Below are 243,793 nucleotides of genomic sequence, written 5' to 3'. Positions count from 1 at the left end.
TGAAGGGAGCAGGAGCAGGTTGATATGGAGGGGCAGTGATGGTGAAGGAGACAGTGTGTAGAGGTTGTTGTAGTTGTAGTAGTGGTGGTGGTGGTGGTGGAGGAGGAGGAGGGTGGTGGGGGGAGGTGAACAGGCTGGCTGGGGGATGGGGTTAGGGATTCTGGACAGGCTGGGATAGTGGTTGTGAAGGAGAGAGGTTGGGTTGAGAGGAAGGAGTGGGTGTGTGAGGAGGATGGAGGGGAAGTGATGTGGGTTGATGGGTGAGAACTAAAGTTCACCACACGCGCAGTTTCCCTGTCATGAGAGAGGAGGTTGCATACGTCACTGCCGGTCACGTGCTGTCCGCCGGCTTCCTCCACTCGGAACCTTTGTCGGCGGGCCTCTTTGTGCGGGCACAGAGTTCCGGGGGGTCGGGAGAGGCCGAGGGTGCTATTGACGGGAGATGTCAAAGAAGTTGGAGACGAGTTAGGAGCTGGGGCTTGAATCTGGTAGAAGCAAGAGTTAGGACGTGTTAGGAACGGGACAAGGACAGGTATGGCAAGAATAAATCACATGTAAGGAGCATGTTCAACAGTGCACCCGGAATAGTGTATGCATGTATGTTACATAAACCGTGCCTCTATATCCGCAATAGGTTATAGACCTACTAATGTGTCTGGGTTAGCGAGCTTGATTGACACTGTCCTCAGATCCTGTGTTGCATATTGTGTGCCTTTTACCTGGAGTACATTTAACAACATGCTCGTTTGGAATATACACCTGAGATTATTCTAGTGTATACTTAATGTTCTATTGCGTGTTCTTTCTTCATGATACATGTGTGAATGCCTCAATTCCCTCGGGGTACAGCATGCATGTAGGAATGTGCCAGCATATCCTGAGCAAAGTTTGCACCCAGCAGTGTGCCAATTTAAACTCTGGAATTTAGAAGGCAGAGTGGGCATCTCATTTAAACTTACAGAATACTGAGAGGCTTGGATAAAGGGGACATGGGGAAGATGTTTCTGCTAGTAGGAGAAACTAGGACTCAAGGGCACAGCCTCAGAGTGAAGGGCGAGCTGTTAGAACTGTGTCGAGAAGGATTTTTTTCCGCCAGTGGGTGATGAATCTATGGACTGCATTGCTACAGAAGGCTGTGGGCCAACTCATTGGGTGTCTTTAAGACAGATAAATGTTCTTGATTAGTTGGGGGAATCAAAGGTTATGGGGAGAAGTCAGGAGAATAGTGTTGATAAACATAACTGCCATGATTGAATGCTGTAGCAGATCAGATGGAAAAAATGACCTAATTCTGCTCCTATATTTTATGTTCTACATTGGGAGTAGAGTTTGCATCCAGTATTTGCAAACACATCTGACGTCATGTACATCTAATTGAAACACAAAATTCATTATGATCATAGATGATCATCCTGCTCAATAGCCTGTTCCTGCTTTTCCCCCATATTCATTGATCCCACTAGCCCCAAGTGCTGTATGTGATTTTTTTTTTCTTGAAATCATATTGTGTTCAATGTACTGCCACTTCAACATGCCACTGTCTTGCCTGTCGTCTTTCCTTGTCATCATCTCTGACTCAGGTTGGCTGCAATGCTCCAGCAAAGCTCAGTGCAAGCTGAAAGAACAGCACCTCATATTCTGCTTGGGAACCCCACAACCTTATGCACTTAATATTAAGTTCAACAATTTTAGAGCTTGAGAACCTTTCCCCATGCTTTTCCAGCACACACAAGATTATATGGGCTGTTACCACACTGCCTATTGTCAGCAACTAATAGTCCCCATTCCACAGCTATTCAATTCCCCAGACTGATCTTTAACCACTCTTGTCTGTCCAACTATCTTTCTCTGTCTTCGGGCTCTATCTTTACCTGTTGTTTACTCTCCTCCTCCTTCCACTCCATCTTCTGTATATAAAAAAAACCTTTTCCTACCTGCCATCAGTTTTGTAGAAAGGTCACTGGACCCGAAAAGTTAACCTTGATTTCACTGAACAGATGCTGCCAGACCCCTGAGATTTTCTAGCATCTTCTGTTCTTTTTTCTTGGTATTTGCTGTTCTTTAGGTTTTTTAATCTAATGTTTTAGCCTTGACTGCTTTATGCTGTAGTGAATTTCACAGGCTCACCACTCTGAATGAAGAAATTTCTCATCTTAGTCCTAAATGGTTTACCCTGCATCCTTAAACTTAGATTCCCAGTTCTGGACTTCCCCACTATTAGGAACATTTTTCCTTAACCTACCCTGTCTAGTCCTATTAAAATTTTATAGGTTTCTATGAGATTACACCTCATTCTCTTAGTCAATTCAACTCCTCCTGCTATCCCAAGAGTCTGTCTGGTGTAGCACCATATTCTGGACAGAACGTACAACGTGTGAGTATGCTGATAAACCTCAGATGAGTGTCATGTAATAGACATATCTAGTGTATAACATTTGTATACATAACATTTCATTTTATAATGGGAAAGAATTTAAAATTAATTGCGTGCACCACAATAGTGTATAGTTCATGTTCTGCTGATATATCTTCAATAGAGTATACATCTAATATATAATACAAGAAGATTACAGTGTCCATATGTGACAGTGTAATGCAATAAGCAACAAAAGGAGAAAGAAAATATATAAGCTGACAGATCTAGATTCCATCATTTGATCCTATATTCTCAGGATGCATTTTGTGGAATTATAAAAGTTTAAGTATGATCTGTACTTTGACTATATCTACCTTTTGTCAGCACTATGATTTGGATACACCCCATAGTAATAGACTAGATGGCTTTGCGGTCTCGGGCCTTGTAGTGAATGTTGAGACTTCACAGTTAAGTGAGTTTATGTGAAACTGATCATTGCTGGCTGATCTTTCAGCCTTGAATCTGGACTCAAATCCAGTCCAGAATTATGAGATTAAAGTATATTCTTTCTGCTGATCATTAGGGTTCTGTGTGAAATTAACTTGGATCACTTCAGTTGAGTTCCCAGCAAGTGTAAATCTACAGTGCAGAACATATGCTAATTGATAATCTCATACATTGAGGCCACAAGATGGTTGGTATTGACAGTAATAGGAGGAATGTCACAATGCTGCAGTACCGGGTACTCTTGAGATTTGAAAAGAGGTATGTATTGATAGTAGGCCAGAGCTAACTTTATGTATCTGATTGTGCATCTTTGATACAATCACTGTAAAGAATGAGATCAGTTTTCCAGCATCAGCATCTCTCATGTTTAATGTAAAAGGAAATTGAAAATTAAGGCAAGTGCCTAAAGTAGAAAAGCAGTAGCTATTACAGATTTTTGTAACTTTACTGCAGTACATGACTGAATATAATAGGATTCAAGCAGTGACATTGCCATTAATAACAGCTTACTTTTGTGTAATGTCCCACATTTAATAAAAATGTAATAATGATAAAGTGTAAAGAAGGAAGAGAAAATGCACACTGAGCCAGGAGGAAGGTTTATGCAGCTGGTTAGGGGATTAGACCAAACAAAATGAGAGACACTTTTTGAAAGGAGACTTTTTAAAGCAGATAGGGAAATGGTAAGGGAGAAGATTTATATAGAATATTAGAGAGCAATGATGAAAGGAGCATTTGGTAGTAAGAAGGAAGGAAAAGATTAGTATCGGAGAATTGAAAACATACAAGTATAGGATTCTGTAGACATGAGTATGGAACTAAACAATTCAACTTTACCAGTAGTCAAACAACTGCTGAAGTCTCTGCTACCAGAACCACCCACCTTAACAGTTGCAACATTTCACAAGTCTATTTGTAATGGATAAGTCAAAGGCTGTATGAAATATTTTTCAGCATTTATTTTTTGGATTCACCCCTCAGAAATTTCTTCACACAAAGCACTATAAACTCCCAGAGATCAATGGATGCAAAGCCATAGAGTACTTTCAAGGCATTGATTGATAGACAGATAATGTGGATAGGTGAGGTTAGAGTAAAACGTTTGTCCTAATTCTCTTGAAAGGGAGAACAGGAATCAAGGGGCCAAATGGCTTACTTCTACTTCTTGTATTCTATCTTCAGGAAGAGAATCAGTTGGGGACTGTAAAATAAAAATAACTCTGAGGATTGGTTTGGAGATTATCACAAGTATTTCAAAGTTTAGAAAGATATTAAATAGATCCAGAAATATAAGCTAGAATGGCTGGCAAGGTAATCTAGACTGACCCGTAAGGAGTGGCCTCGTCAGTTTTTAGTGTCTGGACATTTAGATTGATTGATAGCTGATTGGTGAGAAGTTGGGACTGCCTGATGTGAGGGCAAGGGGTGGGTTTATATTTTATAAGAACATCACTGATTTTCAAGCAATTCTGGCACAACTGTTGTTATATTCACTGAATTTGCTTCTGTTACCCTTTCTCTTTAACAAGGCTTCAATTTTTCATCTTTGTTCTTTTTCTATCCTTTCACTACTGGTTTAGAATCAATTTTCTGTCTTTCGTTTTTATTTTAGATGTGACAGTTCTTTTTACTTAGCACCTCGGTTCTTGTGCTGCCTTGCTTTGCTGTAGAATTTTCCTTTGGCAATATTTTTTGTATCTTTTTCATCACAGCTCTTTCTTGGTGTCCTCTGCCAAATAATATTGGGCACCAGCTTTCGTGAATAGATGATGGCAGTCAAACTCTTAATTGTTAAAGCACCATAAAGGAACCAGACATGCACAATCTGTAACCTTTTCATAAAATTGAATGTTTCAACTTTGCAATATTTGCAACCCACAAAGGACTTTTCACCTTGGCTTCTTATCTGGAATCATCCCTTGATTATCTTGACAGACAAGTGCAAATACAACTGTGCCTTTTTTTTACCTATATTCTCCCTCGTTCTCTTTGGGTAAGGGTTCCCTGGTATGTCCTACTATTCTTCAGTATCTCACCCAGATGATCAGTCTTCACACATTAACCTGGACAATGAGCATGTAAAATCATAGCAGGCATCACATCCTATCCTATTTCAGATATCACTTTCAATTATATTGGCAGCTAAGTATATGTTGTTGTGTGCAATCTTTGAGCATCTGCTGCTGAAGGTCTCTTGTGAGGGAATTTATTGCTCCATGTATCAGATAAATCTGGGTTACTAGCCTGATAAATTTGAAATGCTTTAGAATGTTTTATTTCTGTTCCGTTGTTACGATTGTCTATCATTCCCTAGATGATGGATAGTGAAGGAACGGTGTGCAGGGGTAAATATTCTAGATGTCCTACTTTTGATGCTGACATTTGAGAACAGAATCTGACTGGACTGAGTCATACATCATGCATGAATTTGCTCATGACACTTACTGTGACTCAAGTTTGATGCCCATGAACTGTGGAAAGTCCTCTTTCCTTATTCTCTTGTGTCAGCTGTAAATTGACTCAATCTTGTAGAGGACTACCGATGAACAAAGTAGCCTTTCCTCATTCATTCTATCAGAGCTTTTCATAATTTTAGAAGTTACTTTTAAAGAGAAGACAAATTCTGACAAGAGATGGATGCAGCAATCATCTGACTTAATAGCTCTTTTAAGTGATTTAACTTCAAAGTTTGTTTGATAACATGCCTATGAAACATTTCGGTATGTTCTGCTATGGAGTGGCACAAATAAAGTGCAAGTTGTCCTTCTATAGCTCCCTGTTTATAAGTGATATTCCAAAAATATCACAGATATCAGGGTTGAGATCTGGGACCAAGAGGGATGGAGGCTAAGAGTCTCTGGTTCCCTGTGCCAGAGTGGGGTGGAAATTTGCACTCTGATTGAAAATACCAAATTTATGAGTTAAACTAAAGCTGAAAGATTCGCCTAACATTTGCTAAAGATCTCTAGTAGGACACTCAATGTGAAGGACAGTTCTGGGGTTAGAGGTTAACCAGGTTGAAAAAGGAAAAGTGCAGAAGTAAATCCTGAGGAGCTAAGAACTTTTTCTGATTCTGGTAGAATTGAGTGTCTACTTAAAGAACATAGAACATAGAACATAGAACAATACAGCACAGAACAGGCCCTTCGGCCCACGATGTTGTGCCGAACTTCTATCCTAGATTAAGCACCCATCCATGTACCTATCCAAATGCTGCTTAAAGGTCGCCAATGAATCTGACTCTACCACTCCCACGGGCAGGGCATTCCATGCCCCCACCACTCTCTGGGTAAAGAACCCACCCCTGACATCTCCCCTATACCTTCCACCCTTCACCTTAAATTTATGTCCCCTTGTAACACTCTGTTGTACCCGGGGAAAAAGTTTCTGACTGTCTACTCTATCTATTCCTCTGATCATCTTATAAACCTCTATCAAGTCACCCCTCATCCTTCGCCGTTCCAATGAGAAAAGGCCGAGAACTCTCAACCTATCCTCGTACGACCTATTGTCCATTCCAGGCAACATCCTGGTAAATCTTCTCTGCACCCTCTCCAAAGCTTCCACATCTTTCCTAAAAAGAATAGTGTGACATATACCTAGTGAAGTGAGAGTTTTCAATTGTGCTAAAAATAAAAAGGGGGCTTGTCTATTCTGTGGTTTAAAGTATAAATTACGTATAAAGGTAGCAGGAAAAAAAAATTGGGGATGAACAAGAGGTCCGAATGAGAGGAGCAAATCAATCCATGAGCAATGAAGGCTGGAAGAGTGTACAGAAGTAGGGAATGGATCATTAAGGACCTGAAATTAAAATTGAGAATTTAAAAATTAAAGTATTTCTGGGCCAGTGCAGTACATAAGAACTATATCATGTGCTTTAAAGTGTGTTTTCTTTGTATAATTTGTATAATATTACCATTATATTAGACTACCTGGATTCCTGATGAAGAGCGTACACTCAACATCGATGCTCTTGCTGCTCAGCTGTGCTTTTCCAGCACCCTATGTTTACACTCTGATTTTGAGCATCTGCAGTCCTCATTTTCTCCTTGGTCAAAAATTAGCTTGCTAGTTTAAGATCATTGCCTGAAATTATTCCTTGGTTCAGAGGAGACTCCTGAGCACTTGAAGATGTATTGAGTTCTAAATATAGAACGGTAATATTCATTATCTGGACTACTCTTGTCATTTGCTCAAACCACTCAACATGTTCTATATCCATTCCCCACTATCTGTTACGAGATTGTCCTGTATTTATCTTGCCTTATTTTTACCTCACAGATACTGTCCAATAACCATCACTGTTATATTTGTAGGAATACAGCATAGAAACAAGCCTTTGGGCCTCCCATGTCTATGCTGACCAACAAATATAAACTGCACTCATCCTATTTACCTGTACTTGGTCTATTGTGCCCTAGAATTTTAAGTACTTTTCCAGAAGCTTCTTAAATATTGTGGCAGTACTGCCTCCACTGCCCTCTTAGACAGCGCTTTCCATTTTTCTATTACCCTCTTGGTGGATAAAAAAAGATTCCTCAGATTTCCTCTAAACTACTTACACCTCACCTTAAACTGTGCCCTCTGGTCTTAGTCAGATTTGCCATGGAGAAAGGATGCTCACAATCTACTCTGTCTCTGTTACTCATAATTTTGTGTACTTCAATCACTTCCTCATATCTCCCACTCTTGCTCCTCCTCCCCCCCCCCCCCCCCCCCCCCCCCCCCCCACTCCACCCTTAGCCTTCTCTGTTCCAAGAAAAACAAGCCTAGCCTATCCAGTCTTTCCTTGTAACTGAGACTTTTCATCCCAGGCAACATCCTGTTGAATTTCCTCTGCACCTTCCCAGTGCAATCGCATCCTGCCAACAATGTGGTGACCACAACAGCAGACACAATCACCTATGGCTTAACCAGTGCTCTGTAAAGTTGCAACAAAACTTCCTTGCTCCTATGTTCTGTGTAACAGCTAATGAAGTTTTTTTTTCCTAATTGTCAATGTCTTGTAAGACATGATTGGTCTTTCTACTGGTTCAGAGTTTAGAACCTTAGCAGATTTAGCGAAAAGCATTGTATACAAGTGACATTGTCTCATTTGGGTTTTCTTGTGGAAGTACTTAAAATCTTTTCCTCATGGAACAATTTTTTTTTCTTTCCAGTTCCCTTCATCGCTGCTGAAGATATTGCTCATGCTGAAGGTCAATGTTTGTCTGCCCTTTGGAATCTCACTTCTGGTAAATGTCCGTCATTTACATTATTTAGGCAGTTAGCTCAGCTAAGCCTGTAGTGTACACATTTATTTTCAAGCAAAAGTACATGAATAGCAATCTCTTCCATCCTTGCTCTCCATAAGTATTCTTTTTGTCTCTAGTTTGAAGTTATGCTGAGACCAATTGGACTTAATTGTATTTACTTGATTGAACTTCATCCAGTTCAGGGAGCATCAGAGACTCCCTTTATTGGGAGATGGTATTTGCAGGGATTGCTGCATGTTGGTGCTCAATGTGTACATGACAAAGTAGAGGACACCACCAAAATTAGAAAGGGAGAAAAAAAAAACTTTGAACATTAAGTAGTATTTGGGTAATTTTAAAGCTTTTGATTCATAAGCTTGAAAATTGTAGGAGGGAGGAAAGGAAGATTGGAAGCTTAACAATTCAAAACAGTAGAATTACTAAGAAAAGTGAGTTACTGTAGGAAACAATGTTACATATTCTGGTTTCTATGCAGGCATGTGGAAGAGGGCATGTACAAATTATGATGGAAATAGAAAAAGGGTCAGACAAGCAATGATCTGAGAAGTAAATTACAGGATCACAATTGTTACAGCACAGAGGATGGCCATGTTGCCATTGTGTCTGCACTAGTTCCATTACCTAGTGCCAATCTCCTGCCTTTTCCCCATATCCCTGCGAAATATTTATATTCAAATTCTCATCCAGCGTCATCTTGAATGCCTCAACTGAACCTGGCTCCTCCACATTTCCAGTCTGTGCATTCATTCCTCTGACTACTTGCTGAGTGAAAAAGATTTTTCTCACATTATCTATTTGCATGTGAAGCAAGGATAAAATGTGTTTGGAAGTTGGTATGAGCAGGATCACTGATTTCAGGGTAAACCTTTTACTGGTGGTCATAAACGCAGTTCATGAACAGCGTTTATGCCATTTCATTTGTGTCTTTTTTAAAACAAATTCAGGCCTTTGCTCAATTAAACCAAAATGGACCTTTTATATTGTCAAAATTTACTGAAAAATATAATTTGTTTTAAGAAAGGACAATATCAGAAAAATGAAAGTGCAGTGATGTTAATAGTTATTTGCTGTATTTTAAAAGAACTGCTTCAGGCACAACTAGATTTCATTCTCAGGGTGGCATGGTGGCTCAGTGGCTGACACTGCTGCCTCACACCACCACGGGTTCAATTCCAGCCTCAGGCAACTGTCTGTGTGGAGTATGCACCTTCTCTCAGTGTCTGCGTGGGTTTCCTCTGGGTGCTCCAGTCTCCTCCCGCAGTCCAAAGATGTGCATGTTAGGTGAATTGCCCATGCTAAATTGCCCGTAGTGTTCAGGGATGTGTAGGTTAGGTGCATTAGTCAGGGGCAATGTAAACTAATAAAGTAGGGGAATGGGTCTGGGTGGGATACTCTTCAAATGGTCGGTGTGGACTTATTGGGCCAAATGGCTGTTTCCAGCCTGTAGGGATTCTAAAACTTTATGGATTCTAGATACAATTTTGGATGAGGAAGCTCTTTGGCCGATTTAATGATATTCTTTCAAATTACAAAGCCTGCTAACCTTCCGTTGTCATATCTAGCTGTTTCTTAAATAGACCTGGTAATCTAGCATTAACCAGTTTTCCTGGCAGAATTCTCATTATAACTGGCTATTCTGGAGTAAATACTTGTTTTTCCTTGTAATATTCTTTCTTAGAAAAGTTAGAAAAAGTGTTTGTCATGAGCTTAGGACAGGTTAAATAATTCAGTGGCAATTGGTATCCTGAATTGGACCCTTCTTACATTAGGTACATAAAGCACTGGAGTGAATTGAAGTCTGGACTTTGTCGTCTTGTAGACTTGAATGAACCATATAAACTGAATGCAATTATTTTGCATACTCTCCAGAATCTGCTCACAAGTTGTTCATCATGGCCACTTCATCAGAGGAGGTTCTGCTCATTGTGAAGAAAGTACGGCATAAAAAACAGGATGGGGCGTTATATCTGATGGCAGAGCGTGTAGCATGGACACCGGAGGGAAAGGATCGTTTTGTCATTAGTCACATGTATGCAGATATCCGCTGTAAGTATTTTGATCAGGGGAAGAATCTAGCCAGTGCAGTCATATTGTGATTGTGATTTGATTGTAAATTTTTAAAAATATTTTTTCATTGAGTATGGGACACTGGCAAAACTAGCATTTGTTTCCCAACCCTAAATACCCTGGTGAGTTGCCTTCTTGAAGCACTATGGCCTTTGGGATATAGGTGCTGAATAGCGTTATTAGGCAGGAAGTTCCAAGATTTTGACTGGGTAGTATTGGAGGAATGGAATGATAATGTAACATTTAGCTTGGAAAGGAAATTATGCATGTCTGCTGTTCTTGTCCTTCTAAGTGTTAGACAGTGTGGTTTTGGAAGGTGCTGTTGAAACAACTTTGGTGAGCTGTTACATTATGTCTTATGGATGGTACAGCACTGTTGCCTGTGCATTGGTGATGAAAAGAATGGACGATGACGTTGGTGGATGGTATGCCAGTCATACAGGCTACTTTTTTTTGATGGATGGTATCAAGCTTGTGATGGTGTTAGAGTCAGCCAGGCAGTTGGAGATTATTCCATCATACCCCTGATTTGTCCATTGTAGGAAGTGGGAGATCAGTTACTCATTGCAGAATTTGTGGCCCAGTTCAGTTTCTGGTCAATGATAATTCTCAGCATGTTGATGTTTTAAGATTCTTGCAGCCATTTCAAAGGACATTTAAGAGTTGACCACATTACTTTAAGTTTGGAGTCACATAGAGGGATGGCAGACTTCTTAAGGAACATTGCTGTGTGACATTCCTGAACTAGATTGGATTTCACAACAATCCAAAGTGGTCTCAGGGTTACTATTGTATTAACTTTTAACTAAATTCAACTTAATAACTAAATTCAAGCTTCAACATGTACTATGGTGAGATTCAAACCCTGATTCCAAAACATTAGATTAAAACTCCAGTGATATTATTACTATGCCACTAACTTTCATAAATCCAGTCAAAGCAGATAATATATAACAAACTTCTTTTGCCCAAGATCCTTTCAGCAAAAGTAACATTAATATTGTATGATGAGTCTAGTTCCTAACAGTACTGGTGCGTGTACTGATCTGCCCTGAACGTGTAGCAATTGCTAAACTGACAATCTCTCTTGGAGAAACTATAGCATGGAGAAGTATGGAATCAAGCATGTCACATTGGACCTGATTGATAGAAACAATGACAAAGGGGCTTTGCAAGGGACAACATTCTTAAGGAACATTGTTGTGTGATGATGACAATATTGCATTTTTATTGAACAATGAGGTAGGCAAATGATTTTTGCATCCCTTTGTACAAACGTACAAAATAGGACCAGGTATAGGCCATTCGGGACCTGGACTCTGCTCTGCCATTCATTAAGGTAGTGACTGAAGTATTTATAACCTCAAAGGCATATTCCTATCTACTCTTTGACCCCTTTGCGTAATAAGAATCTGTCTACTGCTACCTTAAAAATATTCAAACCCTCTGCTTCCACCTGTTCAGGAAGAAAGTTGCAAAGACATTATTTTTTGCCTCATCTCTGCTTAATGATGAACTCTTGATTTTAAGTCGTGATCCTTGTTCTAGATTCTCCCTTAAGCGGAAACATCATTACCACGCCTACCCAATCAAGTCTCCTCAGTATCTTCTATGTTTCAATTAAGTCACCTCTTCCACTTATAAATTCAATGTATTTTAATTTCACTTTATTTATATTATAAATCTCTATCCAGAATGACTTGGTTTTCATATGAGCCTAAAAGAAATTGGCTCAATTTTCCTTAGTAGCAATACTATCCTGTCTCCTCAGTTTATTTTTCTGATCCAGCTTATAGTATTGATGTAGCTTTCACTTGTTGCCTACGTTTCTGTATTTAAAAAGAGCTTCAGTATCTGTAGTATAATATTGCAAATAATTTGTCCATTATGTCATGAGGGTCCAAGATAAGTGTTGAAGTTCCAGGAATTATCTGGTAAGTTTCCAGGTGGGTCTGGGAGAGGACAGAGCGCTAGAAGATCAGTAGTATGCAAATAGGGTGGGGATGGCAGTGCCCTTGGGAATAGAGACTCAAATTAAGTATTGAAGAATATATTACATTGATTCAATGAGATGTTTTTCAAAAGTTCTGTCTGCCATTAGATGAAGTGTTAATACAGAATTATTAGAGAATTGGGCAATGGAATATGTTAGACACACTCCCAAAACCTAAATTCAAATCTAGCTTAAACTGTGTTCATGAGTTGAAAAATCTCCTGGCTGTTGGCTGCCACTATGTTTGGGCCCTCTCACTCAAATCCTAATGAACATGCAGCACAGAACAATACCTAATCTAGCATCAAATGATAAGGGTTCCATGCCTGTGGAAGGAGTGGGAAATGGAATAACTTGCCATTGATCATTGCACTTCTAAGATTGGGCAAAGAAGAAAGACCTTTACTTTGTATCTGGCTAAGCTATACCAACTATGTAATTAAATTGTTACTAATATCATATATTACTAATATATTGTTAATATGTTACGAATATATTGTTTTCCAATCCTGTGATTTGAAAACCATCCAAGATTGAGGGTTCATTTTGGCTTCTCTAATGCCCAAATTAATTATAATCTCATTCCTGGGGTCTTGTGGAACACTGATAGTGATGCACTACTGGGCCAGAGGTTTGAATTCAAGCTGCACCTCAGGATGTGATGGCCACAAATGTGTGTCATAACATGTCAAAACAGGTTGATTTTTAAAAATGTGTATTTTCTGGTGAATATTGGGTAACACTGTCTGTATTTAAGCACCAATTAGTGCTAGAGTGGCAGTTTTACTTAGTTCTCGGTGGAGCTGGTAGAGGAAATGGAAATCTGCACATTGCTGCACTTGAAGATGTCTTAACTTGCTTGAAAATGTTTGATTGATCATCTGGATGGAATGTGTTTCATTCCTCAACTTTTAAAATTCCTTTTATTGTACAGTCATTAAATGAGTCTGTAGAAGTTTCTAAATAGCAATTAATCTTTAATCCCTTTGTGCATTCTACTTTCAGGTCAATAAATTGAAATTTCCTGTTATAATTTCATCTAATTTCATGGTATTGGTTGAATTTCAGGTCAGAAGATTAGCCCTGAAGGGAAGGCAAAAGTTCAGCTTCAGCTGATTTTACATACAGGTGACACTACAATCTTCCATTTCACTAATGATAACAGTGCTAGTGCAGCAGCCAAAGACCGTGATGCTGCGAAGGACTTGCTCCAACAGCTGCTCCCTAAGTTCAAGAAAAAAGCCAACAAGGAACTGGAGGAGAAAAACAGGTACAGGGAGGGAAAAACATAGAATATTTCTCAAACATTCTAGCAAAGGTGCAGCTTCAGGTGTTCGACATGGCAACACTGAATTAATTTAGTTGCTCTGATGTGGTTGAGAATTCATGGAAGATCGGTTTGACCTCAAATAACTTATTGTAGTTATCTGAACCTACATAAAGCTTGTTGAGAAGAGATCCTATTGGTTCCAATAAATGAATTGTCTTGCTATGCATGTCTGCCTGGTGATTGGTACAGTGGTTTTTAAGATGAAATGTCACTTGGTCCCAGGTTCAGTTCTTAGTCAATTAAGCAATTTTTGTAGTTGCTTTCATTTTCATTAGATTAAGTAAGGAATATTGTCCAACGGTCTTTCTCCTTAATGGCAGTCTGATGGTTCTTGGTGGGAAGTGGGCATACATAAATGTATTGTGTTATGGACCAGGCCACACCCCCCTCAAAATTTTCAAGACCCTAACTTTTTTCTTATTTTAAAGGCAGACGTGAAGTGTGTGTTCGAAGTGTGATGCAAGTGGTCAAACAATTCTGCTTTAAGCAAAACAGAATTTGTGAAACACAAATAAAAGAAAGCGGAATTTAGAATATCTTAACTATGGACAACCTAATCGAGCCGATACAGTAACTATTACTAATTAACTGTTTCAATATAGTAACATCTCACAAACACACCCCTTAGCAAAAAGGTAAATTCAAACTCAGATTCTTACAGGCAGGAGGGAACAACATCCAGAGAGAGATTTCAGAGAAAGTCAGATAAATCCTTTACTGAAGCTTGTAACACTTCTGAACACTCTCATCTTGTGAGTGCTGCAGCAAAATAGACTATAAAAAAACCTGAACTGGGAGAATTGGCCACTCTCCTTCCATTGTTTAGTTGTTACTCCCTGGACTCTTTGGCACCTCTGCCTTTACGACCTCTCATCATCAAAAAAAAACAAGGACAAAGTAACCTTTTTAAAGTGGTAGTGTCGTCACAATTGTTGGGCTTTTCACAATATAGGATTGCGTAAGTAATACACCAAAGTGTAGTTACCATCTGTAGAACTACATTAAAATCTGCAAAGGATATGAGCCCCGGTAACATTACAGCAATAGTACTGAAGACTTGTGGTCCAGAACTTGCCAATCCTCTAGCCAAGCTATTTCAGTACAGCTTCAAGATTGGCATATGTCTGATGATGTGGAAAGTTGCCATGGTATGTCCAAAACACAAAGGACAAATCAAACCCAGCCAATTACTACCTCATCAGTCCAATCTGATATGATGGTTATCTTGCTCAGCAATAACTTACTCATTGACATTTCAGTTTGCGTTCCACCAAGGCCACTCAGCTCATTAATTTATTATGGCCTTTAACCAAACATGAACATGAGAACTGAATTCCAAAGTGAGGTGAGAGTGATTGACCTTGACATGCAAGGCTGCATTTGACTGAATGTGGCATTAAGGAGCTCTGGCAAAGCTAGAGTCACTGAGAATTGGAGGAGAGAATTGGTTGGAGTCATATCTGTTACAAAGGAAGATGGCCGTGGTTGTTGAAGGTCATTCATCTCAACTCCAGAAAATCCATGGAGTTCCTCAGGCTAGTATCTTTGGTCCAACTGTCTTCAGCTGCTTCATACATTACTGTCCTTCCATTACAGGTCAGAAGTGGATATGTTCACTGACTGTACAATGTCAGCACCATTTGTGATTCCTCAAATACAGAAACAGTATCTGAGAAGTCACAATGGTGCTAAACGTTGTGCAGTCAGTGAACATATCTACTTCTGACCTTGTAATGGAGGGACAGTTAGCTATGTTAAAATGCAGCAAGACCTGGACAGTTTCTAAGTTTGGGCTGGCGTGGCAAGTAGTCCACAAGGGCCAGGCAATGACCATCCTCAACCAAGAGAGAATTTAGTCATAGCCCCATTACATTAAATAGTATTAGCATCATTGAATCACCCACTATCGACTTCCTGGAAAAGGATGTGGGGAGAGATGGTGGTTTAACCATGGATCTGAAATTGAACTGGATTAGCCATATAAGTACTTAGTCAATAAACTTAGGTCAGAGGCAAGGAATCTTGCAGCAAGTAAATCATCATCTGATTCTTCAAAGCTTGTTCACTGTGTACAAAGCATAAGTCAGAAATGTGATAAAAGCACTGCTCACTTGGGTGTAGGTCCAGCAGTACACAAGAAACCTGTTGCCATCCAGGACAAAGCAACCTGCATGATTGGCACTACGGCTACAAACGTTCACTACCTCTGCCACCAATAATCGTAGCAGCCACAAGATGCACTGCAGAAATTCTCCAAGGCTCCTTTGACAGCACTTTACAAACCCATGACATGTATCATCTAGAAGGACATGGGATCTAGGTATATGGGGTGCCACCCTACCTTAGAAATATGTTGCTGGAATTCCCTCCCTGTGTGCGTGTACTTACAGCAACTGGGCTGTAGCAGTTCAAGAATGCATCTCATTACCTCCTCCTCAAAGGCAACTAGGGGTGGGCAATAAATGCTGGCCCAGCCAACAACACTCACATCCTGTGAATTAATTAAAAGAAATCTTCACACACAGCCCTGTGACCTACAGTTAGCTTACTTTTGATATTGTGAATGATGCGGGGGAAAAAATACCATGTATAGATTAGTAAATAACTGCATTATATGTTATTACTTGGTCCCTTAAGTAATAGTTTGTGTCCAGATGCCATTAATATACTCTTTCAATTCAAGAGAATCTAAGTTGCACAACACTAACCTTTAAGCATTAAATATCTGTACTCTGAGGGTAGGATGACCGAGTTAAAGTTCTCTTCTCATCCTCTTATCTGGTAGACTCAGACAGCTAAGGCTTCATTTTGAGAATTTGGGAATCTCCTGTGATAAGTATTACATTTCTATCTTAGCACTAAGTAACAAGCACAAAAGAAGAGCAATCTTCCTGTGTTTCATCCATTTATAACTCAGACCCATGTCTTTCTGTATGTTAGAATGCTTCAGGAGGACCCAGTTCTCTTTCAACTCTATAAAGACTTGGTTGTAAGCCAGGTGATCAGTGCTGAAGAGTTTTGGGCCAACCGGCTGGCTGGAAATTCCGTGGATAACTCTGTCTCTGGTAACAAGCAGGATATTGGAGTTTCTGCTGCTTTCCTGGTGAGGGTTTAATGTGAGGCAGCCTATTTCAAACTTCATGTCTGTTTTCTTTGCATATTTGTTATTGTATTTGCTGCTCGCAAAGTTTATTTTCAATTTGGGATGGTACATTGTATGGGTCTGAGGGATGTGGCCTTGGCGAGATTTGTTGCAGAATTGAATGAGATGTAATAAGACAGACTTGATCAGGGAGCATAAGGTGAAGAACTCTTAGTGGGCAGTGACCATAATACGACAGAATTCGCCCTGCAGTTTGAGAGGAAGAAGCTGGAATCAGATGTACCAGTATTACAATTGAATAAGGGTAACTACAGTAATATAAAGGGGAAGCTGGCCAGAATTGATTGGAAGGGGAACCAATCAAAAAAGATGGTGGAACAACAATGGCAGAAGTTACTGGGGGTAATTCAGGAGGCACAGCAAAAATTCATCCCAAGAAAAATTAAGTATATTAAGGGGAGGACGAGGCAACTGTGGCAGACAAGAAAAGTCAGGCACATCATAAAAGCAACAGAAAAAAATGTACAATGTGGTGAAGGTTAGTGAGAAGCCAGAAGATTGAGACACCTTTAAAAACCAACAGAGGATAACCTTAAAAATAATAAGGCTGGGACAAAATGAAACATGAGTTTAAACTCGCTAGACATATAAAAGAAGATTGCAAGAGTTTTTTGAGATCTTTAAAAGGTAAGAGTGAGGCAAGAGTGGACATTGGATCACTGGAAAATAAGGCTGGAGAAATAGTAATGAAGAACAAATAAATGACCGAGGAACTGAACAGGTATTTTGCACCAGTTTTCAGATTGGAAGACACCAGCAGCATGGCAGAATCTCAAGAGTCAGGGGGCAGTGGTGAGTGTGGTGGCCATCATTAAGGAGAGTTGCTGGAGAAGCTAAAAGGTCTGAAGGTGGATCAATCACCCAGACCAGGTGGGCGATGTTGTCAAGTTTATAAGGCTTGACCTATAGGAAGAGGCTGAATAGGATGAGGGTTGGAGACTGAGGATTGCGTTATAGAGGTTCAAAAAAAAATGAGCGGCTCATTGGTTAGTACTGCTGCCTCACAGCACCAGGGACTCTGGTTCAATACCACCCTTGGGCAACTGTGTGGAGTTTGCTCTTTGTCTGTGTGGAGTTGCTCCGGTTTCCTCCCAAAGTTCAAAGATGTGCAGGTTATGTGGATTGGCAATGCTGAATTGCCAATAGCATCTAGGGATATACAGGCTAGGTGGATTGGCTATGGGAAATGCAGCGTTATATAGGCTTTCAAGAGAGCTAGAATACAAGAGCTGAAATGTGTTGTTGAGGCTGTATAAGGCTCTGGTCAGAGAAGATGAGACAGTGCTGTGAAACTGTCTAGGGATTGTTAGGATGGGAGACTGGGTATGTTAGTGTGATATTTCAGAATAGACTGGAGTACTGTTCTGGCTATGATTTTTGCAGAAATTTATTTTGCATAAGTCTGAACATTTCAATCAAGTTTTATAATAACCGCTCTATAGTGTACTACAATATCTGATATGTTCTGTCCTACTTTGCTCACAGGCGGACATCAGACCTCAGACTGATGGCTGTAATGGCCTCAGGTATAATCTGACCTCTGACATCATTGAATCCATTTTTCGGACTTATCCTGCTGGTGAGTACAACATAACAGAAGTGTATAAATTTGAATTGGACAAATTGGGCTGTGGGAGAGGCAGAGCAATCTTTGTATCTGATCTCAACAATTGTGCCAAACTACTTACTTTGTTTGACAGTGAAACAGAAGTATGCAGAGAACGTTCCTCACAACATGACTGAGAAAGAATTCTGGACTCGCTTTTTTCAGTCTCACTACTTCCACAGGGATAGGATCAATGCTGGTTCAAAGGATCTTTTCTCTGAATGTGCCAGGATCGATGAGAAAGGTGAGCCTTAAACTCAAAGCAGAAACTTCCTAAAACTGTATACATGGGCCTGAGTGTATATTTTTGCATATAAATAAAATGGTGCAAGTTTATTTTTCTCATTTGCACATGGGGTGTGGACTTTGCTGGTCAGGTTAGTATTTATTTCCCATCTCCAGTTACCCTGAGGAAGTCAAGATGTCTGACTTTGAGGGTAAATTGTACCTGGTGATGTTTCCATGCACCTGCCATATGCCTGCTGCGCTTGTTCAAGCTCCTGGATTTGGAAGATGCCGGTGAGTTGTTGCAATGTATCTTATGCTCTACTGCCAATATCTGCTGATCTCAAAAGGAGCGAATGTTTAAGGTGACCAAAAGGTATTGAAGTGCAATTAGGTCATTTGGCCCATCAAGTTTGCTCTGCCATTGAATGAGATCATGGCTGATTTGATAATCCTCAACTCTACTTACCTGTCTTATCTCCATAACTCTTGATTGCTTTAATGATCTAGAATGTGTCTGTCTCAGCCTTGAAAATTTTCTATAGTAAAGAATTCCATAGACTCCATACTCTCTGAGAGAAGAAGTTCTTCCTCATCTCTGTCTTAAATTTGCAACCCCTTACTCAGAGATTATGCCTTCTGGACCTAGACTATCCTACAAGGGGATATCACATCTCTGCATCTATTTTATCAAGCCCCTGAAGAATTTTCTATGCTTCAGTAAGCTCTCCATTCATTCTTCTAAACTCTGAATAGGCCCAACCTAATGAACCTTTCCTCTTAACATAATCATTTTTTACCCAGAAGCAACCTAATGAACTTTCTCTGGCTTGCCTCCAATATTCTTTCAATAAAGGGACCAGAACTTTTCATAATAGTGCTGTGGTCCAACTAGTGCTTTTATATTTTTAACAAGACTTCCCCATTTTTATACTCCATTCCTTTTGAAATGAAGGCCAACTATCCGTTTGCTTTCCCTATTACCCACCGGACTTGAATGCACAAGGACTTCGAAACCCTCGATGCTGAAATTTTCTACAGTCCTTCCCCATTTAAATAATATTCAGCTGTTTTATTCTTCCTGCCAAAGTGCTTAATCTCACATTTTCTAATATTATATTCTTCTTGCCAAGTTATTGCCTGCTCTTTCAATCTGTATATGTTCCTCTATGGGGTCTTCTTCTTATCCATTTTTGTCACCTGAAAACTTGGCAATTCTGTCATCCAATTCAACTGGACTTGCCACATAAACACAGCAGCTACAAGAGCAGCTCAGAGGCTGGGAATACTGCGGTGAGTAACTCACCTTCTGACTCCCCCAAGCCTGTCCACCACCTACAAGGCACAAGTCAGTGTGATGGAATACTCTCCACTTGCCTGGATGGGTGCAGCTCTAATAACACTCAAAAGGCTTGACACCATCTTGGACAAAGCAGCCTGCTTGATTTACAGATGTGTTGCCAGCATTCACTCCTCTTACCACCATTGCTCAGTAGCAGCAGTGTGTGCTAACCACAAGATGCACTGCAGATATTCACCAAACCTTAGACAGCACCTTGCAAACCCATGACCACTTCGATCTGGAAGGACAGGGCAGCAGATACGTGGGAACATCACCACCAGCAAGTTCATCTCCAAGTCATTTACTCTCCTCACTTGGAAATATATTGCCTTTCTTTCACTGTCACTGGTTCAAATTCCTAGAATTTCATCCCTAAGGGTATTGTGTCTCAACCTACAGCATGTGGACTGCAGTAGTTCAAGAAGGCAGTTCACCACCACTTTCTCATGGGCATCTAGGGACAGGCAATAAATACTGGCCAGCCAGCAATGTCCACCTCCCACAAATGAATAAAACAAAATGTATTTTGTAACTAATTGTGGACCTAGCATGGATCCCTGTGGCATTCCACTTGTTACAAGTTGCCTTCAGGAAAATGTCCCTCTCATCCCAACTCTATCTTTTATTAGTTAGCATTCTTCTATCCATGCTAATAGACTACATCCAACACCATTGGCTGTTACTGTATTAAGAAGTTTTAACGTGGTCACTGTTCCCTAATGGATCTCTTGCTCTGAGATTATTTATTAAACTTGCCTCCTTACACACTATCAGATTCAAAATAACCTGATCTCTGGTTGGATCCATAAGCTATTGTTTCAGGAAGTTGTGCCAAAAGCTGCCTATTAATATTTTGCTCTGGGTACCTTTGCCAATTTGATTTTACTGATCAACATGAAGATTAAAGTCACCATGATTAGAAAGCTACCTTGTTTTACATGCTCTCATTATCTCATAATTTATTCTCTGACCTGTGGGCGGCACGGTAGCACAGTGGTTAGCACTGCTGCCTCACAGCGCCAGAGACCTGGGTTCAATTCCCACCTCAGGCAACTGACTGTGTGGAGTTTGCACATTCTCCCCGTGTCTGCGTGGGTTTCCCCCGGGTGCTCCGGTTTCCTCCCACAGTCCAAAAATGTGCAGGTTAGGCGAATTGGCCATGCTAAATTGCCCGTAGTGAGAGGTGAAGGGGTAAATGTAGGGGAATGGGTCTGGATGGGTTGCGCTTCGGCGGGTTGGTGTGGACTTGATGGGTTGAAGGGCCTGTTTCCACACTGTAAGTAATCTAATCTACAGAAAAGCTGCTGTTGTGTGTTTGGGGGTTGGGGGGGGTGGGGGCGTTCCTTATTTCTTGTCTTCAGCATCATCCGGTCTAAGGCAATTTCTCGTTATCATACTTGTTCCATGTTATACTAGCAAAGCTACCCCAACATCCTTCCCTTCATGCCTGTCCTTCTGAAAATTCATGCATCTCTGAAAGTTTACATCACAACTTTGATTTCCCTGAAATGACTATAGGATTATACCCATTACACTCTTTGTACAGTAACTTCACTTGTTTTGCGTTTGGATACGACATCCATTTAGGTAAAGAGCTATTAATTTTGCCTTATCATTTTTCCTCCCTTTCACCCTATGGGCTCCTGTTTTCTTATGCTTGTACACTTTGTCCTTTCCTGTCCCATTCTGGGCATCATTATCAAAATAGTTGCCATGCAATGCCACCATATACTTTATTTTGTAAACCTATGTTTCCTCCCTCCCAAGTGACCCCTCCCAATTAAGTTAAAGCCCTTTTAATTGGAATGAGGAGGGTATTGGAGGGAGGATATGTAGAATCTCTACAGCGAGGGAGGGGGCCATTTCACTCATTGAGCCCACACCAACCCTCCGAAGAGCATCCCACCGAGACCCACCTATTCCTGTAACCCTACATTTCCCATGGCCAATCCACCTACCCTGCACATCGTTGGGACTGTGTGAGGAAACCCACAGAGACACTGGGAGAATGTGCAAAATATACACAGACAGTTACCCAAGGGTGAAATCAAACCTGGGTCCCTGTTGCTGTGAGGCAGCAGTGCTAACCACTGAACCACTGTGCTGCCTACTTTGGGATATATTCTGTCACACTTCTGACTAGTGTCTTTTGGAGGCTGGACAGGCTTGGGGAGTTGGTTGCTGCAGGAATCCTAGCCTTTTGTCATCACATGTTTGGTCTGTTTCTGTTTCTGGTTAAAGGCATGTCGCAGAATGTTCTTAACCCAGGATTTAGTGATGATAATGTAACGCTATTGAATGTCAAGGGGAGATGGTTAGATTCTCTCTTGTTGGAGATGTTTCTTTTAGAGCAAAAGCTATTTTTTTCACTATTGAGCTCAAATCTAAGTTTTGTCCACAGCCTACTGTGAGAGGGCATGGACTGTTTCATCATTTAAGGACATTAACTGAGCACCCTGCAATAATGAGAGAAAGGTTGCCATTGTGGCTCAGTGGTAACCACTGCTGCCTCACAACACCATGGAGATGGGTTCGATTCCAGCCTTGGGTGACTGTCCTTGTGGAACTTGCACGTTCTCCCCGTGTCTGCATGGGTTTTAACCGGGTGTTCCACTTTCCCCCTTCGGTCCAAAGATGTGCAGGTTTGGAGGATTGATTATGCTAAGTTGCCTCATTGTGTCCAGCGATTTGCAGGCAAAGTGGATTGGCAAGGGCATATGCATGACAGGGCTAGGTCTGGGAGGAATTGCTCTTCGGAGGGTAGCTGCAGACTTGATGGGGTGTCTGGCCTCTTTCCGCATTGTAGGGGTTTTATGATCTTCTTTGAGATGGATGATAGGTGATTGAAGCAGCTGAAGAGCATAGGACATAGGAGTCTCCCCGAAGAAACTCCTGCAGTTATCTCCTTGGGCTGAGATGATTGGTCTCCAACAACCACAACAATCCAATGCTAGATATAACTCCAAAAATGGAGAGCTTTCCTCCTCAATTCCGTTGATTTCAGTTTTGTTAGGGTTTCACTCAGTCACACTCTAACCTAAATTTTAATTTGAGCTGTTTTGTTTATGTTTGGCTAAGACTTAGAATGTGGCCTTGGTAAAACTTTACTGATGGGACCACAATTGGCCAGATAGATTTTGTCCTGCTTTTCTGTGGATATATGCATGATTTTTCACATTGTTAGTTAGTTGATAGTGAGGTAGCTATACTGAAACAAGTTAGTTCAGGGTGCAAAATATTCTGGAACACAAGTTTTCAACACTACTTTTAATGTTTGGACCCCCTAGCTTTTGCTGCATTCAGAGCATCCACCTGTTTCTTAACTATGAAGGCATCACAAATGATTTTGCTCTGCCCTTACTTATTCTGTTTATAAAGTTATGATTGTTGGGTATTGATTGTGTAGAGGAGCTGCAAATGCATGATTCCAGTATAGAGTCATAGAGATGTACAGCACAGAAACAGACCCTTCGGTCCAACTCGTCCATGCCGATCAGATATCCCAACACAATCTAATCCCACTTGCCAGCACCTGGCCCATATCCCTCCAAACCCTTCCTATTCATACACCCATCCAGATGCCTTTTAAATGTTGCAATTGTACTAACCACTTCCTCTCACAGCTCATTCCATACATGTACCACACTCTTGAGTGACAAAGTTGCCCCTTAGGTCTCTTTTATATCTTTCCCCCCCCTCACCCTAAACGTATGCTGTGTAGTTCCCCCACCCCAGGGAAAAGATTTTGTCTATTTATCCTATCCATGCCCCTCATGATTTTATAAACCTCTATAAGGTCACCCCTCAACCTCTGATGCTCCAGGGAAAACAGTCCGGGCCTATTCAACCTCTCTCTATAGCTCAAATCCTCCAACTTTGGCAACATCCTTGTAAGTCTTTTCTGAACCCTTTCACGTCTCACATCTTTCCGATAAGAAGGAGAGCTGAATTGCACGCAATATTCCAACTATGGCCTGACCAATATCCTGTATAACCGCAACATGCTGCCCCAACTCCTGTACTCAATATTCTGACCAATAAAGGAAAGCATACCAAATGCCGTCTTCACTATCCTATCTACCCATGATTCCACTTTCGAGGAACTATAAACCTGCACTCCAAGGTCTCTTTGTTAAGCCACACTCTAAAACCTTACCATTAAGCGTTTAAGTCCTGCTAAGATTTGCTTTCCAAAAATGCAGCACTTCACATTTTTCCATCTGCCACTCCTCAGACCATTGGTCCATCTGATCAAGATCCAGTTGTAATCTGAGGCAACCTTCTTCGCTGACCACTACATTTCCAATTTTGGTGTCATTTGCAAACTTACTAAATATACCTCTTATGCTCACATCCAAATCATTTATATAAATGATGAAAAGTCATGGACCCAGCACCGATCCTTGTGGCACTCTTCTGGTTACAGGTCTCCAGTCTGAAAAACAACCCTCCACCACCACCACCACCACCACCACCACCCTCTGTCTTCTACCTTTGAGCCAGTTTGATATCCAAATGGCGAGTTCTCCCTGTATTCCATGAGATCTAACCTTGCTAATCAGTCTCCCGCGGGGAACCTCCTCGAACGCCTTACTGGAGTACATACAGATCACATCTACCGTTCTGCCCTCATCAATCCTCTTTGTTACTTCAAAAACTCAAAACAAGTTTGTGAGACATGATTTCCCACATATAAAGCCATGTTGACTATCCCTAGTCAGTCCTTGCCTTTCCAAATACATGTACATCCTGTCCCTCAGGATTCCCTCCAACACATTGCCCCCCACCAACATCAGGCTCACTGGTCTATAGTTCCCTGGCTTGTCCTTACCACCTTTCTTAAACAATGGCACCACGTTAGCCAACCTCCAGTCTTCCGGCACCTCACCTGTGAGTATCGATGATACAAATATCTCAGTAAGAGGCCCAGCAATCACTTCCCTAGCTTCCCACAGAGTTCTAGTGTACACCTGATCAGGTCCTGGGGATTTATCCACTTTTATACATGTCAAGACATCCAGCACTTCCTCCTCTGTAATATAGACATTTTTTTAAGATGTCACCATCTATTTCCCTACATTCTATAACTTCCATGTCCTTTTCCACAGTAAACACTGATGCAACATACTCGTTTAGTATCTCCCCCATCTCCTGCAGCTCCACACAAAGGCTGCCTTGGTGATCTTTGAGGGGCCCTATTCTCTCCCTAGTTACCCTTTTGTCCTTAATTGTAAAAACCCTTTGGATTCTCTTTAACTCTATTTGCCAAAGCTATCTCATGTCCCCTTTTTTGTCCTACTGATTTCTTTCTTAAGTATATTGCTACTGCCTTTATACTCTTCCAAGGATTCACTTGATCTATCCTGTCTATACCTGACATATGCTGCCTCCTTTTTCTTAACCAAACCCTCTATTTCTTTAGTCATTCAGCATTCCCTATACCTATCAGCCTTTCCTTTCACCCTAACAGGAATATGCTTTCTCTGGTCTCTTGTTATCTCATTTCTGAAGGCTTTCCATTTTCCAGCTGTCCCTTTACCTGTGAACATCTGTGCCCAATCAGCTTTTGAAAGTTCTTGCCTAATACCACCAAAATTGGCCTTTCTCCAATTTAGAATTTCAACTTTTAAATCTGGTCTATCTTTTTCCATCACTATTTTAAATCTAATGGAATTATGGTTGTTGGCCCCAAAGTGCTCCCCCACTGACACCTCAGACATCTGCCCTGCCTTATTTCCCAAGAGTCGATCAATTTTTGCACCTTCTCTAGTAAGTACATCCACATAACGAATTAGAGAATTTTCTTGTACACACTTAACAAATTCCTCTCCATCTGAACCCTTAACACTATGGCAGTCCCAGTACATGTTGGAAATTTAAAATGCCATAACCATCCTATTATTCTTACAGATAACTGAGATCTCCTTACAAATTTGTTTCTCAATTTCCCTCTGACTATTAGGGGGTCTATAATATAATCTCAATAAGGTGATAATCCCTTGCTTATTTTTCAGTTCCACCCAAATAATTTCCCTGGATGTCTGTCCCTCAGTTCAGCTTTAATGCTATCCCTTATCAAAAATGCCACTCTCCCTCCTCTCTTGCCTCCCTTTCTGTCCTTCCTGTAGCATTTGTACCCTGGAACATTAAGCTGCCAGGACTGTCCATCCCTGAGCCATGTTTCTGTAATTGCTATGACATCGCAGTCCCATGTTCCTAGCCATGCCCTGAGTTCATCTGCCTTCCTTGTTCGGCCTCTTGCATTGAAATAAATGCAGTTTAATTTATCAGTCCTATCTTGTTCTCTGCTTTGCCCCTGCCTGCCCTGACTGTTTGACTCGTCTTTATACTCAACTGTACCAGTCTCAGATTGAAATCTTTTCTCACTATCTTCCCTGGGTCCCCCCTACCTTACTAATTTAAATCCTCCCGAGAATCTCCAGCAAATCTCCCTGCCAGTATATTAGTCCCCTTCCAGTTTAGGTGTAATCCGTCCTCCTTGTACAGGTCACTTCTATCCCAAAACAGCTTCCAATGATCCAAAGATGTGAACCCTCCCATACACCAGGTCCTCAGCTATGCATTCATCTGCTCTATCTTCCTATTCCTGCCCTCACTAGCTCGTGGCATCGGGAGTAATCCAGATATTACTTCAAGGACCTCCCTTTTTAAATTCATGCCTAACTCTCTAATCTCCCTTCAGAGTCTCAACCTTTTCCCTTCCTATGTCAATGGTTCCAATGTATAAAATGACCTCCTGCTGGCCCCTCTCCCCTTTGAGAACATTCTACACCCTCTCTGAGACATCTTTGATCATGGCACCAGGGAAGCAACACACCATTTTGATTTTTCACTGCTGGCCACAGAAACGTCTGTCTGTACCTCGGACCAGAGAGTCCCTTCACACATTAGATCGCTTGGAATCCAATGTAACCCTCATCGCATTAGAGCCAGTCTTAATACCAAAAACCTGGCTTTTTATGCTACATTCCCCTGAAAGTCCATCACCCCCTACATTTTCCAAAACAGCATACTTGTTTGAAATGGGGATAACCATAGAAGACTCCTGCACTACTTGCCTACCTCACTTACCTTTCCTGGAGTTAACCCATCTCTATGATTGTATCTGAGACTCCTCCCCCCTTCCTATAACTGCCATCCATCACATCCTCTTGCTCTTGTAAAGTCCTCATTGCTTGTAATGGCCTCTCCAACGGATCCATTTGATCTGATAGGATTAACAACCAGTGGCATTTATTGCAGATATAATCCTCAGTAACCGTAAACACTCCCTAAACTCCCATGTTCGACATATCACTCTAGTAAGGGCCATTTTTGCTTCTTTCAATCTACAGACCCAGAAAATAGCACTGTCTTATCCCTCTACAAAACGCTGCTCCAGGTTAAATTAATACCTATGGCTTATATTTTAAGTTTAATTAACCGACATAGTTCAATAAAACATATAATCATGAAAGAACCCACTCTACTCACTACTGCCACGCTTAAAATCCACTTACCTGCTTCTGTGCTGTGACCTCTCCCACTCTGGTTCCTCCAAGATCAGGTGTGAATTTCACTTTTTTAATTTTCCCCATCGCACTCCGATGTCCAGTGATACATGAATTCAACAGCAAAGGCAGTAACTGCTAACTCTGTCAGTTAGCAATGTGGGTCTCTTTCTCTCTCTTTCCTGCACTGACCTCACAATGTGCTTCCTTTGTCTGTTCTTCTCCCTTTTAAAAGTGCTGTTGTTTTAACTTTTTTTCTCCAAAGTTCTAAAACAATGCAACAGCATATAAAACAGTAATTGCTGCTCCTGGAATTGGAGGAAATCACCTCCAACACCTAAAATACCTCATGCTAAGTCTAATTGTAACTGGTTAAAATCATAAGAAACCCATTTTCTATGATGTTTTCTTCTGTCATAGAATCTGAACATTCTCTCAGTAAGTTTTAATGGTCTTGTGTTTTCATCCTCATGCATATTGAATTAAAGGTTAGATGTTAACACTACATACATTACTTGGCTCATTCTGGTTATTCCCATATAGTAGAATCCTTGCATAGAATCCCTACAGTGAGGAAACAGGACTTTTGGCCCAAAAGTCCACACCGACCCTCTGAAGAGTATCCCACCCAGACCCATTACCCTACCATACCTAACCTACACACCCCTGAACACTATGGACATTTTAGCATGGCCAATTCACCTGAACTGCACATCTTTTGGATTGTGGGAGCAAACTGGAGCACCAGGAGGAAACCCGCACAGACATGGGGGGAAATGTGCCAACTCTACACAGACCGTTGCCCGAGGCTGGAATCAAACCCAGTTCCCTGGTGCTGTGAGGCAGCACTGCTAACCACTGAGCCACTGTGCTGCCCAATCTCTCACTTTTGTTATTTGAGTGGTTCTGCAATAGAACCTCTTTTGTGCTATTTGTGCTGTATCGGTGAACAAATACTCTGGTATTTTCTCATTGAACAGGTTTGAAGACTCTGGTTAGTCAGGGAGTGAAGAACCCTCTGGTGGATTTGACATCGCTGGAGGACAAATCATTGGGTGAGGTGAGCATTACATTTTCAAAGGTGAGAGTGGTCACGTGAATAATGTGTACAATACCATGAAGGTATAATTATAGCAGGTACTTCTGTTTTTAAGCAGTTTGCCAGGGTACAGTGTATCAAGTAGGGGAAGGCAACGGGCAACTCTTCAATCATTATCCTTGTCCTCATGATAACTTAGAAAATAGAGATTAATCTGCATGCGGAGTTCCAAACTGTAATACTATGTTTTTCTCTTTCACTATCCCAGTTAATCACTTAACATAAAGGCCTCTTTTGATAATGAGTGTGCATACACCTGATTTCAGACAGAAACATATGGGAGGAGTGGGGATGTGGAAAGTTAAGAGAGGTATGAGTGTGACCTCCATAGGAATGGAAGACTGAACAGTAGGACTAACTATACTATTAAAATTCTACTTTGAGCTATTTAATTACATGGCAGCTCATGGAAGCCATCCTCTCTCCAAGTAAAGACCATGGCAAATGAAGTGGAAAAACAAAAAGGAATGTTCAGAGGATGTGTCCAAAATAGTCACGATGTGGAGGTGCCAGTGTTGGACTGGGGTGAACAAAGTTAAAATCACACAACATAACCTGGTGTTGTGTGATTTTTACTTTGTCCAAAATAGTCAGCATGCTTCATATATAATAAGTCTTTGTAGGTGATACTTGCAGTAATGGCAAATAGTGAGAGTTAGTTACTTAATATGTGTTCATGAGATCTAATTATAATAATAAGTTCAGTTTTGTTGTTCCTTCCTTTAAACAGATCCTGTTTCTCTATTGCCACACATTGGTGGTTGGCTTCCTATCTTGCACTATCCATGGACTTATCATCCAAAACTCTATTCTATTCTATCCTAACTTAAAACAAGTCCTCTTCATCTCTCATTCTTTACTTGCTTGCTTCTTACCTACATTGATTCCTGTTCAGATAATATGTGGATTTAAATTCTCTTCCTTACTTGCAAATTATTCTATGATATCACTTTTCCCTATGTCTGCAGCTGCCTCTACAACCTGACAGAATCTCTGTGCTCCTCTGAGCCTGATGTTTATTACTCTACTGCTGGCAGCCGTACCAACAAGACACCAAAGATGTCAAAGTTCCCTAAACCTCTTAATCCTCTAATGCCCTTTAAGGTGTTCTTTAGAACTTTCTCCTCAGACTAAGCTTTTGGTCACAGTTCCTATTATCAACTAATATAATCTTATAATATCATCCTATAAATGCCTTGGGACTTTTTTTTTGCAATTACAACACAATTCGTATCTATTTAGTGGCTTTAATGGAGTAAAATAATAGATCATTGGCAAAATTTACTTCCTAGATGTAAGGAGAAGATGTACCAAAGCATCATCCAATAGATAGGTTTTATGCAATGTCTTAAAGGAGGAGAGAAAGAGAGATTTAAGGAGGTAATCCCTGTGTTTTAGGGCCTTGAGGCCATAATTGGTGGAACATAGATATCTTGGTGTATTGTAGAGGTGGACAAGATTATAGCGATAAGGATGATTGATCCTTTTGAGGAATGTGACAAGGATGAGAATTTTAAATAAGCTATTGTTTAACTGGGAATCTATAGCTGAATAAGCACAGGCGTGATGCGAGACTGAGACTTAGAACTAACTAGGGCATGGAGAGCAGTGTTTTGGATGGCCTCGTGGAATGTACCAGTTGTGAGAATGGCCAAGAATGTATTGAGGTAGCCAAGTCTGGAAGTATAAAATAACAGAGTGTGCATTTCAGTAGCATTTGAGCTGAGGCACTGTTAAAGAGGTGGAGATAGTGAGTCTCTTTTATTTATTTATGGCATGAGGACATTGCTCGCCAGACCAGCATTTATTGCCCATTCCTAATTGCCCACAGGGCAAATTAAAAGTCAACCATATTGCTGTGGGTCTGGAGTCACATGTCGGCCAGAGCAAGTAAGGATGACAGTTTACTTCCCGAAAGGACATTAGTGAACCAGATAGGTTTTTCCAACAATTAGCAATGGATTCATGGCCATCATTAAACTCTTAATTAGTGGGAATCGAACCTGGGTCCCCAGAACTTTACCTGGGCCTGTGGATTAACAAACCAGCAATAATATCACCAGGCCATCACCACCCCAGGACTGCCTCTTAATTAAAGGCATTGTATCAATGCACTTTTTTATTAATTCATGCATCAATGCTGATCTCTAATTGCCTTAAGAAAGTCAGATGAAATTTGTTTAGAGCAGCATAATGGATGGCACAGACATGATGGATCCAAAGGCCTATCTCTGTGCCTATTCCTATTATTCTTCATTCTATTAATATGGCACTATCTGTTGAGGTGGATACAAAAGGACCAACATCATTGTTGTAGTTGTGGGTATGTTCGCTCAGCTGGGAAGTTGATTTGCAAGCATTTTGTCCCCTGTCTTGGTGACATTTTCAGTGCTTTGGAGCCTCCTATGAAGTGCTGCAGTACTTCCTTCTGGAATTTATTTGGTTCCATTCCTGCTGTTCTGGCTCCGGTTCAGGTGGTTCGTTGTAGTGGCCTGTATGTTGGTTCTAGGCCTATGTTTTTGTTGATGGAGTCTGTGGATGAGTGCCATGCTTCTAGAAATTCTCTGGCTGTCCTCTGTTTAGCTTGTCCTGTGATCGGTGTGTTGTCTAGTCGAAGTTGTGGTCCTTTCCATCTGTGTGTATGGCTACTAGGGATAGCTGGTCGTGGTATTTAGTGGCTAGTTGATATTCATGAATGCAGATTGCTAGTTGTCTGCCTGTTGTCCACAATAGTGTTTTGTGCAGTCTTTGCATGGAATCTTATAAATTACGTTAGTCTTGCACATGATGGGTATTGGGGTCTTTTGTTCTGGTGAGTTATTGTCTTGAGCATGGCTGTCGGTTTATGGGCTGTCATGAATCCAAGTGGTCAGAGAAATCTGGCTGTCATTTCCGAGGCTTTATTTATATAAGGGAGCATGGCTAGTGAGTTAGGTTGTGACAATTCCTTGTTGTGTTGTTTGTCTGCCAGGCATCTGCAGATGAAATTTCGGAGATATCTGTTCTTGCAAAGACTCTGTAGAGGTGCTCTTCTCTTCGCAGGTTGGAAGTGCTGCAGTGTGTTGTAGCCCTTTTGAACAGCGTCCTAATGCAGCTTCTCTTGTGTGTGTTTGGGTGGTTATTGTAGTTCAGGATCTTGTTGGTGTGTGTGTGTGGCTTTTCTGTATTCCTTTGTGGTGCATTCACCTTTCTAACATCACATCCAGGAATAGGAGTTGTTTGTTGATTTCCTCTTCTCTCGTGAGTCTGTTCCCTGTGAGCATAGTGTTGATACTGTAGTGTGTGTTCTCGATTTCTGTTGTCTCAACAATAACAAAAGTGTCGTATACATATCTGATCCAGAGTTTAGGTTGGATTTGTGGGAGGGCTGTTTGTTCCAATCTTTGCATCACTGCTTCTGGTATGACCCCAGAAATGGGTGAGCCCATAGGTGTTCCATTGATCTGTTCATATTTGGTCATTGAATGTGAAGTCTCTCGTCAAGCACAGGTTTAGTAGTTAGAGTATGCAGTCCTTGTTGATAGATTCCCCGTTGTGTCGTCTGTTCTGTTTGTCCAGAAGGTTGGCTATTGTCTCTGTGGCTAGAGTTTTGTCAATTGAAATGAACAGTGTCTTTACAAAAAATGAGACCATTGCTTCATCCTTGTCTATGTTTATCTTCTTGATGCCTAGGAATTCCTATGATGATTGTATGGAATGTTTGGATCCACTGATAAAATGTTTCAGTTTTTGTTGAAGTTCTTTTGCCAGTTTATGTGATGGAGTTGCTGGGAGTGCCATAATGAGTCTAGTTGGTTTGTCTGCTTTGTGTACCTTGGGTAATCAGTAAAGTCTTGGGGTTGTTGCTTTCCGATTTCATCCTTGGTTGGTCAATCACGGTTATCAGCCTTTTGGTTTGTCAGTTCCGTGGTGTGTTGTTTATTCTATTGGTTAGCTGTGATTGGGGGGGGGGGGAGGTCACATTCCCTCTGTAGGTAGGTGTCGGTATCTGGAAGTGGTTTCTCTGCTTCTGAATATATCCAGTCTTGTTCATTATAACTGTCATTCTGCCCTTGTCCACTAGTACTATGATTATGTTCTTGTCATTTTGAGTGTTTTTAGGGCTTCTCTGTCTTTGGTGTTAAGATTGTTCATTTGGCTTTTCAATGATTTGTCTGACTACTTGCTGTGTCTCTTCGGTTAGTCCATTAGATCTGAGCAAACATTCCAGTGCAGCTAGGAAGTCTCTTGTTTTTGCATCTCTATGGTTGTAGTTGAGTCCCTTGGTTAGTACAGCCAGAAGACACTGTAGAGACAAGAACGGATATCCCACAAAAGACCCTATGCCCATCATGTGCAAGACAAACATAATTTACAAGATTCCATGCAAAGACTGCACAAAACACTATTTTGGACAAAAAGCAGACAACTAGCAATCCACATCCATGAACATCAATTAGCCACTATACGCCATGACCAGCTGTCCTTAGTAGCCATGCACACAGATGACAAGGACCACAAAATCGACTGGGACAACACAACGATTATAGGACAAGCTAAACAGAGGACAGCCAGAGAAATTCTAGAAGCATGATACTCATCCATAGACCCCATTCACAAACACATAGACCTAGACCCAATATACTGGCCAGTACAAATGGAACTGGCAGCTGGAAGCAGCAGGAATGGAACCAAATAAATTCTAGAAGAGACAGTACAGCAGTGCTTCACAAGAAGCTCCAAAGCACCGAAGCTATCACCTAGACAGGGGACAAAATGTCTGCAAATCAACTTCCTAATTTGGTGAATACAGCCACAACTATGACATCCAGCACCTGCGCTATAAATCTTGAACAACATCTCTACTTTGAAGAAGAGCAGACATTCTTCCAGTTCTGGGTAAAATTCTTCTTTTAATCACCATCCTAATAAGCTGATTAAGCTATAATTCAATTTATTTTGAAATCTTGTGTAAATTGTGTAGATTACCTATATCACGTTATGACCTGCATTTCAAAAGTAAATTAATGTGATATGCTGGATATTATGAGGTGCCACATAATTGTAGACCAGATATAGTCTGTTGTGATTATTTATTAATTACGTTGTTATTTAGTGGGCTGGATCTATTCAGCTAGAGCCCAATGCATGTATTTGGACTGGTAGTAGAACGCTCAATAAAGGGCAAATGTTTATTTTCATGACTTATGATGTTTCTTCTCAGACATGTGTAATGTAGAGAAAAAAATGGATTGGTAAAAAACTTAGTTTTAAATTTTATATTTAGATTTGTATTCACTTGTTAATCTAACTGTTTTACTGAAGCAAAAAAAAATGTTGTTCACAGGGTTATGGATCCTCAGCACCTACATCCTCCAAACCTAACAAGGAAAGCAGCAATGCTGCTATTATCCGTCGCTTCAATCATCATAGTGCCATGGTTCTGGCAGCTGTCCTTCGCAAACAGTACGTATCAATGCAATTTCCTCTGGTTTCCTTTGCAAGTTTATTCATAGCTTTTAGTTAATTTTTTTATATTTAAAAAAAATCCAAGGAATGTGGGCTTTACTGGCAGGGCTTTTCCTGAATTCCCTTGAGAAAATAGTGTTGAGTGGTCATCTTGAATATAAGTGAATGCCTTGTTAGGCCATTTCAGTAGACGGTTAAGTAATCCACATTGCTGTGGAATTGCATCAGCCAGACTGTGGAAATACATTGTATCTTCCCAGAAAGGTGTAAATCAGGTAATTATGAAATCACTATTATTTACCAGTTTTTCTTTCCGGATTTATTTTAATTAATTGAATTTAAATTTCTTCCTGTGTGGTGAGATTTGAACTTGCTTCTCAGAATCTTTAACCTACTAACATAACCACAGGAGTCATAATTATTTTGTGATGAATTGACAACAAGTTAGTTCAGTAAGTGATCAGTTCAACACAAACTCCCCTCCACTCCCCTTTGCACAGACACGTGGCAACTCCTGCAAATAAACCTGTTGTGGTTGAGATCACAGTCAGGTTTGACCACCAGCCACCTTCGTACATTTTCTAATGGAGGTTTTAGATAATGATCAGTAGCTGGATCTCAGGCTAAGTTTTACCTTTATAATCACAGGGCCTTCAACTAAGTTACTATTTGGGATGACTGAGCATGGGCTGGAAACTTTCTCTAGTCCTTTTGGCCTGCCCCCACATGAGCAGTTTCTTTACCGCCAACTGCCAAATCCATCAGAACGTTACTTCCTTGTGTATATGACATTCAATATAATGCGTCAACACTTTCCTGTTCACAGTCAGAACTGGATGATGACTTAATGGGAAATTCCTATTGCTGTTTTCTGTCATGCCACTAGCTGATACACTGAGGGGAAATTCCAATGTGAATTTGATCATTCATTGAGCTTGTAGTAGTGCTGCTTTTCGCAAGACCACAAAATGTTACTCAAAATGCTTTCTAAGATAAATTGTCTGTCATTTTTCCTCATTTAGTGAAATATTTAAAACAATATTTCACATTTGCTTTTATTTATTGGCTGTTTTTTTTTAAAAAAAACTTTTAGTACCTTCATTAAAATTCAAAGGTCTCTGCTTCTCCCATAAATCTCGATTACAACCTGATATTTTCTTTGAGTTCTGATTCCATGAATAGATACAATTTACCTAATTTTCTAGGCTATCAATTTCATTCAGTAATATGCACTTGCAGTTCACTCGCTTTCAAAGTAGCTTTGAAGAATGAGAGCACATTTTGAAGGATCTGTTGAGGTAACAGTTATGTCATGATTTTCAGAACAGAACAGGATATGTATGCCCAAGTGTGCGAAAATTACTCATTATAAAGTTGCAAATAGGGAAAGATAAAAGAGAATATCAGATAATGTTAAGTTTTCAAACAAAATAAGCAAATTAATTATATCATGCATTTTTTGACAAAATTGTTTGAGGTTAATGACATAAACATGAGAAAAACATTCTAATTTCTAACACTGAATGGGACAGTCAAAGATATGGGGGTTAATTGGCAAATACAGAGAAGAAGATGAGTTGCCTAAATTCAATTGGATTTCTGGTTCTTAAAGTTGGAGTTGATAAGGAAAGTCTTTTCATTAAACCAACCACTAGCAGGAGGGCATAATAATGTGACAACTTTACAAAGTTAATTTTCATTGTGTGTGGGCATAAAGAATTTATGACAAAAAGAATGCATTTGATATGTAATTAAGTTACACCTGCACACTTTGATTCCATTGTCCATATTGCACTAGTTGTGACCTTGTCTGAAGACTTTCATTTCCTGCATTTCATAACTTGTACGACTCCCCATCACACATTTCTTGTCACCATTTGTTGATAACATAACATTCTCAAACAATGTATATATATCTGTATTTATGTAGTATGTTTAAAGTAGGGGAATATCTCAAAGTGTTTTGCAGAGCCATGAGAAGCATAGGGTACTTTGCCAATAAGGGGCAGGTGAGAGCAGAAGGAGTTGATTAAAAGATTAGCCAGAGATTCATTTTCAAGAGAATCTTGAAAGATAAGTGAGGAAGCAGTGTGGCTTTGAAAGGAAAATCCAGGATGGCACCCAGGTAGTTGTAGTTACCGAATCTACTGATGTGATTAGAGAAACAAGGGATGAAAAGAGACCAGAGTTGGAGGAATTCTGTGTGTGGAGGGCAATTATGTAATGTAATTCTGTGTGTCCCCTTCAGAGAAACTCAAAACGATCAGAGCAATGAGAACAACAGCACTGATGGTAATTCCCGTGATTCAGACTGCTTCCAGCCACCGGTCAAGAAGGTAAAAACAATGGTACCATTCTGGTGTCAGATTTGTGTGTAGTGAACTATAGTCAAGATGACAATCAACAACAAGTAAAAATACAAGCTCAGAATAAAGCCTTAAATTAATAAAATGGTCTATCCAAGACTTACTTGCATTTCACTTGAAGATTTTGTTTCAGCATGATCGGTTGTAAAATAAATCCCGGTTGCATTTGTCAAGGTTCTGCAACGATTTACACAGACTGAGTTAGGCAAACATTAAAGCTCCTGTGTTTGATTACTATTCAGCTGTGTTAGATGATTCAGCTTTGATAGTGGCCAAGACACTACAATTAGTTTCTTTACTTTGCATAGGGCTCCTGCTCCTGAGTTTGTAAGTCAGCTCCACTTGAGCAAAATTCCTTCAGTCCCTTTCTTTCTCTACCTGTCTGATCTAATGTTGCATTTTGTCATTGTTTCTATCTCACAACTTGCCCTGCAAGTGAATTTCACAATTCTAAAGAAATTTATCCTGTCTGTTTTAAACCTCTCCCGTATTTGTTTGTATGGTCCTTCCTCCTTTATATCTCAATCCGTGTAATGTTCTGTATTTTATACTAGCCCATCTTTTCAGAAATTTAAATATTTCCATCATCCATCTCATTTGAATGAAAAAAAAATCTTTTTAACTTGCCTTCCTATTGGTGCTTCCACAGACTAGGGAGCAGTGAATCTGATGTATTATCTTCAGACCTTCAAATAATCTCCATTAATGTAAAGCCTAACTCTTCTGTCACTACTCTAACAAGTCTTAAGATTTTGTAAAGGTTTTAGCATTACCTCTTGGCTTTTATATTTTATAGCTCAGGGGGAAAATCCAGAATTCTATGCTGGCAATCACCTGAAACATTGACTCTTTCCCTCCCCTCCAACCAATTGATGCTGCTTGACCTACTGGCTATTTCCAATATCTTATGTTTATATTGAGAATTTTATTAGCCTATTTTATACCTTTAATTACTTCAGGTGCAGTCTTTATATCCTATGAGGCTGCATTTCCAAATCCCTCCCTCCTTCCACACTATTGGCAATGGAACAAAATATCTACAAGCAAATATATGATAAAGAAGCAGAAGTAAATCTTTTGGCTCTTTGAACCTGTTCTGCTATTCAATAAGATCATAGCTGATTTGTTTTGAATTCTCTCCCTGATGACACTTATTTCTTCTGCCTAAAAATAATTTATCCACCTGTGTCTTAAATATATGCAATGAATATTCTATGGTTCAATTAACTTAACTTTATATAGTGGCTTGATGTGGGGTCATTTTGCCCATATCTTTTTTCCCCAACTTTATTGAAAATAGGACTTACCTGAACTTGGCATCTTGCTTACATGTGGATCAATATAGACTTCACCTGTTTCCTCATTTCTCCTCCCCCCACCTTATCCCAATCCCAAGCCTCCAACTCCACACCACCCCCTTGACTGGTCCTACCTGTCTACCTTCCTTCCTTCCCACCCTTCCGCTCCACCCTCCTCTCCAACCAATTGCTTCCATCCACACCTTCATCAACCTATCACATTCCCAGCAATCATACTCCAGCCCCATTCCCCCTCCCATTTATATCTCAGTATCCCCTGGCCAACAAGCCTCATTCCTGATGAAGGGCTTATGCCCGAAACATCAATCTCCTGCTCCTCGGATGCTGCCTGACCTGCTGTGCTTTTCCAGCACCACGCTCTTGATCCTGTTGAAATTGCGTTTTCTCTTCATACTCTGGAAAAACCACATTTTACTCATTTCGACACTACAGTGTCGCTTTCCAATATTTCTCCTATAGAAATTTATGTTCTGTGAGAACGTTGATTTCTGATCTTGCTTTTACAGTCCAGTTATTTAAGACCATAAGACATAGGGGCAGAAATTAGGCCATTCAGCACATTGAGTCTGCTCTACCATTCAATCATGGCTGATAAGTTTCTCAACCCCATTCTCTCACTTTCTCCCCATAAACCTTGATCCCCTTGACAATCAAGAACCTATCTATCTCCATCTTAAATATACTCAATGACCTGGCCTCCACAGCCTTCTGTGGCAGTGAATTCCATAGGTTCGCCACTCTCTGGCTGAAGAAGTTTCTCTTTATCTCTGTTCCAAATGGTCTTCCCTTTACTCTAAGGCTGTGCTGTTGGGTCCTGGTTTCACCTACCAATGGAACCACCTTTTCAACATCCACTCTGTCCAGGCCATTCAGTATTGTGTTAGTTTCAATTAGATCCCCCCCTCAACCTTCTAAACTCCATCGAGTATAGACCCAAAGTCTTCAAACATTCCTCATATATGTTAAGCTATTCATTCCTGGGACCATTCTTGTGAACCACCTCTGAACACGCTCCAGGGCCAGTACATCCTTTGTGAGATGAGGGCCTAAAACTGCATGCAATACTCGAAATGTGGTCTGACCAGAGCCTTAAAGAGCCTCCGAAGTACATCCCTGCTTTTATATTCAAATCCACTCAAAATAAATGCCAGCATTGCATTTGCCTTCCTAACTACTGACTCATCCTGCAAGTTTACCTTAAGAGAATCCTGGACAAGAGCTCCCAAGTGTCTTTGCACTTCAGACTTCTGAATTTTCTCTCCATTTAGAAAATAGTCTATGCTTCTATTCTTCTTACCAAAGTGCATGACCTCATACTTTCCCATGTTGTACTGCATCTGCCACTTCTTTGCCCACGCTCCTAATCTGACCAAATCTTTCTGCAGCCTCCCCACCGCCTCAATACTACCTGTCCCTCTACCTATCTTTGTATTGTATGCAAACCTAGCCATCATCTAGGTCATTAATGTATCAAGTGAAAAGCTTTGTGGAACACCACTTGTCATCAGCTGTCATCCTGAGAAAAGACCCTGTTATCCCCATTCTCTGCTTTCTGCGAGACAGCCAATCTTCTATCCATGCTGGCACCTTGCCTCTAACACATGGGCCCTTACCTTACTCAGCAGCCTCCTGTGCAGCACCTTATCAAAGGCCTTCTTGAAATTCAGATAGATAACATCCATTGGCTCTCCTTGATCTGCTCACTAATTCCTCAAAGAATTCCAGCAGATTTGTCAGGCGTGACCTCCCTTTGATGAAACCATGCTGACTTTGCCCTATTTTACCATACACTTTCAAGTATTCAAAGTCCCATCCTTCACAATGGATTTCAAAATCTTACCCATGACCGAGGTCAGACTAATCAGTCTGTAATTTTCTGTCTTTTGCCTTACTCCCTTTGTAACAGGGGTGTCACAGTAATGATTTTTTTAGTCCTCTGGGATCCTCCCTGACTCTGGAAATTCCTGAAAGATCACCACTAGTGCCTTCACTGTCTCTTCAGCTATCTCTCTGAGAACTCTGGGTTGTAGTCCATCTGGTCCAGGTGGTTTATTGACCTTCAGATCATTCAGTTTTTCTAGCACCTTCTCTTTGGTGAATGCCACCATACTCAAGTCTGCCCCTGACTCTTTTGAATTTTTGGGATATTACATGTGTCTCCTAGTGGGAAGATTGACGCAAAATAATTCAGTTCCTCAACCATTTCCTTGTTCCCCACTATTGTCTATCCAGCGTCATTTTCCAGCAGTTCAATGTCCATTTCTGTTCCTTTCTCACCTTTTATACGTCTAAAGAAACTCTTAGAGTTTTCCTTTATATTACTGGCTAGCTTATTTATTTAATCTTTTCCCTTTGGTTGTAAGCTTCCTAATCCCTAATCTTCACCGCATTATATGCTTTCTCTTTTGCTTTTATGCTATCCCTGACTTCCCTTGTCACCTTTTTGAAGCTTCAATGACTGAGGTGGTGGCCAAGAAGTTAAAATGTTATTGCTCAAATGACCTATTTATGGCCTTCTCAAGTTGTTGGAATGGGGGGTGTAAAGGTCCAAGGCTGCAATGTCTGTGTGTGGAGTTCCACCTGTATTCTAACAGCTGTAAGGCACCTTTTAAATCTTACTTTTAATAGTGAAGTTGTAGGCCAGAATCCTTTCATGGAAAGGGGGATGTTTTTTACTTAAACATCTTGTAAATTCAGGAACTTTCTTTATGCCAGTAGCACAGGTCTTTCATTCTCCCTGCACTCTCCCACTGATATTCCCACATCTCTCCGCCACCTTCCCACACAGGCATTCCACTGTCCCTCACCTTGTCATACGCATTCTCTTTCCCCCTCCTCCTCACACTCTCTTGTCATGGGTGTTTTCTCTTTTTCCTCTCCCAAACTCTTATCACAGACAACCCCTCCTCCTTTCCAAAACATTTCCATTTCACCTTCACAGGTATTGTCTTCACCACCACCCTCAAGGTAATTCTCCCTCGTGTATCTCAGGTGTTGTTACTGGCTCCCTCCCCTCTCCATTTACGGGCATTTCTTCCCCATTCACTTCATAGGTATTTCTTCTCTCTCTTCATAGGTATTTCTCCCTCCCCTCTTCTCACCCCTTTCAGCCATACCCCAAACAATCCTCTTTCAGGCATTCCGCAGTGGCAATCACCAAGCACTCGCCCATTCACATGCAGTCATTCTTCCTGCACCTCCCTTTACCCTTCCTCTCACAGGCATTACTCCCTCATACCTGGTAATAGATATTTGCAATCCTGAAACCTCCACTGTTCCTACAGGCATGATAGACACACATACATGCACATGCACTTGTACACATACCTACTCGAACAGGCATCCAAACCTGGAGCCACTCCATTCTTACAGACATCTATTCTGGCAATACACCGAGACCCTCACAGATAACCTTTTTAGATCTGGGGTCACAACCAGCTTTGAACATCAAAAAGTGAGAATGGGAAAAAATTTGAAAAGCACTGGTCTGGTTCAAAGACTGAACTTCCCTTAAAACTAATAGAGAAACATGTTACATTTCCCAGCTGGTGAACTGATAATTAAAATTAGTCAAACTGGAGTTTGCTTCAACTAGAAATTGTCTGAAAAGGATCAGAAAAATTAGAAAGCAATGTATCATTACACGTTTGCTGAGGGGGATGGTTCAGTGGATCGGAGTGCCTAAATCAGATGGAGTGGTTGGCAGTGTAGGAGAGAGCAGCAATTGAATATGAGCATATATGTTACTGTTTGTAATAAAATTTGTTTCTTGCTTTTTTTTTTGAAAGGTGAAGCTGCAGGAAGCGATAGAGTATGAAGATTTGGGAGAGAAGAATTCAAAGAAGACAGTTGCATTAAATTTGAAGAAAGCAGACAGGTAGGTTCATAGAAAGGCACTGAGACCCCACACTGATAAATAAATTATACATGGCACAAACATGCATCTGTAATTTAAACTGATTCAGCAACCTTCCATAGCAGGCAACATTTAAACGGCAATGTCTTTTTTTTCACTTGGTGGATTAGGGGATAGGACAGGCTGAGGTTTCAGATTGTGGTTGAATATAGTTCTGCTGCAGCTAACAGTTCACAGTGCCTCATGGATGTTCAGTCGTGATGTGCTAGTTCTGTTGGAAATCTAACTCAATCAGCACTTGTAGTGCCACACAACATGACAGAGGGTAGCTTCAATGCAAAGGAAGGGGTATTCCTACAAAGGCTATGCAGTCTTTCTCCTACCAATACTGTCATGGACAAATTAATCTGCTTTAGGTAGGTTGGTGAGGGCAAGTATATTTTTGCCTCTTGTTGGTTCCTTCACTACTGATTGCAGACCCAGTCTGTGCTCTTTAGAAATTGGCCGGCACAGCACAGAGTGGTGCAATTCTTGGTGGTAGAAGTTGAAATCCCCCACCTGCATTATATTCTGTGACCTTGCTATCCTCACTTCCTGGTTATGTTCAACATGGCGGAGTACCGATTCATCAATTGAAGGATGACAGTGGTGGTAATCAGCAGGAGCTTTCTTTGCCTGATGCCATGGCATTCCTGAAGTCTGGAGTTAATATCCCAGGGCTTCTCCCTCCCACCTGTATACCACTGTGCTACCACCTCTGGTGGGTCTGTCCTGTAACTGGGGCAGATACAGTGAGGTGGGACAGTGATGGTGGTGTTTGGGACCTTATCTGTATAGTGTGATTCTATCAGTATGTCTAATTCAGGTTGTTGGTTGAACAGTCTGTGGGGCAATCGTCCCAATTCTGACACAATGTCCAGAAGTGGGTGGTGCATGTATGGAATGAGCTGCCAGAGGAAGTGGAGGAGGCTGGTACAATTACAACATTTAAAACTCATTTGGATTTGTATGTGAATAAGAAGGGTTGAGAGTGACATAGGCCAAATGATGGCATATGAGATGAGATTAAATTAAGATATATGATCGGCATGGAAGGGTTGGACTGATGGGTCTATTTCCGTGCTGTAAATCTCTTTGACTCTGTCAAGCTCATAGATATTTACAGCACAGAAAGAGCCCATTCAGTCTATCATTATCCTTGGTCAATAAAGGAGGTGGTATGGTGGCTTAGTGGTAAGCACTGCTGCCGCACAGTGCCAGGGTCCAAGGTTCGATTCCACTCTCATAAGACTGTCTTAGTGGAGTTTGCACATTCTCACTGTGTCTCCGTGGGTATCCTCCGGGTGCTCCAGTTTCCTCCCACAGCCCAAAGATGTGTGGGTTACGTGGATTGGCCATGCTATAGTGTCCAAGGATGTGCAAGCTTGGTGAGTTGGCTATAGGAGATGCAGGGTTATAGTGATAGGTAAGGGCGCATTTGGGTGGGATGCAGTTTGGAGGGTCAATGTGGACTTAATGGGCCATATTGTCCATACTGTAGGGATTCTATGGAGTTCTGTGAAACCTATGACCGCACTAATCCCATTTTCAATCTTTTGGCCCTTCAAATATATGGCAATATAATTCTGTATTTAAATACCGCTGTGAACAGTTTTGGTCCCCTCATCAAAGGAAAGATATACTGACATTAGATGCAGTGTAGAGAAATTCACTCAGTACAACCTGGGTATTGAGGGATTATCTCATAAAGAGAAGTTGAGTAACTTGGACCTGTACTTATTGGAATTTAGAAGAGTGACTTTATTGAAACATGCAGGATTCTTAGACACTTGACAGGGTAGATGCAGAAATGTTGTTTCCAATTGTCCTTTAATTATTTTATTGGTGTGCAGTCGATTCTTTACTGCAGAGTATTGTAGAGGCTGGGTGGTTAAGTATATTCAAGGTTGAGATTGACAGATTTTTTAATCAGTAAAGGACTTAAAGGTTATGAGAAAAAGGCAGGAAAGTGGAATTGAGGATTATCGGATCAGCCATGATCTCATTGAATGGTGGAATAGACTTGATGGACTGAATGGCCAACTTAGAGTCATAGAGATATACAGCACAGAACCAGATCCTTCAGTCCAATCTGTTCATGCCGACCAGAGATCCCAACCTAATCTAGTCCCACCTGCCAGCACCTGGCTCATATCCCTCTCAACTCTTCTTATTCATATACCCAGATGGCTTTTAAATTTTGCAATTGAACCAGCCTTCACCACTTCCTCTGGCAGTTCATTCCATACACGCACCACCCTCTGTGTGAAAAAGTTGCACTTTATATCTTGTTGTTCTTTTATATCTTTCCCCACTCACCCTAAAGCTATGCCCTCTAGTTCTAGTTTTCCCACACCCCAGGGAAAAGACTTTGTCTATATATCCTATCCATGCCCTTCATAATTGTATAAATCTTTATAAGGTCACCCCTCAGCCTCTGATGCTCCAGGGAAAGCAGCCCTAGCCGATTCAACCTCTCCCTGTAACTCAAATCCTCCAACCCTGGCAACATGCTTGTAAATCTTTTCTGAACCCTTTCAAGTTTCACAACATCCTTCCGATAGGAAGGTGACCAGAATTTCACACAATATTCTAAAAGTGGCCTAACCAACGTCATGTAGAGCTGCAACATGACCTCCCAACTCCTGTACTCAATACTCTGACCAATAAAGGAAAGCATACCAAATGCCGCCTTCACTATCCTATCTACCTGTGACTCTACTTTCAAGGAGCTATGAACCTACATTCCAATGTTTCTTTGTTCAGCAATACTTCCTTGGACCTTACCATTAAGTGTACAAGTCCTGCTAAGATTTGCTTTCCCAAAATGCAACTCCTCGCATTTGTCTAAATTAAATTCCACCTGTCACTCTTCAGCCCATTGACCCATCTGATCGAGATCCCATTGTAATCTGAGGTGACATTCTTCACTGTCCATTACACCTCCAATTTTGCTGTCATCTGCAAACTTACTAACTATATCTCTTAGGTCAACATCCAAATTATTTATACAAATGACGGAAGGTAGTGGATCCAGCTCCGATCCTTGTGGCACTCAATTGGTCACAGGCCTCCAATCTGAAAAACAACCCTCCACCACCACCCTCTGTCTTCTACCTTTAAGCCAGTTCTCTATCCAAATGGCTAGTTGTCCCTGTATTCCATGAGATCTAACCTTGCTAACCAGTCTCCCATTGTTGAACGCCTTACTGAAGTCCATATAGATCACGTCCACTGCTCTGCCCTCACCAATCCTCTTTGTTTCGTCTTCAAAAAACCCAATCAAGTTTGTGAGGCATGTTTTCCCACGCACAAAGCCATATTGACTATCCTTAATCAGTCCTTGCCTTTCCAAATACATGTAAATCCTGTCTGTCAGGATTCCCTCCAACAACTTACGCACCACCGATGTCAGGCTCACCAATCTATAATTCTTTGGCTTGTCTTTACCACCTTTCTTAAATAGTGGTACCACGTTAGCCAACCTCCAGTCTTCTGGCACCTCGCCTGTGACTATTGATGATATAACTATCTCAGCAAGGGGCCCAGCAATCACTTCCCTAGCTTCCCACAGTGTTCTAGGGTACACTTGATCAAGTCCTAGGGATTTACCCACCTTTATGCATTTCAAGACATCCAGCACTTCCTCCTCTGTAATATGGACATTTTTCAAGATGTCACCATCTATTTCCCTACATCCTATATCTTCCATGTCCTTTTCCACAGTAAATACTGATGCAAAATACTCGTTTAGTATCTTCCCCCATCTCCTGCGGCTCCACACAAAGGCTGATCTTTGAGGGGCCCTATTCTCACCCTAGTTACCCTTTTGTCCTTAATTATAAAAACCCTTTGGATTCTCTAACTCTATTTGCCAAAGCTATCTCATGTCCCTTTTTTTGCCCTCCTGATTTCTCTCTCAAGTATATTGCTACTGCCTTTACACTCTTCCAAGGATTCACTTGATCTATCCTGTCTATACCTGACATATGCTTCCTTCTTTTTCTCAATCAAAACCTCAATTTCTCTAGTCATCCAGCATTCTCTACACCTACCAGCCTTTCCTTTTATTTTAACAGGAATATACTGTCTCTGCGCTCTCGTTATCTCATTTCTGAAGGCTTCCCATTTTCCAGCAGTCCCTTTACCTATGAACATCTGCTCTCAGTCAGCTTTTGAAAGTTCTTGTCTAATACCATCAAAATTAGCCTTTCCCGCTTAAGAACCTCAACTTTCAGATCTGGTCTATCTTTTTCCATCACTATTTTAAAGCTAATAAAATTATGGTCGCTAGCCCCAAAGTGGTCCCGCACTGACACCTCAGTCACTGCCCTGCTTAATTCCCAAGAGTAGGTCAAGTTTTGCACCTTCACTAGTAGGTACATCCACATTCTGAATCAGAAAACTTTCTGACATTAAGCTTCTACTTCTATGTCTTAAGGTCTGATGATCTAAATGTTATGGGAATTTCTGATTCGACCACCTTTTCAGGTACTGATTAACAGATTTCCACCACCCACCAAGTTCTAGCATAACCTCCTTGCTTTTGTACTCTATTCCATTTTGTGTGCCATTGTTGTTTCCAGTGCCTTGGTTGATGCCAGGTCAGTCTGTCCAGTTTCAGTATTTTTATCCAGTGTTTTGGCAGTGGCTTACTAGCTCACCTCAGAGGGTTGTTAATAGTCAGCCATATTGCTGAGAGTGAGTCACATGAAGGCCAGACCAGGTGAGGATGACTGATTTTTCATTCCCTAAAGGACATTAGTGAACTGGAAACGGATATGTTTTCATGACAATTGCTTCATGACAATGAGTACTATGAGAATAGTTTTTATCAATCACTGATCAGTGATTGAATTTAGATTTTATTATCTATCATGGTGGGATTCAAACCCACCTCCCCAGAGGTGGGCGGCATGGTGGCTCAGTGGTTAGCATTACAGCCTCACAGCACCAGGGAACCAGGTTCGATTCCAGCCTTGGGCGACTGGCTATGTGGAGTTTGCACATTCTCCCCAGGTCTGTGTGGGTTTCCTCCCGCGGTCCAAGGATGTGCAGGTTAGGTGAATTGGCCATGCTAAATTGCCTATAGTATTAGGTGCATTAGTCAGCGGAAAATGGGTCTGGATGAGTTACTCTTTGGAGGATTGGTGTGGACTTGTTAGGCCGACGGGTCTGTTTCCACTCTGGAGGGAGTCTAACCTAATCAGTATTGCCTTGGTCTCCTGGTTACTAGTCCAGTGACATTAACTTCTGTTCTTTTTCTTTGCTATTTTATTTTCCACCACAAGTGGTTTCTGGGGACACACTCTTTATCTTCAGCAAGGCAAACCTTTAAATATTATTTTAGCTCTGCACAAATTTGATCTGTCAGTTGATAAGAGTTCCCACCCATATTCCACACAGTGAACAACAGAGTCAGTCTTTTATTTGTTTAAATTGCTGTCCTGGCTAACATCTGTCTCTTTGTGCTGCCCATCTATACCACATGACCTGAAAGTCCCCTCTCTTTGTGAAGTTTTTAGGGAAGGCTTGCAATCTGACATTAAAATGTCTTCCTTCACCCCATCCTCTGTGACAAGAGGAGCACTAGCTTTATATTCAAGTTGAAATGCTAATGAACTATCTCTGACCACAGCCATCTTTTATGTTAGAAATAAAGGAGCAGGCTCTGACACAAATGTTTCCAATGTGACATTAATGGCATCTTTCTGGGTTCTAGGAGATGTCTTATTGTGGACTTAGAAACAGCTGTCATTGCCTTCAGAGGTAACTATACAATATCTCCATCTCAAGAAAAATCTGACGGCTCTCATCTTGATTTTTAACAATTGATGTGCACAGATTAACTGTCAGTGATTCCAGAATATCATATGGCATGTTTTATTTATCTGAAATTTAAAGACATAGTCCCAAACTATAAAACTCCTACAAAACAAAAGATGTAGTCCTAAAACATAATTGTCTTCGAAACCTCACACTTGTACCATTGGACTGGAAGACGTGAAATCCATGAAAAAGATCTCCATAAGACAGTCCATTTTAAAAAATGCTGAGAATCTTTACAAGTTCGAGGGGGGGACGTTGGTAAAATGAGAATCTAAAGAGAATGAGCTGAAGATGAGAAAACTGCAAAAGATGAACAATGTTGGAGAGTGGGCACATGAGGCAGGATTGAATGTGTGCGCTTCACAAAGAGTGAAAATAAATAGTATAATTCCCTGTAGTAACTCCAGTATAAGATTACGTTTAGCCTGCAAAAAATGATCTGACATTCTGAATTTGAGTTTGTGCAGTGGAAAAAAGCTGCTTGTATGTAATCATTTAAAATTTGTATTTTTCCTCATGAACCTATTAATTTTTTTGTTTTGCTGCTTGGGACTGGATTTAGGTTCTCTTTGTTTCTTGGGTGAATAGCAATTGTTTGATTTATCAGGCTAATTATCAATACTGTAAAGTCATAAGTATTAATATTCTTTTCATTTGTGGAGGGAATGTAATTGTTGCAGTTAAATTGAAAATTGAAGGCTCGACTGTGGACTATTTGCATCATCTTAATGACAAATCTGTCCTGATGGTGTAGAATAACTCGAATAACAATAAAATCTTTGAGGGCAGTAACTAATTCAAACTATACTAGTGAACAAAATTTTCTCTGATGCCATATCTAAACAAAAATTTAACTAGAAATTGTAAGCAAATCAAGCAGCAAAGATGGTCTATCTTGCACTATATGGTGTGTCCCTATAATTAGGGCCATTGCAATTTATTCTGTAATAAGTGCATTCTATCTTGTTTGCAGATGTTAATTTTGTAAAAAGGACAAATGTGTGGAACCTCTTTATGTAATTCTTTGAAACTCTAAGTGAGCTGCATTGGATTGAAGTTTGAAAAGTTAGGGATACCATAAATCCTAGAGACTTCGGTATCATGTTTCTTATGTTCTGGCAACAGCTCCTTCTTATGCAACTAAAATAAAGTACAGCTTCAGGTTTGGTAAGTTTCAATCATCTTTCTGTTTTTCTTTTAGATATTTCCATGGTCCAACGCCTGTTCAGTCTCAACATTACACATCTAGCCAGGATATCATTAATTCAGTGCACTGTATTCGACAAGAAATGGCAAATTACAATCCTAATCTTGCTCAGGTATGATCAATTAAAATAAGCAATAATATTTTGTTCCTGGAATTGTCTTGATTGTTTACCATTTTCAACCAGCCAGACAGTGGACCAAAGTAGAATTAAACTTTGTAAGAAAACAACCACGTGGAAAAAATGAGGCAGGAAAATGACCCATCCTGGATGTTCTAACATTCTCGTTCAACCTTATGGCAACCACCCATTCATTGAGAGGGCAATATATAGTACCCAGAAAGTGTGAACCAATGCCAGAAGGTACAAGAGCTTTCTTCTGAGGCATTTCACAGATTATCTTTGTTATCCTTCTCCTGAAGAGCCAAACTAGAGATTGAATTCCTCAAGATATTAGATGCACCATTATAGATCTTAAACTTCTTAATTCTTGATTTATAATGCTTTCCAATCAGCTCCCTGGCCTGGTGAAAGTTGGGCTTTTTGTTTAGTATATTGGTTGAAGATGTCACTTGTTACTTGGTTAAACTGTAAAATCAGAACTTGTCTGCTGTATTCCTGACTAGTATCAGAAGTGAGAGTGCACTTGGAATGCAAAAACTGATCTCAGGACCAGGGAGCTAGAGATAAAAAAAAAAGAAACCTGATGTTTTGCTCCTGATTGCTGTCTGGAGATCTCTGAAGAAAGGTTTCTAGATGTATAAGGACAGGCCTGCACTCTGTTGTGATGAATCTCACAATTAAACTATCCTACAAATACTCCCTATCCAAATTCAGGAATAAAACCCACAAACTCGACAACCTGGAAGCACAAAGCTAACTGATACATAGATGTACAATTACCTTAAGTTGTCTTCTAAGTTGCATATCATCCAGACTTGAAACAATAGCACAATTCTTTCACAGTTAATGGGTCAAATTTCTTGAACTAGCTTTATAGGATCACAGAATCATTCAGTGCAGAAGAGGCTCTTTGCTCCATCAAGTCTGTACCACTAAATCTCCACAAACCCTACTTCCAGAATTAGGCCAATAACCTTTAATGAAATGACATTTCAAATGCGCATCTGAGTAATTTTTAAAGATTGTGAGGTTTCCTGCCTCAGCTGCCCTCCCAAACAGTGCATTCCAGGCCCACACCACCCTCTGGATGAAAAGGCCTTTCCTCAAATCCATTTTAAGCCTCTTGCCTTTCACCTTAAAATTATGCCCCCTTGTTATTGTCCCTTTGACTCAGGGGAAGATTGCTTTCTATTCATCTTGTCCATGACTCTCTATTTCCAACACGTCACCCTCAACCTTCTCTACTCCAAAGCAAACAACCCCAGCCTATTCAGCCTCCCTTCATAGCTAAAATGCTCTATCCCAGGCAACATCCTAATGAGTCTGTTCTTTACCCTCTCCAGAGTAATCATTGCCCTCCTACAGTGCAGAGAACAGAACTGTACATTGTATTCCAGATGTGGCCTAAGTCATGTGCGCCCTCAGATTCCTCCTGTGAGTCATTGATAGACTCATCTGAAGATACCTGGTGATCTTCCATGCCTCCTCTAAAATTTATTCTTCCCTCTGTATTGCCAAATTGGACAGTTCATACCAAATGACCAGGATTGAGAATACGCAACCTGCTGCTTATAACAGCACTTTTCTAATAGCACTATATAGGTGCTTTGACCACATAGACTGCAGCTGTTCCAAAATGTAGGTCAGTACTACCTTCTCAAGGGTAGCTGGGGTGGCTAACAAATGCTTGCCTTGATAGATACGCTCACAATTCCTGAAAGAATTTTTTATTTTTAAAATTGATCAGTTGGGCAGAACACTACCAGAAACTGTGAAACATAACCACAGTATGAGTCAGTATCAGGATAAAATTTAGAAAACAAAAGAAGTACTAAGACAGGTATTGAGAACGTAGCCCCATATTTTGTGAGATTGGTAAAAGAGCATGAGATCAAATTGATTGTGATCTGAAGCTGTTGTCTTCGGGATAATTTCCTTTGTTTCCCTCTCCATTTAAAGGAAACATGGTGCTCTACATGAAAAGTTGTTATAATAGATTATATTTTGTGTTGTTCAATCCATATGGAGAATACTATCAATAAATTGTTTCGACATTCTGGAATGATTCTGGCTCTGCTTTTGTCAGAACTGGGACATAGATCTCATTGTGTGAAGGCAGCGAGAGAGAGAACATGTGCATTAAACCTGATAACTTTTAAACAAGAACAAGCTGAAAACTCATGTTAAAAGCAGAAAATACTAGAAATAATGGCTATTTCATTAACAGCGAACTTGTGCTTACATAGCAATTTTACAAAAAAACCAAACCCCTCAGTGCATGATAGAAAATGTGTGTGAAAGGTTCAGTGACATTCCGAAGAGTTTGAAGAAAGAGGTAGGCCTTAAAGATAGTCTTCAGGTAAAGACAAAAAGGTTTAGGCATGAGTTTTAGAATATAGTGCCTAAACACCAATGGTGAGACAAAGTGAAGAGAGAAGAGGGTTCTAGTTATAGCTGGTTATAGTTCGTGAAACTGATTTTAGAGATTGGTTGTGGGAGATAGGATAAGTCAAGAGGAAACTGGAGAATCGAGGCTAAGAAGGGAACTAAACACAAAGGCAAGTATTTTAAATTAAGGTATGGGAATTGGAAGCCAGTTAAATCAGCCAAAATCTAAACTAGGAAATGAGAGTAGAAATAGGTTGTGCATCAATTTAAGCCCCTTGTGCCATTCAATAAGATTAAAACTGATTTTGACCTCCATTATAATTTGTCACCAGACCCCATACTACTTGATTTCCTAGAGGTCAAAAATCTATCAATCTCAGCCTTGAGTGTACTCTTATAATTGAACATCCATAGTCTTCTGTGGTGGAAAATGCTAAGATTTCTAATTCAATGTGTGATGAAATTCTTCTTGAGTTATTGACCCCTTAACCTGAGATGTCCCTAGTTCTACACTCTCTAGCCAGGGGAAATAACCTCTCAGCATTTACTCCAATAAGGCTTCTCAGAAGTTTTAATAAAATTCCACTCATTCATTTCAACTTTAGCTTGTGTGGGCCAAGCCTACTCAATATCTCATTCCAGGATTGATCTAGTGAACTTTTGTGGCACTGCCTCCACAGAAATATATTTGCCTTTGATAAGGAGATAAAGCTGCATAGTACCCAATGTGTCGTTTCACCAAGGTCTTGGATAATTGTGGCAAGATGTAATTTTCTGTATTCTAGTTCCCGTACAAGAAACACCAACATACCATTAATCTTCCTAATTGCTTGCTATATCTTGTATGATAACTTTGTAAGTTTATCAGCAAAATCTCTTATGAAACCAACATTTAAAAAATGTTGACAAATAAAAAATATTCTGCCTTCCTATTCTTCCAACCAAATTAGCCAAGTTAGGTAAACCATGTGTCCCATCAATTAGTTAGCTGAATCAAACCACAAGTTCCTCCATAACTAAAAGCAAATTACTGCAGATGCTGGAATGTGAAGCCAAAAGAGAAAATGCTGGAAAATCTCAGCAGGTCTGGCAGCATCTGTAAGGAGAGAGAAGAGCTGACGTTTCGAGTCTAACTGACCTTTGACAAGATGCTGCTAGACCTGCTGAAATTTTCCAGCATTTTCTCTTTTGGCTACAAGTTCCTCCAGGTGTTCATAGTAGACACAGTAGAAGCTGTATTCAATGAACCTGTAATTACAAAAACCAAACCAAATAACAATTTGTACACATCATCCCACAACCAGGTCGCACTTGCTGAATAAACCTTGAGCGTGCTAATCATTATAAGAATAACTAATTTGATAAAATTAGTTGAGTTTGTAACATTGCACTTTTACACTTGTTAGAACATTCAAACGCAGGGAACTGTTCTCTCCAAACAAATGAAAAATGTACAAGTTTTGCACCTTTTCTTTAGAATTACCTGGAAGCATGTGGAGGCATGTAATCCCCTGTTGCTTTCTTTGGCAGTATCTAGAACAACAGAGTCAACTTGCCAATCTATCAGCATTCCTTATCTTTTATGGTATAAGTTGTTATGATCATTTGCAATTTGGCATTCTTCTGATGAATGCAAGGTGAAAGCTTCAATAGCATGTCTCTCACAGCAATATTCGTGTTCTGTACTCTGGTTTTTGTTCCTAAATAATTCCTTAACTCCTATGCATTGTATGTTTTGTCCCATGGTATCTAATTAAGCTGTTAAGGCTTTATTGTGGAACTCTAATATCTTTTGAAAGTTCATATACACATTACCAACTGCAGTATCATTATGATCCTCACCTGCTGCTTCATCAATCATTCAATCATGTTAGTCAAGTATGATTTTCCTTCAATGACCACCGTTTATTAACCATACTTTTCCCAGATCCCAGTTTATCATCTCTAGTAAGCTGACTGTATTGCATTTGAGAGTTTTGTCCTTTTTTGTAAAATTGATGTAACATTTACAGTCCTCTGACACCAGTCCCATAATCTAAGAAGGATTGAACATTGTGGCCAATGTCTGTTCACTCTTTATTCCTTGAAGGATGCATTCCACCCTGATTGGGTGACTTTTCCACTTTGAGGGCTTTCATCTTTTTATGAACTTCTTGTTATTTACTTTCATCCTATCCAATTTCCCTTCTCTCTACATCTTTATTGTCATATTGCGTCTGGCTTCACTAATGACGACAGTGTCAAAGTATTTATTAGTATCCCGACCCCCACAAAAATATTTCCTTTTTGGTAATAGCCCCATTCTTCCTTTGGTGTCCCTTTCTTGCAATATTTGTAAGCAGCTTTTGGCTTCCTTTTTTGCAAGCCAAACTATTCTCACACTGTTTGCCTCCTAACTCCTTTTTAGACTTTCTAGATTTGTTCTTCACTATTATTTATCCTCTTTTTGTCGTAAGCGTCCTTCGCTTGTCTCATTTTAACTTATCAGCAGGATGTTGTGGCTGACATCAAATAAGTTGTCTCATGAGCTCAAGGCAATTCCAGCAGTATGAGTTTTGGCTGCCTTGATGGTGGATTTCCTCCAAGCATGGAATAGAGTAAGGTCAAGCAGAGTAGTCTAATATAGGGTAAAATGGCAGGCAGCTGTGGATACAATAATTAACCAATGACATTATAAGTTATAAAGCAGGCTGCAGCAGCAAAAAGGCAACTCAATATAATTGGGGAAATCTTCTTAAAAAAGGAATTACAATGTCAATTTTAGGGGACATAACGACAAAATTAAAAATGTAAACATTTCAAACTACAATAATTTTGATCAGAAGCATCATTTTAGAAAGTGATATTAATTCCAATAAGTTATCTTAAAAAGTTATAAATTTTACTTATTCACAAGATTTATCAGACTTTTAAAAGATTTCATGTATAAAAGATCAATGTGATTTATTTTTTAAAGTGAGACGTGTTGTGAGCCTTCTCATTGATATTTGCAAGTTTAGCAAAGACTCTTTATGCTACTAAAAAAATTTAACTTCTAATTAATTTAGAATTACCAGCTGATTTGCCTTAAACTGTTTACATACTGTTTGAAGTAGTGACCACACTCGTACGACGAATGCAGATTGGTTCATCACAACTTCCAGTTCATGCATTCCATGAGTTGTGTGCCCTCTCTGCAATGGAATATCAAACACTGAAACCGTCTCCGTTACTGGCATCCCAATATCTAGCCCTTTCTGTTGTTGTCTAAACTTGAATGCCCTTCAGTCAGTTAGCTCAGATGGTTGAATGGCGAATTTGTGATGTAGATTGGCACGTATTCACTTTCCATATTGACTGAATTTACCATGAGGTTCCACCTTCTCATCTTCTCCCCTTGCCAGAGGCACAGTGAACTCTCGAGTTAAACCACCACCAGCCGTCGCTCTCGCTGTCATGAAAAAGCAGCCCTTATGGCCCTATGACACTGGTAAATTTACATAAAGAAGTTATTTGTGCATGTTGAGTTTTTTTCCCTCAATGACATTAATCCTGTCCATTGATATAATAGTTACTTTGATCAATACTGTCACCTCCAACTTCCCCACTTCTTTTCACTCTCCTGAATCTTTCCTCAATACTTTTCCTTATAGCCAGGGGCATCCCCTCCCAATGATGTCAGACAGTTATATCAGACTCCCATAAGACAACTTCTGGCTGCAATTCAACAAACTTATTTGCCACACTATTACATGTTATGTGTACCTCCTATAGAATATCTTATCATTTCTGGACTGACCAATCTTATTTATGATCCATACAATTAATAAGCAGTGGCCATGAGAGAAATTACTACTTTTCCCTTGATATCCAATGACATTACCATTCCGATGTATTAACATTTTTAAAAAAAATCATGAGGTCTGGCCATAACTAGCAGGGACAGTATTTATTGCCCGTCCTAAATTGCCCTGAACAGAAGTTATTTGTCAGTTGTCTTCTTGAATTGTTGTAGTTAATGTGGCATAAGCACACCTACACTTGCTGCTGGGAAGGGCATTTGATGATTTTGACATTACAACGTAATAGTGAGCGATTTAAAGGTGATGTTGCGGGTATTGGTGTTTCCATATGTCGGCTGCTCTTTCCCTTCTAAGTGGTAGAGATCACAGGTTTGAAAGGTGATGTCAAAGAAGCATCAACAAATTGCAGTAGTACATCTTTTAGGTCATACATACTATGGTACTGTTGCAATTTGATGTGCTGGAGGTGGAGATGTGAATATTTAAGGTGGTGGATAGTCCAATAATAAAATTGTTGGACTATAACCTGGTGTCCCCTGACTTCTAATCTACACCTGACATATGCTTCCTTGTTATTCTTAAACAAAATCTCAATTTCTCTAGTCATTCTGCATTCCCTGCCAGTATTGCCCTTCACTCTAACAGGAAATACTGTCTCTGGACTCTCATTATCTCATTTTTGAAAGCTTCCCACTTTCCAGCATCCCTTTACCTGCAAACATCCGCTCCAATCAGCTTTTGAAAGTTCTTGCCTAATACCATATATATTGGCAATTCTCCAATTTAGAACTTTAACTTTTATATGTGGTCTGTCCTTTTCCATTTTAAAACTAAAAGAGTTATGGTCGCTGGCTCCAAAGTGCTCTGCCAGTGATACCTCAGTCACCTGCCCTGTTTAATTTCCTAAGAGTAGGTCAAATTTCACACCTTCTCTAGTAGCTACATCCACTTCCTGCGTAAGAAAGTTTTCTTTTACACACTTAAAAAATCCCTGAGTATCCAAGCTCTAAACACTATAGCAGTCCCAGTCTGTTTGGAAAGTTAAAATCCCCTACCATAACCACCCTTATAGATTTCCTTACAACTGAGATGTCCTTACAAATTTGTTGCTCAATTTCCTGCTGGCTACTGAGGGGTCTATAGAACAATGCCAATAAGGTGATCATCCCTTTCTTATTTCTTAGTTCCACCCAAATAACATCCCTGGACTTGTTCCCAGATATATACTCCCTAGGCCGAGGAGTGACAGATGGAGTTTAATTTAGATAAATGTGAGGTGCTGTGTTTTGGAAAGGCAAATCAGCAGAACGTGCAAACTCAATAGTAAGGTCCTGGAGAGTGTTGCTGAACAGAGACCTTGGAGTGCAGGTTCATTGTTCCTTGAAAGCGGAGTCACAGGTAGATAGGATAATGAAGAAGGTGTTTGGTATGTTTTCCTTTATTAATCAGAGCGTTGAGTATAGCAGTCAGGAGGTCATGTTCACGTAGCGCCTATACAGGACATTTGTTCGGCCACTTTTGGAATATTGTGTGCAATTCTGGTTTCCCTCCTATAGGAAAGATGTTGTGAAACTTGAAAAGGTTCAGAAAAGATTTACAAGGATGTTGCCATGGTTGGAGGATTTGAGCTATAGGGAATCTTCTAGAGGTTTATAAAATCTTGAGGGGCACGGATAGGGCACATCGACATGGTCTTTTCCCTGGGATGGGCGAGTCCAGAACTAGAGGACATAAATTTAGGGTGAGAGGGGAAAGATTTAAAAGGGACGTAAGGGGCAACTTTTTCACACAGGGCGGTGCATGTATGGAATGAGCTGCCAGACAAAGTGATGGAGGCTGGTACAATTACAGCATTTAAAAGGCATCTGGATAGGTATATGAATAGGTAGGGTTAGGAGGGAAATAGGTCAAGTGCAGGCAATTGGGACTAGATCAATTTAGGATATCTGGATAGCATGGATGAGTTGGACTGAGGGGTCTGTTTGCATGCTGTACATCTCTTTAAAACTGAGAGTCTAAGTACAGCCATAATGTTATCCCTATCCAAAAATGCCACTTCCCCTCCTTGCTTGCCTCCCTTTCTATCCTTCCTATTGCATTTATACCCAGCAACATTAAGCTGCCAGTCCTGTCCGTCCATGAGTCATGTCTCTTTAATTGCTATGATAGCCCAGTTCCATGTTCCCAACCATACCCTGAGTTCATCTGCCTTACCTCTTAGGCATCTTGCATTGAAATAAATGCAGTTTAATTTATTGGTCCTACATCATTCTTTACTTTGTTCTTGTCTGCACTTATTGCTTTTCCCAACTGTACCAGTCTCAGACTCATCTCTTTCCTCACTATCTCCCTGGGTCCCACATGCTGCCTGACTAGTTTAAATCCTCCCAAGCAGCTCTAGCAAATCTCCCCACCTGTATAATACTTCTAACTCAGGTGAAATCTGTCCTTAATATACAGGTTAATTCTACCCAGGAATAGATTCCAATGATTCAAAACCTTATGGCTTGCTTTTATAGCCACAGTTAAATTCCTGGGCAATCGTAATCCCTGGGATATTGGTGGTGGAGGATTCAGTGATGCTCTTTTGAATATCAGGGGAAAACTAGTGGATTCTCTCACATTGGAGCATGGTCATTGCTTGTTACGAATGTGGGACAGATGTTGACTGCCACCTGTTGAATCAAAACTGAAAGTTGTCCTGTTGTTGCTGTGTGTACAGTCTCTTTTGGTATCTGAGGAGTTGTGAATGGTATCAACAACCATAGTTGTCAGCAAACATCCCCACATCAGACCGTATGATAGAGGAAAGGTTAGTTGAAACAGTTGAAGATAGTTGGGCAAAGCATGTTGAAGACCTCTCGTCAAGATACCCTGAGACATTGGCTACCACAACTTTGTGCTTGATATGACTTCAGCCAGTGGAGACTTTTCCCCATGATTCCCATTGATTTCAATTTTGCTGGGACTCCTTGAAGTCATATTCAGCCAATTGCTGCGTTGAAGTCAAGGGCGATCACCTCACATCTGGAATCCAGTACTCTTGACAGTGTCTGGATCAAAGCTATAAGTATTGCCTTGAGCCAGTGGCTCTGGTGGAACTCAAACTGCACTTCCCTGGGCAGGTTATTTCTGAGTTAAATCTCCTTACTAGCGCTATCAGTGACAGCTTGCCTCACTTTGCTGATGATTAAGAGTACACTGGTGTGTTTTTGGCAAACCCAAATGGGACGTGCCCTACATTTTGTGGAAGAACAAATGTGGACAATCTACTTCATTGCTAGCGGCAATGCAAGTTGTTAAGCACAAATCTTCACTATATTTTGGATGTTGTTTATAACCCAGCTTTTTCCAAATCCTGTGTGTTCAGCTATTCCTTGATAACGCATGAAGTGATCGAATTACCTGAAGGTTAACATCTGTGATGCTGGTTACCTCAGGAGAAGCCAAGATTGGTTAGCCACTGAAAATAATGGCAAATGCTTCAACATTGTCTTTTGTCTTGTTATGCTGGACTTCCCCATATTGAGGCTGGTGATGTTTATGGAGCCTCTACCAGTTATTTAATAGCTTGCCATTTGCAACTGGATGTAGCTAATCTGTAGGTCTTTAATCTGATTTATTAATTATGGGATTGCTTATGTTGGTCTGTAGCATGCTACTTCCATTAATTAATATATATGTGTGGTTTATGTTGTGTCTCCACATTCTTCCTGCAAAAATGATTTACCTTCCATTTCTCTGCATTCATATTTATCTGCAACCCATCTGTCCATTCCACCATCTTGCCCATGTCATTTTGAAATTTTACACTATCTTCCTCATGGTTTACAATGCTTCCAATTGTAAAGTCACCATCTCGCACATAATTTTGACCTCCTCGTATACTGACACTACTTTTTTGGAGACAAACATAGTACAAAAAAGTTGGTTGTGGTGGTTGGAGTCTGAGCACCAGGACATCGCTGAAAGAGTTCCTCCGGGGAATGTCCATCAGCCCAACTTGTTCCCCTGCTTTATCACTGACCTTGCCTCCATCCTAAGGTCAGAAATGGAGATGTTTGCTGATGATAACACAATATTCAGCATCATTTATAGCTCCTTACATACCCAAGCAATCTGTATCGATATGCAGCAAGACCTGGAAAACATTCAAGCTTGGATTAATGTGGCAGGTCAACTTTATAACTGCATATTTTCTCCTTACTCCACTGACTCTAAAGCGTAGTTCAAAGTCAATGTCATTTTTCTTCCAAACCCTTTGTTCAGGTTCTGTCCAGCAGCATGGCTAGTAGCGCAATTACTGACTTGTCACCTGGTGGAGTGCTCATGCAGGGAGGAACATCCCAAGCTGTAAACCGTGAGTATCTGTCCTGATAAACAGAATGTTTGTGCAGTGTCACCAATGCTGCATTTTTGTGTAACTGTATTAAAGTAATAACCAAAGAACTGCAGAAGCTGGAGATCTGAATCAACAACAGAAATTGCTGGAGAAACCCAGTAGGTCTTTCAGCATCTGGAGAGAAAACAAAGTTAATGATTCACGTCACTGGACTTGAAACATTAGCTTTGTTTTCTCCTCACTAACGATGGCAGACCTGCTGAGCTTCTCCAGCAACTTCTGTTTTTTTGCTTATGCTGAAATCATTACATTTGTTCCCACTATATGTGTCTAAATCCATGGTTTGGTGCAGCCTTTCTGTTCATTTGTTCCTTAGTGTTTTCTGGCCACAGAAATACATCTCCTCCAATGATTCAGAGATGTGACACCCACAATTGTGCAGTCTTGATTAGGAAGTCACAGGTTTCATCATTGTTCTGTGTTGATCATAGCAAGGGTGAACATGATGGAAAGACACTGCATGCAAAGGGGAACCTCAAAAAGTCAAAAAAGTAAAACTGAAATTATTATTGCCATCTAAAGTTAGTAACTATACCAATCATAGAATTTTAGGAATCATGATACAATGTAACCATGACAACAGCCTTATTTCTTCTACATTGCAGGGAGAATTAAAATACTGCTTTAAAATTTTCATATTGAGCCCAGAACAATTTAAGTATTAATAAGCTAGCTTGATGAGTACCTACCAAAGAATTTAGGGTAACTTGCTATTGCTTTGAATTGTATAGTTTTTTATAAGCTAATTATTAATCCTAAATACACAGACAAATTTGTATGATTAACTTAGAATTCCAAGAACCTACACTTAAATAATCTTAAAATACATTTCCATCTCTGTTTCATCAGAAGCATCATTGCAGTATATGTTTCTATCAGTGGTGTCAGGAGATTGGTCCACAGTTCAGCAAGCCTCCCAACAATCATGCTTGCGAAAGGTGTGTGAATCTGAAAATAGGTTTTTTTTAAAGCACATTTTATGTTGTTTTTATTGTAGAGATTATGCCAAGTGATGTCCAGATGGAACTCAAACATTTGTATGTAGCAGTGGCGGAGTTACTGAGACATTTCTGGTCCTGTTTTCCTGTCAATACACCATTCCTTGAGGAGAAGGTAAGCAATTGAATCTAGATCAGATCATCTTGTTAGAAATGGTTAAAGTTACTAACTTTAAACACAGTTTAGCCTTTGCATTGTTATGGTAACTTAAAACGTCACAGGGTTTTAAAATCACGAACTTCAAAGTTGTTAAATTATCAAACTCTGAAATTGGAACAAAGCCAATCAGACATTTCTCGCTATTACTCATTCAAGCTAAATTAAAATATTTACTCATCTGAAAAACACTTTGGTTGATATTTTTCATTTTGACAAAATATTTGCCTGGACCCAATCTTTGTTTTTAAATTCTAATCATGTTCTAAGTTTCATAGAACATAGAACAATACAGCACAGTACAGGCCCTTTGGCCCTCGATATTGCGCCAATCCAAGCCCACCTAACCTACACTAGCCCACTATCCTCCATATGCCTATCCAATGCCTGTTTAATGCCCATAAAGAGGGAGAGTCCACCACTGCTACTGGCAGGGCATTCCATGAACTCACGACTCACTGAGTAAAGAATCTACCCCTAACATCTGTCCTATACCTACCACCCCTTAATTTAAAGCTTTCCCCCCTCGTAATAGCTGACTCCATACATGGAAAAAGGTTCTCATGGTCAACCCTATCTAAACCCCTAATCATCATGTACACCTCTATCAAGTCACCCCTAAACCTTCTTTTCTCCAATGAAAACAGCCCCAAGTGCCTCAGCCTTTCCTCATACGATCTTCCTACCATACCAGGCAACATCCTGGTAAACCTCTTCTGCACCCGTTCCAGTGCCTCCACATCCTTCCTATAGTATGGCGACCAAAACTGCACACAATACCCCAGATGCGGCCGCACCAGAGTCTTATACAACTGCAACATGACCTCAGGACTCCGGAACTCCATTCCTCTACCAATAAAACCCAGTACGTCATATGCCTTCTTCACCGCACTATTTGCCTGGGTGGCAACTTTCAGAGATCTGTGTACATGGACACTAAGATCCCTCTGCTCATCCACACTACCAAGTATCCGACTATTAGCCCAGTACCCCATCTTTTTGTTACTATACCAAAATGAATCACCTCACACTTACCCACATTGAACTCCATTTGCCACCTTTCTGCCCAGCTCTGCAGCTTATCTATATCCCGCTGTAACCTGCCACATCCTTCCTCACTGTCAACAACTCCACCAACTTTCGTATCATCCGCAAACTTGCTCACCCAACCTTCTAGCCCCTCCTCCAGGTCATTTATAAAAATGACAAACAGCAATGGTCCCAAAACAGATCCTTGCGGAACACCGCTAGTAACTGCACTCCAAGATTAACCTTTACCATCAACTACTACCTCTGTCTTCTTCCAGCCAGCCAATTCCTAATCCAAACCTCCAACTCACCCTCAATGCCATACCTCCGTATTTTTTGCAGTAGCCTACCATGGGGAACCTTATCAAACCCTAAAATCCATATACACCACATCTACCGCTTTACCCTCGTCCACCTCCTTAGTCACCTTCTCAAAGAATTCAATAAGGTTTGTGAGGCACGATCTGCCCTTCACAAAACCATGCTGACTATCCTTGATCACATTATTTCTATCCAGATGTTCATAAAGCCTATCCCTTACAATTCTCTCTAAGACTTTGCCCACAACAGAAGTGAGGCTCACCGGCCTATAGTTACTAGGATTATCCCTACTCCCCTTCTTGAACAAGGGAACCACATTTGCTATCCTCCAGTCTTCTGGCACTATTCCTGTAGACAACGAGGACATAAAAATCAAGGCCAATAGCTCTGCAATCTCCTCCCTTGCTTCCCAGAGAATCCTAGGATAAATGCCATCAGGCCCAGGGGACTTGTCTATTTCCAGAATTTCCAACACCTCTTCCCTACATACCTCAAAGCCGTCCATTCTAATTAATTGTGACTCAGTATTCACATCGGCAACAATGTCCTGTTCCTGAGTGAATGCTGATGAAAAGTATTCATTCAGTGTCTCCCCAATCTCTTCAGCCTCCACACGCAACTTCCCACTACTATCCTTGACTGGACCTATTCCTACCCTAGTCATTCTTTTATTCCTGACATACCTATAGAAAGCCTTTGGGTTTTCCCTAATCCTACCAACTAAGGACTTTTCATGTCCTCTCCTTGCTGCTCTTAGCTCTCTCTTCAGATCCTTCCTGGCTACCTTATAACTCTCAATCGCCCCAATTGAACCTTCACGCCTCATCTTTACATAGGCCGCCCTCTTCCCTTTAACAAGGGATTCCAATTCCTTATTAAACCACGGCTCCCTCACACGACCCTTTCCTCCCTGCCTGACAGGTACATACTTATCAAGGACACTCAATAGTTGCTCCTTGAACAAGCTCCACATATCGATTGCGCCCTTCCCTTGAAGCCTACTTTTCCAAGCCACGCATCCTAAGTCGTGCCTCACCGCATCATAATTTCCCTGACCCCAGCTATAACTCTTGCCCTGCAGTGCACACGTATCCCTCTCCATCACTAGAGTAAAAGTCACCGAATTGTGGTCACTGTCCCCAAAGTGCTCACCTACCTCCAATTCTAACACCTGGCCTGGTTCGTTACCCAGAACCAAATCCAGTATGGCCTCACCTCTTGTTGGCCTGTCTACATATTGTATCAGGAAACCCTCCTGCACACATTGGACAAACACCGACCCATCTAACCTACTCGAGCTATAGCTTTCCCAGTCAATATCTGGAAAGTTAAAGTCCCCCATAACAACCACCCTATTACTTTCACTCTTCTCCTGAATCATCCTCGCAATCCTTTCTTCCCCGTCTCTAGGACTATTAGGAGGCCTGTAGAAAACTCCTAACAGGGTGACCTCACCTTTCCTATTACTAACCTCAGCCCAAACTACCTCAGATGGTGAGTCTTCATCCATCGTCCTTTCCACCGCTGTAATACTATCTTTGACAAGCAATGCCACACCTCCCTCTCTTTTACCCCCACCTCTGACCCTACTAAAACATTTAAACACTGGAACCTGCAACAGCCAATCCTGTCCCTGTTCTACCCATGTCTCCGTAATAGCCACAACATCGAAATCCCAGGTACCAACCCACGCTGCAAGGTCACCTACCTTATTTCGTATACTTCTTGCATTGAAGTATACACACTTCAAGCCACTTTCCTGTTTACAGGCACCCTCCTTTGAGATTGATGCCATGTTCCTAACCTCCCTTCACTCCAGGTCCTGCACCCTAAAGCTACAGTCTAGGTTCCCATGCCCCTGCAGAGTTAGTTTAAACCCCCTTCCCCCCCCCCCCCCACCCTCCCCAAGAGCACTAGCAAACCTCCCCCCAAGGATACTGGTGCCCCTCAGGTTCAGGTGTAGACCATCCTGTTTATAGAGGTCCCACCTTCCCCAGAAAGAACCCCAGTTATCCAGATACCGGAATCCCTCCCTCCTGCACCATCCCTGCAGCCACGCATTTAACTGTTCTCTCTCCCTATTCCTCGACTATCACGTGGCACAGGTAACAAACCAGAGACAACAACTCTGTTTGTTCCAACTCTGAGCTTTCAACCTAGCTCCCTGAAAGCCTGCCTAACATCCTCAGCCACCCTCCTACCTATGTCGTTGGTGCCAAGTGGACCACGACTTCTGGCTGCTCCCCCTCCCCCTTAAGGACCCGGAAAACACAATCAGAGAAGTCACGTACCCTTGCACCTGGGAGGCAACATACCAAACGTGAGTCTCTCTCGCCCCCACAAAACCGCCTATCTGTGCCTCGAACTATCGAGTCCCCAATAACTATTGCTCTGCTCTTCTCCACCCTTCCCTTCTGAGCAATGGGGACAGGCTCCATGCCAGAGGCCTGAACCCCATTGCTTACCCCTGGTAAGTTTCTCCCCCCCCCCCCCCCAAGTATCGAAAACGGTATACCTGTTCTTGAGGGGAACGGCCGCAGGGGGTCCATGCACTGGCTGCTTCCTCCCAGTCCCCCTCACTGTCACCCATCTTACATATTTATTTAACGTCTCAACTTCTGGCATTATTACATAATTATCTCTCTCTGTGTACTCTCCATTAAACCAATCTGTTTTAATTATGAGCAGTATCAAGTCATTCTCCTTTTTAGCATGGGCCAAATTTTAAAACTACTTTTACTTGATATTAAATATCCAGTCTTGTGCAGAAAGGCCACAAGATGGCTAGGGGGTGAAAAGATAAAATTTGCACAATGATTATAAAAGATGGTGTTTTAAGGTGTGAGATGGGACCAAGTCTTATGATTGAGGTAAAATAAAGTTTAGTTATATATCAAGTCGTGCTGTTACTGACCAGTAGAAATACTAGACATTGATACTAAAAGGAAAAGTGTACCAGTTTTCTGGACATTGGGAACATACCTTTGTCTGCTACAACAATGTGGCTACGAAGAGAATAAATGGTTAGTATAGATTATACTTAATACTGTTATGAATGTGGTTAAGCCCAAGCAATTTAACTTCTCAAATTGGTAATTATTTCATAACTATTGTAAGAGTATTTTACTGTGCATCTCTTTAATTTCTTCCCTCGCCTAAAGATATGGCATAGCTTGATGGATATGAGCAACATTGAGGTATTTGATATTTTCAAATCAGTCTGATTATTACAAACCTATGAACACATGGGACTTGAATCTGGGCCTTGTAGTCCAGAGGTAGGGATTTTATCACACCCACCACAGGCATCCTTCTAGCAGCAATCATGCTTGTGCTGACAAATGGCAAGTAAAATTTGTGCCAAGCAAGTTCCAGACAATGACCATCTTCAACATGCATAAATCTCAGCATCAATCCTTGTCATAGAGCATGAAAATAGACCCTTCTGTCTAACCTGTTCATGCTGACCAAGTTAAACTAGTCCCACTTGCCTGCGTTTGGCCCACATCCCTCTAAACCTTTCCTATTCATGTACCTATTCAAGTGTGTTTTAGATATTGTAACCGAATTTGTATCTGCCACTTCCTCTGGCAGTTCATTCCATGTATGAACCACCCTCTCTGAAAAGGTTGCCCCTCATTTCTCCTCTCACCTTAAAAACATGCCCCCTAGTTTTAAGTTTGTCCCCACACAGGAAAAGACCTTTGCTATTCCCTTTATCAGTACCCCTCAAGATTTTATAAATCTCTATAAGGTCACCCCTAAACCTTCTATGCTGCAGTGAAAAAAATCCCAGCCTATCCTTAGAACTCAAGACCCTCCAGTCTTGGAAGCATTCTGGTAAATCTTTTCTGAACCATCTCCAATTTAAAAACACTTTTCCTGTAGCAGTGCAAACAGAACCATGCACAGTAATCCAGAAGAGGCCCAACCAGCATCCTGTAGAACCTTACCTTGATGTTCCAACTCCTCAGTGGTCTGAGCAATGAAGGCATGCATGCTAAATGCAGTCTGAACCAATCTGTCTACCTGTGATGCAACTTTCAAAGAACAATTTACTTGAACCCCTAGATCTCTCTGTTCGACAGCATGACCCAGGGCCCTCCATTAATCATAAAGGTCCTGCCCTTGTTTGTTTTGTCAAAATGCAATACCTCACATTTATCCGATTGAATGGCATAACTATTTCTAGATCTCCTTCAATCAATATCAAGGTAGAGGGATTTACAATTGACCTGAAACTGAATGGATCAGTCATATAAATTCATAATGGCTATAATTGCAGGTCAGAGGCTAGAAATTATGTGATGCCTCCTGATTCCCCAGCTGTTGTCCACCATTTACAAGACAGAAGTCAAAAGTATGGTGGAATACTCTCCATTTGACTTGATGGATGCAGTTACAGCAACACTCAAGATGCTTGACAGTATCCAGACAAAGCAACCCATTTGATTGGGGTCACATTCACTGTGTTGACCTTCCATTTGGTGACTGCAGTGTGTACCATCTGCAAGATGCACTGCAGTAACTCGCCAAGGTTTGTTTGACAGTGCCTTCAAACCTGACAGCCTTAAATGCACGGGAGTCGAAACACCTGCAAATTCTTCTCGAAGCCATACGCCATTCTAATATCACTGGGTCAAATTTCTGGAACTCCTTTCATAACAGTTTTAAGGGTGTTCCTAGACTGTAGTGGTTCAAGAAGGTACCACTATGTTACCACCACTGCTGGGTCTGTTCTGCCTGTGGGACATACATAAGGAGTAAGCTATTCAATTCCTTGAGACTGCTTGGCCGTTCTGTATAATCACAGCTAATCTGATTGTAACTTCAAGTCTGCATATCCCTGAGTACCTTCACCCCACTGCTTAATAAGAATCTATCTCTCTCTCTCTTTGCATTAAAAATATTAAAGGATTGTGCAGTCACCACTTTTTCAGGAAGAGAATTCCAAAGACATTCAACCTCAGAGAGGTCCTTAATCTAAAAAAGCTCTTTCCTTTTGCTTTTTATCCCTCTGAAGTTTTCATTATTTTTCTCTTTCTGCTTATTGAAGTTAATGTATTTTCATTTCCTTTTCTACATCAGACTGCTTCATTTGCAGCATTTTAGCTAACTCAATCAAATTACTGACTGGTTTACATTGCCCTTCAGCTAGTTTAAAATGTTATGCAATTATCTTTGCTTTCCTAGCCTCTGCTTTTCATTCTAACTTCAACTTATCTGCAAATACTAATAACCTGGCTTTGAGTATTGCTTAAAAGCTACACACTTTGTTGAAATTATTTGTCTTGCACCCATCAGGATATTTCATAAGGAGAAAACCAATGTTTATATTGCATGAGAGGAGAATGCTGATTGGTTGGCAAGTGGACTCTGATTAGCAGAGGTATCACCAGTGGCGAATACTGTATTCCCATCAATACCATTTGACCCTTTTAACAGCCAGGATTTTGTTTACAATTTAAACTAGACAGGTTGACTGATTTATTCCTGATTGAAGGGCTTTTGCCCGAAACATCGATTTTCCTGTTTCTCGGATGCTGCCTGACCTGCTGTGCTTTTCCAGCACTACTCTAATCTAGACCTTGACTGATTTGATTGGTCAGGGCATTATCATGAGAAGTAAACAAACAAATGGTTGTTACCTATTTTGTTGAGTTGAAACAGGCACAGTGCAAAGACCTATTCTTTCTCTCTGCAAGGTGTTAATATATGCAGCTTAAGTGTGCCACACTGTGAGCCCAACTGATCATATTAAATTGGTTCAATATGGCTAATCATATACTTAGACTATATTAGACTTGGACAATAAGAATTAATCAATTGGAATGCTTTAAGTACAAAACTATTGATTTATCATGAAAGAAAATTTATTCAGTGAACATGTAAAATTGGTTAACAAACTTAATTTGTAATATGACTCTCAATATTTACAATGCTAAATAACCCAAAACATAAGATGGAGGTTTAAAATATTTTGAAGTTGTTGGTCTGACATACTGGCTTGTATAAATGGGTGTCGCCAAACATAGGCAGTTGTCTTTAGGATCTTAGCAGTTGCAATTTGCTCAGGAAATACAGTTTCAATAAAGCTTCCAGTTGTCTTTCAAGAGGACAGTCGAGTTTCACAAGGTGACAAGAGACACAAGCTGAGCAGCCTGTTCTTTAGCAGGTTTCCCTCACCTGAAACTCCAAGCCTGCAAAACATTATTCAAACACAACAGCCATAAAACACAGTTAAACACACAGTTGGGTGCTTTCCTTGATGGGAGTTTCAAGCAACTAAGATCATCAATTATCTGGAACCGTGGTTTCAAAAATGACTTTTGTTTAATATATAAAAAGTAGTTCCATTGTTCCTTTTCTTTGGCCTCCTTTAAAAGAAAAAAAAACCCTGCAAATTCAAGTTGACAGAAATGATTAAATATGAAGCCATTATGATGGTGTGGGAAGACCTACCTGAGTGAGATGATCAACAATGATCTTTTGAAAGATACAGGAAACTTTAAGGGCAGGATGACCTTCTCCAGTGCCTTTCTTATATTAATTCTTAGAGGATTCCTGGTGTTTGCATAATGTTTGCTGGTTTTTAGCAGGAGCTCAGTAATTTCTTTTGTAATTTTTTTGTTTGCTGTGGTAGGTTGGGAAAATGATGAATAACCTGGAAAGATTTCAGATGACAAAACTACGGCCATTCCGAGAGAAGCTGCAGAAGCTATACATCAGTACAAACGTGAGTGTTGGCAATTATGCACACAAGACATGGTTATGCTGGTGGGAGAGAGGACTGTACGAATTCTGAAGGGAAAGCGATAAACATGTTGCATATTTGGTTCATAAGTTGCCTCGTATGGTCAAGGAGGATGTTTGAACTTTAATATTACAGGCTGATCAAAAGATTCAGTGGCACTGGTTTATTAGCTCTTTGAATACTGTATGCTCATAGTGCCTTTCTGTGGTTTCAGTTGTTACAGAAGTGATTTTAATTTGATGTTACACCAGCAACATATACAAGCTAAACTAAACATCAGTGCTTCCTTTAAATATCATGAGAGCTGTTGTGTCATCAGTGTTATCTACATTCCTGGTTTTCTTCTTAAGTTTCCTGAGCTATTATAAAATGCAGGCCTCCATTTTATTAACTCCACAAAGGGTCTCTTTGGACCATCATAACACAGAAAGGGGACAGAATAGCTCTCATTGGCCATGGATTCCTCCAGTTCTGCATTTTTTGACATTCTAAGCACCTTGCAATTGAAGCAACCTTCTTCCTTGTGACTCTAGTGTTATGAGTTATGACATAATCACAGAAGCCCTACAGGGTGGAAGCACGCGATTTGGCCCATCAAGTCCACACCAACCCTCCGAAGAGCACCCCATCCAGACCTAACCCCCTTATCCCCATAACCATGCATTTCCCATGGCCAATCCACTTAACGTGCACATCTTTGGTCTGTGGAAAGGAACCGAAGCACCCAAATAAAACTCACGCAGACACACAGAAAATTTGCAAACTGCACACAGACAGTAGTCTGACGCTGGAATTGAACCTGGGTCCCTGGCGCAGTGAGGCAGCAGTGCTAATTATTCAGCCACTGTGCCACCCCACACAAAAAGATGTAAAAGTATTTATCCAATTTCTTTTCCAAAGCTGTTGAATCATCTCCCTTTGCTCTTTCAGGCAACATATTCCACATAAAAATTATTCTTTGTTAACATTTATTCTTTTGCCACTTAATTTAAACTGTATCTTTGTGTTACTGATCCTTCTACCAATAAAAACCGTTTCTCTTTATTTACTCTATCAAGACTGTTTATGATTTATAACACTTCTATCAAATCAGTACTTACTTTCTCTGATTCAAGGTCAGACCTGTCAGAAATGGCAACACAGTGATATGCAGTCAGGAAGAAGTTGCTTTGGAATCCTCAACCTGATGAAATTTCATGGCAGCAGGTGAAACATGGGCAAAGAAACTTCCTGTTATTAAACTTCTGCCACCTCAGCTGATGAATCCATATTCTTCTATAACTGAACACCACTTGAAATACATACTGAGCGTGATAAGAACATAGAAAGTATTCTGATCACCAAAGAGTGACTAAGTAGAAGCACTAGTTACTAAGCTGTAGAGTCCTAAAAGACATAGCTGCTGGACTGATTCTGCGGCTAGTCATGAGGGAACCACCAAGAAGGAATAATGTATCTGACCTTCTCACCAGCTGACCTGCATCTATCTCTGACAGTTTAAGTAGGGGAGACCACCTCACAACCTTGTGGAGACAAAATCTTGTTTTAACTTTGAGGATACCCTCCATTGTGTTGTGTGGCACTAGCACTGTTGAAATGAAAGAGACTTTGACCCAGTCTTGAGTTACTAGATTTTTTCAGACTTAGAAGTACAGGCCCGTTATGGCTCAAACAGATCAGTTCCAGAATTGCTATCTCTGAGCTAGGAAGTCCATGTTTAAGCCCCATCTATTCTAGAAATGTGTCATCACGTCTCTGAGCAGGTTGATTAGAAAATACCTGCAGAAAAATTGTGATAAGTCAATGGAGAGAAAACTAAAGAGCTGAGTTTTCAATCTGTTTTGAATCAAACTGTTTGAAAATGTCTGGGACAGCTGAAGACATGGTCAGTGCTGATATAGTAATCAAGACACTGGTTAGGTCTCAGATGGAATATTATGTTCTATTTTGAGATCATACTTTAGTATAGAAATTGAGAACTTAGCAAAGGAGATGGGTTCGTACCAATGATGAAAGGCTTCAGTTACCAGGAGAGCCCAAAGAAACTGGGCAGCTTTTCTTAAATCAAAAAGGGCTAAGAAGAGACTTGGAAAAAGGTGTTCAAAAGTTAAATATAGTAAGAAAAAAAAAGCAAAGGTTCAGCGTGCAGAGGATATTTAATCAGATAATTAGGTGAAATAGGAAATAAAATTACAGAATTATGATCCAGAATGCACTGCTGGAAAGGGTGGTGAAAACAGATGAAGTAATTTTGAAAAGGGAATTGGAAAACATATGAAAGGGATCTGGAGATGAAATTGTGAATTCTTGATACTTAAAGTGGGTTTTAGTACTGCTTGTGTCTTTCAAGCTTGGAAAGTTTATCATGAACATTTCACATTATACTAATTTTTCTTGAACAGATATACTGTGTGATGAAAGTAATATAATTTAATTCTATCCTGGCTAAGACTGAGAGTTCTGTTCAATGTTAATATTTTTTGGTTTTCTTACAGTTGACTGGCCATTTAGAAGATATGCTACAGGTAGCTTTCAGTAAATTTCATGCTTGGCAATCAAAAAGAATGCTAAAAAAGACGTGATGTTGAATTTTTCTGAGATGTTTGAGAGCCAGAATGTGTTACCTGCAAAGTCCCAGCAGAACATGCTAGAAGTTCACCAACCTGCTATGCTGGACAGGGAGGTGAGAGCCCTGTGACATTGAAGAGACTCGAAGAGACTCAATTTGCAGAGCTGCATATTGGGAGAAAGCAGTTCAATAAGATGGACCACTCGTGAGTGACTCTCACTGACTGACCAAAGCAGAAGAGAGCTACCAGGATAAATTCCTGTGTAGCACAGCTTGGGGAGGCAGTGCTTCTTCTCTGCACAAAGATTCTGTCAAATGATAACTGAGTATATTTAGAAATGGTCTTTCTAGCATAAACTTTTTTTCATTTTTGGGTACAGTTTTAAACAAGAATGGCACAATGTAAATGTGAAACTTTTTCAAAGTGTAGCCCTCTGTTTTTGGATCCTGTTTGTAAGTGGGGGGGGGAGTAAAAGATGTGGATATTTTAAATAAAGAATAAATGTGAAATTAATTTGAAGTTTCTCAAATGGTTTATCTTTTATGTTGAGACATATCTCGATTTCTGGAAATGTATACATGCTGGAATGAGAGGTTGCTTATCCATTATAACTGAAAAGCCCGACATTACACACATTGCTTTATTTATAATTTTATATGATGCTTACTAATTACCTTTGCACATTCATAGTAACCTACCCAGAGTCTTATTCAAATATATATTGTGTATCTTATATCTAGAAATATGTGATTCCAAAATTTCCACGAATATACCAAAGGTTTTAGAAAAATTTTTTTCATACAACATTTCCCTTGAAATAATTTCATTTTCTGTGCTGGATTTTTTTTTTAGTCCGAATGCTGGCAAGTTGTAAGCAGTTGCTTTGCCTGTTACAAACTACATCCTACATTACCTTAGGTTGTATTGTGTTTGACTTGGCACAGTCAGGAGCACATTCACCTGTTAATCATAAGTTCAAAACTGAAAACTGATAGTTCCAGTACTGAAAGAGCATTGCATTGTTGGAAGTTCAGTCTTCAGATGAGATATTGAGTTGAGGCTCTGTCTGCTTACTGGATGTAAAAGATTTCATGGCATTATTTTAAAGAACAAGGGAGTTATTACCAGTGTCCTGGCCAAAATTTATCCTTTCCATGGCGCTGGTATCCGAATTGCCAGGGCACATTGAAATGGAGTCTATTCCAATGGAACATTGCTATTTTTCCCTAGTATTGGTACCAGCAATCCATAAATTGAAATTTGTTACCTATACCACTCTCTCAGCCATCTATTAAACCTTTTTTTTGTCTCTGTGCCAATTTGGGCATAGCTTGAATAAAAATTCAGAGATTATTAATTTTCACCTCTGGTTATCTCACACTCTGAGCAGAACTAACTTTACCTATGTCATTGATTCCAGTGTGGGCCATGATAACTGGATCCTCCCCTTTCACTCCAGTTTCTTCTCCAGCCACAAAATGTTGTTGATCCTGGTAGCCATGATTTGGGGGAGCTGGTGTTGGGGTGGACAAAATTTTTAAAAATCACACAACACTAGGTTATCGTCCAACAGGTTTATTTTGGAAGCATTGGCTTTCGAAATGCTGCTCAACCACCTGATGAAGAAGCAGCGCTGTGAAAGCTATTGTTTCCAAATAAACCTGTTGTGACTATAACCTGTTATTGTGAGATTTTTAGCCTTGATCCTGGTCACATTTCTTTCCTTCACCATTTTAAATGGTCACCTGTACCATACTGTCATGAAGCATTTGTTCATCTACAGTGCAGTAATAGCAAAGAGGAAAGCTCCCCCAGCACTACACCTGGAATACCTTAATTACCTGTTATAGAGTTAAACAGATCAAAGATGGACTCTTTGGTTCGACCAGTCTGTGCTGACTATAATCTCCAAAAAAAATTAGTCTCACCTGCATGTGTTTGGCCCATATCCCTCCAAATCTTTCCGATTCATGTATCTATCCAAATCTCTTTTAAACATTGTAACATCCACCACTTCCTCCTCTGGAAGTTCATTCCACACACGAACCACTCTGTTTGAAATAAAAATTATCCCTCATGTCTTTTTAAAATCGTTCTCCTCTCACCTTAAAAATATGCTGCCTAGTCTTGAAATCCCCCACCCAAGGGAAAAGACACCTGCCATTCACCTTGTCTAAAATCCTCATGATTTTATAAATCTCTTTAAGGTCACCTCTCAACTCCTGTGCTTCAGTGAAAAAAATCCCAGTCTCTTTTTTTTTAAAACTTGAATCCTCCATTCCCAGCCAAACCACTAACTGGACTTGCGAGTGATTGCTTAAACTTGATTTAAAATGTCCAGTTAACTTTACTTGTCCACCACAATCCAGCAATTGCACAATAATATTGTATCTTGGACTCCAGAATAAAAGCAGGATCATGCTACTCTCCATAAACTCCCAAATGCTGCATCTGTGGCATACAACCTGTCCTGTCATCCTCAGACTAAATTTTGTATATTAATGAGTATGTTTTAACTATTTAGCTTTTATAATCTTTAAGTTTATTTAGATTGTTATAGATGTGTTAGCAGGTACATGTTGCTTATGGCAATCACTCAAAATAATTGTGTGCAGTATCAAAATTTCAAACATTTTACCCAATGATGACCAACTCTGTTACTGCCTTCACTATAGTAAGATTCCCACAGTCATTTTACAACAAGTATATAGTTTTCAGTGCCAGCCATTTCTAACAACTTGATTTTACATTACAGGTTGAATTTTGCCACAAGCCGTATGAACAAAAGGTGAAAACTAACAGCCAATTAAAAAAGAAATGTTGTTTGGAACGCTGACAGAATTACAGTTTGAAGAAAGTTGTTAACATTTATTTTTGATATCAAACAGGTTGTTCGGTAGTGTTTACAGTGAGAAGACCACTTCACTTTTTTTGTGGTAAGCCATGTCTAAATTCACACTTAGTACAGAAACTTCATACCACTGAATACAGTTGAATGGGGAACCAGACAGTGCAATGCTCCTACAGCTGAGAGGGTGGTTGGTTCGTCACAAGTCATTTTGGCCAGTAGCTTCTTGTTGCTTAACTACATGTACGCACTTGTCAGAAGTTGCTATCTGGATTTCGTTTTTCCACAGGAAAATATTTGAACATAAATTAACAATTATATTTCAGGACTGGAGAATAATGTAAAAGTAAAGTCACTATTGTCTGAGAACTGTAGGCTGCTCTCTCATTAGAAAGAGATGACTGATAGTGGTTTAACCTGAGAGTCACTAAGCTTCAGGCAAGGGGAGAGGTTAAGAATGAGTTATTTTAAGTTTCATGGTTAAGGTGGGGGTATGGTTGGACTGATCAAATAAATAGGTTTCAATGAAGTTTTTAAAGATAGAGATGCTTAGGCTAAATTACTGAAGTGAAAGAGCTGATATAGGGGAGAATTGATCAATTTTGTAGGTGACAAACATCTTTGTGAAAGGTGGGATAATGTTTAAGTCTTAGGTTAGGTTTGAATGGAATTCAGATTGTTTTGGTTTGAGGAAATGACCACAGACATATACGACTGACAAAACGAGAGAATTTAAAGTCATGACCGAACAAGTGGTATTCAAACTTGTGCGTAGAGTCATAGAGATGTACAGCATGGAAACAGACTCTTCGGTCCAACTTGACTATGCTGACCAGATATCCTAACCTTATCTAGTCCCATTTACCAGCACTTGGCCCATATTCCTCTAAACCCTTCTTATTCATATACTAATCCAGAAGGCTTTAAAATACTGTAATTGTACCAGCCCTCCACCACTTCCTCTGGAAGCTCATTCCATACAGGCACCACCCTCTGTGTGAAAAGGTTGCCCCTTTGGTCCCTTTTATATCTTTCCCCTCTCACCCTCAGCTTCTCTTGTTTGGACTCTCTTCCGTCTCTCTCCCCCAAGAAAAGACCTTATGGCAACATCCTTATAAATCCTTTCTGAGCCCTTTCAAGTTTCATAACATCCTTCCGATAGGAAGGTAACCAGAATTAACAGAAGGTAACGGCTGGAACATGACATCCCAACTCCTATTCTCAATACTCTGACCAATAAAGGAAAGCATACCAAACACCACCTTCACTATCCTATCTACCTGAGTCTCTGCTTTCAAGTAGCTCTGAACCTGCACTCCAAGATGTCTTTGAAAGTGCTGGAGAAACTGGCTGCATCTATACAGGGGGGGAAAAAAATCAGTTGATCTTTCGAGTCCAGATCACTAGAGTTTCATCAGCACTTTCGATTTTAGTTTTAAATCTCCAACGTCTGCAGTTCATTGTTATTATTTTAGGGTAAGTCGCCATAACTCCAGAAGGGATGCTCCCTCTGAGTGGGAGGGGGGGGGGGGGGGGGGTGAGGTTGATGGTATTGAGGTTCCTGGGCCCAAGACCCGGCCCTGGCCCAGCGTGGGTGGGCGGTTCCCGGGACCGGGCCCTCCCCAAAGGGCGCGGCCTATTTGGGGAAGTCCGCGGTGGGGGCTGGACCTTTGGCCGGGTTCAGTGGTCGATTGGAGTCGGGGCAGGTCAGCGCTCTGCACTCAGGTAAGAAGCTGGAGAGCGGTGGGCGGGGGTGTCTGTGGGACTTGGCCTCGGGGGTAACGTTTGTTGTTGTGGTGGTGGTGGCGGCGGCGTGGGGGGTGGGGAAATCTTACCTGTCCCCCGGGGCCGGGTAATCCCCTGAAACCGTTACCAGCAATCTCAGCCTCTGGGCCGGGCTCGCATCCTGTCCACTCTGACCTGCAAACCCAGGAATTGAGAGTAACAGGACTGAGAACCAAGCCTGACTGCCCCATTCCCTTCCCTTCCCCTCCCCAGCCACACTGCCTTCTTGCCCTTCCCACTGCACTGTCTCTGGGAAGCTGTCTCTCCTTTCTAACTGTGCTTTCTCTCCTGTTGTCGGATTTTTTTTTGCCCTGCTGTACCTTTTAGGTAGACAAGCAAGGAGGCTGGGGGGAAGACAGCAATCCTGGCAGCATCAGGGGCTGGAGAAGTCAACATTTCAGGTGTAACCCTTCTTCAGCACTGGGGGGGGGGTGTAAGGGGAGCTGCCAATGGAGGGGTGGTGGTGAGTTGGGTATCAGTGGACGCAGGTAGACCAACTTGGTTGGTCGATGGGGAGGAATGAATCCAGTTGGTAGCTGTAAGTGAGGGGGAGGGGCTGGGAAGGGAGGGTATTTGGAATTGGGGAACTCGATGTTGAGTCCTTTGGGCTGTAGGTGGCCCAAGCAGAAGATGAGGTGTTCCTCCTTCAATCTGCGGTGTGATTCGCTGTGGGAATAGAGGAGGCTAAGGATGGTCATGTCAATAAGGCAGTGGGAAGGGGAATTAAATTGGGCAGTGTCTGGGAGGTCTGGTCGGCCCCTGCGGGTCCAGCTGAGATGCTTGGCAAAGTGTCCCCTGAGTTTACATTTGGTCTCCCCAAGACCACTTTGGGAGTACCAGATACAGTAAACTAGGTTGAGGAGAGGCAGGTGAACCTCTGTCTCACCTGGAAAGACTCTTTGGGACCCTGGATGAAGGTGAGGGGATAGTGTGCAAGTAGGTTTTGCATCTTTGCAGGGGAAGGTACCTGGAGGTTTGACATACCACCCTGAGTAGCAGTGAGAATAGAAAGACAGATATCGATGGTTCTGAATTTTAAAAAAACAGCAAGTTACTTAAAAAAGCCTGGCAAGAGCAAGTCAGAGAAGAAGGTAATTCTGAAGAATTACTTCAATGCAAGGGGTCTTACAGATAAAGCATATGAACTCAGGGCATGTATGGGAACGTGGACATCACAGCTATTATGGAAACATGGCTGACAGAGGGACAGGACTGGTAACTCAAAGTTCCTGAGTGTAGATGTCCTAGGAAGGATAGACCAGGGAGGCAAGAGAGAAGGAGGAGGAATGGTGTTTTTGATTAAGGAAAACGTTAATACTGTACTTCAGATGTTTCTGATGGATCGTCCAGTGAAGCTGCATGGGTGGAACTCAAATAAGGGGATGATTACCTTGATGGGGTTGTGCTATAGGGCCCCCAATAATGAGAAGGAAATTGAGGAACAAATATGGAAAGAGATTTCAAGTACATGTAAGAATAATAGGATTGTAATAGTACAGGATTTTAACTTCTCAAACATAGACTGGGACTGCCATAGTGTCATAAGAGCTTAGATGGTAAGGAGTTTGTTAAATGTGTTCAAGAAAATTTTCCTTATCAATATGTAGACATATCTATTAGAGAAGGAGCAAAACTTCATCTTTGCTTGGGAAATAAGGCAGGGCAAGTAACTGAATTGTTAACAGTGGAGTGCTTTGGGACCAGTGATCATAATTCTGTTAGTTTTAAAATAGTTATGGAAAAGGATAGGCCTTGTGTAAAAGATAAAGTTCTTAATTTGAATAAGGAAATTTTGATGGTATGAGACAGGAACTTCCAACAGTTGATTAGAGTAACTGTTCGCAGGTAAAGCAATGACTGGCGAGTGGGAGGCTTTCAGAAATGAAATAACAAGAGTTCAGAGGCATTATGCACCAGATAGAGTGGTGAGTGAGGTTGGTAAGAGTAGAGAACAATTGATGAATAAAGATATTGAGGCTCTGGTCCAGAATAAGGAGTCATACGTTAGGTAGAGACAACTGGGATCAAGTGAATCTCTTGAGTGTATAGAGTGTGAGGCATTCTTAAGAGGAAAATCAGGAGAGCAGAAAGGGAATAAGACATAACTTTGTCTACCAAGGCTAAAGTTAATCCAAAGAGATTCTATAAGTATATTAACAGCAACTAGAGAGAGAATAGTGCCCTTTAAAGATCAACGAGGTCATCTATGTGTTGGACCTCAGGAGATGGGAAAGATACTAAAACAATATTTTGTGTCTGTTTTTACTGTGGAGTAAGAAGTGGAAGCTGGAGAACTCGGGGAAATAAATATTGATGTTTTGAAAACTGTTCACATTACAGAAGAGGAAGTGCTGGAAGTCTTAGAAAACATAAAGATGGATAAGTTTCCTGGACCTGATCAAGAGTATCCCAGATCATCGTGGGGAAGTTAGGGAAGAAATAGTGAGGTCCCTAGCAGAGATATTTGTGTCATCTATAGCCACAGGTGAGGTTCTGGAGGACTGGATGGTCACTAGTGTTGTGTCTTTATTTAACAAAGGCTGTAAGGAGAAGCCTGACAACTATAGACCTGTAATTTTGACATCAGTGGTGGGTAAATTGTTGGAGACAATTCTGAGAGATAGGATTTACAAGCATTTGGAGAAGCAAGGATTGATCAAGGATACTAAGCATGGCTTTGTTTATGGGGAAATTGTCTCTCGAACTTGATTGAGTTTTTTGAGGATGTAACAAAAATGAGGGAGTGCTGTAGATGTCTTCATAGACTTTACTAAAGCCTTTGACAAGGTTCCGCATGGTAGACTAATTAGTAAAGTTAGATCACATTGGATTCAGGGAGAGCTTGCCAATTGGATACAAAATTGACTTGATGTTAGGAGACAGGGTGATGATGGAGGGTTGCTTTTTGGACTGGAGACCCGTGACCAGCAGTGTTCCACAGGGATTACTGCTAGGACCTCTTATACTTGTAATTTATGGGAATTTATATGATTTGGATGAGAATTTAGGAGACACGATTAGTAAGTTTGCAGATGATACCAAAATTTGGTGGTATGGTCAACAGTCAAGAAGGTTATTTGAGAATATTAAGAGGTCTTGATTAATTACGCCAATGGGCTGAGGAGCGGCAGATGAAGTTTAATTTAGACAAATGTGAGGAATTGCATTTTGGTAAAACAGGTAAAGGCAGGACATGTACAATTAATGGGAGGGCCCTGGGTAGTGTTGTAGAACAGAGAGAACTAGGGGTTCATGTACATATTCTTTGAAAGATGCATTACAGGTAGACAGAGTGGTTAAGAAGGTGTTTGGCAGGCTTGCCTTCATTGCTCACACCACTGAGTATAGGAGTTGGGCCATCATGTTGAGATTGTACAGGATGATGGTGAGGCCACTTTTGGAGTACTTTGTACAGTTCTGGTCGCCCAGCTATAGGAGGGATATTATAATTGAAGAGAGTTCAGAAAAGATTTATCTGGATGTTGCCAGGACTGTGGAGGGTTTGGCTGAGGATAAGGATATGCTGAGACATTTTCACTGGAACATAGGAAGTTGAGAGTGACGTTATAGTGGTTTATAAAGTGAGTAGCAAAGGTCTTTTCCCTAGGGTGGGTGAGTTCAAAACCAGGAGTATGTTTTTAAGGTGAGTGGAGAATGATTTAAAAGGCACCTAAGGGGCAACTTTTTTGTGAAATGAACTACCAGAGGAAGTGGTAGATGCAGGTACAGTTAAAACATTTAAAAGACAGATACATGAATAGGAAAGGTTTAAAGGGATATGGGCCAAGTGGGATTAGATTAGTTTGGGAAACTTGGTTGACATGGATGAGTTGGATCAAAGGGTGTCTCTTTTCGTTTTGTGTGTCTCTATGACTTTGAGTTAATGCTAAGTTTTATTCCTCACTCAACTGCAAATGTACCATATTCCGTTATTCATTCTGTATATTCCCACGCACTCCAACTGAACAATCCTATGCAGTCTTGATGCTTAGGTGTGACACGTGCTACCCACCTGTCAGTGATCTGTGAAATATTCTGTCCACACTTTCTTTGCCATGTGTGGAAATATTCCCTGCACTTTCCCATACTGTTGCAACATGTACAGCCTCACCTACATTGTTTTTGTGTGGAATATTAATTTTCACATTAGCTGATTATGGAACATGCACTTGCTATATGGTCTTCTGACATGCCTTATGGGCATAATTGGGTTCCCTGTACTAGCTTGCTTGTATTTTGTACTGAAGGAAGGTAGGACATCTATCTGTTTGCCATTACCAACTGCTATGCCTGTGTTGGTCTAAAGCTGGCCTTCTGAACTACCTGAAACTGAAATGTGTCAGTTGTCATGCCCCACTGTTGCTGCCTGTATCGTGCTTGCAGCTGATTTTAATTTATTTTTATTTTTACACAGGATGGCACTGTTGCCATTTATTCCCCATTTCTAACTGTCTTTGAACTGTGGCTCACTAGGGCTACTTGGAGGTCAGTTAAGAGACAGTTATATTTCTGTGGATCTAGAATCGTGTAGGTCAGATCAGGTAAAGACAGCAGATTCCCTTCACGGTGAAAATTAGTTAATGAGATGGATTTTATGACAGTTGGCCATTGGAATTTTAAAAAATATGGCTTTATTGAATTCAAATTCTACCATCTGCCATGATGGAATTCAGGCTGTTATCCCTAGATCATGAGTCTGAGTTTCTGGATTATTAGTCCAGTATCATTACCCATATGCCACCACCTCCCCAGTTAGGAGATGTGCCATATAATTTTCCGGAGCAATTTGTAGATTTGAATGGTTTATTACTTTCTGCTGTTTCAGATTGTAGGGCAGCTTAGGACAATGTTGGCTCAGCTTCTGTCGGCCTGCGTTGGTCTGAGTTGGTATGTGTTGTCATGTATTAGCCAGATTTTACAGTGCGATATTGTTTCACTCGCCTACACCATTACAAAGCTATGAGAATGTAAGCTCTGTAACTGGGACGAGGAAAAAAAATGATGTCACATGCAGCTGTAATAGGAGCCAAGATTGCAAAGTCTCAAAGGGCTTCTCACATCCACCAATTATTCTTCTAAAGTCAAATCATAAAACCCTGTTACCCAGGGCTGGAAGTCATATGAATGTGATGGACAGGAAAGTGAGCATCAGGATTCCAGTGTAGCATCTAATAATCTGGGAAAGGTAAAAGGATAGCTATTAAAAACTTAGACCAATTTAGGGAAAAAGAAATTTGGAATTCCCTTGTTAAGCTCCAATACCAATTAACCGTATCTGAAAGTTCCACTGTAAGTACTTGACATATCTGGAATCGGTCTAGCTCAGTTATAGTGTCATAGAGATGTACAGCACAGAAACAGACCCTTTGATCCAACTCATTCATGCCGACCAGATATCCCAACTCAATTTAGTCCCACCTGCCAGTACCTGGCCCATATCCCTCTAAACCCCTGCTATTCATATACCCATCCAGATGCCTTTTAAATATTGCAATTATACCAGCCTCCACCACTTCCTCTGGCAGCTCATTCCATACATGTACCACCCTCTACATGAAAACGTTGCCCCTTAGGTCTCTTTTATGTCGTTCCCCTCTCACTCTAAACCAATGTCCTCTAGTTCTGGACTCCCCAACCCCAGGGAAAAGACTTTGTCTATTTATCCTGTCCATGCCCCTCGTGATTTTGTAAACCTCTATAAGGTCACCCCTCAGCTTCCGACGCTCCAGGGAAAACAGCCCTAGCCTATTCACCCTCTCCATATAGCTCAAATCCTCCAACCCTGGGAACAGCCTTGTAAATCTTTTCTGAACCCTTTCAAGTTTCACAACTTGAGACCAGAATTGCAGACAGTATTCCAACAGTGGCCTAACCAATGTCTTGTACAGCCACAACGTGACCTTCCAACTCCTGTACTCAATACTCTGACCAATAAAGGAAAGCATACCAAACGCTGCCTTTACTGTCCTGTCTGCCTGTGACTCCACTTTCAAGGAGCTATGAACCTGCACTCCAAGGTCTCTTGTTCAGCAACACTCCCAAGGACCTTACCTTTAAGTGTATAAGTCCTGCTAAGATTTGCTTTTCCAAAATGCAACACCTCACATTTATCTAAATTAAACTCTATCTGCCACTTCTCAGCCCATTGGCCCATCTGATCAAGATCCCTTTGGAATCTGAGATAACTTTCTTCGTAGTGGACCCAGCACCGATCCTTGTGGCACTCCACTGGTCACAGGCCTCCAGTCTGAAAAACAACCTTCCACCACCACCCTTTGTCTTCTACCTTTGAGCCAGTTCTGTATTCAAATGGCTAGTTCTCCCTGTATTCCATGAGATCTAACCTTGCTAACCAGTCTCCCATGGGGAACCTTGTCGAATGACTTACTGAAGTCCATGTAGATCACGTCCACTGTTCTGCTGTCATCAATCCTCTTTGTTACTTCTTCAAAAAACTCAATCAATTTTGTGAGACATAATTTCCCATGCACAAAGCCATATTGACTCCCTAATCAGTCCTTGCCTTTCCAAATACATGTGCATCCTGTCCCTCAGGATTCCCTCCAACAACTTGCCCACCATCAATGTCAGGCTCACTGGTCTATAGTTCCCTGGCTTGTCCTTACCACCTTTCTTAAACAATGGCACCATGTTATCCAACCTCCAGTCTTCTGTTACCTCACTTGTGACTATCAATGATACAAATATCTCAGTAAAAGGCCCAGCAATCACTCCCCTAGCTTCTCACAGAGTTCTCCGGTACACCTGATCAGGTCCTGGGGACTTATCCACACAGAGCAGAATGATGTCAATAGTGTGGGTTCAATTCCCATCACCGTTTGAGGTTACCATGAAGGACTCTCCTTCTCAACATCTTCCCTCGCCTGTGGTTCGGTGGCCTTCAGGTTAAAACACCACCAGTTGCTTCTCTCTAATGACTATGGTGACCCAACAACTTGATATCATCGTTTTTACATAAAGTTATAGAGATGTACAGAATGGAAACAAGATTCTTCAATCCAATTTGTCCGTGCCAACTAGTAATCCTAAACGAATCTACTCCCATTTTCCATGATTTGGTCTGTATCCCTCTAAACCCTTCCTATTCATATACCCATTCTGCTACCTTTTAAGTGTTGTAATTGTACCAGCCTCCAATACTTCCTGTGGCAGCTTATTCCATATGCACACAGCCCTCTGCATGAAAACATTGCCCCTTAGTCCCTTTGAAACCTTTCCCCTCTCATTATAAACCTATGCCCTCTAGTTTTGAACTCGCCTGGGAAAAAGACCTGGGCTATTCACCTTATCCATGTCCTTCATAATTTCATAAACCTCTGAGGTCACCCCTCAGCCTCTGATGCTCAAGAGAAAATAGCCCCAGTCTAGCCCATTCAACTTCTCCCCATCGCGCAAACTCGCCAACCCTGGAAACATGCTTGTATATCTTACTTGAATCCTTTCAAGTTTAGCAATGTCTTTTCTATAACCAGAATTGAAAGCAATATTGGAAAAGTGGCTTCACCAATGTCCTGTACAGCTGCAGCATGACATCCTGACTCCTATACTCAGTGCACTGACCAATAAAGGCAAGTGTGGCAGATGAATTCTTCATTACCCTGTCTACCAGCAACTCCACTTTCAAGGAACTTTGAACCTGAACCCAAGCTGTCTTTGTTTGGTAAAACTTCCTAAAACCCACCTTTTAGTGTATATGTCCTGCCCTGTTTTTAGTCTTCCCAAATTGCAACACCTTACATTTATCTAAGTTAAACTACATCTGCCACTCCTTAGCCCATTGGTCCATCTGATATTGTCAGCAGTGACCGGAAGGGTGTCCAGAAAGTGTAAAAACCAGAATGGACTCTCCAGGTGGCAACACCACCAGCGGTGTCAACCATGTGTCATGTCATCCACGTTCACCACTTTTCTCCTGGATGGTGTCCTGCACTCAGACGAAGAGCCCACCGATGAATTCAATCCGAAGCTGTGGGTGGTACATCCCTGTCCTTTTTAGGTATCCTTAGCAGGGGTTTGTGGTTCGTTACTTTTACAACTTTACATTTGGATACGTTCATGAATAGGAAAGGTTTGGAAGGAAATTGGCCAAGCGCAGGCTGTTGGGACAAGTTTAATTTGGGAGTGTGGTATGTGTGGACGGGTTTTCAGTCAGGGACAGGGTCTGTTCCATGCTCTATGACTTGCTAGAAGACAAAATCCTGACATCCTATGTATATTCATGATGCAGATATTAGGTATATTATCTGAGCACTAGACTGTTACTGACCTGACTACCTCATGGTTGTCCTCACAAGATTTAAGAATTGTCTGCTTAGTTTTTTCTATGCCACTGACACTGATCATGATTCAGTAGAGATTTATGCTGTATTATACATGAGTCTCTTTCCTATTCAGTTTTTGTTCAGATTCTTGTACAGTGTTATATATGTGTTTGGTGTTAGCCCTATCCATGTGCATAACACCATTGCTGAATGTCATCTGCCAGGTGTTTGCTATCGGATTGTAGCACTTGTCTCTCTTCAGAGACTGTTTTGTGAATGGTTTTCAGAATATCTTTGTTTAGATGATTAATAAAGATTGCGAAGAGCAATAAACCTAATACTGAGCCCTGTGGCAATCTATTTGTGACTGCCCACAGCCGCTACCATTAATAACAATCCTCTACTTCATTAATATAAATAATTCCTTATCAATCCAAGATCTGTATCCAAAATATTTCACCTCATTAAGTAGCCTCATGCCTGTGAGGGAGGGTAGCCAGGAATTTATAGATGGACTATCTGATTAATGCCTGACTCTGCTTTATTAATGGCGCTGGGGTTGGGTGTTAGACGTAAACCAAGCCTTTCTTGTGCTTCAATTGCATTAATTGGGGATTATTTTCATGTTATGATAGTATACTTTAATGGAAGGGAAGATGAAAGAACTGCATTATCCAATGTCACTTGTTTCATACTCCTACATGCGCAGGCTGAAACTAATAAACCCCTCTCAAGTATTGCAGAATTGCAGATTAAGATGTCACTGTTGCGCACAACGAACTGCTTGGAGATATCAGGGAGAGTTGTGGGACACCACTTTCCCCTACCGACACCCCTTCTGACATGGGTGTGCAGCTTGACTGGTGCTCAAGGTTCTGAGCCCTCAGAGACATCTCCCATATACTCCTGACATCCTGTGTATGTTTATTGTGGTGTGCTTATGATTATGCACTTACTTATTTATATACTCATAAGTTGAAATAGAAGCAGTTTGTTATCCTGGACCCCAGTTGTTTAGAGAGCTGGAATAAGTGCATTCACACTTGGCTTCAAATTTCCTATTTTCTCTGACCTTTAGCTAGCAATGGCTATGTTTTTGAAATGATGGTGTCTGCGATAATGTTAAATTGTACTATTCTGGTGGAGGAGTAGGTCTTTTGACTGAAGTTAAATTGCTTCCCAGTGATTTGTATCCAATTACTTTCCACAGCACAAACATGGAGAATCTGTAAGACAGACTGTGAACAACATTTACGAATCATATCTTCTGTCAGTTTTCTCGTTTCCATCGAAACACATTCACATACTGTTGCAATGTCATTGCCAGTGCTCCCAGAGTCATGCAGCCATGTCCTCACAGAGTTGGACTTCCTGGATCCCCTTTTATCTGCTCTGCGGTTAGATTCAAGCAGATTGAAGGTGAGTGGAGGTGTGGGAAGGCCACAAATCACAGTGGTTTCATCAATTGAAGTTTATATTTTTATTGGAGGGAAACTGAGTGATTATATTGATCCAAGTTGATCCAGTGATCAGATCGTACTATGCACCAATGATCTATTTTGTGTTAGTTCTGGGTTTTTGTCGCTAACAGCTGTCAGAAACCTATGGGAATTGTAGACCTTCCCTGTGAGATGGACAATGACAATATTTTGATGAACACTACAGGTGCAATAGTTTTCAGGCAACTTTCCTTTAAGTCCTGTCGTCTTGGTCTGCACAGTAACTCACTTGCACTGATTGTAGGGAAAAAGAAATATGGTAGGAAAACAGCACAGTGTTCCTGTTACAAATTAAGGTAAATGTAAACACTTCTGTTAAAATGGAACTATAGGATGTTAAAGACAAAGGTATGACATTTGCCAAGTCCTTTCTGCTATGACATGGAGAGGAGAGATGAAGGCCAAACTTTCATTGGTGGGATATGAGAAGTGGTATTTCCTGAGGAGCTATACTGCAGCCTGAACTGTTCATCATTTATGTTAATAATTTGAATAAAGGATTAGAAGGTTGTGTATCCATAGGAGCATTTAGCCTGTCAAGCTTGCTCTGCCATTTAATATGATCATAGCTGATCAAGCACTTCAATTTCTCTTACCAACACTTGTCTCCCTAACCATTTATATCAAAAGTATCAAAAAGTTATCAACCATTACTTTAAATATACTCAAAGATACCTTCCACAGCCCTCTGGAGTAGTGAATTCCAAAGACTCACCACCCTTTTGAATAAAGAAATTCTTCTCATGCTTTCATAAATAGCAACCCCCTTATTTTAAATTGAACCACTAGATCTAGATACCCCGACCGCAGGAGACATCTTGCTTGTATCTACCCTGTCTATCCCTTTGAGAATTTTGCAGGATTTAATAAATCATCATAAAGATCTATAGCACAGAAGAGGAGCCCCATGCCAGTCAAAAACAGTGACCTAACCTAATCCCATTTTTCAGCACTTTGCCTATAGCAGTATATGCCTTAGCATTATAGATGAACATCTAAATACATCTTAAATGTTGTGAGATTCTGCCTGTTCCACTTTTACAGGCAGAGTGTTGCAGATTCCTAAAAATGTTTTTCCAAACATTTTTCCTCAAAATCCTCTATCCCTTACTTTGAGAGCACTTCATTCTTTGAAACTAGCCAATACATGCCCGGTTTTCCCAATCTTTCTTTACAGGACAGTCCCACCAATGGGAGGAAGTCTGGTAACTCTTTATAGCACTCCCTCTGTGGCAACAATGTCTCTCTTCAGTTAAGTAAACCAAAACTGCATACTAGGTACTGCCTCACTAAGCTCCTATACAATTGGTCAATACTTCACTTCTGTACTGAAAACCCCTTGTGAAAAGGCTACCATTTCATTAGCCTTTCTGGTAACTTTCTGCCATGGCATGTGAGCTTTCAGTGACTTATTGACAAGGGCATCAAAGTTTCTTTGTACATCTATGTTTCCCAACACCTCACCATCGAAGAAATACATTGCCTACCTGTTATTCCGACAGGAATGGTAATTGTCACCTTTTTCCACATCATATTCCATCTACCAAGTTCTTGTCGAATCACTAAGTCTTTCCCAATCCTCCTGAAAAAAGTTTTACATCTTCCTCACTCTCCCATTCCCAAACAGCTTTATGTCATCTGAATATTTTGTTCTTCTGAACTGACGGAAACTGGTCACTGAGTAAGGATAGATTTCATATAGCGACTGGTATGAGATTCTAGTAAGGATTAATTGGGGGGAGGGCGGGGTTCAGAAGGTGGAAAGATGACTTCGATATTATAACTGTGAAAATATTACAGTGCACGTTCGAAGGATCTTTTTTTTTCTCAGTGTACGTGCTTGTCAGTGTCTCGGAAGTGGCTAGCTCTGGGCAGCTCAGCTGGTGGCCTGCATCTAATTCAAAAGGATGGCTGGAAGCAAAGACTAATGTTAACCCACAAGGTAAGAAATTGAATTGGTTCAGCATAGAAATTATGTTATATAGACCTGTTAGGATGAAAATGTGAACTTTTTTATTAAAAGTAGGAATAGTCTACATGGCCCATCATTCCTACTCTGCCAGTGAGATCTCACTCCACATTCTTACTTGCTCTAGTAATCTTTTACCTCCTTTGCTTATCAAGAACCTATCTACCTCTGCATTTAAAAATATTCAAAGACTCTGCTTCCACCCTTTAAGAAGAGTTAAAAGGATTTATGCCCCTCTGTGCAAAAGATTTCTCCTTATCTCTGTCTTTAAGTGGTTGACCCCTACTTTGTAATAGTGTCCCTTAGTTCTAGATTCTCCCACAAGAGGAAGCAACCTTTCCACATCTACCCTATCAAGATACCCTCAGGATATGGTTTGTTCACTCAAGTTGCTTGCTATTGTTCTAAACTTCAGTAAGTGCAAGTCTAACCTTCCTTTCCTAATAATTCAACCTGCCAGTTCCAAATATTATTACAGTAAATCACCTCTGAACTGTTTTCAATTCATTTATTTTTCCTTAAATAAGGAGGCCAGTACTTCAGATGCAGTAATTCAGATGTGGTCTCACCAATGTCTTTTTTTTTTACCTGAAGCATGACTTCTTAACTTCTGTATTCAGTTCCTCTTGCAATATTGCTCATAACTTGAAGTGAGAAGTCAAAAATAGAAATTATTAATTATTTCTCTATAATCTGAAACAATGTATTCTAACACAGCCAAGGGAGAATTGATACTGAATGCTGAAGTATTTTGTGGTACGGTAATAATTTCACTGTCTTTACCTCTTTGATAACTCAGTTATGCCTTGCCTTTTAAATGAGTAAGACAGACCTGAACCCAGTTCTTTTTCTCAGTATACTGTACTACATTTGCTTTTTTTAAGTGGGTCAGCATTAGGGCTGCTGCAATTGTCCTGGCTAACCTAGTGAAAGAAAAGTAACATTGAGTTCCCTTGTTTTTCATCCCTGAAGTAACCTGCTAGAAAACATTCTCTTGCAGATACATGAAGTCAGGATCAGGCATGAATATAGTGCCCTCCATGACTGAATAACTTGCAAATGTTTGTCCTCTAGGTTCAGACATAATGAATGACCGCTGGTGAAGTATTGCTACCTTGTTGTAGCCAGCAACTACCCACTACAGTCCCTTTTGGCAAACTCCTTTAAGTGAAGAAATCTATAGGTTCAAACTCCACCCATAAGATTTGAGCAGATAATCTGGGCTGATACTTCAGTGCCATGCCATGGTTCTGCTGTATTTGGAACTCAGAAAAAGAGTTCTTTCCTCAACTAACTGGTGACTTGTTTATATTTAGAGGCCTTTTTTTTTTACTTGCAAAACCAGCATCCAATGTGTTCAAAAGCTATTGATTTGGAACATTGAGCGCTTGCTTTGGTGTTTGTATAAATGCAAAATATTCATTTAAGCAGAGGAAGAGTTAGGGCAAGTGACAAGTTTAAGAAAAATTAAACATGACTCGTTGGTAATTTTAACATATTTAGTCTCTTAGCTCCACCATTCTAATGCCTTGATCAACTATACTGTCTTGCATGCTGAAATTTTTGGTAGTACAAGCACTGCAGAGTTTACCTCTCAATGACTTATAAGCAGCATTTCTGCCCTGTCTACAGGAAAGCTGCATGAGGGCTCAGCAGAGAAGTTCAAATTATTTTAATTACAAACAAAACTTATTTTGTGAAGCTATGTATTTGATTTTAGAATGATGGGAATTTGTAAAGGTTTTTTTTGTACTGCAGGAAGGAGCTCTTACTCATATTGCTTGCTGTCAGCATGAAGAAGACTATGTTGCTGTGGCAACCAGGCAAGTGTACTTTATTATTAGAATTGCAATTCTGGATTCTTCCAGTGCTATGTAGCAGCCTCTCTTAGTTCACACGATTTACAAAAGCAGTAATAGATGCAGTTACACTCTTTTCTTTAAGTCCAAATTGAAAAATAAAGGATAACCACTTTTGTAAGTGAGCATCATTTCCCATATCTAAGAAAAGGGTTTCACGACCTTCACTGATATTCAGTTAAAAATTATTAGTGTGCCCAAGTTGAGGGGTGACCTTATTGAGGTTTATAAAATCATGAGGGGCATGGATCCGTTAAATAGGCAAGGTCTTTTCTCCGGGCTGGTAGAGTCCAAAACTAGAGTGTATAGGTTTAAGGTGAGAGGGACAAGATATAAAAGGGACCCAAGGGGCAATGTTTTCATGCAGAAGGTGGTGCATGTATGTAATGAGCTGCTTGGGAAGTGGTAGAGGCTGATACAATTACAGCATTTAAAAGGCATCTGAATGGGTATATGAATAAGAAGGATTTAGAGGATAATGGGCCATTATGGCAAATAGGACTGGGCATGGAGAGGTTGGACCGAAGGATATGTTTCCGTGCTGTATGTTTCTATGACCCTAAGAAATCACTTTTGATTAGTTAAGTTGAGGGCTGTAACCTGTGCCACCACTGAATTCACATTTTGTTCAGAAAGCAATACAGGTTGTTCTCCTATAATGCTGTAGTTGCATTCCAACAATACCCTGCTTAATAGAAAATCACTTAAGAGAAATAATGGGGCAGATGGGAAAAGTGGAGTTTGGGGCAAATCAGCAAAAAATAATACTCACAGCTGCTCAAAAATCACCCAAAGAATAGCACCACCTGAATGAAGGTTTAAATCATATTTATTAACATAAAAGCAAGTCTAACACATTACATTGAAAAAATATTGTTAATGCAGGGACAGAGGTTCGTCATCATCACCATCTTCAAGTGCAGTTGTATTTGGAGCAGTGGGTGTTTGTGGTTGATTGTCTTCTGACTGTTTCTTGGGGATTGGTTTAGATTGTGTGATATGCAGGTATAAAAGCAAATTAGAAAGGCATTTGGTGTATAAAAGAGTAATGCAGTTCTGCAGGAATTATACAAGAATATCCTTGGCTCCAAGGGAGAGCAATGAACCGTCATTAGTTTAGTCTTTGAGATGAACGTGCACAATGTTTAGTACTGTACCTCTCGCATGCTCTGACAGCAACTGACATAAGTACACGTGCAGAATGAAGCGTGCAAAACGATCGCCACTAGAATCACATTATTGCGAACAGAGGTAAGCGATTTCAAAACTACTGTTCCCTAATTCTTCAGCAACATTATAGCCAAATTGTGCTGCTAAAACATACTTTATATGAGAACCACCTGCAGAATAGAGCTATATTAAGCCTTCCTTGGAGCTTTAAATCAGAAATAAATAGGTTAAAGTTGCTAGACAGAACAAGCAGTAGTAAGAACATGGGTCATAAAGTAGGTGTTCAGTTATCTGTTCATACAATACACAAGTGCAATGTGCACTATCTACAAAATGCACTGCAGAAATTCATCGAAGATCCTTAGACAGCACTTTTCAAATCCATGATCACTTCTATCTAGAAACTCAAGGACAGCAGATATATGGGAACACCACCACCTGCAAGCTTCCCTCCATGCCACTCATCTTCTGACTTGAAAATATTTTATTGTTCCTTCAGTGTCACTGTGTCAAAATTCTGAAATTCCCTTCCTAAGGCTATAATCGGTCAACTTACAGAATATGGGCTGTAGCGGTTCAAGAAGTCAACTCACCACTATCTTTTCAAGGGCAGCTAGGAATGGGTAATGAATGCTAGCCAGCCAGTGACACTCACACTTTAAAAAAACGGTCTGTGAGCGTACTCTGCCATTCAACCTGAGTGTAGCTGATCTTGCGACTCCATATTGCTGCCCACTCCCATATCTCTGATTCCCCAACACACAAAAATCTGTCTGCCACAGCTTTAAATCTAGTCAACAGTGGAACAGCCATGATCCTCTGAGGTAAAGAATTCCAACAATTCTCAACTCTTCAAGTGAAGACATTTCTCTTCATCTCAGTGATTCTCCCCTGATCATAAGACTATGCAACTATGTTGAATATTCCCAGCCATTAGGAATTACCTGTATCAATCCTGTCAAGCCCTGAATAATTTTGTATGTTTTCAATGATATTATGGTGCACCATTGTAAAATCTAGAGAATATTTGTCCAATTTATTCAGCCTCTCTTTATAGGACAACCCTCTCACCCCACGGTTAAGAAACAGGTAGTTTTGGTGGCAGGCTTTCTTCTCTTTCAACAGTGACAAAAGTTGCCTGATCTTTCTGTCTAACTTAAACGTTTAATATCATACACAATGACCTTGCTAAAATAAAAGTCTTTAAGAACAGTGACTGACACTTAGCCAATTTATTCCAATCAAAAATAAGTGAACAGCCACTCAATTGTTTGAATTGTTTGTCTGAATTTGAATTAAATAGTTTAACCCTTCTTTCTTGGGTTAGCTGAATAAAAGCTCAGTTAAATTATAACATTTTGCAGCACAAAATCTGTTTGGGTTAGTGTGTCTTTGAAAGAACTATTTAATATAGTCTGACATTTCAACATTACTTCATTGCATAGCAAAATTTGTATTCTGCAAATATATGGTAATTGGCCATTTGAATGTTCCCATGGAACATAATTTCACTATGTTCTAATTCAATTACTGCTCAAACTTCTTTCAGCTCTATTTCTTCAAATTATTGGATATGTGTTGCCTTTAGCAAGTCTTTAGTTGTTTCTTACTAATTCAGACTTCTCCAAGTGAAAACTAATTTTGTCTTTGATATGGAAAGAGATTTATATATATCCTGCTGTCCTGTTTTAATCGGGGAGGGCTTAATGTTAAACAGCAGTGAAGGGTGAACTCGTAAAGTCAAGATTTTATTAAATCATGTCCACTGGCAACAATACCATGTTTTCACATGTACAGATTAAATGATATGATTTAACTGGATGATTTGCCTATCATGAGATGTGTACAAGATGATTCCCTATTTAAGAGGTCATAAAACGACAGGACAGTCAGATGTGTTGAATGATGCATGTTGCAGGATGAGTGAGATAGAGGGAAATTTGCAGGAAAGATGTTAAATTTTTGGCAAGTGACAATGAGAATATATGTTGCATGCTATAGAGACAAATATTCAGAGCACAGAAAAATCTTCACTCTAGAGAACAATAGAGATGTTGGCTTTCCATTAAACAAGTTCCTCGGATGTCCAAGCCTTCACTATTTTGTTGGTGTTTTCCCTTGTTCAGCCAGGGACATGTGATTGTGTGGGAGCTGCATCACGAGCGGCGCGGGAAACCTGAGCGTATTTATGTGTCGTCAGAACACAAAGGCCGACAAGTCACAGCCCTCTGTTGGGATACTACTGCTCTCCGGGTCTTTGTTGGAGACAATCTAGGAAAGGTTTCTGGCCTGAAAGTTAACTCCTCCAAACAAGGAAAGGTCTGTGATTTCTTAGTACGCAATATGCTCTTATCTATCTACAAAATGTCGCAATGAAGTAGGGTGAGCAAATCATACCACTATATTCATTCCATCCTAATCATATAGCATAATATTACTGCATGAAATTATTCCTCACATTGTCAAGGACTCATTGATAAATGCATGATGCAGCTGATCATATGGACCATAAGGCCATAAAGTTAATGTTTAATGTGTGCTGTGTGCTTAACTGATGCAATAGTGGAACTGCTGCAGTTGACTCAGAACATTAACAAGTTTGACAGTAAGTAGACAGTGGCTGATATTGACAGAATAAATGCTAGTTTTCAAAAATACCCAACATGAAAAGCGACAGTGCTTATAAAGTTACCAAATAAAGCATGAGGATTAGGAGAATTTTTGAATTTAACAAAGAAAGATCAAGAAATTGATAAAGAAGGAACAGTTTGAAGATAAAATGGCATGAAATGCAAAAAGGGAATTTGAAAGCTTCTATAAATATATATTATATGAAAAAGAAATGATTAACAGAACTGAATTTAAAGTAGGGAATAGAAGAATGGCAGGGAATCTAAACAAATGCTTTGCCTCTGTCTTTGCAGGGGAAGACTCAAGAAATAATTAAGATCCAGTCTGTAGTGAAAAGGTGGAACTGAAAGAAATTTGTTAGTAAGCAAAGTAATATTGGAGAAATTAATGAGACTGTAAGTTGACAAGTCTGCAGGATCTCATGATTTTCACTGTTAAAGTGTTGAAAGAAATGGCTCCAGAGATGTTAAATGTATAGGTGATCATTTTTCCAAATTCTTTTATTTCTGTAATGGTGCCTGTAGTTGCAAATGTAACCCCATAGTTTAAGAAAGGAGGGAGAAAACGAGACTGGGAATATCTGTTGGTCTGATGTTAGTAAAGAAAATACTGAAGTCTATTTTAAAGGATATGATTACTGGACGTTTAGAAAAGTTGTCTGATTAGAGAAGAGTTATCATGGATTTAGGAAGGAAAAGCACGTTTGACAAACGTGACAGATTGTTGTTTGGTCATTCAGAACTTGAGTGTTACTGATAAATGGCATTTTGTTATGGTGCTCTTGCCTAAGAAAGGATGTACTTGCTGAGGTCGTGCTGCAAAGGATACCAGACTGACTCCTAAAATGGTGGGATTGCCCTTTTGAGGAGGGGGATCTCAGAAGAATGAGAGGCGATCTCATAGAAACATACAAAATTTGTCAAAGGATAGAGAGGATGGATGCAGAAAGAATGTTTTATTCTGATGGTTGAGTCTAGAACCAGGTACTCAGTCTCAGAATAAAAGGTGAGCCATTTGTGACTGAGACAAAGACGATCTTCTTTCTTCAGAGGATTTAAACCTTTTGGAATTTCTGACACTGGAGGGCTCTGGAATTATTAATAATTATATAGTTATTAATCATTATTAATAAAGTTTGAGATAGAGTTTGATAGAATTATAGTGAAAAATTCCATCAAGACTATTAGGGATAGTTTGAGAAAGTGACTTTGAGCTTGATGATCAGCCATGATCTAAAATGATGGGAATGCCTATATTATAATGACCAAGTCAGAGGGACCAAATCTATTTTATCCAGTGATTTCAGCTGAAATGTTCGTATGTATGTATATGGTGCAGGATGCGATTGTGTGACAGCTCTGGTTTGAAGAGCCTGTCATCTTGATGTTGAGGCTCACTGAACAAAAGTCATTTGAATAAGGATTTGGAGAATACCAGTTTGTCAAATGCTGCCCCTCAGGGAATTGATGCATTCACGCGATGAAGTGGTGTGTGTGTGTGTGGTCGGGGAGGGGGGAGTGGTGGTCAGTGGTTGGGTTGGATTGGATTGGAGGAGCTGGGTAGAAGGTGCTTTGTCACTATTTCTTCAGATGGGTGCTAATATGCTGGGGATCAGTGCAGCTGTGCAGTTTACTGGATGAAGCTCATTGTGTTGGGTTGTGTTCTGGCTAAACATATTGGATTTTGTTTAAGCTGTGCCATGATTAAATGAATGTGATAATGATTGGCACGTGAAAATTTGTGGTCTTCCTGATTGAGGTATGTATGCCAGTTTTATGTGGTAAATCTAGGAGTTGAATGTGTATTAGTACATGTGAAAGACATTTCTAAAGTTGTATGATTACATAAAATTATTGTTGGAGTGCAGATTGTGTTCATTCTGATTTATTGTTTTGCTGTTATTTCCCTACTTGAGCTGCATTCTATTTTTAAATTGTCCTTCATCTAGGTTTCTCAATGCATTGTAAGATGTTGCAAAGGTTAAAGTAAAGGTAATTAAAGAAAAAGTTAACTAACTTAAATGACTAAGCGCTGCCAAGCTTAAGTCAGTCAGAAGAAAAGACTCGAAATAGGCAACAAAAACAGAAATTGCTGGAAAAGCTAGCAGGTCTGCTGACATCTGTGAAGAGAAATCAGAGTTCAAGCTTCAGGTCCGGTGACTCTGATTTCTCTTCACTGATGCTGCCAGACCTGAACTTTTCCAGCAATTTCTGTTTTTGTTTCTGACTTACAGCATCTGCAGTTCTTTCCATTCTTACTTGAAATATGTAGTTTGATAAATAGAATGTGTCAAGTATTAGTAATCAGTATTCTGGTGTTCTGAGTGCTTTAGTAACAATAATATAGATTTTGCTGGAGAGAGACGAGAAATGGCATAAGGAAAAGTTATTGGTCAATTAATTGATTCTGCACTTTATATTCGGGAAGGGGGTTAAAGATGCAAGAATTGGTGTTGCAAGATCTATGTAGAGACACCTTATTAATTGTTTTCTTATTCTGTCTTAGGCTGCTGCATTTGTGATGTTTCCAGTTCAAGTGATCACAATAGTGGACTCAAGAGTGGTGCAACTTGACTATCAGGAGGGTAGATTGTTGGTCTCATCTCTCACTCGTTGCTATCTGTGTGACACTGACAAGTATGTGCCAGTATTCCAAATATATTAAGACTTTAACTGCTGCATTGCAATTTTGGTTTTGAAGCATTTTTCATGTTTTTAAAGTGGAATATATCTGCTTATTAGCTTTATTAATTTTTAAGGTGTTGATTTCATTGAGATTTGTGCCATAGAATGTGGGCTGAGATTGCTGGAGGTCAACCAATGCCATCACCTCATTCACCTCAAACTGGGTATTGCAGTTTTCCCTGTCTTACTATAGAATATGGCAAGTCTGCTGGCTGAATTAACAAGGGCGTGACAATAGTATGGTTTTAAGAGGCGTATTTTGTCCTTTTTTTAAAGAGGTTTTGAGCTATAAATGATAAGCTATCTCCTCCAAGCTAATAATAAAACCATTTGTGAAGCTTTGGTCTTTTTTAAAACGTTAGAACAATATAAGCAGCATCAATGGGTGGAGTCTGGGTCCCAGGGTTTTAGCTTTCAGCAGATGTTGGGTTTTGAAGCTGGTTGTCGAAGCTGCTACATTGTTCTCTCTGTTTCATTTAAAAGTTTAGATTCTCCTCCCACTGCTAGAATTGCATGTGAGACAATCTGTTTTACTGAATTTGCCTTTGATAATGGTATATTTATGGGAAGTTATTATATTGGAACAGTTGTTGTTTAGTAGTTAAAGAATCTATTATTCTGTTAAGTTTTCCAATTGAATTAAGTTATTCAAATTCTTCCTTCTTTTGCTTGTGTTTTAACTATAGGGTAAGAATAAAGTGTGTTTTACTTAAATTTGAGTAGTGTAACCAATCAAATTACATCTGGAACACCGCACTTTACACTTGCCTTTAAAATAAGGAAAAGTTAAGGTGTAAGCTATCTCTGTGATATATTTGAAGGGGGTTTGGTCTGGACCGTAACAGGAGTTGCGTGTTTTGTTATAGAAAACCATTTAGTGAATGATACAACTGAAATCAGTCTTTGTGCAGCTGTACAAGCATTTAGTTTTGCAGTTACAGATTACTACCAAGAACCTCCTAATTTTAACAACCACAATTTAAAATCAGTATCTATTGAGAGGCTCTAACGAGTCCCAGGTTGATGTCACCACTAATCTACACAATTAATGATGAGATAAGTAAATGGGTAAACTTGTTATCTGATTAATAAACCCTTATTGCATTTGTTGATCTTGCTAGGAGGAGTAAACCCATGGCTACTACCATCTAGTAGGATGTGTGTAGCAGATATATGGAAACACCACCACCACCTGCAAGTTCTCCTCGAAGCAAGTCACCCATTGTGACTTGAAAATTTTCATCATTCCTTCAGTGTTGTTGGGTCAATATCCTAGGGATCCCTTCCTAAAGTAATTGTGGATCCTCCTGCATCAAATAGAGTATAATGGCTCAAGGATGCACTCACTACCTCCTTAAGGGCAAAAAAAGGATGAGTAATAAATCCTGGACCAGCCAGCGTTGCCCACGTCTTGTGAATGAATAAAACCAAAATGTATCAAGGGAGTGAAGATTAATGATGTGCTTTAGCTTGGAGGATCTCGATTTTCAATCATTCTGGCCACTTTACAGGGTCGGTCTTTTTTAAAAAAAAGGGTTTTTTTGTCATCTATACTCAATCACTCAACTTTTGCTCTAAGAGGTCACAATTCCTAATAGGTATAGTTTTTTTTGAGCACCATCCAGCTTTCTGAATTTTGCTGAGGTCATTTTTGATGTGTGAACCTATGGTGGATTTGAGTTATTTTTGGATGTTATTTGGCTATTAGAATCTGAGCTTGTTCTTGCTTGATGATATTTAGGTGATTATACAATAAAATTAATTGGTTAGTGCTCAACAATAAAGCTTTACCAATGTTCTCTTCCTCACCCACAATTCCAAGTCACTGAAGCTAGTTGTAAATTTATTAACTAGCTCATAACAGATTATAAATTAAGTGAAGGGCCTTCCATGTGTGCATGCCTTCAATGCTAAAGTGGCCATGTATTTAATCAACCTTTATATGCATAGTCACTCATGTTGCCAGTTGCTTAATGTGGTTCAGTAGAAGGTAAGCTGTCACAACTCTGAGATAACGCACTGGAAATCAAGCTCCATGGTTCCTGGAGTGTCACAAATATTAATTAATAGCCCCAGTTTACCAGAATGATGAACTTAGGGTGAAAGAAAACAATCACCAGGTTTCTGTACTTAATAAGAAAATAACTGTTTATTGTGGATAAATTGTCTTTAACCAGTGGCAGTTGGGATTTGCAATGAATAGTGAGTTAGCTGTTACTGGAAACTTTCTGATACTCCCATACAAGTGAGCAATACACATTTATGATGCTCTCTCTTTGCAGGCACTGGCACCACATACCATAGTTGCCGAGTCAGGAGCCAATCACAATATTGTTGAGAAGCAAAATTCAGATTCCATTAGCCGAGTGGTCACTACTGCACTGGCTGTCCCAGGAAGCGTGCAATATTATATACTACTCTCAAAGCACTTCAGTAAACATGGTTTTAAGTTTTGCTATCTCCTTGGTTTAAAGCAGCACATTCCTTTTATTTCCTCAAAATAAAGGAAAAAAGAAAATGTGATCTTTACTTTTGAAATTGCACTTCATATTTAGAATTTATTGCCTCAACCAAGAGTAAAAGACCTTTTCATGTTATAACAAGTCTAAAGATATTTTTCATAAGCAGTGAGACTGAAATGGTTTGAATGACGTTAGGTATTACCTTACATTCTGATAATGCTGACATTTTACATTGTCAGATGGACACTGGCATTGCAAATTTCCTATAATTCGCCAATTCAGGGTTAGGGTCTGGCTCCAGTTTTCTTTTGCTGATCTTCTTTTGCCAAAGCTGGTAACTAGGGTGGCTTTGTCTCTGAAATATTCTATTGCACTCAACAAGTTGAAAAAAAGAGAAGCACTAACAGATTTTCAATGTGAGAGAATTTGAGCAAGAACAGTTCTGGAATATATTGATTAGAAGTGATTGTACACCAATGGAGGAATTTTAACTTTCATGGATTTATGATATCTACAACCTGATAAAACTAAAGAAGAAGAAAGACCTTATGGTGCATTGGTAGTGTCCCTGACTAGTGAGCCAGGAGTCCTGGGTTCAAGGCCTTACCTGCTTCAGAGGTGTGTCATAACATCTCTGAACAAGTTGTTTTTTTTTACGAAATGTAAAATTGAAGAGGTTTGCAAACACATTCATTTTCAATTCTTCTTGGATGACAGAGAGAAGTTCTGGAAAATTGGGAACAAGGAGCGAGATGGAGAATTTGGAGCCTGTTTCTTACCAGGATCAAAGAATGCTGGATTCTCACAGCCACTGATATTCTGTGCACGGCCTGGTTCACGAATGTGGGAGGTGAACTTTGAGGGAGAGGTGCTGAGCACACATCAGTTTAAACAGTTATTGGGATCACCTTCACTTCCCATCATTTCTCACAGGTATTCAGTTGCAGAACTGTTTAGTATCACATTCATTTACTAAAATTGCTCATCAGAATGAAAAAAATGTCAAGGGTGAGAAAAAAAGTCATCAAACTCCTCTTTCTTGATTTTAACATTTGAAATCAGGCTTCCAGCTAAGTTTTCAATGCCTTTGAAATCTGTGCCATGACAGACTCAAATTTATTTTGCACATTTCTGCCACCACCTTATCGTATTTTCTACGCTCTTCATCACTGGTTGTCAAACAGTGTTTGTTTCATTTGCTGACTGCCACTGCAAAACTTCTGTTATTCTCATGGCCACAGTTTTTTTTTCTGTCTCCTTAAATATTTGTTATGTCTTTCAGTTATTCCCAATCGGAGCAGGTGCAGGCCATTAATTTAGATCATGACCCTTTGGTACCAACTTTCCTCTTTCCTCTTGACCCTTAACACCCTTCTTTAATTAAAATCTGATGATAGCTTATGATAACACAGTGGTAATGTCCCTACCTCTGAGTCACGAAAATCTGGGTTCAAGATTCATCTTCTCCAGAAATGAGTAATAACATCTCTGAATAGGTTGATTAGAAAATATTTTGAAATCTGTTGGTGTAAGTCTTGAAATTTCAGTTGATCCAGAATCCTCAGCCTTTTAGAAGTTTTAGGTTCCCATTCCTGCTTAACTGTTTCCTGAAAACAGTTTCAGACAATGACTTTATGTTCTACATTTCTCCAACAGAAAAAAAAAGTTTCATTATTCTTCCTGTTTCAAAACTCATTATCATTCTCAACTGAAATCCCCCATTCAAACTCCGGAAAATACAAACCAAATTTATGTAACCTCATAATTTAACCCTTTCAATTGTAGTGTGAAGAATTTGCACAGTCTACCTTCCAAATAGAGTATAATTTCTCTTAAGCTTGATGTCTAAAAATGGATACTGTATTTGAGATGAAGTCTGAAAAAGCTCGATGAATAACATAAGAATCCCTTCCTCACTTTTGCATTCTGATCCTCTATAAAAAGGCAAGCATTCCATTTGACATTTTTGGCACTACTGCCCTTAGTTTCCCAATGGAGAGAAGGCTTTCACAAAACTGAAGGAGGTAACGTCAGACTTACTCACATCTGTCTTTTCTATTGGTTTGTCTGTCCTTTTATTTTCCTCTACCACCTAACTTGGTGTCATCAGTAAACCTGAATAGACAACTGTCTCTGTCTTCATCCAAATCATTAGTGCATATGGTTAAAAAAACATTGAGGTTCCAGTACAATTTCAAGGGGAATACAACTTAGCATCTCACCAATTGGAGAAGTAACCCTTGATCCACCTCTCTGACTCCTACCTCCCATCAATTAGCGACAAGTGTCACCTCAAGTTCAGAATTTTTGGTAATGAGCTCCCGTGCAGAACCTTTTTCTGGAAGGGTATTAGACAAACCCCTATCCTTCATGTAGGTGATCTCTTCAAAACAATACATTAATCAGAAATAATCCACTCATCACAAATCTATGTTTAGTCTCTTTATTTGAACTGATATTTGCCCACAGATTCAATCGCAAAATCATAAAGTCATACAGCATGGAAACAGGGCGGCATGGTGGCTCAGTGGTTAGCACTTCTGCCTCACAGCATCAGGGTCCCAGGTTCAATTCCAGCCTCGGGCAACCGACTGTGTGGAGTTTGCACATCCTCCCAGTGTCTGCGTGGGTTTTCTCTGGGTGCTCCGGTTTCCTCCCACAGTCCAAAGACGTGCAGGTCAGGTGAATTGGCCATGCTAAATTGCCCATCGTGTTAGCTGCATCAGTTAGAGGGAAATGGGTCTGGGTGGGTTACTCTTCGGAGGGTTGGCATGGACTTGTTGGGTGGAAGGGCCTGTTTCCATACTGTAGAGAATCTAATCTAAACAGACCCTTTGGTCCAACCATAACCCCAAACTAAACTAGTTTCATCTGCCTCGCTTGGACCTAATCCCTCCAAACATTTCTTATTCACATACTTACCTAAATGTCTTTTAAATTTTGTAACTGTACCTGCATTCACTACTTCCTGTAGAAGTTCATTCCACACACCGTTTTTTTAAAAAATTGCCCTTGTCTTTTTTTTTAAATCCTTCTCTCACCTTAAAAATATGCCTCCCCATCCTACGGAAAAGACACTTGCCATTCACCTTATCTATGCCTTTTGTGCCTCTGTCTCTGAAATAGTTAATTTAACTTCACAACTGTTGTCAATAAACTGACAAGCTTCCTGTTTTCGCTTCTCAGAAAATTTCAAATGTTTTTTTTAATGCACAGGCCATACCTGAATCTAGAGTGCTGTACAAAATTATAACTAGTACATTTGCAATTTCCTCAGCTATTCCTTTTAACATGTATTCACTATATTCATGTAATGAAGATAACAATGTTTTCATTATTCATTTCATGCATGTTCTTTCTTATACTCTTGATACTGAACTGCAGTCTTCACTGGTCCTGCTCACTTCTTTGAGTTCTGCCTGTAACTTGTATGGGGCCATTACTGATGACTATAAAATTCAAAAAACTCTCTGTCCCGTAAACTAACCTTTTAAACCTATCATTTAAGTGAAACACCTAGATGCATTTTCATCTCTTTTTTCACCCCCTCCAAAAAAGGACAACGCTTTGGCCCCATGGTTTCCTGTTGGAGCTTGTTATATCTATGTTTCACTCTGGTAATGTATTTAAGTCCAAATGCCTGTTTTGAGCATTAAGTGCAAACTCCTAGTTTCTAGTTGTCAAAGGATTATTTGGGTTCAGTTGATTAACATACCTAAAATATTGAAAACTTTGCTAAAGTATCACCAAGTTACATTATTCCCAGCTTTTCTTAAAAGTGTTCTTATTATAATTATTTATTATATCATTCTGTGGCAGATCCTCTTTACTCTCAATGCATCATACTGCAGATAAGGTGAAGAATTGCTGTTTATTAGTTATTACCCTTATGTTTCCTATACCCCGGTCAGTTGCTCCAATCATCTTCTAAGCTACCTGCCAGTAGCCTTGGGTTATCTGTCCTATGTTGCATTGCCTGATTTTAATGACCATTTACTTGTTCCTTGCTATTTGTTGACCATCCCTCTGTTATATTTGATGAAATTCAAGTTCATAGAGTCAGAGAGATGTACATCATGTTGTACATCACTATGCCCTCTAGTTCTGGACTCCCCCAACCCAGGGAAAATACCTTCTCTATTTATCCTGTCCATGCCACTGATGATTTTATAAACATCTATAAGGTCACCCCTCCACCTTTGAAGCTCCAGCCTGTTCAGCCATTCCCTATAGTTCAAATCCTCCAACCCTGACAACATCCTTGTAAACTTTGCTGAACTCTTTCAAGTTTCATAACATCCTTCCAATAGGAAGGAGACCAGAATTGCACGCAATATTCCAACAGTAGCCTAACCAATATCCTGTACAGCTACAACATGACCTCCCAACTCCTGTACTCAGTACTCTGACCAATAAAGGAAAGCATAAAATGCCTTCTTCACTATTCTATCTACCTGCAACTTCACTTGCAAGGAGGTAAGAACCTGCACTCCAAGGTCTCTTTGTTCAGCAACACTCTGTAGAACCTTACCATTAAATGTATAAGTCCTGCTAAAATTTGCTTTCCCAAAATGCAGCACCTCACATTTATCTAAATTAAACTCCATCTGCCACTCCTCAGCCCGTTGGCTCATCTGATCAAGATCCCGTTGTTATTTGAGGTAACCTTCTTCGCTGTTCACTCCACTGCCAAATTTGGTGTCATCTGCAAACTCACCGTCTATACCTCTTATGATCACATCCAAATCATTTCTATAAATGACGAAAAGTCAAGAACCCAACACCAATCCTTGTGGCACTCCACTGGTCACAGGCATTCAGTCTGAAAAACAACCCTCCAGCAGGTGACTTCTGTGGCTGAAGTGTTATTCTGTAGCTATGTCTTTTGCAACTCTGTGTACTTTGAGCTAATTTGTGATGCAGTCCACAAGCTGTGCTTTGACTCTGCAAAACCTTTAACTTTGAATCATTCTCACGTACACCATGATGTCAGATTCTTGTTAAAATCTAAATATATAACTTGTCCCGAATTCCCCTTCGCTAGTAGGCCCATCATTCCATTTATATCATAAAGCTATTTCTACTGAAAGCAATTCATAATATCTAATTCTCTTGGTACTCAATTTGTCCCATTTCTGCTGTGGAGTCGCTTCAGTGTCATGGACAGTGTGAAATATGTATGTTCATAGTTGTCGACATTTTTCTAGCATAGATTTTTTTTTGTATAATTGTGATGAATCTGACCCAAGTGAAGGAGATGCTTTTTGACAATTGCTGCCAGGATTGGATTTTTTCTTTGGGTTGTTTGCAGTTGTCTGAGTTGCCTCCAATGGGATGTTTTGATGTGTCAAATACAATAGGCACAACTCTCAACCTATACTTTTTTTTTGCTTGCATTTAACTGTCGGACTCATTCAACAAAATGTTCCATTACTTTTTCAGATCAGAGTTACACTACAACATGACTTCCAGTTCTCCACAATCCATCTCTTTTCCCAAGCTCGTGTGTTTGAGGTAAGAAGCAAGAAAATGGAAGGTGCACAAGGTGCTGAATAGTTATTACATAACAATATTAACATTATATATTTCTATTTTTTCCCCTCCTGCAGTGAGAATTATGTTCTGAGCTGGACAGACCGAGGGATCTATGTGTTTGTTCCACAGAGTGTTCAGGTCTTGCTCTGGAGTGAGCTGAAAGGTGAGACATTGAAGTGGTTGCACTTTCATTGTGTTGTGATGGAGTTGTGTTTTATTTCTTTTGTCTTTGAAATAGATTCATACTATTTTCCCCTGCTCTGCCAATGTCATTTGCTTGTTGGGACTCTGTTTTTACTGGAGAAGTGGGGGAAGGAATTCTTCAGATATGTCTTAAGCAGTTACTGTGACAAGTCATTCAACTGTGAGGGTTGCTTAGTTTAGACAATCCTGCCATCATGGAGTAGGACTAACTGAACTAAACATTGAAAGAGCCGGTACAAACCCAATGGGTAGAATGGGGTCCAGTTATGCTGTACTATTCAACAATCCTACTTCCGAGACTCCAGGGTGCTTTTGATCACTTTTGCATAACCTTTTCATCATCTTCAGCAATATACTTTCAGACATAACCTGTTTGCTGCCTTGCAGAGCAATATCCTTTGCGGTTTGTTGATTATTTGGATTTTAGTGACGTGTAGTCTCTTCTGGTGTTGTCCCTAATTGTTTTTTTGTTTCCGATTTCCAATAACAAGTGATGTTGAAAAGGTCAGCATTTCTGGGGGCAACAGTCATGAAATATCTGCTACACTCAGCTGAAACAATGAGTTTCCACTATGTACAAGAAAATGGCTGCTAGAAAAATGTCTGCAACTATAAACATACATTTTTCATAATATTCATTAGTGTTCAATCTGCTCAGTATCTGCAATGCTGTTGGGAGCGGGTTTGAGGTTTTTTTTTGGCCCAGCCGGAGAGAAGGCGCTGTGATGTAGCTCCAAGTAAAGATGTCTGATCTGAAGGGAGATTGCAATTGGTGATGTTCCTGTGCATCTGCTGACCTTGACCTTCAGGTGTTACAGGGGTGATAGAGCTGGATTTATGGGGGTTGAGACTGAGCACAAGTAGGCCGTTCTCAAGCCCTTCCACTACACCATTTATTTTTCCTGCCACGTGTTAATTTGTTTAATCATTTCATTTCTATGCTCACTGGCATGAAATGCTGGAAAGGATCTTGAAGTTGAGATGGTATTCTTCGCGATCATGCTTTTCAATCTCTTCCCTAAAACTCTAAGCTACAATTTGCATCTCATCCCTCATTCTAACTATGCTGTTGGTACCAATGTAAACCATGACATCTGACTGTTCACCCTTCTCCAAAATTATGAACTGCAGTTTGTCAGAGATATTCTTGACCTTGGCACCAAGAAGGCTGCATCCAATTCCAGAATTATACTTAGGGCCAGGATCGCAGTCACAGGTGACAGGGTAGGCCATTTTAGCCTGAGATAATGAAAATGTTCTTTACTCAATGGGTGGTGAATGTGTGGAATTCTTTACCCCAGAAAGCTGTGGAGGCTAAATTTCTGAATATGTTCAGGAAAGATAATATTAAGAGTCAGTTATTTCTTGAGTGGAGTCTCCACCCACCTGATATTGAATCAACCACGTACTCGCCTTAAATCCTTCCTACCCGGCATAGTAACCTATTGATGAGAGGACCCCCAGTAGTCATTTACTTGTACAGAGATAATCAGAGCTCCTTTCCTCAGTAGAAAAACAAATTCTTGTTTAAGTCGCTAGAAATCATGAGCCAAAGATGGAAAACCCCTCTCAACCTATTCCATTTGAGGATGGAATATGAATTTATTTTTGCATCTAAGAGAAGGAACACCATATTTAAGGTGGTTTGTCTGTGTAATACACCTGAAGGTGCACTGTTGTGCAAACCTTAGCATGTTTCCTTTAAGTCCTGACTCTCTGGTCACTGATTTGGCTTCATTTATCTCCTCATTTTATTTTCAGATATACAGACTATTGCTGTTTACAAGAATGAACTCTTCTGTCTCCATGGCGATGGGCGGGTAACTCACCTGTGTTTGTTGTCAGGAGAGCGATGTGTAGAACGTCTGCTTCGGCGCGACATGTGGACTCTCTCTGCACAAGTCTGTTGTCTCTTCCAACACTGCGTTACTGCAAGCAGGGTGAGGACCTGCTGCCAGGGTGACAGTTGAATTTGGGCACCTTGGGCTTACAATAGGTTTTTGGTATTTGTTACTTCTGGCCTCCCTAAAGCAATATTAAAGATCCATTTTAATGAAAGACTAAAGTAGAAATCCTTCTACTAAAAATTCCAAGTATGCATTTTAAGGGTTGGTATGTGGGAGGGATTTTATACTGTGCACATTCAGATGTTCGTCTGTATGGTTAGAGTATTAGTGATCATGTACTTGGGTTAATACGTGACTTCCCTGCAATGTTAGGATTACAAGGTAACATATCCCTACTATGTGTAGATTGTGTAAGGATGTAATTATATGCGCCACTGTTGCATAGTGGTCTCTGTATTATCCAGCAATTGTTGTAAAGTTGAAGTGAGCAGAGTGCGATGGATAATGACGATAAATAATAATAGTCATTGTGGGAAGTGGTGCAATATAGTCATTTTTAAATGGATAGTCCTGCTTTGAAAATATTTATTTAATAAAAGAGATCTATGAATGGTACCATTTGAGGAATTGAGCATTGAATAGTCCTATGTAGGGGAATGGCCTCCAAATTGCAGTTTTGATAATGAGCTTTGTTGTCTTGTGGCAATGGCCTTATCGTTGGTGCTCATCTTTTCAGGCCCGTAAGCTGCTGCCTGTGGACAAACTGGAACACCTGAAGACACAACTGGATGCTGCCACACAAAGCCACCTTATTGCCCGGTTGGAGGAGATTTTGTTGAAGTTGGAACCCTTTGACTCAGCCTGTAGCAGCCGCCGGAGCAGCTTTTCTTCTCATGTAATGGTCTTCCACTTAATGCAGTCTTTAAGTTCTTCCCAGATCACTGGTTTTTAGTTTAGAGCGGGGGTTTTATGGTGCATGACAATAATTGTTATGTGTTGAACTTGAACATATCCTGTTGTTAGTCAGCTTTAGCTCTTGAGAAAATATCTGTCTGTTTCAGAACAAACTTGGTGGGTAAGTCTGCTATTCTGCGTTGTTTGTTTAACTGTCAGGTCTGTGTTGAGTAGGCTGATCTCCTGACATGAATGAGAGAAGCAATCAGCTTAGCCTCTGCCTGATAATTTATTGCCAAGTGACTTTCATTGGAAAGCAACTAAGATTTTTGGTTTTGCTGGTGCTGCTGTTAAGAGTTGAGCCACGTATTGACATGCATCGTCCAAGTGTTGTCGAACAGGATTTCTGTGCTCACCATTTATGTGGTGATCATGTCTCCATACAGGTATTCACCACATGATGTAAAATGTGTACAATACAATTCAAACAAATGTACCTGTTTTGAAAACAGGTTTGAGATTTTAAACCTTCTGTAATCGAGATCAATATACCCAGGAGAAGGGTATCGATCGAACTTTGCAATCCAGCTATTTCATAAAGCATCCAACTGTACGTACTCTCAAAGGATGGTGACAATCTGTTAATTGTGTTTTGTTTCTAATAGTGTGTCTCGCTTTATATCATTTTATTGGAATTTGTACTAGGAGACTGGGAGGGTTAAAGAATCACCAAATTTCTATCTGTATATTTGCATCTCCATTCCCACGCTTGATTTACTAAGCCACCTGCTATTTCCGAACCTAACGTGGATAATTAATAGATCTTTTCCTGAAATGTTTCTTTTCCTATTACACAAAGTACTCTTCCTTTCAATTACTCTTTTCAACAAATCTATTAAGGTGAAAGCTGAGCTCATCTGCATGTTGCTGTGCCACCTAACTTGCCAGAATTGCACATTTCCACTCTCATTTGCTGCCACGTAGTACTTTCAGAGGCTTGTGCACGAGAACTATTTTGTGAAAACGGCCAAATATAAGCTAATCAAAACCAATTTTTCCAGTTAGCATATCAGGGTTTCTGAAGTAACTCATGAGGACAAGTTGGACTGCTGTCCTTTGAAAGGCCAGCGTACTTTCATTGTGCTTCACTCAGCAGTCTCACGGTTCTAACTGAGTCCTCATTTAGGGACAGGCACAGAACAGAGTGAGACAGGTAACAAACAGTGTGGGTGATGTTTCTTGTTTCATTAAGTTGATTTTTCAGCTTGTTAATTATTATGAACCCAACAAATGAACTACAAGTAGTTCTTCTATAACATGGTTGCGTTCTTGTGCAACCCCACATTTTAGAATATTTGCACTTTATAACAGTGCTTAGTATTACTAATATAATTATGTTAGAGCCAATACACATTTTAAAAGTTTGCGCTTTTTTTTCGCAGCTTCTCAAGATTTTACATTTTGATTGTTTTTCAGGAGAGTTTTAATGTCCTAGATTCAGGTATTTATCGTGTGATTAGTCGTCGAGGCAGCCAATCAGATGAGGACTCTGGTTCATTGCACAGCCATCTATCTGAGGAGGAGAGGCTGAGGGAATTTACTTCAGTACAGGAGGAAGAACAAGGTATGTCCTCCTTAGGGAGGACAATTAAACTGGGGCTAAATCTGTGCTTTGCTGGAACTCAGCTTGATTTACTTAAATGAGGACAGTGCCATTGAGAAATGCCGTACAGAAATTTAGCTAATTTGTCAGTTCAAAAGAAACGTACTATTAAATTCATCTTTACAACACTGAAAATTGAAAATACTGCTCAGAGCATTTATTTGTTACATTCTTTACTACATCTAATGTTGTAGCACATCACCTGGTCTGTGGTTTGACCTGTACCAATTGGGAGGAGTGCGGTTCTCCATTGATCTTTTGTTTTTGTTTCCATTTGTTAGACAATGTTTCCCATTCATCCTTGAATATTGAAGGTGATCGGAGTGAGACACTGATTCCATTTCATCTTCCATTATCATTCCGTTCCACATCTTCACGAGTCTCTTTACAGGCTATGAAGGAAAGGTAACCTTAATTATTTACTACTGACGCTATTACAATTTTTGACATGTGGCCCCAATGAACACTCTGACTGGTAATGACAGTGTGTAACTGAATCAGAGGAATCTGAAATTGATTCCTCATATGTACCTGCTGGGCAAGGTAGACAAAATTTAAGGAATTTTATTTTGGTGCAACTTTACGAAGAGGGGAAAGAACATCGGCTACTGACTACTTCTGGAATGTGCGAAGAAGTTAGGTGAGGACAGTATTAGGTTTTACTGTTGTGTGCCAATGGTCAAATAGCTTGCTAGCACTTGCTATTTCGTCTAATGTGAACAGTGGGAGTTTTGTTATGATTAGGTAAGGAGGAATGGATTGAATTTCCCATACATTTTTAATCCTGAATTGCTTGTAAAAGGTGTTAAAATTTGGAAGATGGACCTACCAGTCTAGTTCATCGACTTCTTGTACAGGATTAGCTAGTTAGGTTTTCTTGAGCTTTTAACAAAGAGGTCAGAGTTACTATTCTGAAAATTACCCAGATAAAAACATTAGATGTATTAATATAAATTCCAAAACATACACACATGCTTGTAATCCATGCACACAATGATACTTAAAATGTAGAGAAAGACAAATTTGACTAAATACAAAGTCAAAAAACTGGTCACTGTGTATGGCTTGTATACTGGTCTGCTTGTACTTCGCTAGCTTTTGCTTCTTAACTGAGGTGATGTTTCAAAAATTGGTTATCGAGTCCCTTTCTCCTCTAGATGTTACTGCAGAAACTCAAAAGCTTTACCTGACTCTACGCCTGTAGACAATAGACAGGGGAGGACAAAGCAGCATCTCTCTCCTGCTGGTATCTCTCTCCCAACCCAAGACCATATACATACGTACAGCTTGGTTAGTTACGTGACTTCTCTCTAACTGCATTTAGAAGTTCAAAAATTAGCTTGGGTTAGCTCATGTCAGCAGTCATTTTAAATTTCTTATCCCAAGATGGTTTAGATTCAGTGTACTGGTACAGATTTAAAATCTCACTTTTGATAAGGTAGCAAAGAGGATGTTTATATGTCTCCATATGTTAGAATGTGACTTCCTCAATGAGGCAAATTGGCAACCATGAAATATAGCATCTATATATCCCTTTAGTTCTGAAAGTGGGGCAAGTGTCTTTTCTTTTCTTAAAAAAAAGTCTTCCAGTGTAAGTCCAGCTGCTTAAATTGAAAAATTAATATTTGATGTAGCACATCTACATGATGAAGCACATCAGGGATGATTGGTATCTGTGAAGCAAGACCCCTCAGAAATGAGCAGGAGGGGGAAAACATTGACCTAAAAATAAACTAGTCTTTGTTTTGTATTTACTTAATTTTTCATATAATCAATATATTTATTATTCTCCTTAAGTTTTGTTTTCAGCTGTGAAATGAGATTGCATAGAATAAGCCTGCATTCCATTTAAGCCTCCATTTAAGTGGTTGTGTATTTTTGAAATCTTCTACCATAGAGTGTTGTGGATACTCCATTATTGAGTATCTTCATGATGAGTGTCCTTAAAGACTGAAAGGAATATGGGTACGGTGCAGGAACGTGTTGAGGTATAGGTCAAAAAGCCACATCACCAAGTCTAGCTCCTGTTCTGATGCGCTTATGAAGATCCCAATAAACATAGGAACATTGGAAAAGGAGTAGGCCATTCTGCCCCTCGAGCCTGCTCCACCACTCATTAAAATCATGGCTGACCTGTGGCCTAGCTCCATCTGCCTGCCTTGGCCCATTTCCTTTCATATCCTTGCTTAATAAAAATTTGTCTATGTCAGATTTAAATTTAACAATTGCATTAGCATTGACTGCCGTTTGAGGAAGAGCATTCCAAACTTCCACTACTCAGCATGTTAAAGTGCTTTCTAACAGCCCTCCTCAATGACTTGGCCCTAATTCTTCAACAACACTCCCTTCGTTCTAGGATTAGACAAATTAGCCTTTTATTCTCGAGCATTTAGAAGAATGAAGGGTGACCCAATCAAGGTTTTCAGGATATTAACAGGGAAAGATGGGATAGGTAAAGATAAACTATCTTAAAGATAATTTGTCTAATCTCTCCTCATAATTTAACCCCTGAAATCCAGGGATCATCTTTGTAAATCTGTGTTGAACTCTCCCCAGTGCCAAAATACCTCTGTGTATGACCTGGATCTGCTCTCAGTACTCTCAATGGGGTCTAACCAGTGTTGTGCGCATCTGCATCATATTATTCCAGCCCTTCAGATATAAAGGCCAGCATTCCATTCTTCACTATTTTCTGCACTTGTTTGTGGCATTTTAAAGAACTATCTCGTTGGGCATCCACTCTATTTAACTTTGTGCTTTGTCTAAAAAATATCCGATCTGTCCTTCTGTCAGTCCGGAATGAATAACCTCACTTATATCAGAATCCATCTGGTAAAACTTTGCCCATTGCCCATAAACTATAAATATCCTGTTGTAATTTTATGCTGTTGTCAACATTTTCTACAACGCTGCCCAAATTTTTGTTCATAAACAAATTTGGATGTTTGACTTTTTTATGTCTTTATTCAAGTCGTTAACGAATATTGTGAATAACTCACACCCCAACACAGATCCCTGCAGGGCACTACTGGACATATCCTGCTAATTTGAGTACTTACCCATAATTCAACTGTTTTCTGCCACTCAAAACAATTTTCCTATCTATGTCGGTAATTTACTCTCAATTCTGTGGGCTTCCACCTTTTATAAACAACATCCTCTATCCACCATCTTTATCACCTCTCAAAAAACTGAGGTTTGTCAGGCATGACCTACCCTTCATGAATCAATGCTGACTTTGTGATTAACTTTAATTTTTTGAGGTGATCAGTTACTGTGTCCTTTAAAACAGAATCCAACAATTTCCCTGCCACAAATGTAAGGCTAACTAGAAGCAGCATTAATGTAACTAATTGTAGCCTTGCTGATTTTACTTGCCAAGGAGTAGTAAAACTCTATTGGTCAGGTTCTGGAGGTCTTTTTCCACATGGTGAGCTGTCACACTTCTGATGGAACAGATGCACAAATGCAAATAATCTCTTGCATGTCTGTTTTCAGAAGACAGTAAGTATCTAGGAATGTCTTGAGGGAACTTGGCACATATACAAACCCAGAACAATTTCGTTTGTGTCAGGCAGCTGAAAGAGGGGGCACAAGGATTATGAGCAGCAAGCTTAGAACAAATGTCAAAGCATTCCTTTTTATCTAAAGGGTGGCATTGGCTGGGATATCCTGCTGGCAAGGGTGCCCTGTACTACAAGATTTCAAACATAGAGAAAACTAACTGGCATCTGTCATGGGAGGGATAGGTAACATTGCACTTGGGAAGGTCGAGATCAGATAGGGTGAGGAGTCATCTTCATCAAGCATATCCTGTGATTGATGCAATGAGGGCCAGCAAGATAACTATTTCTTGCCTGTTTAAACCTAAAAGCATGTCAGATAAGATGTCCTGTGTCTCTGAAGAAGCAACACCTTGCATGTTTCTCTTGAACCTTTTGACCTGTTTTACAGTGTCTCCAGCTTTGTCAGGAAAACAAAAGAAACTATCAGTACATTTCATCCCAACTCTGACTTTCGATTCAAATCAGACATAAAAGATAGTGAGCCTCTCCAGGCACAAATGGAGGACCTGGAGCGCAGGTAAGAAAAAACATTTATCTCAAGCAATTTAGCCACCGTTATCGTGGAATAATAATAATACATACTAATATTTATCTGAAACCAGAACCTTATCCTTTTTGGACTCATTTTGTACCCTAAGTTAGTTCTCTTGCTGTCAGCTAAATTAACATGGGAGACATTCCTAGTTGTGTACTTACTATAAGTCAGTATTTATTTTCTCCTATATTTTTTAACCATTCCTAAACTGAAGGCAACAATTTATTCCAGGAACACATTTCCTGTTTGGTCAGTTCCATTGGCTGTTCTTTGTGTGAATGTAGACCATGAAGGTTGGCAGAATTCTTTCCTTTTAGAAACATTGGAGATAAGCTACTTGTCCATTAATTTTGTACAATCATTTTCCAGCATGAATCTACAATAACTATCATTATGACTGATTTACTTTCTGATTTGCTTCCCAGCTACACAAACTAGTGTGGTGAATAAAATGTGATCAACTTTTTCAGCGCAGGTCTCTACTGCTTGTTTTACAGTAAATGATGCTTTTATCCACCATGTCATCAGGGAAGAGGCCTCTGACATCTCTCTCTATCTGTTGACCCTCAGCAGCTGACATCCAAGTTCAGACCTGTCCAGGATCCTGAATGTTATTTGCAAAGACCGAAAGGACAACAGTTTGCTCTAGTCTTTTAACTGTTCAGTTTAGGAAAAATTATTTAGATTGAAGAATTGTTATTGAAAAAATCTCAGAAACCAGAAGTGGAGATAGAGAGCAGAATGCATGAAGGCACAAGTGTGAGGGTTAAATCAGTCTGTGTGTATTGATGGATGTTAATTATAATTTATTATAATAGGCTCATTCATAAAGTCAGCAGGTATGGAATACAGGGAGATTTGGTTATCTGGATTCAGAATTGGCTGGCTGACAGAAGGCAGAGAGTGGTTGTAGATGGAAAGTATTCTGCCTGGAGGTCAGTGTTGAGTGGGCCTCTGCTTTTTGTAGTTTTTATAAATTACTTGGTTAAGGGGTGGGTTAGTAAATTTGCAGATGACACAAAGGTTGGATGTGTCGTCGATAGTATAGACGGCTACTGCAGGCTGCAGCGCGACATAGACAGGATGCAGAGCTGGGCTGAGAAATGGCAGATGGAGTTCAACCTGGATAAATGCGAATTGATGCATTTTGGAAGGTCAAACAAGAATGCTGAATATAGGATTAAAGACAGGAATCTTAGCATGTGTGGAAGAACAGAGGGATCTGGGTGTGCAAGTACATAGATCCCTCAAAATTGCCACCCAAGTGGATAGGGTTGTTATGAAAGCGTATGGTGATTTGGCTTTCATTAACAGGGGGATCAAGTTTAAGAGCCGCGAGGTTTTGCTACAGCTCTACAAGTCCCTGGTGAGACCACACTTGGAATATTGTGTCCAGTTCTGGTCACCCTACTATAGGAAAGATATAGAGGCTTTGGAGAGGGTGCAAAGAAGGTTTACCAGGATGCTGTCTGGACAGGAGGGCTTGCCTTATGAAGAAAGGTTGAATAAGCTCAGACTTTTCTCTCTGGAGAGGAGGAAGAGAGGAGACCTGATGGAGGTATACAAGATAATGAGAGGAATGGATAGAGTCAATAGCCAGAGACTTTTCCCCAGGGCAGGTTTGACTCGTACGAGGAGTCATACTTTGAAGATATTAGGAGGAAGGTAAAAATGAGATGTCAGAGGTAGGTTCTTTACGCGAAGAGTTGTGAATGCATGGAATGCGTTGCCAGCGGTGATGGTGGAAGCAAAGTCATTGGGGACATTTAAGCGACTGCTGGACATGCACATGGATAGCAGTGAGTTGAGGAGTGTGTAGTTAAATTACTATATTTCACATTAGGATTAAACCTCGGCACAACATCGTGGGCCAAAGGGCCTTTTCTGTACTGTATTTTTCAATGTTCCATGTTCTATAACTGTAATATGCTGACTCATTACAGCCTGAGCATTGATAACAAACCTCAGGAGGAGGACCAACTGCAGGAGCTGAAACTGGCAACAGCAGAGGCTGTGTGAGTGTGAATACATGTTTCTTTTTATTGTTACATGTTTAATAAGTACCGACAAATTGTCTGTATCAAGCATCCTTCAAGTAAGTTTAAAGCACAAGTTTTGCAAAATCAGGCCTTCCTCCACACTTTTGTGTAACTCGCAGGACTAAAGCATAATTGTTAGAAGTGGGATAAAACCCCTTTTGCCCTGCCTCAATAGTCAGTCCTTGAATAGATACCCTCACTAGCTCAAAGATTCTGATGCCAATGCAACACCCTACTGCTGCCTTGACTGTGGTCAGTTAATTTGCCTTTGTTCACTATTTGTACCATAGATTTTTTTTTTCTTCTGTATTGATTACTAGTAAATGCTGTTAAACATGTAGATTAATAAGTCTGATTTAAAGATCTAGGATCACTTGTGTTTCAAATTTAATGAGATGTGAGATTGCTTGGATCAGCAATATCTAAAACTGAGAGTTGGCTGGCTGGTCTGTAACTAGATTTACTTGTTGCTTGTGATTTTTTTTCATAGGAGTAAATTACAAAATCCCCTGGTTTTGTTTGAAACCTCGCTTCTGAAGGAAACACTCCAATGTTGGCTCCCTCATTTGGAAAAAACATTTCGATTTGAAGTAAAAAGTCAAACTCTAAATGACTCCTCAGAGGTGGAGTCAACAGTATTCAGTCATCCGGATTCAGCGATATTTACCTGTAGAGAGATGGAGATGCCAACAGTACTCAATCATCAAGGAGAAGAAAACAAGTTAACAGCGATTAGCCACCAAGAGAATAAAGAGGAACCAGCAACATTCCTTCAAAAAGAGGGGGAAGACTCAACACCATTATGTTCTCAAGAAGAGGAGGAGCAACCAACATCTCGTACTAGCCATGAAGAACCAGAGGTGTATTCTGACTTGCTTCACCATCAAGAGCAAAGAGAAGAGTCACTAATGTTCAACAATCAAGACCAGGAGGACAGAGCAATCCTAAAACATGGGAAAGGAGCAATGGAGAAGGCAGTTGCACCCAAGGATGCAGTGGTAGATAATGATCCTTTTTCATCTGAATTGTCCAGTGTGCCCTTTGTCACCACCCCTCCCTGCAACATACCAGTAGATCTCTTTAAGGACATGACAGAACTGAGCACTTTATGTTTTGAGTTAGGAATATTTGAAAGTATGATGAAGGATAAATCCACAGCAGTGGAATTGCCCGAAGATGGCACTGCAACTCAAGCCTGTCTGTATTTGCGAAATTATTTCTTCCTGTTAGACTTGATGAGAGTGAAGCGTAGCATCACAGCTCATAACTGGTCCACTCCTTGGGTGTGGCAGACACTCATCCTGGGTTTGCAAGGTAAGTTTCTAACATTGATTTCATACCTCTGCTGCTTATTCTGAACCCCCGCCTCTCATTCTCCATTCTTTATCATAAACAATAAGACCATAAGACATTGGAGTGGAAGTAAGGCCATTCGGCCCATCGAGTCCATTCTGCCATTTAATCATGGCTGATGGGCATTTCAACTTGACTTATGTGCACTCTCCCTGTAGCCCATAATTCCTTGCGAATTTATCAATCTCTGCCCTGAAGATGTTTAATGTCCCGGCTTCCACTGCGCTCCATGGCAATGCATTCCACAGGCCCACCACTCTGGCTGATGAAATGCCTCCTCATTTCTGTTCTAAATTCACCCCTATGTGCTCCCAGCTATCTGTTGATCCATGTTATGTGATCATACACACATCAGGAAAACTGCCTTAATGATGTGTCTTTATTTGACATCAAACAATTTTTCTCTGATTAAGGGCTGCACTGTCCTGCTTCCATTTTCTGTCTTCTAACCTGATTGCAGTTTGAAATCTGTGACGGTGAAAGGCTCACTAGTAATCTCTACCTTGATTTCCTGAGGCTATTGCCCAATTCAGGTGTCATTGAAATACCAGTAGGATTTCAGCAGACCTATCCTCCGAGTGATTAAGACATGCAGACAAGGAGAACTCAGAATCTTTGTTAGAGCATGTATACTTGCTGATGTTACCTGGTGCTACAGTAAACTTTGCACTGGGTTAGGGAAAGAAAAAATCACTGAAAGCTCCTTTTGATTATTATTTACAGATAAGTGATAAGTGATAGAAATATTTGGTTGTATATGTTTAACAAAGACATTTGTACACCATTGACATCCTAACCTATGCTGTCTCTGTCTCATTCCCTTGAAAATACGTTATGGAAAGTGACAAATGGGCTGTGCAGAGCAGAGAAAAACACATTGATTCCTCACCAAAGAGAAAAAAGCAAAAACAAAGTGCCAGCAATGGGAAGAGTTGAATGAGATGCAGTTTAAACAGTCTGCTTTTAAGTTTTGGACTGTTGTATGTCAACATTACCTATCCCTGTGAATGTAAATGTTCACAAATGCCACTGCTGGGAAGAGGACTAACATGTTGTGATGATAAGTTATGGTGGGAATATCTGTCTGTAGCATTGCAACTTTGTGGTGGGAGGAGGACTTCACCTTGTCACCAGTCACTGTGCATCAGGAATATCTGTGATTACTTGGGGCCTAGCCTATAATTGGAGAAACCAAGGGCACCGAGACTAATTTGGAACTAGCTAGTTGCAGCTGGCAGTAGTTAGAGTGGTGACAGATATGAAGTACAGTCCTTGATGAACTGGTTTTGCAAAATCAGACACTGGGACAAGGGCAGACTCAAAGCCTGAATAACTCAAATTTAATCTATTTGCTTACAGAGAGAACACAGTTTCACTCCATCTCCAATACCATTAAGGATGGAGATCTGCCAAAAGTGCTGAAGTTTCTCAGTGGTGAGAAGCAGTTACAGAGTCCTTTCCTATTAGCACATGCAGCCAGGTAAACCTGTTTTATTATGTTATAAAACCAATATATTTTAATAGGATGTTTCACTTCCTGTCAGGAATCTTGTTCCTAAAAGGATTCACTCCTATAGTGGGATCTTTGCATTGAAACAATATTCGTTTTCTTTCTCTCTTTCTCTCTCTCTCTCTCTATCTCTATCTCTATCTCTCTCTCTCTCTCTCTCTATTTCTCGCACTCTTTACTGTATTGTATTATGTCACTGTTTTATATCACCATTAAGGCGCTATTACAAAGCTATTAATCAGCCACCTTTTCAATTTTAGAATATTGCTCTGTCCAATTCTGACTGTAATTTGGTACTGTTGGCCTTTGTCCAATATTTCCTAGCTTCATTGCCTCTTAATTTCCTCCTTCAGGACTTTGATTGACAAGAGTTGCTTGTTATTCATTCTGGGATGTGAATATTGCTGGTTGGGCCAGTATTTATTGCTCATTCCTAATTGCCCTCAAGAAAGTGGTGGTGAGCTGACTTCTTGAATCGCTGCAGTTCAGTCGGTGCAGGTATATCATCAACGCTACTAAATTGGGACATTCAGGATTTTGACACATAGCACTGCTCCTTCAGTGCTGCTGTTTCCAATTCAGGATAGTGAATGACTTGGAGGGGAACTTGCAGGTGGTATTGTTTCCAGGTATCTGCTGCCCTTAACCTTCTTAGATGTTAGTGGTCTTGAGTTTGGGTGGTGCTATCTAATAATTACTGCAGCGCATCTTGTAAATGGTACACACTGTTGCTTCTATGTATTAACAGTGAAGCGTAGAAATATAGAAAATAGGTGCAGGAGTAGGCTATTTGGCCCTTCAAACCTGCACCACCATTCAACATGATCATGGCTGATTGTGCAATCTCAGTATCCCATTCCCACTTTCTCTTCATACCCCTTGACCTTATTAGCTGCAAGGACCACATCTAGCTACCTTTTGAATAAATCTAATGAACTGGCCCCTACAGCCTCCTGTGGGAGAGAATTCAGCAGGTTCACAACTCTGAGGGAAGAAATTCTTCCTCATCTCTGTCCTGAATGGCCTACCCCTTATTATTGGACTGTGATCCCTAGTTCTGGACTTGCCCAACGTTGGGAGCATTGTTGTTGCATCTAACCTGCCCAGTCCCATCAGGTTTTCCATGAAATCCCCCTCAATCTTCTAAATTTCAGCAAGTACAGGCCCAGTCGTTCCCCATTTGTCAGTCCTGCCATTCCAGGAATCAGTCTGGTGAACCTTCGCTGGACTCTCTCAATAGCAAGAATGACCTTCCTCAGACTAGGAGACCAAAACTGTATCAAATATTCAAGATGTGGCCTCACCAAGACCCCAAATAACTGCAGCAAGACATCCCGACTCCGATACTCAAATCCCCTTGCTATGAAGGCCAGTATGCCATTAACTTTCCTCACTGCCTGCTGCACCTGCATACTAACCTTTAGCAACTGTTCCACCATGACACCCAGGTCTCGTTGCACCTTACCTTTTCCAAAACTGTCACCATTTGGATAATAATCTGCCTTCCTGTTTTTGCAACTAAAATGGATACATTCACATGTATCCACATTCGAGAGGAACCTTGATTATCTAAAGAAGATCTCAAGATCCCGATAGAAACATTACATCAAAGAGGTGTTTCCAACACTGATCGTGTCTTTTATTTACAATGATTAAAAATGAACCTGGCCGACTGAAGTGCTGCTAAGAACAGTCCTGGTCATCAGTGGGAGCCCAGGCACAGTTTCCAAATGATTGACTTCCTGTCCTCTCCGTCTCTCCACACTTTCCCTGGAGTTCTACACAGGGGTGTATCCTAAGCCCTCCTTCACCAGACAATAATCTCTCCAGCAATCTCCTGTACAGGGCAAAGGTGGAACTTGTCAAAACTTTGCAGTAAAAAGGTCTGTGTGTGTGTTATTTTGAGACTCAGTCCCTCAAAGGCAGCAGCAGTCTTACTGTGGAGGGGGGGGTGTGGGGCGGGGGGGTTTGGATAGGATAGCAGGAAGCTTCAGCAACCCTGCAGGCCCCTTACACACTGTGTGTGTGTGTGTGTGTGTTCAGAAACAAACCCTGAGACAGAGAGAGGGAGCAAGGATAAAGGAAACTTCTGAAAACTCTGAGCCCCAGAGGAGAGGCATTGAATCAATTAACCAAATAGTCAGTTATCCAAATGATAGTGCCTGCCCATCTCATTCGGATAAACAAGGTTCCTCTATATATTGCATTTACCAAGTATTTGCCCACTCAGCCAGTCTATCCAAGTCACCTTTTGGCATCCTCTTCACAAAATGCACTGTCACTCAGCTCAGTGTCATCTGCAAATTTGGAGATATTGCATGCAATTCCTTCATGCAAATCAGTAACTAATATTGTGAACAGCTAGGGTTCCAGCCCTGGACCCTGCAACACCCCACTCACCACTGCCTGCCACTCTGAAAAAGGCCTGCTTATTCCAACTCTTTGCCTCCTCTGTGCCAACCGGTTCTCTATCCATGTCAAGACACTACCTCCAATTCCATAATTTGGAGATGCCAGTATTGGACTGGGGTGTACAAAGTTCAAAATCACACAACACCAGGTTAAAGTCCAACAGGTTTAATTGGAAGCACTAGCTTTCAGGGCACTGCTCCTTCAGGTGATTGTGGAGTACACAATTGTAAGACACAGAATTTATAACAAAAGTTTACAATGTGATGTAACTGAAACTATACATTGAAAAATACCTTGATTGTTTGTTGAGTCTGTCATCTGTTAGAATGACCACGATAGTTTCACTTCTTTCCTGAGAAAGAAGTTAACCGAAGAATGCAACTTTTAAAATAAGTTTTGTGATTTACATATGTAAGAAGTGAAACTATCATGTTCATTCTAACAGAAGAGAGACTCAACAAACAATCAAGGTATTTTTCAATGTATAATTTCAGTTACATCACACTGTAAACTTTTTGTTATAAATTCTGTCTTAAAATTGTGTACTCCACAACCACCTGATGAAGGAGCAGTGCCCTGAAAGCTAGTGCTTCCAGTTAAACCTGTTGGACTTTAACCTGGTGTTGTGTGATTTTTTAACTCCAATACTATAAGCTTTAATTTTCCTTACTAACATCTTGTGTGGAACCTTGTGTATCTGGACTTTGAAAAGGCTTTTGACAACATCATCTACTGATGCACCCTTGTCTATTTTGCTGGTCACATCCTCAAATAAATTCCAGAAGATTTTTCAAGCATGGTTTCCCTTAGTTGCTGACTTGGACCGATTCTGTCCCCACTTTCCAAACTTTCAGTTCTTAAATCTTTCATAATTGGCTCCAGCATGTTCCCTGCCACAGCTGTCGGACTACCCCAATTTCTCTCTTCCTCCCTTTTTTAAAACACGTGGGGTTACATTAGCTACCTTCCAATCCATTGGAACTCTTCCAGAATGTACAGACTGTTGGAAAATGATCACCAATCTACCGAATGTTGGAAAATGATCACCAATGCATCCACTATTTGTAGGGCCATTTCCTTAAGTACTCTGGGATGCAGAGCATCAGGTCCTAAAAAAATCTTATTAGGTTTTAATCCCATCAATTTGCACAATTCCATTTTATCCTTCATGCTTGACCTCAGTCCCTTAGCATTTCTTGAAGATTATTTGTGTCCTCCTTAGTGAAGACAGATTCAAAGTATTTGTTCAACTGGTCTGCCATCTCTTTGTTATCTATTATGAGTTCACCTGATTCTAATTGCAGGGGTCCTACATTTGTCTTCACCAGTCTTTTTCTCTTCACGTATCTATAGAAGCCTTTGCCTTTTGTTTTTGTTTTCTGAAAGCTTACTTTCATATATACTTCCCCTTACGAATTAAACCCTTTGATCTCCTCTGCTGAATTTTAAATTTCTCCCAGTCCTCAGTTTTGCTGCTTTTTCTAGCCAACTTATAGACCTCTTGTTTGGCTTTAACACTACCCCGTTGGCCATGGTTGAGCCACCTTCCCTGTTTTACTGTTATGCCACGTAGGGATGTCCAGTTGTTGAAGTTCATTCATGTGTTCTTTAAATGTCTACCATTGTCTCTCCACCGTCAACCTCTTAAATATATTGTCTAAGCTATGTTTCTCTGGCGTTTGCAACCCTTTTCTTGTATCCATCTAATAAAGAAAAGTGAATCCTGTTGAGAACCAGCTTCCTTTGAGGAAAGTAAAAGGCCCTAACAAGATGGACTTGTTATTCTTTTTCTTGCATTGAAGAGAGACTGTTGAATTAAAGTCATAGAATCATAGAGATGTACAGCATGGAAACAGACCCTTCGGTCCAACTCGTCCATGCCAACCAGATATCCGATCCCAATCTAGTCCCACCTGCCAGCACCTGGCCCACATCCCTCCAAACCCTTCCTATTCATATACCCAAAGAGCATCCCACCCAGACATCTCCTCACAACACTGCATTTATCATCGCTGGTCAACTTAGCCTGCATATCCCTGAACACTGCAGCCAATGAAGCATGGCCAATTCACCTATCCTGCAAATCTTTGGACTTTGTCGCAGACGTTGGAACAAATTAATTGAAGGCGAAATACTGGGAACGAGGTTCTGTTCTTATCTCAGTCTATGGATGAGATTTGAGGAGGGTGAGAGTGCATCATGCATTGCAGCTTTTTCCACACTGGGATTTTCCTCTTTTCTATTCCTGAAGGGAGATAGCAGAGATTCCATCCAAAGGATCTTGCAAGTCACGTTAAAAATAATGTTAGTGGAATTGAACCATATATGAATTTCAAGTTGCTGAATGACATCTTTTCTGTGTTGTGGGTTTCACAATCCTCATTATATGACAGCAGCAACAAAAGCTGCCATTTCCAGACTCGATAACCAGTGCAATTTAAACAGGGGAAAGCTAGCAAACAGCCAACACAAACCACATTCTGCCATTTAGGCTTCGTGCCTTCATGTGGTCCCCTGGGTCATATCTCAGGCTTAAGAAAAACCTCCATAATGAATGTGTCATAACAAAGGGTCTGCAGCCCACCTTCTCCCTTTCCAGATGCTGAAGGATTGGGGCTACATTGCTAGCATCTTGTGTGCCTTAGTACAAAAGAGATCCACAGGGGTAGGGAGCCAGGGGCAAAAATCTCCCTGCATGACTTACACGGTGAATCCCTCCGTACATTTCACTGTGTAGTTCGTTATTTAAACTTTGGAGTTAATAAATCAGACTGAAATAAAAACCAGCCGCAGCCACATTTTCACAGCCAGTGAAATTTGCAGTTAAGGTGACCTGAACACATTTGCATTCCGTGCAGATTGATGCAGAACCTGAAAGGTTTCCTTTTGCAACTGTTGTTACACTAAAAATTTCTCATAGCACTTCCAAAGCAGCTTCTTGGTAAAATGGCCCATGATACCTGAGAGGATGATATACTGTGCTGTGCAAGTCTGGGTTTTAAAACAGCAACACATTTACAAAAAAATGCTGGCAATGTTTTTATCCAGCCACCTTGAACTGCGAGTGTACACTGGAAATATTCAAGGTTCCTGCCTGGTTAGTAAAAGTAGAGCCAGGGAAACAAACGTAAAGAGATATTGAAGACAGCAAATGTTCTCCAAGATGTTAATCCATAAAATTCCTTTAAATCAGAATAAGGCAAGGGGCCAGGTGCTCAAACCAGTACAAGGTACATTTCGGACTGTTAGTGAAAAGTTTTTCTCTGAGAAATGAACAAGCTTGAAATCGATTCTCCAATAGAACAGTGAAAGCAAATATTCTGGAGTCATTTCTGAAACTTTGGAGCTGAGCTTTAATTGAGTCAATTGAGGTTAAGCACACACCGGTGGTTTGTTACCTGAGCACGAAAAGTTTACTTGATTACTCCAAACCTGTAAAAAAAGAGACTTAAGGACACAGATATGGGAGCAGTGAGACTTCACTCTGCAAATAAATCAATTCCAAGTAAGGTTTCCTCCTTCACCAACTGGCTATCAAGAATATAATGGAGACAGGAGAATACTGAGAGGAGAGTTAATTGGCGTGCATAAAATTATGAAGGCATCTAGGTAGAGCAGATAGGAAGGACCCATTTCCTTTTAAGAGCAAGTTCAATAGTCGGGGTGAACAGATTTAAAGTAACTGGCAGCAGGATTGCAGAAGTTGAGGAGAATTGTTTCTTCCAGAAGGTGGGGCTCTGGAACTCAATATCTGAAAGAATGAGAGAGGCTAATTTAATTTAAGAAATGAGGCTATTGAGACCTACAGCTGGAAACTGGAGGGCTCTTGTGGCACAGTGGTAGTGCTCCTACCTCTGAGCCAGTAGATCCCGGGTCAAGTCCCACCCGCTCCAGAGTTCTACAATAACATCTCTGAGCATGTTGATTAGAAAATATTCCTTTGTAGGCATGATGGTCTGAACAGACAGCTTCTCTGCCATGAATTTACAATTTGATTTGTTGCTGTGTTCCATTTTAAAAAAAAATGGATCTTTGTGGCCACGTGGATTACAATAAAACAGTCTAGATATATGAATCCTATATACAAGATATTGGAACCCAAACAGAGAATTAATTGATTTGTTGACCAATTTAAGATACAGTGATGCAAGTTACAACTGGCATGAAGAAGAATCAGATGCTGGTCTGTTTGGAATAAGGACAGCCCATCCAGAATGGGGACACCATTTTTGTACTTGAATGTGACACTTGTTGTATGTTGGCTAAGAAATCAGGCCACGTGATTTGCTCACACCATTGTTCCCCACTCCTAATCAGGTCTTCAGCTGCAGTAATGCAGCTTCTGATACTCTGCCTCAGCAATACAGCTCTGTGGGTGCCATGATCTTGGGGTTTTAATGCTGCTAATTTCCAGGTCTTGCACCAGTTGCTAGCCAGCAGAATGGAAACTTGCTGGGGGCAACGCATGTCAACTGCACCAGATTGGCATATCCCCCGTGGCACACGAAACCCATCTGAAACCCACTTGCATCTTGGAAACTGATACCTCACAAGGAAGGCTCTTCATACTATCATACTGATGCAAGCTCTTTGGAAGAGTTGACCAACTTGGTCTTTGACCCCAGTGATCTGTCTTTGTTGGGCTTACTATTTGCAGCATCGTAAATGTAACATTTTAACAATAATTCAGACATTAGCCCTTTAGTGCGTTCCTGATTGAGATTGTGACCCTCTATTGAAGCCCAAGTTTAAGGCTTGTTGATAGCCATATCCTCTGACTGAATTGTGTATGTGATCTCTGCAGAATGTATGAGAAATTTGGTGAAATTGCACTGAGGTCCTTTGTCCAGTTCTATCCTCACATTCTCCCATCTGACATCAAGGAATTATGTCAGAAACAACCAGCTCACTTCTTAGCATATGTGGATGACCTGCTTAAATCCAAGCCGGAGGACCAAAGGTTAGTATGATCAGCTGGTTCTCTTGATTTATAAATGTAACCATACTGCACATCTCGTAGAGGAACACAGACAAAGTAGATGCTGTTTATTATAGTTTCCATTTTATGCAGGTACTGCTCTGTGAATCACTGAAAACTTTACAAATGAGTTCCTTTTCAATGGTACAGCAATTTCATAACGTGAATTCAGTCTACATTGAGGAGAGCAATATTTAACCCCTTTCCTTTTTCATTATTTTCCAATTTCAAGCATTTAAGTGTTGGAACAAACTGAAGGACCATTAGAAATATCCACTTCCAAAATCAATGAAATTCCTCAGTTCAGAGTTCAGTTCCTAATTTAACCTACATTGGTGATATTGCATCTGTTGAATTTGGATTCTTAACCTCAAGGAATAGAGCCAGAATTGAAAAGTGTTTGAGCTCCTCAATGCTATCCAATCCACCCCAGGCGTAAATATGCCTCTCCATCTTAGGGCTAAGGCTGTATCATTTTGACTGTGAACATTGTAGCACAATACTTGGTAAAATATCCAGCAAGCATTTCAGCTTTTAAAGAAGAGGTGCAGAATGAGAGGAAATTCCTTTTGTGAAAAAAGTGAAAGTGGTCTTCATTTCAGTATATGCAGTGTCCTGTGCAAATAATTGGCTGATCCTGAACTGAAGCTTTTCTGTCTGTTTTGTGTGAGCAGATTGCATCTGTTGGAAACCATTCTTCAGCCTAAATCAAGGAAATTAGATTGGCTGCAACTCGCTGTCTCTCATGATGCTCCCCAAAGGATTGACACCACTGATATAGATGGAAATCCCAGGTAAGAAGGAAACACAAGTACTTGCTGTGGGCACAGTACATGATGCTGTCCTTTTTATAAGTGGTTAGCACTGCTGCCTCACAGCGCCAGAGACCTGGATTCCATTCCCGCCTCGGGCAAATGTCTGTGTGGAGTTTGCATGTTCTCCTCGTGTCTGTGTGGGTTTCCTCCGGGTGCTCCGGTTTCCTCCCACAGTCACAAAAATGTGCAGGTTAGATGAATTGGCCATGCCTAAATTGCCTGTAGTGTTAGGTGAAGGGGTAAATGTAGGGGAATGGCCTGGGTGGGATGCTCTTCGGAGGGTCGGTGTGGGCTTGTTGGACTGAAGGGCCTGTTTCCACACTGTAAGTAATCTAATCAAAAAAATATATAATTTACAGTGCACTAGGTATGTGATTAGAGTAAATGGTCTAGTGCATGGTGACCGATGCTATATGTTAGTGTCTATCTGTGCTTATGTGAATGTGACTTGTTTTCCCAAATTTTGTCAATATGCTTTAAAGTTCTGAAGGTTAAACATTGAGTGGTAACAAGTAATTTGACACAATTAACTTGTCATGTATCATCCAGATAAAATCCTGTAATATTTCATTCTCATAATTTAAAGAATGTGTGACTTCCAATTGGCACAATTGCTGAGGATGTTTGATTGTTCCGTCAAGATGTGTCAGACGTCTGATTAATATAATTGGTGCAGAGCAGAAGATTTGGGTTCTCACTGCAAATTGGCATTATTTCCTCCAGGGCTTTGGTTTTATTCCCGTTTAGATTATACTTGCAGTAAACACTACTGGGAACTGAAATGTCTATCTATATTCTCTATTGGAAATAGGTTAGCAAAGCCTAGGTTTAACAGTATAATCCTGAATTTGTAACTAATACTTACTGGGAAATAGATGGTAAGAGATGTCTGCATGAGGTTTTTTGTTTACTCAGAGTAAAACCATGCAGTACAAACTAAACAATGTAGTCTGATTTACTTACAGCTGAAGTAATGCATAGAAGCAGAAGATGTTAATCTGCTCTTTGTCTTGGCATCTCATATTAGCTAATTATCAGAAACACTGACCTTACTGTTTTGCTATGAGAGAGAATTTGGATTTTTATCCTCCGTATTACACAAGAGGCTTGAAAGAAAGAAATGCATTTATATGGCATTTTTCACAGCCTTGTGTCCAAAAGTATGTTAGTAGTCACAGCTGTACTACAAGAAATAAGAATGATGAAGAAGAGTATCCCTGGATAATTTATAATGGGGTACATTTTCCTAAATACATGTAATTTGTAGCTCAGGTTGATAAGTATGTAAGCTAGCTCACTGAGCTTGAAGGTTTGTTTTCAGATGTTTTGTCACCATACTACGTAACATCATCAGTGAGTGTCTCTGGTGAAGTGCTGGTGGTATGTCCCGCCTCTTTATTTAATGGAGCTGCATCAAGACATTATTTCAATGAGCTACGTTCACACTGCGGCTCCCAAGAACTACAAAAAGCAGAAGAAAAATATCTATACAAGGTTTTCAAGAAAAACAGGTATCCAATAAACGCAATCTGCCAATTCCTCAGAAATAAGCCCAAGCAAGCAGACACAACACAACCAAAAACTATAACCACACTACCTTACATCAAAGATGTATCAGAATTGACTTCCAGACTATTCAGACCCCTTGGCATCATGGTAGCCTACAAACCTACCAACACACTTAAACAGCAACTAACAAACCTAAAGGATCCATTAGGTACTACCAGCAAAACTAACGGTATTTACAAGATACCATGCAAGAACTATATTTTTAAAAATGACATCAGAAAAACAAGCAGGAAACATGCCACCAGGATAAATGAATACCAACTGGCCACCAAAAGACACGACCCATTATCACTAGTTTCTATACATACAGACACAAAAGGACACCAATTTGACTGGGGCGAAACAAAGACATGCACGAGAATTCTTAGAGGCATGGCATTCTAACCAGAACTCCATCAGTAAACATATTGATTTAGATCCTGTCTATCTTCCCTTAAAAAGAACCCGAAATTACATCACCCATCTTAAGAGACCAAGACCTATATATAGTGAGGTGGGACATACCACCAGTGCTTCACTGGAGACTCTGATGTTATCTAGTATGGCGACAAAACATTTGATAACAAACCTTCAAGCTCAGCGACCTAACTTACATGTATGTGTAATTTATGTTTTGTCAGATAATTTCTTAATCAAATTGCTAAATTTAAGACTAGCTTGAAATCTTAAATCATATCATAAATCATATTTTGTTGAGATTTCGTCTCATGCCAAAGAACTTAAATCTCAATCTATCTCAACCGTATGTGTTAGCATTCCCATCTGCAATATGCATTGCATTAACTCAACAAGGTTCTTTTTAGAGCACCTTTCAAACCTGTGCATCCTACCACCTACAGGGACAAGGGCAGCAGATGCATGGAAACACTACCACCTGCAAGTTCCCATCAAACCACACGTCACCCTGGCTTGGAATTATACTGTTGTTTCTTCATGGTCTCTGGATCAAAAATCATGGAACACCCTCCCTACCATACTGTGGGTGTCCCTACATCCAAGGACTGCAGGAGTTCAAAAAGGCAGTTCACCATTGTTTCTTCCTGGGAAACTGCAAATGGCGAATAGACCCTGTCCCAGCTGACAACATCCAGTTTTCATGAATGAATAAATAATAGTATTCAAGCTCTCCGGATTTCCGAGTAATTAGCCATTTCTAATATTTCATTCTCAAACATCTCTATTAAAATATGGTTTGTTACAGTCCTGTCGTTCTCTGCATTTCACAATTCCCAGAGGCAAGATGAATGTGTGTGTGTGATTGGTTTAAAAAAAATGCATGCAATTTGACACATCATCTTTTGACTTTGCAGAGCAACAAGGAGAGAAAAAAAGTCACAAAGTTAAAAAGAAAAATTTTGTCTTATTTGGACTGTATTATATGGGCTCCCAAAATACTCAATTTTCAGCTGTACCTTTTGCAATATGGAGACTTTGCTGTACATAATTGGGTGTAGTATTTCCTACTGATAAATCTTAACCACAACTCGCTTGCTGTTCAAAATAGTCCCATGGGATCCTTTACATTCACCTGAGAGCGTGCACAGAGCCTTTGGTCAGGTGGTGCATCTGAAAGTTGGCATCTCTGACTGTGCATCCCACCTTGGAGTGTCGGTCTAAATGTTTTGCTGAAGTCTGAAGTGGGACATGAACTCTCAGCCAAAGTGCTTCTGCTGCGCTGAGGAGATACGAGAATGTTTGATTTGGATTTGCAATGTTCATTTGAAGTTTAAATAAATTGTGCTCTTGGTTTACTCTTTCAGGCCTCACTCCCATCGTTTTACGTGGGGCTATGCTCAGCTGATCAGTTATTTTATTCGACTTCCAGGAGATCTTGAGACAAAAACGAAAATGTTAGACATCTGTAAATCCTATGGGTAAGTTCACTAGCAATGTCGTTGATACCTTCTGCTGTATCTCTGCCAGAGTGTAGCGAGTAGTGTTAAACTATAAGGATCAGAGAATTCCAGTGCCATTATGTGCTCAGTTGATTTATTCATGACCTATGGGGCACTATAATTAACTTGTTTACAGGATTAGATCTGGAGTAGGAATTCTTTTCCACCAAATACTCAGCCCATCATTTCTGTGTGTTTTGCATGCCATTAGAATATGGGTGTCCGCTGTGATGTCGCAGTTCATAGAATCAGAGAATCCCTACAGTGTGGAAACAGGCCCTTCGGCCCAACAAATCCATACTGACCCCCTGAAGCATAACCCACCCAGACCCATTCCCCAACCCTGTTGTCCTCTATTTACCCCTGACTAATGCACCTAGCCTACACATCCTTGAACACTATGGGCAATTTAGCATGGCCAATTCACCTAACCGAGACATCTTTGGATTGTGGGAGGAAACTGGAGCACCCAGAGGGAGACCCATGCAGACACTGGGAGAATGTGCAAACTCCACACAGACAGTCGCCCAAGGTTGGAATCGAACCCGGGTCCCTGGCGCTGTGAGGCAGCGGTGCTAGCCACTGAGCCACCATGCCACCCCTTCATTCAACAAGTTGTTGAATTGCTCCTGCAAACTCACTGTCTGAATGTGTGTAAAGAATCACTAATTGTCAGAGTTGCAGAAAATTTGTCTTTACCTGTGTCCCAGCAGGTGTCTGCAATGTTGAGAGATAGTGAGTGTTTACTGCTTTCTGCAAATGGGGATCTTTTGCAAATGTCCATTAAGTTAAGCCTCAGCTTTTCAGTCATAATGTTTCAAAGGGCTAGAAGCTGCAGTGCTCTTTGGGATGTGTGCCTTACAAAGAACGTATCTTTTAAAACTAAGAATATGAAAATACCTTGAGGCATGTCAGAGTATCACATGGTGTGTAGACGAAAGCAAGACCATGAAGTGTAGGAGCAGGAGTAGCCCATTTATCACAATGAGATCATGGCTGATCTGGTAATCCTCAACTCCACCTTCCTGCTTTTTCCCCATCATCCTTGATTCCCTTACAAATTACACGTTCACTTATCTTGCAGTTTCTTAATTTCCTATTGAGATTTCAATCCTTGGGCTGTATATCTAACATGGCGTGAATTTTGTAAATATTAAGTCATTGAGTGAAACATGCTGCACTGGAATAAATTAAATATTATTGTAAATTCTGTAAAATTCACGTGGAAATTTTGAAAAATGTTTTAAAATAGTTCACCTTTTGGATAGAAAATGCTGAATTGAAAATGTGATAAATGAGATCAAGTTGTCAATGAAGGGAGAAATGAAGGAAAGGTGAACTGCATTATGCCATAAAAGATGGATACTTCACAGTGCATTGGAGGAGAGATGGCTGATAATTTGAAGACGTGGATAAATCTCATCTGATTCCTTGTTTAGCCATATAATTACCAAAGCTGATGTCAGTAGGTGGTGCATGATAATCTGGAGTAAGAATGGCCTCACTTAAAAGTATGAGTAGTAAGGAGACAGCAAGCCGGGTGAACTATAGGGTGGAAATTGAGGGGAAGCACTATAGCTAGGAATTGGAAGGAAGTGGGGAGTTACACAGGGGGGATATTGGAGAGAACAAGATAAGTGCCATAAACTTGAGAGGGCAGTGTAGGAGATAAACTGTGTAAAAGGAAAAAAATAGAATCCATAAGATGGAGGAGAAGAGATATTGAGATTGCAGGGCAAATATGGGGAGAAGTCCAAAAGTTGGGAAGGGCAGGAGAAGTGGGATCAATAAGGAGAGGTGAGTAATTCGCAAGTAAGGTAGTGAAAGAAGTGGAGAGTTTTGGTCATGGAGAGAAAAAACATCTCTAAGTAAGAATGCTGTGTCTATCCTGAGGTGATGATTAATTAGTGGAAAATGAGACATGTTCAGAAGTTTACAACTAGCTTATTTCCATAAGGTTAAATAGAGAAGTGGCTATTGTTTAACATGCGCTGCTTTGCATTCACAGGTTCTGGCCTGCGTATCTGTCACTTTGTCTGCAGTTAGGCCGCAGAGTTGAAGCTTTCACTGTCATTGTTTACCTGGATGATATCAGTCTACTTGATGAACAGAATGGTTTGTATTTCATTGTCTAATCAAATTGCTTACATTTATTTAAATTTTGTTTTTTTTGGACTCACTTCCCAAAGTCTTCAGTTGTCTCAAGTCCTCCTTGAAGGTTCTGGACATCTATTTTGATTCCCCAGTAGATTTGCTAGGCTGGTACTGACTCCTGATGAAGAGCTTTTGCCCGAAATGTCGATTTTACTGCTCCTCGGATGCTGCCTGGACTGCTGTGCTCTTCCAGCACCACTAATCCAGAATCTGGTACTGTTTGAGGCTGAAGGAATTCTATTTAGACAATTGAGTTAAATAGTAGAGAAGGAAGAGGAGAAGAAAGGAAGACTTGCATTTATATAGCCAGTTTCCTGACCACTAGATGTCTTGAAACACTTTACAAAGTTGAAGAAATATTTTTAAAGTGTAGTCAGTTTGTAAGTTGTAACAAGTAGCCAACTTGTACAGTGAAATTCCCACAACAGCCATGGGATGAAGACCAGATAATCTGTCTTTGTGATATTGATTTAGCATTAAATGTTGAGCAGGACATTGTGTGACTTTTAACTTTGTACATCCACACAACACCAGGTTATAGTCCAACAGGTTTAATTGGAAGCACTAGCTTTCACAGTGCTGCTCCTTGTGGTTGTACCATCTGATGAAGGAGCGGTGCTCTGAAAGCTAGTGCTTCCAATTAAACCTGTTGGACTATAACCTGGTGTTGTGTGATTTTGAACGTTGTACACCCCAGTCCAACACCGGCATCTCCAAATTGTGTGGATGGCTTTGCTGCTCTTTTTAAAAAGTGCCATTGGATCTTTTGCGTCCAACAAGCAGATGGAGATTCTGTCTAATGTCTCATCCAAAAACAGCACCTCTGACAATGTAGTACACCCTGCATTCTCTCCCAACCTCAGTACTGCTTTGGAATGTCAACCTTGATTTTCGAAACTGGACTTTAACCAGGAGCCTTGTTGACTCGGTTGAGAGATATGTCAACTACTGAATGTTGCCACTTTGTGTTAAGATTGCTAGCAACACTGTATTGTGTTTCTCTGGACAAATTCATTTTTGTCTTGGAATCTGTATAAATCTGGGTAGGAATCTGTCTAAACTACTGCCCTGTCAGGGTAACTCTATCTCGTGCATTGGCCTGAGTAACCTGTATTTGAATCAATCTGCACAAATCGTGTTATCTTGAATAAATCTGGTTGGATTGAGTGTGTTGAAACTTCACAGTCTTGTGTTATAGGCTGGTCAGAGTGAGAATGCCTGTTGTACTGTCCCATTCAACTATTTGAATTGGTTTTGGGAAAGTTTTAAAAGTTATGGTTCTCCCTTGTTTAGGTCTGATTCCTGAGACTCTGGAAGAGTGGAAATTCATTCTGGAGCTGGTTCGGAATCATCAACGCATCAATCTCTGTCCTGCTCTGGAGAATGGAGACGGTGTCATCAATGGTGACGCTGATTGGTCAAACAGTATCACCCTAGAGAATGTAGCTGTGCTCCTTGCAAAGACAATTGGCCCAGACCGAGCACACTCAGTCTTACAGGACTGTGGCCTGCACGGGAGCATGTCTGAGAGATTCAGCAGAGTATGTGACATCCTAAGAATTGCAGAGAAAAGGCAGAGGTGAGAAGGGCACCAAGCCCAGTTTTCAATTTGTCATCCTAATAAACTAAGATATTTCCAGTGTAGCACACAGCTGAAGGTACAGATTTCTACTCTGTGATGTGTAAATTGGAGTGCTCAGACAATTGGCCATTCTGCCTCTGGGTTGATGAGGGAATATCATTTGGAATTGCCCATGAATCATCTCCAACTACAACCTTATTTCCCTTTCTCAAATTATTGCATGTGTTGACGTTTTTCAACTCTGCTCACTTACCCCATAGTTCAATGAATTTATCTCTTCAGTCTGATTTCTGCCCTTCACAACAGCAGCTAATCCGCTCTGCTCAAAGTTACCATTAATATCCTCTGCGGTTACAGCCATAGTCCTTTTAATGCTCTTCAAATTTGCCATAGCATTCATAACTACACTGTCTTCCTGGCATATCTCTTCTGTGGCTGACTTCTGTCTCGCAACCTCAGCAAGCCTGGGTACCATACATCACAGGAGGAGGCCATTCAGCCCATAGTGCCTATACCAGTCTGCATCCTGTGCCTTATAGTTAGTTTTTAGTTCACCAAGGATTCATTGTTGGTGACCTCCCTTCATTATTGTCATCCGCAGATGAAGTGTCAGCTCCAATACAATGAAATACAGCGGATGCTGGAAATCTTGTCTGGCAGCATCTGTGAAGGGATAAACACAGTTATTGTTTTAAGTCCTGATGACTTCTTCACATGGCACCTAGCTCTATTACTCTTTCAGTTCCCATAACTGGTTTGATTTTGTCATTTTACTTGTCTTAGAAGTTTTCAAAGAGCCAAAATTTCCTTTCATTGAAGATCAAAGAAACCAAAATCATTGTTTGCAACCTCTCTGCATCTTGTCACAGATTCTCAGTACTCTCCCTGGCTGTCTGGTCAGACTGGAACAACTTGTGACTTGGAGCTAAGCTTACTCTCGAATGTCTCATCTATCACCAAACTTCTCTAGTTTATTCATTGTAACTTTCTAGAACGATTATTCAGGTCTTTGTTAAGTAGATTTTCTTAAAATCTTTAATACTGGCTTTCTAATCTCTACTATTTGTAGTTACAAATATTAAAGCAAAACTTAGCAATTGGGTCTTTGTTACCCAGTGCATTACCCAGTAAAATCCTAATCTATTGAGCCTGCTATCACAAATAGGATGATGGAATTCCTATTGCAAACAGATCAGCTATAACTTTATTGAATGGCTGAGCAGATGCGCGGGGATATATCTGAACCTAACTTGTATGTTTGACTTCTTTACACCACACGTCTGCAATTGTATTCGTTTGTCTGACCAATCTCGATTTCCTTGCCATTCTTCCTGCCTCACTTTCCCTACAGGTATCCAGAAGTACTTGGCTGTCTCACCCCTACTTTCTTTCCATCAAACCCTGTAGTGTGCCCCTTACTCTTAATTGTAGAAGCCTCCTTGAAGCCACTGCATTGACCAAACTTGATCATCTGTCCTGACTCTTCAATACTGACCTGACATTTGTTCTGTTTCTCTGTGAAGGTCATTGTGATGTTTCTGTACGCGCAATTTGTCTTAGACTTCCACCTGAAAAATTGCATGTCTCTGGGTGTTGGATAAGAAGACTGGTTTTATTTACCATTTTCTCACAAAATAACAATCTGCTCTGTACGATCATTGTCCAGGCTTGAGAGGTCACGTTTCAAAGCAAAGGCCAAAATAAAAATTGTGTGATTATCCACGCTGTTGTGACTGACTGCCCTGTTTTCTGTTTCAGGGCTCTTGTCCAGTCCATGCTGGAGCGATGTGATCGTTTCCTGTTGTCTCAACAGGCATAGAGGAGCCAAATGAAATGGTACTGTGGACGTGTTCAGCTACCTTCTCGAGAAAAACTGCCCTTTTTGTACAAACTTTGCTTCCTGCTCATCTCCAATGTGCAATAATCTACTGATTCTGGTTTCCCAATCCCATTGCTAGTTTGGAAACGCTAACTTTCAAGAAATTTGGCACAATGGCTGGTTTACTCCTTGATGCTTGCCTGTTAAAGGTACTTGTAACAAGACTATTACAGTTTACCTGTGCCTTCTACTTAATAACTAGCTGAGGACTAGACAATCTGTTCATTGGGTTGAACATCTTGTCCTTGTGTGTTGGGTATATTGTATGTTGGGACACCAGTTGCCGTGAACGCTGACTAATTGCAAATATCATGAGTATGCTTTCTTCATCTGAGGAGAGAAAAGGTGTCAGACTTTTGAATAAACCTTATAATCTATGATTTGAAGCCGTGTGTTCTTTTTTCATTTGTGGGATGAGAGTATTGCTGGCAAGATGAGTATTTCCATAGAACAGAATCCCTACAGTGTGGGAGCAGGCCATTTGGCCCAGTGGGTCCACACCAACACGGCGAAGAGGTAACCCACCCTATCCCCATAACCAGGAAATTCCCATGGCTAATCCACCTGGCCTACACAATTTTGAATTGTGGGAGAAAACATGGAGCACCAAGAAGAAATCCACACAGACGAGGGGAGAATATGCAAACTCCACACAGTTGACTGAGGATGGAATCGAACCCAGATCTGTGCCCTTGTAAGGCAGCAGTGCTAACCACTGAACCACCATGCCACCCTTCACTAATTGTCTTTGAGAAACTTGGTTGGAATATCTAGAATACTGCATTCAGTTTTATGTAATACACCCCTGGAAAGAAATATGAGCTTTGAAAAGCTTGATGCATAAATTCAACAGATGGCACAGTTACATTTCAAGAACAGCTTGCACACACTTACATTGTATTGTCCAAATTTTAAAAGGTTGATGGATGATCTATTTGGGGAGATTTCCAAAATTGTAATTTGATAGATTTCATCCCAACGCTGTTCACACTGGTGAGAAAATCTGGAGCAAGAGGATATATCTTAATATGTAGAGCTGGGGCAGTTAGGAGTGTGATCAGGCATTACTTTACAGAGTAACTTGGATCTTTCTCAAAAGGCTCTGGTTCTAGTTTGATTTGAATTTTCAAGACTGATAGATTTTAGAGAGCAGAAGCAGATAAATGGATTTGAACGGCAGGACATCCATGATCTAATTCAGTTTTTGCTAACCTTTTAAAGAAGAAGATCGTGTTTGAAAATAACGATCTACCTCTAAGGAAATGTAAACAGTTTATTTTTAATGCTATACATATGTAAAACCATGTGCATATAATTATTCTTCGTGCCCTCTACTTACCAGACGCAGTGTGACACCCGTAACCACACATTATATGCCAGACCTTTGAGGTCTGGGATTGCTAGTCATACACAGCTCAACAAATGAGTATCTGTGCAATATATCAACTTGATCATCATAGTTTGTAGAGTGCTATCTCTCAGATGTTTGCAGTAAAAGTAAGCCTTTATTTCAAAAGCACTGAATGGTAAGAATGAATATTTTTCTCTGTTTTCAAAACCCCAAAAATGTCTTCCTTGATCTGAATTTCAGATTAATAAATTTTTCATTACAATTACCTCCGCATCCGACTCCACTGCTTTGTAAATCAAATGCCTGATGGAACATGGTAACCAATTCACTTGAAGGAACAGATGCGAGACAAGCATGATGATTTGTTCTACCATTGGGTCTTGGTAGTGTTGTCGAACAGGCATCTAGGGATTTAGATACCTAATTCTTTGAAGTTTGCATCACATATGGACAGGTGGTTTAAAAGGTGTTTGGTACGCTTGCCTTCATTGCTCAGTCCTTTGAGTATAGAAGTTGAGAGGTCATGTTGAGCTTGTATAGGACATTGTGAGGTCTCTTCTGGAATACTGTGTCCAGTTCTGGTTGCCCAGTTATAGGAATGATATGATCGAGCTGGAGAGGGTTCTGAAGAGATTCACTAGGATGTTGCTGGGTATGGAAGATTTGAGTTAAAAGTATAGGCTGGGACATTTTTCCCTATAGTGTGGGAAGTTGAGAGGCGACTTTGTAGAAGTTTATAAAATAATGATGGGTATAGTTAGAGTTTATGGTAATTATCTTTTTCCAAGGATATGGATTATAAAGACTAGGGAGCATGTTTTGAAAGTGAGAGGACAGAGATTTTAAGAAGACATGAGTGGCAAATTATTTTGTACAGTGGTGGTGTGGAATGAACATCTTAAGGAAGTGGGGTATGTGGGTACTCTTACAATGTTTCAAATACATTTTGGATAGATACATGAATAGGGAAAGTTTGGAGGGATTTGGGCCAGGAGCAGGCAGGTGGGACAAGTTGAGTTTGGGATTGTGATTGGCATGAACTGGTTGGATTGAAGGATCAAAATGTGTGGTGCTGGAAAAGCACAACCGGTTAGGCAGCATCCGAGGAGCAGGAGATCGATGTTTCGAGCTGCACTTTTAATCAGGAATGAAGAAGAACTTATGCTTGAAACTTTGAGTCCCCTGCTTCTTGGATTCTGCCTGACTGGCTGTGCTTTTCCAGCGCCACACATTTTTATTCTGATCTCCAGCACTTGCAGTCCTCAATTCCTCCTGGTTAGACTGAAGGGTGTGTTTCCATGCTGTATGACTGTATACATAATTCCTGAAATCATCTGTTAAGTTCTTTTTTTATATTCCTCAGGTATGTACAGACATTTTCTGGTAGAATCATTTTTCTTTGCCTTTGATTTTTTTAGTATTTTTTTCACGTTTAGAAAGTATTGCACCATTTTGTTCCTTAAATGGGAGGATCACAGACCCAATGTGAATATATTCACAGCACTGATCTATCCTTTCCCTGAAGATCACAGTTCAGCTTGCTCAGTTGTGACATTGTAAGGGTTGTGAAGTTGAGCAACCCCACAATGTCTGCACATTTCATTCCTCGGTTTAAGTACAAGTCATAGTTTCAGACATCAGATCAAAAGATCTTTGCAGGTCCTTCCCTTGGTCATCAGCTTGGAGGATTAGTTCACAGTAGGCAGTATTGAAGTTTTAAATAACCAGTGCTGAAGATCTCTTGCTTAAAACAAGTTGACAATCTTAACATCATTTTTCAATACATGAGAAGTCTATAATACTGGTTAATACAGTGATATCTACTTTAGGAACAAAAGTAGGAAGGCATATAATTATTTGGCTGTAAATTGAGAGATCTGAGTGTCCTCCTGCACCAGTTGCTGAAAGTAGGCATGCAGGTGCAGCGGTCAGAAAAATTAGCAAACCATGTGTTGGCCTTCAAATTGAGAGGATTCGAGTATAGGAACAAAAATGTCCTGCTGCAACGATGCAGTGTAATGGTGAGGCCTTACTGGAATATTATGTATAGTTTTGGTCTCCTTATCTGAGAAAGGATGCTCTTGCTATCGAGTGCAACAAAGGTTTGCCAGATTGATTTCTGGGATGACAGGACTGATCTATGAGGAGTGATTGTGTTGTTTGGGATTTTTGTATTCATTGGAGCCTAAGCCCTCAGCATTGACCTCATTGATGAGCAGGTAAAGAACAGGTGGTTAACCAAGTCTGCCCCGTGTACATGATGTCTGTATCATTCTTATTGCTTCAAACACCACCCTCTGCACCATACTTCCTTCCATAACTTTTTCTACTTCAATTGGTTCTTTTCTGATTAGCCTTACCCCTGTACTAACTAATATTGTAGTTGGTTGCTTCTCCATCTCAATTTTGCCTTTATTATTTTCACCTCAAAAACACCATTTAGGTCTAGTTACACCACTATTCTCATCACCTACCTCCCTGTGCCAAACCTAATCCTATAGTAACTGTTTGAGTTCAAAGCACATGCTTTAATGAGATTGTGTTTGTCCAGAGCAGGGCTAGAGGTGCTATTTCCATTTATAGCAACAACCAACTGAACCACTATACATTGCATATGCCCGTGGAGGAGTAGTGAAATTAAAAATGACAGTGAGATGATGAAACACAGGTCAGTCGGGAAATAATTAATAGGAAGGCTAGAAAATAAATAGAGACGTGGAATTCTCTGCCAAAAAAACGACAATTGAAACTAATAAATTATTTTTAAAAAATCAGATGTGTAAAAATAAAACGAGGAATCGAATCGAAGGGAAAGCAGGAAATCCTACGCAATTGTGCAGATGTTGAACCTGGTCTCGATTAAAAATTTGTTTTGAATGTGGAATTCAGTACAAACTGATTACATTGTGCTTGGCCAAAAGAGGGGGACAACTGCTCAGAAGTGGGAAAGCTGCTTTACTCCAAACAGGTACAATCTGGACCTGTACTGTGCAAGTTGTTACAGAATACAGTTTGTATTTGTTCTGCCTTGGAAAATGCTGTAAAAATTACAATAAGATCCTGCTGTGTTTTGAACGAGAACGAAATCATGCATAACAGCGTCAACAAGAGGCTGGACACCAGTCTGCATCTAATGAGTAACTGAACGGAATTGTGAGATTTGCGGCACCAGCGAATGGTGACTGGAGAAGAAGAGGAGTAAGGAAAGAATGGCAAAGTTACACGTGCTGACACGACTGCACGAACAAGTGTGAACAGACTGTCAGCTGGAGGGTGGCGCTGTAAGGGGATGAACAGACTCCCAGCCGGGAGGCGGCGCTGTGAGGGGGTAAGGGGGATGAACAGACTCCCAGCCAGAGGATGGCGCTGTAAGGGGATGAACAGACTCCCAGCCAGAGGGTGGCGCTGTAAGGGGATGAACAGACTCCCAGCCGGAAGACGGCGCTGTGAGGGGGGGGGGTAGGGGAGAAATCAGGGGATGAACAGACTCCCAGCCAGAGGGTGGCGCTGTGAGGTGTGGGGGTGGAGGGAAAGGGTATGAATAGACGCCCAGCTGGAGAATGGCGCTGTGAGGGGGTAAGGGGATGAACGGACTCCCAGCCGGAGGGCGGCGCTGTAAGGGGGTGGGTAAAGGGATGAACAGACTCCCAGCCGGAGGGTGGCGCTGTGAGGGGGGTAAGGGGATGAACAGACTCCCAGTCGGAGGGCGGCGCTGTAAGGGGATGAACAGACTCCGAGCCGGAGGGCGGCGCTGTAAGGGGATGAACAGACTCCCAGTCGGAGGGCGGCGCTGTAAGGGGATGAAAAGACTCCCAGTCGGAGGGCGGTGCTGTAAGGGGATGAACAGACTCCCAGTCGGAGGGCGGCGCTGTAAGGGGATGAACAGACTCCGAGCCGGAGGGTGGCGCTGTAAGGGGATGAACAGACTCCCAGCCGGAGGGCGGCGCTGTAAGGGGGTGGGTAAAGGGATGAATAGACTCCCAGCCGGAGGATGGCGCTGTGAGGGGGTAAGGGGATGAACAGACTCCCAGCCGGAGGGTGGCGCTGTAAGGGGATGAAAAGACTCCCAGTCGGAGGGCGGTGCTGTAAGGGGATGAACAGACTCCCAGTCGGAGGGCGGCGCTGTAAGGGGATGAACAGACTCCGAGCCGGAGGGTGGCGCTGTAAGGGGATGAACAGACTCCGAGCCGGAGGGTGGCGCTGTAAGGGGATGAACAGACTCCCAGTCGGAGGGCGGCGCTGTAAGGGGATGAAAAGACTCCCAGTCGGAGGGCGGTGCTGTAAGGGGATGAACAGACTCCCAGTCGGAGGGCGGCGCTGTAAGGGGATGAACAGACTCCGAGCCGGAGGGTGGCGCTGTAAGGGGATGAACAGACTCCCAGCCGGAGGGCGGCGCTGTAAGGGGGTGGGTAAAGGGATGAATAGACTCCCAGCCGGAGGATGGCGCTGTGAGGGGGTAAGGGGATGAACAGACTCCCAGCCGGAGGATGGCGCTGTAAGGGGATGAAAAGACTCCCAGTCGGAGGGCGGTGCTGTAAGGGGATGAACAGACTCCCAGTCGGAGGGCGGCGCTGTAAGGGGATGAACAGACTCCGAGCCGGAGGGTGGCGCTGTAAGGGGATGAACAGACTCCCAGCCGGAGGGCGGCGCTGTAAGGGGGTGGGTAAAGGGATGAATAGACTCCCAGCCGGAGGATGGCGCTGTGAGGGGGTAAGGGGATGAACAGACTCCCAGCCGGAGGGTGGCGCTGTAAGGGGATGAAAAGACTCCCAGTCGGAGGGCGGTGCTGTAAGGGGATGAACAGACTCCCAGTCGGAGGGCGGCGCTGTAAGGGGATGAACAGACTCCGAGCCGGAGGGTGGCGCTGTAAGGGGATGAACAGACTCCCAGCCGGAGGGCGGCGCTGTAAGGGGGTGGGTAAAGGGATGAATAGACTCCCAGCCGGAGGATGGCGCTGTGAGGGGGTAAGGGGATGAACAGACTCCCAGCCGGAGGGTGGCGCTGTAAGGGGATGAACAGACTCCCAGCCGGAGGGCGGCGCTGTAAGGGGATGAACAGACTCCCAGCCGGAGGGTGGCGCTGTAAGGGGATGAACAGACTCCCAGGCGGAGGGTGGCGCTGTAAGGGGATAAACAGACTCCCAGCCGGAGGGCGGCGCTGTGAGGGGGTAAGGGGATGAACAGACTCCCAGCCGGAGGGTGGCGCTGTAAGGGGATGAACAGACTCCCAGCCGGAGGGCGGCGCTGTAAGGGGATGAACAGACTCCCAGGCGGAGGGTGGCGCTGTAAGGGGATAAACAGACTCCCAGCCGGAGGGCGGCGCTGTAAGGGGGTAAGGGGATGAACAGACTCCCAGCCGGAGGGCGGCGCTGTGAGGTGAGGATCAAACGGCTCCCAGGGCCTGTGTTGTTTCTGTTTTGCTGAGCACAGAGGAATGGGATCAGGATTGGGTTATTGATTGGTGATGAATTGGAGTTCCCTCTTTGCTTTGATGAATGAGAGAACCCGAACCTGTGAGAGAAGAGCAGTTGCTGCAAAAAGTGAGTCTGTTGGAGTTCATTCCTGCACTTGGTTATTATGGTCATGGGTGACCCTGTATACTTTAGTGAGATGAGCACAGCTATCCATACCTTCACTCAGAAATTATTTATCACAGTCACCTCGGTCTGTATCCGAGTCCTCGTAATGAGCGCAAAAAAAGACTGGAGTTTGGGAAGAAAATTCTGGACATGCTCAGCAACTCGGGCAGCGTCAGCAGAGAGGAACAGATTAAACGTTTCAGGTTTGGAGGACGATAAATAGCTACACACCTGAAATGTTAAGACTTTGTTCCTTTACACCCAAAACTTTGACGTACTGATGTATACCTAAGATCTCTGACTTTTGCCTATATAATCTTTTAGTACAACTATCCCAATCTAATTTTGATTATTCGTGCTGATCCCTGACACTATTTGAGCAGCCTATTAATGGGAAGCATGACAAGACCATGGAGTGCATACACTCACAGTCATATTTGTATAAATAAAATATCATGACTTTTGTGACTCCAAGCATAGAACTTGTAGTGATGGAGAGTTTGGAAGGTGCTTAAGGAGCCTCAAGGATTTTCTGCAGTGCACTTAGTAAATAACACACACATTGCTGCTACTGTGAATCAGTGGTGGAGGGAGTGGATGTTTGTGGATGGCATGTCAGTCAAGTTAGCTGCTCTTTCTTGAATGGTGTCAAGCCCTTATCTACCCTGGAAGCTGCTTTGTTAAACAGTATAGTTTTAATTGGTTAAACTGCAGTGTGGTGTAATTACATTTCCTGTATAGTCTGTGTTCGTACTATGGATATTCTTTCCTAATGTCTGCAAAGTTGTATAGGTCTACTGCCAGATTCTGTTCTCATCCATGGAGTACCCTCCTGTTGCATTAATGAAGTATACTTATGCTTCCCACAGTAGCACTGTTCAAACATTCTGAATGCTGGGATGGATCGCAACCCATCTCCACCACCAAGTGATGAAAGCATCGATGAGACAACCAGAGTTGATGCAATTGGGAACACAGTGTACAGCAAGCACTGGTTGTTCAGCACACTCATGAAGCTGATTGAGGTAACATTTATATTCTGTACTTTTGCCACTGTATATTAAAACCCAGTTCCTATTTTGAAATGGTAGGAATGCAGATTTGATCAATTTCCTCGCTCCTCAGAAGACTCAAATGGCAAGTATATTGAACAAAGTTGACTCAATTGTAAATAAATTGTAAGACAGTTATAACTGGTCTGTGCTGAGTTACCTGATTCCACTTAAAATGAAGTAGGGTTATGGTAAGGGGAGAAAGCCAGCAGAGTGCACTGTCAAGTAGACCATGATGTGCATGTTTGACTGTATTGGCTTCATGCTGATCCCTGACATTATTTGAGCAGCCTATTAATGGGAAGCATGTCAAGGCCATGACGTGCATACACCCACACTCATATCTGTATCAATACAATATCATGACCTTTGTGACACCGAGCACAGAACTTGTATTGCAATTACAGATTTTACTGGGGTATCTAGCAAGAAAACGTATGCACAACAACATAGTACCCGATGGCAGGAGACATGCTAAATGTGTAAACTGTTTCACTTTCTCAGCTTGTCTGTCCAGAAGGGGAAGAGGCAGAAGGATCAGATTCCAGAACAGAGACAGAACTGGATGAAGATCTGGAGAATGAGATCTGTAAAATGTGGGACATGTCAATGGATGAGGTAATCATGGATCTCCATCAGATCCTTCAATGTGATGGTTAATGTTATCTGATTGAATGTAGGTGACTGATATATCTGGAAAGAATATCCTTCCTATATCTAAAGTCTTTGCTATTCACTATTCCGTCTTTAAATTCCTTTTGCTGGCTCAAAAATCAAGCTCTGCAGTGAGAAAGAAAGATGAACTAATCTCTAGCTTTGACTTGTTCTGCTTCTGGTTTTTTTTAACTTCACTGTTGCTTCATTTCACTGAGAGAGCTTTAAATGAAATGGGTGACTTGTGGTGAATTCATCAACCAATTAATTTTCCTCTTTTACTATAGCACAGTACATTGAACTGCCAGACCAGCTCTTGACTAAAAAGACACTGTGTGATCAAATGATCATGTGAACATTTTGTTTTCCAGTCATAGCTTTGTAGTCTGTATTGTAGAAAAGATTGATATAGGTCAGGTCGTGTTTGCTGAGTTGTTAGGTGGTTGGTGCTTTTTTGAAATGCAGCCATTTTATAGTCGTTGACCATGCAGCTTAAAAGGCTAGGTTACTGCCCTGTTCTTAACCTTAGGACATGCATGATGGCTGTTCCTGTCAATATCAGATGTTTGGGTACTGTCTACTGACTCAGATGCATGTCACTATTGCTTACTCACTAAGCTTTGTGTTTTGTGCTGCAGGATGTTGCTGTGTTTCTTCAGGAATTCAATGCTACAGACATCTTGCTGGGGATCATTGGTAAATCCAAGTGTCCCCGACTAACGGTGGGTGAAGCTTGCAGTAAGTGAGGGTTATTTGCAACGTAATGTGTTCCTGTCTAGTTTATTGTATGGTAGCCTCAATACTTATAGTTTTTGGGAGAGTGAGAGACCTGGCAATCAAACTTCTCCAGCATAGATATCTAATTTTAGATATAGATAATTTATGTGTAGTTTGCAGCAATTTCATGGTATCCATTTTGCAATACCTTTTAACTTTTGGGCATGATACGCATCTGGTTATTAATGAGACATGGTTCTCCACTTACTATCCTATGTCTGGGTAATTAGCTGATGCCAACCACCATTTTTTTAATAATCAGGATCAAAAGGCAACCTGGTTGTACCTTTATGAGGAGATAACTATCTGTATGGTTTCTGCAGACATAAGCTGAGTGTCTTTCCTGGTTATTTAATCTGGAGTTCTGGAGATAGCTACTCAGGACAGCAACTTTAGAATATTGGTTAAAAGGAAGTGCATTACACTCTGAAAATAGTTTTTCTCACCACATTTCTGCAGATACCGATCTAATCACCTGCACTCTCCCTTCCACCTGTAATACCCTAGTCTCCAAAAAAAAACAGTTACTGTCTGTTACCCTGGTCCCCATGGTAGATGTCCACCACTCTTCAAAAGTCCAAGGGATGTAGACTTGAATGGGTAAAATGCACAACTAATTTAGCTAGTTATGGTGAGGTATGGCTGGATTACCTAAAGCATTATTGGGCTTCTTACTATTCCAGGATCATCCTAGAATGAAGGTCTATCTCTTGACTTCTTGTCTCCACAACAAACTATCTTTTTAAACCCTTCTCCCCATTTCCTTGATTCCAGCAATAAATGCAGGGAGTTCATGGGGGGCAGCGCACTGGTTCAATGGTTAGCACTACTGCCTCATAGCGCCAGGGACTCAGGTTTGAGTCCACCCTCGGTCTGTGTGGGATTTGCATATTCTCCCCGTGTCTGCGTGGGTTTCCTCTGGGTGCTCTGGTTTCCTCCCATAGTCCAAAAATGTGCAAGTTAGGTGAATTAGCTGTGCTAAATTGCCTACAGTGTTCAGGGATGTGTAGGTTAGGTGTATTACTCGGGGTAAATGTCAGGGAATGGGTCTGGCTTACTCTTTGGAGTGTTGATGTGGACTTGTTGGGAGAATCGCCTGATTCTTTTGTCAATGATTTTAAAACCATCCGAACAGCTGCTTCTGTCACCTTCCATTTCACCCAGGCAAACTTCCTTAAAATTCCCTTTTGCCCCCACCTCGAATTTACACATTTCTCCTTTCTCTCTCATATATCCCTTAGGTCTTCTCCAAGTTTATCTTAACTATACAACCCACATCTTGCTTCCTTATTCTCTCTAAGTTGCTGACTACCCAACTTCTCCTCCAGATACTTATATTAATCAATAATGAAAATTGTTCTTTCTCTTTCAAGTATTCTCCTTCTCTCCTCTACATCTGCTATCATCATCCTTAAAAGCAAAATTCTTGTCCCAACTGTCCTCTCAAACTACAGTCCAATCTCCAGCCAACCTTTAATTTCCTAAAATATTTCAATGTGTTATTGCTTCTTAAATTGGTACCCAGCGTTCCCAGAACTCCATTTTTGAATTCCTCAATCCTTCCAATCAGCCTTGTATCTTTGCTGCTGTAATAAATTAGTCTGATCAACAGTCACAATGACATTCTAAGTAACTATAACAACATTAAATTATTCCTTCTCATTGGTCTTGAGTTGTCTGAAGTCTTCAGTGGAGTTAACTACAGCATCCTTCGCTGATACCTGTTGACTGTCACCCAACTGGTGCATACATCTGATTCCATTCTGATCTATTGGAACTTGCGCATATCTGGGGTATCCATTAGATTGGTCCTTGTTCCTGCTCGTGCAACATTACTTCTGGCATGGCCACCCAATGCTGCTGTCACTCAGCAACATTTCCAGGAACCAAACTTCTTCATTCGCTTGTACACTACAACACACTTCCTTAGCATCATCTCTCTCAACTCTGCCACCGTTGCTAAATTATCAGACTGTTCATTTGTATTGAATATTAGATGCAGGAATGCCCACCAATTGAATATTGGACAGACCATGATTTTGATCCCCTCAGCAAAAACCATTTCCAAACTACAAATTCTACCTTTCTCATCGGTGAATGGTTGAGAGTAAACCAGACCATTTACAATCTTGATGTCTTTTTTTGACTGAGATGAGTTTCTGACTACATATGCCACCACTGAGGCCTCCTACTTCCATGTCCGTAGCATTGCTTATGTAGCCTCTGCTGCCAAAACCCCCTGTTATCAGTTTTTTACCTCTGGACTTAATTATTCCAATGCATTCCAGGCTGTCCTCCCACATTCTACCTTCAATAAATTTGAGGTTTCTCAAAACTGTTGTTTATGTCTTAAGCTACCCCAAGTTATATTCCCCTACCACTCCGAGTTCACTGATCTTCACCTCTTTATTTCCTTACCTCTTCTTCATTATTGAGACAGTCCTTAAGACCTAACTCTTTGACAAAGCTCTGACATAGTATTTCCCTATGTGGCTTGGTTCCATATTTTGGTTTGTAATGCCCCCGTGAAACACCTTGGGATAGAAGTTTTTTTCATTGTTTTAATGATCCACTTCGAAACGAAGAGAGGTGAAGGTTTGTAAGTAGTTAACTAAAAGAACTTAACATGTATGAATCAAAGTCTTCACCGTGGAAATACAACTATCAGAAAAAGCTGTGGTACTGTGTTAAATGTACAGTTAAGTCACTTAATGAATGAGCTAAATGGTTATGTTTACATTCTGCACAGAATACTGTTCTGTGTGCTGCTGGAAGTGGGATAGGTTTTGATTTAAGATTGTATGATGTTGAAGACAAGAGAGCATTTAAATAGTACTTACCTGTTAGAAATTAAATGTTGGGGCAGAATTCATGCTGGGATAGTGTGTAAATGGTCTGAGGAAGGAGTGACCTTCAGCTCATTGCTCATTTCTCATTCCATTTTGTTTCTGCAACAGTGATGTGTTATTGATTAATAAAGTCTCTTCTTTTTCGCGGTTAGGAGATTTGCGTTGGTATCCTGGGAAATATGGCTTGTTACAAGGAGACCTGTCAGGCAATCAGTAATAATGATAATCTTGTGTGAGTATTGTATACAAGCTATGGTACACATCCTTCCATAAATAACTAGTAAGAACGTTAACTCCCATCCTTAGGGAGTGTTGTTGGCGCAGTAGGTGTTAGGAAAATCTGGCATAAAAATTGAATTGAAGATAAGCCCGTAGCATAGAATATTTCCCTTTTGTTGTTCTCCCCAGCTCTCCTGTACGTGGAGCATGAGCTGGACAAATCATAATTGAAATTTTCAGTTACTAGAGTCTTCATTGTACACCAGAGAGGCAATCCCCTCTGTAACCTCTAATAACGGCACCAAAGTTAATGAAATTTTAGAAGCAACATATAGGAACTCTGTAAATCTATTTCCTGTGTTCAGTTTATCATCAAAAAGGCCCCCTCCTACTTTCTGGATAGAATCAGTTAACCAGTAAACTTGGCTACTTAATTTGAAGCACTAAGTAGACGATGCTTTACTCAGGCCTATCAGATATAAGAAATAAATCCTGCAAAAAATGAACTTAAATCTGAATCTTACTATGCTGTGCTAGTGTTATTTGGTACTGTGATTAATAGCACAAAGTTTGCCAGTGTAGTATGAAACACCTGAAGTGATCAGATGTATGAAGACTCCCAGTATTAAAAATTGGCAGCTGTTTCAGTGCATGATGTTTGTGATACATGTGTAGAAACATTTGAGGTACTCAAATAGGCAGAGGCAGCATTTACCCCGAGACTGTATTGCAATGTTACTCCAACTACAGATCCCCTGAGATACTTGTGGCATCTACTTTGCTGTTACATAGAAACAGAGAAGATAAGAGCAGGAGGAGGCCATTCAGCCCTTTGAGCCTGCTTACCATTTGTCACATTCATGGCTGATCGTCCAACTCAACAGTCTCACCCTGATTTCTCCCCATGATCTTTGATCCCATTTTCCCCTAGTGCTATCTCTAGCTGCCTCTTAAATATATTAACTGTTTTAGCATCATCTTCTTCCTCTGGTGATGAATTCCACAGGCTCACCACAATGTCTCCTCATCTCCCTCCACCCCGAATCCTCAGACTGTGACCCCTGGTTCTGGATGCACCCACCATCAGAAACATCTTCCCTGCACCTACCCTGTCTAATCCTGTTAGAATTCTATGTCTCTATGAGATTCCCCCTCACTCTTCTGAACTCCAACAAAAACAATCCTAACCTGATCAATCTCTCCTCATATATTGGTCCCGCCATTCCCAGAATCAGCCTGGTAAACCTTTGCTGCACTCCTTCGGGAGCAAGCGCATCCTTCCTCAGAAAAGGAAACCAAAATGCATGCAGTATTCCAGGCGTGGCCTCACCAAGGCCCTGTACAACTACAACAACATATCCCTGTTCTTGTACTCAAAACCTCTTGCACTGAAGGCCAACATACTATTTGCTTTCTTTACCGCCTGCTGCACCTGCATACCTACCTTCCACAACTTGTCCACAAGGACACCCTGATCCTGCTACACCCTCCCCTCTCCCAATTTATAGCCATTCAGGTAGTAGTCTATCTTCTTGTTTTTGCTTCCAAAGTGAATAAATTTCCACTTACCTAAATTATACTGCATTGATTATACTGCCATTGATTTGCCCACTCAGCCAACCTGTCCAGATCATGCCGAAGGATCTCTGCCTCATTTCACCATCACAGTTCACCATCGGACCATCCAACTTGGTATCATTTGCAAACTTTGAGATGTTACATTTTGTTACCTCATCCAAATCATTATATTTTGAATCATAAATATCTACACCTGCTAACAACATTTCAGTAAGTGAAGCAGCTGGATAATGATGAAGTGAATTTGACCTAGGATGAACAGTGTGAGTTTTTTGAAGCTGGAGTTTCAGCATTTAAACGTTTTAGGATTTAGTTTGTATTGTTGTCATAGATTTGCTGTATCAAATTAAATATTCCATGCGATCAGTGATTGATGTTTCAGAATCACGTTGTTTGCCAACTTTCGTTAGAAGTTCTAATTTTATTTGAAGGTGTTTTTCAGCAAGAAGGTGCTCTTTATAGCTGCAGAGTATAAGATATTGATTAAGAAAGGAAGCAGTATAATTTATTGAATCTAAAACCTGTGGGAGAAGAATTTTGGGATTTTATTCCAAAAGAGAAAATGCTGGAAAATCTTTTTTGGTTTCAGATTCCAGCATCCGCAGTAATTTGCTTTTATTTGGGAGTTTATTCCCTGTGTTTTATTGTTTCTGTGGTTCTTTATAAACACTATCATTATTCTAGTTGTTCTAGGAATGTAAATTATGGTGGGTGGCATGTTCAGTGGTTAGCACTGTTGCCTCACAGGACCTGGGTTCGATTCCCCTCTTGGGCAACTCACTGTAGTTTGCTCAATCTCCCCTTATCTACATGGGTTATCCCCGGGTGCTCCAGTTTCCTCCCACTCTGAAGATTTGCAGGTTTGGTGGATTTACTGTGCTGAATCGTCCATCTTGTTCAGAGATATGTAGGTTAGATGGATTGGCCATGGGAAATACAAGGTTACAGGGAGAGGAGGATGGGTCTGGGTGGGATGCTCACGAGGGTCAGTGTGGACCCGATAGGCTGAATGGCCTGCTTCCTGTAACAGTTCTACGATTCTATATTGGCAAAAGATGATACCTACAGGAGAAGAGGGAAGAATTTAGGGAGAAAATGTCATAAGGTTTGTTGGATTTTGAGATGTGTCTTAGAATAATTGGCAATTTTGTTGATTATCCTGTTTCTTTCCTTTTCCACAGTAATGTTTTGCTGTTGCTACTAGGAGATTCTGACCCACCTACTCTTTTGGAGACTAGCAGGTAGTGTTTTGAATATTTTTGAATACCGTGCACACTCAGTTTATAAAGGTCACATAATACCTGATTACTTTCTAGCTAAATGACTTCATGAATTAACTGTACGTATAAGGAAAATTTAATATGGAACTTTATTATGTTGGTAATGGATCTTCTCTGGAAACTGCTGTAGTGCTGATAGTGAAAGTGCTCCCATAATTCTGTTAAGCAAGGAATGCTAAGTTTTGGACTCAGCAATGATGAAGGAACAACTATATCGAATCAAGTTAAAATAGTGAGGGACTTACTTGAGAAGATGGAGCTAATGTGGCTACATTATATTCCTGGATGTGGTATGAAGTCTGATTCATGGAAACGTGCATCCAAGTGTGGTCAGTGTTTTGGATGGGGCATGTCAGCAAAGCTGGCAGATAGGCGCCATCCTAGTACAAGTGTTAACCTATCTTTCTTTATCAGATGCTGACTGATTTATATATTTTTATTTAACCTTTTCCATACTTCTGCTGTGCTCGATAACTCTGAAACGAGCCATTCCTCAGTTTGGATGAGATGCATGATCTGATCTGAATTGGCAATATATTTAGATTAGATTAGATTAGATTAGATTACTTACAGTGTGGAAACAGGCCCTTCGGCCCAACAAGTCCACACTGCCCCGCCGAAGCGTAACCCACCCATACCCCTACGTCTACATCTACCCCTTACCTAACACTACAGGCAATTTAGCATGGCCAATTCACCCGACCTGCACATCTTTGGACTGTGGGAGGAAACCAGAGCACCCGGAGGAAACCCACGCAGACACGGGGAGAACATGCAAACTCCACACAGTCAGTCGCCTGGTGTGGAATTTGTTGTCAGTCATCACAGAACATCTGATCCTGATCATGGACCTGGGCATGATTCTTCATTGCACATAACTGATATGAACATAAACGGTTTCAATAAGATATAAAAGTGTTTGCTATCTGTTGACTTGAACTATGAGAAGTAACTAAAAATAGAATTAACCATCATCCACCCAACCATGGAATGTGTCTGGAGGGGGCATTGTGTGCTGTAGAATGAACATAGGTCTGTCACTTGCGATGTTGATATTCTAAGAATACTAGGCTACATTAATGCCGCTTGTGGCATCTTGATAATGATCCCTTTTCTGGTTAATGCCTCTATTTTGCAGGTTAATACTGGGCTGTCTTTCTCAGCCAGATGTGTCCAGCATCTGGGTTGATCAAATCCACAAGCAACACTCTGTTCGGGAGAGTGTATGTTTCATAATGCAGAGCTCCACAAATGGTAAGTGGTTTACTCTTTTGTGAAAGCCATTTCTTCAATACCCATGTGGTGGCAAACTCTGCCTTTGTTTTCATTCTCTTGATTTTTATTTGAGAGGTGTCTGCCTGGCTTTTTGGGATGTTTGGAAGGAAGGTTGTAAGCTAGGATAGGAGGCTGCATGAGTGTGCATGCCTGTGCATTTGAAACGGTGCAGAGTCTGATGTATTCTTTGAATGACAAGTTTGCAGTGATACATTTGACCTGTGGGAGTTTCTCAGTCCTGAGTTAGTGGAAGTCCTCTCACTGTTAGATGTTTGGGAATTCAAACCCACTCTGGGGATTTCAGCAGGAAATCTTAGCTGAAACATAAGATGAATTTAGGGCATGGTTAGGAACATGTGACTGGGATATCAGGCTATTACAGAAATATGGCTCAGAGGGACAACACTGGCAGGTTAATATTCCTGGGTGCAAATGCTTTATGAGTGATAGAAAGGAAGGCAAGAAAGACGGGGAAGTGGCAGTTTTGTTAAGGATAACATACTGGTTGTACATCGGGAGGATATTCCTGGGAGAATGTCCAATAATGTTATATGGGTAGAACTGAATTAAGAAAGGGACGATCACCTTATTGGGGTTTTACTGTAAGTCGCCCAATAAACAGCAGGAAATTGAGAAACAATTTGTAAGGCGATCTCAAATACCTGTAAAAATAATAGCGTTATAATGGTAGGGGATTTTAACTTTCCAAACATAGACTGAGACTGCCATAGTGTTAAGGGCTTGGATGGAGAGGAATTTGTTAAGTATGTGCAACAAAATTTTTTTATTCAATATGTGGATGTACCTACTAGAAAAGGAACGAAACTTGACTTTCTCATGGGAAATAAGGCAGGGCAAGTGACTGAGATGTCAGTAGGGAGCACTTTGGGGCAAGTGATCATAATTCTTTTTGTTTTAAAATAGTGATGGAAAAGGATCAACCAGATCTAAAAGTTAAAGTTCTAAATTGGAGTAAGGCCAATTTTAATGGTATTAAAACAGGAACTTTCAAAAGCCGATTGGGAGAGGCTATTTGTAGGTGAAGAGACAGTTGAAAAGTGGGATGCCTTCAAAAATGACGTAATGAGAATTCAGAGAGAGTATATTCCAATTTGTGCAAGACTGGTAGGTGTAGGAAATCTGAGATGACTATTAAGGAAGAAGGAGGAGGTATATGTCAGTTGGGATTGAGCGAAACCCCCAGAGAAGTATAAGGGCAGTAAAAGTATACTCGAGAGGGAAGTCAGGAGGGCAAAAAGGGGACATGAGAAAGCTTTGGCAAATAGGGTTAAAGAGAGTCCAAAGAGATTCTACAAACACATAAGAGCAAAAGAGTAACTAGGGAGTGTATAGGGCCTCTTAAAGATCAACGAGGCTGCCTGTGTGTGAACCTCAGGAGATGGGTGAGATAGTAAACAATATTTTGCATCACTATTTATTGTGGAAAAGGACATGGAAGCTAGGGAACTTGGGGAAATAAATAGTGATGTCTTGAAAAGTGTCCATTTTACAGAAGTGAAGGTGTTGGTGGTCTTAAAATGCATAAGTGTTGATCAATCCCCAGGACCTAATAAGGTGTTTCCAGACCTTTGGAGGAGCTAGGGAAGAGATTGAATCATAGAATCCCTACAGTATGAAACAGGCCATTTGGCCCATCAAATCTATACTAACCCTCCAAAGAGCATCTCACCCAGACTCAACCCTCTATCTTATCCTGTAACTCTGCATTTCCTATAGTTAATCCATTAGACACTATAGGCAATTTACGTAACCTGCACATCTTTGGACTGAGGGAAGAAACCGGAGCACCCAGAGGAAACTCATGCAGACACGGGGAGAATGTGTAAATTCCACAGACAGTTAACTGAGGGTGGAGTTGAACCCAGGTTGAAGGTGCTGTGAGACGACTGTGCTAACCACTGGGCTGACAGTCTGGGCCCTTTGCAGAAATATTTGTATCATTGGCAGCCACAGGTGAGGTACTGGAAGACTGGAGGGCTGCTAATATTGTCTCATCATTTTTTAAAGATGGCAGTGAAAGACTGGGTACTATAGACTAGTGAGCCTTTTGTCAGTGGTGGGTGAATTGTTGGAGGGGATTCTGAGGAACAGAACTTACTTGCATTTGGAAAGACGAGGACTGATTGGGGATAGTCAACCCTTTACTTGTGGGAAATCATGTCTCACTAACTTGATTAAGTTTTTTTTGAAGAGGTAACAATGAAGATTGAAGAGGGCAGAGCAGTGGACATTGTCTACATGGACTTCAGCAAGGCATTTGACAAGGTTCTGCATGATAGACTGGTTAGCAAAGTTAGATCATGTAGAATCCAGGGGAAGCTAACCAATTGGATACAAAATTGGCTTGAAGGCAGGAGACAGAGTATGGCAGTAGAGAGTTGTTTTTCAGACTGGAGGCCTGTGACCAGAGATGTATTACAAGGATCAGTGTTGATTCCATTGCTTTTTGTCATTTATATAAATGATTTGGATGTGAATATAGACGTATGATCAGTAAGTTTGCAGATTATGCAAAAATTAATGGTGTAGTGTACAGCAATGAAGATTATCTCAGTACAATAGACTGAGGAGTGATAGGTGGAGTTTAATTTAAGTAATTGTGTTGCATTCTGGTAAGGCAAACCAGGGTAGGACTTTTACAGTTAATTCCGTGGGCAGTGTTGCCAAACAAAGAGATCTAGGGGTGCAGGGGCATAGTTCTTTGAAAATGGAGTCTCAGGTGGATAAGGTTGTGAAGAAGGCATTTGGCACACTTACCTTCATTGGTCGTAACAATGAGTATAGGAGTTGGGACATCATGTTGAGGCTGTAGAGGACATTGGTGAGGCTATATTTAGAATATTGCATTCAGTTCTGGTCTCCCCTACAAAACAGATGTTGTTAAACATGAAAGGGTTCAGAAACGATTTACAAGGATGTTGCCTGAATTGGAGGGTTTGAGCTGTGGGGAGAGGCTGAATAGGCTGGGGCTTTGTTTCCCTGGAGCATCAGAGACTGAGGGATGACCTGACAGAGGTTTGTAAAATCATGATGGGCAAGAATAGGGTGAATAGCCAAAGTCTTGTTCCCAGGGTAGAGGAGTCCAAAGTTAGAGGGCATAGGTTTAAGGTGAGAGGGGAAAGATTTCGAAGAGATCTGAGGGGTAACGTTTTCACGCAGAGGGTGGTGCATGTATGGAATGAGCTGCCAGAGGAAATGGTGAAGGCCGGTACAATTACAGCATTTAAAAGACATCTGGATGGGTATATGAATAGAAAGGGTTTAGAAGGATATGGACCAAATGCTGGCAAATGAGTCTAGATCAGTTTAGGGTACTTTGGTTGGTGCAGTGGAATTGGAGCAAAGGGTTTGTTTCCATGCTGTATGACTCTGTTAGCATCTAAAGGCAGTATGTAGGTGTATCCCCTGTTTTTCAAGATACAGACTTTCAGATGAGATTGTAAATCAAGGCCACGTCTGTCTTTCAGGTTATCCTAAACAATCCCAAGGTACTATTTTAAAAACAAGTCGGAGACTTATCCCTGTTTTCTGGCTAATATGTATTCCTCAACCAACACTCATAAAAACAAATCATCTGGTCTTTGTCATCAATGTTTGAGAGATGTTAGTGAACGTAAATTGTCTGCTGCATTTCCTATATTAAAACTGCGGTTACTCTTCAGTTAGCTGTGAAGCACTGTGAGATGTACTAAGATAATTGAAAGCATTACATAATTGCAAGGTTTTTTTTGGACAGTGGTGTTATCAATGTATTGTCTTTGGTATGTATTGCCCTGAGCTATAAGTACTGCAATCCAATTTGTAGCATGTGCTGATGATGTCTGGGTGTCAGAATCAGGCTTGACAGCACTGCTTTGAGATTGGTGGTAATTTCTTTTCTCTGATTCAGCTGATTTGTTGGGGAAGATTGGTGAGGTGGTCGATAAACTCTTTGATTTGGACAAGGAACTAATGCTAAGCTGGGTCGTGGAGTCAAAGGGGTTGGCTGATGCATCAACTATAGAAAAAGAAAACTCAACTGAAACTGCATTTGTCCCTTGCTTATTGGAAGCAGCCAGACAACTCAGGTAAGTTTTGGGAAGAGGGTTTTAGCCACTGTTTACATAGTTTTTGTATGGTGAATATAAATCCAATGAAATTTTCTTGCATATTTTTCTTCACTTCCTTGGCATTGTTTCCATTTCTAGGGATAGGCTGGCCACTGGCCATTGTAAACTCAGTGACTCCTCAGCTACCCGGACTATACATCTTCACACCCAGCTTTCTGTAAGGACTCCATCCCATTCTCCCATATCTCTGTGACCATCACATTTGTTCTGATGATGCCGCACTTCTGCCATCACCTCTTCCCTCCTACAACACTGATCGCGTTCTCCAGTCCTCACTCTCCACCCCACTAACATCTGAATCTGAAGGATCATAAGCCACCATTTCTGCTACCCCCAGAGAGATGCCACCACAAGACACACATTCCACTCCCCTCCATTGTCAGCATTTTGAGGACACCCTTCTCTACTGCCAACATCTCTTTATACCCCATGGCACCTTCTGTGAAATGCAGAAGGTGTAGAACCTGCCTGTTTACTTCCTCCTTCTTCACTATCCAAGATTCCAAGCACATCTTTCAGGTGAAGCAGTGATTTACCTGCACTTCACTCAATCTGCTCTACTGTATTCGCTACTCACAACGTGGCGTCCAGTACAATGGGGAGACAAAACGCAGACTGGATGACCGCTTTGCAGAACACCTATGTTCTATCCATAAAAATGACCTCAAACCTGCAGTCACCTACCACTTCAACTCATCACCAGGCCTCTGGGCAACATTTCTGTCTTGGGCCTGCTAAGACTGCTAAGCACAGGCTGGAAGAACAGCATCTCATTTTCCACTTGGTGACCCTGCAGCCTTTAGGACTCAATATCAAGTTCAATGCTTGAAGAGTCTGAGCACTGCTTTCAGCACAGGCAGCTCATTTTCATCTACTTATAGACCCTAGGATCTGCTTTTCTTACTCCATGGCTTACTTTCATCCATCCCTTTGTCTGCCTAACTTTCTCGTCTCTGGGCTCCTTACAGACCTATCTGTTCACTCCTTTATCTCCTCCCAACCCCTATGCATCAGTATAATTACCACGTTTTCCTAGCTGCCTTCAGTTCTGATAAAAGGGTCATTAGACTCAAAACATTAACTCTGCTTTCTCTCCACAAATCCTGCCAGACCTGCTAAGTTTCTCAGGCAATTTCTGGTTTTGTTTCAGACCTTCAGCATACACAGTTCTTTATTCTATTAAACTTTCCTTCTCTTTTTCAGATTCTTCCAACCCCCCCCCCCACAGTAATTGATGAGTTATATACTGTGGGGATAGAATTTAGGTAGTGGGGGCTGTTGTCACTTGGTTGTACATGTGAATTTGAAACAAGGTGACATGTGGACTGATGCATTTTTGAAAGATAAGCGTACAGTGTTACATTGAACTGTGGGAGCTGCTCAGTCTTTGTTAATGGTAGTACTCTCATTGTTAGAAGTCTGTGTCTTTAACCCAGTCCATATTTCTCAGCAGAAAATCTAGCCTGAAACTGTAGAATCTAAAGGAGTTGCCTAATGTTGGATCATAAAGCAAGCTCATGTCTGCCTTTTCAGTAATGGATGTATAAAACTTTCACACAAACTCTAATCAAACAGTGTAAAATATGCTGTTACACTCTTGGAATATTTTGCTGTTTTTCTGTTGAGTTTGGTTAACTATCAGCAATGTGCATTACTTTACACTTTGCTTTGTACTAGAGACTCTTATCCCAGCCAAATTGGAATTTATGTAGAATGCTAACTATATTTCCAAATTACATCAATAACTGAAAATATTGCATAGTAATGCAAGCTAAAACAACTAATTAAATTTATTTAAAATCATAGAAATTCTAATACGCACAAAACTAGATTAAGATTTGAAGTTATTAAAGAAAACTGAGCTGTCTAAATCTATAACTATATGAGTCTCTTGATGACTTTTGGCATTTCAATTTGCAGTGTGGTATGAATGTTTCCTAACTTGACTGTAAATGATTTAGGAAATCACAGCACAAAACTCTGCCTTACATAATCTTGAATCGGCGGTGCCGCTAAGAAACCACAAAGTAGTTGGTGTTAGAAAATGGTAAAAGGTCATATCATTGCAATGTTGAGAATTGTCCTCAGTTTGTTGAACAAGTATTAAATTACACTTGACCTCAGTGTGCTTGATGCTCATAACGGGTAATGTAAATGGAGTGTACTACAAAAAAAGTTGCTGAACACAAAAACTAATACAAAGAAGCCAAGAGCTCCAGTTCATATAAGACCCTGATAGCAAATAATGAAATGCAACTCACTTGGGCACTTCCTGGACAGTTTTGTGAGATGCTAAAACATCGGTAATTTAGGTTCTTTTTAACTCATTCTTGGAATGTGAGTGTTGCTGGCCAATTATTACCAATCCTGAATTGTCCTTGAGATGGCGCTGGTGAGTAGTCCCCTTGAAATAATGCAGCCCATGAGGGGTGGGTACCTGCAGTGCTGTTAGGTTCCAGGATTTTGACTCAATGTGGGCAAAACATCAGTGGTTTAGTTCCAAGTCAGAGTATTAGTGACTTGGAGAGGATCTTGTAGATAGGGATCACAGGTTGGAGAACTTCCTGCTCCTTGGATGCTGTCTGAACTGCTGTGCTTTTCCAGCACCACTCTAATCCAGATAATGGATAATCTGAGAGACTTGACACACATAATAACATGCATGTAAAATTGGTATAAGTGTGGATGTGTAGTTTGTGTGCTAAACAACCAGTATTCCTGAGATCAAATCTGTCCAATTATAGTGACCTGTAATTGCTGCTGTTTGCATAGGATGGTGGTCAGTGTATTTTGATCTCTGCTATTTGCTGTTTTTTAGGTCAGACAGTATTGAAGGGTTAGACGTTTACATGCATATACTACAGCTGCTCACTACAACAGATGGAGGAATGCAGGCAATAGGTAATTATTCTCAACATTTCATATCTGTAATTCTTTCATATCTCTCCCATTGTTCTCAATGTTTACAAATGGTGAAATTCTACTTTTTATTCAAATTGCATCAATATTCCTTGCCAACATTAAAATAGTGTACATACTTCCTGCTATTAATCTGTGTGTCATGTGTTCATAATGCAAACATGCCTGCTTTTGAGCTGAAATTTGTTTGACAAATCAGAACTTTCACCATGAAAACCCACTGATTTTTTAAAAAAGTGAACCAATCAGCTCTGTAAAAGTGATTTTACATAATCATTTTAGGTCCATTTAAGTATTTAAAACAACTATTGACAGTCTTCCTTTTGAGCATTGTTGCAACTAAGGTTGGAGGAATACACCATTACTCTAGTCCTGCAACTCCTCGAGTCACAATATAAAACCCAAATACATATATTTCATTACCCAAGATAATCGAATACCATATATGATATATTAGGTTTTAGACAAAAAAATCTAGAAACTCAGCTTCTTAATAAACACAATTACAGATTTATCATCTGTAAAAATGTAATAATTGATTAATATACGCTACTACAGAAATACAATTGATTTTCTCTAAATATCATAAAAACAGAGTTGAAAACATACACACACATTTTAAGAAAATGAAAAACACATTTCTCTGTAAAAACTTAAGCATTCAGCCTGTATAATCTTCTGAAAAACAAACTCTGGCCAATGGGTTATTCTTGAAGGCAAAAGGATAAAGCGTAGTATGTCAGAGTCTGTTGCTGTAATGTTTTGGCCTGTGTGGTTAAGTCACTCATCATGCACAGTTGTTTCTGATGTCATGCATGATGTAGTTTGCTCAGAAAATGCCATTTTGCGATGTTCTTTCAAAAGGTTACACCCTCAGTGTCATAGCCATAGTCATTGAGATCTACAGCACAGAAAAAGGCCTTTCGACCAGTGTCTGTGCCAGTCAAAACAACTGCCTGAGTTTCTAAAGCCATTTTCAAACGCGTGGTCCATAGCCTTGGCATCGCAAATCCGCATTTGAATGCTTCAGAACACCATGAACCTATGTAGAGGATTTCATCTTAGAAATGAGCAGTTTGATCTCAGCAGTTTCTCTTCAACTCAGCTTGTCCTTAGCATCTTTTCCTCCATCTCAGCTAGATAAAACAGTTTCAGCAGCATCGATAGCAAAGCAAGCAGTTATCATCCATCATATGAAACCGTCTTGTGATTTCCAGTAAGTCTCGTTAAAAATAAGATCCAGTGTTCACAGTGAACCCTCCTTTATCGAAACTACTCCAGCTTTGTCCGCAAAACTTGTAATAAATTCCTTGACAATTATCCTTCAAAGCCTGTGTCCTCGAAGCAATATGAAATACAAGGTGTCTTCATTAGCAGCTTCTCTTTCTTTTGTAATAATTAAACAATTCTAGTTATCCTGTTCCACTTTAATATTTTAAATACTTCTGTTGGTTGCACTTCTGGCTGACTGCAGTATAGGTTCACTATGATAAAAAAAAAGCAAAAGGCAATTTAGGGTTATCTGGGATCAAGTTATTTTGCATTTGCACCTACAGCAGTCCCATTAGACTATGCCAGATGATATCTATAATGTCAAGTACATTTGTAGAAATTGGATTCCTTTAATCCCATTCATTGTTTTACAGGATTAATGAGCATAGAAGATCATAATGTGAATGGGATGGGCGTTATCAGAGGCTGCCCTATGGAACAGGTCACAGTGAGCAGCAGTATGTAAGGAACTAACCCCTTAGAAGAAAAATACTGGGAAAATTCCCATCACAAGTTATACAGAGATACCTTAACTTGATTTTGATGGAACTCCTAAAATTTACTTTTTTTCAAGAAAATGTAAGAACAAGAATTCTGTCCGTGCAGGGGTTTTCACTATGCAACGGAGAGGCACTTTGATTAAAATATACCATTCTGACTTCCTGTGTCTTTAACTCTGCCTCAGGCATAGTTGTGTTTGCTGATTACGTCACAATGAATCTCCTTTCTCGTAGTAAGAACTCCAGACAAGGCTGAGGCAACCTGGACTCTACTGTATGACATAGTTCGCACTGATCTTTGTCAGGATGATGACCCAGCTATCATTGTAGAGGAGCAGGCAAGTGTGTTGTCCTCCACTCTGGCTGTCCTTTCAGCAATATTTGCATCATGCATGGAGGAGAATTACATCAAGATTGAGCGAAGTGAGTGAGTTCAATGTGTACTGGGAGAGTTGGTGGGAGAAAATGGCATAATAAATCTGACTCTGACATCTTGTGGGCGGTAATGAGTTTCTTTAATGAGGTGATCAAACCAAGTACAAATGGAGAGAATTACAATCTCAAACAATTGTTCTAAGAGCAGGTCATTATTACGTAGTTCTCTTCTTGAGTGGATTCATAATCTGAGTGGTAATTAGTTTCCTGTATCTCTATTCAACTGTTGACTTCTTACAATCTTTTATTCCTTACAATAATTTCTATTATGTTTATCTTGTTATTGGTAAACACTCAACCTGTATATAAGTGAAAGTGAAATTGGTTATTGTCAGCTTAATGAATTTAGACTGGGGGGAAATGAGGCTGAACAATCATTCCTAAATCAACACTTGGTTCATTCCTTTTTCCTTTAGACTTTATAGCATTTTGGTATAACTGAATGACTTAATAGGCCATTTAAGAGTTAATCACATTGCAATGAGTCTGAGGTCACACAGAGGCCAGAATATGTTCCTTCCCTAAAGGACATGAGTCAACTATATAGGTTTATAGACCTGTTAACAATGGTTTCATGCTGAGCATTATTAGCAATTATTAATTCTATCAGCTACCATGGTGGATTTGAATGCATGTTTCCAGAGCATTAGGTTAGATCTCTGGGTTACTACTCCAGTAATATTTCTACTACCACAGCACCACCTCGGAATGATATCACAGGTATGTACTATGGTTACAGAGAGAGACTGAAGCAATTGTAATTATTCTCCTTAGAGTATTGAAGGTTCAGAGAAGTTATCAAAATGAAGAATTTTGATAGAGTGACTAATATAAACTAGTCTTTGACGAGAAGGTCAGTAACCAGAGGTAATTAACAAAACAAAATTGGAGATTAGGCTAAATATTCATGAAGTGAATGGATGGTTTAAACCCCCACTGTGTACTTTGCTCAATTTGGTTCATTAAGTTGCAGTATTCTTCATCTGTGTGTTATATCTGGTGCAGACCTTCCTTTGCTTGATACGCTGCTGCGAGTTTTGTTCTATGCAGAAGAATCTCAAAAGAGACCATCAGAGAGAACAAGGAGACAAAGCACAGACAAGTGGTCTGTGCCATCTCCGATATCTGGTGCCCAGAAAGGGAAACAGCGGGAAGGAGACTTTCACTTGAAAATTCTCCTGGATATCTGTTGTGAATTTCTCTCTGAAATCTTCATGAACATTGGAAAGGTATGGATGTATATTGGAAATATTAGAGGATTAACAGTGCATGTTAATTGTGTTTAAATATCTGGAAATTCTAGGTGTTAACTGAGAATTCACTCTGGAGCCCTTAAAAATAGACACTCTGGTTTTGGTGTTAGAAAATGCATGGTTGTAATCTTTAAGTAACAATTTATAAAAATCTAAAGTTCTGTTCTCCATAAATGGCTTTCGGTTTTTCTAAAATTTATTCTGTTGTGAGATATGGTCTTTGCATATAAGGTCGGCGTTTGTCACACACACATGCTCTAATTGCTTTCTAGGGCAATTTCAAAGGGCAATTAAAATTTATCCATGATGCTGTGGATCTGGAGTCACATGTAGCTCAGATCAGAAAAGGATGGCAGATTTTCTTCCTTAAAAAAACGATGGCCTTTTCCAACAGTTGCTGGTAGTTTTATGGTTACCATAGCTGAGCTTTATATTTCCAATTTATTCATTGACTTTAAATTCCACCAGCTGCAGTTGTAGAATTTGAACCTGCATCACTGCAGTAATGCCCTGGACCTCTGATTTATTAGTTCAGTGACATTGTCACAACCATCTCTGAAACGTAAGAAACTGGCGATAGAGGTAACAGTGGGTTGGGTGAAAGGAAACTAAAAAAGATTGAGTGAGAGCAACACTGGGAATTGAGGAGATAAACAGAGGGAGGATGGATGTTGCAATTGGTAATGGGAAAGAAAAGATGACGCTGAATATATAGAGATCACTGAGTGAGCACTTGTACTTAGATTACCTCTTCTGAAAATGTTGCTTCTTGAATCTGCTGCTTATAAACCAATCACTAGCCACAGTGTGTTTGACAATTCCTCAGTTCATGTAACTGCTCAGGTTTTGGTTCGGCATCATTATGGTGCATTGTGGTAACTATGATTCTCTCTGTTGTACTTATAGGAGATTGTATCAAAAAGCTTTAAAGAAGGATTCCTGAGCCAAGAAATGTGTACTTCTGCTTTTCGCCACCTCCTCCCTCAGTATCATACAGCTGTGAGTATATTTGCATGACTTGTTTTCAGGTATGAGGGATTTCAGCCACTTGGTAGAATTCTGACTTTGGGATTATGGAATTCTGCTGTTCTTAATTATTTTTCTGACATTCCCCTCTGACTGACTGTTCCAACTTGTTGAGACTTCACTAGAAATAGCATGATTTTTCACTCACTGCTACAGTTGTCAAAACAGATTGAAGGCAGGACTGGAGCTTGTTGAAATTGATGTATTGTCTACACCTATAACTTAGTTGAAAGGACTGAGCATAAAATCCAATTTTCTTGTAGATGCCATGCTAATGGGGGAATAACCTGTGAGGACAGTGTAAATAGGCTGCAGAAAGCTAACAGATAGATTTCCCCCACATTATACTCTGAGATTATTCAATTTGGTAGGAAAAATGGAAATGCCGAAGATTATTGAAATAGAGAGAGACTACCAGGAAGCTCCATGTTACAGCTCTATATTTATCAGTTAAAGGGAAGACCAAATCAGTCAGTTAGAAGCGTTTGGAAAACTTTGCAGATTTATGAATTAGCTTTCAAGATCATATTCTGCTGCAAGAATTTACTTCATTCTGTATGAAGTGCGAAGTGCTGAAATGTTTAAATGCTGAGGTCACTTTGGTAATTTTATACAAATGCATTAGTCCTTATTTACAAAAGATGAGCAAAGGGAACAATAATGTTTCTATGCTTATAAAGTATAGTAATTCCATTAATTTGCAGTGGCACAAAAACATTTGCATTTGCTGCAAATCATAAAATACAGAGAATATTAATTGCATCTTGCTTTGTCCCAAAAGCATTTTGGTCCTTTTACTCAATATCATCCTTGATTCTTTGAACCATAGTAAAATTACAGCACAGGAGTGCCCTAGTATGCGCTGCTGAAAGTTTAGCAAATCCTTACCCTCAGTTCTTAATTCAGCACAAGTCATTAACTATGAGAGAAAAGAGTGTTAAACTTTCAGTGATATCTCTCCTTCAAAGTGATCAGGCTTAAATACGGAAAATGCTGGAATCAGATCATGGGCTCATCAGGATGTGAAAATAAAGGGTTAATTTTTCAATGGAGAGCTTTCATTTTTTTTTAGATGTTACAGGATCTGTCTTGCCTTTATCCAGATTTTATTAAATATTTTTGATATAAATTTTTATGCTCATCAAGTTCAAGGATGTTGTTGCATGCTTTAATCTCTCTGGATCTCTTCATGTCTGCCTTGTATTTCTTGCATTTAAAAGTTTTCTCTGAAATTGTGCAACAATTTGTGGGTTGTTGCTACAGAAGGAAGAAAAATGAAAAGTAGATGCTGATTTTGCAAGGACTATGCATGTCTTTAGAAGAGCTAATTTCAGTGTAAAACTGCTGGGCTGTTTTGATTTCTTCTCACTGAGTTTCTGCATTTGAACCATCTCATAAGAAATGGTAGACTTCTTGCTGGGTCTTGGTTTTGTGGCTACTAATAATTTGTGACATCACTGCAGAGCCGAGTCACTAATTGTTAGTAGGATATTTCTACATAGTGGGCAGTACAATGAGCCTGATACTTCATTTTCGAGAGTGTGGTGCTGGAAAAGCGCATCAGGTCAGGCAGCATCCGAGGAGCAGGAGAGTCGATGTTTCAGGCAAAAGCCCTTCGTCAGGAAGATATTCCTGTCGAAGGGCTTTTGCCCAATACATCGACTCTCCTGTTCCTCGGATGCTGCCTGACCTGCTGTGCTTTTCCAGCACCACACTCTCGACTCTAATCTCCAGCATCTGCAGTCCTCACTTTCGCCCTGATGCATCATTTTGTCCAACTTCACTTCTCAGTTAAAATCAATGATTAGGAGTAGAGACTCATTGAATTTGTTTCCTATTACCCACGACCAGTAATGCTCAGACAAATTGCTGTGTTCCCATCAATGTCCTATCTGAGATTGGGAAATGAGCAATGTTCTTTTAAAGCGGGTGCTGATGAGCATTGTTGGAGCAAGTTAAAACAACTTTAATCTTTGCCCAGTTGTGCAACAGTTGATTTGAATAATCTTGATGGAACATTGTAGAGGACATTGTAGAACATTTGCTGGGCATCAAATCTGTGATGCACATGACTATGTAATACTTAATGGAGTATTTCAGATCAAGCTTTAATCTGCATTCATTTGTACCTTCCCTCGGAGTGCTTGTGGCTTATATTATGCCTAACATGAGAAGTGTTCCTTTTCCTAGCACTGACATCTTTCAACAAGATGAGCATAAAAATTTGTACTGATAAAGGTTTTAATAAAATTATTGTATATTTCATCCAGTTCTCAGTTATCTTTGCTGATCAATACCTGTAATGTCTCCTAGGTTGAAAAATTCCACACCATCTTATTGGAAGTACAACCGGACACTGCGGAACAATTGCTATTGGAGTTTCCCAATCTAAGGTCCTGACTGGGAGTTGTTGCTGCCACTGAGAGGGTACTATGTTGTGTGGAGCAGATGGCCACAAGACAGAAAACTCTTAATTGTCTAAATGCACATACCTCTGCCAGACATTACCTGGCAACAATAACGTTGTCAATCACAGACGTATCACATCAGCACAACTGTATTTGGATTTGTGAGCAACACAAGATTTGTGTTCATAATTGGATTAATGTCCTTATACAGTGTTTGTTTGAGTATTTATGCAGTACATGTGAGGTTTCTTTCTCTTGATGTAAATGTGAAAGAGACTAGCAGTTGTGGAAAGTTTCAGGATTGCTAAAGTTACTGACAAACTTCTGCTCTGTTTTGAGCACCCTGAGAATGTGACATCTCAGGAGCAGTTTCATCTTGAATCATCCAAGGACATGTCACAGTTTCAGGGCTGAAAGTTGATACCTAAAGCTTCAGCCTTTATCTTTATGTTTACCCTGCTGAAGCTATGATGTGTTGAACTATAAATGTGCTCTATCAGCACTAACCTGTTTACTATGTTACTTATGCTGTAAAACATAATATTCAACAGTGCATATTTTTCTTCAATAAATGTTTGCTTTTCTATCTCAATCAGCGGTCAGTGAATAAAGAATGTTTAGCTGATTGAAGCCTTTCAATGAGATGTTTTCACAAATCCCCCAGCTAAATTTAGTGATTAATGTCCCCTGGGACAGTAATGTTCATGGAATAGCAACCTCTTTGTGGAAAAATACTTTCAGATACATTGTACTGATGATGCAGTAGTTGGTGAAGAACCATTAGTCTAGATCCAAAACTTAGTGATCCAAAGGTTCCAGTGACCATCCCTGGTAATTTGAGTAAGCTGATTTTGGCCAGGACAACAGTTAGTTCTATAATTGGTCTAGCACCCCTTGTTTGAGTAGGCCAGAAATTAGCTAAGGATGCTTCTCCTAATGGTATTCCAATCATTCTGCTAGAAAATGTATTTGAATATCAAATGAAAACAGGATTGAATTTAGCACCCACAACTGAATAGCTTGTTTACATTTTTTTTAAGAGAGTCACAGAGATGTGCAGCATGGAAACAGACCTTTCGGTCCAACCCCTCCATGCTGACCAGATATCCCAACACCATCTAGTTCCACCTGCCAGCACCCGGCCCATATCCCTCCAAACCCTTCCTATTCATATACCCATCCAAATGACTCTTAAATGTTGCAATTGTACCAGCCAGCCTTCACCACTTCCTCTGGCAGCTCATTCCATACACGTACCACCCTCTGTGTAAAAAAGTTGCTCCTTTGGTCTCTTTTATATCTTTCCCCTCTCACCCTAAACCTATGCCCTCTAGTTCTGGGCTCCCCAACCCCAGGGAAAAAACTTTGTCTATTTATCCCATCCATGCCCCTCATAATTTTGTAAACCTCTATAAGGTCACCCCTCAGCCTCCGACGTTCCAGGGAAAACAGCTCCAGCCTGTTCAGCCTCTCCCCGTAGCTCAAATCCTCCAACCCTGGCAACATCCTTGTAAATTTTTTCTGAACCCTTTCAAGTTTTTGTTTATGAACAATGGCTAGCCAGACCAGACAGTAACCTTGAATTAAAACAACGCAAGTGCATTCAGGAAAGAAGTGAAAAGAATATACTCTGTATACATGGTATAATCTGCATTTGGGAATTATTATTATAATAAGCAAATTTTCTGTATGCCTGCCTATCATGTACAACAGAAGTGAGACCTAAAACTTCCTTTACATTTCTTCTGAAGTTGGGAATGAAGCACGTAAAGAAGAACAGATTCTCTTGCATTAGTGTGACATTTTACCATTTCCACTTATATTTTTAGAAGAAGTTAATGAGGTAAGTTCAGTGTCAATGCCAAATTGTGATAGTATTTAAACTTTCTGGAGAAATTAAATAGGTGGAATAAGAACTGGGGACTGAGTATATCTATGTTTCTGAAGTTCTCCCCATTGTAAATTTTAGTGTCCATTATTATAAAGAAATTTGTGTGTGCAAATTTGCCACACAGTCATTACATAAAATTTATAGCACAGGAATAGACCCTTTGGTCCATCTAGTCCATTTCAGTGAGCTTTCTCCAGACCTACTTCATTTTCATTCAATCAGTATATTCTTCTCTTCCATTATCCCTGAAATCCTTGCATAACATCATTTTAAAAGCTCCTCTATTATTTGCCTCAACTATTCCAGCTTAATACTACAGTAACAGTTTCTACATTCTCCAAACTGAGTAAAGATGCTTTTCCCTGTGCTCCCCCTCTAGTGGTAACAATGCTCTGTCACTATTCTCCAGAGGCTATAATTACAGTTCAATGGAAATATTAAAATATGCCATAAGCCATTTGACGCAAAGTGCAAAGGTTAGGCTAGCCACATTACCCTTTGCGTCACTGTATTGTTTAAATAGGAATAAAATAAAACAGAATAGGAAGTACTTGTAATTAATTAGAAAAATATCTTATGAAGACTTCACAAATAAAGAAAATGGAAATAAGCTTACAACAGATCTTATCAGTGCTGAATTAACTGATCTTGGACAGGCAGTTGGGATGTTCATGACCTCTGCATTCAGATGAAGAAATATCAGGCAGGGATTCCAACCTAAATTATCATTCAATTACGCATTCTGTAAAGTGTGAGAAAAGAATTGAGCATATCCCAATATTCAAATATTCTGCACACTGTGATGCTTGTGAGTTTAAAGTAATTAATTGAGTAAGATAGATGGCTGTCAACATTTGGTGGATTTACATTCCAGCAAGAGTCATTATCTTCAGAAAATGAGGGAAGAGAATTGAATAAAAATGTTTTTAAGACTGTAAATCTATATGTTTACGCTAATTAGTCTTTTAGACAGCAGTATGAGCACAGGGATTAGAGATGCAACCCGTATAATCAAGTCTTCCAATATTCTAGTCTTCAAAATATTCTTATCAAGTAATTATGTTTTTTCCTGTGTACATCTGATTTGTCAAGAACATTTCTTGTAACACTTGTAGTCCTTGTCCTGAACTCAGCGCTACTTTCATTGCAGACATCATATTGCAATCAGCAGAGACACTGATGCTTTATAAGGTCTTATTAAAGCATTTAGGGGCCATGAGGAAAGAGCAGGAATATGGCATTGAGATACAGGGCCAGTGTGATTATATTGAATAGCAGAGTAGAAATGAAAAGCTGAAAGGTCTACACCTATGGTTTTCCACTCTCAGGTGGGCTGTAAAATTGGATTTCTGTCCCAGTGCATCTTTCAATTGATATTTTAAAGCAAGGCCCCATTCTTCTAAGTTGGATATAAAAGAACCCATGGTACTATTAAGTAGAGCAGAGGTTTCATTCCCAATGTTCTGACAATATTTAACCCTCATTTGACATTACAGAATATCTGGTCATTATCACATTATTGTTTGTAGGAATTTGATTGTCATAATACTTCAAATAAAAGTATTCCATTGCTTATAAAGTGCTTTGTCATATCTGGTCATGAAAACCATTATAAATACTGTATAGTTAAAAATTACACAAGATCAGGTTATCGTCCAACAGGTTTATTTGGAGGCACTGGCTTTCGAAGTGTTACTTCATCAGGTGGTTGACAACTATAACATAGTGTTGTGATTTTTTACTTTGTCCACTCCAATCCAACATCAGCTCCTCCAAATCATTATAAATGTAAGTTTTACTTTTCATAGAAGGCAATTTTTCGGCCAAGTGTGCAATTGTGCTCTTTGAAAGAGCTATCTATTAGTCCCACTCTCTTGCACGATTCCCAAATCCCTTTTACAACAATAAATTTCAGGTATACACCCAATTTGCTTTTAGAAACTATTATTGAGTCTGTTTCTGTCAATTAGTGCTTTCCAGATCATAGGGCAGAGTTTTCCAATTTTCAGTGTTGTGCCTAGCTGTACACCCCTACATATACTGCAGATTCTCCCCACTGCTGTTCAAACCTCAACATTCAACAAATGATCCACAGGAAAATAAGAACTGTTTCATGCAAGGGGTCTTGATGGGCATGGTGGTGGAGAGAAGGGCAGTCCTGTTCTCTGCTGGCCATCACAGGAGGCTAAGCTACCATAGCCAGCCAGTCTGGATACAAATTGTAACTCAGTTCATTGCTGCATAACCGAGTGAAGTAGGATACTTAACTGCCGGAAAGTCAATGACCTTCTGAACTTCTCAAGCATAAGTGACATCGTCGTCTTTCTGTACCTCACACTCGCAGGGCTAGCACTGTGTTTAACTGTACATTCATCTCGGTAAAAACAAGGACTGCAGACGCTGGAAACAAGAGTTTAGATTAGAGTGGTGCTGGAAAACACAGCAGGTCAAGCAGCATTCGAGGAGCAGATTTTCCTGCTCCTCGGATGCTGTCTGACCTGCTGTGCTTTTCCAGCACCACTCTAATCTCGTCTCTGCACATTCACCTCACCAAGCCTCATGGATAAAGCCCCTCAGCTTTGAATGCATTATGTCCACTCAAAAGCCCTCACCTGTGTTTCTTTGAAACTATTAACCCCTCTTTTACTCTGCACTTCTTATTCAGTCATTACTTACAGCTGAGATTGTTTGATTCTTCATCAGTAGGGGCATCATGAGTTATGGGAAAAAGACTAAAGTGGATATGAGGAATGTAAATATTCCTTTGGGGATATCTTACCAAAGTCTCTGTTCATGCATCACACCAAATGTTCTTGCATTTCACTTTCAGCACTCTCGATTCTTCATATACAAACTCAAAGTGCCGGAGAAACTTGGGTTTGGCAGCATCTGTGGAGAGAGAAACAGTGAATATTTTGATTCTGATATAACTTCTTCAGATCTCAGCCATCTCCGAAACGGTCATATTATACTTGAGGTCATTCAGGAGCTCAGGGAGTTAGGCTGGAAGCTAAAAGCTAGGACAGACAGAGTCATCATCTCTGGGTTGTTGCCGGTGCCACGTGACAGTGAGGCAAGGAATAGGGAGAGAGTGCAGTTGAACACGTGGCTGCAAGGATGGTGTAGGAGGGAGGGCTTCAGGTAGTTGGACAATTGGACTGCATTCTGGGGAAGGTGGGACCTGTACAAGCAGGATGGGTTGCACCTGAACCAGAAGAGCACCAATATCCTGGGAGGTAGGTTTGCTAGCACTCTTCGGGGGGGGGTTAAACTAATTTGGCAGGGGGATGGGATCCGGACTTGTAGTCCAGCAAGTAGGTTAGCTGTTTTTCAGGATGTCCAAGAATGTAGGGAGGCTGTGGAGAAGGTAGCACTGACAGGGACTTGCGGACACAGAGATGGGTTCAAGTGCGTATACTTCAACACAAGGAGTATCAGAAATAAGGTGGGTGAACTTAAGGCGTGGATCGGTACTTGGGATTACGATGTTGTGGCCATCACGGAAACGTGGATAGAAGAGGGACAGGAATGGTTGTTGGAGGTTCCTGGTTACAGATGTTTCAGTAAGATTAGGGAGGGTGGTAAAAAAGGAGGGGGTGTGGCATTGCTAATTAGAAATGGTATAATGGCTGCAGAAAGGCAGTTCGAGGGGGATCTGCCTTTGGAGGTAGTATGGGCTGAAGTCAGAAATAGGAAAGGAGCAGTCACCTTGTTGGGTGTTTACTATAGGCCCCCCAATAGTAGCAGAGATGTGGAGAAACAGATTGGGAAACAGATTTTGGAAAGGTGCAGAAGCCACAGGGTAGTAGTCATGGGCGATTTCAACTTCCCAAATATTGATTGGAAGCTCTTTAGATCAAGTAGATTGGATGGGGCGGTGTTTGTGCAGTGTGTCCAGGAAGCTTTTCTAACTCAGTATGTAGATTATCCGACCAGAGGGAAGGCCATATTGGATTTGGTACTCAGTAACGAACCAGGACAAGTGATGGGCTTGATAGTGGGTGAGCATTTTGGTGATGGTGACCATAATTCAGTGACTTTCACCTTGGTTATGGAGAGAGATAGGCGCATGCAACAGGGTAGGTTTTACAATTGGGGGAAGGGTAGATACGATGCTGCAAGACAGGATCTGAGGAGCATAAGTTGGGAGCATAGGCTGTCAGGGAAGGATGTCATTGAAATGTGGAACTTGTTCAAGGAACAGATACGATGTGTCCTTGATATGTATGTACCTGTCAGGCAGGAAAGAGATGGCCGTGTGAGGGAACCTTGGTTGACAAGGGAGGTTAAATATCTAGTAAAGAGGAAGAAGGAGGCTTACATAAGGCTGAGGAAACAAGGTTCAGACAGAGTGTTAGAGAGATACAGATGGCCAGGAGGGAGCTGAAGAAAGGGATTAGGAGAGCTAAGAGAGGGCATGAAAAATCTTTGGCAGGTAGAATCAAGGATCACCCCATGGCCTTTTACACGTATGTGAGAAACATGAGAATGACGAGAACGAGGGTAGGTCCGATCAAGGACAGTAGTGGGAGACTGTGTATTGAGTCGGAAGAGATAGGAGAGGTCTTGAATGAATACTTTTCTTCAGTATTTACAAATGAGAGGGACCGTATTGTTGAAGAGGAGAGTATGAAACGGACTGGTAAGTGAGAGGAGATACTTGTTAGGAAGGAAGATGTGTTGGGCATTTTGAAAAACTTGAGGATAGACAAGTCCCCCAGGCCTGATGGGATATATCCTAGGATTATGTGGGAAGCAAGAGAGGAAATTGCAGAGCCGTTGGCAATGATCTTCTCGTCTTCACTGTCAACGGGGGTGGTACTAGGGGACTGGAGAGTGGCGAATGTTGTGCCCCTGTTCAAAAAAGGGAATAGGGATAACCCCGGGAATTACAGGCCAGTTAGTCTTACTTCAGTGGTAGGCAAATTAATGGAAAGGTTACTGAGGGATTGGATTTATGAGTATCTGGAAAGACACTGCTTGATTAGGGACAGTCAGCATGGCTTTGTGAGGGGTAGGTCTTGCCTTACAAGTCTTATTGAATTCTTTGAGGAGGTGACCAAGCATGTGGATGAGGGTAGACCAGTGGATGTAGTGTACATGGATTTTAGTAAGGCATTTGATAAGGTTCCCCATAGTAGGCTTATGCGGAAAGTCAGGAGGCATGGGATAGTGGGAAATTTGGCCAGTTGGATAGAAAACTGGCTAACCGGTCAAAGTCAGAGAGTGGTAGTAGATGGTAAAAATTCAGCCTGGAGCCCAGTTACAAGTGGAGTTCCGCAGGGATCAGTTCTGGATCCTCTGCTGTTTGTAATTTTTATTAATGACTTGGAAGAGGGAGTCGAAGGGTGGGTCAGTAAATTTGCAGACGATACGAAGATTGGTGGAGTTGTGGATAGTGAGGAGGGCTGTTGTCGGCTGCAAAGGGACTTAGATATGATGCAGAGCTGGGCTGAGGAGTGGCAGATGGAGTTCAACCCTGTCAAGTGTGAGGTTGTCCATTTTGGAAGGACAAATAAGAATGCGGAATACAGGGTTAACGGTAGGGTTCTTAGTAAGATGGAGGAGCAGAGGGATCTTGGAATCTATGTTCATAGCTCTTTGAAAGTTGCCACTCAGGTGGATAGAGTTTGTAAGAAGGCCTATGGTGTATTAACGTTCATTAGCAGAGGGATTGAATTCAACAGTCGTGAGGTGATGTTGCAGCTGTACAGGATCTTGGTAAGGCTACATTTGGAGTACTGTGTGCAGTTCTGGTCGCCTCACTTTAGGAAAGATGTGGAAGCTTTGGAGAGGGTGCAGAGAAGATTTACCAGGATGTTGCCTGGGATGGAGAATAGGTTGTACGAGGATAGGTTGAGAGTGCTAGGCCCTTTCTCATTGGAATGGCGAAGGATGAGGGGTGACTTGATAGAGGTTTAGAAGATGATCAGGGGAATAGATAGAGTAGACAGTCAGAGACTTTTTCCTCGGGTACAACAGAGTGTTACAAGGGGACATAAATTTAAGGTGAAAGGTGGAAGATATGGGGAGATGTCAGGGATAGGTTCTTTACCCAGAGAGTGGTGGGGGCATGGAATGCGCTGCCTATGGGAGTGGCAGAGTCAGAATCATTGGTGACCTTTAAGCGGCAATTGGATAGGTACATGGATAGGTGCTTAAGCTAGGACAAATGTTCGGCACAACATCGTGGGCCAAAGGGCCTGTTCTGTGCTTTATTGTTCTATGTTTTAACTGTTAACTTTTGTTTTTCTTCACAAATGCTGCTGAGCTTGCGAGGAAGATGACTACAGCCTCTATTCTACAACCCTGTTTAATCATTACATCCAGACCCCTTTTCATCAAATAGGAAACGAGCTTTACTTTCCTCTGGGTGATGTGTTGTACGTCGCATTTCTCCAGCACTTTGTTTTTCTTTTGGATTTTCAGCATTGGCAATATTTGCCTTTACTGAATCCATCCCTTTGTATCATTACAGGAAAAAATTGACACACCTCCCTGAATTGATATCTCTATCATCTGACTTACCTATAATTCCCAGGCTGTTGCATTTACAGTTGTAAAAATGTTAAGCATTGAAACAGACTCTTCAGTCCAACTCATCCATGTCAACCAGATATCCTAAATTTGACCTGCAGGTTGGCTAGTCTAATCCCCATGCTGGAAGGATGCAGATCCATGGACTCTGATAGCACCAAGACTAGCCAATCTCCTGGACTATTGAGCCCTTGACTGACTGTGGTGATATTTCTTGTCTGACTGTAGGCCTCCTTCACTCCACTATGCCCTCTTTCAACTTGCATATATGACCATCTGTTTGAATTACCTGCAATGTGTTTGCAACATAAGCTACTAGCCAATGCTGCAGGTCTGATGTTGGCCTAACACAATGCCATACAGTGACATGTCCATCCCCTTACTGATAAAGGTTAAGTGTTGGTGCTGTCCAGTATCTCAAACCACCCACCTCTGCACTAAAAAGTAATGCTAGCCCCATAGAAGCTTGCAGCCCATTGGTCAATGCTGTAGTCAGTGAGTGAAATGGCTGACACCACAGAAAATACAAGTACATATTACTCAGTGAACTGCTACATAAGAATCAAACTACACACGTTTGCCTGTGCTTAGCATCAGCCCCTTTTAGAACCCTGTTTAGGATGTGCTACGTTTTCTTCACACTGTGCAACTAACAACATCTTTGTTCAATGTGGGAGCATCACTTGCAGGAAGCCTTCAAACTATTGGAGAAGTTCACTTCCATTCATCATACCAAAGGTGAAGAGAAACACAGACAAAATCTATGTTTGCTTCGGGAGAAAAGGACTTCTTGCCTTTTGGGTAGCAACAAATTTGCGGTCAGAATGATTCCTGTACTCGGCTCACATCTATTGTTCAGTTCCTACTGGTCCATTGGCTTGCTGGTGCATGTTACTGCTCAATCTCTCTGTGCCTTTGTTGCACTGTGGCCAGTGATGATAACCCCTCCCACAGCTGGATTCATTGGTCACTCTTCTGATACACCTGCATGGGGGCTTTAAGAAACAAAACAGATCCTTAGTAATGTGAGCAGCCAGCATTTGCATCTCATACAAAATATTTAACTTACTCCTCCATAGAGTGGGAAATGAAGAACTCCCAACATGGAGGGCCATCAAATGCCTCTGGATTGTTCTGTGATATAGGGACTTTATTTTGATGTATGCAGCGCAATCCATTTTATGCCAGTAGAGCAGGAGATTGGAAGTACTGTTTGAATACCGATTCCTTGGTCCTCAACACTACCCCTACTCCCTATATCACCAAAGAAAGGCAACATTGTATACAAGAGCATGGTGGTGTATGCATATAGTTCAAGGTGAGACAAAGACAGCTCCGTGTCCATTGTGCAGCCTATGAGAGTTTAGATAATCTGTGAATTGTGACCAGCAGGTGCCACTTATGAGGGAATTTGTGATTACTTCTGTTTCACAGAAATGACTATCTTCAATTTTCAGTAACCAATGACATGGCTCAAGATTGGTTGTGACCAGGATTTGAACAGTTGTACGCTACACGCCATTCATGTGCAGGGTGCTATGATTGTACATGACTTCAGCCTGTACCGTGAAAGTGCTTCATTAATGCAATTGCTTCTTGACTGACATAAGATCCTAAGATATAGGAGCAGAAGTAGGTCATCAGGTCTGCTCCAGCATTCACTGAGATTATGTCTGATCTGATATTCCTCCATTTTACTTTTCTGCCTTTTCCCCATAATCCCACTGACTCCCTTACTGATTAAAAATGTCTATCTCAGCCTTGAATATACTTAATGATTCATAACACAGGCCTCTCTTTCTTATAAGCTCCAATAAGTACAGGCCCAGCTTACTCAACCTCCTTATTTAGCAGTCCCTTTATAACCAGGGTCAGCCCAGTGATCCCTCTCTGGACTGCATCCAATGCAAGTATGTCTTTGCTTAGATAAAGGGCACAAAATTATTCAGAGTATTGCAGCTGTGATCTGACAAGTGTTTTAAGACATCCTTTTTTTTATACTCTACTCCCTTTCAAATAACGGCCACATTCAATTTGCCTTCCCTATTTCCTACCGAACTTGCATGCTAACTTTTTGAGATATATTTCAAATACCTTTGTGCTGTAGCTTTCTGCAGTCTTTCTCCATTTAAATAATATTCAGTAATAATATTATTCTTGTCACAGTGCATAACATTACATTTTCCCAAATTATATTCTATCTACAAAGTTTTTACACCTGTCAATATCTCTCTGTAGATTCCATGTGTCAAACTCACCATTTGCCTTCCCACCAATTTTTGTGTCACCCACAAACTTTGCTGTGTGCATCCACTTTCCTGATCCAAGTCATTAATATAATTGGTAAATAACTATGGCCTCAGAACTGATTCCTTGGCACTCCACTTGTTACATGTTGTCATCCTGAAAATGTTCCCTTATTCCAACTCTCTGTTTTCTGTTAACCAATTCCCCATCCATGCCAATACACTACCTCCAATGTAATGTGGTCTTAAAGTATTAAGTATATTAATGTGTGATACTTTATCAAATGCCTTCTGGAAATCCAAATACAGGTAGTTCTCCTATAATGCCATAGTTGCGCTCCAGCAAAACCTCACTAAATAGAGAATAGCTTAATAAAAATAATGGGGCCTATGGGAAAAGTGGGATTAGGGCAGACAAAAATAACATTCACAATCGCTCAAAAATCGCCCAAAAATCTAATGCAAAGTATAACACAGCCTGAATGAAGGTTGAAATCATATTTATTAACAAAACCAAAAGTAAATTTAACACAATACATTTAAAAAAATGTAAGAAAGCTGCTCTCTGTACAGTACCTCTGACAGAAAGCTGCTCTGTCGCAATGTCACCAAGACCGGAGTTCACATCGCGCATGCATGCAATGACACATAGGCTTCAGTGCATGTGCAGAGCAGCATGGAGACCATCATTGACAGTGCACATGTGCGGACACCGGCTCATGCCCGGAATGGCGCAGAGATTTCAGCGTGCACATCAGTGCAAATCAATCTCAACTGGAATCGTGGTTTTGCCAACCAAGGTAAGCATTCTCCAAAATACTGTTCCCTAATTCTCCAGCGACATTATAGCCAAATCATGCTACAGAAATGTGCATTATATCAGAACTACCCATATACTACATCTACTGCTTCTCTTTTATCTATCTTGCTTGTTATCTCCTCAAAACATTCTAATACATTTATCAGGCAGGGGTTTCCCTTCATGAAGCCATGCTGACCCTGCTTAATTGTGTTCTGTATTTCTAAATGCACTACTATTGCATTCTTTATAATAGCCTCTAACATTTTTACAATTTCATGTTAAGCTAACTGGCCTATTGTTGGTTTTCTTTTGTCTCATTCTCCTTTTAAATAGAAGTATTACACTGGCAATTTTCCAATCCTCTGGGACTTTTCCCAGAATCTAAGGGTTTCATGGAAGCTTACCACCAGTGTATCCATTATCTCTGCAACTACTTTGTTTAATATCCTGGAGTGCATCCCAAAAGCTTAAGGAGACTTGTTGTTCTTTACCCCAAATAGTTGCCATGCCACCTTTTCTTTAGTGATAGTTATTGCATTTACTTCCTCTCCTCCTTTCGCCTCTTAATTATTTAGAAAAGTGTAGCCTGCACGATCATGCAAAACTTACTTTGTCCGTTCTGGGTATGGTCACAACTGTTTTCCATTTCCATTATACATGAATGATTTGCATGAGTATTGAAGACAAGGCAAGTTGTGCATGGCACAGTGAGCCACAGGCTCAGCCTGATAATAAAGAGACCCCCTACCATTGTTACTGTACCAGGTAGCCTTGTAGAAGGCTGACTCCTTTGGCCTGACTGAAGACTGTTCCCCTTAGTCTTTGAGACCTGGCCATTTGCTTGGATTATATATAGTATTTTTACCACAAGTACTGTTGGCACCAATGGGAGCAGGAGTGTGTTGGTTGATCAAGAAGTCCACATAATCAATGTAAAAACACAAACTAAGTAATGCAGAGCATATACTCATCACTGTTATATTTTATTTACAGCGTAAATCATTTAAATAACAATGTAACTTCTGATATTTGAAGTATATAACTTTTGCCAGTTTATCGAGCATTCAAGGTGCCAGTTAAAGCAAAGTTTTCTGTACATGGTACAGGTGCCACATTGACATAGCACAGTGCCCACCCTTTGACTGATCAGTGCTGAAAACCATGACAACTATGATAAACCTTTGTATGTGAACTGAAAGACAGTGCAAGACAGAAGTACTGTGACACTTAAAGCTCTGAGGGGCCAAAGAATAAAAAGGCAATGCAAAGCAAAGCATCAAGTGGAGGCAAAGAATGTGAGTACTAGGAGAGGAAATGAGGAGCCCTGAGATGCTTCCTGGTTGAATCCAGGAGGTGGGTGCCTGTCCCTGTGTGCAAAGTGCTCTGGCAGCTGCATTACATTGAAAGTTACAGTGTGCTCCAAAGCGCAACATCAAAACGTAGAACTGTGTTGTAAATGGGTGGGAGCTGTATGATAAGGGTACAGAGGGACTAGTAAAGTGTCCGATGCTTACTTCCATGGACAGTGACTATGGACAGAGCATGCCCTGAGATGTTGGGGATCACTGTCCAAGATTGATCCTAGAGGGATAAATGGGAAGCTGGAGTTGCCAGATAGCTTCTCTGACTTTCATGTTGGGGTTTGTTGCTGTCTAGTTTTTCTACAGAGCTTGGGAGAATAGGAAACTGAATATCGGTGAGTGAGATGAGATACCAATAGCATGCTGACTGACACATGCAATCTAAAACAAATTGTCCTTTCACCACTCAGTGAGCGTCTTCTCATTATTCAAAACCCAGTTGCAGAATCAGACCTTTCTTCTCTCAATGTCAAGAATCTAATTTTTCCAACCTCATCATGTTTTTCCAGCTGGTTACCCAATTGTTCAGGGGTGTGGAAGATTCCACTCAAAGTGCTAAAGGGCTGAGATGGTGTCTGAGTTGTCCGTGACATGGTGAGGTTAGTGGTTTGTCAATGCTGCATTACGTGGTTGGAGGGTTGAGAAGGATGTGGTCATGAAGCATGTGGGGTCACTGTACTAAAGAAGCAGTTGCATAATGGCCAGGACATCGCTTCATTGAGCTGCAGCTGCCACTTACCAACTCTGACTGATACGTCAGGAATTTGTACCACCTAGTTTCTTGGGGAAGCAAAAGAGATTTGGAAGTGGCTTTAAAAAAAAGGTAAATTGAGCCCCCAAAAAATACATGGGGATACAGTAGTTAATGCTCAATGACAAGATTCTGAAGATCGATTTAAGCCTCAATGGGAAAGTTGGGAAAATATTTCATTCGGACTGTTTTCCCAACACTACTCATGCCATACAAGAGAGGGGAGATTTCTGCTCGTAATGTGCAACACTGGAAAAGCAGTTCAGAACTGCTTCTCTGAAAGAGCAATATAGCTGATCCCACTTCCTAGCCCTTTCTTTTAGTTCCGCCTATTTCTTCTCTTCAAGGACCTGTCTGATCACCGTTTGAAAGGCCTCCAGCACCTTATAAGGCCTTATCAGACAGCGCATTCCAGGTTCACAACTATTCGCTGCATAAAAATGCTTTTTCCTCATGCCAGTGAGTTTCGCCAATCACTGTAAATTTACATCCTTTGTTTCTCAACCCTTCTGCCAATTGGAACAGTTTCTATCTACTCTGTCCGTTGTGGGTAATCCAAGATGGAGGATGGGAAAAATTTCTGGCTGTAACAGATGTTCCTTTTTTGAGTATTTTAGGTGTTGGAGGTGATTTCCTTGAATTCCAGGAGCAGCAATTACTGTTTTATATGCTGTTGCATTGTTTTGGAACTTTGGAGAAAAAAAGTCAAAACAACAGCACTTTTAAAAGGGAGAAGGACAGACAAAGGCAGCACATGGTGAGGTCAGCGCAGGAAAGAGAGAGAGAAAGAAACCCACATTGCGAACTGAACCTGCACGGTTACTGCCTTTGCTGTTTGAATTCATGTATGGCTGGACATTGGAGTGCATCTGGGAAAATTAACAAACAGTGACGTTCACAATTAATCTTGGAAGAACCTGTTAGGGAGAGGTCACAGCACAGTCACAGATAAGTGGATATTTTAAGCATGTCCTTACACGCAGTAGTGAATAGAGTGGGTTATTCCTTGATTATATGCTTTATTGAGGTATGCCTCTTAAACTTAAAATATATAAATTAAAATATTAATTTAACCTGGAGCAGTGTTTTGTAGAGGAATAAGACAGTGCTATTTTCTGGATCTGGGGATTGAAAGAAGCAAAAATGGCCATCAGTAGAGTGATATGCTCTTCTTGTTGGATGTGGGAGTTTAGGGAGAGCTTACGGGTTACTGAGGATTATATCTACAGTAAATGCTGTTGGTTGCGAATCCTATCAGATCGAATGGATCGGTTGGGGAGACAGTTAGAGGCAATGAGGAATTTACAAGAACAAGGGGCTGTGACGGATGGCAGTTATAGGAAGGGGGAAATGTCAGAGTAGCATAGATGGGTCAACTCCAGGAAAGGTAAGAGAGGTGGGTAGTTAATGCAGGAGTCTTCTGTGGCTATTCCCATTTCAAACAAGTATGCTGCTTTGGAAAATGTAGGGGGTGATGGATTCTCAGGGGAACGTATCACAAACAGCCAAGTTTCTGGTATCAAGACTGGCTCTCATGCGATGAGGGGTACGCTGGGTTCCAAGAGATCAATTGTGTTAGGGGACTCTCTAGTCCGAGGTACAGACAGACATTTCTGTGGCCAGCAGAGATAAAGCAGAATGTTGTGTTGCTTCCCTGGTGCCAGAATCAAGGATGTCTCAGAGAGGGTGCAGAATGTTCTCAAGGGGGAGAGGGGGCCAGCAGGAGGTCATTGCATACATTGGAACCAATGACATAGGAAAGGAAAAGGTTGAGATTCTGAAGGGAGATTAGAGAGTTAGACAGGAATTTAAAAAGGAGGTCCTTGAGAGTAGTAATATCTGGATTATTCCCGGTGATACAAGCTAATGAGGGCAGGAGTAGGAGGATAGGACAGATGAATGCATGGCTGAGGAGCTGGTGTATGGGAGAAGGATTCACATTTTTGGATCATTGGAAGAGGTTTTGGGGTAGAAGTGACTTGTACAAGAAGGACGCATTGCACCTAAATTGGAAGGGGATTAGGCAGAGAGATTTGCTAGAGCTGCTCAGAAGGATTTAAACAGTATTCCAACAGTGGCCTAACCAATGTCCTGTACAGCCACAACATGACCTCCCAACTCCTGTACTCAATACTCTGACCAATAAAGGAAAGCATACCAAACGCCTTCTTCACTATCCTATCTACCTGCGACTCCACTTTCAAGGAGCAATGAGCCTGTACTCCAAGGTCTCTTTGTTTAGCAACACTCCCTAGGACCTTACCATTAAGTGTATAAGTCCTGCTAAGATTTGCTTTCCAAAATCCAGCACCTCGCATTTATGTGAATTAAACTCCATCTGCCACTTCTTAGCCCATTGGCCCATCTGGCCCAGATCCTGTTGTAATCTGAGGTAACCCTCTTCGCTGTCCACTACACCTCCAATTTTGGTGTCATCTGCAAACCTACTAACTGGGGCCTCTTATGCTGACATCCAAATCACTTATGTAAATGACAAAAAGTAGAGGATCCAACACGCTTGTGCCTTGTGGCACTCCACTGGTCACAGGCCTCCAGTCTGAAAAACAACCCTCCACCACTACCCTCTGTCTTCTACTTTTGAGCCAGTTCTGTATCCAAATGGCTAGTTCTCTCTGTATTCCATGAGATCTAACCTTGCTAATCAGTCTCCCATGGGGAACCTTGTCGAATGCCTTACTGAAGTCCGTATAGATCACATCTACTGTTCTGCCCTCAGCAATCCTCTTTGTTACTTCTTCAAAAAACTTAATCAAGTTTGTGAGACATGATTTCCCACGCACAAAGCCATGTTGACTATCCCTAATCAGTTCTTGCCTTTCCAAATACATGCACATCCTGTCCCTCAGGATTCCTTCCGTGAATGCTGAATAAAGAGGCTATTTTCGTCACTCGCTGATTTCGGTCATTGTCTGAACACGATCGCACAAATTCAATACAATTTTTCACTGTCACTTTAAATAGATTGGAGTTGCTATATTGCTGGCTAAGCTGTTGGCCTGCCTTAATAAACCATTTTGTCCTCCTGGACCATGTCTGTAACAGGATGGTCCGGTAATAATATGTGTATCTTTTTCTTTAATTTGTACAGTACAGTCAGACCTGTTTCTTCGTTACCTTGAGCACCCAGACAAAGCACCCATGAAGCTGAAACGAAAGCAGCATTGACAAACACTTCAGCAAATACTGATGATTCACACGCCATGCTGCAGCTCCTCAAAACCTGTTATACTGATGTAGAGGAGAAGCTTAGCTATAAGTGGAAATGCCTTGGTGTGCTAATGGAATATGTCATAAGTTTGTGCTGGCAGTTTGAGCTGCTCAGCAAGAGATGGTTCTTCCCGATGGGCTAAAGATGTAATCTTATGCCTTCTAACTGAGAGCTGTAGTTGTTGTACTAATAGGTCAACTCTCCTATCCATGTTGTGTGTAAAATAGAGATAAAAATAGATTTGAATAATTGGTACTGCCAGTCACATAAAGAAGCCACTGAAAGCACAAATATACCAGTCGTGTACAGAGAACAAAAATGTAAATAATGACTTTGATCTACCCTCATGTCCAAATTTAGTAATAGCAGATTGATGAGCTGATTTGAATGGGAACTTGAGGTCCACTAGAGAAAGTTATGATACAAAAAATACAAAATAGAGATGGGCTGTGCAAAATGTTAGCTAGATGCACTTTTTAAATGTGTCCTGCTCAAAATTGAGGGTGTGACCATGTATTCTGAATGAAAAGCTTTTGTATAAAGTTTCTAGCCATTGCAAATGCTGTAAGGAGAAAACGAATGACCCATGAGACTGAAAGGATGAAGAATCCAATGTAAAAGCAAAAATAGATGTAGAACATATACGAATGGGAATGAATAATTCTCTCATCTTGTAGCTTGATGGAACGTCATGTGGTTGTGTTGCCACATGATGTGGGTGTAAGAAAGATTGCTTTGTTCGATATTCCCAAATCATTGAATTGTAAAATCCATACAGTGTGGAAAGAGACCATTCAGCCCATCAAGTCTGCACCAACTCTCCGAACAGCATCCCACCCAGACCCAGTCTCCTACCCTATCCCTGTAACCCTGTCTTTTTACCATAGCTAATCCACCTAATCTGGACATGACAGACGATGTAGCATGGCCAATCCACCTATCCTGTACATCTTTAAACTGGGGGAGGAGACTGGATCATCTGGTGGAAACCCACACAGACATGGAGACAACATGCAAACATGCAAACCCAAGGCTGGAATCAAACCCCGGTTCTCGACACTGTGAGGCAACAGTGCCAACCACTGAACTATTATGCCACCCAACTAGAACTAGAGTTTGCACTCAGTACTGGCTGCAGAGGTTGGAGGAAAAACCTGCAGAAAATGATGTTTTGAGAAGTCTAACCAGGTGAGGTAACTAACAATACCATGTACCTGAAAGACGGCCCAATGTTCCATTCAATCCAGTATTGCCTGCCAGCTTGTTGCAAATTTATTGAGCACCCACCAACTATGCAAAGCTTTCATGTCATCTTACAGATTTTTCATTGCATCCTATGCATTTAATATCTGAACAGGACTATCATTTGCCATATGCTGATGTACATTTAAGAGAATTTAACCCAAAGCTATTGTGTCATTGGTAATGAAGATAATGTTGACTGAGCTGAAAAAGTAGTTGAAATGGAAAAGCTAGCTACAGGTGAATTGGCCATGCTAAATTGCCCATAATGTTAGAGGGAAATGGGTCTGGGTGGGTTACTCTTTGGAGGGTCAGTGTGGACTGGTTGGGCAGATGGGCCTGTTTCCACACTGTAGGGAATCTAATCTAATCTAAACTTAAACAAATTTTATACACATGTAGATTTAGTGACACTATAGATATATAATGAGTACTTAGCAGTTATCAGTGTCCTCCTATAAGTTATGAAAATGGACCAATATAGTGGAATGGAGCAGTTGTATTATACTAGTCAGTAGAAAAGGAAAACAAAGTTCTAACTGATAAATTAACCACCTACTTGTCTGCTGTTTGGACAATACATTTGTTGATATTAGCAAGAAACGAGTCATAAGAGTTCGTAACAAAGGAGAGTTTCCAACCTCAGACTTTACAATATCAGTATTGCATGTAAGCTGCAAGTGCCCTTGCTACAGGTGCCAAAAACATTTCTGACCCCTCCCTGCCACCAAACGGATTCATTCCTCCTGTTGACCAACCAGATCGTACCCTCTACCTATTTTCACCTATCCCCACTTCACCACCCTGCCCCTGCCTCCCTCTTTATCTGCAGCTTCCCCCATACCCACCCCCATTCCTGGAAAAGGGTTACACCTGGAGTGTCGACTTCTGCACCTCCTGATGCTGCCTGGCTTGCTGTGTTCTTCCAGCCTCCTGCCTGTCTACTCTGTATTCCGACATCTGCAGTCTTTTAGCCTCTAGAGCAAACTGAAGTAGATGCCTCCAGCCATTAGTAGGTCATTGTGCCAAGTTGTGGTGTAAAGCCTACTGATCTCTCTTGGCCTACTTCCTTTAATATTTTTAATGTCAAGTCTGAAATGCACTTTGAAGATGAACTTAACCTCAAACAGTGCTTAAAAGGAAGCCTCACTTTTTGAGGAGAAAACTATATATTAAATAAATATAACTATTAGAAATATTAGCAAAAAATTCCAGAAAACTTGGACTAAAAATGCTATACATGTTATGAAATAATATACACAGTCAGTTTGCCAACTCATTACATATGGAGTATTCTTTGCTCCCAGCCTGACACAATGTAAAAAGAACAAGCTGAATGCATGCAGATAATGATTTTTTAAAGTTAAAATTTAACACAACAAAACATAAAGACTAGGAGCAGGAATAGGCCACCTGGTCCTTCGAGTCTGTTCCACCATTCAATAAGATCATGGCTGATCTTTTCATGACCTCAGCTCCACTTACTCGCCCTCACACCATAACCCTTAATTCCTTTACTGTTCAAAAAATGATCTGTCTAAATTTTAAAAACATTTACTCAAGTTGCATCAACTAGATTCATAACATTCTGAGTGAAGAAGTTCCTTCTCAATTCAGTCCTAAATCTGCTTCCCATAATTTTGAGGCAATGTCTTCTTGTCCCAGCTTCACCTGCCAGTGGAAACATCCTCTTGATTTCTATCTTATCTATTCCCTTCATTATTGTATATGTTTCTATAAGATCCCCCCTCAATTTTCTAAATTCCAATGAATATAATCCCATTCTCTCCTCATAAGCCAACCCCCTCAACTCTAGAATCAACCTAATGAACCTCCTCTGCACCCCCTCTCGTGCCAGTACATCCTTTCTCAAGTAAGGAGACCAAAACTTCATGCAGTACTCCAGGTGTGACCTCACCAGCACCCTATACTGCAACATAACCTCCCTGCTTTTAAACTCAATCCCTTTAGCAATGAAGGACAAAATTCCATTTGCCTTCCTAATTGCCTGTTGCACCTGCAGACCAACCTTCTGTGATTCATGCACTAGGTCACCCAGGTCCCTCTACATAGCAGCATGCTGCAACTTTTTACCATTTAAGTAACAATCCCTTTTACTATTACTCCTACCAAAATGGATGACTTCACATTTATTAATATTTTATTCACATTTATTATATTCCATCTGCCAGACCTTTGCCCATTCACTTAAAGTATCTGTGTTCCTCTGCAAACTTTCACAGTCCTTTGCACACTTTGCTCTCCCACTCATTTTAGTATCATCTGCAAACCTTGACGGCACGGTGGGCGGCACGGTGGCACAGTGGTTAGCACTGCTGCCTCACAGCGCCAGAGACCCGGGTTCAATTCCCGCCTCAGGCGACTGACTGTGTGGAGTTTGCACGTTCTCCCCGTGTCTGCGTGGGTTTCCTCCGGGTGCTCCGGTTTCCTCCCACAGTCACAAAGATGTGCAGGTCAGGTGAATTGGCCATGCTAAATTGCCCATAGTGTTAGGTAAGGGGTAAATGTAGGGGTATGGGTGGGTTGCGCTTCGGCGGGGCGGTGTGGACTTGTTGGGCCGAAGGGCCTGTTTCCACACTGTAAGTAATCTAATCTAATCTAATCTAATCTTGACACACTACACATGGTCCCCAACTCCAAATCATCTATATAAATTGGAAATAATTGCGGTCCCAACACTGATCCCTGAGGCACACCACTAGTTACTGATGCCAACCAAAATAGCACATATTTATCCCCACTCTTTGCTTCCTGTTAGTCAATAGTCCTCTATCCATGCTAAAACATAATCCCTATTGCAATGCATCTTTATCTTATGCAAGCCTCTGTGCAGCACCTTGTCAAAAGCCTTTTGGAAATCTAGGTACACTACATCTACTGGGTCCCCATTGTTCATTGTGCTCGTAATGTCTTCATAGAATTTCAAAAGATTTGTTAAGCATCACCTGCCCTTCATGAACCCATGCTGCGTCTGCCCAATGAGACAAGTTTTATCTAAATGCCTTGCTATTTCTTTGTTGATAATAAACTCAAGCATTTTCTCCATTACAAAAGTTAAGCTAACTGGTCTATAATTCCCCATATTTTGTCTACCTCCCTTTTTAAACAGTGGCGTCACATTTGTTGTTTTCCAATCTGCTAGAACTGCCCCAGAGTCCAGTGAATTTTGGAAAATTACCACAAGTGCACTTGCTATTTCTCCCGCCATCTCTTTTAGTACCCTGGGATGCATTCCATCAGGGCCAGGAGACTTGTTTATCCTTAACTCCATTAGCTTGCCCAACACTACCCCTTTTGTAATAATGATTGTTTCCAGGTCCTCACCTACCTTCGTCTCTTTGTCAATTACTGACATGTTATTAGTGTCCTCCACTGTGAAGACCAACACAAAACACCTGTTCAATGCCTTGGCCATTTCATCATATCCCATAACTAAATGCCCCTTTCTCATCCTCTAAAGGACCAATGTTTACTTTAGTCACTCTTTTTCATTTTATCTACTTATAGAAACTTTTGCGATCTGTCTTTATATTCTGTGCTCGTTTTTTCTCATGTTCTATCGCACTTTTTGTTATACCTCTTCTTGTGGATTTCTGTTGACCTTTAAAGCTTTCTCAATCTTCTCATTTCCCGCTGATCTTGAACACTACGTATGCCTTCTCTTTCAATTTGATAGCCTCCTTAAACACCCATGGCAGATTATCTCTTTTCTTATAGTCCTTCCTTTTCACTGGAATATACTTTTGCTGAGCACTTTGAAAAATTGCTTTGAAAGTCCTCCACACTCCTCAACTATCCCACTGTTAAGCCTTTGTTTCCAGTCTACTTTAGCCAGTCTTCCCTCATCCTATTGTAGTCTCCCTTGTTTAAGCACAGGACACTGGTATTGGAGTTTATCTTCACACTCTCCATCTGTATTCTAAATTCAACCATACTGTGATTGCTTCTTCCAAGAGGATCCCAGACTATGAGGTCATTAATTATTCCTGTCTCATTGGATAGGACCAGATATAGGATAGCTCGCTCCATTGTTAGATCCTTTTCATACTGTTCAAGAAAACTATCATGGATACACTCAACGAAATCCTTCTCAAGGCTACCCTGACCAAGATGGTTCAACCAAACGACATGATTAAAATCCCCCATGATAATTGCCATACCATTTTTACAGGAGTTAGTCTTCTTTTTGTTTATTGTCTGCCCCAATGTGATGTTATTATTTGGTGGCCGATAGACTGCGCCTATAGTGACTTTTTTTCTTCTTAGAATTTCTAATTTCCATCCAAATGGATTCAAACTTATTCTCCATAGAACCTATATCATCTCTCAGCACCACCCTGATGTCATCCTTGAATATCAGAGCTATACCACCTCTCTTACCTTCCAAATAGTCGGAAACACCTGGATATTTAATTCAAAAATACAACTGTTGCATTGCTATTATTACAGTTTCTTACATCAAAGATGGTGCCTTAATGACAATAGTACATGAAATCGATGCAATTGCTTTTACCCAGTAAATGTATAGGGGCACTGAAAGAGACCCTGGAATGAAATTCATATAAGTCCTGTTCTTGCTGACAGTGTTCTCAATCTGCAAGTCTCCATTGGCTGTGCATGAGGTGCACAGGGCTATTAATGAGTAATATCAGTAAAAATTCCAATGGTGCAAACTGAAAAAAAAATTCCAATCATATGAATCTGCAAAATAGGAAAGTTAGGCTATTTGGCTCCTTAGGCTTGCTCCATCATGCATTAAGATCATGGCTAATCCATTGTGTTTTGAATTCTATATTCCCATCTACTCCTGATGACCTTTGATTCTCTTGCCTAACAGGAATTTATCTACCTTTCTCTTAAAATATTCAAAGACTCCACTTCCCCTGCCTTCTGAGGTAGAGAGATCTAAAGTTCTTCTTAGAGAGAGAAAACAAATTCTCCCCAGCTTTGTGCTAAAAGAGGGACCTCTAATTTTAAAATTGTCCTGGACTCAGCAACAATAAGGGACATCCTTTCCAAATCCACATTGTCAGGATCTTATCTACTTCAATCAAGTCATCCTCACTCTTCTAATCTCTAGTGGAAACGAGCCTAGCTTGTCCAACTAATCCAATCCAACCCAAAATTATGATACATAACACAATCCAATTCAGTGTCTTGAGGTTAACTAATCCAAAACACTGTGACATAGTATCCCAGAGCATAGCAAACCCAACTAAAGTTAGCACTTCGCCACATACCGCGGCACAGTACAACTCAATCCAACATTAAATCACTAGTTACCCCCCAGCACATTGCAGCATTGTAGCATCATTGTAGCATCTCACCTAAGTTGGAAGATCGTAAATTTTATCCCCGTATTCAACATTTAAGTTAATATTCCAATGCAGTATGGAAGGAATGCTGCACCACTGAGGGGGCAATGCTTTTCATACAGTTTGGAAATACTGCTCTGCCTGTTTTCATGGTTCACGTAGATATTAAAGATTCTATTGCACAATTTGAAGAAGAACTGCAACATGCCAAAATTAAATGAACTGGCCCTAATTTTGTTGCTATTTGTGGCCACTTGTTGAAGAAATTCTCCAAATTCAGACTTTGAGTATTGACATAGTTTATTGACATGGAATCATGGGGAAAAGACCACTCCACTCCTCAAGAACAGACAGTTCTTTTTCCAAAGCAGTACGGAGTTGCAGCAACATTATATGCTTTAAAACCACAAGATAGTCACCTGACACAGCCTACATGACTTTACAAAGAGCATCACATTTTACTCAGAACAACATTTCTCAGTAATTTAGTTAACTACAGCTGAAGCAATGGTTTCTCAGTAGTTCTTAGTAAATTGTGCTGATTTTCTGCTTTCTGGGTCATAGTTAAGCACTACTTCTGTTTTCTTTGTCTTCTACTGAGTTCTTGAGATTTTGGACAGTAGCTACTTTGGCTTTATGCTAAAGATCTGCTAGTTTGGTCAAAAGCCACTTCTGTTTGCAGCCATGTTTTGCAAAACAGGTGAGCTTGTAAAGAACAATTTCCAACATTCCCTTGCAAAGCATGTCAACTAACAAAGAACAGTTTCCAACAGATTTCCAACAAATGGATATTAAAGACTCTATTGCACAATTTGAAGAACAGCAGGAACATGGCAAAATTATATGAACCGGCCATAATTTCATTGCTGTTTGCGACCCCATGACATGCCAAAGCTGTATACTTCTATCAAGGTGCTCAAATTGATTTCCTACCACAGTGTGTGCCTTGATGCACCAGAGCAAATCAAGGCTCCTTTAGCTGCATCTTCCAAACCTCTATTATTTTAAAGGAAAAGGGCAACAGAGACATAGGAAGAAGGGGAGAAGAGGCCGAGGATCATCATAATCTGCAAGTTCCCCTTAAACTGCATACTATCCTGATTTTTGAACTCTAACCAGCACTGTTGCTGGATTAAAATCTGGAACTCCTTTTCAAACACCACAGTCAATACAACTACACCAAAAGGATTGCAGCAGTTCAAAATACTTGCTCACCCCAAGCTTTCTCTCGGGCAAGTAGGAATAAGCAACAAATTTTGACAACAAATTTAAACTGGTAATTTCCAGACTAACTGTAGCCAAAGACCAGTTTTCACAACTGAGTACACCATATAACGAGCAGAAAGCATTCATTGTTTGTTAAACCATAATGAGAGACAAGGATGTCAGTAGTACTGCTAAAAGTACTCTCACAACCTGAGATATTTTCAATTCATTGACAATAATAATTTCAAAAAGTTCGAAAGTTCAAATCTCAAGCCGTGCACCACCACCAGGTCCTGACCTATGCCACATTATCTTGGAATCAAATGCCTTAATTCAGAGAACCTCATCTTTTTATTGTCAGACCCTTTAAGTTATAAGAGCTGTCTCTATCAGCTGGTATTTGTTCAAAATGCTTCCTCCCCCGATCCACAATGGCCTCTGCTCAGTATTAGCCATTCTAGTTTAGAATTCCCTCTTCTAATATTTAGCTGCTGTCAGTTTGGAATGATGGGTCTCTTCCTCCTGCCTCCTCACGTACTTCAGTAACAATCCAGGCCCTGTTGTTGAAATTGTTTATCGTCCACTGAGCTTTCCATTTCATTAATCTTTCAGCATCCACCCTGTTTATCTGCATCATAAAAGAGCCAGTCTATCAATTCATCTTTAATTAAACATCTCATATTTTCCATGACTTCAATTAAAGCCGAGCAGCGTTTGAAATGGCCCAACCTTACAGCTGCTTATGCAAAACTTGGTCAATAGCCTGCAAAGATAAAGAAATATCCAGGTTCTCTCCAGGAAACAGTCATTGTGTGCCTCAAATAATAGAAAAAAAGCCAGATTTCTGGAGTCAAAAGGTAGATAAGATTCCAAGTAAATGGCTTTCCTAAATTTAGTTTACTCTCTTAGGCTGTTCATATTGATGGTATAGTCAGTTACATTGCATTCCACACATTGTACAAAGGAAGTTTTAAACTGAGATATGCAGAGTTATGTTGTGTTTGCTTTGGATAATTACATTGACTTAGAAAGGCATTATCTTCATCCTGTGGAGTTGAATTGCCCAGGGTTCAGTTGAGCTAACAAGATTTATATTCTTTCAGGAATTTTCCTATCTCGTATATTTCATGTAGTCAATTATTTTGAACACCCCTCAGTCACAAAACCAGATCAATTCACTTCGGTCAATGAATTTTTGCAACTCTTCAGAAAAAAAGCAGCAAAGCAAGGATAAAATCTTAAGGTCGATATGGTGAAATGGTGGTGAGCATAGTTCTGGAATAATTACATTTCCAAAATCATAAGTAATATGTAAAAGGATATTCCTCTATTGATCTTAGATTAATCAGATCATGGAAGATTAAAATGAGATTGAAATGGGGGATCTAAGATGGCGGCGATCTGAGAAGATCACACTGCAAAGCTTCGCATCGCAGCAGGAGCAGGACAGTCCTTAAACCCACCCAACCCAGGTCATCAGGATTTCTTGGGGCATTGGAAAGATTGTGGAGCCCCAAGAAACATTTAAAAATTGACTAACCTGTATTTTCAGCTGTCCAGGAATGCCTAAAAATGGAGGAGGAGCGTCTGAGGCCGGGCCTGCAGCTCAGCCTGCAGCAGCCTCGGAGCCGATTACTCTCCAGGACCTGGTGAACCAGCTCTCGAAATCTTGCGAGATGTTGGGGAAACAGATTGAAGAGAAGTTGGCTCCAGTTTCTCTCATGCTGCAGAAGCATGAGCAGCAGCTGGGAGACCTGGAGAAGAGGACGGATGAGGTGAAGCACAGATGAGATAGGGTCACAGGGGTGGAAGCTGATGCCAGTTCATTCAAGGAAGAGATCCAAGTCCTGAAGACACAGGTTTGTAATTTGCGTGACCAAGTGGATGATCTTGAAAACAGGGCCAGGAGAAAAAACATTTGGATCATCGGTCTGCCTGAGGGTAAGGAAGGTGAGCGGCCTGCGGAATTTGTTGAAGATTGGCTTCCAAAATTCCTTGACTTGGAGACTGGCATGAGAGGATTGAAGATAGAGAGGGCTCACCAGGTTGCAGCACGGAGGTCAGGTCTGGGTCAATGCCCTTGTCCTTTCCTGGTGCGGTTCCATCATTACCGGGATAAGGAGAGAGTCATGGAGGCTTCCAGACTCCAGGGGAAGGATCCAAAGGCCCTAATTTACGAGGGGTCTAAGATCATGTTTTTTCAGGACCTTTCAGCGGCGGTGATCCAGAAACGAAAATCATATGATGGTGTCAAGAGAAGATTGAAGGAGCTTGGGAATCAGTACTCCCTGAGATATCCAGCAGTGCTTCGGATCACCTGAGATGGATCCATGCATCTCTTTGACACGTCGGAGAAGGCAAGAGACTTTGTGGACAAACTAACCTAATTTAAACAATCCTAGAATGTATAAATATTGTTGCTTGGGTATGAGTTTATCATTCTGTAAAAGAAATAGAGGAAATCCGGTTGGAGCTTTGTTTTTCCCCCTTTTTTCTCCTCTATTGATAATAATTTGGTTCAACTATGTCTGGTGGTGGTTAAGATGTACATTTTAAATTTCTAAGTTAGGACATACCAAATGTTACCTTTTTTTTTATAAAATAATGTTTTTTTATTCATATTGATATTCTATGGGGTGTTTATTCTTTTTAGCTTGTGCTTGCGATGCGGCTCTAGCTGGGAGAAGTGAAGGTGGTTGAGATGGTTAGATGCCTATTTATGGGCAGTTCAGGATGGGTAGTTGTTCCCTCTGGGCAGGGGGTGAATTCCCCTACTCAGCGCTATTGGTGCTTTATATGTTGGTTTGTTTTCTGGTTTTTGTTGTTTTTTTTAAATAATTTTCTATGTTTGTTAAATGTAGTGGTTTTAGTTCAAGTAGTTTTTATACTTGGTGGACCATACGGCACTAAGGCTCAGTAATTTGTGGTTCGGGTTCCTTCTCTCTGGAATTTAAATGTAATTGCAGAAGATTATGGCTAATGATTTGATTAAATGGTGTACCTGGAATATCAAGGGAAGTCACTCACCAATTAAGAGGAAGAAGGTACTCTTGAGTTTTAAAAAGGAGAAGGTAGATATTGCTTTGTTACAGGAGACACATTTGGATGACAAGAAGCATCTGAAATTTCAGCAGAATGGCTTTGACCGAGTTTATTTTTCATCATTTAATACCAGAAGTAGGGGAGTGGCTATATTGGTAAGGAAAAATCTCTCATTTAAATTGTTGGAATGTGTTAAAGACATATACGGGAGGTTTGTAATTCTTAAAGCCTTGATAAATAGGGAAGAATATGGCATTTTAAATGTTTATTGTCCACCAGCTCATCCTCTTAAATTCTTGGTAGATGCTTTTTCTAAACTGATAAGTCTCAAGTCTCGGCACATCATTATAGGGGGAGATTTTAACTGCCTCATGGACCCCACAGTAGACAGGTTTCCTAAAGGTCCCTCGATACCCTCTGCACAAACTAAACATTTATTGGGTTTGTGTGGGGAATTAGAGTTGGTGGACGTCTGGAGGTGTCTCCACCCGACAGGTAGGGATTTCACATTTTTCTCCAATCCGCACAGATGTCACACAAGGATTGATATTTTTCTGACCCCCGCAGTAACCCTGAATCTGGTAGCATCCTGTACGATTGGTAATATTGCCATCTCTGATCATGCTCCAGTGTACCTCATGGTTAAGATTAAGGATGTTACAGTGGATTCAAGGTACCGGCGAATGGACCCCTTTATTCTCATGGACAGTAAGTTTGTGGAGTATTTCTCTAGGGAATTTTGGGCATTCCTAAACATCAACATAGGCCCATCTGTTCTCTGGGAAACTGCCAAAGCTTTTGCCAGGGAGTTAGTTATTTCATATTCCACCAGTAGGAAGTGGCAGAAGGGTGAGCAGCAACGTCTCCTTGGAGCACGGTTGAAGACAGCCGAGAAGGCCTACTTTGACAGACCTTGGTTGGTCAAACTACAGAGGATTACGGCACTGCGGTCTGCACTAAATTCCGTGCTCATGCAGACGGCAAAGAAGGAGCTGGCTTTTGCAAAGCAAGGGTTATACGAGCATGGTGACAAGCCAGGCAAATACTTAGTATCCCTTGCCAGAAAGAGAAGTGCCCCACAAATCAATACAGCGATTAGGGAAGGGTCTGGAAACATAAATGTGATTCTAAAAAGATTAATGTGGCATTCCAGAGATTCTACTCTAAGGTATATCAGTCTGAGAATTGTGAGGAGGGGCAGGCCAAAATGGAATCCTTTTTTAGAGATCTTAAGCTCCTGGGTGTGACTCCCGAACAACAGTCCTTTCTCAATGCCCCATTATCAGAGCAAGAAGTGCAGGAAGCTGTGAGGCAGCTTCAGAGTGGAAAGGCGCCCGGTCCTGATGGACTTCCCAGTGAATTCTATAAGGAATTTATAAGTATACTGTCAGGCCCGATGCTGAATATGTTTAATGATTCATACAGTCATGATTGTCTCCCACCATTTCTGAGAGAGGCCAATATTTCACTTATCCTTAAATAAGGGAAGGATTCAGAAGACTGTGCTTCATACAGGCACATCTCGCTCTTAAATGTGGACTTTAAGATCCTCTCTAAGGCTCTTGCGTTAAGGCTGGAGACTGTGTTACCCTCTATTATTAAAGAGGATCAGACGGGTTCATAAAGGGTCGCAGATCCTCCAATAACGTGAGGAGGCTGCTTAACGTAATTCAAGCATGCCAACAGCAATCAATACAGGGATTGGTGATTTCTTTAGATGCAGAGAAGGCATTTGACCGAGTTGAGTGGCTGTACCTTTTCTATACTCTAGACCGGCTTGGTCTGGGTGAAGTTTTCATAAGATGGGTAAAGGTTCTCTACAGTGTACCTCTCGCTGCGGTCATTACCAACGGGGTACGATCAAGCAATTTTAATATTTCTAGGGGCAGCCGGCAGGGCTGTCGCCTTTCACCATTACTATTTACGTTGGTGATTTGAACCGTTGGCAGAGGCCATTCGTGGGGATCTCAGTGTATCAGCTCCAGAAGTGGGGTCAAAATTACATAAGATCTCGCTGTATGCAGATAATGTTCTAATTTTCTTGACAAATCCAGCAGTCTCAGTGCCTTGCCTGATACAATGCATTCACGCGTTTGGCGCTTTTTCAGGGTATAAGATTAATTTTGCTAAATCAGAGGCTATGCCTATGGGTGGTCTTACAAAAGAGTTGGCTCTTGAGAGTGACTATAGATTCCCATTTAGGTGGTCACAGGGGGGGTTTGTGTATTTGGGCATATTCATTACTCCAGTTCTGGATTGGCTGTTCAAAGCCAATTTTACTCAATTATTTGAAAAAATTAAACAAGATCTCCAAAGATGGGAGGCACTTCCAGCCTCATGGTTGGGTCGGATAGTGCTTATTAAGATGAATATTCTCTCTCATTTGCTATACCCTATATGGATGCTCCTCCTGATTTTCAATAAACAAACACTCAGGAGACTGAATGGTTGGTTCAGCTCCTTTATCTGGTACTATAAACGGTCTCTCTTTAAATTAGCCAAACTGCAGTTGCCTCACAGATTGTGGGGAGCTAGGGGTATATCTTGCATGGGTGATTTATTTGAGGGAGATGTAATGATGTCCTTCGATCGGTTAGTACGGAAGTACGAGTTACCTAATAGAGACCTCTTTTGTTTGTTTCAAGTTAGGGATTTTATTCAATAAAAGACCACACTTTTGACTGATCCCTCCAAATCTGACATAGAAAGAGGGGTACTACGGGCTAAGAGTACACTCTCTGTCAGTACTTTATATCACCAATTTGGGGGGTGCCACCTCAGATGAGTCTGATCGACTCTGCAGGATGTGGGAAAGAGAGCTGGGTGTTGAAGTTTCTTCAGAGGCATGGGAGGATATTTGGGAGAATGCAAGGAAGATATCAATTTGCAATAGGACCCATGCTTTACAGTTGAAGATTCTCCACAGGGTCCACTTAGCCCCAGACCGTTTGTCAAAATTTAAACCAGGGGTATCTTCAGCATGCCCCAAGTGCAAGGTCTGTACGGGTACTCTTACCCATTGTCTTTGGTCTTGTGACAGGCATCAAACATATTGGAGCGCTGTGGTGGGTGCAATAGAGAGGATTTTAGGTGTAGGGGTAGAGAAGGACCCTATTTTGCTCCTTTTGGGCCTACCCATTGTATTTCCTGCAGACTCGCGTAAGGAAAACTTTTCAATATTCTTACATTTTGTGCAAGGAAGAATATCTTGCCAGGTTGGATATCAGAAAACCCCCCGGGCCTGTCGGGTTGGCGGAAGAGTGTCATGGAGCATATTCCCCTGGATTTTCTCACAAATATGCTACACCACAAAACTGAGAATTTTTACAACCCTTTTTGAAATACCTGGACACAGATTTATCTGCCACACTAACAAGGGCTTTTATATAGCCGTAACAATTGTGTTTTATGAGTCCAATATCCAGGGAAGAGGAACTGTGAATGTATGAGTGTTTTGTTTGGCTGGGATGAGTTATTACTATTTATTTGTTTGTTGTTCGGTATTTATTTGTTTAGTTAAATAGCTAGTTTTTAAAAAAAAATTTATACTTCTCTAAATATGTTTATACATTTGTATAGGAGGGTGGGTTGGGGAATTTTTTTTATATTTGGATTTAGTTTTGTACTATTTTTGTACTGTTTTGAATTGCATTGTTTGTATTTGTTGTAATATTAAAAAATCTATTTTTTCTTAATAAAAATATATTATTTTAAAAAATGATATTGAAATGAATATGGATGGAGCTAGATTTCTACCTGACGTGACACATACCTCAAAGTTACAAAATTGAAGAAATATTGCAAATGAGACAAAATAGTAAACAAAAAGTTCTGGAAATAAGATGTTTCTGATATTTACCTGAAGGTGGCTGAATTTCATGGGTCAACTTTGGAAGTCCAGTGTGGGTCAGAATCTGACATTGAAACCAAATTAAATCAGTTAACATTGACCCCCAGACTTTGCATTTCAAAACTGTGCAGCAATCTTAGTTATATTTAAAGGGACAACATATAAATGGAAATTAGAAGTTTCATGATGGAGACACACATAAATCGAGGGAGAAAACCATAACATATCATTGGAATTACTGCTGGGTGCATTCAGGAGGAGGAGGACACATTTCACTCAGCAGTGTGAAGAAGTATCTTACAGGTTTCTGTTAGAAAGTATGGTTTGAGGTAGCTGAGGCAGGAACATTGGTCCCACTTCCCAGATGCAGTATAGGAACCTGTTTAATAACCTAACCAGGTCAGGAAATGTTTGTTTAACTAATCCTGCGGTTTAAGTATTGCCTCCTTTCATTCTGTCTTTCCCAAGCAATCTGCATCACGTCACACTGATTCAATTTCTGGCAACCCTTCACTTTCTACATCTGTTAAATGAAAGTCTTCAGACGTGATAAGACTGATCCCTGGGGCCGGGGGATTTGTCCAGGGGTCAAGTCATGACCATTGTGCCATAAGAGCCCACTGAGCCTTTACTTGCTGTGCAATTTTTTCATCAATTTTCTGTCCACTTTTGTCACTTATCCAAGTCTCAATGTAAGGTGATGCATCTTACTGACTGCTCTGCCTTTATGGGGTATGTCTGCTCATTCATTTCAAGCCTAGGGATATAATCACCAGATATGTATGTCTAATTTGTGGATTATAGATTTCAGACAGAGGGCTGGAGGGTGCTTATAATGTTTGGTTAATAAAGCTTTTGTGGCACTAAGGTACTTTCCATACCTTTGACCTAGGTGCTCCAGAAACGTGTCATGACATTTCTGCTAGATAAGAAAATGTCAATAATGTCTAACAGATTACTTAGTGTGGAAACAGGCCCTTCGGCCCAACAAGTCCACACCAACCCTCTGAAGAGCAACCCACCCAGACCCATTCCCCTACACCTAACAATACGGCCAATTTAGCGTGGCCAATTCACCTAACCTACACATTTTTGGACTGTGGGAGGAAACCAGAGCAAACCCACACAGACACGGGGAGAATGTGCAAACTCCACACAGACAGGTGCCTGAGGTGGGAATTGAACCCCAGTCTCTGGCGCTGTAAGGCAGCAGTGCTAACCACTGTGCCAACCTGTGGGATTATTTGGATCACTTCATTCTCCAAGAACAGTTTGACTTGGGGTGAGTTGCATTATAATGGTAGACTGATACCAATAAGTTGTATCTCTTATTTTTGTTCAGTTGGAGAAACAGAGTGAATGTTTTGAAATGGGGCATCAATCCAACAAGCAGAAAGGCGCCTCTGGTGGTCGCATAATAGCTTCCCTTCCAGTTGTAACTTCTATGCGTAGGTTTATTCTCCGAGAATCTGAGATTTCTCTCATCATCAGCTGGTGGCTCATAAATAAATGGGATTGCTGCAGGCTTGGGGCTATCTGTTTCTGTACCACAGCACACTTCCAGACCCAAAAGTTGTTCACATTCCATTGTACTTCTCAAATGCCATTGTCGTTCATCTAGGTCTGTGTGGCTAAAGGTCAGGAGTGTGAGATTGAAGTACTACCAGGAATTAAGGAGCAGCCAAATCCCCCGAGATATTAAGGAGGGTATTCTTTTGGTCCCATGGGAATTTAGGATCCTGCTACACTTCATGCACCATACTGCACGATGTGTCAGGCAAAGGTGTTCCCAATGACTGAATACCCCTCCCCAAAGGCTGTAACGTAATGTTCTGACTGAATTCTCAACCAGTTTGAACAGGTCCCAGGTGATACCAGCGTGTGACAGACAGTCTCAGCCTCACCACTTTGGTCTCCAGGATAAGCCTGGACTTAGGATGTACAAATTCCACAAAAATTCCATCAAGTACAGTCCTAGCCTCACAATTAATATCACTTGCACGTTTAATCACAGGTCACTCTGGCCAGAGGCGGTGGTGGGTGGGTGGTGGTGGGATTTGCTCATTTTGATGCTCTGGGCTTTGTTTTGCCTGGATGTTTCCCCACCACTCCCTGACATCCTGCCACATTTGTGGTGCATTTGCTGCCCTTGAGTTCTGCATGCCTAATTGCTCAGATGACAGTGTGAGGGGAAAGTGCAAGCCACAAGGAAGGGCAGTTCTCCTTCTAGCACACAGTATGCTGTCCAGAAGATACATTAGCCAGCCACCCTGCTGTGCAAAATAAAGGACCCCACACCCACCATGATTCCACCCACATCACAGGGGGCAATACTTTTCTCTCACTTCCTCACCCTGTTTCCCTCTCTCCCTTCTTTCTCCACCCCTTCTCTCTCTCCCTCCCATTCTATCTTTCCCTTCCTCTCCATGTTCCACCCCTCCCCTCCCATTTTCATTCTCACTCATTCCCTCCTTCTCTTCCCTTTCCTCCCTCCACCTTCTTCCTCCCCTCTCTCCCTCCCAACTCTCTCACTTTCCCCTCCTTTTCAGAAAGTCAGTGACAGACAGAATGATTTATTCAAAATTATCCACTACCTTAACCTTCTGGTACTTGTACTGTTAAAACCTAGACTTATCCTGGGAGATGTGAATGGGGGCCCTGCAGACATAGAAACGCAGAAGGTGCTGGGATATTTAAATTTCTGACTAGCTGATCCCACTGACCTGGAGCCTTCTGTGACTGCCTTAGACCCACAACTCAGTGTCAGTGATATGCAGGACTTGCCTGAATATTTATTGTTAGGCTGATTGATGCCTGATCGCACTCAACGATTTAAGCTTAACTGAACTGAGCACGAGAGTCACACCCACTTCTATCATCCAAAACTCAACCTAACCACCCTTTCTGATCTGGCAATACCCTCCCATCCAACTCTCCAAGACTCAACCAGATTCCTCACCCCACAACTAACTATTCCCTCTTGGCCTGACAACCCCTTCCAACCTGATCCCTCACCCAACTTACCCACTCCCAAGTCAGCCACTGCAAGACTCAAGACCTTTAAAAGCTTACCAGAATTTGGCAGCTCTTGATGTGAGAAAGGAATGTCTTCATCCACTATGCTTGCTGGCCTTTTGCCAAGACAGCTGTGCTAATCTCTTGTTTCTTCAACTAGGATCAAAGTCCCAGCTGAAAATATAAAGAAGGTCAGGTTGCAGAAATCTCCACAGGCACTAACAATGTGCACAGCATCAACAACGTCTGGAAGACCTTGGCTTAACATTCTATTTAATGTTTATATATCAACACGTCAGGAGGTTAGAGGAGTAAACAATTAATTGATCAAGAGTGCATTGTCTGAACAACTAATGGTGTCTTGCTTAAACTGGAATAACAACAAGTATAACAGAGCTAGAGTTTACAGTTCAATTTCCACTTGGTCCCAGTGATGCCCCATTGGGCATTGTTATGTTCTCAATACCCATATCCATCATCTTACCCACATCTGTCTTCTTAAATCCCAGAGTGTGTGCCAAACGGATATCATAGCAGTGAACCATGAATAATTCACCACATCAGTGAATAGTTCCTGAGACCAAAAGGCAATCATTTCAGTTTCAAAGCATTGAGACCTGCCTTCAATTGTTTAATAAACAATTGGTCAATGTGAATACCAAAAGTCCTCATCCAAACGGAGGAGTGCCAGGACGAATGATTGACTGCATCACTGCTTCACTGTGGTTCAGTTGGTTTCAATCGCTATATGGGCTCAAGCCCCAACCTGCAGACATGAGTTCAAACTTAGGTTTACACTCATGTGAAACTCTGATTTAATGTTGAATTGTCAGAAGTTCATCTTTCTGATGAAGTGCTAACTCAAGGTCACATTTGGCCCATCAGGTGATTGTTAAAGATACCATGGCACTTTGCTGAAGAACAGGTCAATCCTGCCTGTGTCCTGGATATATTTATTTCTCAACCAATTTCAATAATAATACAAGGAGTATTCCATTTTCAGATTGTGTGTTGTGGGAGTTGGTTGTGCATGAATGAACTGTCATGCTTCTAACATGACAACAGTGACTACACTTCAAAAACTGACTGCAAAGAACTTTGGGACGTCCTGAGGTCAAGATGGTTGGGCCGAGGACATAACCTGAGGAACTCCTGCAGAGATGTCCTGGAATTGAGGTGGTACCTAAAAACAATAACCATCTTCCTTTATGGTGGGTATGACTCCAACTAGGGGACAGTTTTCCTCAATTACCATTGCTAGTTTTGCTGACACTCAGCATGACTCGCTCAAATGCAGCCTTGATGTGGAGTACAGTCACTCTCACTTCACTTCTGGAATTCAGCTCTTATATTCATGTTTGAACCGAGGCTCTAATTAATTCAGGAGCTGAGTGACCATGGTGAACCCAAACTCAGTGTCAGTCAGTAGGTTATTGCTAATCAAGAGTTCCTGATAACATTGTTGATGTCACCTCTGTCGATAATTGAGAGTAGGTTTCCAGGGCAGTAACTGGTTGGATTGGATTTGTTCTGCTTTCTGTTTACTGGACAAACTTGGTCAGCTTTCCACCACATTGTTGGGTACTGTGGTCAGTGTTTCATCCCCTCTCTCCCCAAACCCTGTTCACTATCTACAAGACATAAGTAAGGAGTGTGATAGAATACTTTTCACTTGCCTGGATAGTTACAGCTGCAACAATACTCAAGAAGCTTGACATCATCCAGGACACAACAGAACACATGATCGGTCTTTCATCATATGTTTTTAAGCACACATCTATGAGTGTAGTTTCAATTCAATCTTGTCAAGTCCTACAGCCCTTACACAACATACAGCCCCGTATGTTCTCTCCTTGTCATTTGTTGATTAACATTTATTTTACATTCTCAAAAAAGTTACTTCTATTACTTCCTTTTACAACATATATTATTCATTTTTTTCTTTATATGTCATACCCTTCCCCAGTCTTTGACTTGCTTCTTTGGTGGTGATAAGTAGGTGAAGAAAGTCTATGACAAACCATAGTCACACTTAAAGTAAAGTTGGTGAGCTTTCTTTTTCTCAACTGGCTCTGTTAGGTCAGAGATTTAATTGACTTGATAGCCTGACCACACCCCCTGAGTGGGTAGTATTTGCTGAAGGATCTTGCTTTACTGCAGCTGCAGGAAAGTGTAGGGAGGCTGGACTGTTTTTCTCCATCTGGATTTGGTGATGTTGTCCATCCAAAAGTAGTTTCCTCATGAAAGGAAATTTGATTAATCGTAGTATTATTGTGTTCTTCAAGGTTCTGTTCCAAGCCTTCAATATGCTTGTTGGTGACCTCTTTTCCTACACTTACTTTATTGGTGGATTACAGCTGGACAGTTTCACTAATGTGGAGGTTTGGAACCATACCTGTGACAAGATCGTATGTTCCTATGCACTAGACTGTTTATGTTATTGTGTTGAATTTGTCAGATTGGATATATTTTATATGTGGTCAGTCTCCTCTGATCGAATGCTGTATGGTGCTTTAAGTACTTAACACTCTCTGTAAAGTGTTCTGCTTAAATGGAACTTTTGCAGTGTGATGCTGCTTGAATAGTTGACTGTATCAACTACTACTTTGAATGCTCAATCTAAAGTTAGATCCTCTATTGATTGAAGAAGTTCAGTGACTGTTGTATCTAAAAGACCAATGATGATTCTGTCACAAGTGAACTTTTGTTTTAAGCTTCCATAATAATTGAAATCGCTTCATTAACACCCTGAATAGATATCAACAGGCTGTCCTTGGTTTTGATATCTGCAATTGAAGCATGATTTTGCCAATGCCTTACTTATTCTTGAACTGAAACATTGATCAAAAACTATTAGAAGGTTTTTCTTGTTGATCTGTTGTCTATGTAGCCCATGACCTGATGTTCTTCCCTGTGGTAGAGAAGCGTGCTAATCTGCTTTTCATTTCATTTGGTTTAGTATCCAATGCTGAAGCTATTTAAAATCTTAGGAATTGTGCTTTCTACATTTACTATTATGCTGACCTTTCAAATGAATTTGATAAACTAGATTATTTCTGAAAAGTGTTAAATTTTCTTCTGTTCTAAATGTTGCTTTCAATGTAAAGTTTAGTTTTCCTTTACTATTCATAAAGTTATCAAATAATAGACTATTATGGTACTGAAGGAGACCATTCGACCCATCTTATCTGCACTGGCTGTCTGAGCATTTTGACTTTGTGACAATCCCCTGCCTTCTCCCTGCAATCATGTAGAGTATTTCTAATTAAAAAATTATCTAATGCCTTCTTGAATCCCTCAAGTGAACCTACCTCCACTACTACACTGCCAGGCAATTCCACACCCTAACCACTCACTGAGTGAAAATGTTTTCTCTCATTTTGCATTTACTTCTTTTACAAAACAACTTTAAAATTGTTCCCTCTGGTGCTTGATCCTATTATGAGCAGGAAATCTGGAACTACTTTCCTATATAACAGCACTATAAATGTCCTTCCACTTCAGGAGTTACAGCAGTTCAAAAACCTGGCTCACCATAGCCTTTTCAATGGCAATTAGTGATGTGTAATAAATGCTGGCTTAGCCAGCCACAATCAATGAAGAATAAAAAAAAGTTGAGCACTGAAAAGCAGTGACAGCTTTCTTTACCATCAACAATTTAACATTAAAATAAACAGCGTTACTATTACCAACTTATTTTCCCTGGGCGGATTGCTCAAGTTTAATAATAATCGGAAATGTCAGCCCATATTATGCATCACTGTCTTCATAAGTATCTGTCATTCTCTCTACACCTGAGGTATTGTATCCTACAATAAGCTTTTCACACAAGAATGACAGAGGATCCTCTCTTGATTTGAATGAAATGATGGCCAATATGTTCAAAATGAACATCCAATGCCTGAAGAGACCCCACAAGGAAGGACCTGTCTCTTCAGATAGTAGTTCACACTTCAACTCTGACTGACAGGAGATTCACAAGGAGCAGCTTTCGAATTTCATTGAGCATTATTGCTCACCCATTCAATGTGGACTTCTTCCCTAAATTCCCTCACATTTTTATGGTTCCAATCCACGATGAATGGTTTTTGTTGGAGTTTATTAGCAAGAGTAAAAGTCTGCTTTCTACTTTTTTGTCATAATAAGCAAATTCAAAAGGCTTTGTTATTGGTGCCAAGAGATAAAGCCTCCAAAACTATAGCCTAAATTCTCTGACTTGTGGTCCCATACAGCAAGATTCCCTTCCACTGGTTCTGAGCTCATCAAATTGTGGTGACTTGAACTGTAATATGAGGCTATTAATTTACATTAATAAGATAGTAATGTTGAAAAGTAAGTGTCAAACTCAGTCAATGATCTTAATTTATCCAATCCCTGCTATCTTTATCAACTTTTCACTTTGCTTGAACTCCTCAGACTGCACCTTCCAAACCTACGACCACTTCCATCTAGAAGGACAACAGGGGCAGATCCATAGAGGCCGCACTCCCTGCAAGTTTACCTCCAAGCCATTCACCATCCTGATTTGGAAATTTATTGCCATCCTTTCGGTGTTGTAGAGTGAATATCCTGGACTTTCGTCCCTAACAGCAGAATGGGTCTAACTACAGCTGTTCAAGGCAGCAGCTCACCAGCCCTTTCTCAAGCATAACTAGGGAAGGCAATGAGCTGCTGACCCAGCCAATGACACCCACTTCCCATCAGTGACCAAAAGAGATAAAATATCTGAACATCTCCTGCAATCCCTCTGAGACAAGTATGACATTCTACTGGTTTAAAGCTATTTCTGGATTTGGTTTTGTTTCCTCTATCATGAAGACACAAGGAAAATGTTTGTTCATCTTATCCTGAAAATTAAAAAGTCATAGAAATGTACAGCACAGAAACAGACTCTTTGGTCCAACTCATCCGTGCCAACAAGATATCCTAAATTAATCTACTTCCATTTGCCAGCACATGGGCCATATCCCTCTAAACCCTCCCTATTCATACACCTATTCAGATGCCTTTCAAATGTTGTAATTATACCAGTCTTTACCATTTCCTCTGGCAGCTCATTCCATATGTGCACCACCTTCTGCATGAAAAGATTGCCCCGAAGGTCCCTTTTTAATTTTTCTCCCTCTCACCCTAAACTATGGCCTCTAGTTCTGGACTCCCCCCATACCAGGGAAAAAACCTTGTGTATTTGCCCTATCCGTGCCCCTCACGATTTTATAATCTCTACAAGGTCACCCTTCAGCCTCCAACGTTCCAGGGAAAACAGCCCCAGCCTATTCCAGCGTCTCCCTATAGCTCAAACCCTCCAACTCTGGTAACATTTTTTGCAAATCTTTACTGAACCCTTTCAAGTTTTACAACATCCTTTCGATAGGAGGGAGACCAGAATTGCACATAATATTCTAAAAGTGTCCGAACCAATTTCCTGTACAGTTGCAACATGACTTCCCAATTCCTATACTTAATGCTCTGACTAATAAAGGTAAGCATATCAAACGCATCCTTCACTATCCTACCTACTTGGGAGTCCATTTACAAGGAACTATGAACCTGCACTCCAAGGTCCCTTTGTTCAGCAGCACTCCCCAGGACCTTCCCATTAAGTGTATAAGGGCTGCCCTTTACAAAATGTAGCACCTTGCATTTATCTCAATTAACCTCTATCTGCCCATTGGCCCATCTGATCAAGATCCCATTGTACTCTGAGGTAACCTTCTTCACTGTTCACTATACCTCCAATTTTGCTGTCATCTGCAAACTTACTAATGATGCCTCCTATGTTCACATCCAAATCATTTATATAAATGACAAAAAGCAGTAGACCCAGTACCAATCCCTGTGACACACCACTGGTCACATGCCTCCAGTCTGAAAGGCAACCCTCCACCATCACCCGCTGTGCTCTACCTTCTAGCCAGTTCTGATTCCAAATAGTTTTCTCTGTGCTCCATGTGATCTGACCTTGCTAACCAGTGTACCACGAGGAACCTTGTTGAATGCCTTACTGAAGTTCATATAGATCATGCCCACCACTCTGCCCTCATTAGTTGATCACATTGCTGTGGGGTTGAAGTCACATCTAGGCCAGACAAGGTGAGGACGTCAAATTTCCCTTCTTATCGGGCATGAATGAACCTGTTCATTTGTTATGCTTCTCAATGATCATTTCATAGTCTCGATTACTGGGACTAGCTTTTTCCCTTCATGGCATTGACAAAATTATATTGACCCAGATTAAACTATCTGCCCCAGAGAATTGAGCTGGGTCCTTTAGAATTCTAGACCAGTCTGTCCACAGGTGCTGTCAGACCAGCTTGGTTTCACCAACGCTTTGTTTTTAATTCAGATCTCCATCATCGCTAGGATTTTGTTTATCTTTAACTTTATTTATGCTGGTATGTTTAAATTCCTTATTCTCACAGGACCCTTTGTTCCCTATCATTCTTCTATTTTCCACCATGAAAGGAGAGAAAGTATGTCTGAGTGGGTTTCATCCGGGTGCTCTGGTTTCCTCCCACAATCCAAAGATGTGCAGGTTAGGTGAATTGGCCAAGCTAAATTGCCCATTGTGTTCAGGGGTGTGTAGGTTAGGTGCATTAGTTAGGGGTAAATGTAGAGTAATAGGGTAGGAGAATGGGTCTGGGTAGGTTACTCTTCAAAAGTTTGGTGTGGACGTGTTAGGTCAAAAGGCCTGTTCCCACACCGTAGGGATTGTATGATTCTATGATCATGTCTTGGTCTTACCACCAACAATATCCCAGAGGACCCTTACTCTGCCTCTAGTGCTAGTTCTATCCTATAATTTGCTCCCACCAATCAACTGCCCTGCCTTTGTAATACCTGGGTCTTTATTGGCATTTACACATCAGAATGGTCTGTGCTTACAAGAAATTGTATTGAAGGAAGAACAAAATACTGTGGGTGCTGCCAGACCTGCTGAGAAACTATTATATCACCCCAAATCCATTTCACAAAGCTCTTCTACCCTCTGAAGTTGGACTAAGAGATGCCTGTATCACCTTTCCCAAAATGGCACCTTGATTCCACGTTGAGTTTTTAAGTTCTCTTTTGTCTTATTCAATTAGTTTGTTGAATAGTTTCCATGGCTAATCTTCTTTATAATTAAGGTTTTTCTTTCACAATCTATTCTTACTTTGTCTGAGTCTTCAGAAACAAAAATGAGTTCCTACAAGGAATAAAAATTATTGAAATGTATCCAAACATATAAAGACACACTCACACACTCAAAAGTTTCAAATCGTTGAAATATAAATGATTCTCCATAACAAATAATGTAATCCCAAAACGTAAAAAAACACAGGCAATCAATACAATATGCAAGCCATTCATGCACAAAAATGCTATCATTTCTTACAAAACAATCACAGAAGGAAATGAAGCGTCATTGATAAGAAACTCTAAAGTCTCAATTAACCAATTGGTTGAATTAATTTGATGTCAATGAGAAATTGTCAATATTAAAACAACACTGCATGCCACTAAATTTCATGAGACTATGAGACTCTAAGACCTAGGAGCAGAAGTTAGGCCATTCAGCCCATCATGTCTGCTTGACCATTCAATCATGGCTGATAAGTTTCTCAACCCCATTCTCCTGCTTTGTCCCTTGATCTCCTTTACAATCATGAACCTCTCTATCGCTATCTTAAATATACTCAATAACCTGGCCTCCACAGCCTGCTATGGCAATGAATTCCAAAGATTCACCACTCTCTGGCTGAAGACGTTTCTCCTTATCTCCATTCTAAAAAGTCTTCCCATTATTCTAAGACTGTGCTCTCGGGACTTAGTCACACCTACCAATGGCAACATCTTCCTAACATCCAATCTGTCCAAGCCATTCAGTATTATGTAAGTTTCTTTCTAAACTCCATCAAGAATAAACCCAGAGTCCTCAAATGTTCCTTTTCAGTATTGTGACCATTCTTGTGAACCTCCTCTGAACACGCTCTAGGGCCTGTACATCCTTTCTGAGATATGGAGTCTAAAATTGCAGAGAATACTCTAAATGTGGTCTGACCAGAACCTTAAAGACCCTCAGAAGTACATCCCTGCTTTTATATTCAAATCCTCTCAAAATAAATGACATAATTGCATTTGCCTTCCTAACTACTGACTCAACTTGCAAGTTTACCTTGAGAGAATCCTGGACAAGAACTTCCAAGTCTCTTTGCACTTCAGACTTCTAAATTACCTTCTCATTTAGAAAATAGTCCATGCCTGTGTTCTTTCTACCGAGGTGCATGACCTCACACTTTCTCACAGTGTATTCCATCTGTCACTTTGTCCACTCTCCTAAACTGTCCAAATCCTTCTGCAGCCTCCCCGCCTCCTCAATGCTACCTGTCCCGCTACCTATCTTTGTATCATCTGCAAACTTAGCCAGAATGCCCTAAGTTCCTTCATCTAGATCGTTAATATAGAAATTGAAAAGTTGTGATCCTAATCTGAGCCTTGAGGAACACCACTTGTCACCGGTTGCCACCCTGAGAAGGACCCTTTTATCCTCACTGTCTGCTTTCTGCCAGACAGCCAAGGTTCTGTCCATGATAGCAACTTGCCTCTGCACTATGGGCCCTTACCTTACTCAGGAGCTTCCTGTGTGGCACCTTGTCAAAGGCCTTCTTGAAGTCCAGGTAGATAACATCCATTGGTTCTCCTTGGTCTAATCTGTTCATTACTTCCTCAAAGAATTCTAACAGATTTGTCAGGCAATTCATAATAATTGAAAACTTGTCTGCATTGTTGTCTGCATTCACCTTTCCCTTCTGATATTTTCTGGTCTGCTCTTTGATCCTATTCCCAAAATTCCATATTAACAAGGCAATCACCGCATGTGGAAGTAATGAAGAAAGTGCAGGTGAGCCCATTATCAGATCAGCCATGATCTTCTGAGAATGGGATCAATGGGCCAAATGACCCACTTCTGCTTTTATTTTTTTATATTCCTATATCCCAGCTGGCATGATTTAATTAACTTTTGCTGACTGTCTTCCAAAGTTGCTTCCCAACTTCCAACTCATTCACCATGATAGTGACATTCCATCCACAGGATAGAATTTGTAAGTTCTGCATGGGTTTCCTTCAGGTGCTCTGGTTTCCTCCCACAATCCAAAGATGTGTAGGTTAGGTGGATTGACCATGCTAAATTGCCCATAGTGTCCAGGCATGTGCCGGTTAGCCATGGGAAATGCAGGGTTACAAGGATAGGGTAGGGGGCTGGGTCTGGGTGGGTTGCTCTTCGGAGGGTTGGTGTGGATTCGATGGGCCAAATTGTCCTGTTCCACACTGTAAGGAATATATGATTCTATGATGTGTAGGAGTTATGGGTTCTCAAAAGTGTTCTGCATATGTGTTCCTATTTACATTATTATTTCTGCTCTTCTGGAATTCTAGATGTAGTCAGTTTGTGCCAATAGGTTTCAGGAGTTAAAAACTAGCTCCTGTTTCAATATCATATGCCAGCTTCTGTATGTTGGTATTTACAGTTACTGTTGCCAGTTTGTCTTATTGCTCCTCCAATCACAATAGTTGAGAGGAGGCTCAGTCTCCCAACATCAGCCAGACACTTGTTCTTTTTATCATTTAGTTGCTTATATTATTTGGGACCAGTATTAATTGCCAACCCCAATTGCCCTGAGAAGGTGATGGTAAGTTGCCTTGTTGAACTGCTGCAGTCATACGGTATAAATACACACGTGGTGCTGTTAGGAAGGGAGTTACGCAGTTTTTCCAACTGGCAGTATCCATCTAACTACTGCCCTGTCAGAGTGTACATCTGGGAGGCTGAGCACATGCTCTGTGAAGCTCAGTCATCTCTGTCTCACAATATCCAGTAGATGCCTCTGATGAGTGCTATGTTGCACATCTTAGTTGGTGATGTTGTGTCTTCACTTTATGCTCAGAATCTTATGTTGGCAACACTGGTGGAAGTGGTCCAACTTATCTGACACCTTTACTGTTCTCTTCCATGTCACACTGGCATAGATTGCAATTGGTATTATAATGGATTTGTAAAGTTGCAGTTTTTTGCCCAGACCATGTGGAGTTTACTGGAGGTTCAACGCTGCTTTGCGGATTGTTGTATGAAGTTGATCCCTACATCGCCCTCCTCAAATTAATTGCGAAGTTCGCTAACATCTCCACGGCAGTTAGCGATGGCCAAAAATGATGCTGACATCCCTTGAATGAATTTAACAATGATCACAACCCATTTCAAATGGAATCTATTGCAGATTTAATGGAGGCTTGTTTGGAGGCTGGGCTAATAACAACATTTTTGCTGAACTCAGAGTTTTACATATTAAAGCTGGATGGGATGGTTACTGAAGCAGTTAAAAGAGCTGTGAGGCATTAATGATGTTTGTAAATAGGATTATTAAGTTTAAATGTAACTTCTCCCACATGGGTTTCTCACGGCTCAAGTAATCGAAGAAAAATAAAGAAGCAGTAGAGGGTCAGAAACACCCATCGCCAGGCCAGCAATAACATTCCTGCCAGGAATGCTTCAATGACGCAAAGAAAAAACAACCAGAAATTGTATATTTTTGTTTCATTCTTTCACAGGATGAGTGTCTCATGGGCTACGCCAGCATTGATTGCCCCATGGACCAGTTAGGAAGCAACCACATTGCTGTGGGTCTGGAATCACATGTAAGCCATACAAGATAAGGCTTGTTTCTGTTGACTGCCAACGGTGGTTACATGGTCACCATTAGGCAAACTTCTTATGCAAGACTTTTAGAATTTAATAAAGCAGAGCAGTAGCCTGGGGTATGGATTACTAGCCCAATGATATTACCACTAGACCATTTCTCTGAACTAGAGTCTGTTCCTCCCACCATCACCAATCCCTTGAATTAAACTGTTCTTTAACCATTCAAGTGACTCAGGAAATTAGTTGCACAGTTGTCAACTGTTATAAAAACAAAAAGTTCTGTAGAGTTATATTTACTTTGAAACATTTATCTCTGCCTCACTCTCCACAGATGTGGCCTGACTGGCTGAGTATTTGCAGCACTTTCTGTTGTTATGTCAACGGTTGCACTGAACTAGATAAGGGCAGTTGCTCTAAAGGCTAAAATTGTAGCCCAGGAGTCAAAAGGAAAAAGACATTAAGATAGAGTTGTATAGGATACTAGGTATCAGAAAGTGTTAAAATTCTATAATAAAGGATGTGATATATAGATATGTTGATGATAATGACCTGATTGGGCTTGGATTTGTGAGTGGGAAATTATGTTTGAACTTGTTGAAGCTTTTTTGAAGATTACTGCAGAATTAATAAAGGAGAGCTGATTGGTGTACTACTTAGATTTTTAGAAGGTGCTTGATAAGGTGTCCCACAGCAGGCTAGTTAGAAACGTCAAAGCACATGGGATAGAGGGTAATTTATTGGCATGAATAAATGATGAGGTATCAGACAGAGGGGAAAAAAATGGATCATCCTCATGTTAGCAGACTGTGATAAGTGGGGTACTACATTGGTCAGGACTCGGGCCACCAATTGTTCATAATATATATCAATGATTTAGAGGCGAGGACTAAATGTAACATTCCAAATATGCAGATGCTACAAAGCTAAGAGGGAACGTGTGTTATCAGGATGATATAGAGAGGCTTCAGGAGGATATAGCAGGCTTAGTGGCAAAGGACATGGCAGATGAAGTGTATGGGAGATTATCCACTTTAGTAGGAGGAACAGATTGCAGAAGATTTCTTAAATGGGAATGCTACGAGATTGGAAAATGTAGATATATAACAATCACTGAAGGCCAACATATCACTGAAGGTGCAGCAAGCTATTCAGGAGGCTGATGGAATGTTAGTCTTTATTGCAAGAGGATTTGAGCGCAAGAGTAATGAAGCATTGCTTTAATTATACAGGAGCTTAGTTAGACTGCACCTGGGAGTATTGTGTGTAGTTTTGGTCTCCTTATATCTCAGGAAAGACATTGTTGCCACTGAGGGAGAACAGTGAAAGGTCACCAACCTTGATCCTGGAACAGCAGGACTGTCCGAACTCAGCAGGTCCTGCACAAACTGTAGAGAAAAATATAGCGTTAACATTTTGAGTCCAGTGACCGTTTGTCAGAGTGGCTGAATTTTAAATGATGCCAGACCAGCACTTTCTGTTTTTGTTTCAGATCTTTAGAACCTGCAATTCTTTGTTGCATTGTAGTACATTGAAATAGTCAAATATGGCAAATAAGACAAAACTGAACTAAGTGCATACTGGTAGGAACACAGAATACACTCTCATAGCTTTTGTTTTTATACTCCATGTTGCTGTGAAGATTGGCTTGCTCCGTTAGCTGAATTGCTGGTTTGCAATCACAGAGTAACGCTGACAATATGGGTTCAGTTCCTACATAGATTAGGATCACCAGGAAGGCCCTACCTTCTTAACAGCACCTAAGGTGCAACCCTTAGGTTCAACACACCATCAGTTGGCTCTCTCTAATGGGCAAGTGTACTATGGTAATCATCACTTAAATAGTACCAAGAATTCATGCACTTTGAAGCATATGTTTACATAACCTGCAACGTTCACCAATCATGCAGCACTTTTAAAATTGTACAATCCTAATTTTGATTGTTTCTCCTCATTGGGTCCCCGTCAAGCTCCTGTCATCCACCTCACATGGTCAGACAGAACAGATCTCATGAGTATCTCCTAACCAGAGTACGTTTGCAATATGTAAATGGTTTATTACCAGCTACAAAACCACAGAGGGAATATCTTCTATTGTTTGGTCAGGTGCTTAAAAGGTGCATGTGTGGGGATGGGGTTACTGGGAGGGTCTATTTTAAATTATGGATGAAATGGGAAAGGCCTACCTAAAGGTGGCCAGTCAAAGCTGGAGAAAGAATATTCAATACATGTGGTACCATGAGGATCAGAAATAATCTATAATAAAGGTAAAAATGCTGAATAAAGAATGGATATCATATTTGATGTTGTGTCCACAGATAAAAAAATGGCCACAGCGGAGATGACATAAGAAAGGAGAAATGAGAAACAGATTTAGAGATAACAGAGGCGGAATAAACAATGCAATGTTTCCTGCAAAAACATTATTGAAACAAAAAAACAATACAACAGAATTTGAAAAAATAAACCCACCTGTTCAACTAAACTAACTAATTCCTGTGCCAATGGACTGAATGTAATAGAATCAGGAAATGTATGCTATAATAACATGGACTGGTTATGATTAAATATATGTTTGATTAGATTAGATTCAGGCCCTTCAGCCCAACAAGTCCACACCAACCCTCCGAAGAGCAACCACCCATTCCCCTACATTTACCCATGACTAATCCACCTAATGCTACAGGCAATTTAGCATGGCCAATTCACCTGGCCTGCAGGAGGAAAACAGAGCACCTGGAGGAAACCCACACAGACACGGGGAGAATGTGCAAACTCCACAGAGGCAGTTGCCTGAGCCGGGAATTGAACATGGGTCCCTGGTGCAGTGAGGCAGCAGTGCTAACCACTGTGCCGCCCCTGATTCTATTACATACAGTCCATTGGCACACGGATTAGTTAGTTTAGTTGAACAGGTGGGTTAACTTTTTTCAAATTCTGTTGTATTATTCTTTTGTTTCAATAATGTCAACAGAATGATATCAGTGGAGTCATTCATATTAATAGACAAAATGATAGGAGCATTGGTAAAAGGATGTGGGAAATAAGAAGATTAGAATGAGGAGGATGAATTGCAAAAGAAATGAAATTTGACAGAATGGTTAGGAATAGGAGCTACAAAAGGCTTGGCCAGAGCAAATAAGAAGGATATAGAAAACATGGAAGAATGATGAGGTAATGAATTGTCAAAAGTAAACCAACAAGAGGGAAACAACCTGAGGGAGAATTAGGACATGCTATTGTTCATTGAAGGAGGAAATAAAAAATTGAAAGATTCAAGAAATGACAAAAGAAATAATGTAGATGAACAACAAGGTCAACCAGAAACAAAATCTTATTAGAGACATCATGTGCAGTGTGCATACTATTTGTGACAAGTAGAACCCAAAAAGGACCAGTTGGTTTGGAAAATAACCATATCCCCTTCTTTATGTATGAATACAATTAAAGAAGATATAAATGATTTGGATGTGAACATAGGAGGCATCATTAGTAAGTTTGCAGATGACAGCAAAATTGGAGGTGTAGTGAACAGTGAAGAAGGTTACCTCAGAGTACAATGGGATCTTGATCAGATGGGCCAATGGACAGATGGAGGTTAATTGAGATAAATGCAAGGTGCTACATTTTGTAAAGGGCAGCCCTTATACACTTAATGGGAAGGTCCTGGGGAGTGCTGCTGAACAAAGGGACCTTGGAGTGCAGGTTCATAGTTCCTTGTAAATGGACTCCCAAGTAGGTAGGATAGTGAAGGATGCGTTTGATATGTTTACCTTTATTAGTCAGAGCATTCAGTATAGGAATTGGGAAGTTATGTTGCAACTGTACAGGAAATTGGTTCGGACACTTTTAGAATATTATGTGCAATTCTGGTCTCCCTCCTATCGAAAGGATGTTGTAAAACTTGAAAGGGTTCAGTAAAGATTTGCAAAAAATGTTACCAGACTTGGAGGGTTTGAGCTATAGGGAGAGGCTGAATAGGCTAGGGCTGTTTTCCCTGGAACGTTGGAGGCTGAAGGGTGACCTTGTAGAGGTTATAAAATTGTGAGGGGCACAGATAGGGCAAATACACAAGGTTTTTTTCCCTGGTATGGGGGGAGTCCAGAACTAGAGGCCATAGTTTAGGGTGAGAGGGAGAAAAATTAAAAAGGGACCTTCGGGGCAATCTTTTCATGCAGAAGGTGGTGCACATATGGAATGAGCTGCCAGAGGAAATGGTAAAGACTGGTACAATTACAACATTTGAAATGCATCTGAATAGGTGTATGAATAGGGAGGGTTTAGAGGGATATGGCCCATGTGCTGGCAAATGGAAGTAGATTAATTTAGGATATCTGGTTGGCACGGATGAGTTGGACCAAAGAGTCTGTTTCTGTGCTGTACATTTCTATGACTTTTTAATTTTCAGGATAAGATGAACAAACATTTTCCTTGTGTCTTCATGATAGAGGAAACAAAACCAAATCCAGAAATAGCTTTAAACCAGTAGAATGTCATACTTGTCTCAGAGGGATTGCAGGAGATGTTCAGATATTTTATCTCTTTTGGTCACTGATGGGAAGTGGGTGTCATTGGCTGGGTCAGCAGCTCATTGCCTTCCCTAGTTATGCTTGAGAAAGGGCTGGAGAGCTGCTGCCTTGAACAGCAGTAGTTCATCTGCTGTAGGTAGACCCATTCTGCTGTTAGGGACGAAAGTCCAGGATATTCACTCTACAACACCGAAAGGATGGCAATATATTTCCAAATCAGGATGGTGAATGGCTTGGAGGTAAACTTGCAGGGAGTGCGGCCTCTATGGATCTGCCCCCGTTGTCCTTCTAGATGGAAGTGGTCATAGGTTTGGAAGGTGCAGTCTGAGGAGTTCGAGCAAAGTGAAAAGTTGATAAAGATAGCAGGGATTGGATAAATTAAGATCATTGACTGAGTTTGACACTTACTTTTCAACATTACTATCTTATTAATGTAAATTAATAGCCTCATATTACAGTTCAAGTCACCACAATTTGATGAGCTCAGAACCAGTGGAAGGGAATCTTGCTGTATGGGACCACAAGTCAGAGAATTTAGGCTATAGTTTTGTAGGCTTTATCTCTTGGCTCCAATAACAAAGCCTTTTGAATTTGCTTATTATGACAAAAAAGTAGAAAGCAGACTTTTACTCTTGCTAATAAACTCCAACAAAATGTGAGGGAATTTAGGGAAGAAGTCCACATTGAATGGGTGAGCAATAATGCTCAATGAAATTCGAAAGCTGCTCCTTGTGAATCTCCTGTCAGTCAGAGTTGAAGTGTGAACTACTATCTGAAGAGACAGGTCCTTCCTTGTGGGGTCTCTTCAGGCATTGGATGTTCATTTTGAACATATTGGCCATCATTTCATTCAAATCAAGAGAGGATCCTCTGTCATTCTTGTGTGAAAAGCTTATTGTAGGATACAATACCTCAGGTGTAGAGAGAATGACAGATACTTATGAAGACAGTGATGCATAATATGGGCTGACATTTCCGATTATTATTAAACTTGAGCAATCCGCCCAGGGAAAATAAGTTGGTAATAGTAACGCTGTTTATTTTAATGTTAAATTGTTGATGGTAAAGAAAGCTGTCACTGCTTTTCAGTGCTCAACTTTTTTTTATTCTTCATTGATTGTGGCTGGCTAAGCCAGCATTTATTACACATCACTAATTGCCATTGAAAAGGCTATGGTGAGCCAGGTTTTTGAACTGCTGTAACTCCTGAAGTGGAAGGACATTTATAGTGCTGTTATATAGGAAAGTAGTTCCAGATTTCCTGCTCATAATAGGATCAAGCACCAGAGGGAACAATTTTAAAGTTGTTTTGTAAAAGAAGTAAATGCAAAATGAGAGAAAACATTTTCACTCAGTGAGTGGTTAGGGTGTGGAATTGCCTGGCAGTGTAGTAGTGGAGGTAGGTTCACTTGAGGGATTCAAGAAGGCATTAGATAATTTTTTAATTAGAAATACTCTACATGATTGCAGGGAGAAGGCAGGGGATTGTCACAAAGTCAAAATGCTCAGACAGCCAGTGCAGATAAGATGGGTTGAATGGTCTCCTTCAGTACCATAATAGTCTATTATTTGATAACTTTATGAATAGTAAAGGAAAACCAAACTTTACATTGAAAGCAACATTTAGAACAGAAGAAAATTTAACACTTTTCAGAAATAATCTAGTTTATCAAATTAATTTGAAAGGTCAGCATAATAGTAAATGTAGAAAGCACAATTCCTAAGATTTTAAATAGCTTCAGCATTGGATGCTAAACCAAATGAAATGAAAAGCAGATTAGCACGCTTCTCTACCACAGGGAAGAACATCAGGTCATGGGCTACATAGACAACAGATCAACAAGAAAAACCTTCTAATAGTTTTTGATCAATGTTTCAGTTCAAGAATAAGTAAGGCATTGGCAAAATCATGCTTCAATTGCAGATATCAAAACCAAGGACAGCCTGTTGATAGCTATTCAGGGTGTTAATGAAGCCATTTTAATTATTATGGAAGCTTACAACAAAAGTTCACTTGTGACAGAATCATCATTGGTCTTTTAGATACAACAGTCACTGAACTTCTTCAATCAATAGAGGATCTAACTTTAGATTGAGCATTCAAAGTAGTAGTTGATACAGTCGACTATTCAAGCAGCATCACACTGCAAAAGTTCCATTTAAGCAGAACACTTTACAGAGAGTGTTAAGTACTTAAAGCACCATACAGCATTCGATCAGAGGAGACTGACCACATATGAAATATATCCAATCTGACAAATTCAACACAATAACGTAAACAGTCTAGTGCATAGGAACATAGGATCTTGTCACAGGTATGGTTCCAAACCTCCACATTAGTAAAACTGTCCAGCTGTAATCCACCAATAAATTAAGTGTAGGAAAAGAGGTCGACAACAAGCATATTGAAGTCTTGGAACAGAACCTTGAAGAACACAATAATACTACGATTAATCAAATTTCCTTTCATGAGGAAACTACTTTTGGATGTACAACATCACCAAATCCAGATGGAGAAAAACAGTCCAGCCTCCCTACACTTTCCTGCAGCTGCAGTAAAGCAAGATACTTCAGCAAATACTACCCACTCAGGGGGTGTGGTCAGGCTATCAGGTCAATTAAATCTCTGACCTAACAGAGCCAGTGGAGAAAAAGAAAGCTCACCAACTTTACTTTAAGTGTGACTATGGTTTGTCATAGACTTTCTTCACCTACTTATCACCACCAAAGAAGCAAGTCAAAGACTGGGGAAGGGTATGACATATAAAGAAAAAAATGAATAATATATGTTGTAAAAGGAAGTAATAGAAGTAACTTTTCTGAGAATGTAAAATAAATGTTAATCAACAAATGACAAGGGGAGAACATATGGGGCTGTATGTTGTGTAAGGGCTGTAGGACTTGACAAGATTGAATTGAAACTACACTCATAGATGTGTGCTTAAAAACATATGATGAAAGACCGATCATGTGTTCTGTTGTGTCCTGGATGATGTCAAGCTTCTTGAGTATTGTTGCAGCTGTAACTATCCAGGCAAGTGAAAAGTATTCTATCACACTCCTTACTTATGTCTTGTAGATAGTGAACAGGGTTTGGGGAGAGAGGGGATGAATTACTGACCACAGTACCCAACAATGTGGTGGAAAGCTGACCAAGTGTGTCCAGTAAACAGAAAGCAGAACAAATCCAATCTAACCAGTTACTGCCCTGGAAACCTACTCTCAATTATCGACAGAGGTGACATCAACAATGTTATCAGGAACTCTTGATTAGCAATAACCTACTGACTGACACTGAGTTTGGGTTCACCAGGGTCACCCAGCTCCTGAATTCATTAGAGCCTCGGTTCAAACATGAATATAAGAGCTGAATTCCAGAAGTGAAGTGAGAGTGATTGTACTCCACATCAAGGCTGCATTTGAGCGAGTAATGCTGAGTGTCAGCAAAACTAGCAATGGGAATTGAGGAAAACTGTCCCCTAGTTGGAGTCATACCCACCATAAAGGAAGATGGTTATTGTTTTTAGATACCATCTCAATTCCAGGACATCTCTGCAGGAGTTCCTCAGGTTATGTCCTCGGCCCAACCATCTTGACCTCAGGACGTCCCAAAGTTCTTTGCAGTCAGTTTTTGAAGTGTAGTCACTGTTGTCATGTTAGAAGCATGACAGTTCATTCATGCACAACCAACTCCCACAACACACAATCTGATAATGGAATACTCCTTGTATTATTATTGAAATTGGTTGAGAAATAAATATATCCAGGACACAGGCAGGATTGACCTGTTCTTCAGCAAAGTGCCATGGTATCTTTAACATTCACCTGATGGGCCAGATGTGACCTTGAGTTAGCACTTCATCAGAAAGATGAACTTCTGACAATTCAACATTAAATCAGAGTTTCACATGAGTGTAAACCTAAGTTTGAACTCATGTCTGCAGGTTGGGGCTTGAGCCCATATAGCGATTGAAACCAACTGAACCACAGTGAAGCAGTGATGCAGTCAATCATTCGTCCTGGCACTCCTCCGTTTGGACGAGGACTTTTGGTATTCACATTGACCAATTGTTTATTAAACAATTGAAGGCAGGTCTCAATGCTTTGAAACTGAAATGATTGCCTTTTGGTCTCAGGAACTATTCACTGATGTGGTGAATTATTCATGGTTCACTGCTATGATATCCGTTTGGCACACACTCTGGGATTTAAGAAGACAGATGTGGGTAAGATGATGGATATGGGTATTGAGAACATAACAATGCCCAATGGGGCATCACTGGGACCAAGTGGAAATTGAATTGTAAACTCTAGCTCTGTTATACTTGTTGTTATTCCAGTTTAAGCAAGACACCATTAGTTGTTCAGACAATGCACTCTTGGTCAATTAATTGTTTACTCCTCTAACCTCCTGACGTGTTGATTTATAAACATTAAATAGAATGTTAAGCCAAGGTCTTCCAGACGTTGTTGATGCTGTGCACATTGTTAGTGCCCGTGGAGATTTCTGCAACCTGACCTTCTTTATATTTTCAGCTGGGACTTTGATCCTAGTTGAAGAAACAAGAGATTAGTACAGCTGTCTTGGCAAAAGGCCAGCAAGCATAGTGGATGAAGACATTCCTTTCTCACATCAAGAGCTGCCAAATTCTGGTAAGCTTTTAAAGGTCTCGAATCTTGCAGTGGCTGACTTGGGAGTGGGTAAGTTGGGAGAGGGATCAGGTTGGAAGGGGTTGTCAGGCCAAGAGGGAATAGTTAGTTGTGTGGTGAGGAATCTGGTTGAGTCTTGGAGAGTTGGATGGGAGGGTATTGCCAGATCAGAAAGGGTGGTTAGGTTGAGTTTTGGATGATGGAAGTGGGTGTGACTCTAGTGCTCAGTTCAGTTAAGCTTTAATCGTTGAGTGCGATCAGGCATCAACCAGCCTAACAATAAATATTCAGGCAAGTCCTGCATATCACTGACACTGAGTTCTGGGTCTAAGGCAGTCACAGAAGGCTCCAGGTCAGTGGGATCAGCCAGTCAGAAATTTAAATATCCCGGCACCTTCTGCGTTTCTATGTCTGCAGGGCCCCCATTCACATCTCCCAGGATAAGTCTAGGTTTTAACAGTACAAGTACCAGAAGGTTAAGGTAGTGGATAATTTTGAATAAATCATTCTGTCTGTCACTGACTTTCTGAAAAGGAGGGGAAAGTGAGAGAGTTGGGAGGGAGAGAGGGGAGGAAGAAGGTGGAGGGAGGAAAGGGAAGAGAAGGAGGGAATGAGGGAGAATGAAAATGGGAGGGGAGGGGTGGAACATGGAGAGGAAGGGAAAGATCGAATGAGAGGGAGAGAGAGAAGGGGTGGAGAAAGAAGGGAGAGAGGGAAACAGGGTGAGGAAGTGAGAGAAAAGTATTGCCCCCTGTGATGTGGGTGGAATCATGGTGGGTGTGGGGTCCTTTATTTTGCACAGCAGGGTGGCTGGCTAATGTATCTTCTGGACAGCATACTGTGTGCTAGAAGGAGAACTGCCCTTCCTTGTGGCTTACACTTTCCCCTCACACTGTCATCTGAGCAATTAGGCATGCAGAACTCAAGGGCAGCAAATACACCACAAATGTGGCAGGATGTCAGGGAGTGGTGGGGAAACATCCAGGCAAAACAAAGCCCAGAGCATCAAAATGAGCAAATCCCACCACCACCCACCCACCACCGCCTCTGACCAGAGTGACCTGTGATTAAACGTGCAAGTGATATTAATTGTGAGGCTAGGACTGTACTTGATGGAATTTTTGTGGAATTTGTACATCCTAAGTCCAGGCTTATCCTGGAGACCAAAGTGGTGAGGCTGAGACTGTCTGTCACACGCTGGTATCACCTGGGACCTGTTCAAACTGGTTGAGAATTCAGTCAGAACATTTCGTTACAGCCTTTGGGGAGGGGTATTCAGTCATTGGGAACACCTTTGCCTGACACATCGTGCAGTATGGTGCATGAAGTGTAACAGGATCCTAAATTCCCATGGGACCAAAAGAATACCCTCCTTAATATCTAGGGGGATTTGGCTGCTCCTTAATTTCTGGTTGTACTTCAATTCTCACACTCCTGGCCTTTAGCCACACAGACCTAGAGTCTGTCCTTAGAGTGCACTTAAGCCTGTCCAAGATGGCTATTAACTGGTCCAGTGGCTTGGCTAGGAGCAGGTTGGACTGCCCACCCTCCCTTTGTAGCTACATCCATGCCCTGATATCTCTGCCGGGGATCACGTCAGTTCCACAAATACAGTTGAGACCTCCCGTGACTGATGAGCGTAGGGCAGGGAAAGGCCGGACCTCATTATCACACCCAGAAATTAAATTTTAATTTAAATGAGTAAATTTACTTCGGAGTTTGGTTTGCTTTTGTTAGACAGGTCAGTAGCAAAAATGCAAACAGGTTGAAACTGTGTTTTTTATTTTAGGAGTTACCTTTGTAATATGCATCTGTGTAAAAACAAATGCTTCCAAAACTATGCAAAGATTGGCTCCAGTTCCATCCTTTACCAAGCTTTCTGACCCGTATACCTGTAACTTGGTCTATGGAACTTCCAGGCTCTCACTTCTCTTCCAAAGTTTTCACTATTCATAAGAACAACTCCTTTATTGTCCCCAACTGACCTTTTTTTTTCCTACTGAGATTTTACTTTTTCTATGTTTCAAGTCTGGTCCTATTTCCCTTTCTGTATCCTGTCAGTCTTCCTACATACATCCTCTTGCATAATTTCCGAAACATTTATTCCTCCCGGCCAATGTGAACATCCTAAGGCATTTGAAGCATTAGAATTCCTGCGTCACAGGCACTGTACATCATTGGTCTCAGGTGCACCTGAACCAAATAGGGTTGGTTTAAAATGTAACATAGTGACCAATATAGTTTCAACTGCAGCTGCAGGTTAAAGTCCTACATGAAACAAAATTCTCGCTACTGTCTGTTGCCAGATTGTTTTGGTATGCAATCCCTTCATTTTTTGTGCTGTGCACATACATTATTTAGCCCAGAACTAGCCTGTCTAATATCTTTCAGCTTGCTGTACTGCTTAGTGACAGTATTATTGGTTAGAATTTCAATGTCAGTTTAGTGAATATCTGCTGGAAAGACCCAGAGAAGGCAGGTCAGCTAATCAGCATGTTCTCATTTCAAGGTTTCTGCACACACTAGTTGCTCCAAGATAGGGAAGTGAGATGAGGTCGATCAGGTCACCTGCAATGAGCATGCACCCTGTACAGGTCTAGGCTCAATTACCTTCACTGGGCACTTGGGGAAGCACAGGTGAAGGCAGGATAATTTAAGTGTTACTGGAATGGAACTGTTGAATCTTCTTTTCTCTCCAACAAATGCTGCTGGATCTGCTGAGTTTCTTAAACATATTCTGGTTCTGTTTGTTCCAGTCCTTCAGAATCATCAGCTCTTTATTTTACTTCCAATAAAATGACCAAAGTTCAGTGAAATGGTTTATTATTTCTTGACTTTTGCATCACTGAAACAGGCTTGTGTATGTGTCTGTGTGCATGTGTGTGTGGGGCGGTGGGGGGGGGGGGGGGGTGTCTGTGTGTGTGTGTAGCTGTGTGAATGAGTGAGAGAGTGTCTATTGTGCCTGTGTCTGTTGGGAACTACCATGCATGAGCCATTGGAGATTAGTCAGGATTGGGAGCTAATTGGAATGTTAGGGACATTTGTAGTATTTCCATCACCTTAGGTCAGGGTTATACAAGCTAATGGTAAGAATCACAATTGCTGTTTTCCTGGTTTTTGTGGAAGAGCTAAACTGAAATTCCTGATGAAGGACTTATGCCCGAAATGTCGACTTTATTGCTCTTCAGATGCCGCCCGATCTTCTGTGCTTTTCCAGCGCAACCCTTTTTGACTCTGATAAGGCTACAGAATAAAGAACAAAGACTAAAGAGCAATACAGCACAGGAAATGGCTCTTCGGCCCTCCAAGCCTGCACTAACACATTTTGCCCTTCCATACTAAAATTGTCTTCACTTACAGGATCCAGATCCCTCTATTCCTTTCCTAATCATGTATTCATCCAGGTGCTTCTTGAAAGCTGCTATTGTATCTGTTTCCACCACCTCCTCTGGCTACGCATTCCAAGCACCCATCCCCCTTTGTGTGAAACATATGCCTAGCCCCATCGCTTTTAAACATCCCCTTGAACATGTGTCCCCTGGTAATTGACATCTCCATCCTGGGAAAAAGCCTCATACTTTCCACTCTATCTATGCCATTCACAATCTTATAAACATCTATCAGGTCCACCCTCAACCTCCTGCATTCCAAGAAAACAAACCCAGTCTCTCCAGTCTTTTTTCATAGTTAAAACCCCCCATACTAGACAATATCCTGGTGAACCTTTTCTGTACCCTCTCCAAAGCATCCACATCCTTCTGGTAGTGCAGTGACCAGAAATATATGCAATATTCCAAGTGTGGCCTATCTAAAGTTCTATAAAGCTGCAGCATAACTTGTCCATCCTTATACTCAAAGCCCCTTCCACTGAAGGCAAGCATGCCATAAAGCCTTTTTACAACTTTAGCTACCTGCGCTGCAACCTTCAGAGATCTGTAGACCTGCACATCCAGATCTCTCAGTATATCAATACTCCTAAGGGTTCTGCCATTCACTGTACAATTTCCACCTACACTTGACCTTCCAAAATGCATACCTCACATTTGTCCAGATTAAGCTCCGCCTGCCATTTTTCTGCCCATGCCTCCAACTGATCTATATCCCTCAGTATCTCTGACAATCCTCCTCACTATCCCCAACTCCACCAATCTTTGTATCGTCCACAAACTCGCTAATTAGATCAGCTACATTTTCCTCCGAATCATTTATATAGAGCATGATCAGCAGAGGACACAGCACTGATCCCTATGGAACATCACTAGTCACAGACCTTCATTCTAAAAAGAATCCTTCCACCGCTACCCTCTGTCTTCTGTGGCTACGCCAGTTCTGTATTCATCTTGCCAGCTCACCCCTTATACCATGTGACTTCACCTTTTGAACCCAGTCTGCCATGAGAACCCTTGTCAAAGGCTTTACTGAAGTCCATGTAGACAACAATGAACCACTTTTCCCTCATCAACCATCTTTGTCATCTCCTCTATCAAGTTACTGAGCCAAGACCAACCCCGCACAAAACCATGCTTTCTATCGCTAATCAGTCTATTTGCTTTGAAGTGCTTATTGATCTTGTCCCTGAGAATCTTTCCCAAAACTTTACCTACCACTGATGTGGTGCTTACAGGTTTGTAATTACCTGGATATTCTTCGGTCCAACAAGTCCACACCGACCCGCCGAAGCGTAACCCACCCATACTCCTACATTTACCCCTTACCTAATACTACGGGCAATTTAGCATGGCCAATTCATCTGACCTGCACATCTTTGGACTATGGGAGGAAACCGGAGCACCCGGAGGAAACCCACGCAGACACGGGGAGAACGTGCAAACGGGAATTGAACCCGGGTCTCTGGCGCTGTGAGACAGCAGTGCTAACCACTGTGCCACCGTGCTGCCCACAAATGATGGGACAGCATTAGCTATTCTCCAGTCCTCTGGGACCTAACCTGTGGCCAAAGAGGATACAAAGATGTCTGCCAATGCTCCAGAAGATGTCCTAATTCCTTTCAGAACAGTAAGCAATGAAATTCTAAATAAAATGTGTCTGTTCAGGGCTTGAAAATGTACTAGAAATAGATCCATGTGCTAATAGAAATGCCTTGCATTATAAGACCAGAATAAATAGGCCCCTTGAACCTACTCCACCATTCAAAAAGATTGAGGTTCATCAGACACTCCTTGTGTACATATTTTTGCCCTTTCTCTATAACCCTTGATTCCTCTACAAATCAAGAATATATCTAACTCAGCCTTATATAAACAAGCACTACTCCTCTCTGTATTTTTAGGTTTGTTTGTTAAGGTGCACCTCCTGGGGAAGAAGTTTCAGTAAACATTAACTGTTTCACTAGATGACATACGTGATACACAATATAACATCCCAATCTATCAAGAGCTTTTATTGAAATCACTGTCAACAGCGAGACAACAGATACTAAATGTATTGGGCACGCATATAGGGTGAAATTAGTGTTACTGTTTGCACGTGAAACCTCTTATTGATAGGCTGGAACGTTCAAACTCATTGTATGCATGGTGATTTATTAAATGTTCTGCAATATAAACTGATCCAACAACACTTGTAAATTGCTGGGAGATACTGTTTACTGTTGGTACTGGAACAACACTACATTTGACAGTCAGACAAAACCTGGACCTCAAACAAAAGCCAGTTCAAATCAAGCATCCTTTTAAATTAAGAAACCAACCTGAAAAGGCAAAGGCCATTCAGCAGATCAAGACCAACAGAGGATAGAGTGGGAGAGGATTACAAAGTAAATCAGAATATAGATAATATGAAGTGTAGGTTACAGATTGCTTCAGCGATTTTTGACATCCTGTGAAAGAATGAATTGGAATAGGCAACAACGTGACAAGCTTGATTTGAACATAATGAAGATCGTGAAAAGGAAAAGTACATAAGGAGCTGCACTTGACCCTTAGGAGAACAAGAAAGAAACATTCAAAAATGAGAATGGGAATGAGATGTGGTCAATTCAACAAGCCTTTTCTTCTACCATGTTTGGGAATACGACAGAGGTTGTTAGACCTTATTGGAGAGCTACAAGAAGGAAATAGAGACAAAAGTTTTAACTCTCTCTAATGTGCCTTCTCTACTATGAACTGTCTTTTTTAACCTCTTTCTCCAGTTTAGGCCTGTTCATGTTGACTTTTTCACTGTAAATAAGAACAACGGCTTCCCTTCTCCTAATCCCCTGAAGATTTAGCCTGCTATTTCACCCTTCCTTAGCCCCAAATTCACAGACTCTCTCGTGTTCCTCCTTTGTCTCTCCATATGCCTTCTCCAAATTTATTTCCTCTCTCTGTTGCACCTCCTGCTTTTTTGACCTTATTTCTGCCAAACTCCTGACTACCCAGCTTCCCTGGTTCATCTGCTGTAGCTGATATTGTTAACGACCCTCCCTGCCTCTAACTATCTCTAATCCAGCAACTGTCTGAGTTATCTGCAAACCTGCAGCTCTGGCCTCTTCTGTATCTCTGATTGAAATCATTGCATTAAGGGCAGCTCTGCTTTCAGCTTCGTAGCTCAGGAGCTTCATCCCCAAACCTCTCCACTTTTCTCTCCTTCTAAAGTTGCCCTATGTATTTCGGTATTAAATATTGTTTGCAATGCTCCTGTAAAGTGTGTTACAGAGGGGGCGAGATAATGAACAAATTTCCCCTTTATTTATCTCTTTGCTGACTGCAACAGAGACTGTTTTAACACCTTGATGCTGCAACTTTAAAGACAAGCTTTAGGCAGGTTTATATTTAAGTATAAATGCTTCTTTCTTACAGCTCCCAAAATGTGTCTATAACAAACATTAACTCCTCTCATTCTGAATATACACACAAGGCAAGATGATTTCAAAAGATGAAACATGAACATAATGATTTAAAACACTAAAGGGGCTATTTTAATTTGTCCTTCATTGGAAGTTGAAATGTTGCATGTCTGAAGAATCTTTGCTTGTTGTACTGAAGAAAAATGATGGTCAGAGGTTTCTGGTGATAGACTCACAATGGTTTACCCCAATCAATAGCAGGCTTGTGGTTTTCTACTCGAAGCTGGTTGAGCTCTTGTGGTGAGGAGATATACTCCAACAGATAAAATTAATTGGTCTACATTCTGTGCCTATGGTGACCTTTGAGACAGGATACTCCCTTGTGCCAGTAGAGAAATGGTTTTCTTCTAGTTTTCATATCCCAGACTGACTCCCTCGATGTCCTTTTGGATTGATAAAATATTGACTATCTCCTCCCAGTTAAAGTCATCTTGATGTATTTCATTGTCCACCCAATTGATTTGTGACAGATGTGATTGACATATCATGGGAAATGTTGAAATCCTATTAACATTCCAGCTATGATAGGTCTCCTAATTTATTTTACCAGAAAATCCATCTACACAGAGCCAGTAAATAAAACAAGTATTGTTACTTTAAAAATCTTTAACTGAAATGAGAATGGTGGTCATCAATATCTGGCAAGGCCATTTACAATTTATTAATTTTTCAGTTAGCCCCTGTCTGTACAAAATCTACAAAAGGAGTAACTGAATTCACTGGAGTTTATTTTATGAAGGTGTCCTTATTTCAAGCCACTTTTAAAACTAAATGGTCCATTTTCAATTGACTTTATGGGCATGTGACAGGGCAGGAACTGTCTTGGGATGTTTTAACTTGTTAAGAACAATTTATAAATGCAAGTTATTAATGATTAGACTGATTATTGCACAGAATTATACAAAACATAATTAGGAATAAATGAAAGTTCTTTTGTGGTGCTGTAGTAGTGTCCCTACCCCTGGTTTGGGAGGCCTCAGTTCAAGTCTCACCTGCTCCACAGGTATGTAATAATATCTCTGAACAGGTTGATTAGAAAAATAGGTTTTTTTTAAATTAAAGGAAATGGCCATTCATTTACACATAGAGCCAGTGAAAGAGATAGTGTGCTATGAGGGAATTAAATATCCAATTCCTTGATTTCCTCTCTTGAAGTCAAACATTCTTGTTTAGTTATATTTCCACAAGCACCCAGTCAGTTAATGTGGAACTAAGTCAAGCCACAAGGCATTTGAATGTGAATAACATGTCCTGTTAGGGTTTTTGCTTGCCTCCACCACACTCTGTAAATCTGATGAGGATTAAAATGAAAACATGGAAGCTGAAGAAGCCTTTGCTCTGTTCCAATTCTTGACTGACCAATAATAATTCTAGGGTTAGACTGAGGCCTATTTCTATTGTTAGATGAATTTTGCTGACTTTCCAGTCACGCATTTTCTGATATCAGTGATAGGCTAATTAATTATGAATCTAATAGCTGTCAAAATATCACAAGGAACTACACTATTCATGATGAAGACTTCACTTACAATATTAGGACTAATATAATTTCTGAAGTTATTCAAAATGATAAATTCTATGAAGAAGTGTTTCATCAAATGTAAGTGAATGTAAAATTTGTGTTTATTGCACAAGAAAATGTCAAAACTTTCCTTTCACCTTGATTTTTCAGGTGGTGAATAAAACTTAATGCCATTTCAGAGCTATCAATCACCTTTATTTCACTAGCTTTACAGCAGATCTTTGTGTGACTTTTAGAACTGAATATACAACTTTTGGTGATGGTGTGTTTGCTTCATAGCTTGCAAGAGCAATGCACATATTATGTCCAAAGCAATTAACAACAATGACCTCAGATTCTCAACATTCAATGCAGTTTGCATAGTTTCTGTAATAAATATAACATAGTTCAGGTTTTGCTTTTGTGTGCTGATAATCTTCTCCCTCATCCCTCTCCCTTATCCTTTTCCTCTGTGTAGTGTTCATATTTTCTTTGTTTGATAATGTGAGACTTTTCGTCATTGATGTTCACTATGCTTGATTGGTTAAGCCTGATGTGGACTTGGGAAGAAGGATACAGACTGTAGAAAGAGACAGCAGCTAGAGTTGAAGCACAGGATTCTAAAGCACTGTAAATAAAAGCTGTTACACACACAGAAACTGGTGTCATCTCTACATTAAAATATACAAATCTCTCTCCTGTCACATTGCCAGAGAAGGATCAGATTGAGAGAGGTCATGGAAAGCTTTTGTGTTCAGGCTTCAGGACAACAGAGAAAACCTTTATTTAACTCACAAATTGGAATTGCATTGCCCACCTCCAGATGTTTCCTCTGATGACAACAAAGTACCTTCCTCACATGAGGTTGACAAGAAAGGTGGGAATAGAGAATCTGGAAGGGTCTTCTGGTGCACTGGTCCCAACTTCAAAGACAGCAGGTATGAGTTCAAATGGTACTTGCTCCAGAGGTGTGTAATAACATCAGGGTACAGCTTGATTAACAATATCGAGGGTATTGGTGAGTTGTCCAGCTCAAGCTGCTTAGCTCATCACTGCTGCTGTGGATCTGCAGCTCAGACTCCAAAGTAACCAAACATTGATAGCAATGGGTTGGATCAGGGATTCTGAGGGTATTTACCAAGTCAAGTCACAAGTCAGACAAAAATTGATTTGAGTCAGATTTGAATCCAAGCCACTGCCTCCAGCCAACAACTCTAATGGACACGGTCATTTCCTCATCCAAAAACTACATGTGTTCTTTTTTCAGTAAGGCTCACTGGATGATGATGAGGAGCAGGATCTTTTGCTGATGCTCCCCATTGCAACCTAGGAACCAAACCACAAAATGCACTGTAACTACTGTGGCTCTGACTGAGGTCATTGATTAGGCATATACAGGGAAGTTACGCATTTCCTTTACTAGCTCATTCATTGAGGAAACAAAGAACTGAATCAATGATGGTCGATGAATCACATAGGGAAATGCTGGGTGTGGTGTATTGGTAATTTAATATTTGAGCTGGAGTTATCAGATGGTGTAGTTATTAAATCGTGTACCATTGGCTTTATTTGTGATGGGATTTTCCTGTGATTACTGACAGCTTTTCAGTTGCTGTGCACCAAGAGCCAAGTATTTATATCATATCTTTAAATAACAGTTAATAGGTTGAGCAACCATCTGTCATCCCTGGGCAGATAGGAAATGGATTATCAGGTATGGTAATAAGTATTTCCTAAAGCCAAGGTTAGTTCACCTTCCCAGTCAATTGTTAACACTAGGATAGTTTTATTTTATAAAGCACCTGGTTTGCCTCTTCCTCCAATTTGTCAAGCGAAGAATCAAGTTTTTCGGACACAATGTATAATCAGTCAGTGATCAGGGTAACATACCCCTTAATGGGCATTTGATTGACAAATACGATTCACATACCAGGAATTTTATGAATTGGGAAAATTTCAGTATTATGTTTTTAGATAAGTAGAGGCTTTAAATAGACCAAATTCAATTTTTGGGAGTGGAAAATAATGACATAAACAAAGTATTCACAGTAATTGAAGTGTCAAGTGCCAAGGGCTCAGTTTAAAAAGTTGCAAGTTAACAAAAAGGGAAAATAAGATTTTGAGCTGATATATAATATGAGAAAAAATCCATAGAAACCTATCCATGGGGTAAATAGAATTAGAGAGTTCAGGACATAACATGATTCATTTTTGAAAAGAATGATACATTGATATGATGAGAAAGTGATTAAAAACTTGATTTATAAAAAATGAATGTGCTTGTTTGGACCAAATGGGCTTTCGTTGTTGCTGTGAGCAGACTACCTTTCTTCCAGTTTCCAGACTTTGCTTAGTTTTCAGCATCCTTTAACAATGCCCCAAGAAATAATCAAGTGTACAGCAATGAACTGTGATTATTTATACATCAGCTTAAATACTGCTGCTTGAATACCAGGGAAAGACTCCTGCTGTTAACTGCATCCAATGTTTGCTGTCAGTCAGTAAAAGTTTAATCTCATTGATATCAGTGGAGTGCTGCAGTGGAATGCATTGCTGAATGGAATGCATAGTTGTTGACAATAGTTGCTTTTTGAGTGACCTGTTTTGCACCATTTAGTGTCTCAAATAATCTCCTTTTCCTTGAGATCTTAAATTGGCTCAAATACATTGTGTCTCATTGATCTCTGCATATATGATGTTTTTGAATAAATGGAGACTTATTATGGGGTAAGTTCATCAAGTCCAGAGTGAAAAGTTATCAAGTTTATCTCTTTTATAGCAGGCTTGTTTATTTACCTTGCATGGCACCAATTACTGTGATTTGCAACATGACTAATGTAAAACCTCAAACTCTTTTTCCAATTAGTCTAATGCAAAGCAATAAAGTTGTGACCAATGAGTCAACTAAATTTTAACAGCAGTTTGTCATCGTAAAAATTAAACACTGAGTGAAATATTGTCAAATATAATTTTTAAAGCACCCTACCTTTCACTTAAAGTAGAATAGGAAGTAGATTTTGCTCAGTTACAATTACCAATGATGCTGGGAGCAGTAGAACATTTTCAGCTGCCGTTATTGAATTCCAAACCAAATGCAGTAGCAGTGCATCTGGTTGTTTAGTCTTTCAGAAGATGGCCTTAGGAAGTGGTTCATCACTTATTGTATCCCATTGTGAGGGAAGCTAGCAGCTTTCACTGTGCCTGCAATGAGACAAAGAAATTGTGGAGGAATACTGCATAAAGAAATCCTGGAGGAACTTGATGGGGGCAAAATCAATGTGATTGGAGTCTCAGCTGCCTTGGCATTATCTTCAGTGCTATCAGGAATGTCAGCCTCCAGGAGCTCTTTACACAGTGATAAAGGCAGCAGATACATATGAACATCACCAGCTGCAAGTTCCTTTCCAAACCACTTGCCATCCTGACTTGGAAATATAGCACCGTTTCTTCAGTGTTCCTGGGAGTTCCCACCCGATTATCATTCTTCCCTATAGCAAATGGACAGCAGAAGACATAAGCCCTACTATTTTTTGTTGTTGAAGATTAGAAAGTGCAAAGTTCTCATCCCAAAATGACCGTTTGGTGTAGCAGACTTCTGTAAATTGCCAAAGTTGGATGCTGGGCACTTGCATTATTAGTGGAAGACAGTGGTTAATTTTCTAATTATCCACCTCAATTGGCATCCCTGTGCAGCCATGCAGCTTGCTAACAACAGACTCAGTCTGGTCCTGGGGAAAATGGCTAGAGGCAGGATTGCATTTTTTAAACTTTGCCTGCCCCCTCTCCTCCTTGCTTCCAAATCCACATCTGAGGGTTTGATAAAATGTTGGCAATTATGTCTAAGATATCTTTCAGGAGATATACTTGGTCCAAAGATGCATGTACATTGACGGTATTGTGTACATCACTGTAAGATGCAAGTAATTACAGCTGAATTTCCATAAAATCTTTTTCAGAACCAGGCTTTCACCAAACTGTGTTATTGTTCCAGCAAACAAAATGTCACATTTCATTTGCAGCTGCTGAAGGAAACCTGGTAGCTGAGGCTGTTAAATTTCAGAATAATTTGTTTCAGGTACTTGCTTTTTGTCAATTCTAACTTGGGCCTGAGAGGATCATGTAGAAGTAACACAGATCATCTGATTTAGTTTATCTGAAAGGTCCATTTCTAGCAACTGTATTAATTAGATGGTAATCATGTAAAAGCTTGGTCCAGATCCAGTTGGTATGAATTTGTTATTAATCAGATTAATCAAGTTCCTGAATATGTCTCTAAATAATTTAATTATAAATGAAAACAATGTAGTTTGATTCTGGTTAAGTAGGATTTGGAATTTTTGTATCTTAGTTCCTCCTTTAGCCAGGTGCTTCTTAAAGTATTGCTCAAGTCCTCTTAAAAATATTTTTTTCATGAGTTCTCTGTCCAAAGACAGATCCGTCTCACAATGCCATGGATAGGGTGAACAGGTAGGTCTCAAACCGATCTGGAATGGGGGGGTGAAAAAATTCTTTTCACCCAGAGGGTGGTAGAAGTATGAAATATGCAGCCAGGGAGGGTGGTGGAGAGGACAGGTACTCTCACAGGATTTCAGAAGGATTGGACAAGCACTTAAAATGCCAGGGCATAGAAGGCTATGGACAAAGCACAGGTAAATGGCATTAGTATGGTTTGTTGGTCAGCATAGACATGGTAGGCCAAAGGGCCTGTTTCTAAGCTGTAAGACTCAATGTATTTCCTATACTGTTGGTGGCAATATGATCCACACAGATCATCCAGCCAACTGAGTGTTTTGCCCTCTCAAAGGAGTGCTGTGGTACCATTAATGTTTACATACATGTTAATGATGGAAAAGCTTCCAGTTTATATCTATCACATGACCAGGAATCTCTCCTGTTGTCATATGTTGGGAAGTTTGGTTGCAGTATGAACACACAATGGCCATCACATTCTAGAGTGAAATTTGAACCTCACACTTGCAGCAGGAACTCTACACACTGTTTTTTATTTACTCATGGGAGGTGGGAATCACTGGCCTGGTAGCCTGCCCTAGCTGCCTCTGAGAAGGTGGTGGCGAGCTGCCCTCTTGAGCTGCTGCTGTCCATTTGCTATGGGGGAGAATGATGTTAAGGAGGGAATTTGACCCAGCAACACTGAAGATGTATGTCCTCAGTGATGTATTTCCAATTCAGCATGGCGAGTGATTTGGAAAGGAACTTGCAGCTGGTGATATCTGCTGCCCTTGTCCTTTTACACGGTAGAGATCATGGATTTGGAAGATGCTATCTAAGGAGCCCTGGTGAAGTTTTACTGTGCAACTTGTAGATTATACACACTGTGCCATGAGACCTTGTATGTTTAAAATATACTAAGTTTATTATTAGATTAGATTAGATTAGATTACTTACAGTGTGGAAACAGGCCCTTCGGCCCAACAAATCCACACCGCTCCACCGAAGCGTAACCCACCCATACCCCTACATCTACATCTACCCCTTACCTAACACTACGGGCAATTTAGCATGGCCAATTCACCTGACCTGCACATCTTTGGACTGTGGGAGGAAACCGGAGCACCCGGAGGAAACCCACGCAGACACGGGGAGAACGTGCAAACTCCACACAGTCAGTTGCCCGAGGCGGGAATTGAACCCGGGTCTCTGGCGCTGTGAGGCAGCAGTGCTAACCACTGTGCCACCGTGCTTATTATTCCTTGTTGGAGTTGACTCAGTCAAGAACTTCAAAAGTGAATAAGCCATAAAGTGAATGCAAATCTAAAGCACTGACAGATTTCATTTGGAATTTTGGTCCCAATACATGCCCCAGGATGCACTACTTAATGCTTCTATCCAGTCTGAAAAAGTAGTTCTTCCCCTACTCTTGAGGTGGTTATTTTTTGGTTCCCATAAAGGGCATGCAGTCATAGAGATGTGCAGCACAGAAATAGACTCTTCGGTCCAACTTGTCCATGCTGACTAGATATCCTAACCTAATCTAGTCCCATGTGCCAACACTTGGCCCATATACCTCTAAACCCTTCATATACCCATCCAGATGCCTCTTAAATGTTATAATTGTACCAGCCTCCACCACTTCCTCTGGCAGCTCATTCCATACACATAACACCCTCTCTGCATGAAAAAATTGCCCCTTCGGTCCCTTTTAAATCATTCCCCTCTCACCCTAGACCTATGTCCTCTAGTTTTGGACTTCCCCAGTTTAGACTATTTAGTGGCCAATATTGATGGCTGATTGGGGGAATTTAGGGAAGGTTTGAATGCCTGGCGGATTTGTTGGGAAAGTAGGGAGGCATCTCCCTGACTGGTCCCTTTTAAACATTGAGCATCCCCTTCAATGTCTGCCCATCTCCCAAACTCTGACTAGACTTGCCATCAGGATCTCCTCATGCCAGAGGTCTCTCCTATTGTTCCTGCTGTGAGATCCCCATACTGACCTCCATCTTTGTTCTGGGGCTGATATTCTGGGGACTGCTTGTAGTTGCAACAATGGCTATTGCTCCCTGTTACTGGACTTCACTCCTGAATAAAGGATGAAAATCTTGCCTATAGCCAGTTAATACTCCCCAGACTGTTAAATGACTGCAGGGTAACCGGTATCAGTAGGGATGTAATTATTGTTAACTTTTCAGTTGGCAGGGCAGGAAATACCACCAGAAGTAAAATTGTGTTCTTGGGTTTCTGTCCCTTAGGCAATAATACGCGTATTGTCACTATTTCCTCCTATGGCTTTTAATTTTGCTAACAAGCCTGTTATGAACTTTATTAAATATCTTTTGAAGTTGATACACACAACATTAACCACACTGTCCTCATAAACCTTATTGGCTACTTCATCAAATAATTCAATCAGAACAATTTAATACAATTTGCCTTTTACAGATCTGTGTTAAATTTTATTTAGTAGCCCAACCATTTGCAAATCCAATGAACTATGTCCCGACAATGGGTTGGGAGGATCGTGAAATTGAATGAAGGAATGGGTTTGTAATAGAATCATCTACTTGCTAAATGTAATTGGAGCAGAAAAAAAACAAAGTACTCTGGGAAGGTTGAAATAAAAACACTGATTTGTAATTCAGGGACTTTTGAAACAGTTTGAAAAGTGAAGCAGGCTTTCTTTATAATAGCCTTTTAATTTGATTCTCAACCATTATATTTGAGAAATTGATCAAACCAGACATTTTTCAGATTATTTGAGGTGCTGTCATCCAAAGCAATCGGTCTGGTAAGTCTTCTCTCCACCCTCTCAAAGACTTTCAGATTTTCCTAACCATAAATTTATAAAAGTTCAGCATAACCTCACTGCTTTTGTATTCAATGCCTTTATTTATGAAGACCAGGCTCTCATATACTCTCAGTATGTCCTGACACCTTCAAAGGTCTATGCAGGTCATTTGGTCCCTGCAAACATTTTAGATTTGTCCCATTAAGTTTATGTTGCTTTCTCTTATTTGTTGTGCCAAAATGTAACACCTTCCACTTTCCTGGATTAAATGCAACTTGCCTGCCCATGCTGCTAGCCTATCAATGTCCAGTCAAAATGTTATTATCCTCATTGCTTGTCACTCCCCCAAGTTGATAACAGTCCCGTGATTTGAAACTTTATTCCATATTTCAGGATCCAGGATCCAAGTCAATTATGTATAACGAGGAAGGAGTGGTCTTACCACTGACTCATTGCTTTCTGTCATGTAATTTTTTCTCTCCAATTCAAAACTGACTGTCCTATTTCATAAGTCTCAATTTAATCAGTGTTTTATGTGCTAGCTTATCAAATACTTTCTTAAAATCCATTTAGACAATAAGGCAACCCTATCATTCCTCCTTCATCAAGTCAGAAGTGGGAATGTTCACTGATGATTGCACAATGCATTGTTCATAACTCCTCAGATACTGAAGCAGCTCATGTCCACATGCAACAAGATCAGGTCAAGATTGAAGTTGGGCCTGATAAGTGATAAGTAATATTCACATGATATATATGAGAGACAATGACTATCACTAATAAGAGAGAATCTAACCATTGTTATTCAATGTCATTGCCATCACTGAATCCCCTATAATCAACTTCCTGAGGAATACCATTAACCAGAATCTGAATTGAACTAGCCATATAAATAATATGGCTGCAAAAGTGCAGATCAGAGGTTAGGAATTTTGTGCCAAGTTATTCACCTCCTAACTCCACAGTAAGGATTGTAATGGAATACCCTCCATTTGCCTGGATGAGTGCAACTCCAACAATACTTAGAAAGCTGGATAGTATGTAGGACAAAGCAGCAAACTTAATTGACACCCCATCCCCACTTCAGTATTGACTCCCTACCCCACTGATGCATCATGCAACAATATGCACCATCTCCAAGATACACTGTAGTAGTACAGTAATGCTTCTCTGACAACATCTTCCAAATCCATGACCTCTACTATCTATAAGAAGGGCAGTAAGTGCAAAGGACCACTACCACCTGCAACTTCCTCTCCAAGCCATGCACCATCATTACTTGGAAATACATCACTATTCCCCCACTGTAGCTGGATTACAAACCTGGAACTCCCTTCCTAACAGCATTGGTTGTATCCCACATGAGCATGACAATGGCTCAAGCAGGAACATCATCACCATTTTCTTTAGGGCAATTTGAGATGGCCCAGTCAATGAGACACACATTCCATGTATCAAATAAAAACTGAAGTTGGGAGATTTATGTTCCTTTGAATGCCATGTAATCTTTGCAATGTATAAAGGAAACAATTTAAATTGCCCAGTCTAATTCATACAATTGGTAAATTTTGGTTTGAAATTTTTAAATTTTAATTTCCCTTAGCTATACCTTTTGATTCTTTGTTTCCGATTTTAATTTCCCTTATTTTTCCTTTATGATTATTTGATTCCTCCCTCTCTTTCTTACCCAGTGTTTCTTTCCCTTCTCTTCTTGTGGTTGATTTGGATCTAATTTACCTCATTTCTTTCTCCATCATTCCGTTGTTCCTTTCCAACCTTGAGGTTAAGGCGATACATTGTTGATCCCATGGTTCACAAGGTTTCAGATGCCCTATTGCCATTGTCATAACATCAACTTGTATTTCCAGCAATTATTCAGAACAAAGCATTTTCAAACTGAACAGATCTGATGGGCTATGCTACCCAAATTCTGGGCCAAGGTTTTGGAACTACCAGATTCCTGAGAATTAAAGGACTGCAACCTTGTACCATTGCATGACCCTACTATACATGTTCAATTTTAAATGCTATTATTTTATGAATATAAAAGGTCAATCACTGGCATAGATGTAACTTTCTGCATGAGACTTCAAAGCATTCTGAATTGTTACCATGTTTTAATGCTTTTCCGATCTAGTTCCCCAATGGGGTTTCAACAGCAGGAGAGATAAGGTAGTCCTAGGTGACAAGTGATACCTGCTGCTTTCATTCTTCATTGTGCCACTTTACACCACATCTTCCAGTGCCAGGGAGGTTCACTACAATGAAGTGCAAAGCCAGATAATAATTAGAATAGTGAAATGAGATGATTGAAAGAGTTGTATCTGGTTAGGTCCATAGCAATCTGCAGTACATGCAGAGCATATACCAAGTGTGATAAATTTGTACATTTCAAAAATACCAGAAAGGCTGATGATACTGCCAGTTCCAAAGACCAGTCTCATTGACAGCCACAACTATCTTTAGTTTCAAAGAACAACCCAAAACAGAGACTTAAAGAAAGAAAATCGAAAAGGAGATACAAGCAAGTTTAATCAAATGCATCTTCAAAGTCACGTGTTTAAAGGTTGAGATAAAACTGAGCAGTCAAAATAGGTTAAAAGGAAAATCTCCAGAATGTGTACCCATGACAGCTAAAAGTACTGCAGTCAATGATGGTCAACAAAGACAACAGTCAGAGGTATGGAGCATTTTGAGTGATGTTGTACCATTGAAGGAGGTCAGGGAAGGGTGAGGCCACATAGACTCACATACAAAGAAGAGAATTTTAAAGATGTTGGGGAAGTAGAAACCCAACATAGTTGTAATGAGGACAGGTATGATGGTGAGCAGGACTTGGAGTGAGCAGGGTATAGACAGCTGAAGTTCACACAAGATGTCAAATGGGAGGCCAGGAGAATTCTGGAAAAGTTGAGTAATAAAAGAATGGATGAAGGCTTTAGCAGTAGATGGGCTGTTGATACAGTTGTTAGTTTCCCAAATAGCTGAGATGGAAACTCAGATGGAACATTTTCTCAGAAGCCAAGGCTAACATTTTTCAAAGTTTTAGCTTACCAAAGATCAACATCCTGTCACCAATATGCGTATAGTTTTCAGGAAGATTTTACTCATCACCGTTGGTTGTCAGATAATACCCATGAGCCTCAAAAAGTGCACATATAACTCACTATCCAAACTGAACAACAAACACCAGTAATTCCATCATTAATACTAGTGATTTACTTAAGTTTTGTTTATTAACTGAACATACCACTTGTGATCAAACTTTCCTCTAATCTCTTCGATGTTGACATAAAGGCAGAGTAGGGCCACCACTTAGTCCAGCCATCTGTTGTAGGTCTTTGGAGAGGCTATGCTGACCTCCTACATTTCATAACAGGATCCTATCTTCCATTTGCTCCATAGTTAGAGGTTAAGGTAGTTGTAAAATCACCCTCACCCACACTAGGTTCCACTCCACCATCTGCATCCATGACTTTCCCTGAGCTCTGGTTTTCTAACGACTCTCCTTGTTGATAGGTGGTTCCACCTATCTAAAGGCATAGATGAATGGGTACTTTGTTCAACAGCAGACAGCTTACTGAGTCATATTCAATCTAAAGGGTTTATTTGTGGTTGTCTTCAAAATTTGCTACACTAGTTGACATATCAGAAGCTATAAAGAGACCTCTTTTGCATTACCTATTAACATGAATTAATCATCATTGTGGTGAGCCAAGATGGAACTGGACTAACACAGTTTGCCATAGACTGGTGATTTCAGTACTCACCTCCATTAAAAATGTCCAGCTACAGCACAGCTTTTCAACACAGATTGCAGATTTAGTGACCATGTTGCTCTGGGAGGCCTCAGACATGGCTGTAAATCAAATCCACTCTCTGAGGATGGTTTGATTCTTTATCCTAGACTAAATGACTTGATCAAACTGTTTTAAAATCTTTTTATAAAGGCCTGTCACTATAAAAGTAATGAATGCTGTCATAATATCAAACTATGCTTTAAACCAATAAACGTATTAGGCCTTAGATTAAATTCTGGCTCTACTAATCCAATTGTCAACAGATTGTCTCTAATTATTCTGTATTTAATAAATATTTGCATATTAAGGCTCCACTTTGTTTGACAGGAATTAAATCTCAGGCACACATTAAATGATTTTGATTTACTCAATCAGAATATGTATCTTTACATGTTGCAAAAAGGAGCCAAATTAAATTAGTATTGACTCTTTCTGAGCTCTTGCAAAAACAACAGAACCAATTGACTAATTAGCAAAAGAAAAGTCCGTTAGTTCTTTTGCATCCACACTCCTGCTAAACATCTTCACCTACCCCTCCTCACAACATCAACCCCAAAACACTAATATGAATTCTGCGAAATGTTGCTATTCTTTGTGCCTTTAAGTTTGTAAGAATATAATAACCACTCATTTATTGTTTTCACACTAAAATAAACAGAATCATAGCATTCGATCCCCAAAATATAAAAGAACTTTAATATAATGCAAAAAACCTGGAATTTGATGATTTAGTTACTGTATATAAATGGCCCAATGATGATACATTGTTGTCATAAATTAACATATTCCCTTGAGAAACACTATAGGCGAACTACTTGCAAGATAAAAAAGTTAGGTCGGCTCATGTTGTCTTCACAATTTATAATCTTAATGTGTTCAGCCTGAAAGCCAATCAAAGTTCCCTGACCCAACAACAACTAAACTCCAGAAGTTCTTAGGGAATAAAATGTGTATGTGTCATATTGCTCCAATACCTCTATAAATCCTTACCTGCGTTTCCCAGGTATCAGGCTGTGCCTACTTTTACAACTTGGCATTCTCTGAGGATATGAACACATACCGATGTGCCACCTGTGCTGAAACACATTGATTTGGGGCCAACCTGACATTTAATACTTAAATCACTGAGATCCTAAAATGGGACAATGCAGGTTCTTTGGGCAAAGTCTGTGTTGTCCACTCATAAAACAAAACCAATGTTATTTAAAGAGCCAGGTACCATGTTTATAAATAACATAAATTTCTGGACGTTTTTCGAATGTAAAGCATCTGGACATACTCTGGAGTGGTTTTTGGGGGATGTTATTTGTGAAGTTCTGTATATTTCAGAGATTGCTGTTGTATCCTCACCAGGTGGCAGAGGGATAGGTGACCTGTGCCCATAAACGCTGAAGCAGCTATAGCGGTAAGTGCTAATGTCTCTTCAGTATGACGGGGAGATGGAGAAATGGTTCAAGAGAGGAATACTCCTTGATATTCCTCCTGCCAAATTGGAGCTGTGCTCTTCCCTGCTGCCTAACAGTGAGAAGAATCAGTCAGTGTACCCACAAGCTCATTATACACGTCCACTTAGTGCTGTTCCGTATTCTGTCCCATCAATGTCCTTAACTGCGCCCTCTGCAGCAGTAGTGAGAACATAGAACATAGAACAATACAGCGCAGAACAGGCCCTACGGCCCTCAATGTTGTGTTGACCTGTGAACTAATCTAAGCCCATCCCACTACACTGTCCCATCATCATCCATGTGCTTATCCAAGGATTGTTTAAATGCCCCTAATGTGGCTGAGGTAACTATATTGGCAGGCAGGGCATTCCACACCCTACCACTCTCTGAGGAAAGAACCTGCCTCTGGCATCTGTCTTAAAGCTATCACCCCTCAATTTGTAGCTATGCCCCCTCGTACAAGCTGATGTCATCATCCTGGGAAAAAGACTTTCACTGTCTACCCTATCAAATCTTCTGATCATCTTGTATGTCTCTATCAAATCCCCTCTTAGCCTTCTTATCACCAATAAGAACAGACCTATGTCTTTCAGCCTTTCCTCTTAAGACCTTCCCTCCAGACAGGGCAACATTCTAGTAAATCTCTTCTGCCCCTTTTCCAATGCTTGCACATCCTTCCTGTAATGGGGCGACCAGAACTGTACACAATATTCCAAATGCGGCCACACTGGAGTTTTGTATAGTTGCAGCATAACATTATGGCTCCGGAACTCAATCCCTCTACCAATAAAACCTAACAAACCTTCTTTCCTTCTTAACAGCACCATCAACCTGAGTGGCAGCTGTCAGGGATCTATGTACATGGACTCCAAACTCCCTCTGCATATCCACATCACCACAAATCTTTCCATTGACCTAGTATTCTGCCTTCCTGTTGTTCTTCCCAAAGTGAATCATCTACATTTATCTGCACCAAACTCCATTTGCCACCTCTCAGCCCAATTCTGCAGTTTATCCAAGTTGCCCAGCAACCTGCAACATTCTTCCACACTGTCCACCACTCCACCAACTTTAATGTCTTCTGCAAACTTACTAACCCATCCACCTATGCCTGCGCCCAAGTCATTTGTGAAAATGACAAACGCAGTGGTTCCAAAACACATCCTTATGGCACACCACTAGTAACCGAACTGCAGGCTGAATATTTTCCATCAACCACCAAGAAGGCCAGTTTCTAATCCAAACTGCTAAATCATCCTCAATCCCATGCCTCTGCATTTTCTCCAACAGGGCAGAAGTGGGTACTACAGATGCTGGAGATTAGAGTCAAGATTAGAGTGGTGCTGGAAAAGCACAGCAGGTAAGGCAGCAATCGAGGGGCAGGAAAATCGATGTTTCGGGCAAAAACCCTTCATCAGGAATGAGGGCCAACAGCCTACCATATGGAACCTTATCAAAGACTTTACTGAAGTCCATGTACACCACGTCAACTGCCCTACCCTTATCTACATGCTTGGTCACCCTCTCAAAAAACTCAATGAGGTTTGTGAGACATGACCTGCCCTTGACAAAACCATGTTTACTATCTGCAATCAAATTGTTGCTTGCTAGATGATTATAAATCCTATCTCTTATAATCCTTTCCAAACTGTTCCTACAACAAATGTAAGGCTCACTGGTCTATAATTACCTGGGTTATATCTAATGCCCTTCTTGAACAAGGGCAAAACATTTGCAATCCTCCAGTCCTCTGGTACTAAACCTGTAGACCATAACGACTCAAAGATCAAGGCCAAAGGCTCCAACATTTCCTCCCTAGCTTCCCAGAGAATCCTTGGATAAATCCCATCTAGCCCAGGGGACTTGTCTACTTTCATTCCTTCTAGAATTGATAACACCTCTTCGTAACTAACTTTGATCCTTTCTAGTCTAATATCTCATATCTCATTTTTCTCCTCTACAATATTCTCCTTTTCCTGAGTGAAAGCAGATGAGTAATATTTGTTTAGCACCTCTTCGATCTCCACAAGGTCCACACACAAAACTTCCCACTCTGTCTTTGACTGGCCCTATTCCTATCCTAGTCATCCTTTTATTCCTCACATATTTATGAAAAGCTTTAGGGTTCTCCTTTATTCTACCTGCTAAAGACTGCTCATGTCCTCTCGTTGTTCTTCTTAACTCTCTCTTTAAATCCTTCCGAGCTAATCTGTAACACTCCTTCGCCTCATCTGAATCATCTTGTCTCAATGTCACGTAAGTCTCATTCTTCTGCTTAACAAGAGATGCAATTTCTTTCGTAAGCTATGGTTCCCTTACCTTATCACTTCCTCCTAGCCTGACAGGGGCATACCTATTGAGGACACGCAATATCTGTTCCTTAAACCAGCCCCACATTTCAATTGACCCCATCCCCTGCATTTTGCTACCCCATTCCAGGCATCCTAAGTCTTGCCTAATCGCATTATAATTGCCCTTCCCCCATCTATAACTCTTGCCCTGTAGAGTGTGCCTATCCCTTTACATCGCTAAACTAAACGTAACTGAATTATGGTCACTCTCTCCAAAGTGCTCATATACCTCTAAATCAAACACCTGGCCTGGTCCATTACCAAGCACCAGATGCAGTGTGGCCTCCCCTCTTGTTGGTCCTTCGACATACTGTGTCAGGAAACCCTCCTGCACACATTACACAAAAACTGATCCATCCGAAGTACTAGAGTCATAGCATTTCCAGTCAATGTTGGGGAAGTTAAAGTCCCCCATAATGACCATGTTGTTCCTTTCACTCCTAGCCAGAATCCTTTTGCTGATCCTCTCCTCCACATCCCTGAAACTCTGCGGAGGCCTATGAAAACTCCCAGCAGTGTGACCTCTCCTCTTCTGTTTCTAACCTTAGCCCATACCTTCTCAGTAGACGAGTCATCGTCAAAAGTTCTTTCGGCCACTGTTATACTGTCCTTGACTAACAAGGCCACACCTCCCCGTCTTTTACCGCCTTCCCTGTTCTTAATGAAAGATCTAATTCCTGGAACCTGCAACATCCATTCCTGACCCTGCTCTATGCATGTCTCTGAAATGGCCAGAACATCGATGTCCCAGGTACCTATCCATGCTGCAAGCTCACCTACCTTACTTCGAATACTTCTGGCATTGAAGTAGACGCACTTCAAACCAGCTAGCTGTCTGCCAGCACATTCCTGTGACCGTGAAATCCTGTCCCTGTCCTCCCTACTCACATCCTCCTGTGCACTGGAACTACACCACAGGTTCCCATTCCCCTGCTGAGCTAGTTTAAACCCACCCGAATAGCACCAGCAAATTTCCCACCCAGGATATTAGTACCCTTCTGGTTCAAGTGAAGACCATCCTGTTTGTAG

At 40.7% G+C, this 243,793-nt stretch overlaps 3 protein-coding genes across 8 annotated transcripts; all 3 read left to right on the top strand.

Annotated features, from left to right (window-relative positions):
• Positions 1-330: 330 nt before the first annotated feature.
• Positions 331-71,559, top strand: gtf2h1 (general transcription factor IIH, polypeptide 1). The gene is made up of 16 exons (XM_072592088.1): positions 331-532; positions 8,023-8,097; positions 9,988-10,164; positions 13,247-13,448; positions 16,449-16,611; positions 18,157-18,250; positions 18,372-18,521; positions 28,336-28,415; positions 33,781-33,899; positions 36,151-36,238; positions 41,376-41,464; positions 48,513-48,630; positions 59,079-59,169; positions 60,209-60,324; positions 68,360-68,452; positions 70,966-71,559. Exons 3-16 carry the CDS (start codon positions 10,011-10,013, stop codon positions 71,050-71,052), a joined length of 1,644 nt encoding a protein of 547 aa, XP_072448189.1. The 5' UTR covers positions 331-532; positions 8,023-8,097; positions 9,988-10,010; the 3' UTR covers positions 71,053-71,559.
• A 2,398-nt stretch (positions 71,560-73,957) lies between these two features.
• On the top strand, positions 73,958-135,037 carry hps5 (HPS5 biogenesis of lysosomal organelles complex 2 subunit 2). 3 transcript variants are annotated; one of them, XM_072592087.1, is made up of 23 exons: positions 73,958-73,976; positions 85,166-85,374; positions 87,286-87,396; positions 89,182-89,246; positions 92,579-92,771; positions 95,589-95,719; positions 98,947-99,162; positions 103,672-103,743; positions 103,839-103,927; positions 105,730-105,908; positions 106,552-106,710; positions 108,186-108,333; positions 108,654-108,777; positions 112,327-112,455; positions 114,417-114,488; positions 115,003-115,826; positions 117,225-117,345; positions 124,592-124,747; positions 125,440-125,559; positions 128,910-129,023; positions 131,053-131,159; positions 132,492-132,777; positions 134,539-135,037. In XM_072592087.1, exons 2-23 carry the CDS (start codon positions 85,270-85,272, stop codon positions 134,597-134,599), a joined length of 3,582 nt encoding a protein of 1,193 aa, XP_072448188.1. In that variant the 5' UTR covers positions 73,958-73,976; positions 85,166-85,269; the 3' UTR covers positions 134,600-135,037. The 3 variants fall into 3 exon arrangements, with proteins under 3 accessions (XP_072448188.1, XP_072448186.1, XP_072448187.1); XM_072592085.1 differs by lacking the exon at positions 73,958-73,976 and adding an exon at positions 75,508-75,613; XM_072592086.1 differs by lacking the exon at positions 73,958-73,976 and adding an exon at positions 78,051-78,158.
• Positions 135,038-141,378: 6,341 nt separating this feature from the next.
• Positions 141,379-168,685, top strand: saal1 (serum amyloid A-like 1). 4 transcript variants are annotated; one of them, XM_072592082.1, is made up of 14 exons: positions 141,379-141,549; positions 142,458-142,613; positions 143,145-143,258; positions 143,933-144,016; positions 147,073-147,152; positions 149,899-149,958; positions 151,136-151,251; positions 155,183-155,360; positions 158,221-158,303; positions 159,968-160,051; positions 160,328-160,516; positions 161,534-161,757; positions 162,688-162,780; positions 165,121-168,685. In XM_072592082.1, exons 2-14 carry the CDS (start codon positions 142,488-142,490, stop codon positions 165,205-165,207), a joined length of 1,518 nt encoding a protein of 505 aa, XP_072448183.1. In that variant the 5' UTR covers positions 141,379-141,549; positions 142,458-142,487; the 3' UTR covers positions 165,208-168,685. The 4 variants fall into 4 exon arrangements, 3 of the variants coding, with proteins under 3 accessions (XP_072448183.1, XP_072448182.1, XP_072448184.1); XM_072592081.1 differs by having other exon boundaries at positions 141,382-141,549; positions 142,461-142,613; XR_011963703.1 differs by lacking the exon at positions 165,121-168,685 and having other exon boundaries at positions 141,381-141,549; positions 142,461-142,613; positions 160,328-160,431.
• The last annotated feature ends 75,108 nt before the right edge of the window (positions 168,686-243,793 follow it).

The sequence above is a fragment of the Chiloscyllium punctatum genome, chromosome 22 (genome assembly GCF_047496795.1).
Source record: "Chiloscyllium punctatum isolate Juve2018m chromosome 22, sChiPun1.3, whole genome shotgun sequence".
NCBI classification, from domain to species: domain Eukaryota; kingdom Metazoa; phylum Chordata; class Chondrichthyes; order Orectolobiformes; family Hemiscylliidae; genus Chiloscyllium; species Chiloscyllium punctatum.
The sequence above is the reverse complement of the archived record's forward strand: the minus strand, read 5'-3'. Positions and strand labels throughout refer to the sequence as shown.

Excerpts from the sequence above, each read along its gene's own strand:
- gtf2h1 (XM_072592088.1), top strand. The coding sequence starts at position 10,011 with ATGGCCACTTCATCAGAGGAGGTTCTGCTCATTGTGAAGAAAGTACGG. Across the intron at positions 13,449-16,448 it reads GAACTGGAGGAGAAAAACAG|AATGCTTCAGGAGGACCCAG; the intron begins GTACAGGGAGGG and ends TCTGTATGTTAG. Across the intron at positions 36,239-41,375 it reads TCCAGCCACCGGTCAAGAAG|GTGAAGCTGCAGGAAGCGAT; the intron begins GTAAAAACAATG and ends TTTTTTTGAAAG.
- hps5 (XM_072592087.1), top strand. The coding sequence starts at position 85,270 with ATGTCATTGCCAGTGCTCCCAGAGTCATGCAGCCATGTCCTCACAGAG. Across the intron at positions 87,397-89,181 it reads GACTAATGTTAACCCACAAG|GAAGGAGCTCTTACTCATAT; the intron begins GTAAGAAATTGA and ends TTTGTACTGCAG. Across the intron at positions 89,247-92,578 it reads TATGTTGCTGTGGCAACCAG|CCAGGGACATGTGATTGTGT; the intron begins GCAAGTGTACTT and ends TCCCTTGTTCAG.
- saal1 (XM_072592081.1), top strand. The coding sequence starts at position 141,505 with ATGAGAGAACCCGAACCTGTGAGAGAAGAGCAGTTGCTGCAAAAA. Across the intron at positions 141,550-142,460 it reads AAGAGCAGTTGCTGCAAAAA|CACTGTTCAAACATTCTGAA; the intron begins GTGAGTCTGTTG and ends TTCCCACAGTAG. Across the intron at positions 158,304-159,967 it reads TGGAGGAATGCAGGCAATAG|GATTAATGAGCATAGAAGAT; the intron begins GTAATTATTCTC and ends ATTGTTTTACAG.